Source organism: Prionailurus bengalensis, chromosome D4 (genome assembly GCF_016509475.1).
Source record: "Prionailurus bengalensis isolate Pbe53 chromosome D4, Fcat_Pben_1.1_paternal_pri, whole genome shotgun sequence".
In the NCBI taxonomy this organism is placed as follows: Eukaryota; Metazoa; Chordata; class Mammalia; order Carnivora; family Felidae; genus Prionailurus; species Prionailurus bengalensis.
The window spans coordinates 91,396,781-91,671,863 of record NC_057359.1 but is presented as its reverse complement, the minus strand read 5'-3'; the positions used below and the strand labels follow the sequence as shown (position 1 = coordinate 91,671,863).

The window sequence follows — 275,083 nt, the reverse complement described above, 5'->3', positions numbered from 1 at the left end:
CAGAAGGAGCTGGCAGGAGCCGGAATCCATCCACAGAGGAGGACCCCTCCCAGAAGGAGCAGATCCAGGACAGAGGAGAGAGAGGGCCTCCCGAAAACCACACAAGACAGAGGACGGAGGACGGAGAACGGCGCAGGCGCCCTCCGCGGCTGGCCGGGCGACCGCCACTCGGGGGACACCCAGCCTGGACGCAACACCAACAGCACTCACCGATCAGGGTCTTCAGGCACTGGCCCGAGGCGGTGTCCCAGATCCGGCTGCAACACAGAAACGGCAGCAAGTCTGTACAAACACATCACAAGCAGCCCGACGCGCTCTGGGTCCTGAGCAAACGTAGGTCTGGGGACGGACACCACGGGTCGCAGTTCGGTTTGCCTAACTCTTCTGCGCCATCGTCCCTCACCCTGGGGCCACCACGGGCGCCCCGGAACAGGCGTGTGCACTTGCTCTGCCACCGGCAGCCGGGTCGCCAGCACGCAGGGGACACGGGGAGCAGAGGCGGCGGCACAGGGTGCCAGGAGCCTGACCCGTTTTCTGGCACCAACGTCCCAAGTCGCCCAGGAGAGGGCTTGGTCTTCACAGAAAAAGACTAGCGCAGGGAATTCTCTGGACACCCTCTAGTTCAGAAGGGCGCGCAGAGAGCCGCTACCCCAGAATGGACGAGCCAGCTCTAGCAAGCACGTTATTTCCGCCCACACCGGCACCCCACCTTCAGCAGCAGGTGCCCGTGTATCAGCGCCTGCCCCTCCAGGGCACGGATGCCCAGCAGTGAGGCCACCGGCTCACAGGGGACACGTTACTTTGCCAAGTCCTCTCCCACCTTCCCGCCCCTGCCGATGTGCCCTCCTGTCTGGGACGGCACCCCGCATCACTGGCTGCCGGGAACTGGGGGCGGGGGGGGCAGTGGGTGGCGGCAAGTTGGCTCCCGCGACCCGCTCTGCTTGTCCCATCAGGTCCCTCCTCTGGGCGGGACGCCCCGCACTGGGCTCTGCGGGTCCCAGCTGCCACCTCCCCACCTACGCTGGGGGACGACCATCGAGTGTTCGGTCTGACTCTGCTCCCCAACCGCCGAGCGGGGGTGGCGGGGTCCCGGGTCAAGGCAGCCATGAGGGCCACGGTCAGTACCGGTCAAGTGCCAGGTCAGTGGCCCCTAAATTTTGAAAACAAGTAGATCATCCACCGAGAGCTGAGCCTCCATCCGCCTCTCCCACGGCTACTTTTCCTTTCCTGGCCGCTCACCAGGAACCCCAAACACGGAGCGAGAGGCGAACGGGCCAGTTCTGCGGCTGATTTTCCTAGAGACGGTTTCGGTGCGTTGCCACTTCTCATAAATATCGTAGTTTCCAGTAAGAGGGTGCCACACAGGCCTCCTTGCTAGAGTCGTACCCGGGGATGGTTGCCAGATCCTAGCAGGGGCCCGCCTGGCCTCCACCAGTAACAAGCCACGGAGGTTGCCCCCACTTTGTGGAGACGTTAAGCAGGTTACGGACTTTTCTGGCGCCGACCACGTTACTACGACCTCTCACTGTCCAATAAACCCACGTGGTTGTGGGTCACTACCTTCCGACGGGCTGCTGGACTCAGCTTGCGGTTTCTTTGGAATTCTGACATCAATATTCTGCCGCGAAGCATCCTCCGTGGATTTCTCTCTGGACTAGCTACGCGGCCTGGAGAGGAGGGGCAGGCCGGACCCACCACATGCGTCCCATCGGGGCCCCCATCCTGCTCTGTGGTCCCAACATGCTCACGGCCTCGGAGGTCGGCCGACTGCGCGGGAGTCCCCGGCCCCAGACCATGTGTAGGCCTTCCCTGGCCAGCTCGGAACCCGGGGCCACCCAAACGCGCGGCTCAGGGTGGACGCGCGGTCTCCTCCTCCTGTCCCCCGGACCCGCCACGTCTGCGCCCCGCGTTGTTTTCACCCCGCTTATTCACCATTTCCTCACGGGAGCTTCTAGGGGTGAACACCTACGTCTTCATTTTTTCCACCGCTTTTCCCCTTTCTCTGTCTGTGTACAAATTTCTTCTTCCTTTTTTGGGGGGGCGCGGGGGGTGGGCATAGCCTCTTCTAATTTCTTCAGGAAGCTCTCAGAGCCAGTCTGCAGGTGGCCCGGAGACTGTCCCAAGCTCACAGGACACGACGCGTGCTGCACTCGCAAACACACAGCCGCAGCGTCGCTCACACCCGCCAGGCCACACACGTTCTTCCAAAGAGCGACACGGCCCGTCGGGTGGTCGCCGCGGCCCGAGGCCCCGCGTGCACTGTGAGCACAGGCCTCTCCCTTCGGCGGCGCCTGGCTCACTCCACGCCTCCCTCTTCCTGGGTGATGTTCTTTCGTCCCACCGACACAAACGTCGCTGTACTTTGCGCCTGCCGACGCTGTCCGCCCGCCCCTGTTTCAAACCTGCTCTTACCATTCTGTTCTAATGAAACGGGGGGGGGGGGGGGGGCGCCTGGACGCCTCAGTCGGTCGGTGTCCGACTCTTCATATCGGCTCAGGTCATGATCTCACAGTTTGTGAGTTCAAACCCCGGGCCGGCTCTGTGTCGCCAGGGCAGAGCCGGGCCCGGGATCCTCTCTCTCCCTCTCTCTGCCCCTCCTCTACTCTGTCTCTCTAAATAAACTTAAAGGAGGGGTGCCTGGGTGGCTCAGTCGGTGAAGCGTCCGACTTCGGCTCAGGTCATGATCTCGCAGTTTGTGGGTTCGAGCCCCGCGTCGGGCTCTGTGCTAACAGCTCGTAGCCTGGAGCCCGCTTCAGATTCTGTGTCTCCCTCTCTCTCTGCCCCTCCCCCGTTCGTGCTCTCTCTCTGTCTCAAAAATAAACGTTAAAAAAAAAAAATTAAAAAGTAAAATAAATAAACTTAAAGGAAAAAAGAAGGTACAACGTCTTTAAAAAAGAGAGAGAACGAGAGACGAAAGGCTTTCTCCCACGAGCCCGGCGGCCTGCACGCGGGCGACGGCAGCACACGTTTCAGCTCTCCCGCGGCACTTCCCCGCGTATCACTCACGTCCCCCCGTCTCCTCGCTTGTTTCCTTTGTACCGAACACAGACCAACTCCCGGTAGCGCTCTCTCCGCCTTGTCATCGGGAGGCTCTTGAGCGATCGTGCCACCAGCGGCCGCTGCCTCCCCGCCCCTCCCGGTGACCGGGCCTGACGAGCCAGGACGCGGTCCCCGCAGACCCAGCCTGACGCTCCCCAGCCTCGTGCCCCCACCACGGAGTCTGCCGAGTTAAACGGACAACGCCGACTTCCACCTCTTCCTCACACCTCCGGAAGAATCCTCAACGCTCAGGTTACAGGTCCCAAGCTCTACGAGCGTCCTTCACGCGGCCTGGAGCGGACGCTCCCCGCGAGGCCACGTCCCCTCGACGTCCTCACCTCCTCTGTGACGGGATCTCCGCTCCGCTCCACCCACTCGGGACGGGAGTCCGGTCCTCCCAGGGTCCGCACGCCACCCGCGCCCGTGAACTCGTCAAGGGCACGCTCCGTGCCCACAAAGAGGAGTCCTGAGCAGAAGCGCGTCCCCGGGCCTCCCCGTACCGGGAGCCCTCCCCGCGGCCCTGCCGTCCATCCGGAGGCAGGGGCTGCCGTGTGTCCGTCAGCTGCAGCCCCGTGACAGCCGTAGGCTCTTCTTGGGGACACACCCGCTTGCCTTGTTTTCGCTACTGTCCCCCCGGGGCCAAGACAGCTCCTTTAAATAAATGTTTGCTGGGGCGCCTGGGTGGCTCAGTCGGTTAAGCGTCCAGCTCTTGGTTTCGGGTCAGATCACGATCTCATGGTTTGTGAGTTCGAGCCCGATGTCAGGCTCTGTGCTGACAGTCAGAGCCCGCTTGGGATTCTCTCTGCCCCGCACCTCTGCCCCTCCCTGCTCGCTCTCTGTCTCAAAATAAACATTTAAAAACAAAGAAACACACGTTTGCTGAGCGAATGAGGGAAATCCCTGCACTTACCAGAGACCATCGTAGCTGCTTGACACGATCAAGGATCCATCCCGATTAAAATGAACCTGAGAACAGAGTGGGGGATAAAGCACACTTACTCGTAAGTGACGAACACAGACTGCGCTCCGCTCGCGAGCGCCCTGCACGAGTGCGCGGGCATCTTGCCGAGCGCGGAGCAAACAATGGAACCCCCATTCGCCTCGAATTCTGATTTCCTGTGGACACTGACGGACACACAAGCTGCACGGACGAGGTGACTTTACCTGCGTGTCCAGCAACAGTGCCCCGGTCTCACCACGGAGGACCCAACTTTGAAAGAAATCCCGCCGGAAACCCGGGTCGAGTAGCTAAATCACTTACTGCAAAAGGTGTCCTTGAAAAGACACAAGCTCGACTGAGTGACCCGGACCCGGACCCGGAGAGAGGCCCAGCCTGTGAGAGCCGGCGTGTCCACCACTGCCGTGGGGCGGCCTGACCCGGGCGACCAGCTGAAAACCACTTGCCCTGACCTCACGTCAAAGAGAAAAGCCGGAGAGAAAAACCCACTCGCTGGGTAGGTACCACAGGAACGCCCTCCGCTGCCCGCGGCAAGGACCACGAAGCCCGGACGCCCGAGCCTCAGGACAGCGGTGACCCCGTATTTGCTGGTCCTAGGAGCTGACCGGCCTCCAGCACCCCACACCTTGTGCCACCTGAATGCCTAACTCCGCCCACCCCGGGGCAGCGACTTCACGGAAAGAAACGGCAACCTGACAAGTCCCTGTCTAAAGACTGCTTGGTACTTGTGGTTTCTTTCCTGCCTTCCTCCAGCTAAATCCTGGTGGGACTAAAGGACCCACAATGTCAGGAGTTCACACCTTTCTGAGGCGATCCCGCTTCCTGCTACCTGTGACAGGCTTTCTACATAAAACAGAGCCGCAAAAAGGGCCGTGTGCCCCCCCCCCACCCCGCCGTGCCATGCGGAGTGGCGCCCCCACCTGGCACCACCGCCCTGCCCGCCAGGACTCTCCTGCTCCGGGCCCGCCCCCGGTGGCCACACTCTGCCCTTGACTCACAAGATGCCAGTATCTCGGCGTCTAGTTGTGACGAACAGAACAATCTCCAGACTCTGCGGGACACCCCCTGGGGGCAAGCCCACGTGCCCCAGGAGCACCTGAGAGCTTGGGGAACAAAGTACCGACCCAGGAGCCAGGCTGACACTCTCAGCGGCTGCCGACGACCCTCGGCCTCCGCTGAGGAGCCCCGCCGCCACGCGGACACTTGGACGCTCCGGCAGCTGCAGCGGGAAAGTTAACAGGTGAAATGACCTTGGTTTTACTGAACTCAAAGTACCTGAGGTGTCACCTCAGCAAGCGCGTCTGTTCCCTTCGGTCGCACCAAATCTTCGAAGGCGGAGAGCGTAGTTCATCGCGGCGAGACCCGATCCGGGCTCGCCGCAGGACTGCCACATGCGGCGGTGGCCTCTGCGCCGGCCCGTGAGGCCCGTGAGGCCTCCAGACACCCGGGAGGCGGTTCTGCTTTCGTTCTGCTCCTACCAGGAGCTCCACGTGGCCGTAACCACCTGCTCGCGAGCCCCTCACTTTGTAACTCGCAGCAATCTAACCACGTTTGTCCCCGTCTCGGGATTCACAGAACATTCTACCAAGACCCGCCGGGCCAGACACAGACGAGCTGACACGGGTCCCCGAGAGCTGCAGCACCAGCCCTGCGCTCCGCGTCGTTCCCAACCGCATCCAGGCACCCCGGACATCCCCGCGTCCAAACGTAAGCACCACGAAAACGCGAGAGAGGCAACAAGTCAGTACCTAACGGGGATGCCACGGCTCCTCTGAGGTGACCGTCCATCAGAGCTCTCTGCGGAGGGGACCCCCAGCAGACAGGTGAGCTCGTACAGAAGCGGGGGGGTGGGGGGGTGGGCAGGAAACAGGCTGAATGCAAGGAAAACCCAGGGCCGCTCCAGAGAGGAAGCTGATGCAGGCGTCGTCCAGTCGAGAGGGCACGGCGGCCAGACCCGAGCGGGAGGGCGTGCGGGGACAGGGAGCTGGCAGACAGGGCCGTGCCTGCAGCGTGAGGCTGCCAGCTCCCCCCACATCTGCGGGAAACCACGTGTGCCTCTTTCACACGGGGTCTCGAGTTCTCCCTGCAGGAACCGTCACACAAGCGTGCGAAGCGGTTCCAACATGCCCACCGCACTCCTCGTCGAGTGCGAGTCACAAGTGCCTGCGGGGAGTGCCCGCTGCCCACAAGGTGCCCCGGTGCCTGAGGTCCCAGGGTCCGGGCACAGACGCCACAGACGCCCGAGGAACCTTTCCAAGCGGACGGACAGCCGCAGCACGGGGCATCCTCACCACTACTTGAGGGAACGTGTTGGAAAATATGTATTTAAAAAGCCAAAACGCCACAGAGGGCAGGGAAGCCGTGAGCGGTTGGCCCTGGAGGGCGGGCGCTCCGGAGACTCTGATTTTCTAGTTGCTGCCTTTCTTTGCCTTTCTTTCTTTTCAAATGAGCACTCCTCACTTTGGTAGGAAGCAAAAACTTCACAAACCACACCGCGGTCTAAGCTATGGGTCCCACCCGCAGCCCCCGCCACCACCGAATCGCAGACAGTACTGGCCGTCGCGACAACTCATCTCCCGGTTCCTTCCCTCGGTCGCGGCCGGGCCGGTCTCAGAGTCCGCGCTCCCCGCGCTGTGAGTCCACAGAGGCGGGCGGAGCTCGGGCCTGCCGGGCCACGCGTCCGTGGCGGAACCCCTGAGCCCCAGGCGTTGGCCGGGCGTCCTCAAGGCCACCGCCGGCAGCACCCGTGTGTCTTCTACGTATCGGGGCGCTGCGAGTGGTCTCAGTTGGGCAAAACAGCCCTTCGAGGCGGAGAATGCTTTAAAAGCACTCACCTACACGGTTTCAGAAAGTGAAAAGGACCATCTGCTCAGTAAAAAGCAGCACACTGTTTACACGATTCCTTCCCCTTTCCAGAAAAAGGCAAACTTGGCCAAGAAGCAGCTCCCGGCTCTTTGCTGACAAAGAAAGGAATCGTGTGGCCGTTTTCAAGTGCCGTGGTTTGTGAGCGGGCGTGCCTTTGACTCTGCACGTTCCCCTGCCCCGCGGCACACACAAGCATAGCCAGAGCGCACGCGGGGCCCCACCTCCTCCACCACCGCCCCACCGAAGCCAACTCCACTCAACACTCACTTCTCCACGGCCACGCTTCCCGGCGCACGGCCCCTCTTCGGGCCTGGCCGCCCGGTCTGGGGTTCAGTTCGGGGCCGCCTCACCCGGCCTCTCGCCTGCCTGTCCTACGGGCCCAGGACAGGGAGACCTCTCTCGGGGTCACCGTGCCCACTCTCTGGCCATCACCCCGGTCCTGCTGCGCGGGGTCCGCACCCGGTGGGACTTACAGCTGAGACGGGGTCCGAGTGGGCAGGCAGAGTCTTCAGGCACTTTCCGGTTTTCACGTCCCATATCCTCACGCTTTCGTCAAACTGAAGACCAAAGAAGAGGTTGAAGCCGCTCCACGGGCAGGGAGCAGGTCCTCTGGACCCCGAGCCCTGCCACCACCATCCCCTCGGCCCCCAGCACTGACGACTCGAGGCTCCACGCGGAGCCCCGGGCTACAGTCAGGCGCACCCCACCCCCACCCGGAGGCGCCACACTTACAGAGCCCGAGACGATGAGGTTGGACTGGGGGTTGAAGTTACAGCAAAAGACGTAGTTACTGTGCCCCTTCAGGGTTTTCAGACACTTTCCCTAAAAGCAAGTATTGTCGGACTAAGGCATTCCGGGTGTTTATTTCCGCACATGTCAGCATCAGGCCACGCCCACCAACACCTAGGCAGAGGCAGCCCGAGGGCACCCCCTTGACCAAGACGGGCTGGGTCCCAGACTCAACTCCAGCTCCCGCACGGTGCCCTTCTCCACACACACCAGCTTCCCAGGGAGGGAGGCCGAGGGCGGCTTACCGAGCTCACATCCCATATCTTTAGGGTTTTATCATCCGAGGCGGAAACAAGGAGATTAGAATCTGAAGACCAGGCCACATCGGATATTCCCTGGGGAGCAAAAACACAGGGTCACCACCTTGACGGACAAAATACAGTTAACCAGCAAAAGTCAGAACATCCACCTAAAGATAACTAAGCGCATCACCCCAGCATCCCAACCCTCGAGCTACCACTGGCCACACGGACGCAAGGCCACACGGGGCCCACAGGACAAGCGTGTTCTCTTGCAGTCAGGCAGAGACTCGTCTGGGAAGGGCAAGAGTGTCTGCTCAAAACACAAGAGGCAGAGAACTATCAAAAACTCGGGGGGAAGAAGCTTCCACTTTAACCTGCCGAGCCCCGGGGACGGGCCCCACCCCCGGGACCGCTGGCCCTGTCCCAGCGGGAAGTCAGTCTCGGCATACGGGGTGCACACCTACCAGCTTGTGGCCAGATATGGTTTTCTCAAACTTTCCGTCATATGCTCCCCAAATTTTAATGAGCTTATCAGCGGCTGAAAGAAAGGAAGACAAAGGAACTGAGCTGGTCCAGTCATCCCGAGTACAGAATCTGGGCTTCCCACAAGAGCCCCGGGAAACAGCATGAACCCCTTAGGAGCCCTGCACGTGCTCCGTGCACGGGGACAGGCAGCGCTGTGGCACGGCTGCCCGTGCCCTGCCCTCTCCCCCAGGCCCCTGTCACTTCAGGGTGGCAAAGGGCTCCGGGTACGGCGGGGGCACGCGGCTTGCTGCAATGCCCCAGGGGCGGCGTCCCCGGCTTCCGGTCTCAGCCCAGACGGACTCCCGAGCGCCAAGGCCCCAGTGATTGATAGATACGTACACGAACTCGCCAGCCACTCGCCGTTCGGGCTGAATTTCACGGAGGACACGGCTTTCGTGTGGCCAGCCAGGGTGAATTTCAGGGCATAGTTTGGTTTAACGGGAGTGGGCTGTTGAAGAGACAGTCCTAGTCATCAAACAGTTAACCGCTGTGACCCCCTATTCTGAGCTCCACGTCCATACTCCAAGTGCCTGCTAGACTTTCTGGAAGTCACCTTTCAAACTGAACGTGTTTCAACCTGAGCTCATGACGTCCCCTCAGCCGCCCCTCACCCACCCCAAAGCGGCCGGAAGCCCCCTGCCACGGAGGCGCAGCAGGTGCAGCCTCCCCCGAGGCAAACCTCAAGGCTGCAGCCTTGCGTAAAGGCTTCTGCGTGCTGCCTGGCGTCCACAGGAGGGGTCTGCGAACCCGCCCTGGCGTCAGGACCGTGGAGCCAGGCAGGGCGCTTAGTAAGAGGCTCTGTGGGCCCTGAACGGAATCTTATGATCAGGACCGAGGATCCACGTTATTGATAAAGCCCCTTCCCAGGGGACAGGTCTGGGGATCCTCGACTCGGCAAACAAGCACTCGATTAGGTCTATGGTCAGCGACTAAAACCCCAGGATCTAACTGAGGGGGGACAGCAGACTTTGAAGTAACATCTCCAAGGCGCGTTCCAGCCTGTGCGCCCCTGGCACTTCCCCGGGAGCCCTCAGGGACGCGCCTTGCTCTGCGTGGCCGAGGAGGAAGGGGTGGGCTGTGCTCTGGCGGCCTCCGTCTCTGGCTTCTTCTCCTCCGTTGCCATGGCTCTGAAGCCCACCGGGCAGAGAGACGCGAGCAGAGGAGTTCACGGCTCCAAGCGCAGACTCACAGTGGGAAGAGCCGCCTGCTACTCAAAACCTACAGTGGGAGACTAAGGCCCATAAACAAAGCACATTGTGAAAAGTAACTCCCAGAGAAAAGGATAAAAACCTTTTGACCATCTCACCGAGCCCTGTAGCAGACGCACAGTTCCCAAACGAGGAAGCCAGTGGTGGCCCTCGCTCTGTGCTAACACTTCTCAGAGGCTAACAAACGCTTCTCAGAGGTGGACGCCCTGCCCCAGGCCCTTTTGTGATCGCAATCCAAGGCCCCAGCTTCAAGGGTGCCCCCTACTGTTACCCGGGTCTGTAGGAATGCGGCCCAGTCCAGGCAAACAAAATGCAATTTTTTTCAAAGAGCCCTCGAAACGTTAGAAAAACAAACCCACCCAAATTACAGGAGACCGAGCTGCAGGGTGTAGAAATTTGGGAACGCTTCCAAACACTCACAAGGGCCGCAGCAGGGTTAAGTGCCGTATTTGAAAACACACAAGGGCAGCCCCCCGGGGGTCCTCGCCTCCCCGGGGGGCTTCTGGGCCTCTGGGTGCCGGGCGCAGACTCGAAGCTTGCCTCCAGGATGCCCGCAGCGCAAAAGGCACGCTGTCCCTGGTGAGGGGACCGCAAGACCCCGCCGGGAAGCGTAAGCCAGAGCCAGCCCTGCCTGACTGCAGAGGCCCGAAGTGCACCCAGGCACGCTGCAAGCCAGCCCACGCTGCGGCTCAATTAGGTCTCAGCGTGACAATGGAACCACCCGGGCCGTACGGCAGGCGACTCGTTTGCTCCATCACGGGAACAGACCCCGTCCCCAGCCTGCATGCGTCTCACAGAAGCGCACCTGGCGATTCCAAGACCAGGGAAGACGTTATTCAAGAGGGGAGCCACCAAGACATCCTCGCAGACAAGCCTGCCCTGCCGTCCATCTAAGCATTTACGCGTCGTCGTCGTCGTCGTAAATTCTAGCACTTACAACTGAAGGCTTGCCTGACTGCTCGGCACACCAAGGCAAAATGGAAGCCACCGAGAAAGAGCACGTCTCAAAGTCTTCGTCCCAGAGGAGGGCAGAGAAATTACAAGGCAACACAGCTGAGCAGAGCACAGATGCGGCCACCAACGGTTACCTGTAGCAAGGCCTGGGGCTCACACCCAAGGATGGATGGTGCTTCGCCCAAAGCCCAAGGACCGGAGTGGGGGAGGGGCAGGTCCCACAAACGCGCTCAGGAACCGAGTGCTGGCACCAAGCTGGTGCTCAGTAAACGCTAGCTACTTGGTGATTAAATTTAGAGCAACCTGGCCGTGCCAGCTAATCCAAGTGCTGCCTTCCTTTAGGTGGGATGGACGAGTGGGGGAGGGGGGAAGCTAAGGAAGAGAGCTGCCAAGACTTTGCCCAAACCCAGCCTCTGAAGAAGGTACCAGCAAGGGCTAAAAGAGGCGTGGGGAAGAGAGAGGGCAGTGAGAACCGGCAGGGAGAAGCTAAGAAGCTTCCTCTAGGGTAAACGGGGCAGCTCGAGGAGCCCCCACCTGCTCCTTTTAACATAAAAATTGAGACCCACCAGGAGGTGGGGCGTGAGTCCAGCAAACTGCCCGCCCTCTGGGGAGGACCGGAGGATACAATACCTGATCTTACAGAAAAGGTGCCCAACCCCTCCCTGCTCTGGCCCCATCCACCGATCCCTTGGGCTAGCAAAACATTACCACGCAAAAAATCAGGGGGGCCTCTAAGAATCCGATTTCTGGACTCGACGCCCCAGGTTTCCATTTAAGAGGGGGGCAGAGCCTCGCATTTTCCATAAGCCCTCAGGTGACTCCGTGGAAGCACCTGGGAGGTTGGTTAGGGACTAGCTCGTAAGGGGAGTCAGAGAAGGTGAAGGCAATCAGGCTTGCAGGGAAGGCGGCTCAGAGCCCACCTCCAGAGCACGGTGTCGCCTGCCCCCTCCCACCACCCACAGGTCTCTTACCCTGATGAGCCGGACCACCCAAGGCTGAGCCTCCCAAACTTAAGTGCCCTCCTGACCTGCTTGTGAAATGCAGATTCCTGGATTCCACCCCAGAGAAGGGACCCACAGGTGAGGTAATTTGGTGACTCACAGGTGGCCGGACCAAGAGTGGGGGAATATGATACGACTCCCCCCCCCCCACCTGTTCTGCAACCTGTTCGCATTCTAGCTTCCCTATCTGTCTCCTGCGGGGCCGGGCCAACCTCCCAGGCAGTGTCTAGCACGGCACCTGCCAGAGTGTCTGAAGGCCCCGGTAAACGGACCTGGGAAGGAAGGAACTGGCACGAGAAGGCTAGTAGGGAGCGTCTCTGCCATCACTCAAGATGGCTCTGGCGCACCAGAATGGAAGTGGTCCGAGGCTCTACGGCAGGAGCCGGGGTCTCTCCCCACAGCCGGGGAGCCCGGGTTCTCGGGGGAGAGGCTGAGGGTGAGCAACAGGGGGAGGGGGCGTTTCTGCAGAAGAGGAGAGCGTCACGGGTCCGCGCGCCACGTCCAGGTACCCGTCGGTGGGTCTGGGGTCTTTCTTTGCAGCAGCGGAGAGCAGGGGAGACGCGAGCTGGTTGCAGAAATAAGTCCCAGTCCCCGGGCGGAGGGCTTGTCACCTGGCCGCTGGGGGAGGGGGCCCTGGGGAGTGGCCACTCGGGTGAGCGCCGGGGGTCCCCGGGAGGCGCAGGGGGGCCGTGAGGACACGTTTAGGGAGGGGGGGACGGAAGCTGAGTGCGGGAAGGGGGCCGCCCCCGGGGGACGGGGCTCGACGCGGGGGCGCAGAGCGGGCACCCGGAAGGGAGGCGGTGGGGGCGCTGGACGCCTGCACAGAGAGGGCCCCGGCGGGGCTGGGCCAGGACCGGGGCCCGACCCGCCGGAACACGTGCGGCGGCGGGGCGACCCGGGGGCGCAGCCGGCGTCGGCCCCCGCCCGCAGCCCGAGTGCGGTCCCCTGCCCGGCGGCCCCGCTTACCTGCCGGCCGCGGCGGCGGGGCGGGCGCTCGGGGCGTCGCGTCGCCGCCGCCTGGGCGGGAGCCGGGCCGAGCTGGACGAGGCGGCGCGGGGGGGCGCCGGCGGTGCGCCTGCGCGTGCGCGAGGGGCGGGGCGGCGGCGAGGCGGGGCGAGCGCACAAAGCCGGCCTCTCTGAGGGGTACTACGGGGAGCGGCGAGGGTCAGGATACCTCGGGCAGGCCAGAGGCCTTAAAGGATCGGCTTACAGAGCGTGCCTTCGCCTCCGAAGCGGTAACCCCAAAGTTGGCCAGTGCAGGTCTTTCTACTGCAATCCAAAAACGGAAGTATGATGATACCTCCAGGAAAGTGCTAGTGTGCCCCTCGAAAGTTCACCTCCTGAGCCCGGCCTGCAGCGGCGCCCCTCCCCCTAGGAGTCGAGGGGCGGCCGTTTCTCCCGAGACCCGCACTCTGGGGTCGCCGCTCCGCTTCTCCGTCGCTCCCGCACCTGACAGCGGCAGCCAAGCGCGTGCACAGCAGCCGGCCCGGGCTGATCGCTCCACGCATGCCCGGCACCTCGGCACACAGGGACCCTTTCAGCCCCCCCCCCCCCCCCGGAAGCGAGGACCCTGAGCCCACAAGGCCAGGGGTGCCGGTGCCCGCGGGAAGCCACGGTCAGGGGCGGTCCGTACCAGCAGTCCCCGCGTGCAGGCCTCTCTGCTGTCTGCAAGGTGGGGTCCCAGACAGCGTGTCACCGTCAGTTACAAACGGGGAAGGGGAACCTCGGAGGGGAGGGCTGGGGCAAACGGAGAACCTGTTGGAGCCCGTGTTCTGGTCCCAAGTCCCGTGCATTCTCACCCGCTGCCCCCCTCCCGCTACCCGCGTGAGTCTTACGGTCTTGGAGGCGGTCTTGGTCTCCCCAGCTCCGCGACCCCAACCCAGGCAGCATAACGTGCAATCTTATTTCCCAACTAAAGATGGAAACACCAAATATGTCGCAGGAACCTACGCAAACAAAAGAATAGCATTTGATATGGAAATGCCCAGGGAACCAAGTGTGTGGTTGTCACAGATACAGGAGCTTGTCTGCAGGCGCCTCCAGATGAGGACGCAGGGGCACGAAGTCTCTGTCTGGCGCTAGCGTGGCTCTGTGTGGATCTCTGTGCCTGGGAAGCCTTAGTCACCTTGGGCCAGGTGCCATGGAGTCTTCTGGCTGTGACTACAGATGTTAACAAAACCGGCTGGGGAGGAAAGAGGACGTCTCCCTGCACCTGGCCACCTGGGCCAGAATCTGAGTCCCTCGTGGACACCCATCCATCACCTCTCGGCTGTATCAGCCATCCATTTCTCTCCATCCCTGCCCCAGGGCCTTCCAGCGGGCCTTTTCTAAACCTTTCTGAAGCACAGACAGAACCCAAACCCCAACTCCGATCTGTCCCCCCTCCTGATTTTAGACTCAGAGCCAGCTTCCCATTGCTCTCATATCCAAATCCAAAATCTGATGGCAAAATTTACCGGATTACCCCCTTTAGCCTAGCACCACCCCCAGTCTGTGCACCCCAGATCCCTGCCCTAAATCAAAAATACTCCCAGCCCTCCCACCCTCTGGACCGCTGGATAAGATTCCAGATCTCAGAACTCAAACCAGGTTCCCAAGTCAGTTGGTCTTGCCCAAGGAGATAGAGCCTTCTAACGAAAATGAGAAAATCCTCTCTGTTAAGTGTTCTTGCAAGCAATTCTTGCGGTCACAGCTAAAATACTAGAAACAAATAACACGGCAGGTAAGGCAATTTAGTAAAAGTGATTTCCTTTATTGTCGAAATTTTAAATCCTTTTATATCCCTCCCGAAATGTGTTCGGGCTCGGAAAAATCACAGCTGGAAATGGAAGAGAGAATAAAAACCACAGAGAAGGGAAGAGCGTTTTGGAGATTTTGTTTTGTTTTGTTCTCCAGAATATTGACCATTCTTTGGGCAACGGCAGCTAATTGGTAAATGAACCTGTTTCCGTGAACAATGCTTGTAAGAGACAACATTTCTCAAGGCTATCTCATCAACCTGAGAGTTTGAACCTGTCTGGGCACCCTCCCCACTCGCCCAGGTCCCTCCACCAGGCTCCTCACAGCACTCATGGCAGGTGGCACTGGGGGAGAGGAGGAAGAGAGGGGGAGCGCCTGGGGGCTCCATTCTCTGGTAAGCTTGTCGCATGGTATTTCCCGCACCTTCACAACAAGCCTGTGCAGTGGGCGCCTTTATTCTTTTTCACAATGAGGAAACTGAGTCTCGGGTTGAGAAGTCGCCCAAGTGCCCACGGGCACCACCGTGGAATTCAGTACTGGCCCCAGGCAGAGCCCAAACTCCCAACCGGCAGACGACACGATACACAATGGCAGGTGGATGGATGGATGGATGGATGGACGAAGGATGGAAGGATACACAGATGAACGCTGGGTGGATGGATGAGTGAATGAGGGAGAAGCAAGCACCGAGGGTCTTAAAAGAAGAGACAGCAACTTGTGTCCACAGAAGCAGTCAGCAAGGCTCTGTGACAGTGGCAGAGCCGAAACTAAGAACGTCACCTTCTTCTAGGACTTGAAAGACCGTATTTGGTCACCCGGTGATAAGTATTTCACCAGGAACAGTGCAGTGCCAAATCCGCAGGGCTTGCCGGGAGGTGGCAAAGGAACAGACCGCGTGGCAGGGATGCCGAGACGCTCTGTGTAGCCCCCAGAGGGCTGGGGGGCGGGTGGGGGATGGAAGTGCTGGCCCTTTAATGGCCAAGCCCAGGGCTCTGGATTCCGATGGCAGTTGATGAGGGAGGGTTGCAGAAGAAGAGGCACACAGGGCTTCCAGGAACTGTTCGCCAGCTTTCCAGACTAGACGGCCCACCTCTGCTGGGCCACCATTTTCCAGGGAGTCGCTGTCACTGCCTGGAGACCCCCAAGGCTCCCGCCAGCCCAGGTCAGTGGGGTTTGTGTTAATTCCCTTCCCCCCAGGTAACTATCCCAGGGCAGCTGGTTTGGGAGACTTCTGTCCCTATTTCCCCTCCTTGGGCTCTCCTCTCTTTTCCCCCGTCCCTGCCCGTGGTCCATCAGGACAGGTGTTTTGCCCACCATCCCGTGGGTGCCGGTGGGCCTTCAGCTGACCTGAGTCTGAAAATCCACTCCCAACCCCAGTGTCCGGAAAGCCGTTTCTCATCCTACAATCCTTCTCTCCCTCCCAGGAGAATGACGTGCTAGCATCCTTCTGTCCCTCCCCAGTCTACTTCCCAGGTACAGAGGGAGCAGGTCAGACCGGGTCCTGATGTCACATTCCCTCCTCCTTCGGCCTTTGCCCAGGCTGCACCTCCTGGACATCCGTCCTTCACTCCCTCCTCTCTCCTCCATGCTATTAAGCACCTCGGCCTCGTGTCCCCCGCATCACCTCCCCTCTTGGTGTCACCCTCCCAAGGGTGACCGAGAGCCCAGTTTGCCTGGCCCTGTCTGAGTTTAGAACTGAAAGCCCCCGTTCCCGGCAGCCCCCTGTCCCACGGAAGCCAGGACGGTCCCCTGCACTGTCCCTCCCTCGAGAACACTAGGCTCAATCCACATTCTGTCCCTTCCTGTGCCTACCAGCACCGTGGCCCTCGTCAGAGTCCATTCACTTTTCCACCGCCCTCATATGGGGTCATGGGAGCAGGGAGAACCCGTTAGGGCCGCAGTGCCTGTTGGGAGGGGCACTCAGTAGGTACCCAATAAAGACCCTCTGAACGAATGAATCCTGGAATATTCACTTTCACTTCCTGTTGGATTTAAGCCTAACCTACCTTGCCCCAAAGCCCCCACAACTAAATCTGTCTGCTCTCAGCTTCCACCCTCCTCCAGGCCTGGATGTCTCTGGGGAGGGCCCCCTCCAGGTGGTGCTGGGTGCAGGGCACCAGTCCAGGGCACCCCCCCAGGCCAGGCTGGGCGGGTCATCTAGCAGGAATCCCCGGAATGCGGCTCAGACTTCCAATGCCAGGCCCCACCTGTTCCGGTCTGCAAATCCCCTCCCCACCTCCGCTGGGCTAATCCCCTTGGTTAGAGAAGGGTCCCGACGAGTGAGAAAAAAAGCAGCTCCTGTGACCTGAGCGGCCACATGGAAATCAGGAGACGAAACGAACGGGGTTTTCCAAGGCTCTGGAATGGGGGGGTGGTGGGGGGGTATTCTGCACCAGCGGTTTACCGGGTCATTTTCCAGGAATGTAAATGGGGCCGCTAGTGCTCCCCCCCGCACTCCCCTGTCACGTCCAACTGTTTCCATTTGTCCATGTTATTAAAACCCCCGCAGCTGTTCTTACTGAGCGCCTACTGTGTGCCGTCCCCTCGTCTAAGGACGTCAAATACAGCCTTGTGAATTCCCAAACATGGTCATGAGCTATTCTGATCTTACAGATGAGGAAAAAAATGGAGGTTCAGGGGGGCCCCTGCCTTGCCCCAGGCCACGCTGCGGGGAAATGACAGAGCTGGGGCTGGACCCCGCTCGTCCCGCCCCCAGAGCCCACCCGGTACAGCGTACCGACCCGCGGGGGCCCTTCCCCTCTGCGGACGCTGCTCCCACGGATGCCAGTAAACCAGCAGCTTTCAGGCTGCGTCTCCCCGCCGACAGCTATGGCTCCTGGCCCCACCAAGCACTCTCCAGTGCCTTCCCCTGGCGCTCAGAGTGCTGGCTGCCCCTTTGGGCTGTCCCCGGGGCCTGGTGACCACGAACACTTCTGTGGGATAAGGTCCAGGAGCCCCGCCGCCGTTGGGGTGCGGCCCTCACCTGCGCCCCGAAGCCTATGGGGTGAGCGCGAGTGCATAGGGGCCCGGCCCCCCAGCACCCACCTTTCTGGGTTTCCCGGGCTGGCTGCAACGAGGAGGAGCCAGCCGCCTAAAATAGAAAAGCTGGCATGGGGGGGGGGGGGCGGGAAACGCCAAGGGCCAAAGTCCCAAAGTCCGAGTGGCGCCCAGCTGCTCTCCCCACCAGCTGCAGGCTGGCTCCCTCTGTCCCTGGCTCCCCCAAAGAGCCTCTGTGGCCCCTCTGTCTGCCCACCCCTTCCCTCCGGGGTCTTTAAATAGACCCTCCCCCAACCCCCCAAGCTACGGAACTGAAGGGAATGAAGGCCGGTCTTCTCCAAGGCAGCCTGGAGGCCTGGGGTAACGCAGCTGGCAGCTGTCTTCCTGCATGAGCCCCACCTTGGGGGACGGAATCGGAGGCCCCGATCCCTGTTGTTTCCAGAGCCCGCAGGCAGCTGGGGCAGGTCCCTGCCCTCTGTGCTTCTACTTTGGGAAGCAGGGGGCAGGCTTCAAATTGGGGCTGTTGGGTTGTCTGGGTCAGAGGAGGTGGGGGGTGGATGGTTCTGGAGAGTTCCAGCCCCAGACTTAGATTCCCTGTCGATCTCGGGGTCTCATGTTAAAGCTGTCGGGGACCGAAGTGGGAGGGACTGTGAGCATGGAGGAGGTCATTGAAAGGGTAGGAGCAGTGCTCCCTAAAACCGAAACGGAAGACAGACCCCAGTGCCCGTTTAGAGCACACAGACCCTGCAGTAATCCCTCCCAGGGACCGCCCCCGCCCCCCCCCCAAACCACTGCAGGCGGCACAAGGCTGTGACAGAATGTCCACGGCAACGTTATTTATAAGGATGAAATAATTGGAGACAACTTAAATGCCCACCCCGAGGGGAAGAGGTGAGTCAGTCATGCTCCATCGGATGCTGGAACATTCTGCAGCCACCAAATGAATGAGGTAGCTGGGGAGGCCGTGCTGGGGGTGGGGGTGGGGGCGGTCATGGCATTTTGAGAGAGAAAAAAGCAAGGAAAGACCGTGCACCGGATGACAGAATTTTTGTAAAACAAAGCTACGTGTGGGGAGAAAGAGAAAGAATCTTAGAGCAGAGGCTCTGGAGGACACAGAAACTATCACGGGGCACCCAGGGGGAGGGACCGCGGGGGGCGCCGTCAACCTTGCTTGTATGTTGCCCAAATTCGTCCAACCGGTGTCCCGCCTTTGTCACTAAAGCAAATAAGCGTGGGTCTCGCTCACGCCCACGGTGGGAGAGGGACGCTGGATTCAGCTGAGCTGTCACAATTGTTCTCTCATGTCAAGCCGGTTACCTGGCCCTCACTCCCCCCCCCCCCCAACCACCCCTGGTGCTGCCGGGAGATGTGGATAGGAGGCTGGCCCCACGTGGTCCCCACCCTCTGGGAGCTCTCTGTCTAGGGGGACAGGCAGCCCTGCTGGTGGGTTGATAGAAAGTCAAAGAGGCCTTCCCAGATGCCGTTTGACTGGAGGCACCCCAAATGCAGGGGCTGCCCCCAAAGCAGGATGCAGGCATTTGGGGGCAGAAGAACAGGCCACATAAACAAAGGCCAATGGTTGGGGTCGGGGGGAAGCAAATGGGAGGAGGCTGGGGGAGCATGGAAGACAGGCTGGGAGGGGTGAGGGGAGCCCAGCCAGCAAGCTGCGGGAGAGCATGATCTTCAGAGGCAGACCAGGGAGGCCGGAGATGCTCAGAGCCTCCTGCTGCCTGAGGCCTGGAGACAGCTCGGTGGGCGGGGAGGCGAGCCCCCAGCACCCCACGGCGAGGGGAGCACCAAGCTTGCAGAAGGTCCCGATGACGGCCCAGAGGATGAAGGAAACCAAACTTCTGGGGCAGCAGCAGAAACCGGGTCAAGAGCAGGGCTCTGGGCTCAGACTGCACGCGGTCCCCAAGGCTGGCTGGGTCTCTCGGAGTGGCCCAGACACTGGGTTCTGCTGCCTCCCCCGAAAAATGGTGCTGACGTGGGGACAGACCCGCCTCGGAGGGCTGTTTGTGGTGGCAAAGGCATCATGGGTCTGCAGCATATAGTCCGACCCCCATTAGGAGCTGCTGGGAGGGGGTGGGCCTACTCCCGGGGATCGGGGATCGGGGATCGGCAGCTTCCAGCAGGTCCTGAGTGAGGAGGAGTTTGATCTCAGAGCACAGGGTCCCCGCCCCCGGTGGCCCAGGCAGATGCTGGTGGGTGAAGGAACAGCAGGAGGCTGGCGAGGGCAGAGGACGCCCTCGTGAAAGCAGCTACTGGAGGCCCTCGGCCGCTGGGCTCCTCACTGGGCAAAGGGCCTCTCGGACGGCAGGGCGGAATCCCAAGGGCCCCCAGTGTATCTGGGCCTCGACTCTAACTGGCCATCTGGAGGGTCCTATGTCTAGTCCTGATGTGACTGCTCTCTCTCCCCTTGGCTGAGATCTCAGCCGGGCCCGGGGTCCCCCCGGCCACCCCACGGAGCGTCACTCTCTCCAGCGCTCCCAGGTCCCCTGCCCCATGGCGAGCCTGCAGGAGGCTTCCTCTGGCCAGCACTCCCCTCCTCGATGCTCTGGGGGTGGGGAGGGCCCTGGCTCGGGGCTGCCCCGTCGGCAGGGCCCGTGGCAGCCCCGTGGGGCTAGGAAGCCGCTCTCCCGGCCCGGCGTCCAGATGGCTCCGGCTGTCCCGGGATGCGTGTCCGTCCATCCCTTGGCATTTCCGCTTTGGGCCTCCCCCTGATGATCTGTCTGGTGTCCGAGTCCACACTCGGAGAGGCCCCTGGCGGGGCTTCGGGCATCTTCCCAGGCTCCATGAAGCCTCCATCAAGTGAGTCCTGCTGCCCACACCCAGCTCTCAACGTGCGGAATCACAGTGTGAACACAGTAGTTGATCGTTAGAGGCTCGGAACTGCGCAGTGGCTGGAAGCGTGAGTTTCACAGTCAGACACGCCCAGGCACGTCCTGACACCTCAGTTTCCTCATCCATAAAATGGGAATGGTCAGACCGACTTGTCTGGTGTTCCAAGGATTCTTACGCAATAACACGGAGCACTTAGTGCCAGGCCTGGAACCCAGGAAGCACCCAGAAGGTACAGGTGTCCACAATCTCTTTTTTTTCTTCGTAAATCTGTCATACAATTGAATGTGGGAGGCCACACAGTTCTGAGAGTTGTGCACACGGATACACCTGTGTCACCAGGACTGTCGAATTCCAAACCCCGAGATTCCCTCCCGTCGCCCCTTTGCAGTCCTGACTCCCCCATCCCCGGCCGTCACCAACCCGTTCCGTGTCCCCAGGGTTCTGCCTCTTCCAGGATGGCCTCTAAATGGGATCACACAGGGTGTGACCTTTGAGACTGGTTTCCCCCGGACAGCACGATGCCTCTGAGCGTCACCGACGTGGTTGTGTGTCCGGCTTGTCCTTCGTCACTGTCGAGTGGTGCCCGTATGGCCCACCTTTACCGGTGTGCTCACTCAAGGACCTTTGAGTTGTTTCCAGTCTGAAGCGATGATGAACAGGGCCGCTATGCACGTTGGTATACAAGCTTTTGGGTGAACATGAACCTCCGCCTCTCTCCAGTCAGTACGTGGGAGTCGGATTTTGCTGGATCTCTTGGCAGCACGGTCTTGCAGAGTGAGCGGCTGCCCCGTTTTGGTGTCCCGCCAGCGGTGTGTGGGAGCCCCGGCGGCTCTGATCCTCACCAGAACCCGGCCCGGTCAGGCTCTCCCGTCCCCTCCCCTTCTAATCAACACGCAGTGGCCTCTCATTGTGGATTTGCTGCCCACAGTCTTACCGTGGCCAAATACACACGCCATAAAAGCGACCCTTTTAGCCCCTTTTTAAATATACGATTTAGTGGCATTAAATACAATCAGCACGTGGGCATGCGGCCGTCCCCGCTGTCCATTTCCAGGACCCTTTCAGCATCTTAAAAAATTTTTTTTAATTTTTTTTAACATTTATTTATTTTTGAGACAGAGAGAGACAGAGCATGAACGGGGGAGGGGCAGAGAGAGAGGGAGACACAGAATCGGAAGCAGGCTCCAGGCTCTGAGCCGTCAGCCCAGAGCCCGACGCGGGGCTCGAACTCACGGACCGCGAGATCGTGACCTGAGACAGCATCTTAAACTCTACTCGCTAAACACAAACTTCCTACCCCCCGCTCCCCCCCACGCCCCTGCCCCGGATAACCCCTCTCCTCCTTCTCGATGGATCTGCCCATTCTGGGCATTTCGCATAAACGGAATCGTACGGCATTTGTCCCCGCGTGTCTGGCTTGTTAGCACGATGTCTTCAAGGTTCGTCCGCGCTCTAGCAGGCGCTAGGACTCCGCTCCTGTCAGTGGATGAATAGAGTTCCGTTGCATGGGTCTTCCACATTCTGTAAGGCAGCTACTGACGGGCAGCGGAGTTATTTTCGTCTTTTGGCTCCCGTGAACAAGAGAGCCTGTGTGTACTTGGGTGTGTAAATATCTGTTTACACACTGTGACCTTGGGTGTGTAAATATCTGTTTACACACTGTGACCTTGGGTGTGTAAATATCTGTGTGAGCCCCTGCTCACCCAATTGTTTTGGGTATCCAACTGTGGCTTTGACTTGCATTTCTCTGTGGCTAATGATGTGCCTTTCTCTGTACCTTCTCTGGTGAAGTGTCTGTTTAAACATTTTGCTTATTTTTACATGGCTTGGCTTCCCATTGTTGAGTAGCGAGAGTTACTTCCAGAGGGTGGACACCGTCCTTTGTGGGACGTGTAATTTGCAAATGTTCTCTGCCAGTCCGGGTCTCGTCCTTATTCGCCCGGCCGGGTCTTTCACAAAGCAAAGCTGCTTTTGCTTTGATGAAGTTCCCTCTAGGACTTCTTTTCTCTTATTAATTGTGCGTCTGGCGTCATATCTAACCGTCTGCCTAATCCACATGGTCACAAAGATTTTCTTCCGAAAGAGTCCTTGTCTTACATTTTCGCAATCAGATCGGCCATCCAGGTCGAGTTCGTGTTTGTAGTAGGGGTGAGGCATTGGTTAAGGCTCAACCACTTTTTAAAAAAAAATTTTTTTTTAACGTTTATTCATTTTTGAGAGACCTGGCATGAGCGGGGGAGGGGCAGAGAGAGAGCAGGACACAGAATCTGAAGCAGGTTCCGGGCCCTGAGCTGTCAGCACAGAGCCCGACACGGGGCTTGAACCCACGAATCATGAGATCATGACCTGAGCCGAAGTCGGACGCCCAACTGGCTGAGCCACCCAGGACCCCCTTGGCTCAAACACTTTTGACCGTGCACTCTAAAAGTCCGCTGTTGGGGCGCCTGGGTGGCGCAGTCGGTTAAGCGTCCGACTTCAGCCAGGTCACTATCTCGCGGTCCGTGAGTTCGAGCCCCACGTCGGGCTCTGGGCTGATGGCTCGGAGCCTGGAGCCTGTTTCCGATTCTGTGTCTCCCTCTCTCTCTGCCCCTCCCCCGTTCATGCTCTGTCTCTCTCTGTCCCCAAAATAAATTAAAAAAAAAAAAACGTTGAAAAAAAAATAAAAAAATAAAAAAATAAAAAAATAAAAGTCCGCTGTTAAGTGCGTAGACGTCTACGATTGCTACGGCCTCTTGGTGAATCGACACTTTAATCTGTATGTAATGTCCCTCTTGGTCCCTGGTAGTTTTCTCTGCTCTGGCACCTGCTTTGATATTAATCCGGCCATGCCAGCCTCCTCGACTAGTATTTGTATATCAGTTTCTCTCCCTTGATTTTTAACCCACCTCTGTCATAATTGAAGCTTGCTATAGACAGCCTATTGTTGGGTCATGGATTTTAATCCATTTTGACAAGTCATCTTTTCCCTTTACTGTGTGTAGGCTGTTTATGTTTTATTTTGTTGTGTACAGAACACTTAACATGGTTACGACCCCCTTAACTAATTTATAAGTGTAAAATATTTTCTTACCAAGTCTAGGGAAGCCATTTACATGTAATATAATTATTGGCATGTCTGCATTTGGGTCTATTGTTTTATTATTTGTTTTCTATTTGTTTTTTTTCTTTTACCTCTACCTTTTCATGCCTTAAAAACTTATTTGAATACTTCTTAATGATCCATTGTAATTTATCTATTGGGGATTTTGACTATGTGTTTTGTGTGTGTAGTTTTTTGTTTTGTTTTGTTTTCTGAGAGAGAGAGAGAGAGAGAGAGAGAGAGAGAGCACGCTTGAGTGGGGGAGGGGCAGAGAGAGAGAGAGAGAGAGAGAGGGAGAAGCTCAAGCAGGATCCATGCTCAGCACAGAGCCTGGTGTGGGGCTCGATCCCACGACCCTGGGATCGTGACCCAAACTAAAATCAAGACTTAGACACTGAGCCACCCAGGCGCCCCTGGGTGTAGAGTTTTTTAGTAGATTGTTTAGGGACTAAAATAAGTATATTTCTAAGTTTACTTCACAGTCCACAGCATGTCAATATTTTAGACCTCACCAGCACTTTGGTCCCTTTGCCTCCATCTCTTTATTTATAGTTGTCACGTGAATCGGAACCAAAGACACTGAATATCCCACTAGACAGTGCAGTGTTTTCTTCTTTCAGCCATCACACACATCTCTTAAAAATTAAAAGGGAAAAACAGTCTATTTACCTAAATATTTACAATGTCTATTGTTCTTCTGTCATTCCTGACATTCCAAATTTCCCTCTTGCCCGAGAACTTCTCTTAAGCAGTTCTGCTGGCCATGAATGGTTTCCTTTCCTGCATCTGAGAAAGTCTTTATCCTTCTTGATGGATATGTTTGCCAAATTGACAGCTTTTTCTCTTATTTTCGTTAAATATCGTTTTTGCTGATGTTTATTTATTTTTGAGAGACAGAGAATGAGTGGGGGAGGAACAGAATCCAAAGCAGGCCCCGGGCTCCGAGTGGTCAGCACAGAGCCCGACATGGGGCTCGGACTCACGGAGTGCAAGATTACGACCTGAGCCAAAGTCGGACGCTCAACTGACTGAGCCACCCAGGCGCCCCAGACAGCTTTGTCTTCTAGCGCATGAAAAATGTTATTCCACTCCCTTGAGGCCTCCATAGTTCCCAACGAGAAATCTGCTGTTATTTATTTTTTTTCTCAATAGTTTTTGATAAAGGATGTTTCTTTCTTACCGTTCTCAAGATTTCTCTCTTGGCGTTTAGTGGTTGGCAGTTTGTGATGCGTCTTGGTGTGCATTGCTTCAAGTTTAAACTATTCGAGGTTCGCTCAGCCTCTTGAGTCCATAGGCAGGTCTGTACCTTTTGCCAGATTTGGAGAGTTTTCAGCCATTTTTTTTCTTTGAGTACTTTTTTACGCTCTGCCCTTCTGGGAATCCAGCCAGCGTCACAAATGTTAGATCCTCTGTGAGAGTCTCACGGGTCCCTGAGACCCAAAAAATAAATAATTTTGAAAGAGAGAGAGTGCGAGCATGAGCAGGGGAGGGGCAGAGAAAGAGGGAGAGCAAAAGAGAATCCCCAGCAGTCTCCTCACTGCCAGCACGGAGCCCGACATAGGGCTCGAACCCACAAAACCAGAAGATCATGATCTGAGCCGAAACCAAGAGTCAGACGCTTAACCGACTGAGTCACCCAGGTGCCACCAGATGTTCTATCTTCTGATTCATCATTCTTTCTTCTCTCCTCTTCATCGTGATGAGTCTGAGCCCATCCCGTTGAGTTTTTATTTTTAAATTTTTTTCAATTTTTTTTAAAGTTTATTTATTTTTGAGACAGAGAGAGACAGAGCATGAACGGGGGAGGGTCAGAGAGAGAGGGAGACACAGAATCTGAAACAGGCTCCAGGCCCCGAGCTGTCAGCACAGAGCCCGACGCGGGGCTTGAACTCACGGACCGAGAGATCATGACCTGAGCTGAAGTCGAACGCTTAACCGACTGAGCCACCCAGGTGCCCCTCATCCATTGAGTTTTTAAATTTCAGTTCTTGTATTTTTCAGCTCTGAAATTTCCATTTGGTTCTTTATATATTCTCTTTCTTTGCTGAGACTTTCTAGTTGCTCACTTGTTTTGAGTATGTTCACAAAAGCTTTTTTTTTTTTAATTTTTTTTCCAACATTTATTTATTTTTGGGACAGAGAGAGACAGAGCATGAACGGGCGAGGGGCAGAGAGAGAGGGAGACACAGAATCGGAAGCAGGCTCCAGGCTCTGAGCCATCAGCCCAGAGCCCGACGCGGGGCTCGAACTCACGGACGGCGAGATGGTGACCTGGCTGAAGTCGGACGCTCAGCCGACTGCGCCACCCAGGCGCCCCAACACAAAAGCTTTTTTATGATGAATGCTTTAAAATCTTTGTCACATTGGGGCGCCTGGGGGTCTCAGCCAGTTGAGCATCTGACTCTTGATTTTGGCTCAGATCATGAGCCCAGGGGCGTGGGATCAAGCCCCACGTCGGGCTCCATGCTGAGAATGGAGCTTGCATAAGATTCTCTTTCTCCCTCTGCCCCTCTCTCCCACTCGTGCTCTCTCTCATGCTCTAAAATAAAATAAATAATAAAATCAAATAAAACCTTTGTCACATCCTTCAGAGACCGCTCTGTCATTTCCATGTTGACATCTATTGTCTTTTTTCACTCTGGGATCTTCCTGGCTCTAAGTATGACTGCTGTTTTTTTGTTGTTGTTGTTTTTTGGGTTTTTTTTTGTTTTTGTCTGGTTGTTTGTTTTTGTTTGGGGGGAAGGTGAATCAAAACCTGGACATTTTGGGTATTATGTTGTGAGGCTCTGGGTCTTATTGGAACCCATTTTAGCTGACCTCCTCTGACTCTGCTCTGACAAGGGGCTGGGATGAGGGGTGCCACGTCCCTGTTGCTGCCAGGTGGGGGGAGAGGCCCAGCCCCCACCTGACGGGGGCGCTCTTTGTTCGTATCAGGCGGCAGAGTTCCAGCTCCCGGGTGGGCTTCGACTGATGCCTCCCTGGCTGGAGGAGGGAGGAGGGTCTTGGTCTTGCTCCCCACAGGGCCTCCACACGCACTGCAGCGGTTGGGGGAATGGGTTACCAGCCAGCAGAATGAAACTCCTGGCTCCCTAACGTCCTTCTCTGACATAAACCAGCAAAGGGTGTGGAGGTGCGGTGCCCCAGTACAGCCCGGTGAGGGTCGAAGGTAGCTCCCTTATTGGCCTTTGCTGGCCGGGACAGGGCGGTGCCACAGTGTTTTCAGTGGTGTTGGGCTGGAGAAGAGTGATTATTGTCTGAAAAATGTCTCTCCTGCTAAGCTGCCCCTTTTCCGGTCCTGTGGCTCAAGAGAGCAGGCTTTCGTTGGGCTTTTGTGTCTATGCCCATTGTATGTTTCGAGGTTGCTGGCTTTGCAACTACGATACAGGAGGCACAAGGGAAACCTGGGGAACTTCACACCATGGCGTTCCTTGGGGCCAGAGAGCCCCAGCAGCCTTCTCTCTGCTTTTCAGAGTCTTCTTATGTTATTCATATAAAGTTCAGGATTCTTAGTTGTCCTTAGCAGAAGGAATGTAGAGAAGTAGGTCTCTGCTTCATCTTCCCAGAAACAGAAGTCATTTAAGTTGGGTAAATACCACCAAGTAGCCTTCCAGAAATGCTGCTGGTTCACCTTGAACTAGGAAATGGTATACCTTGAGTCTGCTTTAGACAGATATAAGTAGAAATGGGCTCAGGACTTCCCAACATCCCAATGCCTGCATGTTGTAGTTAATCAATGTTGGATGGATGGATGGATGGATGGATGGATGGATGGATGGAGAGGTGAGTGGATGGATGGATAGATGGGCGGGTGGATGGGTGGATGGGTGGGTGGGCAGATGGAAGAGTGGCTGGCTGGCTGGCTGGATAGATGGATGGGTGGGTGGATGGGTGGGTGGATGGGTGGGTGGGTGGCTGGCTGGCTGGCTGGCTGAATGGATGGATAGGTGGGTGGGTGGATAGGTGAGTGGATGGATGGGTGGGTGGGTGGCTGGGTGGGTGGATGGAAGGGTGGCTGGGTGGATGGATGGGTGGGTGGGTGGATGAGCGGGTGGAAGGATGGGTGGGTGGGTGGATGGGTGGGTGGCTGGCTGGCTGGCTGGCTGGATGGATGGATGGATAAGTGGGTGGGTGGGTGGATGGATGGATGGATGGATGGATGGATGGATGGGCAGGTGGGTGGATGGATGGATGGATGGATGGATGGATGGGTGGCTGGGTGGATGGGCGGGTGGATGGGCGGGTGGCTGGGAGGGTGGGTGGATGGGTGGGTGGAAGGATGGATGGGTGGGTGGATGGGTGGGTGGAAGGATGGATGGGTGGGTGGATGGGTGGGTGGACGGAAGGGTGGCTGGCTGGATGGATGGATGGATAGGTGGGTGGCTGGCTGGATGGGTGGCTGGATGGGTGGTTGGTTGGAAGGGTGGCTGGCTGGATGGGTGGCTGGATGGGTGGTTGGTTGGAAGGGTGGCTGGCTGGCTGGCTGGCTGGCTGGCTGGATAGATGGGTGGGTGGATGGATGGATGGATGGATGGATGGATGGATGGGCAGGTGGATGGATGGGCAGGTGGATGGATGGGCAGGTGGGTGGATGGGTGGATGGATGGGTGGATAGTTGAGTGGGCATATAGATGGATGGGTAGATGGTGGATGGATGGATGGATGGATGGATGGGCGGGTGGGCGGATGGGTGGATGGTTAAATGGATGGGTGGATAGGTGAGTGGATGGATGGATAGGTGGGTGGGTGGATGGGTGGGTGGGTGGATGGGTGGGTGGGTGGATGGGTGGGTGGGTGGATGGGTGGATGGATGGATGGATGGATGGATGGATGGGTGGATGGAAAGGTGGCTGGGTGGATGGATGGGCGGGTGGGTGGATGGGCGGGTGGGTGGATGGGCGGGTGGGCGGATGGGTGGATGGTTAGATGGATGGGTGGATAGGTGAGTGGATGGATGGATAGGTGGGTGGCTGGATGGGTGGGTGGCTGGATGGGTGGGTGGACAGAATATAGGAAAGGCAATTAGGAGACCAATACACAGTCCAGGTGAGACATCACAGCATCATTGGTGGCCATGATACAAGTAGCCATTACTGAGTGCTTCCACTTTGCCAGGTAAACGTTTCTGCCACATGATCCTACTTAATCCACAAATGAGATATGTCCATTTGACAGAGGAGGAAAACGTGGGCAGAGAGATATAGTACTGAGCTGAGATTCAGGCCCAGAGCCCCCTGGTTCGTGGACCCAAGATGCCGTGAGAAATTCCCAAGGAGAAGGAGATGACAAGCCAACACACCCTGCTGACGATCAGAGGTTTTCCTGCCCCAGGGAATGTCAGTTGAGCACTTTTCAAAATCTTCTCCCTGAGACGGAAACCCAGACTGTGCTGTGTTCACGTATTCAACAAGTATCAATCAAGTGCTTGCTCTGTGCTGAGCCCTGTGCCGGGTGCTGAGGGTACACCGTAAGCCATAGGACATACGTGATCTTTGCCCCAGGGACATCGGAGCATCCAAAATCACCCTCCCCACTCCGGGTCCACCGTGTCGAAAGCAGACGGAGCAGAACCCCAGGTGCCCACCAGATGCCCTGCCCGACACTCAGCCCTTCAGTCCAGAAGATTCTATGAGTAGCAACAAATATCGGTGGTGGGCTTCCAGGCCACGGGAGGAGAGCAAGCCGGAGGAAATGACCCCGGGGTATGAGGGACACTCAGTTCTGGCTGTGGCTTAGGTCAGGAGCCAGAAAGCCCAAACCCACCCCGACCCAGCATGCCCAGTCTGTGCATTTGTGAGGGAGACTCAGGCCACTGAAGCCTGGCAGCTAGGTTTCCCGGGGGTCCTCAGGCCCGCCTGCAGCCCTCCTCTGACTCAGTCTCCCCAACTGTTAATAAATAGGTGCATACATCCCTCCCCCTTCTTCTCCCTTCCCGCCATTCGCCACAGTTTGGTGAAGGTGGGAAGTGACAGTTCCTGTAATGTCTGAGGCTCTGGAGGCTTCGTGTCGTTTCCAGGGAGTGAGCGTCTCACCCTGTGCTCTGGATTCGCCATGTGTGTTGACATCTGGGTGCAAGGCGGGGCTGCTCGCAGCAGCACAGATCGCCAGCCTGCTGGCCGGCCCGGGCTCCCCGGTCTGGCCCCGGAGACCGGGGCGGGTCTGCCAGGCCCTGCTGGCGGCTGGTCGCCGTGGTGACGCCCCTCCACCAGCATCACCATCCTGGGCCATTCGGACACACCCGCATTCGAGTCCTCTCCTCTGTCCTAGAACTCCACCCCTGCGGCATGACGAAGGGTTCCGGAAAGGATCCCCGCACATTGTCACATGCCACACGGTCCCCCGGAGGATGGCCGTGGCGGCTCCCTCCAAAGAGTCTGTGTAGAGCCAAGAGTCCCTGTCCCCATCAGCCTCAAGGGGCTCTAAACTCTCCTGACTTCCTTCTGCATAGACCTCAGCACGGTTCCAACTGCACAGGTGCTGCCATAATTAGGGTTTTAGGTCTCTTTGCCCCTCTCCAGGGCCCTCCTCCCATCGTGTTCTCCAGAACCCCCCGGCCCCCGCCCCCGCCAGAGACAGAGCAGCAGCTTGACCAACCGCTCGTTGCCAGACAGAAGGATGGAGAGTTGTCTTACGAACACTGGTTTTATTCCCGGTGTCCTTGCAGCACTGCGTATACAGGAGGCGCTCAATAATGACTTTCCAAGGGGTTAAGTTGATCAGCCGGAGAGTGGGCGTGACAACTTTTGAGCATGTTGCAGCGCCAGAAAGTGAAGGAAGCTTCTGGAAATAGCAAAAGGGTGGGTCGTGTCACAGGGTCGTGGGGCCCACCTGAAAGAGCCACCCCAGCTGGGGCGATTTGAGGGGGGAAACATCTCATGTTGGCTTATGACCCAAAGCATGCAATAGATATACACAGGGGGTGACACGGATAGACAGAAGCAGCTGTTCCTCAAAAGGGGGGGGGGGGTCCCATCTGCCAAGGTGGCACCCGGGAGACACCCGGGTAACGAAGGTACCTCCCCGCTGACACCACCCCCCCCCCCGCCCCCAGGACAGCGGGGCCCCAGGGAGGGGATGGTATGGGGTGGGAAAGGCTCTTCACCTCTGTGGCCTTCTTTCCAACACCCCTAATCCCAGAGTCCTGGTGAGAAGACACATGACCAGCCCAGCCTGGGGGGCATTCTACGAGATAACCTGGCCACTGCCCCTCCCAACTGCCCTGGTCCTCCCTCCTCCCGAGGAGCAGGGGCAGACTGACGCGCTGTCACAGATGGGAGGAGACGACCACAGGTCGCGTGTGGCGTCCGGGTCGGGTTCTGAGCAGGAGGAGGAAGCTGACGGACGGATGGACGGACGGACGGACAGACGCGCTGGCGAAACCCACATACGGTCTGTGCCGAGGGCGCCTTCTTGTTGTGCAGGCACCTTGACCTTGGTGATGCAAGGGGTGATGATGGGGAATCTGGGAGAAGGGTCTGCGGGAGCCCCTGTGTTACCTGCAGCTTTTCTGTAAATCTAAGAGCAATCTTAAATAAAAAGTTTATTTAAACAAAGAACAGGCACATCCCTTGTCCCCCCCCCCCCCCCCCCCCCGCAGAGAGAGATGGGGTGGGGGGCTTTGGCTCATCAGCGTGGACCAGACGGAGGCGCTCCACGCGAGAGGCAGCCGCCGGCCTTCGGCCACTCTTTTTGTTGCCCTGGATGGCCCTGGGCACAGGCGGGGGCCGGGGAAGCCTGGCACCCGGGTGGCCAGCAGGGCCGCAGCTCCCTCTGCGGTGCTGTCCCGGCCCTGCAAAGCTCTGGGGGTCCCCTCCCCACTCCACCCTCTGACTCGTTTCTTGACCTGGGGTTCCGGCACCCCCAGGGCCTCTGTGGGCCCCCTGGCGTTGCGTGCAGAACTTTGGAAATATGGGCACGAGGCAGGGGAGTCTAGCGGTTCGGCCCATGGGTGTTGGCCCGTCCTGGCTCTGACCCTCTGGACGCCTGTGTCCTCTCAGCCTCGGTTTCCTTGTCTGTAAGGCGGGACAGCGGCAGCACCCAACGCAGGGCGGGTGCCTGCGGGGTCAGGGACGGGGCAGGGCTGGAGGAGGGACGTGCCATCTGGGTGGGGCGCTGTGGTCCCGCATGTGAGGTGGTTCAGAGGGAACAGACAGGTGGGACCCGGGACGGAGGCCCTGAAGGGAGTGGCAGGTGTGCAGGCCCCCCCCCCCCCCCGGCCCCAGTTTCGCCTTCCCTCCCCCACACCTGCTTTCTGCTTCGCCCCAAGGCTTTTGGGAAGACGATGTCTCAAGAGCATCACACACCATTTTCGCCCTCTGTGTTTTAGAGAAGGTCAACTTGGTGTCACAGGCCCTCCCCACCCCCCCGAAAATGCAGGGGCTCACCCGGCAGTTGTAGATAGACTAGAACTTCCAGATGGACTTTTCCTGTTCCAGGAAAGGGATGACCTGCTGTTTGGGCCAGACTTAAAACACTGACTCAGAGAACTCTACAAATCTTTCTAAAATGAGCAGCTCGGGGCGCGTGGGGGGCTCAGTCGGTTGAGTGTCCGACTTTGGCCCAGGTCATGATCTCCTGGTTCATGAGTTCAAGCCCTGCGTCGGGCTCCATGCTGACAGCTCGGAGCCTGTTTCAGATTCTGTGTCCCCCTTTCTCTCCGCCCCACCCCTGCTTGTGCTCTGTCTCTCTCCGTCTTTCAAAAATGAATAAACATAAAAAAAAATTTTTTTTTTTAAACGAGCAGCTCTCAGCAGTGCCCGGCTGGCCCAGTCGCTGAAGTGGGAGACTCCTGATCTTGGGGCTGTGAGTTCTAGCCCCTCGCTGGGTGTAGGGATCACTTAAAAAACTAAAATCTTAAGAAGAAATAAAGATAAATAAAATGAGCAGCTGTCACGATTAAAGCAGCCACAGGCCAAGTACCACCTTAGTGACTTCATTTGCTCCTGGTGTCTCCCAGTCACCGCTTGGCAAGGGCCCTGCGTGGAGCCACGCCCCGCCTCACCCCGCACTCACAACCCACGGGCCGAGAGCCATACCCAACGGATCCGTCCACACGTCGTTTGTCCCGCCCATCTGTGCTAAGCACCAGTCACGGACGGGGAGATTAATACAGCCGCGGGGCCACAGCCCTTGGGAGCGACACACGGCTTAAGACTTGTTGCCCCACGGTGGGGGCGAGTCCTGCGAGGTGTGTGAGGGATAAAAAGAGGGGGTATGATCAGGCAGGCTCCCTGAGGAGGAGACCCCTGAGAGCCTGAAGGGACATAGGAAAAGTGAGCAGCAGGAGCCAGGGAAAGCCAGGCAGAGGAGACGAGTGTTCCCAGCAGGAAGAATAAACAGCTTATGCAAAGGCCCTGTGGCAGGAAGGCGTTTGGTGAGTCTGAGGGCCAGGATGCGGGATCGGCCGGAGCGTGTGGGAGCTGCAGGCCATGCTGGAGATGTGGCGCGACCTTGGGGGGCTGTGTCCCGTCCCGCCGCTCTGTGGGAGCTGGAGGCTGCTGTGGTTTTACAGGAAGAGACAGGGAGTGGACGCAGTGGGGTGATATTCAGGAAGCAGGACCCGTAGGAGATGGTGGCCGACTGAACGTGGGGAGTAGGGTGCTGCTGGGAGTCAAGGGCATGACACCAGTTCCTGATGGGGCATTTGGGGCACGGGGGTGCCTGTGCCCGAGGCAGGGAGCCCCACGGCTCCGCCCCTCCATCTGCCACCTCTCAGGACTTCCTCGCTGTCGGGTCCATTGCCAGTTGCCCTGTTCAGTCCTCAGCTCATGTCTCAGGGCTGTGACCGGGGCCCTTCTGCTCCTCTGGCTGCACAGGCACCGCCTCCTTCATCCCCCAGGACCCCGCAGTGCACGTTCCTCATCAGCCCCATTTCACGGCTGAGGAAACTGAAGCTCAGAGGGGTTTAGCATCCAGCTGGAGGTCACACGACAAGGGGACAGTTAGGACTCAAACCCAGACCCGCGTGACGCTGAAACACACACCCTCCGCGATCACCTGTGCTGGGCCTCAACAGCCGGTGCCCAGGGGCCGCTGTTGCGAACCCTCACTTGACCCCCCGCGCACACAGCGTGGGGTGCGCAGGTGCGTGGGGATAGAGGACAACTTATTTTCTGGTGCCCTTTTAATGGCTTGAAATTCTTCTACTGCTATTATCTTTGTGGGAACCTCTCCAATTTCATTTATTATTTATACATTTTTCTAGTATTTATTTACCTTTGAGAGACAGAGAGACGGAGCCTGAGCAGGGGAGGGGCAGAGAGAGAGGGAGACACAGAATCGGAAGCGGGCTCCAGGCTCTGAGCTGTCCGCACAGTGCCCGACTCGGGGCTCGAACCCACAAACCGCGAGATGGTGACCTGAGCTGAAGTCGGACGCTTCACCGCCTGAGCCACCCAGGCTCCCCTATACCTCTCCAATTTTAAAGGCAGACTGCCCTGAAGACAGCAGTGGCCGTCATCCTGCTGAGCACAGAGACCTCAGAGTCCTGCCTCCCCCGCCCCCCACCTCCCCTCCCATCTCTCTTGGGACATCAGCAGGGGTTCATATCAGCTCTGCGAGATAGACACCCAAAGTGATAACAGTAAGCAAGGCAGAGGGAGGTGGCCGGGGCTGGGCGGCTGGGGGCTCCTCCTCTCTTGCAGGTGGAAAGGCAACGTGGGGCTGCTGCCCACATCCAAGACTACTCTTCACCCCAAAAAGAAACCCCGTGCCCACTGAGCGGTCATTCCCCACACCCCCTCCCGCCAGCCCCTGGCAAATACCCATCTGCTTTCTGTCTCTACGGGTTTGCCCACTATGGGCGTTCGACATCACTGAAATGCTACAACATGTGATCTCGTGCCTGGTCTCTTTTCACCTGGCATATCCTTTTCAGAACCCATCCACGTTGTGACAGACGTCAGCACTTGGTTCCTTCTTATGGCCGACTCCTATCCCACGTGCGGACATCCTACATTTTATTAATCATTCATCACTTGACGGACATTGGGGTTCTTCCCACTTTGGGGCTCTTACGAACGATGCTTCTATAAACTGTGTAAAATTCTTCGAACACCTGTTTGCAGTTCTCTTGGGTTCCCACCTGCGAGTGGAATTGCTGAGTCGTATGGCAATTCTGTGCTTACCTTTTCCAGGAAAACCACCAAACTGTTTTCCAAAGGGTCTGCTCCATTTCCCACTCCCACTGTACAAGGGCTCCAATTTCGCCACATCCTTTCCAGCACTGGTTATTTTCGGGGTTTTGTTTGTTTGTTTGTTTTGTTTGTGTTTGTGTTTGTTTTTTAATAGTTATCCTCCTGGGTATTCTCACTGTGGCTTTGACTTACATTCTTGATGACTAATGGTGCTAAGCGTCTTGTCATGTGCTTGTAGATCACTTCTAGATCTTTGGAGATACAAAGGTTGATGAAATCTTCTTAAGGTCTTAAGAATTAAGATCTGTTCAAGTCTTTTGCCTGTTTTTAAGTTGCGTTGCTTGTCTTTTGGCTGTTATAAGAGTTCTTCATATATTTTGGATACTAGACTCTAATCAAATACATAATTTGCAGATATTTTCTCTCATTCTTTTGGGTTGTCTCTTCACTTTCTTTAGTGCTCTTGGATGCATGAAGGTTTTTAATTTTTTTTTTAACATTTATTAATTTTTGAAAGGCAGAGAGAGACAAAGCGTGAATGGGGAAGGGAGAGAGAGAGAGAGAGAGGGAGACACAGAAACAGAAGCAGACTCCAGGCTCCGAGCTGTCAGCACAGAGCCCTACCCGGGGCTCAAGCTCACGGACCGTGAGATCATGACCTGAGCCCAAAGTTGGACGCCCAACCGACTGAGCCACCCAGGCGCCCTGGAAGTTTTTTATTTTGATGAAGTCAAATTTATCTGTTTTTTCTTTTGTTGCTCATGTTTGGGCTTAGTATCTAATAATTCATGGCCAAATCCAAGGTCTTGTAGATTTATTCCTATGTTCTCTGCTAAGAGTTTTGTGGTTTTAGTTTTTACCTTTAGGCCTTTGATCCATTTGGAGTTCATTTTTGTATACGGTGTGAGGAAGGGGTTCATTTTTATTCTCTTGCATGGGGCTATCCAGTTGTCCCGGCACCATTTGCAAAAAAGATGATTCTTTCTGTGCACTTTGGTGCCCACATTTTTTCTTCTTAGGATGGCATCTGTCATTTTTGGTTAGGGTCCACCTTAATGACCTCATTTTAACCCAAATACCTCTTGAAAGCCCCTATCTTCAACTACAGTCACATTCTGAAGTTAACGAGGGTTATGACTCACGTAAGAACTGGAATTCACCCCATAACAAGATCATCTTTTTCTCCCCAGTTCTTTTAACGTGGTGTACTGCATTCATTGATATTGATGTGTCGAACTACTCTTTCATTCCTGGAGTAAGTCTCAGTTGTTGTGTGATCCTTTTAATATGCTGCTTGCTGGTATTTTCTTGAGGATTTTTGTGCCTGTAACCACAAGGGATATTGGGCTGTAGTTTTCTTGTGGTGTCTTTGTCTGGCTGTGGTACGAGGTAATAATGGCCTCATAAATGATAGGGGAGTGATCCCCCCTCCTCTATTTTTGGGAAGAGATTGAGAAATACTGCTGTTAATTCTTTAAACGTTTGATGGAATTCACCAATGAGGCCATTTGGTCCTGGGCTTTCCTCTGTTGGAGGTTTTTGATTACCTATCCAACCTCTTTTACTTATTGTAGGTTTTTTGAGATTTTGTGTTTCTTCTCTCTTTTTTTAATTTTTAAAAATGTTTTATTATTTATTTTTTTTTGAGAGAGAGACAGAGTGTGAGTGGGGGAGGGGCAGAGAGAGGGAGACACAGAACCCGAAGCAGGCTCCAGGCTCCGAGCTGTCAGCACAGAGCCCAACGGGGGTCTCAAACTCATGAACTGTGAGACCATGACCTGAGCCGAAGTCGGATGCCTAACCGACTGAGCCCCTCAGGCGCCCCAAGATTTTGTGTTTCTTCTCAAGACAGTTTGGCCAGTGTGCACATTCCTAGGGGTTCATCCATCTCATCTAGGTTATTAAATTTGTTGGCAAACCCTAAAAAGGAAGAAAAGTAAGCCCAAGTATCTTCACATAAGAAAGTTAACCCCCCATTCTGATTCCTGCTTCTTTTTTATTTATTTTGAGAGAGAGAGAGAGAGCAGGGGAGGGGCAGAGACAGAGGGAGACACAGAAACTGAAGCAGGTTCCATCGACGCTCTGAGCTATCAGCACAAAGCCTGATGTGGGGCTCAAACTCATGAACTGTGGGATCATGACCTGAGCTGAAGTCAGATGCTTAACTGACTGAGCCACCCAGGCGCCCTCTGTTTTGTTGATTTTTTTCAAAGTAGGCTCTATACCCAGTGTGAAGCCTAATCCAGGGCTTGAACTCACGACCCTTAGATCAAGACCTGAGCTGAGATCAAGAGTTGGACACTTAACTGACTGAGCTACCCAGGTGTCCCTGTTGATTAAAAAAACAAACAAAAAAATCTTTCAATCTTTTAATTTAGTTAGTCCTCTCTCTTGCTTTTCTATTGTTTATTTTATTCATATCCTCTCTAATTTGTATTGCTTCCTTCCTTCTGCTAGCTTTGAGTTTAGTTTGCTCCTTTTTTAGTTCCTTTTGGTGGGAGTTCAGGTGATTGATCTGAGATGTTTTCTCTTTTTTAATATAGGCACATATAGCTATGAATTTCTCTCCGGGTGCTGCTTCTGCCAAACCCCGTAAGTTTTGGAATGTTTGGATTTTTTTTGTTTGTTTGCTTAGTATTTTCTTTTTTTTTTTTTAATTTTTTTTTAACGTTTATTTATTTATAGGACAGAGAGAGACAGAGCATGAACGGGGGAGGGGCAGAGAGAGAGGGAGACACAGAATCAGAAACAGGCTCCAGGCTCTGAGCCATCAGCCCAGAGCCTGACGCGGGGCTCGAACTCCCGGACCGCGAGATCGTGACCTGGCTGAAGTCGGACGCTCAACCGACTGAGCCACCCAGGCGCCCCGTGTTTGCTTAGTATTTTCTAATCTCCCTTGTGATCTTCTTTGACCCATTGGTTGTTTCAGAGTGTGTTGTCTGATTTCCACATGTTCATGAATTCTCAAATTTTCTTTCTGTTAGTGATTTCTCGCTTCCTTTGGTTGTGGTCAGAGGAGATATTTTGTATCATTTTAATATTAAAAAAAAATTTGGGGCGCCTGGGTGGCGCAGTCGGTTGAGCGTCCGACTTCAGCCAGGTCACGATCTCGCGGTCCGTGAGTTCAAGCCCCGCGTCGGGCTCTGGGCTGATGGCTCGGAGCCTGGAGCCTGTTTTCCGATTCTGTGTCTCCCTCTCTCTCTGCCCCTCCCCCGTTCATGCTCTGTCTCTCTCTGTCCCAAAAATAAATAAAAACGTTAAAAAAAAATTTAAAAAAATATATTAAAAAAATTTATTATTTATAAATTTGTAAATGTTTATTCAACTTTGAAAGAGAGAAAGAGAGAGCAGAGGAGGGACAGAGAGAGAGAGGGAGAGACAGAATCCCAAGCAGGCTCCACGCTGTCAGCACAGAGCCTGATGTGGGGCTCGAACCCACATACTGTGAGATCATGTCCTCCACGCTGTCAGCACAGAGCCTGATGCGGGGTTCGAACCCACATACTGTGAGATCATGTCCTCCACGCTGTCAGCACAGAGCCTGATGCGGGGTTCGAACCCACATACTGTGAGATCATGTCCTGAGCTGAAGTCCGATGCTCAACCAACTGAACCACTCAGGTGCCCCTCGTTTCAATCTTTTTAATAAGTTTTTGAGACTTGTTTTGTGGCTTAACATGTGGTCTGTCCCGGAGGATGTTCCCTGGGCCCTTGAGAAGCATGTGTGTTCTGCTGCTGTTGGGCAGAGCGATCTACATAAGTGTTAGGTCTGGTTGACTCTAGTATCATTCACATCCTCTGTTGCCCTGCTGATCTTGTCTACTTGTTCCATTCATTATTGGAATGGAGGTGTTGAAGCCTCCAACTATTCTCATTGAGCCGTTATTTCTCCCTTTGATTCTGTTAGCTTTTGTTTCATATTGCCCCTTGTTGGGGGCTCTGTTTGTATGGGCATACATGTTTATTATCGTTATATGTTCTTGTTATGTTCAACCCTTTATCATTATATAACGTGTTTCTTTGTCTCTTGTAACAATTTTGGGCTCAGAGTCTAGTTTGTCCGATATTAATATAGCCGCTCCAGCTCTCTTTTGGTCACTGTTTATTATTTTTTAAATGTTCTTATTTTATTTTTGAGAGAGAGAGTGAGTGAGTGAGCATGAGTGGGGGAGGGGCAGAGAGAGAGAGGGAGAAACAGAATCTGAGCTGTCAGCACAAAGCCGACACAGGAACACTTGAACTGTGAGATCATGACCTGAGCTGAAATTGGATGCTTAACTGACTGAGCTACCCAGGCGTCCCTGGTCACTGTTTAAATGGAGTATGTTTTCCTATTCTTTTACTCTTAACTTATTTGTTTCTTTGGTTCTAGTCTCTTGCAGACAGCATATGGCTGGATTATGTTTTTCCCCCTTTCATCCATCCTGTCAGTTGCTGCCTTTGAATTGGATAATTTAATCCATTTACATTTAATGTAACTACCTGTACAGAAGCACTTCTGCTGTTTTGCCATTCAGTTTTGATATGTCTTATATCCTTTTGTGCCCCAATTCTTCCACCAGTATCTTCTTTTGTATTAGATATTTGCTACTGCACCATTTTCTTCTCTTTTACTAAATATTTTTTAGTTATTTTCTTATTGGTTGCCCCGGAGATTATAATTAACATATTAATTTATAATAAACTATTTTGTATTGGTTTCACTAGTATACAAAAATGATGCTTCTGTATCAGGCCATCCCTCCCTCATGTTGTCATTGTTACAAATTATATCTCTATACATGATCCACTGAGATAGATTTATAGTTATTGTGTAGTTGTCTTTTAAATGGCATAGGTAGAAAAAGAGGTGTTACTAACCAAAAATATATTAATCTGACTTTTGTATTTACCGAAGTAGTTCCCTTTACTGTTCTTTATTTCTTCATGTGGATTCAAGCTACTCTCTCCTGTCCATTCATTCCTCAAAGGGCAGGTTTCTAGCAACAAACTCTCAGTTTTTGTTTATCTGAGAATGTCTTGATGTCTCTTTCTTTTTTACGAGATAGTTTTGCTGGATATGGAATCTTGGTTGACAGGATTTTTTTCTCTTTTAGCACTTTGCATATGTCATCATGCTGCTTTCTGGACTCCATGTGTGTGTGTGTGTGTGTTTTATTCATTCATTTTGAGAGACAGAGAGAGCATGAGCAAGGGAAAGACAGAGAGAGAAGAGAGACTATCCCAAGCAGGCTGCGCACTATCAGCACAGAGCCCAACATGGGGTTTGAACTCCCGAACCATAAGATCATGACCTGAGTTGAAACCAAGAATCGGATGCTTTACCAACTGAGCTACGCAGGCGCCCCACCTCCATGGTTCCTGATGACAGATAAGCTCTTGATCATACTGAAGCCCCCTTGTACATGATGAGTGACTTCTTTCTGCTTCCAAGATTCTCTTCGTCTTTCAACGTTTTGATTATAATGTACAGATCTCTTTGAGTTTATCCCACCTTGGTTAACTTTTTTGAGCTTCTTGGCTATGCAAACTTTTGTCTTTCATCAAATTTGGGAAATTTTTGGCTGTTATTTCATAAAATATTCTTTCTTCCCCAATGTTTCTGTAATTTTCCCATTGTACATACATTAGTATGCTTGATAGCATTCTGCCGGTCTCTTAGGCTCTGTTCATTTTTCTCTCTTTTCTCAGTTTTGATCATCTCAATCAACGTATCATTAAGTTCTTTGTTTCTTCTGCTTGCTCAAATTTGTTATGGAGCGCTTCTAGTGAATTTTCTGTTTCAGCTATTGCTCTTTTCAAACCCAGAATTTCTATTTGGTTCCCTTTCATTATTTCTGTTTTATTGCTGTTCTCTATTTGGTGAGATATTGTGCGTATGGTCCCCTTAATTCTGTGTGCCTGGTTTCCCATAGCCCTTGAGCGTATTAACAGAGTTGATTTAAAGTCTTTATCCAGGAAATCTAACCTTTGGGCTTCCCGAGGGACCGTTTCTATTAATCTCTTTCCCAGTATACTGGCTACACTTTCTTGCTTGTTTGCATGCCTCACATTTTGTTGTTGTTGTTGTTGTTGTTGTTGGCAATTGGACATTTTGAATATTATAACATGGCAGCTCTGGAAGTCAGATTCTCCTCCCTCCCTAGGGTTTGCTGCTGATGGCTGCTGTTGCTTGATTTTTCTGAACTAACTTTGTAAATCCAGTATTCTGCATTGTGTGTGTGGCCAGTGAAGTGTCTGCTTGATTAGCGCAGTGGTGAGCTAGTTATTCAATCGAAATTTCATGCAATGCTGAGATTAAACTGCCTCTTCCTTGATTGTTTTTTTCAGTTTATGTAAACCTTTGACTAGTTTCCAGAGTTCAGATAAAGTATATTCTGACAGGTTTTGCCGGTTTATTTGCTGTTTCTGCAGAGTTATGGGCCCTTGGAGTCCTCTGCTCTGCCATTTTTGCTGACTTTATCTCAGCCGATTGCCAGTCAGATCTTGTTTTCTCTGATGGCTTTTGTTCCTCTGTGATACGTTTAGGGGCGCGCTGACTGGTTTATCCTGCTTGTGCTTGAAGGATTCATTTCCTCCATCTATTTTGTTCAAGTTTCATCTATTATCTGTACAAATATTTCTTCTCCCCTTTAATTCTTAACTCTGTCTATCTGGAGTTCCTATTAGAACGATGGCATAACACCCCTTTCCTGTTTTTTAAATGAATGTTCCAATTTTCATATTTCCCACCTCTTTGTTCCTCTAATTCTCTCTTCAACAGTGTCTAAGCCACTCTGTATCCCTTCCTCTGAGGTTTAAATTTCCACGTAGCCTGTATTTTTGTTTTTGTTTTTGTTTTTTATTTTTTAGCCTGTATTTTTGATTTCTAGAACTTCTAAGATTTTTTTTTTCAAAATTTCAAAAAATTTTTTAATTACTTATTTAACGTTTTCAATCATTCTGAACATACTTATCTCGTCATCTCGGGGTTCCTCCTCAGAGGCGGGGGATAGGAGGAGGGAATACAGACAGGGCCATGATGTCACAGGACGTCAACACAGATAGCTTTCCTGCAGGTGGCAAAGCCAAGAGGGGTTGTCACCACGGCCTTGTAATGCCAGGGGCACCTCCGCTTTGAGCGAGGATTCCAGGAGACCAGAAACCGCAGCACTTCCCGGGCCAGCCCGCCTCCGTTCTGTTACCATGATTGTTTCTGCAAACAAAACGTAGGTTTTGGTTCATAGCAATACCTGTTTGCCATGGAAGAAAGCAATGATTGTCAAGGAGCACTCACAATCCTGGTTCCCTCCCACGCTTAAGCTGCCACGACCACCCGAGCCCAGCTTCCCTGGCTTCCTTCCCGGCTTGATCTTTCCCCACAGCACCGAGCACCGTCAGGCACCCTCATCCCCTGACTGAGGCTCCTCACGCTTTTCTAAGAGAACCACCAGTTAAGAACAGGAGCCTCTGGTTCCTCAAACGTGCCCCTCGCCTCCCCTACCAAAACGCAGCAGGGTCCTAGAAGGCGCCTTGCGGGTGAAACGTGAACCCTCACCCGGCTCAGGCTAGTTAGCAATTTAACCTCGCTGTGCCTCCATTTTCATCTGCAAAGTGGGCACAGTAACCCCTACCTTCATAGAATTGTCTGCGGATTCGGTGAAATTATGTATGTAAAGCTGCTGACACCGTGTGCTGGCACACAGTAGGTGCTCATTAAATGACTGTGCGGTCAGAACAGTCTGCCCTTCACCCCCAAAGCTCTCTGCAACCCAGCCTTTGTAGAGACAGATAGTCCTTTCTTTAAAAAAAAAAAAAGTTTTTTTTTTAACGTTTATTGATTGTTGAGAGACAGAGAGAGGCAGAGCGCAAGCAGGGGAGGGGCAGAGAGAGGGAGACACAGAATCCGAAGCAGGTTCCAGGCTCCGAGCTGTCCGCACGGAGCCTGACGCGGGGCTCGAGCCCAGGAACGGTGAGATCATGACCTGAGCCGAAGTCGGACGCTTAACCGACCGAGCCACCCAGGCGCCCCATGTGGGGCTCAGAAACTTTTTTTTTTTTAATGTTTATGTATTTATTTGGGGGGGGGGCCGAGGGAGAGAGGGAGACGGAATGAATCCCAAGCCGGCTCCGTGCTGTCAGTGCAGACCCCGACACGGGACTCAAACTCACGAGCTGAGACATCATGACAGGAGCTGAGATCAACCACCCAGGTGCCCCCCTCCTTTTTTTTTTTTTTTCCTTAAGTTGTTCTGAGGGCTGATGAGTCTCCTGGGAAGCTGGGGAGGACTCACAATAACTATTTATTTATTTATTTATTTATTCATTCATAAGAGCAAGCAAGTGCGCCCTCACGAGCGGGGGACAGGTAGAAAGAGAGGGAGAGAGAGAATCCCAAGCAGGATCCGGCTGTCAGTGCAGAGCCTGATGCGGGGCTCGAACCCACGGACCGTGAGATCATGACCTGAGCTGAAATCAAGAGTCGGATGCTCAACTGGAGCGCGCCATCCGGGCGCCCCACAATAACTAAACTTTTGAGAGACTTGTGTAGAAACTGTAATGCAGTAATACAAACTGCTCGATGCCTCCAGGGTCATGATGGGCAAAGACCGCGTAAAAGCGGAGGAGGCAGTTGAGGCCCTGGGCCCCGTCCTGGCCTGAATGTGGGTTTAAGGCTGGGGACAAGCTTTAAGGCCATGGCCTTAAGGCTTCCCACAGGGTTCTGTGTGGGGGTGAACGGGGCAGCGGCCTTAGCTGGAGGAGGTCTGGCTGTCCTGAGGTTTCCAGATGCAGGCTGCAGGGTGGGACAGGAGCAGGAGAAAACAAGTCATTCCTTCATGCCAGACCCCCCATAGGCCCTGGGGACAGAGCCCTGCTGTCACAGAGCTGCCACACTGGAGCGGGGACAGCCGATAAATGGGCCATGCAAGTAAGAGACGGAGGTGGAGAGGGGAGCCCCGACAAAGTTGGGGCCGCAGGCCCGGCCTTTTGCACACACCCTTTTCCCTCCCACAGCAGAGCTCAGGCCCTATTTCTGTAGTCCTTTGACAGATGAGGAAACCAGGGTTGGGGAGATTAAGTGACTCCATTCCGGGCACTCAGCAATCCCCAGAGGCCCAACCTCAGTGGTGTTGAAACTCCAAGAGCCTGGGCTGATTAGGGGACGGTCACTGGGGCCGCCGTGGGTTTCTTCCCAAGGCAGCCCTGCCTCTCAAGAGGCCCCAGGGAGGGGCCACGGCACCAGGCCTGACAGGTAGTTAGCCAGGGGCTGGGATGCCCAAATGCCAGCCTCTGTCACATTCCTCTTACAGATTCTGCTCCTAGAGACTTCCAGCCTCACGGAAGGTTACCCCACCGAGCCACCTGGGCAGCACAAGTGAGCACGAGGAAGGGAAAGGTGGGGACCTGCATCCTTCCATCAAAGCCAGGTCCCCAGGGAGAGCCCAGGTTCCTGCTATATTCCTGGCACGGGTACTCTTTGGATCAGCAGGCTACCCAAGGAGGGTCCTCAGGGTCCTGGACATTCGGTCAGCAGCCTTGACAGCCTGGCTGGTCAGGGGCAGCCTCTGTGGACTACAACCAGGCTCTGCAAGGCCAAGACCAGGTGGAGAGGATCTTTGGTTTGGCCCGAGGAGGAGTGAGGTGGGATCATCCCGATGGCGCGTGCCCAGGACGTCCTAGAGGAGGAGACCCAGACGACAGGAAAGGAACGCAGCCTTGGAGATGACTAACACAGGAGTCTGTAAACCCGGGCTTCTGGAGGGGTGCTATCAGGACCACAGGTCTAAGGTGTCAACCTGCAGATTCTCATCATCCACTCCTTGGCCTTCTTGGAAACTAGAAAGGCAAGGTTTTCCCCACGGGCGCCTTGCTCTGGAGTCTTGCCTGGGGTGTGTAAGGGGTCCTGGGCTCCCAGGGAAGGGGCAGCGTGGATGGTCTGGGAAGGTGTTGGCCTGTCCTGCGAACTGTTTCCCAGGCCGCCAGGCTCTGGCATCTCAGCTCTCCCACGTGTTAGCTCTGTGACCCAGGGCAAGTCGCTCCACCTCTCAGAGTCTCAGTTTCCTCACCTGTAGGACAGGTGGGACATTCTGGAACCACAGGATGGCTAAATGGGCTCAGGGGAGACCGCACTCACTCTAACATTAGTAAGATGCGTGCATTTCCGCGGGAGAACACCTGAGCACCCTGAAGTAAACCCAGCGACCCCACAGGCTTGGGATGGGTCCAGCCCACACAAGCAAACTTGACCTTGCAATTGGCAGGTTCAGCCAACACAGAGGAAAACCTGTCCCTAGACATTTTTATGGGGGTCTCACGTACGCAAGGTGTGTCCACCTGATATTACAGCTGGATAAAACTGTTCTCGTGTATACACCTGAGGAATGGCCACCCAAAACAAGACCCGAAACGTGTCCATGAGCTGAGCTTTTGAAAACACAGAAGAGCCAAGGGTCTCTGCTGTTACCTTTGTGGCCCACTCCTGGAATCTCAGGATGGGGACCTTTAGCTCATTCCTGCTCCTCCCGGCGCAGATGGGGAAACTGAGGCTGGCGGACCGACCAGGGCTTTGGGCAGAGCCGTGAACACCCCCTGCTCCCTGCCAGCTCCGGCGGTTCGGCGCCTTCTCGCACGCCAGCGGCATTGGGCTCACGACCCCCGCGCCAGGGGGACGCGAGCTGGGCGGCCGGCCCAGGCGGAGAAGGGTAGACGGAGGGGGCGCGGCCGAGGGCGGCTCCTCCCCGGGCGGGGCCGCCCCTGCGCGCGCGCGCGCCGAAGCCCCGCCCCCGCCCTTCGCGCGCGCCCCCGCCGGGCTAATTAGGCGCGCGGTTTGTTTACAAACACGGGGCTGGGCAGGTGCGCGCCGCCCCAACGGTGCGCGTCTGGGGTTCGAGGGCGGCCCCCCACCCCCGGGCTCCGGGGTCCCCGGGAGGGAGTGGCGGCGGGAGGGCCGCCGCCGGCCGCGCTCCTGCCTTTTCCACGCCTCCCGCGGGCACCAGGAAATTCGCCCGTGGGCCCGAGTCCCCCGACGCGGCGGGGCGGGCGGCGGGGACGCAGGGCTGGCCACGCGGGCCCGGGCTAGGGGCGGCCGCCGGGGGTCCCCGCCCCGCCCCGCCCCGCGCGCCCCCCGGGCCGGGCCCGCTCGCGGCCGGGTCGGCGGGGCGGGCAGCGGGCGGGGGCGCGCGGGGCGGGGCGCGGCGCCGGCGGGGCCGGGACATGTAGTCCGCGCGCCGCGGCCTCCCCTGGGCGGCCCCAGCGCGGGCCCGGCCGCGGACTACGACTCCCGCCAGGCGCCGCGGCGCAGCGCATGAGCCCTGCTCGGCTCCGGCGCGTCTATTATGCTGCCGGGGCCGGCGAGCCAAAGAGGAGCCGGCCGCGCGGGCCGGGAGGGACGGCCGCTGGAGCCGCCGAGGCCAAGTACGCCTTTCTCTTGCTTCCTTGCGCGCGCGGGGCGGCGGGCGGCGCGGGCGGCGGCGGGCCGGGCGGGCCGGGGAGCGCGGCCCCGTGCGCCCCGCGCGGGCCGCCGGCGCGTCCCGGGAGCCGGGCGCCCCGGCCGCCGCCGCCTTTGTGCGCGGCCACGATGCAACAAAGCGCGGCGGCCGCCCGGGGTCGCGGCGGCGGCGGCGGCGGCGCGGGCTCCCTCCCCTCCGCCCTCGCCCGCGCCCTCCCGGCCGCCCGCGCCCCGGGCTGGGGGCGTCACCGCAGCTGGGGCGCGCAGCCCGGAGTTGGCACGGCCCGCGCGCCCCGCGCCAACCCGGCCTCCCGCGCCCTCCCTCGCGGAAGGGATTTTTTTTTTCCCCCTTTCCTCTGCCCGCCATCTTTCGGAGGGGGGAACGAGGGAGGACGCGGAGGGGAAGGTGCGCGGCGGCGTCCCCGGCCCGCCGTGCGCGCCGGCGCCACTTTCCCGGCGCCCGCCCGCCCTGGCTGCGGCCCCTCGGGGCTCGCGCTGGGGGCCCGGCGCCGCCGCCGCCGCCGCCGCCGCCGCCCCCGGGGCGGGGGGCGAGACCAGGCCGGGCCCGCCTCGGAGTGGCGCGGAGCAGCTTGCTCCCAGAGTTAGGGGCCCCGCGCTGACTTTGAGCCCCTTTGAGTTGCTGGGTCGTTGTGGCCAGGCCAGGCCAGGAGGAGACCCAGTTCCCGTTTTGAAATGAGCCTGAAAAGCGCTTAATCCGGGCGAGGTCGACCTGGAGCGGGAGGAGCGGGGTGCTTCTCTCCTTTCCCACTCGGGGTGGGCACCGGCCTGACCATGGCACAAGCCCATCGGGGAGGAATGCCCGCCACGCAGACCTCGAACGTCCCCGTGGCCCTAGTGGGCTCCTCCGTGAATAAAGCTGGGGGCCCCGGGGAGCGCTCTCTCTCTCTCTCTCTCTCTCTCTCTCTCTCTCTCTTTCTTTCTCTCCCCCTCTCTCTCTCCCTCCACCGGTTGCTCATATGGGGGCAGGGCTAGCGTGGAGCCTTGTGCGGCCTCCTTTCTCTCGGGGGGCCCAGGAACGGTTTTGGAAAGCTGGAAGTGGGGACGCAGAATGGGGTCCGCTAGGTGGCCCGCTTGGGGCGGGTTCCTCCTGTGAATTCTCTGTTGAGCCCATTCCCCCAGTGTCCCGCGACCCTTCATTTTGTCTGAAAGCTTTCTGCCCAGACGTGCAGAACTGGCGTCCCTCCCCCGTCTGCCAACTTGGTTATTGACTGCAAAGTTATCGTGGTGGGTGTGGGGCGGGTATTGTGCATCCGTGGGCAAACTAACGGGCAGGAGGAAGATGAGGGGAACAATCCCTCCGGCCGCTCCTCGTGCTCCCCCGCCCCACCGAGGACGAAGAAGGGAGTTTTGTTAGCTATGCCCCTTACTCTTTTCTTTAAGATGGGGATTGTTTTCTTGGGTCTGTGGCGTGGCCCTGGGAGATCCTGAAGTCTATGCAAAGTTGCCTGGCCTGGCATTTCGGTGGCGGCAGGGGACAGGGGAGTAGCTTTGGCTGCAAAGGGGTCAAAGAAATGTCTGAATCTGTGCAGGGGGTCAGTTCTCAGGAGGTAAGGACCTCTTCTCCTGCCCAGGGGCCCTTCGCAGCAGCCCTAAAGTGGCCTCTCATTTGCAAATAAAGCTCTGTGTTTGCCCTTTTCTGTCTTGAGGCCTTGACGTGTGCTGGTGGTTACAGATAAGGAAAGATAGGGCACACAGCGGGGAGGGACAGGAGGTGACGTGGGCAGCGGAGGGGCATTTCTCTCTGACCTTTCTGGTGACCTGGGGGGGCCTGCCTCAGCCTCTGGGCATCTGGAAGCTACCTCCAAGCAGCTCCTCCGGGGCCTAGATCCTGTCCCAGCCCTGCCACGGGGACGTCCAGGGAAGAGGGATTTAAGACGCTTTCTTGGGGTGGACGTTGGGCACCGTTTTGATCTTCATTTTGTTTTTAGGAAGTAGAGTAATTGATCTCCTTCAGCAGCAGCTTGCGCGTGTGCTTTGGAAGTGCGCTTCGAATAAAGGACGGGATTTGTAAACATTGGGCTCCCGCCTTTGACTCTCAGGCGGTCCTGGGCAGAAAGTGAAAGTGGAGGGGGGGGGGGCCCTCCAGCGCACCGCCCAGCCCAGCTCCCTGCTGCAGCCGGCGGCTCCTTCCTGTGCCCGCCTCCTGCAGGCTGGCAACTTGCCAGCCGCCAGAGCCGGGTGCCCGGCAAGCGGTGAGGTGCACGGCCACTTCCTGGTTCTAGGTGGCGGAGCTTCCCTGGGGGAGCACTGTTCTCCCCCTCCCCCCGCCCCGAGCAGAGTGGTTCTGGTCCTTCTTCCCCCCTCCCCCCCCCAACTGATCTTTGAACTGTAACCAGGGGCACCCCAAAGGCAAGCCCCGGATACCTGGCCTCAGCGGGTCGGGCGCCAGTTGAGGCAAGTCTTTGTTTTGCAAGGAAGTTTTAGTGGGCCATGGCAGAAAGTGGCACCCTGCTTGTCGCACTCGTGCCTCTGGGAACTCAGGGTGCCCCAGGGACTCGTGTCTTCTTGGGAGCGCGCCTCCCCTCCCGCCTGAGGCTTTGTCCTTTTGTTTGAGCGGAAGAGACCAACAGGTGTCCCCGCAGTGCTGGGCCGCCTGGTGTGCTTGGGCCGGGCGCACCGGTCACCATCTAGGTGCCCAGGTGGTGCCCGCTGTGTCCACGAGGCCCTTTGGTGCTCACACCCCCGCTCCGGGTACCTGTGCTCCTGCCATCCGAGAATCGTGGGGGGGGGGGGCGCTTAAAGGCAGAGTGTCATGTTTGGGGATCATTCACACGGTGGTGGTTTGCATTTGAAGTCTGGCTCCTGGATGCACGTTTGCGGTGGAGATGGCGGGGACCTGCGTGTGTGTGTGTGTGTGTGTGTGGCCGGGGCTTTCGGCTCCGCTGTTCGGTGCTACCGGGGAGTGTTGATTTCTTCTGCCAGCTTTTAACTGTTCTAGGACAGAGTCTGCTCTCAACTGATCTCCTTCCTAGGCCCTTTACAACCTGCAGCGAGAGCCAGCTGAAAGATGTGTTTTGAAGGAAGCCCCCTCCTCCCCGCCGCAGGTCCCAGAAGTACTGGGCGGCCTCGTCAGAAGTGAGTGAGGTGCTTGGAAGTACTGTTCCAGCCCCTCAAGAAGGGCCACCTGGGGCGCAGTGACAGTCCGGGTGTTCCTCGCTCATTTATTTCCTCTGCGTGCGGTTGAAGTCGGGCTCGGTGGCTGGTGTGGGACCGTGATCAGGACGTGCTGGTGGCTGCGGTGGGGGCCCCGTTGGGGTCCTGGGCACCAAGTGCCCCAGGACGTGGAGGTGGGGATGCCTTCAACCGCTGGCTGCTGTCACGGTGGCCGCTGCCCGCAGACAGGAACACGTTTGCAGGTGCGTGTGGCCGGACGCTGGTAATGTGTTACTGGAAGGAAAAGGAGCCATGTGACTAAGCCAAGGGGACGCCTTTCCCGTACAGGGGCAGTGACCGGAGGGTGTCACGGGGGTGCAGCGCGTGTGTAAGGGGCAGAGAGGGGCACGGGCCTCCCGAAGGAAGGGGGTGATCCCCTCAGCTGATGGCCGGCTGCTTCCAGCACCAGCCCTGGCGTCGATGGGCACTCGCGGTTGAGAGCTCCGGCTAGGCTGGCCGTCGGCTCCCGGGTAAGGTCCGCGCCCTCTGGACTCCGTCCTCACTGCCTCCGGGCTGTTCCGGCCGGGCCGGGTGTGGGTCTGGGCTTAGAGACACAGGTGACCTGGTGACTGTCCCCTGTGATGACAGAAAGCCCCCACGGGCCTGTCAGAGAGGCCGAGGAGCGCCGGGGAATAGAGCTTGGGGTACACGCAGGCACTTGGGCTGCGGTTAACTCCACCACCGCGGGCGGGTTCCCAGGGAGCACAGGGCTGTAGTGACGTCACCACTGTGGGTACTGTTCCCGGGACCGCTAGGGCGGCGGTACTCCTAGCGTGTGTGGGCCGTGGTAACATCCACTAGATGCCGAGGGTGGCCAGGTGCTCAGGAGGTCCCTGCTCCTCACGCCGCGTGTCGCTGAGCGGCCTTGTTTGGGGAGCGGAGGCCAGGCCGTGGCGGGCGGCAGCCTAACCTGGCGTGGGGCGAGGTGGGGTCGGGACCCCGTCAGGCGTGGCGGTCAGCTCTCCGGGCTCCCTTGGAGGGTCCTCGAAGCTCCTGGCAGCCCGGCACGGCAGCGGTTGAAGCGGTGCCCGCCTGTGACGTGGTCTGGTTCCCGTCAGGCGACTGGGCGCTCCCGTCTCCCTTCCCGGGATGGAACACGCCGGGGCCCGTAGGCTGCACCCCACACCGGGCAGGCGCACCACAGCCTCGCGGTGGAAAGTCGGCAGGTCGAAGGAGTGGCCAGGGCGCCGAACCCTGGTGCTCATGGGGCCGGGCCCCCGCCTCCGTATGTGTGCGGGGCCACTCGGCCTCCAGCGTCCTCAGGGAGACCAGCTGTCCCGAGCGGATGGTCCTTCCCTCCCCTGGACGAGTGTGGGTGCCAGTCACTCTGTCCTCATGGCCTCTGTCCCCTGAAGACATTTCCCTTTGAGCCGTGGGTCACTTGCCCCTTCCCAGCCCCATGGAAGGTGTCATTCAGTGCGGCCTGTGGCCTGGCCTTGGGGGGTGCCCTGCGGGGATGCATATGGGTGTTGCTGGGCTCCCCCACCGCTGACACCAGATTCTGGCCCGTCAGGTGCCTGGGCCAGGGCTCAGCGTATCCGAGCGTGTGTGTGTGTGTGTGTGTGTGTGTGTGTGAGTGAGTGAGTCAGTCAGTCAGTCAGTCAGTCAGTCAGTCTCTGGGCCTTCACACCTGTTGAGGCACTCTTAGTATGGTGGGGGGAGGTCAAAAGACATATGGAGATGTACGGAGACAGAGCCTCGCAGTGGCGACGGGGTGCGACTGGTGAGCCGTGAGCCCCACTTGGCAGTGGGGTCTCAGGTCCGTGTCGAGGCCGATGTTTGGCCAAGAAAGCAGCCCTTCGGAGGCGGGCTTCCCCAAGGAGGGCCGGCGGGGTGGGGAGAAGTGTAAGACCTTAGCAAACAGCGGGGCTGAAGAAACATCAGGTGGGCCAGGGGCCCAGGCCCCGGGCCCCCAGGTGCTGTGGGTACGGAGCCCAGAGGACAAGGTGGGGGGGGGGGGGGCGGGCGTGTCAGGAAGGTCGGGGCCGCAGTGCGGGTTGGTCTGCGGGCCAGGCACGGGGCCTTGGGAGCGTCCTACAGACCCAGTGGAGTGGCTCTACGTTGGATGGGCTTGGGCCAGCCGGGGTCGGGTCCTGTGCTTCGGGAGAGCAGGCGTGACCTAGTCCCAGGGCGCGCTCCCTGCCTGAGCGGGTTGTGACAGGCCCAGCCTCCCGGTCTGCTCCCCTCCCCTGGGGTCCCCTCCCCTGGCCCCACAGGAAGAGGCAGTTGGCTCTGTCTGTCACGGGAGCCGACCCTGGCCTCACGGATCCCGTTTCCTGAGACCTGGATGGCCAGCCCCAGGGCGGCCGCCTGTCAGCGTGTGCCGCCTGGGGGCACAGGTTGTCCGGCTCTGGGGTGGCACTCCGCTCCCGTCTGCTGGGCGGGGAATCTGCCTCCTCCTGGCCGGGTGACCTCGTGCCCCTTCAGCCCCGAGCCTCCGTCCCCCCTGGAAGACGGAGCTCACACAGCCTCCCACGGGTGCTGTGCCAGGTGGACTGCGAGGACACTGGGACTGGAGTGTGGCCGTGGGGGCCCCCAGGGGCACAGAGAGAGAGAGAGCCCTCCCGCACCTCCCTCAGGAGGCCGAGTGTTTGAAGGCCGTCCTTGTTGCTGGTGGGAACTGTGGATCTGAGCAGGACAAGGCAGCATAGGCAGTCTCCAGCCCTGCCCCATGTCCCCTTCTCTGGCTGAGACTGCGGACAGACCCCTACCAGTGACCTCCCCCTTCAAAGACAGCGTCCTCGGTGCCTCCTCTCCTCCCAGGACGTGCCACGGTCTCCGCTCAGATGCTCCCCATGCCAGGGTCCCGCCGAGGACCTCCACCGACCCCTCCCCTATGGTCCCTCGACCCTCCCTTTGAAAGCTGGGGCTCCTGCCCCCCGCCCCCCCAGCCCCAAATAAAGGCTCCTTGCTCTGGCCAGGCCAGCCTGGAAATGCCCCGTGTGGCCCCTGCCCCCTCCCGGTCTCATCCCCCCATGGCTGAAGGTGCTCCAGGGCCACCTGCAAGTGAGTGTCCGTGTGTCCCTCGTTTCTGTCCCCCGCCAGCCTCCGTCCCGCCTGCCCGGGAGCGTCCAACTCTGCCTGCCTCCGGCGCCACCTGTGGGCAGCCGCTGCCCCGTCTTGGGGGCGTTTTCCATGGTGGCGACTGGACCGAGGATCCTACTCATTTGTCCGGGGACCCCGAATAAAGTCTTTCCTGATGTCCCCGTGGGCTGATTGAGCCTCCGGTGGACTTCTGTGTTTTATCCGGGATCCTGGTTCCCCGTGGAGGAGGGAGGTGGGTCCCAGAGGCTGGGTCCGAGACCCTTGGGAAGCGGTGGGGGGGGCCGGCCGGCTGGCTCCGGGCCAGCCCCCACCTCGCCGCCTGCAGCCCGGGGCCCGTCTCCCACACCCCCAAGGCCCGGCACAGAGCCCCTCACAGAGTGGAGCGTGTGTAGCCCCTGAGGGTTGGTGGCCAGTCTGCCCCCTGCCCTCCCCTGCCACCTGCCCACTTTGGGGACTCCGGATCTCCGGCTTTCACTTGTGTTTGAGGGTTTTTGTGGTTTATCTGAGTTTCCGCTCTGGGCAGTTTCAGATCCTCCAGAGTCGAAGGCGGCCTGTCTCCACTTTGACCTTCACCCGCTTTGCACGTGCTGCCTTCCTGCCCTGGCGGGCATCCTCTGGGAAGTGGGGCAGGTCCCCTGTGCCTCCGTCCTCCCCCTCCGAGGAACCGGGCTCCCTCCCTGCCTGGCGGTGCTGAGCGCAGAGTGGGCACTTGGCGGAGGCTTCCTGGCTGTGCCACTTGCCTGCCGTCTGCAGGGCCGTGTCGGAGAGGAGTCCCCGCTCGGTGAGCGGGAGGGCTGCCCGTGCAGACGGGGAGGGCCGTCTGTGCAATAAATAGCTTTCCGGGGTAGAGCGGCTGCCAGCGTGTGCGTGGGGAGCCGGAGGCTGCTGGTCTACGGGGAGGCTTAAACGTGAAATTAATCGCTCCCACGTCATGTGTGCTTACAAACCTTCAGGCCCACGTTCTAGAAGAACGGTTTCCAGCCAGCTGGCAGGCCCGCGGGCTCTGATGCCGGTGAATTGGAGCCATGCGTTTCGTTCCTGTTTAGCCCAGAAGACGAGACCCTTACCCTGTCCCCTGGGAACGGCTGGGGCGGGGGCAGGGCAGACTTCGCAGCTTACAGATTCTACATGTCCCGTGTCTGAAGGTGCTGGGGTCTCTTTGGCACCCACACTTCCCGCGCTTTGGACCTGCATGGGGGTCCTCTTCCTAGCCAGGTGAGGGGGGGAGTGGGGAGCAACGTCGTGTCCCCCAGATCTCACAGCTGCTGTGAGCGGGGTGGGGGGGGGTGCAGGGTCCTGAACACCCAAGGAAAAGGGGTTCACCCTGTTCTGGTGCTGTAGGAGCTTCCAGTGCAGTCCATAGCCCCCAGGGTGCCCAGCTGCTCCTGGTTTGTCCTGTCTCCAGACCCCCACTCATTTTCAGGCTCCACCCCCACTATCGGGAAGCAAGCTCTGGGCGTGTTTCCTTCATAAGACTCTGAGCACCTGTCTCTGGAAGATAGTAGCTCCAGAAAACTTAAAGCCGCAGTATCGCTGTCACCCCCAGCAAACTTAAAGCCGCAGTATCGCTGTCACCCCCAGAAAACTTAAAGCCGCAATACCTCTATTGCCCCCAAAGTCCTAACGCTGAATCCAAAAGATTACCAAAGAGTGTTGAAGGAAACGCCCCTCGATTCACTTTGCAGCAGGCATTTCTAGCAGCCTGGCTCAGGCGCCAGAGTCCGGGGCCACCACCCGGCAGCCCTCGCCCGCCCGTGACTGCCAAGAGCGTGCAATGGAGCAGCACAGGCCTGTCCCCTTCCGTGCGACCTGGGAGTCCCAGGTGGGTGTAGAAGTTGACCCCAGGGACGGGCAGCCTTCCGCGTCACGCGGATCCACCCAGCTACAACGGGGTTGGACCCTCTGGTGCCCCAGTCTGCCTTTGTTTTGTTTCCCCCTCGATTTGGGGGCCCCAGGGCGCCCCCACTGGAGACTCCCCCGAGGAGGTGCCGGAGGTCCCCAGCAGTAGATGCAGGAGCAAGCCAAGCCGGCAGTTTTCTCTGTCTTCTGTCCCCCCCCAGGGCAGCAGGGCGGGCTTCCGCCCCGCTGTTTCTCCCCGGCCTGGCGCGGCCGAGGGGCGGGGCTGGGGTGTCCGGTGTTCCCGCAGAGAGGGGCTGGCGCCCACCCGGAGGGGCAGGCCCAGGGGGGAGCAGTGGGTGCGGCAGGAGCCTCCCTGCTCCTCTGACACGTGGGATGCTTCTGTGTGCGTGGCTGGCTGGGTGGCTCACGGTCATAACGTGTGGGGTTGGGAGGACGTTGAGGGGCCGGTCCCGGTCCGCCGGGACACGGAGGTGAGGTGCAAGGCTGTGTTTACCTTAGGCGGACATGTTTTCGACGTCTGTCCCGCGTGTGACCTCCGCATGTCCGCACAGCATCCTGTAATGGGCGTACAGAGACTCGCGGCTGTCGTCCCCGGCCCTTGGCTGTGCTGAGTCCCCCTCCCCGGGTGACTTGGGAACCAGGGCACCTAATTTTCTTCCAGCCCAACGTGCCAGAGTCAGCCAGGATGTCCCTGGTCTCCATATCCTCGTGGGTGGGAAGCCATGCCGCCTGTGTTTCTGTCCGTGGGGCTGGTTTGGGAGCGCTCGGTAGGGTGACAGCAATGCTGGAGGTCGGCCAGTGAGGGGAGCCGAGTTTTGAACCCTGGTGTGGAGACCCGGGCGGGTGCTCCTTGCCGCCCTCTGTGCGGCCCCCCTGGCCTGGTGCCCTTGATGTCGGTGTGGTGACAGCAGGACCGTCACCTTCTTCGGCTGCCTGGGTCCTGTCCCTCGAATGCCCAGCTCAGGAAATACGCCGAGGGCAGGGAGCCTCAGCCTTGTCATCTGTGAGCCTGCACGGTCACTGACCTCATAGGTCACACGCGCGTCTCGGCACCAGCAGAGGCGAGGGGCTCGTGGCCGCGGCCGACCGCTCCGCGTGCCTCTCGGTGTTTTCTCTGCCGTCTGCCACTACCAGCCTCGCCCGGGGTTGTGGGGGGGCAGCCGTGAGGGCTGGGCCTGAGGGTGGTGGGTGCTGGCTGGTGGGGTCGGCCCCGCTTCTGGACACGTCCCAGGGAGAGGCTGCTCGGGGCGCTGTGGGCTTCCGGGGACCGGTGGCCACCCTGGGAGCTGTTGTCGCGGGATTCCACGGCAGCCGACCTTCACAGCACGTTAAACCTCCCTGTCATCTTGCGCTTTGTCTATTACAGATTTTTAGTTCGTGGCTGAATCCTGTGGGGGGTCGGCTAGTGGTCTGTGTAAGTTTTTTTTGTTTTGTTTTGTTTTAATGTTTTATTTACTTTTGAGAGACAGAGAGAGACGTGAGTGTGAGTGGGGGAGGGTCAGAGAGAGGGAGACACAGGATCCGAAGCAGCTCCAGGCTCCGAGCTGTCGGCACAGAGCCCGACGTGGGGCTCACACTCAGGAACTGTGAGATCGTGACCTGAGCCGAAGTCGGACGCCTAACCGACTGAGCCACAGAGGCACCCCAAGTTTTAATTTCTTTCTGGAAGCATCATTTGCTTCCTGGTCTCAGAACGCAGCCCTGATCCCACCCAGGGAGGCTGATGGAGAGTGTGCCGGCTCCGTGTGCCTCCGGGCCAAGTGGTAGGAGCCATGCTCCCGTGCTCTGGGTCTTGTCCTGTGCTTTGCCCTGAGGGGTGGGCTGGGTCCGGGTAGCCTGGGTGTGGCCGGTGGGACCCCAGGGGCTGGCCACGCTGCTGGGTGCCACCCCGTACTTTGGGGTCAAGGTGGCCCTGGGGTTTCCCCTCCCGGGAGCTTGCTGGGCTGCTCAGCCCTTCCCCTGACCCCAGGTCCGCGGCCCCAGGCCTCGGAGGAGAAACGGGCGCTCCGAACGCTTGGCCGTGAACCGAGTGCAGGACTGGGGTTGGCTGGTGCTCGAGCGGTTTTTCGAAATAGAAATTCCTGTATGTTCTTCCTTTTGCAAAAGAAACGGGGTTTTTTGTTTTTTGTTTTTTGTTTTTTAATTTTTTTTTCAACGTTTATTTATTTTTGGGACAGAGAGAGACAGAGCATGAACGGGGGAGGGTCAGAGAGAGAGGGAGACACAGAATCGGAAACAGGCTCCAGGCTCTGAGCCATCACAAGATCGTGACCTGGCTGAAGTCGGACACTTAACCGACTGCGCCACCCAGGCGCCCCCAAAGAAACGGGTTTTAAACACAACCTACCTGTTCAGAAACCCAAGCAGAGGGGGAGAGCCCCCGTCCTCGCGGGCTGGTGTGCAGGTCCTTGCCCATCATCCGCCTCCAGGTGGGGGTTCCCACGGTGGCCTGTGGCTCTCCTTCGTCCTCGTCAGCGTCTGTGAGGCCACCGCCTGGCCCGGAGAAGTGTCCGGGGGGAAAGGCAAGGCCAGGCTTTCAGTGCGGCCCTGCTCGTCCTGGACCCGCCGTCCACCTGCGCTTTGAGCAGAGGTGACCGACGCCCAGGCCTCGGCTCCATCTCGAGGGGTGACGGTGTGCGTGCTCCTGCGGGGCTGTGGCCACTCGACGCTGCCCGCCACGCCGGAGGGGATGACACCAGGTGCCTGTGCCGTTTTATGACCAGGACTAGGGGGCCTCTCCCTGAGTCCCCCTCCCTCCACGGGCCGCCTCCCAGGCATCAAGTATTGGAGGTGTGTGGCCCAAGTTCTCTGGCTGTCCCCTTGCCGGTCCAGCCTCCTCTGGAGAGGTGGGTCCTGGCACCTGGGCTGGAAGGGCTTGGGGGGAGTCCCCAGCCTCTTCTGCTCTGGCTGCCTTTCCTTCCTCCCCGTTGAGCTGGTGCCTGGGCTGCCGGGGAAGGAGGACCGGCTCCCTGGAGGCGTGAGAGGCCGAGGGCTGGGTGCTGTCACCCTTAGGTATTTGCAGGGGTCTGGGGGGGGGGTGCCCCCTCCCGGGTTCAGTAGAGTGTTTGCAGGAAGGGGGAGGGCCCATCGCCGTGCACAGTCCCCACAGATCGTGGGGGGTCATGGGCTGGACGGTGCTGGGCCCCTCCTGCACGTCTCACCGGGCCCCTGAGCGGAGCTGGAGGCGGGCTTCACCTCGGGCCACCGTGGAAGGCCTCCTGTGGCCCGTAGTGACCGCTGACCTTCGGTGCAGGAGCTTCCGCGGCGCCGTCTGGGCCCCAGGTCGCGGCGGCTGCTGGTCTGCCCCTGGGCACTCCCCTGAAGGCAGGGTTGGGGATGCGTTCCAGTGTTTGTGGCCGGCGCTGGCTCCCTGCTCAGCCACAGGATTGGAGCGGCAGTGGTCGGAGGAGGGAGGGAGGGAGGCCTTGGGGCATTTCTTCAGTCCTGGTGGCCTCCTGAGCGTGTCCCTGCAGTGAGCAGTGCCCGTCTGTCCTGCTTGGGGCGGGGGTGGTTGGCCCGTGTCCCCCCAGACCCCCAGATCGTGCTTTAGCCCCTGACTGCATCCTGCTTGTTCCCCGGCTTCCTGGGCAGAGTGGCGGCGGCAGCAACAGCGGCCCCGGGCGGCCTGGGCCCACCCCCCTGCCAGATGCGATGCGCGGGGATGGCTGGCGGCAGGGGGTTCACAGGGATCCCAGCAGGTGGCAGTGGTGCTCAGGCCAAGCTTGGGCTGACCTGCCAGGAGTGGGGGTGGGGCCGCGGGGTGTGAGCACGACCCAGGTTTGCGCCCGCCTCCGACACCTTTCTGGTGGTCAAGACCCATCCTCATAGCCATTAGCACGAGCTGGCACGGCCGCCCTCCCCGCTGAGCCGCTGGCGGGGGCCGAGGACACCATGCCGACCGTGCTGCTGCCCGGGCTTGGCGACCCGGAGGAGCGGGAGAGGCACCAGCTCACCGCGGAAGTGTGTGGAAGGGGGGGTGGGGCTGTGGGCTCCCCAGGGTGCCGGGCGCGGCGCCTTGTGGTGGTGGTTCCAGGGTGTCCCTCGAATGCACCACCGGTCTGCTTGGTGCGTCAGAGATGCCCCTGCTGTCTGTCTGAACCCTCTTCGCGCCGCTCGCGGTGGTTTGTAGCAGGTGCCCGTTACTTTGGCGTGAACACGCCCACGTGGCCGGTGGCCAGCTACCCGCAGGGTGCTAACCAGCTCACAGAACTCCCCAGGTCTGAACCAGCCGCTTTTGCAAGTTGTGGGCAGGGTGGCTGATCGCGGTCACCGTCCCGCGGTGCCCCCCCGGCCCCTCATGCAGAGGGGACTGCCCCCCGGCCCCGACCCGTCTGGATATTGTGACGGGGACTGGGACACACAGAAACCTGGAGTGTAGCAGGGCTCAGAAATGTGGCCCGGTGCTGTCATTCCACAGGCGGTCAACAGTCCAGTCGCAAAGTAAACAGCCCACTCGCGAGTAAAAGCGGGCCGCCGGCTGGCCCCCCGGGATATGTTGGGGCTCCGATGTCGGGGCCGGCCTGTGTGTTCTGGGGTGTAGTTAATCATCTTGGATTCTAGCCGTGAGCCTGGAGGGCATCCCTGAAAGTTGGGGTGGGGGTGGGGGGAGGGAGGTCCACAGCAGCCCCTCATTTACTGAGAGAGGAGGGTGGGGGGTGCCCTCCCCTGCCCTCCCGATTGGCCCGGTGCCGGGCGTGTCATACCCCCGCCCGCCATCACAAACCAGCACCCGTTCTCGTGGTTACATCAGAACCTCGCTGCCCCGGGGGCCCAGCTCCACACGCCGCGCGTGGTTCCGCACACGTCCTGCCTGCCCGGCTCGGCTCTGCGGGGTCGATGCTGTAGCCGTCTCTACGTGTGAATCATTCCCCCAAAGGTGCCACGGCCAAGAACAGTCAGAGTCCGCCCCCAGTAGGCAGGCAGCTGGTGGGCAGCGAGCCAGGAGTGGCCGTGTCCGGGGCCACCGCCTCCCACCGCTGCCGTGTGCCCGGACGGCCGCCTTCCCGCCCTTGCGTGGCCAGGTGGCCCGTGTTCTGTTACCGCCCTGCCCCAGCCTGAGAGCCGTAGTTAGAGTGGTTGGGTGACAGGGGAGGGCTGGTTTGACCAGGGCGACTGTCGTGAGCAAGATGAATTGGCCTCACTGCGACCACGCGGGAGTCCGTGGGGCTGGGAGAGGCGGTGGGGCCTGGGTGACCGGCCCGTCTCTGCTGTACCTCCTCCCCCGTAGGTGCTGCCCAGCTGGGCCCAGAAATGGGACGTCAGGCCTCCGAAAGGAGCACAGTGGAAGCCAGGGCGTCCCCGAGCCGCTGCTGTGACGGCCAGTGAGCGAGCAGCGGAGGATGTCCACCACCGCGACGGTCGCCCCCACGGGGATCCCGGCGGCCCCGGGCCCTGTGAACCCGCCCCCGCCGGAGGTCTCCAACCCCACCAAGCCGGGCCGCAAGACCAACCAGCTACAGTACATGCAGAATGTGGTGGTGAAGACGCTCTGGAAGCACCAGTTCGCCTGGCCCTTCTACCAGCCCGTGGACGCCATCAAGCTCAACCTGCCTGTGAGTACCCGCTCACCCCTGCCCCCCTGCGGCCCCGTTCCTGGACGGACCGCCCCTCGGGCCGAGGCAGCGGTGGTGCCGGTAAGCCAGGCACAGCCCGTGGCCCTTGGTGACCAAGGAGCGGCGGTGGGAGTGGTAGGGCCGTGTCCCCGAGTGTAGGGAGCAGGGCACCGAGTGTAGAGACCTGAGCCCTACGGGCTGGAGAGGGCGGGAGCGGGAGCCAGGACTCACCCGTCTTCCTCCTGTCCCGTGTACCCTCCTGGAGAGCGCTGCACCCGCCCCTTGGGGTCACGTTCCCGGCGCGGGCCATCCATCCGATGGGTTTCTCATCTGGACCCAAGTAGAGAAAAACTGAGCGTTTGAAGGCGAAGCCCAGGGCCAGGAGTTGGTGGCCTGGGTTCTGGGCCCGGCTCGGCACCGGTCTCCGGCGGACCCTTGGTTTGGAATCCGGGAGGGGGCTTGGCCCCGTCTCTAGAATGCCAGTCAGCTCTGGGGCCTGCTCCGGCTGCACAGTCGCGTGTGTCTCTAAGAACCTCCCATGCAGGCAGAAGCCGTCGGGCGAGAGGCGTGGAGGGGCTTGCGGCTGGCCGGGCGCTCGCCCCACATCCTGCCTTGACCCGGGCCTGGCGCCTGACTCATCTGAAGAGACTGCGCGGCGTGCAGTCACTGTCCTCGGGAACAGCGGAAATGACCACGCGGTGGGTGCTGATGACGCCTCTGAAAATCTCTTTCCTAGGATTATCATAAGATAATAAAGAACCCGATGGACATGGGGACTATCAAGAAGAGACTAGAAAACAGTTATTATTGGAGCGCGAGCGAGTGTATGCAGGACTTCAACACCATGTTCACAAACTGTTACATTTATAACAAGGTAAGGACACATGTGGCCGCGGGAGGGCCCTCGGGGCTGGGCATGTCACCCCCTGGCCCTCCGCCCTTCTGGCCACCGTCCCCACTCAGGGTCCCACACGCTGCCCGCACTGCCCCCCCCCTCCACCCTGGGGGAGGGGAGGTAAAGGTGGGAACAGCCTTTTCAGAAGGAGTTTAGGGAACCAAATGCTTCAAACCGTCCGCGCCCTCGGACCTAGACACCCCTCCCGTAGAGATGCGGGCTCGCGTGTGTGCAGCCGCCCGAGACGGCGAGGACCCTGCACGATGAGGGAGCGTGTCCACGCAGTGGTTTCCAGCAGGAAGAGTAGATTAGGGAAGGTCCACGGGACCCTACATCCGTGGGGGTTTCGCTGTTTTCGATAACGACGTGATAAAGCAGAGACGAATGGAGTGGGAGCGGGTAGAAAGTTGTGTTTCCTCCACGTGATGGGCTGAAGGGTGGTTGTTACCCTTCCCGTGTCCACAGCGGGATGCGCCCCTTTGGCCTCCTCCCGCCTCCCGCCCTAGCAAATCTCTTAACAGATTCTCAAGTCAGTGTTTTCTTGAGCTACAACGAGCGATGTCTTTGGCGAACACGTGGTTCCTTTCCCGACAAGTGACCTTGGCTCCCCCTGTGTCTTCAGCCCACAGATGACATAGTGCTAATGGCCCAAGCCTTAGAGAAAATTTTTCTGCAGAAAGTGGCCCAGATGCCCCAGGAGGAAGTTGAATTATTACCCCCTGCTCCGAAGGGCAAAGGCCGGAAGCCGGCTGGCGGAACCCAGAGTGCAGGTAAAGGGGCGGACGGGCACGGTCCCTTTATCCTGACACCCCCGGGGACTGACAGCAGCATTTCTCGTGTGGGTCCCTCGGCCTCTCTGAGCTCAGTTTCCCTGTCTGTCGAGTCGGGGCCGTCTGAGGTCCCGCCGGCCCTTGGTGGCCTGTTACTGTCTGCCTTCGAGCCTGCTGTTGTGGGGAGACTGTGGTCTTGCCATGTCCCCATCCTCTGAGACCACCTCTTCCAGCAGTCTGGACAGGAGGTCCTTGTGTCCCCCCAGGACTTTGCCTCTCTGGCATGTGTTGTGTTCTCTGTGACAGGAGAGGGGCTGTGTGCCCTGTCGAGAGGGCAGTGGGGATTAGCACTGGGAGCCTTGGGGGTCTTACCTGGCCGGAACCTGGAACTGAGGTGCGCCCTGATGGAGAGGCTGACGGGGGAGGCCGCAGTGGGTCCCCCACACCGCCGGCCATCACCCTTCGCAGATGGGACCGTGGGTGGTTAAGGAGCTCCGCCTGGGTCTCTCAGCTGGTTAGAGGTGGAGTCTGAGTGAACCTCCGGTTTCGCGGTCCCACGCCCGGCCCTTCCTCCCAGGCTGCCCCTTGTCCAGCTTCCTTGTTGAGATTTTAGTCTCTGGCCAGAGGGAGAGCCTGGGGAGGTGTGTTCCGTGGAGGCAGCCAAGGTTCAGGGCCGGGGCCTCAGGGGGAGGGGCTCCCTGGCGCCAGAGTGCTCTGGCTGGAGGGGATGGTCCAGGAAGCTTCTAGAAGCTTCTAGAAGCTGGCTGGCAGGTAGAGCCTGGTGTGTTCAACGTGCTTTCCTTGCCTTCAAGGTACGCAGCAAGTGGCGGCCGTGTCCTCTGTCACCCCAGCAGCCCCCTTTCAGAGCGTCCCCCCCACCGTCTCCCAGACGCCCGTCATTGCCGCCACCCCTGTGCCAACCATTACTGCAAACATCACGTCGGTCCCCGTCCCCCCGGCCGCCGCCCCACCTCCTCCCTCGACGCCCATCATCCCCGTGGTCCCTCCCACACCGCCTGTCGTCAAGGTGAGCGTCCCTGGGGACGAGGTCAGCCGGCTGTCTGATGGCCAGGCCGGGGTTCCTGGATTCAGGCAGGTGTGGGGCGGGCCGGGGGGGCGCACGGCCACCTGTCCCTGGGCACCGACTGCTTGTCGGGTGTTGGGTACGCGTGACTTTGGTTCTCTCCGTGCTCCTGATGCAGACGGGGAGACCGAGGCTCGGGTGGCTTTAGGTCACACAGCTGGTGAGGGCAGGCTGTGCTGAACCCCCACTTCTCTGGCCCTGAAGGCTCGGTCTTCGCCGTGCGAGGGTCCTGTGGGAAGGTGTGGGGAGCAGCGTGGAGGGGCCCACAGCTCCCCCGCTCACGCTTGCATTTGGCGCAGCGGCCCGGGTGCGTCACGGGGGGCCTCGCACCCGCCCCTGCTGGCGTGAGCTCCGGCGCCATCCGTCCCCCCGGTGTGGCTGGCACTTCCGTGGCGGGGGCCGTCCTGGCCGGGTCTGGGCTCAGAGCCGGCGCTCCCCGTGAGGTCTGGGGCAGGCCGCGTGCCGGACGCTGACGTGTGTCTTCCGTTTGCCCCTCACAGCGGCCCTCTGGGGCAGACAGTATTTCCCCCATCTTACAGATGAGGAAGCAGGCGCTCAGAGGGGTTAAGTGGCTCCCCCAAGGTAAAACGCCCCCTCCGTTGCTCTCCCTCCCCTGTGGTCTTCACCGCCTGCTCTTTCCCGGGCGGCGCCTGGCCAGGCTGCCGAGCACAGTGCCCGGCTGTTTTTGGAGCGTGTCCTGTTGGCCATGGCCAGATGAGCTCTCCGCCGGGCCTCTGTGGCACGCGCTTGGCGTCCTGTGGGTGCCCACGAGTGTCTGTGGGCCGCCAGCTCGTGCCCCTGCCAGCCGGGGGGCAGTGGCTTGGCCGGGGCGGAGACCGTGGCGGCGCCCCAGGGAGCAGATCCCCGTGAGGCCGTCAGCCCGGGCGCTGCGGCTCCGAGGGGCGCCTCTGCCTGTGTGGGAGGCGGGGAGCTGGCCGAGCCGGTCTCGGGACGCACTGAGCCCTGGCCGTAGCACACACCTTGATGCCTGTGGGCCCCCCGGCCCGGTGCCTGAAGAGACGCGCACGCCCCAGGACTCCCGGGCTTTAACAGGTTCTCCCTCACCGGGCACAGCCCGTGTGAGTGCCCTGCACACGCCTGCAAAAGGCTCTGTTGGTCGTTTTAACAATCCCTCTCCTCGGGGAAAAGAGCTCTCTGTGGCTCCCGCTGCCTTTGGGGTGAAAGTCCCGACTTGCCCAATCAGCCCCTGGGAGTCCTTGGTCCGAGACCCGCGGCTGCAACCCTGCCCTTCCTGCTCTTCCTGCCTCCGGGCCTCGGCCTGCTCCACCGTGGCTGCCCCTGGAGCCCCAGCTTTGAGGCCCTGATCTGGGGCTTTCCCACTGGCCTTTAAGAGCCGGGAATCCCGTTCATCTCGGCTGTCCCTTAGCCCGAGTCCCGCTTGGGGACGATCCCGGTCCTGGGGTCATCCTGGCCATGCTGGCCTCTGGAGCCAGCACGGCCCCCGAGGTCAGACAGATGCAGCTGAGTCGCACGTGGCACCTCACGCTGCTGGGGCGTGACCGGAGCCTCGGAGGCCTGGGGGCAAACGGACAGGGCCCGCAGAGGGGCGGCTCGGGGGACGGTTTCTGAGTCCAGCCTCACCACTACCAGCTGTGTGACCTTGGGCCTGAAACGCGGCCCCTCTGAGCCTCGGCGTCCCGTGTGCCGCGGGGGTGGGGGGCAGCGGGAGGACGGGTGTGGCTGTGCATGCGCGTGCGCGCGGTCGCTTTGCTCGGTGCCTGGCCGATAGCGCCCTGGGAGCGCGGCTGCCGCCACCCGCGTCCTCGTGCCCGGGGCTCACCGGCCGCGTCGTCGCTGTCGCAGAAAAAGGGTGTGAAGCGGAAAGCAGACACCACGACGCCCACGACGTCGGCCATCACCGCGAGCCGGAGCGAGTCGCCCCCGCCGCTGTCGGACCCCAAGCAGGCCAAGGTGGTGGCGCGGCGAGAGAGCGGGGGCCGCCCCATCAAGCCGCCCAAGAAGGACCTGGAGGACGGCGAGGTGCCGCAGCACGCGGGCAAGAGGGGCAAGCTGTCGGAGCACTTGCGGCACTGTGACAGCATCCTCAAGGAGATGCTGTCCAAGAAGCACGCGGCCTACGCCTGGCCCTTCTACAAGCCGGTGGACGCCGAGGCCCTGGAGCTGCACGACTACCACGACATCATCAAGCACCCGATGGACCTCAGCACCGTCAAGGTACGCGGACGCGGGGCCCGCTCAGGGCGGGGCTGGCGCGTTGACGGCTGGCCGCAGGCGTCCGCGGGCCCGGGGGCGGGGCGGGGGGAGGCGCGTTCTGCCTGCTGAGCCTGCGGCTTCGGGGTCCTCGTCCCGCTTGCACCCGGGTCTGCGCTCTCCTTCCCGCGTCCCGTGCCGGCGCGTCTGCGGTTTCCGTGACCTCAGCAAGGGGGCCCTTTCGGGCGACCCACGCCCTCACTGGCCAGACCGGGGCCTCGGAGTGGGGCAGGTGGCAGAGCTGAGACGGAGAGCCCGGCCCCCCCCCCCCCCCCCCCCGCCCCGGTTCCCGTGTCAGGGGCTCCGTCCGGGGCTTTCTCGGGTGTTGCACCAGGCCAGGCCGGTGTTACAAGCAGAGACCGGGGAGAGAAAGTGCCCGGGGGGCGGCTGCAGCCGAAGGGCAGCAGACCCAGGGCTGGGACGAGCTCCCAGGGGTCTTCCCTGAGCACACACAGGTGGGGTTCCTGACCCCCTGTCCCGATCGGGCTTGGGCCCCAGCACACCTGCCCCCCTCCCCCCGTCTCCGCCCTCAGAGAGCGCTCCGAGCCGGCCCGGTGTTGGTTCCCGAGGTTCCGAGGAACGCCCCTGGCAGTGGGGGACTGTAGGCCACCTCCTCTGCAAGCTGCCCGTGTGGCCCCAAGAGCCACCCCACAAAGGGGAGTGGTGGCGCCTCTGCACAGATAGGGTCTGGCCCTGGAACGGCTGGTCTCCGTCATTCTGCCTCATTTCCCAGTGTTGCCAGACGCGGGCAGAGTCTCCTTACTGGAGCCTCCTCCCCCGGGCACGTGTGGGTTTCAGGCAGGACAGACCTGGCTGTCCGTCCCCCCCCCCCCCCAACCTCGGTGGTGGCGCTTGGTGAAGCATTCGAGTGACCAAGCCTCTTCCTCAGATACCTTAGGTCCTGCCCCCACTGGGAGCCTGGTACCCTTGGCTTTGGACGGTTCGTGACCAGCATGAGTCAGTACAAATGCAGGACGAACGCAAAGGTGCCAGCAAGGCAGAGGCCGGTGGAGAGCAGATCCCAGCTCTGTGGCTGCCTCCCTTCCCCGGGAAGATTGCTAGCCGTGCTTCAGATTCGTGCTTGGCCGAGGCCGGCTCTTGTCTAGCCAGTCTTGACTGTGGGGCGGCGGGAACACGCGCTCCCAGATGCAGTTCTTGGAGGCCGAGCGCTCGCCTCGTGGAGGCTCTCTCCCTCCGTAGGGTCTGTGGGGTCCTGGCTCCAGGCTGACAGCAGGTGGCTGGCCCCCTCAGTCCCAGACAGGGCTGTCTGCCCGTCTCGTTCTCCCCATGCAGTGACCTGGCTGGGACTTGGGTTGGGGGGTACTGGGGCTGGGCCTTTCGTCTGCATGCGCCCCTGCTGTTTAGAGACCGGGAAGCTGAGGCTGGACGGGTGGGTGAGTTGTGGGCGGAGCCAGGCCCGAATCCAGGTCTTTGACTCTTCAAGCCTCGAGCTCGGCCGGCAGAGCTCATGTCACCCAGATGAGGGCGTCGTTGGCAACAGTGACATTCGTGCCCTTCTTAATCCCCAGAGCCTTGGGGGGCACGTGAGGCCGGACGCGAGCAGCCACACGTCCAGGCCACACAGCCAGGGAGAGGCTGAGTGGGACGCGGTGAGGCTGTGGGGAGGGGGCCGCGTCCTGCGGGGACCTGGGCGGTTTGCTCTGGCGCTCCCCTTGAGAAACACCCATCATCCGGGAGCCCCCGAGGAGCCCCAGCCAGCCGCCGACTCTCCTTGGGCCCCCAGTGCACTTAGGTTTAGCCTGTCTGTGCCTCAGCCCTGCCCAGGCGGCCAGCGGTCAAGTTAGCACCAGAGCCTGAAAATCGTACAGAAGTCAAGAGGGTCTCGGGTGCCTGTTTGTGCCTGGTAGCCGGGACTCCCGCGGTAGGGAGGCTGTGCCGAGCGCTGGAGCCATGCAGCCTGGGTGCTGTCTGCAGCTCTGCAGCTGGTGGGAGAGGGGGCATGTATCCAGGGCGCTAGAGAGGCCGAGGGTCCTGGAGTCGGGCTGCACTCAACCCACCAGAGTCCGGGATTCTGTTAGTCTAGGCTCAAATGGGACAGGTGGTTGGGCTCTAACCTGCAGGGTCCCGCTGCAGTGGCGCTCAGCGCCCAGGGAAGAGGGGCAGTCCTCGCCGACAGGAGGTCCCTGACTGATGATTTCTGTTTGGGCCTGGAAGAGCCAGGGAGCTCGCTCCCTCACCGAGTCTCCCCTCCATCTGCCCTGACTGGCAGCTTGTGCCCGTCCATGGTGGTGCCTCTGTGCTCGGCATACAGCCTGCCTGAGTCTCACCCCTGCCAGCCCCACCTTGTTCCACTGGGTCGGCCAGGACTGTCCGGTGCTGCTTGTGGGGGGGCGTCTGGGTCCTCAGAGAGGTGAAGTGAACGTCTCAGTCCATGACCTGAGGAGACCTCCCCCCCCCCACCCAGTGTTGGCAGTGACTTTTACCGGAAGCCCCTCGTCCCCCCTGAAGCTCCCCCCGTGAGGGATTTCACTGTGTATAATGTCACACAATGTGTGGAAACCAGGGCAAGGAGAGCTTACGTGGCAGCTGCGGGAGCCAGGATGCCTCCTTTCCTTCCACCCAGGGCAGCGGCCTCTCTGGGGTGTTGTTCCAGGGGGTCCCAGAGCCCCCTCCCAAGCCCTCGAGTCCTGCTTCCTCCCTCCCTCCCTCCCTCCCTCCCTCCCTCTCCCTCTCTCTCTCTCTCTCTCTTTATTGGGCTTGCTGCTGGCAGTGGTCCATGCAGGCGGGGCCTGGCTGGGAGTGGGGTTGCTGGGCGGGGGCGGCGCCCGTCACACCCTGTCGCTCATGTCTTACAGAAGAAGATGGACAGCCGCGAGTACCCAGACGCGCAGGGTTTCGCAGCTGACATCCGGTTAATGTTCTCCAATTGCTACAAGTACAACCCCCCGGACCACGAGGTGGTGGCCATGGCCAGGAAGCTCCAGGTAACCTGAGGCGCTCCCGGGCAGAGGGGCCTTCTGGGCACAGGTGGGACCCAGCCCAGGGTGGGCACTCGGGAAGGACATGGGCATCGCAGGGGACATCTGGCCAGGAATGCCGCGGGACACGTTTCTCCCCGGGGGCGGACAGGCGAGCCGCGGGCACACGCCCTCCGGGACGGGCGTGCGCTCCAGCTGGGCCGGGGAGGATGAGGGGGGGTCCGTTCTCCTGCAGCTCTCCTGCTCTCAGCTCCGCGCCTGGGGGTGTGGGGGGGCCTCGCCACGAGGCTGCCAGCGAGGCTGCCGGAGGTTGTATGTGATGGCTGTTTGCGTGGCCTTTTCTGACGCCGAAAGTGGTTTGTGGGACGAGGTGTGGGAACCGTAGGGAAGGCGAGCCTGACCTTTGGTGCAGGGACTGTGTACCTGTGCTCTCACACCTCGCACACACAGACGTGTGTGTGTGTGCACGTGCATGCGTGGGATTTTTGGCCAAAGTCTGGGTGCTGCGCACACGTTTCTGCGGGGGCCAGTACGCTCCCTTGGTGATGGGCGCTGTTGCTTTTATAGTTAATAGCAGCGGAATTTTAAATGTCGTGTAATTGGAACAGTATTTTGGAGGGAAGAGTAAAAATCGTGGACCTCTACTCACTCTCTTCCAGCGTTCCGTTTCTCCAGGACGCAGTATGTTTGTCGCGTGAGATGTTCCTAGTTTTTTGCTTAGAACGCTTTTTTCTGTTTGTCTCGCTCAGAACCCTTGACCACCCGAGACTCAGGGAGGGCTGGGGGCCGTGCTGATGCCGGGGTGGGGAGGGCGGGCGCGCCCTCTGTGGACCGGCTCCCGCTGGGGAGGAGGGCGGAGTGGCCTTGGTGGTCCCAGAATGCCGGAGAAAGCCCGCGGGGTCTGCGGTTTCGGTTTCGTACTGAGACCACACCCACTGTGCCTCGGAGCAGAATTCCCCTCCGTGTTTGCTCTGTGATGCTTCTGAACCCGGTGCACCGGTTCAGCCTAATAAGGGAGCCAGGCGGCCCTGGTGGCAGGTCGGGTGTGCAAGCAGAGGCCAGAGGCCCGAGGCCCCGCTTCTGTCCTGCAAAAGGTGGTTCTCGGCAGCACAGCCACAGAGGCCGAGAGCCATGATTAGCGATGGCCGTTTAGCGCATGCGCTGGCACAGTGGTGCGGGGGCAGCTCTGGGGTCCACGCCCCTCCAGGCCACGTGCGAGGGCCCGGCCAGACCCTGGCTCTGCGCCTCTGTGTCTTGGGGGCGGTCTTCACCCCAGGAGGAGAGTCTGGGTCCAGAACCCGGAGCGGGTGCTTCTGGAGCTGGATGGCTCGTCACTGGGGTGGCATCTCATGTGAGTCATCTGGTGTGGATGCAGCCGGATGAGCTCTGCAGAGGGAGAGCTCCCACGTGGCTGCGCGCCCCCATCTGAAATGAACCTGGGCGGCCGGGAGAGGGGACCTGCGCTGGGAGGTGCTCCTGAGGGCCTGGGTCCTGCTCTGTGGGGGGCTTTTCGAAAGCCAACTTTGACAGGACAACTTTTTTTGGGCCTGAGTCGGAATGAGATGCGATGCTGCGGTAAAAACCCCAAGGTGACCCCAAGGGGGGAAAGTAAGCCAGCCCCCAGACCCAGCAGCTGGGGGCCCCACAGAGGTCACAGGTCAGACAAAGGCAGGCACTCGGGCTGCTTTGCAGGGGGGGCAGCCTCGGAGAGCCTCAGACCCAGAGGCTAAAGGGAGGCACCGGTCTCTAGAAGGTTTGCATGCTTGAGAAAGGGGGCTTTCGGACCAGTTCCTAGAAGGCTGTGTCTGTGGCTGGGGCCCCGTGGCCTGTCCCTGGACCTGTGCCCGGGGCCTGGATTGCAGGGGGGGGGCAGCTTGGGGGCAGGGGTGCCTGCCAAGCAGCCGTGGGCGTATCTCCGAGGGCATCTCAGGGGCCCTCGGGTGTGGGTCCCCCACCCCGAGGGGCCGCCTCGTGGGCATCCAGGACCTCAGGCGGCCCCTGCTCTCCCACAGGACGTGTTTGAGATGCGGTTCGCCAAGATGCCGGACGAGCCTGCGGAGGCACCGGCACTGCCCGCCCCTGCGGCCCCCGTGCTGAGCAAGGGCGCCGAGAGCAGCCGCAGCAGCGAGGAGAGCTCCTCGGACTCGGGCAGCTCGGACTCGGAGGAGGAGAGGGCCACCAGGCTGGCGGAGCTGCAGGAACAGGTGCGGGCAGTCGTCTGCTCCGGGGGCCCCTCGGTCGCGCCCGCGGGTCGGGGTCACGCCCGCCTGGCTTGCGGTGGCCGTTCCGGGGGTCCCGGCGGACCCCGGGTGCCTCGCCCGCCGCGGCAGTGTCTGAGCGGGGCCGGCTCCCCGGCTGCTGCGGGGGTGAGGCGGACCGAGAGCCGAGTGCAGGTGCCTCCGCGGTCACCACGGTGGGGCTGGCGTGGGACTTCGGCTTGAGCCTCGTTAGAGGCGACACCACAGGGGAGGTGGCCCTGGGGATAGCCACCGGGCAGCCTGGGATCCGCGAGGATCCGTTTCCTCTCCTGTGAGGTGCCGCTTACGGTGGCCCCTCGTGGCCCATGTCGGGGGGGGGTGGGTGGGTGTCCCTGAAACGAGATGGTAGCTGCTGGCGCTGGGTCAGTCTGTGCATCTGCCGGGTGGCCTCCCTGTGGCTTCTGAAGGAAGCTGTGGAAAACCTCCTTCGTGCAGACGAATAGACCTCTATCTAACAGGCCTCTATGTAGACTTGCCTTCGTCTGGAAGATACCTGGTGAGAAGAACGTTAGCTACCATTTAAGGTTTTTTTTTTTTTTTAATGTTTATTTGTTTTTGAAAGAGAGAGAGAGAGAGGGCGCGTGAGCAGGGGAGGGGCACAGAATCAGAAGCAGGCTCCAGGCTCCGAGCTGTCAGCACAGAGCCCAACGCGGAGCTCGAACTCGTGAACCGTGAGATCATGATCTGAGTCAAAATCGGAGGCTTAACCGACTGAGCCCCCCAGGCACCCTTGGCTACGATTTATCAGGTTGTTACTATGCACCTGTCCTGGTCTGCACGTGTCACCAGGCTCACCTGCTGGCCTCCTGGCCACCCGTGAGCCGCGTTTCCGGTGAGGACGGCGAGGCAGCCCTTTTCCAGCCGTCACGGGCCAGTGAGGGCAGAGTGGAGCTCGATGCCACCTGCTCTGGGACCTGCCTGCCTTTCCACAGCAGGGTGTGGCCTCGGTGGCCCTGGCTCACCTCCCCGCGAGGTTGAGGTAGCTCCAAGGGCGCCCCAAAGTCCCCGCCACCACCTGTGGCCCCCTTGGGCCAGCCCCAGGGCAGCCTTGCTCAGCCACCTGCTATCTTCCAGCTGAAGGCCGTGCACGAGCAGCTGGCCGCCCTGTCGCAGGCCCCAGTGAATAAGCCAAAGAGGAAGAAGGAGAAGAAGGAGAAGGAGAAGAAGAAGAAGGACAAGGACAAGGACAAGGACAAGGACAAGGAGAGGCACAAGGCAAAGTCCGAGGACGACAAGAAGGCCAAGGTGGCCCCACCTGCCAAGCAGGCCCAACCGAAGAAGCCTCCCGCCAAGAAGGCCAGCAGCACGGCCGCGGCCAGCAGGTGGGCTGTAGTGCCTTCAGACCCCCCCGAGCCCAGTGCCCCACGTCCTAGGTGCTCGTGTGGTGGGCCAGGTGCCGGATCTGGGCCTTTGAGCCTTGGGGGCAAGTCCCGGTGATGCGGAGACTGGGCTCTCGTCATCCAGCGGGATGGGGGCCGGGTGGTCCTTGTCTCTCCCGCCTTGTGGGGAGACTAGGGGGACAGATGAGGCCCCTGCTGCGAAGACTGGGCTCTGGGGGGCCTTGCTCAGCAGTCCGTGCAGCTAGCCTCTCGATCTCGGGCACCATCTGGCACAGACCTGGGCGTCTCCAGGCTTTGGGGATGTTTTCCTGATTTGATCTGGGGGCACTGCACCTTGGCAGATACTCTGCTCTCTGGTCCGCCTACCTTCTGTCTTCACTCTTGCCACACCAGCCACTGCCCTGAGGAGTGTCTGCTCCTGCCCGGACAATGGGGAGAGGAGGACGGGGGGGAAGGCATGCCTCTCCCGCAAGGTAGAAGGCAGGCTTCCCAGAGGAGGGGTGACCGCTGTGCAAGAGCAAGCTCGGCAGCAGTCGGGTTAGGGTTCCGAGGGTCAGGAACAGTGGGGACAAAGCCACGGAGCCCAGCAGAAGCGTTCTAGAAACCAGTGGGAATTAGGATGAGGTCGGCTCCACTGAGGAACAGAGGCTGGGTCGGGAAGAGGAGTGGCTGAGGTTGGCCAGCTTTGTTGAGGCTTCTGGTTTTATCCCCTGAGCAAGTGAAGGGGAGTCAGGAAGCGTTGGAGCTAGAAGTGGTCAGATCCTGGTCCGTGTGGAGAATGGGTCAGTGGGAGGCAGTAATGGGAGGAAGGACACCCTGGGAGGTTTTGTGGTTCTTCAGGCAAGAGAGGCCCGGGTGGCTGTGGAGGTGGGAGGCCAAAGGGACAGGCCGTGGTGCCTGGAAGCCAGAGGACAGAGGCGTGTGGACTCTGGCAGCTGGGTTGACGGCAGCATTTTCCAGAGGTGGTGGTGGGAATACTCGGGTTTTGCCCTTCCTCCCTCAGATTTTCTCGTACTCTCTGTCTGGATTTGGTTGTCAGTATAACACTGGCCTCAAAATGAGTTGGGAGGTGCTCTCTCTTATTTTCTGGGTAGATGTATAGAGTTGGTGTTCATTCTTAAGTATTAAGTAGAACTCCCCAGCAAAAGCATCCAGGCCTGGAGTTTTCGTTGTTAGGTTTTTAACAATGAACCCAGTTATTTTTGTAGCTAGGGGACTAGTCAGCTTATCAGTTTCTTCTTGGGTGAGTTTTGGGGATTTGTGCCTTTTGACACATTGCTCCTTTCCCTGAATTGTGGAATTTATGGACATTGGTTTGTTTGCTGTGTGCCTTTGTTATCCTTGTAACATCTGTGGGGTCTGTAGTGATGTGTCCTTTCTTTTATTCCTGGTGGTGGTAATTTTTGTCTTTTTTCTCAGTGAATCTGCAGATTGATTGATTTGTTTTATTGGCCGTAGAAACAACTAGCTTTTAACGTCATTGGTTTTTGTCTGCTTTTGCTTCCTTTTGTGTATGGTCTTATTTTTATTATTTCCTTTGCTTGCTTTGGACTTAATTTGCTCTCTTGAATTAGGAACTTAGGCTTATTGATTTGAGATCTTTTGTAACGTAAGCATTTAGTAATAACTGTTTCTATCTAAACGCTATTTCAGCTGTACTCTATAAATTTGATATATGATTTTTTTTGGTTCAAAATATTTTCTAGTTTCCCTTCAGACTTCCTCTTTGACCACAGGATATTTAGACGTGTGTTAATTTCCAAGTAACTAGAGATTCTTCTGGACATTTTTCTGTTACTAGTTTCTGGTTTAATTCCATTAGGGCCTGAGAACATACTTTGTGTGAACTCAGTACTTTTGAATTTGTTCAGATTTATTTTATGGCCCAGATTTGGCGAATGTTCCACGTGGACTTGCATATGTGTTCTCCCGCTGTTGGGTCTAGTGTTGCCTAAATGTCAGGGGGGAAAAAAAGACAAAAACATGTCGGTTGGGTTAATTTGGTTGATGGTGGTGTTGGTCTTCTCTCTTCTTGCTGATTTGTTGCATTAATTAACGTGAGGGAGAGAATCGTTGGGTCCCAGCCGTAATCGCGGATGTGTCTGCCTCCTTTGGTTCTACCGGTTTTCCTTCATGTATTTTGAGGCTTGGGTTTTAGACACATGCACGCTGAGGACCGTGATGTCTTCTCGGTCAGTTGATCCTTTTACCATGTGCTGTTTCTTCCTGACGATATTCCTTTTTCTGAAGTCTCCTCTGTCTGCTGCTAATACACCCACTGCAGCTCAGCGTTCTTTTGGTTAGCCTTTGATTCCCCATTTCTTTACTCTTATCCTGGTTCCGTCACTGTATTTAAAATGGGGCTTGTGGACCACACGTAAGTCGGGTCTTGTTTCTTATCCAGCCTGACTTTGCTTTTCTTTTAGGTGGTGTCTTTAGACCATTTATGTTTAGTGTAGTAATTGTTACAGTTGCGTTTTGGTCTGCCATTCCGTGTCTTCTGTCATCCCTCTGGTTTTCACTCCTCTGTCTCCGTTCCTGTCTCCTTTTGGATTATGTCAGTATGGAGGTCAGTTTTTGACCTGCCGAATTTGAGATGAATTTGAGATGCCTGTGGGGTGTTGAAGGGAGCTGACCACTGTAGTCCTTTCCTGGCTCAGGCTTGGAGCGCCTTCTGCTGGAACAGGGTGTTCTGTATCTCTGCAGGTACACATGCAGCCCTCAGCCCACCTGGCTTCTCTGCCTGGGGCACCACTTTGGGCTTGCTCCTTGGTAAAAGAGCCTGGTTCTGGAGAGGAAGAAGGCCAGACAGAATGTGGGCAAGGGGCTGGGCTTCAGGGGGGCTGGAGGGACAGGGGCTGGAGGCTCCGTGGGGGGGGGGGGGGGGTGGTTAGGGACATGGGGCAGGGCCTCCATGGGGGCTGGGGGAACAGGGGTAGGGGCTTCACGGGGGACAGGGGATGGGGCAGGGGCTCCATGAGGCTGGGGGGGACAAGGGGCAGAGGGGATGAGGCTGGGGCTTCATGGGGGTGGGGGGATGGGGGGCAGGGGGGCAGGAGACAGGAGGATGGGGAAGGGGCTCCACGGGGGATGGGAGGACAGAGGCCGGGGCTCCACATGGTCAGCGGGACGGGACAGGGGCTCTGTGCCACGGTGTTCTTTGCCTTGTCCCTCAGGCAGCCCAAGAAGGGTGGCAAGCAGGCGTCGGCCTCCTACGACTCGGAGGAGGAGGAAGAGGGCTTGCCCATGAGCTACGACGAGAAGCGCCAGCTCAGCCTGGACATCAACCGGCTGCCCGGGGAGAAGCTGGGCCGGGTGGTGCACATCATCCAGTCCCGGGAGCCCTCGCTCAGGGACTCCAACCCTGACGAGATAGAGATTGACTTTGAGACTCTGAAACCCACCACGTTGCGGGAACTAGAGAGATACGTCAAGTCTTGTTTACAGAAAAAGCAAAGGAAGCCATTCTGTAAGTTGTGGGGGCAGAGCACCCTGCTTGCCATCTCTGTCCTCCTCCCCCCTGCCTCCCCTGCTTCCCTCTTCTGTAGGCCTGGTGGGGGAGGGAGGGGGTAAGCTAGGAAGTGGGGTGGGTCACTCTCCTCCCCCCGTTCCCGCCATGTGCCCCAAAGACAGGTGCTGATGGCTCAGCCGGGCCCTCCTCCCCTGCCCTTGGGCAGGTGGGCGGCACGTGCGTGCCTTGGCGGTCGCAGGGACAGGCAGGACCCCTGGGTCGGTCCTGAGCCTCCTGCATTTGAGTGCCAGCTAAGGCCTTCGCCACAAGCCTCCCTGAGGCTTCGTTTGGAGCAGGGCTGCAGGGGACCTCTCGATGGTCCCCCTGCCGGGGCAGACCAGTTTCCACTTACTGGGAGTTGAGGGTCCAGAGGCCTCCCAGGACGGACATTGGCACCGGACAGGGACGAGGCACTGCCTGGGGCAGCGGGTGCTGGGGAGTGAGGGAAAGGACAGGCCCGAGGAGGCAGGAGAGCTGGGCAGTGCCCGGCCCCAGGGAACAGCCAGCGTGCGCCTACACCCGCGTGTGGCCCGCTCATCGGGCTTTCTCCCTCACTCTGAGGGGTCGGTTGCTTCCCCCTGGACGGAGTCACGTGACCCCCGCAGTCACGCACTTTGGGCCCCCGGTAAGTTCCCCTTGGACTCCGAGGTGGCGGCACAGGCGTGCGGGGCGGCCGAGCCGAGGGAGAGCTGCGCCCGTGAGGAGAACTGTGAGTTGGAGGGTCAGCGTTCAGGTCTCGACTCTGCCCTCCGCACGGGGGACGGTGTCGCCAAGCGGCACGCGCCCGTCTGTGCGCCGTGTGGAGTGGGGATGGCGTGAGGTTTGCAGAAAAGGCTGTGCCTGTGGCGAGGGAACAGCGCACGCGGGCCGGGGTCCGTGTCCCGGCAGGGAGCTCTGGCGGCGGCCCTGCGGGGAGGAGCCAGGCACAGCTCGCGAGCGTCCGGGGGCGGGGGTGGGGGAAGAGGGGGTGCTGGCTGGCGCCTGGAGGCCGCCCTGCCGAGGGCCGGGTGCGGCCTTGGCCCCAGGGGTGGCTGCCCGCCCTCGCCCAGCCCCGCCGGCTCAGCTCCGTGCTCTTCCGCAGCCACGAGCGGGAAGAAGCAGGCGGCCAAGTCGAAGGAGGAGTTAGCTCAGGAAAAGAAGAAGGAGTTAGAGAGGCGGCTGCAGGATGTCAGCGGACAGCTGAACAACAAGAAGCCTGCCAAGAAAGGTACCTGTGCGTGGGCCACGCTGCTGCCGAGGCGTGGGGTCCCCCGGCGGCCCCTGCTGCTGCTGGCGAGGGGGGAGGGTCGGCGGTAGGGCAGTGGCCGGCGGACCCAGGCTTCGGTCTGCGGCGCCACCGGCTCAGGGGCAGTGTGTCCTTAGGTGAAGCTCTCGATCTCTTGAACCCCCGGGTCCCTTGCCTGTAAACTGGGGACCCCGGTCCTGCAGGGAGGTTGAGCGGATGGGAGGCATGGGTGGAAGCGCCCCAGGCCAGAACCCCCGGAGAGGACTCTGTGGAAGGGCCTCACTGTGGTCTTTGGGGGTAGACCCCGTGGCTTGAGAGGGACTGGGGTCCTGGCCCCTGGCAGCGGGCTTTCTTCCCGGCTGCCCCTGGCCAGGCCCTGTCCTTTGTGGACCGCGGAGCCTTATTTTAGGTGAGCAGGTGATTTGAGTCGTTGTCTCTTTCCTCTGGAGCCTGTAAGAAAGGGCAGATAATTTTCTCCCAGCCCCAGGGATGGTGGCGCCCAGGTGGTGATCAGAGTCGGGGTCCCATCTGCACGATAGTGTGGCGGCTGGGTGCCGCCGCCTTGCCGAGTCCTGCTTGCCCTGCCCGCTCCCTCTGAAGCCTGGGAGGGTCCCCTGGATCGCCCCTGGGAAGGGCAGAGTAGGCGGCACGTGGCTGGTGGGTATCTTTATACTGCTGACCTCCCCCCACGCCCCGTCAGATCCTCCTAGCAGATCGCACCTGTGTTTTCTAGACGCGAGTATATTTAGTTTTGTTGACCCCTGAGCTAGTCTTACTCCCACTTCTGACACCAAGTGTGTGGGCTTCTGCTCACACTGACTCTGCAGCGCCAGCTGTGGGTGGGGTCCAGCCATCCAGTTCGGTCCTGACACTATTTACGTAGGGTTCGCTCAGACCCCAGTGGTGGGGGGGGTCCACCCCCAAAGACCGCCCTTCTCTTAGATGCCAGGTGCAAGTCCTGGGCCTCCCTTACCACCGACCTGTCAGCTGGGGTTCCCGTGACCCTCTGCTCGGATTTGATAATTTGCTAGAATGGCTCGCAGAACCCAGGAAAGTGCTTTATTTACTGTGTCGTTTATTGTAAAGGGCACGACTCAGGAACAGCCGAAGGGGAGGAGTGCACGGGGCGAGGCGTGGCAGGGGTGAGGGCGTGGAGCTTCCCTCCCCTCGCTGGGCACACCACCCTCCCTTGCCCATCTGCCAACCTGGAAGCTCTGGGGAGCGAGAACATTTTAGCGCTCCAGCTCCCCTGCCCTCCCTTCCCCGGAGTTAGGGGCCAGGGGGTGAAAGTTCCCAGCCCCCTCCACATGGTTTTCCTGGGGACCAGCTGTACCCTGAGTCGCTCATGAGCATAAACTCGGGGCTGTTGTAAAGGGGGCTCCGTGCAAATAACCAAAGATGTCCGCGTCCGGGGATTCCAAGGGTTTTAGGAGCTCTGTGCCCAGAACCCGGACAGAGGCCGAGCGCATCTCTTACCGTACCACGATCTCATTAACGCGGTCATTGTTTTCAACAAACATTCGTTAATATTGACCGAGCTTCGGGGTGAAGAAATGGGCGGGTCGAGGCACGGGACGTGGCGGTGTGACGCCGGTGGACATTCCGGAAGGGCTCGCCCAGCGGGTGCCGGGGTGCGTGGGGGTGCGCGGGGGAGCGCCTCTCACCTGCCGCGTCTCCCTCAGAGAAAGCGGGCTCCGCGCCCTCGGGAGGGCCGTCCCGGCTCAGCAGCAGCAGCTCGTCCGCGTCCGGGAGCAGCAGTTCCAGCGGATCCAGCTCCGACAGCAGCGACTCGGAATGAGCTCTGGACTCACAGAACGGCACAAAACCAGCGACGTCGCACACGCCCCAACTCTGCAGTGTTCCCTTCTATGGTTAATATACTACTTTCGTTCCATGGTGTGCGGGCTTTCTTCTTAACTCAGTGTTATGGTAGCTTCCAGTTTTTGCTTTAATAGGTCAGAGATCTTTCTCGTGGGTACGTGAGGCTTTATGAGACGGTGCGACTCTGCATAAAGTCTTTGTAACCGAACTCGGTTGCTTGGAGATGGTAACTTCGAACGCTGACCTGACAGCCGTAGAGAAAACGTGCCAGATGCGGTCTGAGGTTTCTTGCGAAACGCCTCTGTTACGCCCCACCTGGTCTCTAGCTCCGGAACGCATTGTTGCAAAGGAACTTTCTCTGGATGGTACTGTATGGAAAGCGGTCAGCTTGGCAAACAGGCGCTTTGTCCTTTGGGCCCCGAGCTCAGCCTCGCGGCTGGGGTCGCCTCTTTCTGGGGGCGCGGAGAACAGCCAGCCTGGCGTGGGCTTCGGGGGCCCCGTCCAGCTCCAGGCAGGGCTTCTGCGGGGGCGGGGAGAGAGGCAGGCGGGCGCGGAGAGGAGGGGTGTCCGGGGCTCCCGGAAGGGAACACGGGGGCTGCGTGTGCAGCTCATAGGTTTCCATACACTGAAACTTTTACCTCAACTTAAGAAAAAAAAAACACAACAAAAAACGAAACAAAAAAAAGATTAAAAAGACAAAAAATAAATAAAAAAAATAAAAGGAGACTTTTTTGTAAGGTTCAGCAGTTTTCTACGAAAGCCCAGCCCGACGTGTGTCCCCAACTCATCAGCTGCCGCACACCCTGGAACCGTTTCCCCAGCTTCATGTATATATGAATACTTTATTTATTAACATCATTGGTCATTTTTTTAAAAAAAAGAAAAGAAAAACAAAACTGCAAAAGAAATGCATTAAAAAAAAAAAAAAATCGCAGAAGTGCAGGCCTCGTCAGTGGTTGGCAGGAGAGCCCCGGACTCCGGCCTGCAGGTGCTGGTGCCCCACCGCCCGCGCCGGCCCCCCTCCCGGCTCCGCTGGGGTTCCGCGTCTGTTCTTCGTGTGTGTGTGTGTGTGTGTGTGTGTGTGTGTGTGTGTGTGTGAGAGAGAGACGTTTGGAGACGTACAGACAACTTCCAGCTGCAGCACACCCCCAGTTTTTATTTTGTTGAGTTCTTTTGTATTCGCCTCTGGTCTCTTTAGGACTGTTTTAAAAGAAATCAATTTAGGGAACCCCAGTTATATAATATAAACTTTGTAATCTGAGAGAAAAAAAAATGTATAGTAAATCTAAGTCTTGATTTTTAACTTTCTATTGTAAAAAAAAAATAATAATAATAATATACAGAGTTTAACAGAAGGTTATGTTTTGGTTTTGTTTCTTCCAGAGGCCGCCCTGCGGCCTTTGAGTACAGGGACGCCCCGCCCCACACTGCCCGCCTGAGCTCTGAGCGTGTGGCTTAGGCCAAGAGTGCCAGGGGTCAGCCGTCCGGGTCCCCAGACGGGGCACCCCTCACCTCCCAGCCCCCAGGGCAGGAGCAGCGGCAGCGGCCCCCCGCTGCCGCCTTTCAGCCCACCACCGGGCTCGCCCTGGCTGGGCTTCTCTCTCCAGGGGTGAAAGACCCCCCAACTCCCCGGCCGCAGGAGGGTTCGCTCCCCAAGACCACACAGGGCATTCTCCCAGGCCTCCCTGTGAGGACTTCCTGGAGGCGGGTGCCGGGGGCGGAGCTGTTGGGTGGCCTGGCCTTTGGTCTGGTGGCACGTTTCCAGGCGGACGAGGGGACCAGTCCTCAGTTGTCCTAATAGGGGGGCAGTTTTTTAAAATCACAAAATGCATTCAGATTCCACCGGCCCTTACGGTCACGGATGCCCTTGGTGGATGTGGAACTCTGACTGATGGGGCAGTGGATGGGTTACCATTTTTCTTACTGCTGGTGATTCTGACGCTAGGTGAGTTTTGAGCCAGTTAAACTTTTAATCACGTTTTGTTTATAATCAAAATATATGTGGATTTTAAACTTGCCATTTTTTAAAGTTACCCTTGTTTTTCAAAGGTGTTTTCTAAGCAGATCTTTAATGGAATATTTAAACTAGGACTTTAAGGAATTAATACATGACACGATGGATGGGTCTTAAAGCAGGATCTCTCTGGCAACGCACGGCGAGCGCACCTCCGGGTGACGAACGGACCCCGAACAGAGGGTGCCGGGAGTTGCACGGGGCCGAGGGGGGGCTCCCGGGGAGCACCTGTCCAGCCGCAGAGGTGGCGAGGGGCCAGTGTGAGCCGGTAGGTCGGGGAGCCCGCGCTCCTCACACAGCGGACGCGTTTCCGAGCCCTTCGGTACCCGCCGGCTCTGCAGGAGACCGGGTTCTGGAACACCTCTGCCCCTCTCGCCCCGGGAAGAGGCTGCTGGCCGCGATGGCGCGGAGGGCTGCCGTCCATCCGGAACAGTCGTAGGCTGTCGGTGCTGCGGTTTTTTTTTTTTTAAGGCTTTCTGTGCAGACTTCAAAGCTGGTTTCTCTTTTAGAGTTTGGGGGAACGTCCTCGGCCCCCTCGAGGTCAGCCTGCGGTGGCTGCCGTCTCTCCACGTCTCTGTGTTGGGGAGGCTGCAGCGGGACGACGGGCAGGGCCGTCCCGGCGCCGAGGACCCGAGGGCAGCCCCTCACGGCCTTTTGTCGAGCAGGAGGGACCCGTGCGCTTAGGAGGTTGGCCTCACGTGAGCCCCGGAGGCCGAGGGGGCGGAGACCCTTGCTCCTGCCGGGCGGCCGGCGTCCTCTTGCTTACAGACTGTAAGATATGTTTTCCTTTTGTTTGTTTCTGTTCTGCCACACCCACGTCTGTGACAGCCCTCTGGGAGAAACACCGCCCAGAGAAGGGACGCGTTCCACCCGCTGTAGCCTGTGCCTCGACGCTGGCGTAACGCCTCCAGGAAGTTTTTCTTTTTTATATTTAAAATGTTACTTTTCTGTATGATGTGCATGCAAGTTTACCGTAACTTTTCTTAAACTTTTTAGTGCCGTTTCTAGTATATTCCTGTAAATGTCAGTTACTGAAAATGAGTCCAATGTAAGTAGTTTTAGCTTGTTTATTGCAGTGCTGGCCTCAACACAACAGAATAAAAATGGTAGAAAGTACTCTTGGATGTCTCTGGTAATCATGGACCCTTTTCCTGGGGCATTTGTTTTGTTTCATAATAAAACAAACAGCAAAAAAAAGAGGTGCCGTACGTGCTGTTTCCTGTGCTTTTGGTGGCTCCCAGCCTCCTGTGCGTGTGTGTGGAGGTGCTCGGAAGGCGGCCCAGTCCCCTTACTGCTGCAGAACGAGGGGCCGGGCAGAAATACCCCAAGCAGCTCCAGTCCACCGCCTGGGCAGGAAGGCACCAGGGTTTCGGGAGCACCGTTCGTAGCCTTTCCTGTCTGCTAACTGTCCTCCAGAGCAAGCTGTCCTCCATGTGGAGGCACATCTGTCACGTTCCCGTCCTCCTGCGGCCATCCCTCCTGTCCAGGCGGATCCCCCCTTCCCCGCCGTGCCTCAGTCCCCACGGGGGCGGGTTCCGGGACAACGGGCATCAGACACTGTCACACGTTTGCGGAACCCGGCGAGTAGTAGAAGCTTCGGCGAGGAGCGGTTGATGCAGGAGCTCGGACGCTGTTGTGCAAGCAGTCTGGCCGTTTGAGCCGGGCCTTGTGGAGCCGTCCTTCCAGAAAGCTGCTGGTGGGCCCAGGTCCAGGCCTGGCGCCCCGCCCCACCCCACCCCCAGGCTGTCAGCAGGCACCCTCCCAGCTTCCCCTGCACCGGCATCCTTATCCACACTCTTCCCCCCCCCCCCCCCCCCCACCGCCTCATCCAGGCCAACCTCCCCAAGGACGGGGGCTGGGCCGTGTCCACCTCAGTGGCCCCAGCCCAAGCCAGGGAGACCAGCAGTCCGGGCTTCCTCCGGGCAGACGGTGGCTTCCGATGCTCTAAGCAGCTTAGCGCCTGCTGTCCTACAAGCAGCCAGTGCACGTCGGTCACCTGCACACCCTGACCCGTGCAGACACGGGCGGTGGCCGGTGCCGGTCTTCCCAGGCGCTACCCCTCCATGCCTGGGGCCAAGCTGAACTCAACCACCACCTGTTCTCAGGTTCATCCGAGGTGCGGGTCAGCGTGTGGCACAGAGGCATTCCCGATGAGTCTCTGAAGTCTGCTTTCTTCCCAAGCAGGACTTTAACGGGAGACCTGCAGAGATGTTGGCCCAGCCGTCCACTGGGTTAATTCCGGTGTCAGGGCTGCTCGACAGGCCAGCCCTCACTGCAGAGGCCTCACTTGGTACCTGGGACCAGCCTCCCTCGTCCACTCCAGGAGGCGATCCAGGAAATGTGACTTCAAGCCTCCCAACCCACGCAGCAAGCCGGCCAAGGGTCCGTCACAAAAGACCAGGCTGGTGGCTGGACACTAAACGTTTGGGGAACGCACTCGGACCCAGCAGTCCCACTTCCGGGATGTTTGCCAGTGAACTTGGCACAGCCACAAAAAGAACCGCGTACGACGAAGCTCGAGCTGTGCTGTCTGCACGGCACCATCAAGGAGACCCTCTGCCCACCTGCCGGCTCTCACCGGAATGCTGATCAGACATTCAAAGCATGGTGGAGACGTCCATCTGTACAGCAGAAGAAACTCCTAGAACAAGGCGCACGGCGCAGGCCGTGCCTTTAAAAGCACGTGCAATTGTGTGCGCACACGCACAGGGCTGATGCTTTGGGGTTGCTTTATGCGTTCCTGTAACGGGGTTTGTAGCAATCATTAGATTCTCCTGGTATGAACACACACACACACACACACACACACACACACACACACAGAATCTGAAGCCAAGTTAAGGTGCTACGAACAAACATAAAAGAAAAAAAAAGTGAGGAAGGAAGGAGTGTCCCAAAGGGTATTTATTTAGAAAAACCAGCCTTGACAAAAGATCCCCACAGCTGCATAGCCTCACAGCCTTCGGTCACAGCAGACGGCAAAGCCTTTGAAAATGCCTCCCGCGGCACGCGCCCGGCCCCACAGAGGTGGCGCACTGCGAAGCCGCACCGGCCTTTTCCAGCCACGCGATTCCAGCCCAGCAGTTCTGGGCTTCCGCCCTGTGTTGGGACGTACTCGGCAGCTGGTGCGGAAGCTGCCCCGCGCCTCGCACGCGATGCCCATCTTGGAACAAGACGCGCGGCGTCAGTCCCTGCCGCGGTGCCGCCGCTGGCCTCGGAATCCAGCCTGCCCCCCGCAGACGCTGCCTGCCCATACGTGGCGCTAACTCCTCCACCTTTTTCTAGATCTGTCTCCAGACCAGGCAGAAGGGGGAATGCTAACGACAGCCTAGAAAGTTTTGAAAAGGTGGTTTGTAGCCATGGAGTCCCCCTTGCTTGGTTCGTTTGGAAGCGTCAGAGAAAAGCAGCGTCTGGCCGTGCCCCGGCCTGGGCTGTGCCCGCAGTGCCAGCGGACCAGGCACTGGGTCCAGAGGCCAGGTCCGCCAGTCGCTCGATCCCGTGAGAGGGGGGCTTGGGCGCCACCGGCCCGGCTTCGTCTTCGCGCTCACTGTTCGCCATCTCCCAGCAAGGACTGGAAATCAGCAAGGCCCCTGAACGACACGTGGCCTGCTCTCCCCACCAGCCTGGTGCCTGGGCCCCGGTCTTCGGGCTGGAATTACATGACCGTACAAAACTTGGACTGGCCCGTGTCCCGGGAGACCTCAAGCTTGTTTCTGTCCCGGACCAGGATGGCCTCATTTCCGTGCTGGGAGTACCACATGCTTCGGCTCCTGCTCAGGTATGTCCCAGGGGGCACAGACTCCAGCTTCTGCTGCTGCTGCTGCCAGATGAGCAAGGAGGTGTCCCGGTACCGGAGCCGGGCATAGCTCTCAGACAGGGCCTTCTCCGCCAGCGGCACGCGGCCACTCATCCCTGGCCGCAAACTCCCCTCCTGGGCTCCTGCACACTGGGCCTCTCTGAGCCAGAACTCGCGTGGCGCGGACAGCTGCCCGCTGCCTTATGCTAAGTGCGCTAACTGACTTTTTCAGTTGTTGGGTTTCGGGATCCCTTATCGAACTCCGTGGCGAAAAGGAGGAATCCGGGCCCTTTGTAGGCAACACCCTCAGGAGGACTGCATCGCAAGGAAACTTGAGAGGAGCCTCTAAGCATTCTGGAAAGACACCTGAGAACCACATGTGAGACAGCAAGCTGGACGGCGGCGCCCCGGCCACAGAGTCTTCTGGTGACGGCTATGCACACCTTACTAGATGTACGGTTGCCAGGGACGAGGCACCCACCTTGGGGGGACTTGCTGGGGGTCTACTGTGATTCTGACACCATGGCTTGACCCACTTAATTCGGAAAGGTATCTCTGGTGCCCTGCGTGAAAAGACACCGTGCAACTAGACAGAACTTGACCTCATTCCCCGTAGCTGCCCTCCACTGATCTGGGCCTGGGCGGGCCTCCAGCGCTGATGCACGGCGGGGTTTGGAGCCAGGCTTTCTTCAGTGCTTTGTCCTCAGCTCTTGCCCCGGGGTGATGCTACAAAGAAATGACCATGTCGTCAGGTGCGGGGGGGGGGGGGGGGGGGGGGGGGGGGGGGGGGGGGGGGGGGGGGGGAAGGACCCAGCGGCAAGCGGGGCCCTGACGGCTCAGGATCTTAACTCTTTTTGGATCAGAGCATCAGACCAAAGTACTGACACATTTCACAATTTCAGTCGCCGTCCAGTGACCCAGACTGTGAGCCCGGGTTTAAGGGGCAGGCCTGTGACTTATCTTAGTTCTTTTAGGAGCTAACGGGCAATACCGGGGAACTGCTTGTTGGAGCGCTTGAGTCTGCATCTGTGACGGAAGTCCTGAGAACTTGCAAGAGCACAGGTTTTGGGGCTCATCCCTCGGTGCCTGGCCTGGAGGGTGTTTGCCTGGGCTGCCCATGCTGAGGACGGCTTGGTACTCACCCCACCACGAGCGCCTTCTTTCTGCTCCAGGCATCTGGGAGGCCCCTGGGCTGGAAAGAGACATGACGTCATGTGGAAACCAAACAGGGAAGCATCCACAAGACCCCCCCACAAATGCTTTCCCAGCCATGCAGAATTTTCCTTCTTTATGGCCAGAGTCCCCATCACTCAGCGCTGCCCTCATTTCTGGCGGCAGAGTCTCCCTGACTTTGCCCGGCCAGCGCCCGGGATCCCTTCCTGGCACGACCCCGTTGCCTCCCCAGCATCCTGGGCCCTCCACCCATCACTGCCTCCTACCAAGAGTCACCCTGTTACTGGGCTCTTCCTCCATTGCCACCCGCCCCAGTCACCCCTCCCCATCGCCTTCTCATCCATCGCCTCCTGCCCCGGTCACCCCTCCCCATCACCTCCCGTCCCAGTCCCTCGTGCCCCCCCCCCATCGCCTCCCGCCCCAGTTCCCCACGCCTCCCATCTCCTCCCGCCCTGGTCACCCCTCCCCGTCGCCTCCCGCCCCAGTCCTCCGCGCCCCCCATCGCCTCCCGCCCCAGTCACCCGCCCCCACCGCAGACCCGCGCCCAGTCACCCGCGCCGAGGGGCCGCGGTGACGCGCGGGCGCGGGGGCGGGGCGCTCGGAGGCGGGGGCGGGGCCCGTTGGCCTCGGGGCCGCGTCTCCATGGCAGCGCCGTAGGCATGCCGAGCCGAGCGCCGAGGCCGGGCAGGCCGGCGCGACGAGCCGGAGCCGCGGATGCTCCGGGGGCGGGGGAGCCGGGGACCCGGAGCGGCCCTTGTCTCCGCCCGCCACCGTCGCGGTTGGTCCCAGCGTTTTATTGACAGTAGTTTTGTGTTGCTTCTCGTGTTCTTTTGCCACTGCTGTTGCTATTGCTATCAGCATTCTGACTCCTAAGGATCGATATGTTTTTTAAGATAATTCAAGTTTGCTCGCCGCTCACTGCGTCTCAAAATTAGGTCTTGAACTTCCCTTGCCCCGATGCTGCCCCGAGCATTCCGCACCCCCTCCAGTCAATACCCCAATAATACCCTCATGTGGCATCTGCTCGCTCCCTTACCGAGTGTATTTTATGGTTTCCCCAACGGTGACAAAGACACCGGTCCTGACGGGGGCCCCCGGGGCGCTGCGCCCGCACCGCGAACCCGCACCGCGAACCCGCACCGCGAACCCGCACCGCGAACCCGCACCGCGAACCCGCACCGCGAACCCGCACCGCGAACCCGCACCGCGAACCCGCACCGCGAACCCGCACCGCGAGTGCACGCCCCGCCCCTGCGCGGTGAGCGCACGTCCTGTACCTGCGAGTCCTGCGTGCGCACCCCCTGTGCGCACCCCCTGTACGGACTCAGAACATTCAGGAAACGGAGCATGTGGCGGCTGTAAGTTAGTTTGGACGTATTTCAGAGTATTCAGATCATATATAAATAGGGTCACGCGAAAAATGGTCTATAAAACAATAAAAAACCAACTAGAAGAAAGCATATTTAATGATCATTAAGAAATATATTTCTAGGGGTGCCTGGGTGGCTCAGTGGGTAAAGCATCCCACCTTCGGCTCAGGTCATGATCTCATGGTTTGTGAGTTTGAGCCCCGCTTCCAGGTCTGTGCTGAAAGCCTGGAGCCTGGAGCCTGCTTCGGAGTCTATGTCTCCCTCTCTCTCTGCCCCTTCTCTGCTCATGCTCTGTCTCTCTTTGTCTCTCAAAAATAAATGAACATTAAAAAAAATTTTTTTAAAGAAATGTATTTCCAAATTTCTCATGGATCAAAGAGAAATTCAGAATACAAATTGTAAAGTACTGTAATGGAATAATGATAAAAATTCAACATTATCAAAGCTTGTAGGATGCAGTTAAAATCATGCGGGACGGGGGAGCCAGGTTTCGCCCGGGGGGCTCAGTTGGTTAAGCGTCCCGGCTCTTGCTTTCAGCTCAGGTCATGATCTCACAGTTGTTGAGTTTGAGCCCTGAGTCAGGCTCCCTGCTGGCAGCACAGAGCCTGCTTGGGACTCTCTCTCTCCCTCTCTCTGTGCTCCTCCCTACCTCAAAATAAATAAATAAACTTTAAAAAAAATCATGTGTGGGGTGGGGTGGGGGACTAAGAGCCTTAAATGCTAAAAAAATATACACATCTATGGTATATATGGGGGGTATATGGAAACTCTGAACTATCTGTGCAATTTTTCTGTGAATCTAAAACTTTCCTAAATTAAAAAGCTTATTTTGCTTTATTTTTTTAATGTTTATTCATTTTGAGAGAGAGAGAGAGAGAGAGAGAGAGAGAGAGACGGAGCACAAGTGAGGGAGGGGCAGGGAGAGAGGGAGACGTAGAATCTGAAGCAGGCTCCAGGCTCCGAGCTGTCAGCACAGAGCCCGACGCGGGGCTCGAACTCACAGACCATGAGATCATGACCTGAGCTGAAGTCAGACGCTCAACCGACTGAGCCACCCAGGTGCCCCATCAAAAATTATTTTAAAAGTAAGTGGAAAAAATGTTAACTAACTGGAATTAAAATAAAAACTTAAAGGGTGCCTGGGTAGCTCAGTTGGTTGAGCGTCCAACTCTTGATTTTGGCTCAGGTCACGATCTCATGTTGGTGAGACTGAGTCCTGCGTCGAGCTCTGCACGGACGGCACGGAACCTGCTTGGGATTCTCTCGCTCCTTCTCTGTCTGCCTCCCTACTCCTCAAAATAAATAAATAAACTTAAAAGAAAATAACAACTTAAAACAATAAGTGAAAAGGAAAGTCACGGACGTGAGAGGAAATTTGCAATACGTATCATTGGTAAGGGACTCAGGGTCCAGTTCAAAGACAGAAATCCCACCAATGATCTGACCAGAGAGAAGTTAATAGATGTGGTCGTTCATGACGTCCAAAGTTAACTAGATGACTGTCCAACAAAATAAAAACGTCTAGGGGCATCTGGGTGGCTCGGTTGGTTAAGCGCCCGACTCTTGATCTCAACTCAGGTCACGATCTCACGGTTTGTGGGATCGAGCCCCACATGGGGGCTCTGTGCTGACAGCATGGAGTCTGCTTGGGGTTCTCTCTCTCTGCCCCCCCTCTCCGTCTCTCAAAATAAATAAGTGAACTTAACAAAACAAGACATCTGAAGTCTCTCTGAGGCATCAGCTGCAGGAAGCGATGACCACCTCCAGGGCTAGGGGCAGAGAAGAGGGGCCTATCACCAAGTAATTATCACCAAGTAACACAGAAGAGGGACAGCACGGAGCTGAGGGCAGACTTTGGAGGAAGGAACACTGGTGGCTTCAGCTGGCGTCTCTGCACCGAGCGTCCCGATGGCTGGGGACCCAGACCCCGGGGGAGGGGCACCCGCTGCCTGCCGCCTCCGAGGGCCGGCCGCATGCTAAAGTGGATTCTGTGCTTCTCGGAAACGCCACGGACCGGATTCGGCGGCTGCTTCAGGACAAAACCGTGAAGAATCTTTACACGCTGGCAGGAATTCCACAGGAAGCAGAGAGGAAGGAGCAGGGCTCCCCAGTCTGCCTCCCAGAGCTTCCCAGGGAGACGCTGGCAAAGGGCAAAATGAGGTTGGCGGGGACCTCGCGAGGCACAGCGTAAAGGATGTTTGAGACCACGTTGAACGTAAAGGCGGCAGGCGGGCGATGAGCCAGAAACTTCCGGACTGCCACAGTCCTGCCCTTTGTTCATCCAGCTGGCGAACGTTCATTTCTGAGCGGATGGGAACTTCCTATAACAGAAGCAGAAACAGAACACCCAGCCCTACGTGCCTGCCCGAGAAGATGAAGCGTGTCGTGCTGGAGCCAGGCGGTCGAGCCTCCCCCGCCCCAGGCAGGACGAGACGCCGTCCCTGGCGACCCTTCCCATTCGGCCTCCTTCCGTCTGAATCTTCTGCCTGCAACCAGATTGCAGCGTCCACTCCCAACAGCGCTTCCTGAAAACGCCAAGGGGGACGAGGAGATCTTAAAAGCCGCGAGATACAAACACGTACACACGTAACGGGCATCGGAGCACAGACAGCTGTCACCGCGCCCGCTCCCGTACCGTCCCCTGTCGGGGGTCCCTCGCCCGCAGCAGCATCTCCGCTGGGCACGGTTTCTTTAACTAACGGGGTGCCTTAGACCTTCGTCCCCGGGGGGGGCACAAACCTCCAGTTATCCGGCTATTTACTTACTTTTGGTTGTGGTAGCCTTCTATTTACTTTGGGCGGCAGAAATACCAAAACGCACCTCAGATGACTCCCTGGGTTCGAGCCTTGCCTCTTCCTGCTCTCAGCGTGAAGCGACAACCCACCTCGTCCCCGGTATGAGGGCTCCACGGCCCCAGCCGGTGAGGTCACCCTCTCCTTAGTGTTTCGACGCAGCGGCATGAGGGCCCCCACGTTTCTGGGTGGGAGCCTCGTCTTCCAAATCGAAGGAGTCACTGCGGATTTCCAGGGGGGACTTTCCTCCCTCGAGAACCAAGACTTCCAACCCAGTCGAAGCTCAGAGGTGGGGGGTGGGGGGCGGGACTCAGAGCGCCGTGAGGTGTTAGCGGAAGTCAGAGGAGCCACTGCCACGTCTACTCTTTGAGTCCTTGACGTGCGGTCGGGCCGCGGGGGAGACAGCACCGTGTGTCTGTCTCTGGTTCGAAGCACACGCTTGAGTCTGTAAGCGAGGACCCCCAGCTTCCGTGGTGTTCCTGCTGAGCGGTGCCGTAACCATGTCCTTCGTGGGCCGCCCCGCCCTGTGTTTGGTGGGCGCGTCCGGGTGACGGGGCACGTGAAAGACCAGTGACTTCCGTGAGTACGCGCCCACTGCTCTGCTTCTCTTGCTGAGGACTGAGCTCCTGGCTCAGGAGCCGTGCGGGAAGCCGTGATGGTGAACAAGTCCCTCCCCAACTCCGTGGATCGTCGGGCTGGCGGAAGACTCAAGGGCAGGGAAAGCCAGTCCACGTCCAGAATCCACATCTGTTCCAGTGGGACGGACAGAACTTCCGTCCCCTCCGTGACAAAGGAGTCCAGTGCAATACACGTGCCAGGACTTGGCTGGCCGGCCCCCGTGTGGTGGTGCCATATCAAGGGGTCAGCACCGGCTTTGGCCGTTGGCCGGCTAGGCCCTCAGCAGTGCAGTGGGCCGATCGGCTTTGGTGGCGGAGGTCCGTGGAGTGGCCGGGCCGGGTCTCCGTCCCTCTGACCGTGGGCGCAGGGGCCATCGAGTGAGCGGAAGAGGCCGAAACCTGTACAGACGGATCCCGTGTGTCCGTCTGATTCTTGAGAGCCTCCTCCACAGGGGACGGGCCATGGAGACGTCTACCCAGGATGCAGATAGCTCCAGAGTCTGCGTCCTTTCCAGGACGTCCGTCCACTGCCTCTTCCCCAGACCCCCTTGCCGCCAAGCTCCAAGCTCCCAACGCGTTTCTCTCCGGTCCTTAACCAATCCAGCCAAACCATGAGCATTGAAAGCCTAGAACGCTCAGCTCCACGGAGGTGGCGACTGCAGGAAGCAGATCGCCCTCTAGGACGGAGGGAGCCAAGGGAAGAGGTGGGGATAATGAAAGGAAGAAAAAGAGAAAGAAAGAAAGAAAGAAAGAAAAAGAAAGAAAGAAAGAAAGAAAAAGAAAGAGAGAAAGAAAGAAAGAAAGAAAGAAAAGAGAGAAAGAAAGAAAGAAAGAAGAGAAAGAAAGAAAGAAAGGAAGGAAAGAAAAGAAAAGAAAAGAAAAGAAAAAGAAAAGAAAAGAAAAGAAAAGAAAAGAAAAGAAAAGAAAAAAAAGAATCTTGGAGACGGCCCCGCGGAGCTCTGAGGCGACCCTGAAGGTGCCGCCTCCAGGACTGTCCTGGGAGCCCGGCCTTGCCGTGAACTGGACTCAGCAGGTGCCCGGTCACTGCCGGCGCCTGGTGCAGAAGCCCGGCAGGGGCCCTCCTGGGGGGAGGTGATGGCAGAAAGAAGGCCCCCGCTGCGGGCTCCCAGTAGCGCCTTCCTGCAGAGCCCCAGGAAGCCGCGGGCAGAGTCACCCCAGCACCGGCAAGCTGGTACGGAGGGCTGGCTTGGGGTGGATGGAGGTTAACTTGGAAACTGGTGCATGTCTGATGTCCAGAATATAGGAGGAATCCCTGTGACTTAACAAGAAAAAGAATAGACTGATAGTAAAAAAAAAAAAAAAAAAAGTATCAAGAAAAAAAATTTTTTTTTTCTTTTAGAGACACAGAGAGACAGAGCATGAGTGGGAGAGGGGCAGAGAGCGAGAGGGAGACAGAACTGGAAGCAGGCTCCAGGCTCTGAGCTGTCAGCGCAGAGCCTGATGCGGGGCTCGAACTCACGAGATTGTGACCTGAGCCGAAGTCAGATGCTGAGCCACCCAGGTGCCCCTTAATGTTTATTTGTTTTTGAGAGAGAGAGAGAGAGAGAAAGTGCGAGCTGAGGAGGGGCAGAGGGAGAGGGAGACACAGAATCCGAAGCAGGCTCCCGGCTCTGATCTGTGAGCACAGAGCCCGGTGCAGGGCTCAAAACCCACAAACTGTGAGATCATGACCTGAGCCGAAGTCAGAGGCTCAACGGGCCGAGCCACCCAGGGGCGCCCAGAAAATCCAAATTAAGGGGTGCCTGGCAGGCCCTGTGGGTGGAGCGTGTGACTCTTGATCACGGGTTTGTGAGTTTGAGCCCCATGTTGTGTGTGGAGATGACTGAACAATAAATTCTTTAAAGAAAAAAGAGAAAAGGAAAGGAAAGGGGAGGGGAGGGAAGGGGAAGGAAAGAAACAGAAAGAAAAGAAAATCCAAATTAAGACCGTAGTGGGGGGCCACCCGTATCCACAAGAACATCCGAAAGCAAGAAGATTGACCCAACCACGTGCCAGCGAGTGCAGGGCTGGGCAGCATTGCCACCTGTCTCTGCTGCCAGGGCCCACGGTGTAACGACCCCGAAGGCACTGCCCCAGGAAGCTGGCGGGGCCCACAGTCGCGAGCCCGCCGTTCCCTTCCTGGGGGTGGGGCCAGCGGAGCTCTGTGCGCGAGCACGTGCACCCGTGCACCCGGAGGGGCGCGCACAGCCGCACGGAGGCTTGCAACCGGAAACGGTCCCGCGTCCCTGCCATCAGAACGGGGAGATGAGGGGCGTCCGGGTGGCTCAGTCGGTGGAGCGTCCGACTTAGCTTAGGTCACGATCTCACGGTCCGTGCGTTCGAGCCCCGCGTCGGGCTCCGTGCCGACGGCTCGGAGCCCGGAGCCCGCTTCGGATTCTGTGTCTCCCTCTCTCTCTGCCCCTCCCCCGTTCATGCTCTGTCTCTCTCTGTCTCAAAAATAAATAAACATTAAAAAAAAAAAAAAAAAAAAAAAAGAATGGGGAAATGGGTTGGGGCAAGTCCCCGCGAAGGAAGCCGGTACCGGGGAGCGCTGGAGATGAATGGACCGGCGTCCGCACAAACACACGAATGAATCACGGAAGCAGACCATCCAAGGAAAAGAAGCCAGCCCACACCCTAAATCGCTCCACGGAAAAACACAAATCCTCCGCCGAGGGATCCCATTTTTGTACCGTTCGGAAAGAGGCAGCACTGATCACAGCCTTATGGTGGCATATTTCATGGCAACACTACAAAGAGATGTGCGTGAGGACGTGGGTGTCAGTGTAGCGGCAGCTCCGGCGGGGGGAGAGGAGACTGCCGGGTGGGGGGGAGGCCGAGGACCTGGGGGCCTGGTGGAGGTGCTGTTCTCACCTGCTGCTCATGTCCGCTCTTCCTTTATAACGTTGCCTGAGGCTGTGTGTTTGCTTTGTGCATATTCCCGCATGTGTATTTCACAGAAAAAGAGTTTTCAGAGGAAGCTAATTATAGATTGTGAGGAAATACATATCAGCTAAGGCCAGACCTCCTATCATTCCATCTATAAATAAGTCGGTGTTTTTATACATAGCCGCAGTAACGGATCACATCTTTTTAACAAAATTCTTTTAGTGCTTATTAATTTTTTAGAGACAGAGAGAGAGAGAGAGAGAGAGAGACAGGGTGCGAGCAGACGAGGGGCAGAGAGAGGGAGACGCAGAGTCGGAAGCAGGCTCCGGGCTCTGAGCTGTCAGCACAGAACCTGATGCAGGGCTCGAACCCGCAACAGTGAGATCACAACCTGAGTTGGACGCTTAATCGACTGAGCTACCCAGGTGTCCCCCCTCCTTTTTTAAATGTTTATTTATTTTTGAGAGAGAGACAGAGACAGAGACAGAGCACAAGTGAGGGAGGGGCAGGGAGAGAGGGAGACGTAGAATCTGAAGCAGGCTCCAGGCTCTGAGCCGTCAGCACAGAGCCCGACGTGGGGCTTGAACTCACGAACCGTGAGATCGTGACCTGAGCCGAAGTCGGATGCTTCACCGCCTGAGCCCCCCAGGTGGCCCTCCCTGGTGGTCTTTACAGGATAATTTTGACTGCCATTAGTGATTGTAACTTAGGACCATTGTTTCCTTAAGGATTGGAACTTGGTGATTTTTCTGATTCTAGGTTTACTTCTGGAATTCTTCTATACGGAAGAACTTTGCTCATCAACCGTTTGGCTACCATGAAATATGGCTCATGTGGGCAAAGCAGAAGAAATGCCCCCTTCTTTCCCCTTCCCTGTCCGTTTTCAGAAAAGGGGGCTGGTGGGGCGCCTGGGTGGCGCAGTCGGTGAAGCGTCCGACGTCAGCCAGGTCACGATCTCGCGGTCTGGGAGTTCGAGCCCCGCGTCGGGCTCTGGGCTGATGGCTCAGAGCCTGGAGCCTGTTTCCGATTCTGTGTCTCCCTCTCTCTCTGCCCCTCCCCCGTTCATGCTCTGTCTCTCTCTGTCCCAAAAAAATAAATAAACGTTGAAAAAAAATTAAAAATAAAAAAAGAAAAGGGGGCTGGTGATCTACCAAGCTTCCAAAGGGATTTTTTTTTTAAGTCAGGGATTTAGCAAAAAAAGAAAAAAAAAATAGGAATATGGCCTCGTGAGTTTTAGTGTCCCCTATTTTTTGACCAGTTGCATTCACTCTGTGTCTGAGGCTCCAGTGGCCCCACTCCTGGCCAGCAGGGAAGTGGGCTGCTGGTGGGGCCCCACTCTGTCTGGAAGCTTTGGGGGCAGGAATCCACTCTATGCCTCTCCCCCAGCTTCTGGCGGCCACCAGCTGCTCCGCCTTCCGTGGCTTGCGAATGCATCACCCAGGGGTGCCTCAGCCTTCACATGGCCTCTCCTCCTGCGTGTCTCTAGTAAGGACACTTGTCACCGGATTTAGGGCCCAGATAATCCAGGATGATCTCCTCACGTCAAGATTCTCCGTTAATTATACCTGCAAAGGCCCCTTTGCTGAATAAGGTTAGGGGTTTTAGGGATTTGATGGGGACATACCTTTCGGGGGTCCGCCATGCAGCCCACTGTAAACCTTAACACGAAAGTCGGTGCAGGAAAAAAATGGAGGGAATCTAGGATGGGTTGTTTGGTCAGACTGTGGCTGAAAGCAACGAAAAGGCCTCCTGTCTCAGGGAACAGGACAAAAGCGGCCAGGCAGCTAAGTAAACTGTCTCCTCTGGTCCCCTGGGCTGACCTGCCCAGAGAAAGGCTCTAGGGGACCGAGGGATGGCGTCCCAAGGCAGTGAATGGCGATAGTGGGTGATACTTTTAAAGTGGCTTTTCAAGGAAGAAAATAAAAAGCTAAGATTCGCACATTTTAGTCCAAGGCACAGACCGATAGTCCAAGGCAGGGATGTGATGTCTCAGAAGGCAGCGGAGAAGGCTAGCCTTCGCCGGGGGGGGGGGGGGGGGGGGGGGGGGGGGGGGGGGGAGTGGCCACTTCTGCCAGCCCCCAGGTTCCAGGGGGAGCAGGCGTGGACCAGTTTCCAGCGGGCTGACCTAGCTGTCCCCACCCCCGAGTCTCTTGGCCTCCTCCTCCCCGTCGGGCCCCACTCCGGACCCGGGAGCTAACTGGCTGCAGCTCTCAGCCCTCCCTGGAGCACCTCCTGGTTCTCTGCCTGCGGCTACAAGGATGCTGACTCCTTATCTGTGCTCTTAGATGAGGCTCCGCCTTGCAGACTTAAGTGGCTGCCTTAAGTGGTTGGCTGGTCCCCCTCCGCCGTCCATCGACTTTCTCCAGTGCGTTCACAGCCGCCTGCATCCACCGCCGTGGTTCTAATCATTGCCCTCCACCCCCCGCCCCCATTCAGGCCTCGGACTTACCCCGTACATTCTCTTCCATAGGGGCCCCATCCCAGTTCACCACTAGGGGAAGTTCTAGCAATCACTACCCTGTGCCAGGGACTCTCAGTACAGTGCTCACGGCCAGCCGTGGGGTCCATGTTGCCAGATGGCTGGGGTGGGACGGTCCATAATACATGCTAGAGTCTGCTTCCTGGGACCCCTGCAGGCAACTAGTGTTGGGCGCAGGGGTGGGGAGCGGGAAAGCCCTGGGTGTCGGGGGAACGCAGCAGACGGCGGGGGCTGTCTTGAGATGAAAGGCAGGTGGCAGTGGCTAGGAAGTTGTCAGGCCACTCCTGGACCTGGGCTCAGCGATGCTATTGTCCCTCTCTGGCCACGGCAGGAGGAACCGGGCACGGCTGGGCCAGGCCTGGCTGGCGCCTGTGGCTGTCAAGGCCTGTCGTGATGGCAACAAGAAGGAAGATCAAGGCTCCGGCCCCTGGAAGCCGGGGGGAGCCGGTTCACGATGTCACATGCTGCTGAGACGGGATGGACGGACGGCGAAACCTCGGCCCCGCGTCTTGACCCCGGAGGGTGGGGAGAGACGAGGCGTCGGGCCAGAGGTGGGAGAGAAGGTGGGTACCCGGAAAGGCAGCAGAACAGGTGGCTGGTGAGGCTCACATTAAAACGTTCAGAGGAGGAGACGCCAGCTCTCTGCTGACCGACAGGCCATTACCGTTTAGGTGGCCGAGGCCGAGGGTGTGGACTCGGACTTCGGAGCCCACGGCGGGGGGCAGCAGGGCCTGGGAGGACCCTCGGCTCTGAGCCACAGCCCCCCGTGAGAGGAGTGGCTACAGGGGCCGGGCATCCCCTTCTGCGCTGCCTTGGCACAACCAGACTGGCACCCATCAGCGCCCCCTGGTGGGCGCTGAGAGGCGGCCCTCTGTGCCAGGCCGGTCCCGAGTGCCCTGCTAAGAGCCGTCTCGCTGACTCACGGTGCAGCCTCTGCCCTGGGGACCGTCCTGCCCATTTCACAGATGAGAAGACCGAGTCTCAGAGACTTAAATGTCACACCCAAGGGCACAGAGCATGGCCAGGTGGGACTGGAGAGCCTTTCTCTCTCTGAGGGAGGCCTGGTGCTTCCAGCGTCAGCCCAAGCACTTGTGAAAAACCAGAGAGGCACGATCTTGGGGGTCCACCCTAGGGGCTCCAAGCCTGAGGCTCTACGGCCTTCTCTTGCCCTGGCTGAGCCCGGCCTCCCCAGCCCGGCGGGAGCTGCCATCCTGGACCGTTGTCTTTTCCCACCAGACGAACCCTGAGAAGGCCCGTCCTGGCAGGCAGTGAGCCACGAGGTCACTCGGCCTTGGGGACCTCGCCTGAGCCTGGGCCGGTCACCACGTCGCATCCGGATGAAGAGCAGGAGCGTGTCTTGGGGGTGGGTGGGGGCCCAGGATGTCTGCAAGAGGGCTAGGCTCCGTTCAGAGTCCCTTGGGACCCTCCCCAGGAGGCAAGAGGCTTTTCTGAGACCTCCCTTCTGGCTGTGTCGATCCTGGGCCAGATCTGTTTTCCCCCTGGGGACAAGGCACGTGCAGGGTGGGTACTCAGTGTTTTCTGAATGGGGGTGGTGGGTGGCTGGGTAGATGGGTGGCTGGGTTGGGGGATGGTTGGATGGATGGGGGGTGGGTGAGGGGTTGGGTAGACGGGTGGGTGGGGGAAGAAATGAATTCATGCTGGGCTCTGTGCCGAGCACTGGGACATGATGGGGCACTGAGGAGGCAGGAGATGGTCCCTGAGGGAAGAAGTGGGTTTTAGGAAGCAAACATCTCCTGAGTGGACCGTGGTCCCGTGGGCTCATGGCTGGAGACAGCTCAGTGGTGGGTAGAGGGGGGGGTGTGGTGGGGGGGGCAGATGCGCAGTTCAAAATTGCAGGAGTGTGAAGTCTGGGGCTGGGGTTTGCGGGGGTGGCTAGGAGGGGGCACAGAGCAGACTGAGGGGCTCCGATGGGGGCAGGGGGCCTTGAACATCATGCCAGGAGGCTGGCTGCGCTCCAAAGGCGGGGGGAGCCAAGGGTGTTTTGTGTTTTTAAATATCATAGCTTTATTGAGATATAATTGTGTACAACCCGCCCAGTTAAAGGGCACAATGTGTGCCTTTAGCGCGTTCGCAGAGCGGTGCGGCCGCCACAACGGTCAATTTCAGAGCGTTTTCCTCAACCCGCAGAGAAGCCCTGTGGCCACAAGCAGTCACTCCCCATTTCCCCGTGGCCCCCGCCCCAGACAACCACTGACCCACTTCCACTCTCTCTGGATTTGTCCGTCCTGAACATTTCCTGTAAATGGAGTCATGTAACACGTGGCTTTTGGTGTCTGGCTTCTCCCACGGAGCAGGACTTTTCTTTTCTCTCTCTCTTTTTTTTTTTTTTAACTGAGAGAGAGAGACAGAGACAGAGAGAGAGAGGGCTCGTGCAGGGGAGGGGCAGAGAGAAATGGAGAGCGAGAATCCCAAGCAGGCTTCGCACAGTCACTGCAGAGCCCGACGCGGGACTCGAACTCTTGCCCCCTGAGGTCGTGATCTGAGCTGAAATCAAGAGTCGGGCGCTTAGCGGACTGAGCCCCCGGGTGCCCCGAGCATGACGTTTGCAGCTTCAACTGCATCATAGCACCAGGACACCATTCCTTTTGGTGTATGTGCGTGCGCACAGAACATGAAATACACCGTTCAGTGTACCATTGGGGGACAGTTCAGGGACACGAAGCACATTCGGGGTGTCGTGCGGCCTTCCCCACCATCCGTCTCCAGAACTTTCTCACGGCTCCAAACTGAAACCGTCCCCATTAAACCCTGACCCCCTCTCCCCTCCCCCGCGCCTGGTGCCCACCGTTCGTTCTCTGTGCCTACAGAGTCACAGACTCAGGCCATTGCATGTAAATGGAGCCCTGTCGTGTGTCACCTTTGGTGTCCGGCCTTTTTTCACTTAGTATAGCTGTTCTAGAAGTTTGTCCGCATGGTAGCAGGTGTCAGAACTTCACTCCCTTTTACGGCCGAGTGACATTCCGTGGCCACGTACGGATACGCCGTTCACCTGCGGACGGGACCCGGGGGCTGCGTCCGCCTTTTGGTGACTGTGAACATGGCCGTGCGAGTTTTTGTGTGGACACGGGCCGGGCCTTGGGCAGCGGGGAGCAGGGTCAGCCTTGCACAATCGAAGGGTCTTTCCGGCTGGGGTGTGGTGGGGGGCCTGCAGGGGTCAGGTGGGGAAGAGAGGCCAGAGAGCCGCGGTCAAGCCTCAGGTGCTATGACGCACAGCCCTGCGCCTCGGCTCCTAGCACGCGCACCAGAGCCCGCGTGCGAGTGACAAGTCCCCCGGGGACGGGCAAGGTGTGCCTGCTTCCAGATGCCGAAGGGTGTCCGTGCTGCCAGCACCCGACTCACTGATGCCGGGAGGGGGTCTCACGAAGCCCACCGGGCAGGGGAGGAAACAGATGTCTCCCCCCTCCTGCGGTGTCACAGCGCCGGTGGGGGGAGCGGGCCGGGCTTCACAAAGACCTCTTGCTCCCACGCAGCAGCAGCCACGAGCCACGTGTGGCTGCGTGCTCTTTACCCGTGGCTCATCCCACTGGGTTGGGGGGGGGGGAGCTGAAGTTTTACTGGCGTGTAATTGTCATTAACTTACAATTTGACGACTCAGTTTCATTTTGGGGAAACCTTTAGGTGTATTCGAGGCTACTGGGTAGGTGAGTCTACTCTCTGGATGATGAGCCTTCCGGAACCTGCAGACAGACGGGGTGTTCTGAGAGCTGTTGGGCGTTCAAGCTGATGGGCTGAGGGGCCAAGTATACATCGGAGCTGGTTAGGTTGGTCGCATGTTGAAATGATAACATTTCAGGTATATGGGGTTGATAAAATGTGTTATTAAAACGGATCCCTTGGGGCGCCTGGGGGGCTCAGTCGGTGAAGCGTCCGACTTTGGCTCAGGTCACGATCTCACGGTCTGCGAGTTCGAGCCCCACGTCGGGCTCTGTGCTGACGGCTCGGAGCCCGGAGCCCGCTTCCGATTCTGTGTCTCCCTCTCTCTCTGCCCCTCCCCCCTTCATGCTCCGTCTCTGTCTCTCAAAAATAAATAAATGTTAAAAAAAAAAATGGATTCCCCTTACAGTGAGCTGATGTTCAGCTGTAGGAAGGCATAAGGCCACTGCTACCGGCCATGGCACGGGGAGCCTTGACACTGCTCAGAGAAGCCAGATACAGAAGCCGCTCTGTTGACGCGGACCGTCCAGTGGCTCCATGAACGTGGACCGTCCAGCACAGATACACCCATGGAGCCAGAAAGTAGGTTAGCGGTTGCTGGGTCTGGGCCGGGCAGGGTGCTGGGGATGACAGCTAGGGGGAACGGGGCGTCTTTTGGGGAATGTTCTGGGGTTCTGGCCCTTGTGGTCTACACTGGGGTCTAGCAGGCAGCTCCCCTTCCCACGAGCTGGCGGGCCCGCGGGAGGGCCGGAGGGGCCCCGGGCAGGTCTGCCTCCCGCTCAGGCTGGAAGGCAGCGATGAGCACCAGTAAGGGCGGACGGACTTTGAACTGGGCCAGCGTGCCACGCCCGAGCCTGCCGAGAGGCACGGCTGGGCAGCGGGCACCCCACATCAGCTGCACGGGTCCCCTAACCCCGCGGCACGGGGCCGGGGTCTGCCCCGCGGCGGCCTGGATGCCCACCTGCATCCTCGTGGAGGGAGCCTGTCAGCGCCGCGACGGGGCTCCTGCAGAAGTCTGGAACCCCCTCCCCAATCCCTACGTCTCGGCTTCGTGCCCACCAATGAATTAAGTCCTGGAGACTCTTGAAGCCCTGAGCAACCTGCCCCCTGAGCTCACGGCACCTCTCAGGAGAGCCTCAAGCAGTGCACAGCAAGCTGGCAGAGATCAGCTCGGGGTCCGATCCGTGGCATTTGACTTAATTTTGGTAGTTGGAGTAGTGAAGGGTGTCAAGTGTCTGTTTTGCCTTCTTGGTCACACTGCAAAAAGCCCACACCCAGCAACCCGGTGGGGCGTAATCTGAGTCCACGGCGGCCAGATGGTCTTTGTCTACACCTCTACTTGCCCGGGAAATCGTGACAGCTGAATTTGCATGATGTAGCTACAAATGGAATTTGCAAAATGTGTGTGTTCGTGTGGTTTGGACGTGAGAATAATTCCTTCACCCAGTCGTTTTGGGAAGAGTCAAAGCCTTCTCTGCCCCTTCCTTCCCCCAGTAAGGAGGATGTCCTCTGGAGGGAGGTTGTGGGAAGGATGGCTGGTGGAGGGGTGGAGGGGTGGAGGGGTGGAGGGGTGGAGAGACAGACGAGGGACGGATGCATGCACGAGGGGAGGGTGGGCAGACTCAGCTTCCGGGGAGACCTTTGCAGGAGAACTTCCATATCCCTGGGACTAAGGGCCCCCTCAGCCCTGGCCCCGTTGAGGGCCGGCACCGAGACCCCACAGCAGCTCTTGATGTTGGCGGGGGAGTCGGGCTGAGAAAAAGCCCCCGGTTGGGTTGCGCGTGGCTCTCCTGTGCGGAAAGGGGAGCACTCGGGTGTTTGGGCGCGAGCCAGCCCTCCAGCCCTGCCCTCGGCTGGAGGCGCTGCGGGAGACCCACTCGCGCGCGGTCACTGGGCCTCTGTGACGCTCCGCCTCCAAGGCGGGTAGGACTAGGGTGCCTCCCCGCTGGGGCGTGGGTGCACTTAAGTGCAGAGCCTGGAGGGCAGGCAGGGTCCCTCAGTGCGAGCTGGGTCGCCCTTCCCGGCATCGCCCTGTCCGAGCGGAAGTGGGAAGCCCAGGCTCACCGCCCGTAAGGCCTCTCGGCCTGACCTTCCTCCCAAGGCCTCCCCTCTGCGACGCCCGGGGACCCGGCAGCCACCAGGCTTCCAGAAGGCTGAGGCTGGATGGAAGCATTCCCACCCGCTTCGGCCCAGACACAGGCTGTTGTCCCCAGCGGCCGCCTTGCGGCCAACGCTGCCTCGCCTGCCGTGCTAATGCCCCACTTGTGCGGCGGGGAGCGTGTGTGCTTCTGTCGCTGAGTCAGTAGCTATGTGTTGTAGATACCACAGCATTTTCCCTTCTCCCCCATCACCCACCCGTCCGAATCAGCTTGTCGAGGAACAGCAGGAAAGTCCCAGGCACGGAAACCCCTCTCGACAGCAGTCACGCTTTGCCGGGCCACGCGGGCAGCTCACCATGGTGCTCCGTGCGTAGGTGTCTGCCTTTAACCACTCAGGACCATAATGGCCCCTGGGAGGCCGGGTGAGCGTCCGAGGCCCCCGGGCTGGTCACCTGGCACCCAGGAAATGGGACTGTCTGTTGCAATCACGATCCCCGTTAGAATAAACCGAGCTGGGAGGCCATGTGCTACGTGCAGTCTTATGGGACATGACGTTACACACTCACGCAAGGATGTCAAAATTCGTTATGACCATTGCTAGAACAGGCTGCACATCGATGGGTCCCACAGTCTATTTTGTGCTTCAATTCACCCCATTTCTGTGACTTCCAGGAGAGAATATATTGGATTTTATTTAAAAACATTTTTTAACGATTATCTATTTAAAAAAAATTTTTTTTAAACATTTATTTATTTTTAAGACAGGGAGAGACAGCATGAACGGGGAAGGGGCAGAGAGAGAGGGAGACACAGAATCCGAAGCGGGCTCCAGGCTCCGAGCTGTCAGTACAGAGCCCGACGCGGCTGGAACCCACGGACCGCGAGATCACGACCTGAGCCGAAGTCAGATGCTTAACCGACTGAGCCACCCAGGTGCCCCAATGATTATCTATTTTTGAGAAAGGGCGAGAGAGCAGGGAAGGGGTAGAGAAAGAGGGAGACAGAGAATCCCAAGCAGGCTCCGCGCTGACAGCACAGAGCCCGCCGTGGGGCTCGATCCCACAAACCAGATCGTGACCTGAGCGGAAATCAAGAGTCGGAGGCTCAACCGACTGAGGCACCCAGGCGCCCCTGATATATTGGATTTTAAACTCGGAGTTGTAGTGCCTTGCCAAGTTGTTGATTCATTCATTGGCGTTTCGTTCAGCTAGTATTTTTTGACCACCTACCACCGGCCGAGTCCACTCTGCAGTGCTGGGCGTGAACGGGGACAGGACAGAATGGTCCCCTGCTGTCACAGAGCCGACGGTCTAGAGGGATGAGACTGGGCAGACCGGCCAGCTTACGCGGCAGTGGCTGGTGCAGAGAAACGTGAGTCGGGTGTGGGGCAGAGGGTAGCAGAGGATGTGAGGGTGTGAGCCACGCAGCTGTGTGGGCAAGAGTCCCAGGCAGAGACATGGCAGGTGTGAAGGGCCTGGGGTAGGAGCCCGCTGGGCATGGCTGGAGAGCTGCAGGAAACGAAGTCATCCAGGGAGGGAACACATCATGGGGGACTTTCTAGGGAAGGAATTCGTTTTTACCTCTAGGGAGGTGTAAGCCAGAGGGCCCCTCTTTGGCCATGAGAGGGACAGGGTGTCACCAAAGTTTCACTGGGTCCTTGCCGGTGGCTGAGGCTGGACTGAAAGGGCAGCGGTGTGCAGCTGAGGCAGGGAGAGGGGGCTGTGACCCTCCTTTCCTACTTTGGGGTATATGGCTGGTATTGGCACTCCCTACCCCCTGGACTGGGGGCCCAGCTCCCCGCCTCTCCTGTGGACTGCCCTGGCACTTAACACAGAGCCTTTCCCGCTGAAGAAAACGGCCATCGGGGACTGTGTGAAAGGCGGGCCAGGCTGAGGTGCAGCCTCGAGGGTACCATTCCCTCCAGGGTGCGGTGTCCCTAGGATGTCATGGGAGCTGCCCCCCGGAGGTGTGTCACAGGCAGGTGTCCCTCTCTCTGATACATGCTCTGAGTTGGGACAGTCTGGACCTGCTCATCGCACCCACACCAGTGTCGGGAGAGAGTCTCTGCCAAGTTTCCACTCATTCATTCATGTATGTCCAGCCTGCCTACAGAGCCTCCCAAGGACCCTGTGAGATACACATGTCCCCAGTGTCCAGATGGGAAGTCGGGAATGCCGAAGGGGCTGTGACTGGCTCAGGACTGGACAGCAGCGAGGGCTGGGTCTCCCGCCTTGACCATTCTCAAGGCTAAACCCCAGATTCCCCCCGGGGGGGGGGGGGGGGCGCAGCTGGGCAGCAGGCAGCCACCGAGGGGCAGTGCCCTCTGCACCCACCAGGGGGCAGCAGGCGACCGTCTGCATGGCCGGCTCTGGGTGCCTGTGTCCCCTTCCCGGGTTCATCATCTGGGGTTGGGTCTCTGCCCAGGCAGGAAGGCCATGAAGGGCCGTGAGGACAGAGGCCCTTTTCTTGCGGACGTGGTTACCTGTGGGAGAGAGAGAGACACACACAGGCATTAAGGGGCCACCATGAATAGGGCACCGCAAGTGAAGGGCTGCGGGAGCCCCGTTCTGCCCCAGGCCCTGTGCAAAGGCTTGGATGGTGTCCTGTTGGCTCCCCACAAGCGATTCCGGTGGGGTGCGGGGCTCCACGTTCTACGAGGGGTGCCGCAAGGGGAAGGTGCCTGCACAGGCTCGGGAGCTGGAGGGATTATCCACTTTTGCTTCAGCCCCAACAGGCTCAATCCTACCCTGTGGGGCAGGTTCCTTCCGCACAGGTTCATCAAGGTGCCTGGAGGGTTCCTCAGAGGAAGGTCATCCTAGTCCCCAGAGTACTCCTGTATGTCCCCTCCTCACAGGTCCTGGGCTGTGCCCCAGAGGCCAGCTCCTCCCCTACTTGTCTCCGTGGGCCAGACCCCCGGCCTGCCCCTCCTCCCGGGTTGGGGAAGGGGCAAGTGTGCCTTCTGCAGCAGGCCTGGGGGGGATCTTCACCGTGAGGTGGGGTTGGCGCCCAATGGAAGAGGGGGGCGGGGCCATGGGGCAGGGAACGCAGGTCCAGAATTCCACCGGGAGAGTCCAGAGTGGGTGGCCTCTCAGAGACTGCTCCCCCCACCCCACTGATGGCTGGGCGGTTCAGGGAGGGGCTGTGACTTGCCCAGGGTGGCCCAGCACATCCTGAGCTGAGCCAGGATCCACATCACTTCATCGGCCGATTGGCTCTTCAAGTCCTTGAAGCAGTGTCGCTGTCGCGGGAGGCCAGCTGCTGACAGCGTGGGGCCCCCACCCCAGGGCGTGGCTCAGGAAGGACTTCAGGGCGGGGTCAGTGGACCCCGCAGTCAGCGAGTGGCCTGCCACGACCCAGATCCCAGGCAGCTTGGGCCTCATGACAAGCCCTCCCTCACTTATCTCGAATATTCCATCTTGGACGCCAGGATTTGCCCTTTGGGCAGCTGCAAGTGGCCAGGCCTCTGGGTCATAAAGCAGGGGAATCCCGGCCTTTGTGCGGAGTCGCGGGTGGGGTGGGGGGACTTCTTGCGGGTCCCCGGCCCGAGCAGAGGATGGGATGGGGGTTCTGGGCGCATACCCGGCCCGTGTGCCTCCGGCCTCGAGTTACCCCTCGGGGACGGATTGGTGGACCGAGGGGACGCGGGGGGCCTCGGCCTAGTCGGTGCCCCCTCCTGGGTCTGTCCTTCTCGAAGGGCCTCGCGGAGGTCCCCAGCGCGAAAGGGGCCACAGCCTGGTCGCCACGAGCGGAACGCAGGGCCAACGCAGAGACCGAGACCCGGCCATCCCTCTACTGGCTAGGCCGCTCGCCCGGGGCGCAGAGCTCCCCAAAAGTCCCGGCGCCCGCGGACAGAGTGGGCGGGCCCGGGGCGGCGCCGCAGCCCCCGCCCTCCGCAACTTTGGCGGGCGGCGGGGCAGGAAGTGGGGGAGCGGGGGCGGCGCCAGGCCCTCGCGCCGGCCCCGCCCCCGCCCCGCCCCTCCCGTGGCCGCGCCCCCCCCACCCCCGCGCCCCCTCACCCCCCACCCCCGAGCCGCCGCGCCGCCGAGTCGGAGCGCCGGGCGCCGAGCGCGGAGCCCGCGGGCGGGTTGAACAAAGCGGCGGCGACGAGGGTGGCCCAGGCCCCGGACGCGCCGAGCGAGCGACCCGCCGGCCCTTTGTCTCGGGCGGGGCAGGAGCGGCGGCAGCCGCGGGGCGGCCGGAGCGCAGCATGCGGCGCCCCGAGGGGCGGATCGCGGGGCGCTGCGGCGGCGGGCGGCGCGGAGCCCGGCCCGGGGCCCGGGGGCGCTCGCGCGTGTGAGGGGCTCCGGCGCGCCGCGCGGCGCCCACCCCGCGGCCGCACGTGGGCGGGAGCGGCGGCCCGCGAGGAACCGGAGGAGGAGGAAGAGGAGGGGACGCGCGGCGGCGCAGCGGGGACCCGGGGCCGCCCGCGCGAAGCCCCGCCCCGGCCGCCGAGCCCCGCGCGGGCGGGCGGGATGCCCCGCGGCCACCGCACTTTGGCCGGAGCGCTGCCCTGAGCGGGCCCCGGCCGCGCGGCCGCCGCGGGCGCCATGGAGCAGTGGCGGCAGTGCGGCCGCTGGCTCATCGACTGCAAGGTCCTGCCGCCCAACCACCGGGTCGTGTGGCCCTCGGCGGTGGTCTTCGACCTGGCGCAGGCGCTGCGCGACGGCGTCCTCCTGTGCCAGCTGCTGCACAACCTGTCCCCCGGCTCCATCGACCTCAAGGACATCAACTTCCGGCCGCAGATGTCCCAGGTGAGGGTCCGGGCGCGCGGGCGGCCGCGGGGAGGGAGAAGGGCGCGCCCCAGGAGGCGCGAAGTTGACCAAAGTCCCCCAAGCCCGGGGCGCGCCGCCGCCGCCCGTGGGCACGGCCGGGGAGCGCCCCGGGCCGGTCTGCGCCTCCCCGGCGAGGGGAGACTCGCGGCCGGGCGGGGCGCCCGCCCCTGCCGACCCCTCTCCGCGTCCCTCCCGGCCCCGGGGAGCCCGCCACGCCCGGGGGCCTCGTCCGGCGTCGCGCCCTCGGGCTTCGGGTCTGGTGGACTGGACCGTGGACGACGAGCGGGCGCGGTCGGAGGGGTCGGCGGGGCGGGGAGCGGGGGCCAGAGGGCGCGGGTGGGCTCGGGGCGCCGCCTCCAGGACAGGGCCGCACAAGTTGGTGCGATCGGGGGTCCCCGTCGCTCCCCCGGCACCCTCGAGTGTGGCCTTTGTCGTGGCCGAGCGCGTGTGGCTGCAGGCCGGCAGGAAAATGTCTGCGCAGCCGGCAGGAGCTGCTTTTCTTGGCCCCTTAAAGGGAACTTGGCCGAGACTTTAGCAGAATGAAGCTCCGGTCTTGCCCTCCTGGAGTCCCAGAGCTCCCACCCAGCTCCGGTTTGAAGGGGCCCAGGGGGCCAGCCTGGGTCTGGCCAGCGCTGTTGAGGATCCACCTAACTGTTAGCCCCCAAGCCCCCTTCCTCCGTGGCCCTCTGTGGCAAGTCCTCGTGGACAACGGCCATTCATGTGTGACATCGGAAAACAGACTAGGGAGAAGGAGGGATGGAGTGAGTCACGGCTTTTCCAGGCTGGGCTGCATGGCCTCTGCCCTTTGGCTGTGACTGCGTTTCCAAGGAGATGGGGGCCCCCCCTCCCCCAGGGAGAGGAGGGGGATGGCTGCTGACAAAGAGGTGCCCTGAGAGGGTAAGGGGGCTGCGCTCCCACTCAGCCCAGGGTCAGGGGAGGCAGACGGGCTGGTGAGGGAGCCTGGAGGTGGGGGCATGAGGTCTTAGGGCCCCCCTAAAGCCAGCTCTCTTGCTAACCAGCCCGGAGTGGGGGCCAGGCGCCCTGCTGCAGAATGCTTTCATGAATCTGTTCCCCTCCATCCACCCCTCGGTGGGGGGGGGCTGGGAGGGAGAAACTGAGGGCAGGAAGGGTTGCCAAGGGCAGAGCCGGCCATGGGCGAGAGTGTGTCTGCCTTTGGCCCTGACACTGCCCAGGCTTGCTGGCTCCTGACGGGTTTCCTGGCTGATTGGCAGGGAGGCTGGGGCACAGACACAGCCTGGGGTGGGTCCTGGAGCTGCCCTTTTCCAGCCGTGGTTTGGGCAGGGGGCGGGGGGGGGGAGGGGGCACTGGCTGTGGCAGGTGGCTTGGCTCAGCCCCTGTGCTGGAAGCGCACAGACATCCCGGGGTCCACGGAGCCGTCCGTGGGACAAGGACACTGACACCGGCACAGCCCCTTTGTGCCCCAGCCTGGGTGAAGGGATGGATGTTAAGGGAGAACTGGGAGGGCCAGTGTCTCTGTGTCTTCCTGGGCATGTCCTGATTGACACGTGGCACTGTTGCCTTGCAGGTAGGTGACCACCTTCGGGGCCTCAGTTTCCTCATCTGGTTGATGGGAACAGCTGTGGGAGCCACCACATAGCCACGTGGTGAGGATTCCACGGGGGGAGGCGGAGAACGTCCTCCGTACAGTGCTGAGTTAACGTTAGTGATTTTAGGAGGGCCCTCTGGGCACTGGCAGGTATCGCTCTTGGCTGAGGGCTGGTCTCCCCGACCTCGAGCCCACCGGTCACCTTGTGGGGGAGGGGGTGGGTCACCCCTGTCTTTGTGTGTCTGCTGCTGATGCGGGGACGGCCGCTGGTGCTCCTTGAACCTGCGTTCGCTGGGTCAGGGGCTGGTCAGATGGCTGCATCTCTCTAGTCATAGTTAAAGAAACGGTCCTCTTTACCAGGTCTGGCTGTGCGTGGTTCGGGAAAGGAGCTTGGGGGCCTCTCCGTGTGGCTGCTCTTTGTTAATCGGGAAGCTTCCGGTCCCTGGAGGTGGGAGAGGTGTCCTGTCGGACGGGCCCACGGTGGTTAGATCCCAAGGAAAATCGAAGCTTCCCTTTCTTACTGGTCCTGCCCTGGGCGAGGCTCGATCCTGGGGAGGGTACCCCATCCCTGTTCTATAGACGAGGCCGGCACAGCTCAGAGACATCGGCTTGGCCCGGATCACACAGATCAGAAACCACGAGCTCAGCTCTCCCCTCTCGGACTTGAAATGAAGTAGGTTCCGCGAGACTTCCCGAAGCTGTCGGGCTGACTTTCGCATGGGCGCTCCTGGCCTGCTGGTCGGTGGCTCCTGCCGCGTGTCTGCTTCCACCGCGTGGACGGGGTGTGGGGTGTGCGCCTGTTTTCTGTGGGTGTCTGTGGAGGTCAGTGGGTCTGCAGGCCCTTCCCGCGTCCCTGCCGTCCCAGAGCGCCAGAGACCCGTCCAGCCCAGAGGCCTCCACGATGCTCCCTCGTTCCAGAAGGCCGTGCTGGCTGCTCATGGCGCCGTCGTGGTTTTGGGGGGGACAGCGTGTGGAATGCCCCTCCACTCTGAGTTGACCTCGGCTGGGCTATCGGCCCCACAGGAGCGTCAGAGCGTGTGCGCTTATGGAGTGTCGGCTGGGTACGGAGCTGGAAACGAGGAGGTGTTCGCAGAGGGTCCAAGTTGCCCCTTTGTCATGCCTCCTGGAGCTGGCAGGTCGGGTGCTTTCATTGTTTTTTTTTTTTTTTTTTAATCCAAAATGCCTGGAAGCTGCCTTGGATTTAATTAAACTAATTAGGCATGGCCACAATCTGCTGATCCCAAGGAGAGATCACGTGTGTCCAGAGCCGCTCTGGCCGTGAGGGCCTGAGATGCTGATGCCAGGAGCCAGCCCTTGCGTTGGGTCTGAGCCTTCCGGGCGCCACCCAGCCCCGCCCCGCGCCCACACCACCCTGGCGGGCCTCCTCCCCGGAGAACAGGTTGGGAAGCCCGTCGGCGGGGACACGGCACAGAGAGGGCGTGGGGCCCCGGGGCCTACCAGGACTCCTCTCCTGCCCACGCCTCCGTCGTCGACTCCTTCCCGACCCTGCCTCGTGCCCTTGCTGGTAGACCTCGCCTGCTCTTAGCCTGATTCTTCCTGGAGGCGCTAGTCCAGAGGCCCCTCCTCTGGGAAGCCTCCTCTGATGGCACTCTCCTGTCCCGCGGCGTGGCGAGCCTGGCCGTGGCCCCCAGACCTGGGTGCGTCGCTAACCTCTCACTTCCGCGCCCTTACTCCACCCAGCGTGTGGGTGCCACGCTTCTGCTGCGCACTCTGCAAAGCCCAGGAGCTGTGTGTCTTCTGTCGCCCTCCAGACTGGGCCGAGCCCCTCCAGGAGGTCATCTCGGGGTCCCACGGAGCCTGCGTCCCTTTGTTCCTTTGCCGCTGTGTTGCATCATCCCAAGGCAGGCTCTGTGCTTGCTGGGGGGCCCGGGGGGGCCAGCTGGGCGGGTCCTGCTCTCATGACGCCCCAGGCGAGTGCGGGCGCACCGCAGAGGTGTCGCCCAGATGCCTGGGGCCGCAGAAGCGGCCTGCAGGTGGCCCGGGTCCTGAGGCCGAGGCGTGCGATGCCAGGGCAGCGGGGAGCAGAGAGGAAGCCTCATACTCGTGGAAAGAGGAAACCTCTTCTGTTTCAATTTTGAAAACGCGTTGGACTCACGGCAAGCTCTGCGTGCTGCACGCACAACTGTTTCTCGACCCAGTTGAGGTGAATGGGTCATTTGGTCCCTCACCCCGAGTGTGTCAGCGCGTTGCCCCCAAACAGGGGCGTTGTCCTCGGTGAGCGCGGCACGGCCTCCCCGTCACGTCCCGCCGTGTGACCCACTCACGCCTCAACGGGTGTCCCTGAAATGCCGGTTCAGCAGAAGGGGCGACCGGCAGGGTTGGCTGCTCTCCCTCTCTCCAGCCCCTCCGTCTGGGCCGGCCCCTCAGCCTTCCCTTGATTTTCAGACGCCAACACCCTGCAGGTACCAGGTGCCTTTTGTTGCAGAACGTCCCTCCGTTGGGTCCCTCTGCGTCCCCTCGGGACCGGATTCGGGTTGTGCGCCTGCGCGGGAGACCGGCCACGCTGCCACCCGCTCCCGCCCCTGTCCTGCAGGTGCTTCGGCTTCGACCCCACTCCCTCGCTTGACGGAGGCGGGGTCTGCCGATCCTGTCCTCGGCGTCACTCCGTCGCCCGTCATTCACAGCTTTTCTCCGGAAGGGACTTGGGACAAGGTGCGCCCCCGGTCTTTCCTTCCTCCTTCTTCTCTTCCTTCCTCTCTCTCTTTCTGCCAGTTTGGATCGCGGTTTCCTGTTTTATTCCATGCATTGACGTCTGTTACCGTCATCATTTGTCTTTGCGCTCACGCTCCCTCGGGTTCGACCCCGGGAACTGCTTCTGTGTGTCTTTGACGCGTTCCCAGTGTTTTCGGTGCCCTGCCCTTCTTTCCGGCGCAAGACGTCCAGACTCCTTTTTGATTCTTCTTAGTCCCTGCCAGGAGTCGGCCGTGTGCTTCCGTCTTGGAGAGGGGTGTTTAGAAGCCAAGCTCTGGGTGCAGGGGTGCACACCGCAGCAGGGCGCTCTCCGTGGTCAGAGCTGGCGGTCTGTGTGTGTGTGTGTGTGTGTGTGTGTGTGCGTGTACCCAGGTGTAGACGTATGTGCTGTGTGCATGTGTGTGTCTGGACACGTTTGCATTTGTCTTTATTTTCTATGTGTATCAGTGCCACCCCACAGAAATATGTGAGCCGGTCCGTGTTTAAAAACTTCTGGTGATCGTATGAAAAAAGTAAATAGTGACGCAAAACTCTACTCTTAATGACACATTTAAAAAATTTTTTTTAACGTTTATTCATTTTTGAGACAGAGACAGAGCATGAACAGGGGAGGGTCAGAGAGAGAGGGAGACACAGAATCTGAAGCAGGCTCCAGGCTCTGAGCCGTCAGCACAGAGCCCGACGCGGGGCTCGAACTCAGGAGCGGCGAGATCATGACCTGAGCGGAAGTCGGACGCCCAACAGACTGAGCCACCCAGGCGCCCCCTTAATGACACATTTCATTTAATCCATGCATTCTCAGCAAGGGGCGATATGGCCCCCAGGGTGGTGGAAATCGGATCTCTGGGGGTAAAGAAATCAAGTGCTTTTTATGTACAGGTGAAGCACAGGCGTACATAGAGTACAAAACAGATACACGGTTCCTCCGTCGTATTAAAATTTGATAGCGGGAGGTCGATTAGGAGGTCGATTATGCAGAGTGCCTGGAAAGGCTCCCGGTGGGGACAACTGGAGAAAGAAACCTGCATTTCACCAGCACTGGTTTTTCCATGCGGCAGGGTTGTGGCTCTGAGCGGCTGGGTAGCGATAGCTGGTCCCTGAGGGCGGGGCTGGGAGTGGGGGTGGGCTAGCAGAGGCCGATGTGCCGGGGTCCCCTCTTTGGCACTGGCCTGACCAACGGGGAGGAGGGGCCCTTGCAGGGCTGTGCGGAGCAGGGTCCTGCGGCCTGGGTGTGGAATCGGCGGGAAAGGCCCGTGGCCGTCATCTGCCCGGGTCGTGGGAAGGCACAGCCTGCCGTTGGTGGACAGCGGGTTGTTTGTGGGGGACGCGCTGCTGACACCGGTCTGACTTTGGCCTCGGTGGGCTGGGATGGAACCTGGAAGTTTGCCGTGCGTTTGGCGGGGAGGCCGTCCTGAGGGAGGGCCCGCGTCTGTCCACGGTCCGGGCCCTGGAGATGGGCGTCTCAGTGCTGGGAATGGGGGGGTGCTCTGCTGAGCCCGGGGCCAAGTGTGGGGCCTCCGGCCTTGCTGGAGGCTTGACCGGGATGAGCAGCCACGGTGAGCCCCCACCCCAGCGCCTCGTTGGAGCTCTGTCTCGCATGCGGACATGGTGGCCCAGGATGTCCCCTCCCTGGAGAGTGACTGCCTCATCCTTCCCAGAGATGCACTAGGTCTCACTCTGGGGGTCAGCAGTGTGATGCCCTCCAGCCTCTTCCTCCCGGCCCCGTGCCCAGCATGTTGGTGTCTGTGGCTTCCTGAGTTTGAGGGTGGGACGCCCCCGGGGCGGACAGTGCGGGTGGGGCCCTGGTTTAGGCAGAGACCCAGGCTCAGCCCCACGGCCGAGGCCCTGCCAGGTCGGCCTCCGTCCCGACTGGCCCGTGAGTCCACCCCTCTCTCCCCCGGCAGGGGTGGACCCTCATCTTGTGTCGAGGGCCAGACGGTACCTATTTCAGGCTTTGTGGGCCAGACGGTCTCTGTCGTGACCACTCAACTCTGCCCTCCTGGTGTGAAAGCAGCCGTGGTCGATCTGGAAATGGGTGAGCCGTGGCCGTGTGCCAGTAAACTTCACGGAGACTGAAATTTGATTTCGTATCACTTTCATGTGTCGCCGAATATTATTCTTCTGTTCCCCCCCCCCCCCCCCGACCGTTTAAAAACATGGAAACGCGCCTCAGCTTTGTGGCCCGTGCAGAGCCAGGCAGTGGGCTCGCTTGCCACGCTTGGGGCCTGTCCTGGGCCTGTGAAGGAGCCCTGGTCCCCGGGCTCGGCCCTCCCGGAGTGTGCCGTTCTGTCTCCCTTTGTACCCGGGGCCCTTGGCACGGGCTCCCGCAGCAGGAAGCGCTCAGGAGGAGCAAAGCTTCTCCATCTTGCGCCAGAAATCGTGCCAAGTGCTGGGGCCGTGATCACCCACTTTGTAGGTGAGGCCGCCGAGGCCGCCGGGGCTGGGCCCCCGGGGTCTGGACATTCGGTGAGCGAGGTGAGGGCCCTGACGTGGCGGTGGAGGGACGCACCGGCATCGGCCGCTCGGCTCCAGCGGGGACCCCAGTGGCAGCGGGGTCACCGGCCTGGCCGAGTCTCCGTCTCCTCGTCTGAGAAGGGGACGCCCGTGGGCACCCTGCAGGCTGCCGGGGGCATTTGATGGGAAAACGCGGGCCTGGCGCTGTCCCTGTCTCGTGCCTGGCTCCTGCTGGAAAGGTCTCACAGCCTCTCTCTGCTGCTTCCCTCCCAGAAGGTCAGTGCTGGTGGGCACAGGAGGTGGGGACAGCTGCAGGGTTTGCTGTCACCTCGTTTGGGCTGTGTCAGTCCTTAGCTGATGCAGATATTTGGATCCGTGAGGACAGGGACTGAGGAGGGCATGGAGGAACTGACCTTGGAAGCCGGATGGCTTTAGGTAAGTGAAGGCTGGAGATGGGCGGTTGCTGCAGAGATGGCCCCCATTAAAAACAAAAAAAAATTTTTTTTAATGTTTACTTTTGAGAGAGAGAGAGAGCGGGAGAGGGGCAGAGAGAGGGGGAGTCACAGAATCCGAAGCAGGCTCCAGGCTCTGAGCTGTCAGCACAAAGCCCCACACGGGGCTCGAACTCACGGACCATGAGATCATAACCTGAGCTGAAGTCAGACGCTTAACCGACTGAGCCACCCAGGCGCCCCGGGGATTCTCCATCGTTGTTGCCAGCCGTGCCCCGTCCTGGGAGGGTTTGTCCCCTGACTGCCCAGCACCGGCCCCTCCCCTGGGCCTTAGGAGACCCCGTGAGGCACCAGGTTGGGCACTTAATGGAGAGGTTACGGGGGCTACCCGAGGTCACACAGCTGCGTGGAGCGTGAGGCCTCTTGCCAACCCGCACCACGGCCCTTGGATGGTCCCCACTGGTGAGGAGGCTGGGGGCTGCCCAGGGCCTGAGTCCAGAGGTGGCCCCGGGCTGCCCGGCCCTGCCCTTGTGGCTTCATGGCTCTGGGCCTGTCCTCACCTGCTCCCTGGTGCTGGGAGGGGGCTCACTGTGTCGTTGCTCCCCACTCGTGGTCACGCGCTCATGGGCATTGGGCGAGAGAAACAGGGACCCCTGACACTGTGTCCCTGACCTTCCAGAAGAGGAGAAGGCAGGAGGGTTCTTGAAGAGACGAAAGGGGCACTTTCCAATGCAGAAAGCCATCCAGCAGGCCCGCAAGGGGCTGCCTGTAGGGACGCTGGGGAGGTGACAGTGGCCCTACTCCAGTCGTGTGTTCTGACCTGTGTCCCCCCGGCCCTGCCTGCTCTCCCCAAATGCCATTTCTGGAACTGGGGAATGCACTGCTTGGGGGTGAAGTTGAGGCCTGTTTGGGGGGGCTGGGGGTGCCTGAAGCTGGGGTCTCAGGGTGAGGGGGCCTCCCTGTCCCCGCCCGGCCATGGGGCCCTGCTCAGTGCCCCTCCTCCACCATCAGATGACGTCAGGTCCCTGCCGAGCTGTCTCCCGGCGCATTCATGGCTCTGCCACGCAGATCAGTGCGTCCCTGAGATGTGGGAGGTGGCGGGGAGGGTGCTGGTCCGCGCCCCCAGGAGTCCCTATGCCGGGGACAGGCCTGGGTGCCAGGTGTTGGCCTGCTCCCGCGCCCCCCCGCCCCAGCCCTGCCTCTGGGTGGTCTCCTCCCTGAGTGCACCTCCCTTGCTGTGCCACACGCTTCCAGGTTGCCCAGATGTCCACTTGATCGTCGTAGCTGACCCGTAGGCGCAGGATGCTGCCAGGCGAGGGTGGTGTGGGCACCGATCGCGTGGCGGCCAGTGGCCCCAGGGAGAGGGGACCTCTGCAGAGGCGCAAGGGCTGAGCCACCTGCCAGGGTCCCCACGGCCCCGCCCCTGCCTTCCTCACATCAGAGCCAAGGCCCACGTTCAGGCTTCTCTGGCTTGTCCCGGCAGGGGCTGGCTGTGGTCCATGGCGGTGCTCCTGTTTGCTGGCCCCTGGGGCTGGCAGGCGGCTTGCTGAGAGGCCTCAGTGCCCCACAGGAGTGGGGGGGTCCCAGCTTGTAACTGTACGAGCGGGCGTCTGGTTCCGGGGCCATCGCCACCTGTCCCGGGCGCACGGGGCACCTGGGGCAGTCTGTTCGCAGCCCGTGTCAGGCCCTCGTGCTCCCGGCAGCCACATCCGGAGACCCTCCCTCCCTTCCCTGAGCTCCTCCCACTCTTCCTTTACCCCTCCCTGCCAGAGGTGGGCAGCCCCCCGAGTCTCTGGCCGCAGGGGCAGGAGAGAGGACAGCTGACGGGCATTTCGGTGAGGGACGAGACCGCTCGGATCTGAGCTGTTTTCCCGCGCGGGTGATGGCCTCACACAAGAGCTGCCACGGACACATTCGGTTTTACTTGTTTTCACCCCAGAGCTCGGAGGAAGCCGGCTGGAGGCGCGGCAGCGGGGTGTGACCACACGGCTGCTCCCCCCGGGCCTCTGTGCCTCGAGGTGTCTGGGCGTAGTCGGTGCGGTGAGGGCTCAGGGCCGGTGTCCTGGCTCGGCTGCCGAGCACCGTGGGCCGCGGAGCTTGACCGTCGTGGGGCCTCGGTTTCCTCCTCTGTAGGATGAGGGATCTTTCTCGGCGGGTGAATAGATAAACGTGGGGGTCTCTCCAGACGATGGAGTAGGAGGCGACCAGAGGGAGGAAGGAAGCCTGACAGGTGTTGCCGTGTGGACGAACCTCGGGCACGTGTGGAGGGAGAGAAGGCAGACACGAGAGGGTAAGGACTGTGGGACTCCAGCCATACGAGGTTCCAGGGCAGGTGAATCGACACACACAGCGAATGGCGGGGGGGGGGGGGGGGGGGGGGGGTGGTGCGGGGAGGGGGGAGGGAAACCGGGCGGTGAGTGTACTAAATCACCAATCATAATTTTGTTACGTGTCCTTTTTTTTAAATGTTTATTTTTAAGAGACAGAGACAGAGAGCGAGCGGGGGAGGGGCAGGGAGAGGGAGAGAGAATCCCTAGCAGGCTCCACACTCATCACAGAGCCCATCATGGGGCTCGAACTCGTGAACTGTGAGATCATGACCTGAGCCCAGGTCAAGGGTCAGACGCTTAACTCACTGAGCCACCCGGGCGCCCCCCTCTGATGTGTCTTACCACACAGGAAGAGCCTTGGGCTGGCAGGGGATTGTGCGAGGCATTTGAGCAGGTGCGGGCAGGTGAGTACCTGAAACCCTCACTTGCTGTGCTGGGGGCCTCGGGGCCACCGTGTGACTCCCACGGGCCCCTCACACTTTGCCTGTGGCCTCCCTCTTCCACAGAAGATGTGAAGGGCCCAGTTTTATGACTGTGCGGATGTAAAGGCAAGGGTACTAGCAGCGTATGTTGAAACGTGGTCTTTGACCTCACACCCCTTTGGGCCCCTACAAGTGCTGGCCCGCCGTGCCTGGGGAGTGGCTCAGCCCTGCGTGGTGGCAGGACACCTTTCTCGGGCCTCTTCTTGTCCTGGGTCCGTGCTGCTGCAGGACTCGGGGCACTGAGGCAGGGCTGGGTGCCCCGGGGGTTCCGCGGGACTTACTTCTCTCTCTGGGAGTGAGGCTTGAGTGGAAGCAGGAGGCAGCTGCCTCTGCTCCAGGCTCCTGACTCAGCGCCTCAGACAGGACGGCCCAGGAGAGCTCCTGAGCTCATGTGTCGGGAGAAAGTCCCCCCTCCTCCCCACCTCCTGTGCACCCGATTCAGAGTGTACCATGAAGGAAGACGGGGGCCGGGAGCATGTGAGAGGTTGCGTCTCAGTGGCCCCACCTGTAAAATGGGACCATCATCTCTAGGTGCCTCCAAGGGTGATGGGAGGAAGGCTCCTGGGGCATCTGATGTCCCCCGTGAACAACGGAAGCCGCTCGGGGTCTGGGTGTTGGGATCTGTGTTTGCGTAATCCCTCCTGCGGGAAGCCGCCCTGCCTCTGACGTGGGAGTCTGCGCTCTGGTTGACAGGTCCCGGGCCTTGTGCCACTGGGTGAAGGAGGGGCGTTTTCTCCCTGCCCTGCAGTAGCCCAGCGGCCCTGGAGCCACGATTGCCCCCCGGAAGCGCACCCGGGGGCGGCATTGGCCTTCAGCAAGGATGTGGGTTTTCTCCGTGTCTCTGGCAGGTTCGGTTTTCCGGCATTGGCGGCCACGCTCCTGGAGCCTTCTGTGCCGTCCCTCCCGCTGACCTTCCCGGCCAGGCGTCCGTGTGGGGGCAGTGGGCTTCCTGAGGGTTCCATCGGGGGAGCGGAGGGGTGGGCCGTGGAGGACGGGCGCCTCGTCTGGGAGTGAATAAGGGCGTCAGTAAATCCAGGCTATAAACCTCGTCTTCCGCAGGCGGCCCTTGTGTGCGGAGCTCACGTCTGCTTTGGCTCTGCGGTGCCGTGAGGCCCGGCTGCATTTCTGGGACTTGTTTCTGGAACTGGGTGCGTGTGCGGATGAATCCCAGTGGACCTTGGGGTCAGGAGGCCGGTGCAACCTGCCGTTTCTCTGTGCATCCCTGCATCCCTGACAGGTCTGCATGGTGCTGGCCGCCTCCAGTAGGCGGAGAGTGGGGGGGTGGGCTTGCGTCCATCCTCCCGGCGGTGGCTGAGGGTTCTGGGGTTTGGCCTGCAGAGCTCTGTCCACCCTGTGCACCCCACTCTGGCCAGGGGGCAGGGTCCAGGCGTCGATGGCTGTTGAACGGCTGGTTCTGTTCATGCCAGGGACCACACTCTGGACCGGCTCTGGATCTCCATCCCGAGGCCTCCCCCCCGCACGAGTGTCCGGCTGGTGGTGGTTGTGTCCTGCGGGGTGGGAAATGGCCCCGTCCAGGTGGCCAGCGGGTCACCGCCGTGTCTCGCCTTGCCCAGCGGAGCGTCTCCGGTCTTCAGCCTTTCTGCGGCTTCGCCATCTGGCGGCCGTGGGGACGTGCAGGCCAGCACGTGGCCTGCATCCGAGGGGTGGATCCGGCCGGAGTGCTCAGCCCCTTCCTGCGTTCCTCGGGCGCGGTGGTGTCCCCTGCGTGCTGGGCTGGATCTGGGCTGCTCCCAGGCTGCCCGGCGATGCCTGGATGATCATAATTAGTCACAGTGCTGGGGGCGCCTGGCCACGGACCTGACCCCTGCAAAGGACAGCCTCGGGGAGCGGGGGTGACCGGGGGCCGTTTGATAGCCCTGGAGGCTGAGGCTCAGGGCGTCCGGGAGCTGGTCGGAGTTCACCGGGAGGGGTGGAGGCGGGACTCAAACCCGTGGCCTCCTGTGGCCACGGGCCCACGCGCCGTGCGTGCCGTCGGATGCACAGCCGCCCGCACGCTCTGGCGGTAATTCACGCGCTGGCATCCCCTCTCCTCTTTTTCTAAACTCGTGTGTGTGGTAAAAAAAATTTTTTTCCTCCTTCTGAAAAACGAGAAGATAGAATTTTCACACACCACTCCCTCCTCATGCAAATAAACCTTGGGAGAAATCGGCCTGCCATCTCCATGGGTGTATTTGGTGGTAATTTAGCTGCTTAAATGGAACATCTGTTAGCCAGCGAGGCTCCGGGGGAACGGAGCGGTAGATCGCAAGAGTGCTGGGGAAGCAGTCTGTTTGCAGCAGGAGCTCAGGCTCCACAGCCACCCCCCGTCCACCCCCACCCCCGTCCACACCCGCACGTGGAGGGGCGCCTGGCACTGAGGACCACGGGGCGACAGGCTGCGGGAGGCTGGAGTGTGTGTGCCCGCCCCGCTTGGGTCCCCGAGGACAGCTGTGCGGGCTCAGCGAGGCCGGGGCTCAGGGGAGGAGCCCGTCTTTGCAGCCTGCCCGTGCCCGAGGGACTCTTACACCCAGGGCCCCCACCGGCCGCGTTTCCCCCTTCGGCCGAAGAAGGGGGGTCGTGGTGGTCGGGAACCAGGCTGGGCCCGAGCTCAGACCTGCCCCGCTGCTGATGGGGCCGCGTGCGCCCCCGGATGCGCTTCTCAGTGACCCCTTCCCCCCACCCTGCCTATGCCCCCTTGGCTCACCTGTGAAATGTGCTGCCGTGTGATCGGGTGAGATCCCCAGAGTCTCCTGGCTCCCAGTAGGCCCTGGTTTCCATGTGGGTTCCGGCCTTTCTGTGAAATGGGTGGTGGTCTTCCTGGCAGCCAGATTCTGGGGGGAGGGCGCCTTCCTTCCCTGCCTCCTGTCGGGTCTCCTCTTCCGTTAAGGGATCTTCCCGGGCGCCCCCAGCTCCTCCTCCAGCCCCCACAGGATCTTTGGAGCTTCCAGCTCCACATTTACTGAGCACCTACTGCCCGTGCCTGGCTGGCCCTCAGTGCGAGGGAAGGACGGGTGAGGCCTGGCGACTGCTTCCGGGAGCTCAGAGTCTGGGGGGGGGGGGGCGACGCCGAGGGGAGCAGCGGTCACCTGGAAGGGGAAGTTAGAGGAACCCAGAGCCACTGCCTTCAAGGCTGTAGGGAGGCAGGGTGGTGGGTGGTGGGTGGCTTGGTCTGGGGTGCAGAGGTGTCACGGAAGGGGGTTGGAGAGAACGTGATGTCCTGGATTTGGCTTCAGAAGGCTCTGTCTTGGGGGCGCCTGGGTGGCTCAGGCCGGTTAAGCTTCTGACTTCGGCTCAGGTCATGATCTCATAGTCCGTGAGTTCGAGCCCCGCGTTGGGCTCTATGCCCACAGCTCAGAGCCTGGAGCCTGCTTCTGATGCTGTGTCTCCCTCTCTCTCTGCCCCTCCCCTACTTGTGTTCTGTTTCTCTCTCTGTGTCTCAAAAAATAAATAAACATTTGAAAACAGAATTAAAAAAAAAAAAGAAGGTTCTGCCTCGGCCTCAGTGCTGGGAGTGGATTGGAGGCAGACGCAGTCACCCCAGCAGGGAACCGATCAGGCCTGGCCCGGGTAGGGTAGGGGGTGGTATGGGGGAGGGGACAGAAGCTCCCAGCTCCAGGGTGTGGGGGAGGCGGGGTGATGAGGAGGGTGCCCTGATGTCAGGCTTGGGCAGTGGTGTAGACGGTGGGGCTCGTCCACATCCCCCCGTGGGGCTCAAGGTCTGCCGTTGGCGGTGGCCCAGGGAAGCCCCGGCTCGCCCAGCGGTCTGTCCAGAATCTGCCCTGCACCGGAGTTGTGGGACGTTTCGGCCCCACCCGGTTGTGTTCTGTGTCTGGCTTTGAGCTTCCTGCCTTTTTTCCGGTCTCTGTGTGGCTGACCACATCGGTGTCCAGGCTGGACTTGGGGGCGGGGGGGCTGGCCCCGGCCTCGCCGTGCCAAACTCTGCGGCCTCTCGTGCGGCCAGGGCCTCGGCAAGAGACCCCTTCCACGAGCACCGGCCTTCATCCTGGACTCCCCTTCCTTGATGATGACGTTCTCTCGTCTGCTAACAGCTCTGCCTTCGCCAGCGCGATTGATCAGGTCGTAAACAGGTGAATCCAGCTCCCTGGGGAAGCACAGATCCCAGCGCGTGCGATTCACCTGCAGGTGACACGACGGCCTTCGCGGAGACCCAGCAAGACGGCCGCAAACCCAAAATCGTGGCGCGTGTTGTTTTTAAGTGGTTTTTGCCTGTGGGAAGAGTGTTTTTTCTTAAAAAGTTCCGCTTTTCATGGATCTCTTCGAGACCGCTTTATTGCTATTGATTCAGTGAAGCTTTAATCAGGAAACAGGCTCGCGGTGGGCTCTGTGGACAGTAACCTCCCAGCCTCGCTGGTTCGTTCAGTGGGGGAGAATTTGCCGTGGCTCGGTGGCCGCACGGGAGCAGCTGTCTGATGTCTCGAGCTCGAGGCCCGCGTTCGGGCAGGGCCGGACCCCAGGACTTGGGGGCTGTCAGAGGGTGGGGCATCACTGTTTCACACTGGGTGGGACTCAGAGACCCAGGACGGTCTCCCTGCCCCTCACCCCCTTCCTCTGCAGTGAGGGCCCCCAGGCTCTAACGGGGGGCAGCACGTAGCGTGGCATGACATTGGCATGGCTGTCAGGAGAGGGGGGATGGTGTTTGTCTAAGGTGTCCCTTGAGGGATATCCGGGCCTCCCAGGATGGCACTGTGGGTAGGGACCCCGGACGGTCACGGCCTGTCCACGAGAGGTTTCTCCCCTCCGCGGGCCCCGGCGTGGATGGCACCAGACACACACGTACGTACGTACAGAAGGCTTGCTGGTCTGCCTGCCAGCCGGAGGGCACTGTGCAGTTACCTGTGCATCCCCGGGACGTCCCCGGGGCGTCCCCGAGGAGCCGGGGCTGTTGCCTTAGTCCCCACGTGGCAACCTGCTTTTGTCCCTGCTGTGTCTGCCCCACGTGGCTTCCCGTTCACATTAGTTCATCCGTTCCAAGGTAGGTATTTTCTTCGTGTTCTGACGTCCCCGAAATGAGCGTGGGCCTGGGAGCCTTGTGAGGAGGGCCGTGGCCGGCACTGAGGTCCGCGCGGTTGTGTGTGTGTGTGTGTGTGTGTGTGTGTGTGTGTGTGTGTGTGTGCAGGGAGGGCATCTTTAGTCAGCAGGGAATGAACGTTGAGACAAACAGCCCCAAACACCGACTTCTAGAGAACCCGGTCAAGGAAGTAATTGACCTGGCAGCACTGTTTCCGAATGGCCTTCCCCGATTCCTCCGTGTTGACAAAATCATCACGGAGACAGCGGTGTGTGCAGTTCTGGGAGCCTTGCAGGGTCGGGGTGGGGCCGGGAGGGAGGGCCTGGGTGGGTGTCCCCCGGGGGATGGGGAGTGTGGGGGACGGAGCCCACTCTGCACCCAGCCTCTGGGTCCTGGGGGGTGACGGGGAGGATTCCTTTTGTCTTCAGGCCTCTCTCTGCGCAGCCTTGAGTCCTGGAGCCTCTGCCCCCCAGGTGCCCAGGAGGGTCAGAGAGTGGGCACAGTTGAGCTGGGGGTGCCCACATGGTCTGCCTGCGCCCCCTGTCCTCTGGCACTGGGCTGTCATGTTTTGCCACACCTTAGCCCAGCCTTTGAGTTCCATGAGGCCACCGGAGTGGGGACACGGGTGGCTGGGGGCCATCAGGACGGGTGTCCCAGGACCGGGTTGTCGGGAGGCTGGGGGATGAGTAGCCAGGGGCAGGGGCGGGTCCTTGGGGCGGCACCCCTTTCCTGTCCCAGGGGTGGGTGCGGAGCCAGGGGCGGCCGCCTCTGACGACCCGAGGCCGCCCTTCCGCCTCCTTCAGACTCATCGATCCGAGCGTGTTTTCCTGGACGGGTTTCAGCGGCTGTTCCCAGAGCAGCTTGTTAAGGCTCGTCCTTGCTTCTCAGCGAGCAAGGTGCCGCTGGCTGAGCAGTGCTCCAGACCAGCCATCCTGGGGGTCGGCCGTGGGACGTGCATCCCCGAAGCTCCCCTCCGGGAACCGGAGGTCAGGTAGCCGGCCCTCAGCTTGCCTTTCTGGCTGGTCTCCTCTCAAGGCAGCCGTTTGGCTCTGGGGCCAGAAGCGGGGGCAGCTGTTGAGGACCCCCGGGCAATAAAGGTAGCTTATTGCCCTGCCTGAGTGTGGGGTCCGGGGAAGGAAGGAGCTGGGCGCCGGGCCACACGTGTCCTCGGTGCCTCCTCTCCCAGATCTCCTGAGGTCCAGCCAGAGCGGAGAGGGGGTTCCGGACCCTTGGGGTGGGGTCCGCAGCCCCAGACAGCAGCGTTCGGCCACTCTGCTTGTCTTCAGGGGAGCCGTACCCTCCATTAGAGCACCCCGTTTCCTTCCTCTCTGCTGCCCTTGGCTTTTCGGCCACAGACTGACCCCCAGGCATCTGTGGAGGGTTCCAGATGTGGTCCTGGGCCCGGCCTGCCGGAAAAGCTGTCCCGAGAAGGACAGGGAGGGGCACCCGGTGTGGCTGCTCGGTGTGGATCGGTGGGTGATGGATCGGGACCTTCTGCTTACCTGCCCTCCCTGCGCCGGCATCTGCGGTCCGTCAGCCCTGGATCCCCCCTGGGGTATCCAGCCTCGTGACGGTGACCGCTCCTCCCCTCTGAGCACCTGCCTCCTGCTCCCCCTTCCTTGGGCTCAGGCAGCCCCTCCCCCTCCCATGACCTTCCCTGCCTGGTGTTCCCACAGCTCTGCTCCTACTCAGCCGGCATTGGCCCTGGGGGCTTTCCCTGCCCTGCCCTGGCATGGGGGCCGGGGGCTCTGTTCAGCGCAGCCCGGGAACAGCCCTCTCCCATCTCCCTGGAGTTGGACCCCGTCTCTCTGAATCTGAGGCGCCTTCTTCCTGGGTGCCAGACTCCTTTACTGAACAGAGGGTGTCGCAGAGTCAGGTTGACAAAGCGCCACAGGCCTGGGCCGGCAGAGCATCCCGCGTCGTCAACCGTCTGGAGGGAGGAAAGAGCCTCGCCCTGACTGAGGGGCGCCTCCCTGCACTGCGGCTGTTGGTGTTAGCAGGCTCCCGGCCGAGAGGAAACAGAAGGCACTCTGCTTCCACTTTCTTCTTAGGCTGGTGCTTGGTTTCCTGGCTTGAGGAAGTCGTTGGCAGTGATGCTTCGGGGTTTGGGGTGAAGCTTCCCGAGGGATCCTCCCGGTGGGTCGTCCCTTTGGCCCGAGCTCAGGGCGAGGCTCCCTGCTGGGCGGCTATACGCCCCGGGCCCCTGGGCCACCTTGGCCTTTGCTCAGCGGTTGGAGGCCTCTCCAGGGACCCGGGGAGGCGGGGAAGGGAGCCTCAGTGTCATGGTTAGTGTTTTAGCTGCGAGATCATGAAATTCCCCACGGACCAGAACTTTCTCAGCCCGGCTTGGGCCTGGGAGGGGCAGCTCTGACTTCCCCCGTGCACCAGCGGCAGGCCGTGTCTGTCTGTGGTGGGGTTGGCATCACGAAGCTGGTTTTTGTGTCTGTCCGACTCTTCCTGGAGACAAAGGAGCGGTGAGCAGCGTCCTGCACGAAGGAGCTGAGGGTCTCCCGGAGACCGGGGCCCCAGGGCTTGCCAGCTCTTCCCGGCACGTGTGTCCTGGGGCGGCCCCTCAGCCTGGAGGCCTTACAAGGACAGAAATCTCTCCTGTCATCTGGTAGAGGCCCCGAGGTGTCGTCGAAGGCCCCAGGGCGCGGTCCCTCCCGGCCTCTCTCAACGCATCATCCAGTCTCTGCCTCTGTCTTGCCTTCACTCTGTGTGTCCCCACCAGGCTTCCGACCTGTGGGGCCTGCCTTTCTGTCCCCGTGCTCTGGCCCGCCCCCGGACGCCCCTGTGGTCTGCAGCTGGTGGGCCGCAAGATTCCCCCCCACCCGGAGCCGCTCCACTGCTCTCTCACTTCCCTTGGCCGCCCCCTCCCCGCCCCCTTCGCCCGAAAATAACCCCGGGGTGGGCGGGCACCTTGCAGGCCCAGCCTAGGAGCCTCGGTTTAACCGTCTCTTCCCGTGGGGGGTGGGCAGAGGCTCGCACTTTCCTACTCGGTGCCCTCGTGCCTGGCACCGTGCAGGGCCGGGCAGCCGTTTGAGTGATGCAGGGGTGAATCATGAATGAACGAAGCAGGGAAAAGGTGGGTGGCCTGCCCGGGGCTTCCCAGGGCCCTCGTCCGTGGAGCCCGCCGGTGCCTGTCTGTGCCCAAGGCCGTTGGGCTGTGACCGTCCCCTGCGGCGGCCCTGCCTCCACGCGCCCCGTAGCGGACAGGGGCTCAGCTGTGGGAATGGCCCGGGAGGGACAGAGCCAGTTACTGTCACGTAAATGTGATCTCGAAACCCTGGAAACACCCGGAATGCCCGACGGGAGGCATCGCTGGAGTGTGTGGCCCGCGTCCGGGGAGATTCCCAAACACCAGGCCCACGTGTCACACTGCCAGGGAGGAAATGCCAGGGCCCAGAGCTGTGTGCTGCTCCCAGCAGTGAATTTTGTAACAGCAAAAGATGCAGAGTCAAGAGGCTGGACGACAGAAAGCCCTCGCGCGGTCGGTGGTGCTTTGGGGCCGGAGCTCACGTGGGGTTTCGTTTTATTCCAGACTTCCGCCTCACGGAGGAGAGGCTGTTCCTATCTGGGGAGAAAAGACCGGCACCCTGAGCAGGTGGGGCCAGGCCTGGGCTGGAGCTCGGCTGCCTACAGCTGAAATACCAGCTCTGGCCAGCTTCCCTCTGCTGGGACAGCTGGGGGCGTGCCCGCCCCGCCCACCCCCTGCCCTGCTGGCCTCTGCCCCCAGGCCCCTGCAGCCTCCCCCCCCCCCCCCCCCCCCCCCCCCCCCCCCCCCCCCCCCCCCCCCCCCCCCCCCCCGCCCGCCGGCTCCCACCGGCTGGGGGGCAGGCTGAGGGTGGAGGGCGAGTCCACAGCTGCGAACATTCCTGACCCCAGTTCAGGGGAGAGGGCCCAGCTGCTCCTGGCAGACAATGGAGCTCCTTCCCCCCCTCCCCACCCCCTGCCGTGCCCCCTGTGCGTGCCCCCTCGGTGCTCTGCCCTGGGGCTGGCGCTGGTGCGGCTGGAATTTCCAGTGTGGAGAAGGTTAGGCGGCTGCAGGGTTCACAAGAAAGCACTTCTCCCAAAGCCAGCCCAGAGTGCAGGGTCTTTTTAAGAAATCCTAAAAGTAACACGCAGTCGTGGGAAACGTGACAGGAGGCCACTCAGGAAAGTTCCCCGGACTCCCGCCCCGGGCAGGCCTGTGTCACTGACTTCGAGGCCCCCAGACCCACAGTGGCCATCAGAGGCTGTTTTTGTGGCTCCTGAGAGAGCCAGAGACCCTCCCGCAGGGGTGGCGGCTTTGGGGGGACCGGGAGGGCGGGGGGGGGGGCGGGTGCGGCCCCCAGATGCATCCACGCAGGGGTCCTATGCTAGGGGGACCTGGCGAGCCATCCAGTTCCCGAGGTCTCCCAACCGGTTTCTTTTTTGTAGTGAAATTAGCATGAAGCCCGCTGTCTCAGGCGCTTTTTGGGGCACAGTCCAGTGACAGGTTGTTCACAGTGTTGCACAGCCATCGCCTCCACCCGACTCCAGAATCGTGTTCACCTTGTAAAACCGAGGCCACCCAACACACAAGCCTGCACTCCCCGCTTCCTGCGGCCCTGACCCCACCGCTCTTTCTAATTTGTTTTTAATTTTTATTTTTTTTAATGTTCTATTTATTTTTGAGATAGAAAGAGACAGAGCATGAGCAGGGGAGGGGCAGAGAGAGAGAGGGAGACGCGGAATCCGAATCGGGCTCCGGGCTCCGAGCCGTCAGCACAGAGCCCGACGCGGGGCTCGAACTCCTGGAACGGTGAGATCATGACCTGAGCCGAAGTCGGCCACCTGACCGCCTGGGCCCCCCTGGCAGGCGCCCCTCCACTGTTCTTCTGTTTCTATGAATGTGGCTTTTCTGGGGCCTCACGGGAGCAGACCCCGTATCCTTGTCCTTTTACCTCTGGCCGTTTCCATCGCGTCCATCCACATTGTAGCTTGTGTCAGGATCTCCTTCCTTTTTATTCTTATTTTTATTTCTCGTCTGAGAAAGAGAGAAAGAGAGGGAGAGAGAGTCGCAAGCAGGCTCTACGCTCAGCGCGGAGCCCGATGCGGGGCTCGATCCCATGACCCTGGGATCACGTCCTGAGCCGAGATCACGAGTCGGCCGCTCAACCGACTGAGCCGCCCGGGCGCCCCAGGATCTCCTTCGTTTTGAAGGCCGGGTGCTGTTCCGTGGTGCGGCTGGCCCCCGTTTTGCTGGCCCGTCGCCCGTCGGTGGGCGGATGGCTTCCGCCTTCTGGCCACCGCGAACACGGCCGTGCGCGTCCTTTGGGCCTCCGCGTTCGGTTCTTCGGAGAACGACCAGAGGTGGGATCGCGGGTCACGGGGCAACTCTGTTTTTAACGTTTTCTGGAGCTGCCGAACCGCTTTCCACAGCAGTTGTTGCCTACGCTTGTTAGTTTCCGTTTTGTAGCGTCCACCTAGTGGGAGTGAGCTGGGGTCTGGTTCCCTCCCCTGTCAAAGCTGCAGACCGCCCCCGCCCCCCGCCGGCTCTGCCTCCCCGAGCCCCAGGGGCTGCGGTCAGGCTCACTGGGTGGGGAAACCGAGGCTTTGAGCGGGGCAGAGACGTGTCCGCCGTCCCCAGCGAGCCGTGCGCCTCCAGTGCCCTGCCCGCACTGGCTGATGGGGCGGCCGCGACGGGTCCGGGGAGACGACGCCCTGCCCCCGTGTGCCCTCTCCCCAGTGGCTGCAGTTCCTCTTGGAGGTCAGCGGCTGGTCTCCGTGAGCCCGTGAATGGGCAGCGGTCACGTGGGAACGGAAATGTCTTCCGCACGTGAATGGGGGGAGAAGTGACTTGGGAAGCCGCCTCTGAGACTTTGTGTCTAAAGGAAGGGCGTCCCTTGTGTGAGGGAGGCTGGGGGGTGGAGAGGAGGTGGGGGCGCCTGGTGTCAGCATCAGGAGTTGGACCCTCTCCCCGGCTTCTTCACGGAGGGGTGGCTCCCTGCGGGGCCCCTAATCTGGGCCATCAAGGCCGCGGGAACACGCGGGGCGTGGGTGTTTGATCGAGGGAAGGATTGTGTCCCTAAGGGACCAGGGCTCCCGACGGGCAGAGGAGACCCCACTGGAGGGTATTCAGAGGAGGGGGCCTCAGCGCCGCCCCCGTGGGGACGTCCCCGGCCTCCCACCCCGGGCCTGGCGGAGCCTCCTGCTTCCGGGGCAGGCGTCTGTTGGGGTGGCAGGACGCAGTGCCCCCTTCCCCATCCCCCCTCCCCAGGCCGAGCTTGCGTGTCTGGTGCAGAAATGAAGCGCGTCTCGAAACAGAAAAAACCGTGTTTACGTCGGAGCCTCCACCTGCTGGGACTTAGAAACATTTCCCCGAGTCCTCGTCCACCTGCAGACGTATTTGTGCCTGGTTTTGTTAGTCTTGACACAGACGCACCCACACCTGCACACACCCCCTGGTGCTCCCCGCCTGGCTGCACGTCCCACACAGGGGGGCTGTGGGGTCAGTGGCAGTGACGGGGGCACAGTAAGCGGTCAGCGGCCACTACAGCCTGACCTTCTGTTCCCAGACGAGGGCTGAGCCCCTCCCCCCAGAGCCTTCGGGGCCACTCTGAGCACCTGCTATGGGCTGCTGGGCGCTTGGGGTCCTTTCTGACATCTGGGGAGAGGTGGGTTTTTAAAAATTTTGGTTCAGTGTTTATTTAATTTTGAGACGGAGAGACAGGGCCCGAGTGGGGGAGGGGCAGAGAGAGGGAGACCCAGGATCTGAAGCGGGCTCCAGGCTCCGAGCTGTCAGCACAGAGCCGGACGCGGGGCTCGAACTCGTGAACCACGAGATCATGACCTGAGCCAGGCGCCCTGGGGAGAGATGGCTCTTGGAAGGGCTTGTGGCACTTGCAGAGCGGGAGGCAGCCCAGAGAGGCCTGTCCCCAGTTTGGGCTCCTCGTAGACACCCACGGTGTCCCCCCCACGGTGACAGAGCTGACTCAGCAGCCTTGACTCTGCGTGGGGGGATGGGTGGACGGACGGGCTGTGTGTGTGTGTCTCTGGGGGAAAGTGGCAGTCCCTGGGGCTCCCCTCTCGTCTCTGACCCCCCCCCCCCCGGGAGCTGTGGGGTCATAAGCGGACAGGACACTTTGCCCTTCTCGAGATGACGTGTGCCCACTGGAGGAGGGATTCTCCACGAGCAACCGCGTGCTGCGTTGAGGGATGCTTCCTGCAGCACGCCTGGCATGGTCAAGGACGACGTTTTGTGTCCCTCTGTGCTCGTGGCGGCCGGACCTCAAAGGTGCTTCGTGTGATGCACTGGGTTGCCGTGGGTGGGAGGTCACGTCCACGACCGGGCTGTAATGGGCAAGCGTGAGGGGCTCTTAGCTGCCCCCAGGTGGGCTGCGGCCCCTGGGTGAGAGGGTGGCTTTCACAGCGGGGGGGCATCAAGGGGTGAGTTTTGGGGTGCTCAAGCTGGGCGCCCTCCCATAGCAACATGGAGGCAACCACTGGATGGGGGGCCTGGGGCCCCCGAGAAGTGCACTCGGCCTGGAGCTAGGGTCCTGGGGGCGGGAGGTCCCCGGGAGGGTGAGGCAGCAGGAAGGCTCCGATTTGAACCCACATCTGTCTGCCTGAGAGTTGGCTGGGTCTGCCTGGGCCCCACACCTCGATTCAGCGGTGTCCGGGGCTGGACCGGGCACCGCGATGTTCAGAGGGAGGTGGCAGGGAGGAGGGTCTGCGGCCCACCTGGCTGAGAGCCTTTTTGGGGCCCTTGTCCCCAAAGAGCCCTGAGTCACAGCCGGAGGACGTGTCAGTGTGCCAGCCGAGCGGGGCCGTGGGGGGCCCCGCGGGCAGCGTGAGTGACAGAGGGCTGGGCGACAGCTAGAAGAAATGGGGATTCTTGCCTTAGGTTTTCCTCAAAGCCCACTTCATCCGTCCACCCACGCCTCCCTCCACCGCACAGCCCTTCGCCAAGGACCCGAGGGCTCTGGCATCTCTGGTCGTGCTGAGGTCACGTAGCAGGTCGTCCAGGGCACAGGGACGGCCTCTGCCCAGCGGGTGGCCCGGGGCTGCTGTGAAAAATGAGTACACGCTGGGGGTTTACAGCCACAGAAACTCCCACTCTGCCAGCTCCAGAGCCCGGGACTCCGAGGTCGGGTCTGGGCCGTGCTCCCTCCGTCCTTCCCACCTCTCCTGGTGCCCCAGATAGATGCCCCTTGGCTCGGGTCAGTGTCCCTCCTGTCTCTGCCCTGTCCTCACACGGCCTCTCCTCTTCTTCCTGTGACTCTGCTGTGTCTCTTATAAAGGACACTCGGGGCGCCTGGGTGGCGCAGTCGGTTAAGCATCCGACTTCAGCCAGGTCACGATCTCGCGGTCCGTGAGTTCGAGCCCCGCGTCGGGCTCTGGGCTGATGGCTCGGAGCCTGGAGCCTGTTTCCGATTCTGTGTCTCCCTCTCTCTCTGCCCCTCCCCCGTTCATGCTCTGTCTCTCTCTGTCCCAAAAATAAATTAAAATGTTAAAAAAAAAAAGAAAAAAAAGACACTTGCCGTTGGATTTAGTGCCTCCCCGACCCAGGAGCATCTCACCTTGAGATCCTTAATTACATCTGCCTGGACCCTTTTGCCAAATAACATCATGTTCACTGATTCTAGAGGTCAGGACACAGGCATGTGTTTTTGGGGGTCGCCGTGCAACCCCCTACACTTGGTAAATAATGTTCTCAAGCCTCAGTCTCCTCATCTGTAAATTGGGGACCATGTCCGTGCTTCACGGCTCACGTTAACATCAGCAGAACTGATTGGCCTAATGGCCCGAGCGGGCTCCCTGGTGTGGGGAACGCGGCTCGTCCCCGGTGGCGGCTGCTGTGGGTATCACCCTCTTTGACAGGGAAGGAAGCCGAGGCTCGGAGAGGTGAAGTGACAGGCCCCGTGTCCAGGCTGGGCTCCTGGCCGTGGGCCTCATGGAGCTCGTCGACTGCCCGGGGAAGGAGGTGAGGCTGCCTGATTGGGTCCGGACCCTGCCCCGTGGGTGACTGCTGCCCCCCATGGTTGGGGCTTTGTGCGCACCCCCAGAGCGGGGAGGGGCTCTCCAGGGGGCGCATCAGCAGGCCCCATCGGGGGCCCTAACTGGGGACATGGTGGGAGGGGTCTGTTTCAGAGAAAGGAGTCCTCAGAGCCCCCTCCCCCCGCACTCCGACTTTCCCCAAGTGCCCACTGTTGTCTCCCACCCCCACCACCCCCCAGAGAAGGGTTGACCATCGGGCAGCCGTCCGGGAAGGGTTTTGGCACTTGGTGGCACACGTGGCTGGCGAGGGGCCTCGTCCTCGGCCCGTCCCCACCATGCCATCCTCCCAGGGAAGGGCGGCGTCTGCCTTGGTTCAGGGCGTGGAGAAGCTTCTTGCCGCCCTCTTGTCTCGGAAGCTGTTTTCCCTCAATGTTTTCAGCACAGCAGGAAGGGATGATGAGATTCGCTTGTTCAGCCGGGGGTGCGATAATCTGGTGCGTGCTGGCCATTAAGGGAGGCGTTTGGCTCTAATTTCCGCGGGCAACAGGAAAACAAAAATAGCGGAGGCCGCTTTTCTAGGAGGAAGAAGACGGGGGGAAAGGGAGGTGGCAGGGGGACAGGCGCCATGTCGCAGAAGGCTTGCGAGCCGGTGGTGGTGGTCTGGGCCAGGCTGCAGGAGAGAGACGAGGGGCCGTGGATTTGGGGTGGGGGGCGGGGGCACCGCTCCAGGCAGCGGCTGAGCTAATCTCTCTGAGCCGGGCCTGCCTGGACCGGCCAGGCAGCGGGAGGGCAGGATTGGAACCCTCCGGCCTTCAGAAGCCGGCTCAGGGAAGACGGTCGGCTGCACGGGGAAATCCTAGAAAAGCAATTTCCTGCTGGCTTTGTAGAAAACCTTTGGTTTGACCCTGACCTTGACGTCTCCGTAACACTGGCCACTCTTTATCCCTCCGGCTCACACAGGCCATTAGCCGGAGCGGCGGGTCTTTGAGGACTGCTGGGAACAGTTTCCATCCAGGTATCGGACGCAAATCACAGATTCTTTTCTCAGACAGCTGGGCCTCGGGACCCCGGGGCAGGGCCTGCCATACAGAAGGCGCCTATTAAGTGTCTGCTCACTAGGTCTGAATGGGCGTCAGCTGCCTACCCGCTCTGCTGAGGCCTCCAAAGTGGTACTTGTCCAGGATTGTTTTCTGCGGGGAGTTGACCCCCGAGCATTGACGAGCAGGTGCGTGAAGATCGGGACAGAGAGGTAGCACCTGGCAGCTGACGCTGGCCCCACGCAGCCCGGCTCTGCCTGCCACCAGCATGCCCCTTGTACTTCCTGACCTTTCAGAACCCGCTTCCCACAGCTCGGGGGCTGCAGACAGACTGGCGTGGCGGTTGGTGGGGAGCCCGGTGCATTGGGTTTCGGGGGCTTAGTTTGTACGGGGGCCTGTTGACTTGCTAGGAGCCGGAGGTCCCCGGGACCAGGCATGTGTGGGAACCAGCCCCGAGAAAAGCCCGAGTTGAGCCCCCCACACGGCAGCCGACCCTCCCTGGTTAGACCTGGGCCCTCTCCCGGCCACCTGTTGGAGAAGGCGGTCCTCACGCCGTCTTTCCACCTCGGAACGGCGTGCGGCCCGTGCCGAGAAGGGAGGCACACAGGACCCATGCCGGGCTCCGCGCAGTGCCTGGCAGGGGCCCCGCGGCTGTTTGTTGCTGGAGAAAGCGGAAATGCCACCTGACGATGTGGCGGCCCGTCTGCGTGTGAGATGCTTAGGGGGCTTGCCACACGGTGAATTGAAAGACGCTGCTGCCTTGTGTCCTTTCTATCCCTCTGGTTGGTGACAGGCTAGCGGCCGTGGGTCAGCGGGCGTGGGTCAGGCCCAGGCCTCGGCCCACCGCCGCTGCACAAAGGGGGTGCCACCCCCACTCCCGGCGGGGAGCCCGGCCTGGCCCCAGTGCCTCCAGCAGCCCGGTGCGTGCGCGGCCCGGGAGGTGGCCTGAGTGGAGGCAGCGCTCCTGTTAAACCGAGCAGAAGTAACCGAGCCCCAGATGCTGCACAGATAAGTCCCCGCTGGGCCTGCACTTTGCCTGCGTGGAGCCGGGACAGTCACCGCGGCTTCGGCCCCGGGCCGGCGAGGGAAGCCTCTCGGGGTTAATGCTAACTAGCCGCACGGGCTGCGCCCCCCATCTGACGTCCCGGGCCTCAGTGTCCCCATCTGAAATGGATGATAAGTGATCTCCGTCCCCAGAGTTGTTGGCACAGTGGACCCACACCGGCTGGCGCGGGGAGGCCCGCGGGCGGTACAGACGTGTGCAGGAGCAAGTGGTCAGGCCAGCCCCAAATTCCACCTGCCTGCTTGTTTTTGGAAGAGATGCTTCGGGAGGTGAGGGCTTCCCCCACGCAGTGGCACCTGCCCAGGGGGCCCCAGATGCCGCTGGAGCCTTCACGGGTCATGGCTGCTGGGGGGAAGCAGGGCCACTTTGGAATGCCAGCCCTCGGGACACCCGCGCATGCTTCATAGTCACGTCTTCTTTCCTTCTTTCACTAGATAGTGAGCCCCCCGTGGGTCATTGACCCAGGTGTTTGGGACCCGCGGGGACACTTGGCCTCCGTTTCTATCCCCACGGGAATGTCTGACTAGCCTGTCACCTCAAGGCCACCTGTTCATGTACCCCAAGGGCCCCGAATTAGAAAGATCCATTCCAGCAAACTGCACCGATTAAATAGTAATGAAGCCATTTTAAAAGGTTTTTGGAGTGAGCACGGCATAAATAAAACAGGAAATTAATTCATTTTCCCATTTTTTATTGATCAAAGACGCATCAGCTGCCAGTCAGGGCGTCTGATCCGCAGGCCTCAGCAGCGTGGCCCCGGGCGGTCGGTGTCACTCCAGAGGGACGGCATGTGATTTGTCATCGTGAGGGGCAGCTTTAGTGTCCCGTGTTGGGACATTTCAGGAACACTCCGCGATGCCCGTGGAAAGTCGAATACGGAGCCCCGCCCCCCGCCCCCCCGCCTGCCTCAGAAAGATGCAGGGATTCTGAAAGGAAATCTGTTGTGTTGATGAGGTTGACACACCCCATCTCCCGCGGGGGCTGTGCTGTCCCGGCTCTCTCCCGCCGTGGGGGGCGTGGGAGACAGTGCCGTGTATCTCCTCGTGGTCCCTCCGTCTTGACTGTGAGCCCAGAGCCTCAGACACACCACCCCCTGGAGGCCTTTGGCCTCCTCCCTCCCTCTCCTCCAACCTCTGGGCTGCAGCTTTGAGCAGTGAGAGGCCAGCAGAGGTGTGGACCAAGGGCCCGGGTCCGTCTGGGGTGTGGGTGCTCCCCAGCTCCAGGAGGGAGGTTGGCCCTGAGTGCAGATCACAGGGCCCTGGGTCGTGGGGGCCAGTCGTCTGCCTCCACTCTCCCCGGGCGTGGCGTCACAGGGGCTCTGGGATCAGGGACTTCAGGATGTCCCGAGGGAGGTGGCCCCAGTGTCAGCTGGTCTCCTGACCCAGCGGGCGAGGCGGTCATGGGGCTTCCCCTGACACAGGCCCTGCAGGAGGAGGTCAGGGGGCACCCGGAGGGGTGTTCTGCGAGCCTCACTTTGTCTGTCTGTGGAATGGGGTAATCACATCCCGCGCCTTCCAGGGCCCCTGCAGGCGTCCAGTGGGTTTGTGCAGGGGGGCACGTCCGGTGCCCGGGTGCCGTGAGCTCCCTCCACGGAAACCCCGTTCAGACCGCACATCCCCGTCCGCAGCCTGCTGAGCAAGAAGCTTTGCCTCTCTGGGCCTCAGTTTCCCCCCGTGCACCTGCCTCTCAGTGCTGAAGTACACAGGCAGCCCCTGAGGGACGTGGGGACGACAGAGTCCCCGGCACTGGGCGTGCGTGGTGGACCTTGGGTGGATGTGAGTTCTGGGGGCAGGGAGAGGCCACGGAGGTGTGAAGGCAGCCCCGCCCGGTGTCTCCTCCGTGTGTGGCAGGCGGTGGCTCCCCGATCAGCAGGTTGGTTTCAAAGCCACCAAAGAGAAGTGGCCATCGTGGGTCACACCGGGGGGGCGCGCGGAGGCCTCGAGGCTCAGATGCGGGGTCTTGGCTCTCACGGTCGACTCTGCCTCTCGTGCCCGGGATCCCCTCGCTGGGGCAGGCCTTCCGGGGGCTGAATGACAGCCGACAGTGGGCAGCAGGCCCTGCGAGGCTGGCGGAGGGCGGCTGGGCACGGAGCCTGGGCGTTCCGGCTAATCTGATCTCAGCCTGACGAGTAGGCGGGACGGAGGGGTTGGGAGTCCGCTGCACAGGCGGCCCGCCTCTTGGCACGGTGGCCATGGCCCTCCCCGTGGGACGGGGTTGGGGGAGCAGCGGGCAGGGCAGTGCCCTAAGCAAACACAGCGGGGGCCTACTCGGCTCTGGGCCGCCTGTCACTTGTCACAGGGCCAGTTGTCCTGGGACAGACCCTTATTGTGGCCGCTAAGCAGGACTTCTGGGGCCGTGCGCTCGCCTCCAGATGCCAGGGAAGCTGTGTCTGGCCGTCCTTCGTCCAGGGCCTGGAGGGCCAAGCAAAGAGAAGAAGGCCACTCGCCCCTGAGGCCACAGGGACACGGCCAGCAGCCGGCCCTTCTCGGGCCTCAGGACAAGGATGGGCAGCTTCCGGCCTGGCACTGGCCGCTGTCTGGACCCTCCCTCACCTGCCGTCGCTCAGCCTGTGGCTGGGATGTGCCGAGACGTTCCCTCCCCGTCTCGCCCTCGGGAGTCTCTTTCCCAGAGTCTGAAGCTGTCTGAGCGAGGGACCGTGAGCTTCTGGCTGTCCAGGCCTCGGCCGCCGCCCCTCCTGGACCCAGGGCGCTGGGGAAGGAGAGGCCGGCCATCGGGCGATTGGACTGGAGCTGCAGAAACAGCAGCTGCCCCCGCTTGGTGGGAAGAGGGAGGGGCCACGAGTCTGGGGACGGGGCCGACCCGCCCTCGCCGCCCCTGTCTGTGGCCGATGAGGGGGGTGGAGTGACTGTGCCCCACTTGCTAAGCGCGCTGGCCAAGAGGAAGCACCGGGACTCACAGACACCCTCTGGAAGGACGTCCCTATCCCGGAGCAGATGTGGGTTCCAGTCTTGGCTTAGGAGCCTCAGTTTCCTCTCCTGAGAAATGGGTGACTGATTGGAGGGTGGGGAGTGAGGGCATCGTGGCAGAGCCGCAGAGCCGGGCGGACATAAGGGGGGGTCTCCGTGAAGGAGGCCCCCTCCTCTCGGTTCTGCCGTGTCCGTCTCTCTGGGGTCAGAACCCGCCTGTGTGCCTCAGTTTTCCCAGGGCCGGCCTTTCGTGGGCCCTGAGCGGCACCGGGCTCGCCGTGGAAGGCTGGGGCCCACGCGGCTGCGGTTGGGGAGGGGCCAGGTGGGCAGACGCTGTGCCCGCAGGGCAAGGGGCGCCCGCCCGTCCTGAGCCCCGAAAGGAAGCCTGGCCTCCCCGGCTGCGATTATGGCGAGGAGCTGTGTAATTAACTCTAAAAATGGGAGGCTGAGGAAATAGAGTGGACGCTTCGGGGAGATTGGCGTCAGGCGATGCTCAGACAGCAGCGGAGCCGGCCGAGGCCGCAGGGTGGGCGGGAGGGTCTGAGACCAGCGGGGACGAGCGGGTGCCAGCTGGGGCGGCGTGTTGGCGGCCACAAACCGGGGGGCTTAGGGCAGTGAAAGTGTATTTTCCCGACCGAGCCGTGGGCCTGGCTCTCTCTTGGGGCCCCTCCCAGCTTCCGTGGTTTTGCTGGCCGTCGCGGTAAAATACAGGATGTACAACATTTACCATTTTAACCATTGATATTTTATTTATTCATTTATTTGTTATTATTATCTTTTTTTTAAGGGAGAGAGCGTGCAAGTGGGGGAGGGGCAGAGAGAGAGAGAGAGAGAGAGCGCGAGAGCACGTGAGGGAGAGAGGCTCCCAAGCAGGCTCCATGCTGACGTGGGGCTTGATCCCACAACCCTGGGATCATGACCTGAGCCGAAATCAAGAGTAGGACACTCAACCGACTGAGTCCCCCAGGTGTCCCCATTTCAGCCATTGTTTTAAATGTTTATTTTTGAGAGAGAGAGAGAGAGCGAGCAGGGAAGGGGCAGAGAGAGAGGGAGACACAGAATCGGAAGCAGGCTCCAGGCTCTGAGCTGTCAGCACAGAGCGCGACGCAGGGCTCGAACTCACGAACCATGAGATCATGACCCTAGTGAAGTTGTTGAATGCTTAACCGACTGAGCCACCCAGACACCCCTTTTCTTTTTCTTTTTCTTTTTCTTTTTTTTTTTATTAATATTTTTATTTATTTTTAAGAGAGAAACAGAGCACAAGTAGGGGAGGGTCAGAGAGAGAGGGAGACACAGAATCGGAAGCAGGCTCCAGGCTCCGAGCCGTCAGCACAGAGCCCGACGCGGGGCTCGAACTCACGAACTGCGAGATCATGACCTGAGCCGAAGTCGGCCGCTCAACCGACTGAGCCCCCCAGGCGCCCCCATTTTAACCATCACGGTGTCACGGTGTCACCTGGCAAGCACCTCTGTCATTTCCAGAACTCGTTCATCACCCCAAGCTACATCCGTCCCCGTGAGACACTGACTCCCTGTCCACCCCGGCCGGCACCACCGTTCTTTCTGTGACTCCCTGTTCTGGGTGCCTCGTGTAAGTGGACTCCTAGTGTCCCTCCGTCCGAGTCTCGATGCTTCAGGAATGGCAGACAAGGCTGTCCACCCCAACAGCTATGGCTATGCAACTTACATGGGTTAGAAAAAAATGAAAAATGTCGTTTCTCAGTCAGATTAACCTCATTTCAAGTGCTCAGGGGGCACATGTGTCTAGTGGCTGCCCTACTGGACGACACATACCTCGAACTTATCCATCCTTCCAGAAGGTTCTGTGGGGGCGTACTCTTGTAGGCTCATGGGGGTGAAAGAGATGTGACCAGTAGCATCAGGTCTGAGCCGGGATGGGGCCTCAGGCCAGAATGTGTTTTGCTGTTGGACGCATCTTGTTCATCCTTTGTCTACTGAAGAAACGGGAGTCCGTGCCGTCTGCAGACCAGGGCGTGTGGGATCCACGATGGTTCATGGACATGGATGCTGGTGCTGAGCTTGGGGAAGGGGGTCTCCTTGTCCTTAGGGGCACTCACATGTTTGGGGGCCCCGGGGTCATGTCTGCGGTTTGCTCTCGCACATTCAGAAAACACCGTACCCCCGCACAGCCGGTGCGTCAGCATCGGCCGTGACCGGTGACCCACCCTGGCCAGGACAGGAGGAGCGGCCCAGGGTGGAGGGCGCCCGGGGTGGGTGCTAGGCCGGGGCGCCGCGTGCCTCGAGGGCATTCTCTGAGCAGCTGGTTCCCCAGGTCGACCGTACCTTCTGATTCTGGCCTGTCCTTCCTTCCATCGGTCCCCGCGTCTGCATTTCCGGGGGGCTGGCGCTGGCCCTGTGGTTCTTGCCCTGGAGCCCCCGGGCCCTTAGTGAATGGTTACTGGTGGGGACGACCGGTCTGAAGTTCCGGGCCCCTTCAGCCCACACGTTGCTGTCCTTGCCTCTGACGTGCCCTTGCTGACTGGACTGGGTCGCACAGCATGGCTCACTCTGTGCCATCACGGTGCACGGCCCAGCCAGGCACGTCCTGTTCGGAAACCGGGCCACAGGAGCCGAAGCCGCTGTCCCTGGTCCTGTAAGCTGGAATCAGTGGACAGAACTCGAACCTGGGGCCAGAACACTCTGGATGGTACTCTCCAGGAGGCCCGGCCCGCAGCCCCCGTGTGTCCTCCACCAGCAGCTTCTCCACAGGGACCGCAGCCGGCCATCCCGTTCACCCCCAGCCCCAAACCTCCAGCCCCCGTCACTTTGCCAGGCCCAGCGTCGCCGGGTCACCGGGTGGAGGAGGTGCCCCAGTGCCGATTGGGAACCCTGGCCCTGTGCGCCCCCAGCCTCCCACCGCAGCTGGCATGTCCACTCCTGGGGTCCGCCACGGACGGCTTCCACGGACCGTTCTGGCCTTTGGTTTCATCACATCTACGATAATTGGGGCGGGCCTGCGCCAGGGAAGACAGGTGTGTGTGCGTGTGCATGTGCGTGCACGCGTGTGTGTATGTGAGGGGCGCACGGGTGCAGGTGCCCGTGTGTTCACGCGCTGGTTTTGCTGATTCGAGACTACATTTGCAGTCGTGATCGTCAGTGCTGGGTCCCCCTGGGCAGGGGGGTGGGACAAAGGGTCAGGCGTGGCCGGGGTGAGCCTGGGGCGCCTGTGACGTCTGGCCCAGTGGGGCAGCGGTGGTGAGGCCCCCCCCCCCCGCCCAGGGCAGGAATGCGCGTCCGGCCGGCAGCCGCTGCCTTTACGCTCTTCTCACAGACCCCGGGGGCTCAGTGCTCTTGCCTTCTCTCCTCTAGTTCCTGTGTTTAAAGAACATCCGCACCTTCCTGAAAGTCTGCCACGATAAATTTGGACTCCGGAACAGCGAGCTGTTTGACCCCTTCGACCTCTTCGATGTCCGAGACTTTGGGAAGGTGAGTGTCCGGGCATGGTGGCCGAGCGCCGGCTCTGTGCGGTGGGGGGGGGGGGGGGGGCCCGACGGGACAGGCCTGCCTCCTCCGGGTCTCGCCGCACCCAGGGTGAGGTCAGGTGTCCGGAATCCGGGAGGGCAGAGGGAAGGCAGGGTGTGGACGAGGACACAGCCGGGGAGTGGAACCCTGGCCCTGCCTCCCTAACCGGGGCACCTGACGTATGCTTGCTCCCCCGAATCTCCACTCTTCACGGGGAAGTCGGGCAGGTGTTACTACCAGCCCGCCCGGGGGTCGCCTGAGATGCTGCAGGGGCACGTTTACTCGTGGAAAGATCCGTGGCGGTTACGCTCAATGCCAGCAGAGCAGCCTGGCTCTAAGCATGTGTTGGGCGAGGAGGGGGTGATGACCCGAACCCCCAGGGTTCCTGGAGGTGATCCTCCAGGCCTGGGCCAAACAGCTCAGAAGTCTCCCCGTGTTCTCAGAAGCGCCCTTTGTCAGCTGTCCCGCAGAAGCCCTGTTGGTGCGGGTGAGAAGGTACCTGGGGCTGGGTAGGTACGAAGGCCGGAGGCTGGCGGGGCGTTTCAGCTCGTTTGTGAGCTGGCTCCCTGGTGAGCCTGCCTTCATGGTGGCCAGAGACGTCACCCGCCATCTGAAAGCACATCCTTTTAAATGGCTGGAGTCGGGACCATGATACCATTTGCTGGATGGAGGCCGAGGGCTTGAGGGAAGGCCTTGTCCTGTGCTGCCTGGAGTCGGGTGGCCCCCTGGCCCCGTGGGCTCTCAGAGGACGGCACCGGGGAGCTCTGCCCTCGGCTGCGCTGGCACGGGCTCTGTGAGACAGTCGCTTCCCGGACTGCCCAGGGAGCCACTTTCCACCTGCTGATGGGAAGTATCGGGAGATGTTTATTGCTTAATCTGTCTGAGGACCATTATCGGGAACTTGGTGTTTGAGGAAACGTTCTGTGAATACATGATTTACGAAACGCAGGGAGAATTTTGTATTTGCAGTTACAAGCGCTGAGAAGTCCTTTCGAAGAGGAACCCTTCCTTGAGACGCGATGAAGTGTCAGATTACTGTCAGTAGCTAGGATTTTCCCATAAGCCACCTGGCCTGATGGTGTCCCCACCCCTTCCCTGGTTCTGAAATTCTCTAAGGAAGAGATCCAGGGACGGCTCAAGAACCCATGTCTGTGTGATCAGCACCTCATAGAGGTTTTCCGTTTCCCCTTGAACAGCTCACTCAATTCCCTGTGCCCCGGGCCGTGTGTGCCCGAGCAGCAACCAAGGCTGGGGTGGGGCCAGGCAGGTTTCCTCTCCTAGAAGTGGGCTTCCCAGTCCGCGGGGCTGCTTTCCAGTGGATTGGATCTCCTCTCCCGTTCTCCTTTCTCCTGGGGAGCGGCAGTGCCCTGGGCTCTGGAAAGGGGCCTCCCGGACATACACCCACACTCTTCACCTGTGTGCACACTCACGCAGAGACACTGCTTTGCACTCACATGCTTTCATACGCACTCGTGCATACACACTCGGGATCACACACACACACACACACACACACACACACACACACACACACACACACACACTCAAGCACACACTCAAGCACACAACCGGTCTTTAAAATAGCCATATGGAGAAAAAGACGGCATAAACCTCGGCCAAGTTCATTTCTTGGCGAATAGTTAAAATGCAAATGACCCAGGCTGCAATTCTGTTTTGCTTTTCATTTGCTACAGCTGAATGCAGTGATGTAAGGCGCGCATAAATTCGGATCAAACTCTCATCCTGCGACTCGCCAGCCGTGTGGCCACGCGGTTTGCCGGGGGGGGGGGGTGCCCCTCGCGCTCATCGGCGGTTCCAGGCTCCAAGGTGGACGTGCCAGGTCCACCCAGAGGGGCCGTGAGGACGCTGCCTCCGAGCTGGCCTCCGGTCTGCCCACGTGCGCCGTGACGGTCACTGGCGATGCTTCGCCACACCGTGGCATCTGCTGTGGGGAGCCAGGCGTGGTGTGGAGGTGGTGTGATGGCCCAGACCCGGGCGCTGAGCCGTGTGCAGGGGGCGGGGGGGGGGGCCTCAGTTCATGCCCTGCACTGACGACCCTTTGCTCCAGGAGGGGCAGGGCTCGGGCAGAGCTCCCCCGTCCTGCCTCTGCTTTCCGTGTGTGACCCTCGAGTCAGACCGCTTGAAAATCTCGCCCTGCTTACTGGCTCGACCACTGGGCAGGTGACTCGGTGCCTCTGACCTCGGTTTGCCTGGCTGTGCAGGCGGCGTGGCACCCGGCCGTCAGTAGCTGCTCCTGAAACGGCGGGCGTGTGTCGCTGTCCAGCCCCCCGCCCCCAGGTCTGGCCAGGACAGAACCAGAGCCTCACAGATCAGCGACAGATCTCCTACTTTCTCCTTTGTTATTTTACTCGTAAAGACGTAAGTGTGCATCTTTGGAAGACGGGGCCGGAGGGCTAAGTGCACAGACTCTCCACCCTCGCGGGCTGTGTTTGAGTCCAGTGAGCGGCCGTGCCCGGGTCGCTCAGTTTCTCCAAGCCCTCCCCCAGTAAGGTCTGTTGAGCAGAAAGTAGAATTGGGCTTGCGGAGTGCTGACACCTGGCACCCGTCCCAGGCAGCTCGCCCTTGTTTTCCCCTCCCTCTCCTCGTTCCTCTGGCCTCTTGTTGGCTGCGTGGGGGCGTGGGAGGCACGTGGGGCTCCGGGCAGAGCCTGGCCTGCCCCTTCTGCCCGCTGTGCATCTGGCCAAGCGTCCTCCTTACGGGTCTCCTGCCCTGCACGTGATTCTCATCGAGGGAAACCTGTGAGTGGGTAGCAGCACTTCCAAGCTGGGGGCCAGTGGAGGCTTGGGCCTCTGGGTCGTGCTCTCCCCGTAGCGGCCCTGGCCTCTCCTGGTGTCCAGGGAGGGGGATACCCTGGAAGAATAAATCGCCAGCAAAGCCCCAGCGCCTGCGGCCTGCTTTGCTTGGTGCACGGACACACGGGGACTCTTCCGCTCCTGGACCGTGGCGCTGGGCAGGGCAGGGCAGGGCAGGGCACGGCAGCAGGCTGACTGGGCCCCCCGGGGCTGGTGATGATACGGAGCTGGTCTGGTTTCTCATTCACTGCTTTCTGAGATGGGCCTGGGAAGGTTCTCGCACAGACAGAGTCCCTGGGCACAGAGACACAGCCAAGTTTCTATGCGTCTCTTCAGAGACATCTACTGAGATTTCCCATGGGCCTGGGTTCGCCTTTTGGCCTCCAGGAGCCCAGCCAGGACACCACGGCTCTTCCAGATGGGCCTGGCGGCCATCATTGACGTCAGACCGTGAAGATGTGACCGCATGCTCTGCCCTCCCTCTGGCCCCCCGCGGTTGGCCCTGGAGTGATGAGAGTCCCAGCCAGCAGGGAGGCAGCGTCTGTCCCGCTACCGAACACTGAGCTCTGTAGGATCAGAACCGACTCGTCGTCTCCCGGGCGGGTGAGGCCAGTGGGGCAAAAGGACTGATCTCCGTAGCCGGGCGATTGCTGCCGACCAGAACCTTCTGGGAGCCTGGGTTCAGGGGGATGCTGAAGCTTCTTCCGGGGCATGGGTTTGGGACTGGGGGGTGGGGTGTAGGGCCAGGGATTGGAGGGACGGGTTTCTTTCTCACTGGCTGCTGGTGTTCATGGCGTCCGGGCCGGGAAGGGATCCTTACGGAGACGCCGGTTGGTCTCAGGCTGCTTTAGAAATTTCCAGATTTTTAAAAATTTATTTTATTTGTTTTATTTAAGAAGGTTTGTGGTGTTCAGATCCTGTCCCTGTCCTGGGTTTTGTTGTTCCTTTTCTAAACAGCTACCTCTCAGCTTCCCAAGCCTTCATATTGGAGTCGTTCCTTCAGGAGAAAAAGCATTCCTTCATTCATTCGTTCACCCGTCCACTCACCCACCCACCATCTGCTCACACGTCCATCATCGTATCCACTCACCACTCGCCCGCCCCCCACTCACACATCCGTCTACCATCCCCCCGTGTACCCAGCACTTAATTTACGGCACGTTTGTGGAGCACCCGCCGCACCAGAGAAGTTGCATGGCCTTTGCCCTCCAAGGGGGAGCCCAGATTAGCTGTTGTGCCTTCAGTGGTAGAAGAAAGGAGAAGGTGAAAACCCTGGGACTTCCCCAGGAGCTGCCCGGCCCTGGCCCATCTCTCAGCCGCGACACCAGGAGGACTTCCTCCGCGATCGTGCCCTAGGGAGGATCACGCACAGCGAACGCACGGCCCGTGTTGCTGAGGGAAGCGCTGAACCCCTCTCTCCGGGGATACCGCTCGGAGCTGGGGCTGATTCCCACGATCTTCCCGTGTGCAGACCCAGCCCGCCCCCCAGGCCCTCGGGCTTCTCCCGCGGCCTCCGCTGGGGCAGACTGGGCCGAGCAGGGCACGTGCAGAGGGGAGCTGGTGTTTTGGGGCCCTCGAAGCTTCAGAAGGTGTTTTCTTAACCCAGGAGGCGCGCTGGGAGGGGCAGGCCGCGTCGGCTGGGTTCTCTGCTCCCTGGCTGAGGGCACCCGGGCAGACCCTCAGCAGAGGCCTTGGTGGGGTGGTGGGCAGGTGGACCCCTGGAGACCCTCGAGGGCTGCGGGAGCCCTGGGCGCAGCCAGCCCCCCAAGGAGCAAGCCCTGCTTGCCGGGGGGAAGCCACTGTGCCTTCCTTCCAGCACCTTCTCTCATGTGGATTCTTTTGGAGCGAGGCGATGGAGGCGGCCGGCAGGAGAGGGAGGGGCTTCCTGTCCGCTAGGCCTGGGTGGGATCTGGGCTTTGCAATTACTTGGGCTCCTCGAGCTTTCCTTTCCGCAGGGATACATGCAACAAAGGCGCGGTGACCCACCATGTGGCATCGATACGAGGTCTGAGCGAGGAGGTGCGAGACGGGCTTCATCTCGCACTTGATCAAGTCGACTTGATCAAGTACTTTGTCCCTCTTCCTGCTGGGTCACCCGGCAGGCTCCGGCAGGAGCTGGAGGACCCGGAAAGTTGGTTCCGGAAGTCTTTCTTTTTCTGGTTGCTTCCTGGGTGTTTCTTGCATTAAAGGGGCCAGGTTTGGTGGACGGGCGTGGGGAACGTGGGGCTTGCTGGTGAAATCCTGCCACAGGCGGACCCTTCCCTTCTCCCTGCGTGCCCCCTGTTGGATGCACACGGCCCAGCGTGGGAACAGGTGGCCCGCATCAGCTGGGCCTTCCAGAGACGCCGTTGCCCCGGCCTGGAAGCCGGTTGGGAGTTTTGGGAAAGAAGATCCTGGTGAGACTGCAGTTTCTGTGGCTTTCTGCTGGCATTTTGGTCCCTGGAGGTGGCAGAGTGGTGGCCCCGCCTCCTCATTGTGCGCTGGCCCCCGGGGTGAGCTCCTTCCTCAGCCCACGTCATGCAGCAGGAGGCGAACCCCAGGCTGCAGGGAGTCGCAGAGGGCTGGCTCTGGGCTGTCCTTCCCTCGTCCGTCAGGAGTGGCAGTGGTCATGTGCGGGGCTCCGTTGCTGCTGTGCTGGCCTCCTTAGGTCCACGAGCCCCCGCCGTCCCTCAGGGACCCCATGAAGTAGGGAGGGAGGCGAGGCCCAGAGAGAAGACGCATCCTGATGGGGGAACGGGAGGTCTCTGTTCAGGTCCTGCCGGCAGAGGTCGGTTGTTACGCATTCTGCTGCCCCTTCCCTCCCGCCCGGCCGGGCCGCTGTGTGCAGGGACAGGGCGAGGTCAGCCCTGTGGAATTCTGCAGACGGGTTGGGGAGCTAGGCCAGAAGCCAGTGTGGAGGCTGGGGGGGCAGATCGATGGCCAGGAGGCCAGTGTGGAGGCCCACAGCGCTGTCTGGGGAGAGGCCGTGAGAGGCCTAAACCAGGACAGAGCTGCCCTTTAAAAGTTGCGGGGCAGTGAACGCGTGACTTTCGGAATGAAGGTCAGAGCAGGTGCCGGTGATTCCCTCCTGCAGTGGCTCTCAAACCACTTTGGGCCTTCTCAGGAGGCAGGGAGGAGGCAGGGAGGGCAGGGCCTGCTGAATCAGGGTGAGCCTACTCTTACCTGCTGTCGTGGGCAGCACTGGTGCTTCTAGAAGCCAGGGGGAAGTGGAGCCGCTGAGACAGCTTTCGGGGCTCGAGACGGAATGTGATGCTGCAGGGCCGGGGCTGGTATCGGGGCCTGGGCGGCACCGGTCGCCTCACCCCCTGGGGCCGCGGTTTCCCCGTCTGTGAAATGGGTTTGCAGCTCGGCCCACCTCTGAGAAGTGTGGAGGAGGACGTGGCAGGGTGCGGCTGTGCGTGCTGGGTCTGGAGCCCTCGTCCCCACCCCGCTGAGCAGGTGGCTGGCAGCCTTGGCCGTGGGCCGGGCACAGCGGTGGTTCCTGCCGGAGCACCCGCCTCCTCCGGCCCCCTCGTCCGGCCCCCTCGTCCGGCCCCTGCTGCGCCAGCCCCAGCATTGATTTCTCTGTTTAGCGTCTGCATCGACCAACACGTCCCCCGGGTGCCGTCTGGCCAGGGAGGGAGGCAGCAGGCAGCCGCGGGGTATCGATCGGACCCCCTTATCTCTGCACCCAGGCCCCGCGTTGCCACGTGTCTGTCCGTCCCCTCTTCCTGTTTGTTCACCAATCTGCACAGTCCTCGGTGTTCTCTCCAGGCCTTTGTGACGCTCGTTTGATGAGCCCCAGGCGCTGACGCTGCGGCCACCGTGATGTCGTGGGCCAGGCGCTCTGGTCCCACAGAGTCCACGGCGCACTAGTTACTTTTAAGATGCGGCCGCCGGGGGGCGCTCGCGTGCACACGCACTGGGGTGGGCGTGGTCCTCTGCTCCCTTCCCACGGGAGCCGTTGGCCGGGGGTGGGGGCGGTTGGGTGTTGGTCCCGGAGTCCCTGCAGGTCTCACCCCCACCCCCCCCCCTCCAGCGTGGGAGGGTCTTGGGTGTGAGGCCGAAGCGGGGGCGGGGGGGGGGGGGGGTGGGGGGAGGGCGTCCTCTGGGCCTTTGTGTTGGGCGGGGCCCCGGGCAGGTGGCGGCCCCCAGACGCGGCCAGGTCTCCAAGCACCCTATGGCTGTTGACTCCCGTCTTGCCGATGACTCATTTCCGGGGAGAGAGGGGGATTCAGGAACCGTGGGTGTATATGGTGGAAACGGTCACACCTGACAGCAGAGAAGCAGGGGCATGGAGGAGATGGGCTCTGGAGGGGTGCGCCCAGGCCTCGCTGCACCAGGGCAGAAGGCTGCCCGCCTCTCTGGGCCTCGGTTTCCCCATCTGGGGTCAGACCGCTGCTGGGATGGCCTCTGGGGCGTGGTCGCCGGGGGGGTGGCCCTGTCGTACCCCTGGGTGTCGGACAAGCCGGCCAGTGTGTGTCGTCCTCTCCTCTGGGTCTGCTCTGCCCTGCAGGCCCCACCCAAGCGGCTGAGAGCGTTTTCTCTGCTGGGTGTGGTGTGGCTCATGCCTGCCTTTTTTCCTCTGTCCACAGTCAATTAAATATTAATTGGCTAATTGTTTCTCCCCGGTGCCCCGAGACGTTGTTTCTGTGGAAGCCTGACAGTTTGATGTTTGCAGCAAAAAATGCTGGATGAGAGGAAGAAGGAGAGAAGAGAAAAAAATAGCAAAATGTAAATAATTAATTGTAACAAGGTGTTCTTTCTTGGCACCCTGGGAGGCTCTTCTCAGGGGGTATTGATTCTTCTAAAGGCACCGAGGGGTCTGCGGTGCTGGCGTCAGCGGTAGGATCCGGCCTGAGAGTGGGGGGCGGCTCCCCTGAATCACAGGGAGTGTGGCTACGACCTTGCTGGGGGGGAGAGACCTCACCACTGCCCCTCCGAGAGCTTTGCCTCACCCCCGGCCCCGCCCCCGCCCCCCCCCCCCCCCGGTGCTGCAGATGCGGGGTGCAGGCCCCCCCACCTCCCCCCGATTCCAGGATTAGGGAGCTTGGGCCGGAGCCCGTGGATATTTATCCTGGGCGATCCTTTTTGACTTTCATTTTTTAAAAGCAATTTTGTATTGTGATAAAATGGACGTAACATATTATTGATCATTTCGGCCATTTTTGTGCACAACCCAGTATGTTCGTGGTGTTGGGCGGCCGCCACCTCCTTCTCATTCCAGAGCCTTTTCATCACCCCAGAAGGGAACTCGGCCCCCTCCCGTCCCGCACCCCGGCCCCTGGCCACCACCCACTGGTTCCCTGTCTCTGTGGGTTTGCCTGCTCTGGACATTTCATGTGCCCGGAATCAGGTCACATGTGGCCTTTTGTGTCTGGCTTCTTGCGCTCAGCATCACGGGCCCCGGGGATGTCCTTGTGGCGCCTGCCAGAATTCCATTCTTGGTGGGGCACCCCGGTGGCTCAGCCCGTTGAGCGTCCAACTCTTGGATTTCAGCTCAGGTCATGATGCTAGGGTCGTGGGACTGAGACCCTTGTCGGGCTCTGCTATGAGCGTGGAGCCTGCTTGGGATTCTCTCTCTTTCTCTCTCTCTCTCTGTCTCTCTGTCTCTCTTTCCCTTTGCCCCTCCCCCACTTGTGCACTCTCTCTTGCTTTCAAATATATATATATATATATAAAGTTAGAAAGAACTCAGTTCTTTGTAAAGGCGGAGTAGCGTTCTGTTGTACGGATACACCACCTGTTGTCTCTCTGTCATCCGTGGGTGGACGTTGGGGCCACACCTACCTTTGGCTGTCGTGGACAGTGGTGCTGCTGTGAACGCAGGTGTGCAAATGCCTGTTTGGTTCCTGCTTTCATTTCTTCTGGGTAAATACCCAGAAGTGGATTTGCCGGATCCCGTGTTCAGTTTCTGGAAGAATTGCTCTAATAGTCACAGTGGCTGCACCATTTTGTGTTCCCGCCAACAGGGCACAAGTGTTCCGATTCCCCTGTATCCTCGCCAACATCTGTTGTTTTCTGTGTGTGTGTGTGTGTGTGTGTGTGTGTGTGTGTGTGTGTGAGAGAGAGAGAGACAGCCACTCTAGTGGGCGTGAAATCCTACCACTGTGGTTTTGATTTGATTTGCATTTCCCTCACGGTTGGTGACGTTGAGGGCCTCTTCTTGTACTCATTGGCCATCCTTGTGTCTTCTTTGGAGAAACGCCTGTTCAAGGCCTTTGCCCACCTTCGAATCCAATCCATCCAATCCTATTGAGCTGTAGAAGTTCTTTATGTATGCTGCGTACTAATCCCTCGAGGTGCGTGGCGCACGGATCTTCCCCCCCCTTTCCACCAGTTACCTTTTCACTCCCCTGGTAGTGTCCTTCGATGTATAACAGGCTTTGATGAAGACACACGTGGCTGTTTTTTTCTTCTGTTGTCTGGGTGTTTAGCGTCCTCTCCAGTGAGTCACTTCCAAATCCAGTGTCATGAAGTTTTTCTCTTGTGTTTACTTCTGAATGTTTTATGGCCTTAGCTCTTACATCGAGGTCTTTGATCCCCTCTCGAATTACTTTTGGGATATGGTGGGAGTAAGTGCGCAAACCGTACTTTGTGTACGTGGAGGTCCTGTTTTCCCAGCGCCCTTGCTTGAAAAGATCGTCATTTCTGCAGCGGACTGTCTTGGTACATTTGAGGGAGGGCGGGTGTTGCAGACAGGGCCTCCACGGAGGGTTGGCCAGAAGCCCCCCCCGCCTCAGGGCAGCGAGGGAAGCGTTCACCGAGTGGCCACATCGTCGGTTCGTCCGGGAAGAGTCTGCCCAGTCAGGCCCAGCTTCACCCGCCTCAAGATCCCCATCTTTAAAAGCCCCCCGCCGCCAGCACCGCCCCTGCTCGGGACAGGTGTCCACCAGGCACCCACCTCGGCCTTCCCTTGGGGGTGTCAGGCCCCCTCAGCAGCCCCGGACGGGGCCAGGAGCCTGTTCTGTCCCCGCTGGCCATCTGGTTGGAATCGGGGAGGCACACGTGCGTGCCACGTCCTGCCTGCTCCACCTGCCGGCAGGCGGGAAGCGCTCAGGTGCACCACTCCGTGCAGATGTCATTACAGCAGCCCTCACGTCCGGTGCCCTCACGTCCGGTGCCCTCACGTCCGGTGCCCTCACGTCCGGTGCCCTCATGTCCGGCGCTCGTGGCTGAACCTCCGAGAAGAGCGAACGTCTCGGCAGACGGGCTCTGTGGAGATTTGTATAATCGGCGGTTGATTTCTTGTCGGCGCTCGGGCCCCGGCCTTCCTCCCGGATTCAGCGCCGAGCCCGGTGGGGTGGGGGAAGCTCGTGGGAACATGGTGGGGCCGGCTTTGAAGTCGGAGCCCGTTCCCCAGGGTGGCCGCCGGGATGCTGAGGGGTCGCCGGAAGGAGAGCTGCTAGTGAGCAGTGGCCACGAGGAGGCTCGGCGTGTATGCGGGGCGAATGTGGACACGGGCGGATGCGGCTGGTTTCACGGGCGAGGAGGCCCGGTGCGTGAGGTCAAGGCCAGCCCCCTCACACTGGCCCGGGAAGGCGCGCCCCTGGCCTGGGCCGTCCACATGGACGTACCGGGCTCGGCACAGCCTTGCAAACGCGGTGGATGTCGCGGGGCCCTCCTGGGGATGAAGTGGCTGCGGCCACAACCAGCCTGAGATCAAACCTGAGCTGAGATCAAGAGTCGGACGCTTAACGGCCGGAACTCCCCGGGCGCCCCAGTCCGGGGTCTCCGTAGACCGGAGGCACCGTGCTTGCTCAGTGTCACTGTCAGGAAGGGGTGAGCTCAGGGCGGGGCCCGGCTGCAGCCCTCATTCTGTCCGTGAGGCCGTGGGAGGCAGCGGTTAGGAGATGGGTCGTGCCGTGTCTGGGCTTGAGACCCAGAGGTGAGGGACCTTGGAGCAGGACACAGCCGGCTCTGGACATTCAGTGCCCCCCACCCCTTCCTTCCACAACCACTTGAGGAGTGGCCACCTGGGCCAGGTGCAGGGGACAGAGTTGTGAGCGGGACGGACCCCGTGTTGTCTGCTGCTGTGTTGTCTGGGGGGGGCGGGGGTTGCTCTCTCCCGCACATAGGAGTTTGGGGTCTGAGGGCCGAGGGTTCCAGGGAATCTGCTGGGTCCACACGCCCGGCTTTGGTCCCCCAAGGACCCTTTTGAATACCCTCCTCTCCTCTTAGGGCCGCACGTTTTCAAATATTACACCAACGAAGCCAACGACATTTATTAAGTAATTAGTTTTCCCGTTTTTAATTAATCAAAGGCTAATTATGAGTTACATCTCCAATTAGAGTTTCTGGTCCACGCCCGATGGCGGTGCCCCACACGGAGTGTGCTCCAGCCAGCGGGAAGGGGGGCGGCAGGAAGTCAGGGGTTGGGTATATTCAGTTTGGGGGTGTGCGGGGTGCTTGGAGACTGTGGGGACGGTGACCTTCGGGACCCCGCTTAGGGCCCCTATCTGTGCAGAGGGCACAGCCGGTCAGCACCGGGCACCGTGGCAGGTTGGCAGGCGTGGGGAGGCAGGAGAGGGAGCTCAGAGGGTAACGGGTGACGGCAGCCCCAGCCCCAGGCCACCCCAGGGCTCCTCGGTGTCATGGGGTCCCGGAGGGTCAGCCGGGGCGTTCTGAGGGCGGGCATCCGGGGAGGAAGAGGCAGTCTTCCGGCCCAGGCCTGGTACAGACGGGGACACGGGCCTGCTTCGTGACCTGCTGTGGGTCCGAGGCAGAAACTGGCCTTTCTCTTCTGGCCCCGGGAGCCCAGGCCCCAGGCGATGGGGGGCTGAGTACAGCCTTTCAGGACGACCCGATGAGGCCCCGGGCTCAGCCTCGGACGGGAGACCCCCTCACCCGTGGGAGCTGTTGATGGTGTATCTCAGGGGGCACCCTGGCTCCCGGCCTGTGGCGTGGTCCCTGCATGTTTGCGCTTCTCCTGGCCCGAGGGCGGGTCACGCTGGGGCCCCTTCGGCTGCCGGGGCCCGGGGATGACAAGAGCGGACTGTTTACTTTGCTTCCCCGAGACAGACTGCATGCATCTGGCTCCGAGTTCTGTGCTGTTTCCGGTTTGCATTCCTTCTTGATCTGAGACTGAAATATTTTAGCTGGTGGCAAAAATGGCTCAGTGCCCTTCCTCCCTCCCAAGTGGAAGGAATGTTCAGGAAGAGTCTGGTGTCCTGGCGCGTTTCCTCGCCGAGTGGGCACAGGTCAGAGATGACCTGTGGATGAGGAAGGCAGGGAGGGCAGCTCACTCTCCTGGCCACTGGGGACAGGGAGCCAGCCCCTGGGCTGGGAGTCTGGGTGCCTGGTTTCCGGGAGGCCGCCAGCCGGGGCTGCGTCCGGGGCAGGTCACGGGGGAACAGCTCCATGGTGCCTGCAGCCTGGCCTCCGCGGCCGGGAGGTCCGGCAGTTGCTTAACTTTCCAGAGGCTTCCATTTCTCATTAGTCCTGCTTTGAAGCTTGGTAGTGAGAACGCGGGAAGGTGGCCGCAGTGCTCCTCCCATGGAAGGTTCCGGAACTGGCACAGGGGTGCTTTTACCCTCCAGCAGGTAGTCGGGGAGCATTGGAAACGCAGGAGTGTGGCTGCAGGGGAGGCCAGGGAGGCGGCTGCTATGGACAGGGAAGCTGTAAACCATGAGGGGCACAGGCAGGTCAGGGAAACGGGCAGGATGAGAATGTTAAGTAGTGGACATGATTCAGAAACACGACCCCAGACCCCAGATCTTAGGGAGGCTGTGGATCCCGGGGGCCAAGGACGGGACGGGGGTCAGACAGGCCCAGGCTTGGGTTCTGCCTTGTGCCGATTCAGTGGGTGAGCTTGGTCATGCGACAGAAGCTCGCTGGCCTCAGTCATCTCATATACAAAATGGGAGTGGATAGGACACCAGCCTCGTGGGGATCTGAGGCTCGAGTGAGACCCACGTGCGGGAGCCACGTCGAGGACCCCAGCCAGTGAATGCACAGAAATGCCTCCCAGCAGGTCCCGTGGAGGGGTGCACTCTGCAGGCCCTCGTCTCTGGTCTGGATTTCTTTTTTTTTTTTTTTTTCAATCAAAAAATTTTTTCATTGTTCATTTACTTTTGAGAGAGAGACAGAGACAGAGTATGAGCAGGGGAGGGGCCGAGAGAGAGAGAGGGAGACACAGAATCTGAAGCAGGCCCCAGGCTCTGAGCTGTCAGCACGGAGCCTGACGCGGGCCTTGAACTCACGAGCCATGAGATGGTGACCTGAGCCAACGTCAGACGTTTAAACCGACTGAACCACGCAGGCGCCCCTCTGGCCTGGATTTCTAGATGGTTCCTGGTAATGGAGGTAGCCCGGGGCAGCTGGACGTGGGTTCAGTCGACAGACAGAGGCACCTGAAAACGCAGGAGTAAGACAATTATCAGCGACAGGCTTTCTGCCCTGTTTTGTCCTTCAGCCGCAGCAAAGGCCACACGCCTCCTCGGTGTAAAAATAGTTGGGGCTGAGCTGGAGGCACCGATTCCTCTGTAACGTTTCTAATGGTTTCCCTATTAACTGAACTGGTGGAAATCGCCCTGAGATGTCTTTCAAGTGGAAAAGCAGAGATGTCCTAATACTGTGGGCATATCATTAGGAAAAGCAAATTAAATCATGTTTAATGGTGTTAGAACCTCAATCACTTTGGAAGATAGAGCCAGTGAAGCAGGGAAATGAGAAAATTGCTGACGCCCTTTGGAAGGAGGTTTGGGAAAGGAGCACCTCGCCGTGCTCCTGGGAACGGCGGTGGGGCCGGGCTTGGGGGGGGGGGGGTCCCAGCCGGTGGGATCCAGCCCTGTCACGGTGCTGGGTAAGTTCTCCGTCTCACGGGCTCAGTCTCTGCCAGCAGGTGTGGGGCCGTTGCGGGCCGGGGGTGTGACCCCCCAAAGTCACCCCAAGGTGGAGGTGTTAGGATACGGGGGCTTTGGGAGGGGAGTGGGTCGTGGGGTGAGCCTCGGGGGAGGGACCCCAGGGCGCCGCGAGAAGCCGGCCTCACCCAGCGTCAGGATCCTCTGTGGTTGTCGGCGGTCGGTGGTGTTCTGACAGCCGCCGGTGTGGACCAAGGCGGGGTCCAAGCAGCCCTCTTGTGTCTCAGGGATTCTCTCTTCTGGGTCTTTTGGGTTCTGTCTAGAATTGGGGCGCAGGACCAATCCAGCCCTTCATTTTTTTTTAAAGTTTATCAGAGAGAACGAGCAGGGGAGGGGCAGAGAGAGGGGGACAGAGGATCTAAAATGGGCATCGTGCCGACAGCAGAGAGCCTGACACGGGGCTGGGACTCACGAACCGTGAGATCGCGACCTGAGCTGAAGTCGGTTGTTTAACCGACTGAGTCCCCCCCGGCGCCCCCAGTTTGGCCCTTTCGTGGATGCCTGACCGGGCGATTGCTCTCCTCCGTAAGCTTCAGTTTCCTCATCAGAGAAGGGTGGGTGGCCCTGCCTCGGGACCTTTGTGGGTAAGTGCAACCCCGTGGGGCTGGGCTCAGAGTTGGGTCTGATCCGTCTGGAAGAGCCGTGGCCCCTTTGTACGGTGTGCATATTTTCAGTGGAGCCAGTGTTTTGTTTTTGAGTCGCTAATGGCACTTCGGAGATTATGTCTTTGCAACTTGCTAGAAATGATATCTCTAGCTCTTGTGAACATAAAAAAGCCTTTCTTGTGTAAAAAAAAAAAAGAGTTTCTCTTTCTCTCATGGTAGGTTCTCAGTTCCCTGATATGTCATAAAACATACTCAACTTGACATTCTACCATTAGGGAGTCATTCCTTTGACTTTGTTCCTATTGATGTAGGTAACCCGTTAGGCTTTATCACTTGCTTCTCAGCACTGAGGAGTTTGTTGAATCCTCTCTCGAGAATGGGTTCTGATTAGGAACAGAAAAGGAGCTTGGGCTCTCCAAGGGGAGGACCAGCTGGGGGCCCCTGAGGCAGAGAGGCACAGAGCGCAGAAAACTGAATGAGCTCTCCGGCGGGGCCGTCGCCAGCCCCGGTCAGGGAGGGCTGGCCTGCGGCCTGCTTGGGTTTGGTGAGGAGAGACATTTGAGGTAGTCAGGGAGGGAAGCAGGGGCGGGGACTGCGGGGCATTAGGGCCCCTTGAGAGGAGCAGCCCCTTCTCGATACTCCGCGAGCTTTTGCTGGGCACCAGCCCCGAGAGAGGTAGGGTGACTGGCTCCGGGACACACGGCTGACGCTGTTGGGGATGCATACAGAAGGCACTTATTAAGTGCCTTAGCACGACTGGAGGCATCCGAGGCATGTTTGCAGGGGAGCGGACAAAATCGAGGTTGGTCCGGGAAAGCCAGCTGTACTGGAGAGGTGGGCCTGTCCTTCTGCCATGGAGGCCGGTCCCTCAGCATCCGCCCTGTCCCTCTGGTGCGGGGCCTCCCCCCTCCCCCCCCTCCCCCTGCTCTTTCTCCCTCTCCACCGGCCACTGAGACTCCCGCTCACCCACCCCTGCATCTCAAAGCACCAAACTCCCTGTTAAAAGTCGTACTGTTTCCCGCGCCCGTGTGGCCCGTCGGGGGCCCAGGAAACTTGGGGGCCCCGTGTTCCTGGGGAGGCAGGTGTTCTTGCATTTTCCAGGCTTGAGCTGGCAGGCCCCGCCTGGCCTTTGTCAGCGCCCACAACCCTCCCTTTGTGCAAGGAGGGACCTCCCCAGGAGAGAAACTTGGGAAATGAATCACTGTCCGTTAGCATGCAGCGCCGGCTGGCAATTCATCTTGTCCTTTATTCCGCCTTATCTGAGCGAGACGCTCCCGTCAGGGACGAGGCCCCTCCTTCCCTCCTGTCCCCATGGGCGTGGCTGGGGCCTCTGCCCATTTCCCACCAGCCTTCGGGAAGGGAGAGCGTGGCCCGCGTGTTCTGTGTGTGCGTGCGTGTTGTGTCTGCACGCGTGTGCGTGTGCGTTTTGCGTGCTCAGTGTTTTCCCGTGCGCTTCTCTGCGGAGACGAGGGGCACCCTGAGGGCTCACGGTCTCGGGGTGCTTTGCAAAGGGGGCAGGCCCCCCCCCCCCAGTTTGCATTTCCTTCAAATGAAAAGTTCCTCGTCGTGGGGACTGTGTCTCTGGGCAGACATTCAGCCGGAAGCCGGCGGCGGGAGCCGTGGAATCCCAGGACGTGTTGAATCCCCTGGAAAACATCAGATTGGGGGGTGGGAACGGGGAGTCCGGTGATGACCCCCATCCCAAGGAGCGGGGCCGTGGAGCCCCTGTGCCCTGCCCCGGCACCGAGGCCTCCATGACCTCGAAGACGGGGCTGGGCCCTTGAGCGGGCGTTGCCGGACACGCCGGTGTTTGCGAGGCTCGTGCACACGGCACCCGCGTGCCTCCTCGCGGCCCCCTCCCACCCGTGAGCCCTCGGCCTCCTCTTTTCTGGGGCGGTGGTGGTGCAATGCCCATGGCACAGAACTTACTGTGGTAGCCGCTTTAAGGCGTGTGACCATTGCCACCGTGTAGTTTCAGAAGACGTCCATCAGGCCGGAAGGAAGCCCCTGGCCCGTGGCAGCCACCCCCAGCCCCCAGCAACCGCCCGCCTGCTTTCCGTCCCTCTGGACTCCCCTCTTCCGGATGCTGCGTGGAAATGGAATCCTGTGCAACGCGGGTTTTGTGTCTGGCTTCTTCCACTCGGCGTGACGCTTTCAGGGTTCATCGATGGGGCCAGCGCTTTGTTCCTGTTTATCCTCCCGTGATGTGCCACAATCTGTTCGGCTGCTGCTGGACCCTGGGGTGTTTGGTCGTTGTGGATTGCGCTGTTGTGAACGTGTGTGCAAGGATCTGTTTGAACGCCTGCTTTCGTGTCTTGGGGGCTCATGCCTGGGAGTGGAATTGCTGGCTTCGGGTGTAGTTCTGTGTCTAACTGGCGGGGCCGGGGCCTCCTGGCTGGGAAGGCAGCGCGGTCGCCTCCCGGGGTTTGGGGTCTGACGTATTGAAGCAGGGTTGTCACTGTCGCTTGGTCGCGGCTTTGTTTCAGGACTGCTGTGACGCTCTAACCGGCTGGCCGTCCCTGCCACGGGAGGCATGTCTGTGCACTGTCCGGGCTCCGGGAGGAGGGCTTTCTTGAGGGGGGTCACGTTCTCCCCGGGACCCGCCTGGTGGTGTTGTGTCCTCTCTCTGTCCCTTTCTACCGAGGGCTCGCTCTGTCTCCTCCCTCATCCCCACAACCCGTCATGGCCATCCCCAAATGGCACTCTTAGCTGCCGCCCCATCTCCGTGACCATCCAGCGGCCAGTGTGGCTGGAGAACGTGGTCTCTGTATCCCGGCTCTGGGATCTGAGCATCTCGGTGGGGCCAGGCGCTGTCCCGCCTCTCCTCTGCTGTGGCTGTGCTAGGACGTCTGGGGACAGGAGGGACAGTGAAGGGATAGGGGTGGGTAGGGTATGGGAGGGAAATGTGTCTCTGTCAGGAAGGACCAGTCAGTGTCCTCAGTAGCCATTGGATTCTGTGCACCCTTGTGCGTGGCTAGAAAGCGGGTTGGGGTTGGGGAGCTGGTGGGGGTCCCTGGACCGGCCGCAGGAGCTGGGGGGGCGGCTGGGGGCATCCGCGGCCGGCTGGACAGGGAAGGAAGGTCGTAGAGGGATGGGGTTCTGTTAGGCGGGAAGGTGTGCTGGGCACTGTGGGCTGCAGGGCTGGGGTGTCTGTGCCGTGGCCGCGGGGCCGGGGGCTTCTTTGGGTCAGACCTGGGTGGCTTTGCAGCTGGTCTGCAGCTGATTCCTCTGCCCAGTCCGTTCCGTGCAGGCCTCTGTCCCCGCCATGCCACCGGCGTGGCCCCTTCCGTGGCCTCCACGGCGCTGAATCCGTGGTCGGCTCTCTGCTCTGTCCTTCTGACTCCAGAGCGCCGTGCGCCCTGCCGCCCTCCCCGGGTCCCGCGGTTTTCTCCTTGGGCCCCGTGCTGGCGCTTTCTCTCCGCCCTTCCCGTCCAGAGAGAGCCTGATGGGCACGTGACGCACCCAGAGCAGTGTCCCAGGATCCTGGCCTCCCTCCCCGGCTCTGCCCCTCCCAGAGGCTCCCCTCCCCCCCGGTGGCACCCGCTCCCCCTCAGTTGGGTCTGACCCGGCCGCTCTCAGCCGGGCCATCTTTGACGTCTGGAGCCAGTTTTTGGTGTGGTCACAGCTGGGGCCCGGGGATGCTCCTGGCATCTGGGGGTAGAGTAGAGGACAGCCCCAGAGGCCACTGGCCGAGGCTGGGGAACCCTGAATGATAACCCAGACCCACCGCTGCGCGTCTCTCTTGTTGGCGGCTGGGTCAAGTTCGTAGCTGGGTCATTTCAGCCTTTTCCGGTCTGTTCCCTCTACTGATGCCCTTGATCCCACTGCTGTCTCTAGCCTGTTCTCTGACCGTGCCGGATCTAAGTCTGATCGTGCCCCTGCTCTGCTCAAACCTTGCCTTGGGTCCCTTCATACTCAGAGGAAGCGCCAGCGCCCCCACAATGGTCATCATGGCCCAGGGGGCACGCCTGTCCCTCAGGCCCATCGCTCCCTGCATTGCCTGCCCTTGCCCAGCTCTGCTGGCCCCTCGCAGCTCCTCCATCAGGCCAGGCCATTTTTACCCCAGGACCTTTGCACGTGCCAGTCCTCTGCCTGGATTGCACTTTCCCCAGATGGCTGCTCGGCCTGACCCTCACCCCCCTTCACGTCCTCGCCCACTTCCCCTGTTCTCACCACCCCTCCCCCACACCCCATCCCTGTCCTCTGCCACGCTCTCTCTTGAGCACTGAGAACTATCCTCGTTGCTTATGTCATTCTCCCCGGAGAACGCGGGTCCCACGGGGGCCGGGCTGTGTCTCTTGTCCACCCGTAGATCCGAGGAGCCAGCGCAGCGCCTGGCACGTAGTTGCGGCCCCAGAAACGTTTGCGGAATGAATGACGTGGCGGTACTTTCTGGAGATGACCTCAGGTGTCGTTCTTTCCTCCCCCAAATACACGGGGGCATCCTTCCGGGGGCCTGGTTCTTTCTGGAACACAGCTGGCATTTATCGTTCGTTCTCGGGGCTCATTAAACAGACCCACAGCTCCCGGCAGAACAGGGAGGTGGGGCCGGGCCCCAGGGGGCTCACACGATCTCTCTGGAAGCAGGAAGCGCCAGCAGACCTTTTCCCGACTTCGGCGTCTCGCCCTGGAGCCTCTGCACCGTGCCGAACGCCGTGTGGACGCTGCTCTCGGGGGCTGCCTGGGACCTCCCCGAATCACCGGCATCTCGTCTCCGTTTGCTGTCGAACGTCAGGCAGCTCGGCGGGGACGGGATCTGGTCCGCTTGCTCTGGAGTCCCGGCAGCGGCATTCAGAGCCTGCGGTTCTCAGGGGACCCCTGCAGGGACCGTGTCCCCTGGCGGTCACTGTCGGCACGTGTCCGTGGGGGCTCTCTCAGCACAGAGGTGAACGCCACTCTCCGCACGGGGCCCCGAACCTTGACCCCACCCGGGGGCAGTTTTTGGTGGAGAATTGTGGTGGGGACAAAAGTCACAGCGGGGACAGCGTGCCCTCCAGTGTGCAGAGTTGTTCCCACGAGTGTGTGCGTCTCTTAGCAGCCCCCACGGGTGGGGGGCTCACTCCCAGAGCCCGCCCCCCCTGACCCCCACGTGCCAGTTGCAAGCTCTAGGTTGTCACCTGTGCTTTGACTGACCGGCCGTAGCTCAGGGCTCCCACCGGCCCCTCCTCGGGCTCGATGACTTTCTAGAGTGGCTCCAGAACCCAAGAAGACAGTCTACTCTAGAGTCTCGGCTTATCACCAAGGGCGCGGGAGCAGCCAGGGGCACAGGTCCCCAGAGGGCGGCGTGGAGAGGCCAGGGAGCCTCCGTGCCCTCTCGGACCCGTCGTCAGGATCTGGTGGAGGCTCCCTCACACATGCACCTGCTGGGAGGATGGGGGCTGGGGCTGCAGTGTCACACTTCTGACCACGGCGTGGTCTTTCCGGTGGCCAGTCCCCATCCCGAGCCATCCAGGAGCCCGCCCTGGGTCACCTCATTAAAACAAAAGGTGTGCCTATCACCCAGGAAGTTCCAAGGGGTTTAGGAGCCCCTTGTCAGGATCTGGGGTCAAAGACTGAATATGTGTTTCTTTAAAAAAAAAATTCTTGGGGCGCCTGGGTGGCGCAGTCGGTTAAGCGTCCGACTTCAGCCAGGTCACGATCTCGCGGTCCGTGAGTTCAAGCCCCGCGTCAGGCTCAGGGCTGATGGCTCAGAGCCTGGAGCCTGTTTCCGATTCTGTGTCTCCCTCTCTCTCTGCCCCTCCCCCGTTCATGCTCTGTCTCTCTCTGTCCCAAAAATAAATAAACGTTGAAAAAAAAAATTAAAAAAAAAAAATTCTTTCATGTTTATTTATATTTGAGGGGGGGTGTAGAGAGACAGGGAGACACAGAATCCCAAGCAGGCTCCAGGCTCCGAGCCATCAGCACAGAGCCCGATGCGGGGCTCGAACCCACAAACGATGAGATCAGACCTGAGCTGAAGTCAGATGCTTAACTGACTGAGCCACCCAGGCACCCCTGGATTGGGACCCCAGGCTCCGTATTTTTTGTACCAGCACCCAGGCTGTGCAACAGGCTGGGCCTGAGAATCAGTCCTGGGGAAGCCGTGCCCCAGGGTTTGGGCTGCAGGCGTTTTCTCTACCAGGAGGCTGGCTGGGGGCGAAGGGCCAGCTAAAGCGTCCGCTGGCCCTGGACTAGGGGCCGGAGGACCCTCGGGACCACCCTGTTCGTACAATTGGGAGGGGAGAGCAAAGGGCAGGAGGAAACGTTTGGGGTGATGGATGTGCTCACTGTCTCAGTTGTGTCGGTAGTTTCCGGGGTGTGTAACTGTCAGAACCGATCGAATTTAACGCTTGAAATACATGAGGCTTGTTGCATGTTGATCGGACCTCCGTAAATCTGTGACAGATTAGCCACAGCGGGATGTTCATTTTCTCAATGGCCACACGTGGCTGGGGAACCCGGTATTCGGCAGTGCAGACAGACCCAGCATCTCCCTCATTCCAGAAAGTTCTGAGGGGTGGTGCCACTCTGGAGCAAGGCTCGGGGAACAGGTTTGTGAGTGAGGCATGCTTTTTGTTGTTGTTTTTGCTTATAAGAAAATTCACCTCCGGGGGCACCTGGCTGGCTCGGTTGGTGGAACGTGTGACTCTTGATCTTGAGGTTGTGAGTCTGAGCCCCATGTTGGGCGTAGAGATTACTTAAAAATAGAATCTTAGGGGCACCCGGGTGGCTCAGTCGGTTGAGCGGCCGACTTTGGCTCAGGTCACGATCTCACGGTTCATGAGTTCGAGCCCCGCGTCAGGCTCTGTGCTGACGGCTCAGAGCCTGGAGCCTGCTTCCGATTCTGTGTCTCCCTCTCTCTCTGCCCCTCCCCCGTTCATGCTCTGTCTCTCTCTGTCCCCAAAATAAGTAAACATTAAAAAAAAAAAAAGAAAGGGGGCGCCTGGGTGGCGCAGTCGGTTAAGCGTCCGACTTCAGCCAGGTCACGATCTCGCGGTCCGTGAGTTCGAGCCCCGAGTTGGGCTCTGTGCTGACGGCTCAGAGCCTGGAGCCTGCTTCCGATTCTGTGTCTCCCTCTCTCTCTGCCCCTCCCCTGCTCATGTTCTGCCTCTCTCTCTTGGTCAAAAATAAACATTAAAAAAATATAAATAAATAAGATCTTAAAAACAGTTTGCCTCCAGTTACACTGATGGTTTGTGAATACGCTCCTTTTGTTAAGTGTCGAGACAGTAGAGACCAACCCCGTGCTCCTGAGACTCGGCTCTGCCCTGCCCGACCTCCCACAGCCTCCCACCAGCCCACACTGACAGTCTGGGGACCACGGTCCGTTTCTGGCTGTGTCCCGCCGGTGCCGCGACCCCTAAATAAGCACGCGGATCTCAGATGTCTCAGGATGGCCTTGCTCTTTGCGGGAATTTGTTAGGCTTCCCCAGATCTTCTTCTGTGCTCGCGGGGGCTCTCGTCAGACGTCTTCCACTCACTTCCCCTGTTTTCTTGTGACTTTGGGCAAGTGACTCACTGGACCTGGTTCCCTCCTCTGCGAAGGGGGGTCAGTTCAGGTTAAATTAGGGAGCTCACAGCATGGTGCTCCTTCGGTCCTGTGTCTTCACATGGAAGTCCCGAGCCTGCCTCTTGGCCGTGTCAGTTAGAATAGGCTTGGCTGCTGATAACCAGGTCCCTCCCAGCAGTAGCCTAAACCCACAAGGATTTGCTTTGTCCTGTGAGGAAGTTTGGGTGTACATAGTGCAGAGCGGGTTTGACGGTGCCATGGGATCATTGGGGACCTGGGCACCCGGGCACCTCCATCTTTCTTCCCCACCTCCTCATCACTGGTTTCTGTCCTCAAGGTCATGGTCTGAAGTGGCTGCAAGAGCTCCAGCCGTCTCTTCTCTATTCCAGGCAGTATGGAGGATGGTGAGGGGGAAGCCGGCTCATTTAAGCAGACTTTGCAGAAACACCCCTCCCCATTCTAGTTTCTCCTTATTGGCCAGAGGGTGGTCACATGGTTACAAGGGAGCAAGGGAGCCTGGGAAATGGGGTCTTTCGTACTGGGCTGTCCCCGATACCACGTGCGTGCACCTGGTGATGCTGAAGGCAAGGACGGAGCTGGGAGGCCGCCAGCTGTCCCTGCCCTACAAGCAGCTGAGTTTAGGGGGGAGAGTGATTTATGAGCTCGTCCGTGTTGGTGTCCACGAGGAATCTAGAGTTAACGCGTGTTTGGACATGTTAGTAAACAGGAGTAGGATCCGTGGAGGCAGCTTCAGAGTCGAGGAGAGCAGGTGTGGTCCGAGTGTTCCTCTGGCCCGGGCCCCCGCGTGCCCCCCGTCCCCCGCCCAGAGCACGTCCGCCGGGGCCGGGATTGCGGGCCTCCGTCCACACGTGCCGACGTTTAGTGAGCACGCTCGTGCCGGGCACTGTTATGTGCACTTCTGTGTGTGTGTAGCTTGTTGAGGCGGGTCCGCTCGCGAGACCGCGTTCCCAGAGACGCATGGCCGTGGGCAGGCCGGCGGAACCTGCACGCTGTGGCCTGCCCCCTCGCCCGTGGCAAGGACGGCAAAGAAACTGGGTTGTGTGTGGGCAGTCTCGTCGTCGGTGGCAGCCGGGCGCCCTGCCCCGTGTTGCAGGTAACGACACGGAGACCCGGGGGGTTATCGACTGCCCTGCCGGTCCGTGGGTCACACGGCTCAGCAGCAGGGGAACCCGCTTGGGACCCACTGGTGGGCTCTAGGGCCCGGACTCAGCTCCGTGAGTGGCCTTCCGGCCAGGAAGAGGCGGCCACATCACCCCACCCTGCGGAAGACAGACGAGACGAGAAAGCCCGACCCAGCTCCCAGCTCGTCTCCAGCGGGAGATGATGGTCGGCCGATTCGATAGCCGGTTTTTATAACGTGCTTTCTCCACAGGGTGGGGCCCAGCAGGTTTGACGGTCACCGCGATCCCTGCAGGTGCCTGGGTTTGGGCGGGATGTCGCCGAGCTCCCGCCCGAAGTTGATCCTTTGAGTCCGGTGTTCACACCAGCTCGTGTGCTTTTCCTGTGTTTCTACTGAGCCCCTCCCGCTTGGCGTGCTCACCTCGGGATCCCGGAGGCGGTCCTTTGTCCCGTTACTGGTGACCGGGCCCCGCACGGTGTCCTTGGAGCTGCGGGGGCTACCGAGCCAGCCCAGGCAAGTGGGCCTGCTGCTGCCGCGGGACGCCCCAGAGGGACCCAGAGCTGGAAAGGGCGTCCGGGCGGCCCTCCCCACGGTCCCCTTCAGGGCTCAGAGTTGACTTGAGGCCGCCCCCTCCCTGTGTCCTCCTGGGCCATCAGGTTCAGAGGTTCCAGGCTTTTCCAGGAAGGCGTTCGTGTGGCTGCACGGCTCTCTGGGGGTTTGCTGTTTCAGGAGCCTGTTGGCCCCGCTGGGGGAGGCGACGACTGAGGCGGTGTCCCCCCCACTCGCTCTCTGGCTTTGCTCTTGGGGGGGGGCGGCGGGGGGGGGGAGCTCCGCGTGGACACTGATCCCCACACCCGCCACCGCAGCGCCGGCTTGTGGGGAAGTGCTAGCAGGTGCTTCTCCGCGAGGCCACGCGCACAGTGCCCACGCAGCAGATCCGAGGTGGCCTCTAGAAGAAAGTGGGACTCGGCAATTCACGGATTAGCACCCCCTTTGCTGCGCAAACGATCTGAAGTGGCCGTGAAGCAACACACAGCGTAAAAGGCAAGAAACCGGCCAGGCGAGTGACGTGATGCCTGGTGGGGGGACACGGGACCCGCCCCGGGGCCCTTACTGGCACTCCGTGCTCACTGGGTTCTGTGCTCCGGGCGGCGGATGTGGGAACAGAAGCCGGTGTTCCTGGTCCCAGTTCCTCCCGAGGGGACGTGGCCTGGGCTCCATCAAGGGTCCGACCGGGCACTGCTTTCCCATCGTCGGGGCTCCTGACCGCACAACCCCGGGGGGCGCTCTTCCCTCCTGGGCCCTGTCGGCGTTCTCTGTGAGCGGCGCGCGCCCTTCTTTGTTTCCTGCCATTTCCGTGTTGCGATGCGTCCTGCTCAGCAGAAACCATTTCAGAAAGCTTCACCCTCCGTGGCAATCGTGGGCCGTGGGGCCACAGGCCACAGAGGGGACGGAAAAGGGATTAGCCTCCTAGTCATTTCCCTTCTCTGGGTTTGGGTTGTGTCCTGCTCTTAGACTGGACCCGTGCCTTGGTCTCCGGGAGCACGGAGTGGGGAGCAGAGGTCAGTGGTGCAGTGACCGCAGAGGGCTGGTGTGCCAGGGGGGCTGGGACAGGCTGGGGGCATCAGGGAGGGTGACAGGGCAGCGAAGAGGGTGTGAGGGAGGACACGGGGCTGCACCTCCCATTTTCGGGTGGCTTTTCCTTCTGCCTTCCGCACTGTCGGGCAGGCTCCCCACCTCCTCCCTGCCCACTGGAGCAGGACTAGGGAGCCAGGGGACCACGGGCCCCTCTCCCTGGCCTCCGCCCTCCTCTGCTCCCTGGGGTGACGGTGAGGGGGTGGGAGGGAGGCGTCCCCCCGGGCGCTCCCCGCTGCCTCGTTTGCGCCTCTGTGATCACCCCAAGTGCGGGACTGACTGGCCTTCTCTTTGTTACTTTCAGCCTGGTTGTTTTGAAACTCATTAAGCCTGGCATTTATTTACAAAGGCTGGCACGGCCCAAGCCGACAGAGAACGCGGAGAACGGGAATTGATTTACGAGGGTGGCGGTGGGATCTAGGAAATGTCAGCCTTCCCTCCAGAGCGTGTAAATCAGTTCTGATGCCTGCGAGGCTCCTCCCATCCCGGAAATCCTCTCCGAGGGGCTCTGCCACTCGGGCAAGGTTGGAGTCAGCCCCCTGGGACCCGGTTAGTCTCTCGGCTTTGCTGGACCAGCTGGGTCAAAGAGCCTCCCCCCACGTCTCCACCTGCCTCCTCGTCATCTGGGCCAGCAGGGGCGAGGCTGCGGGGACTTGAGCCCTCTGCTTGGGGGACAGGTGCACGGCCAAAATCAGCCTGAATTTGAAGCAGTGACCAGGGATGGGTGGCCAGCCTCTGGGATGGCACACGGGGTGGGGGTGGGGGGTCTTTAGTTGCTCCGGGGGAGGAAGGGTCCTCCTCGGACTTGGAGGTGGGTTGGTGGGGTTCCTTGACCCCGAACATGGGATTGATGTTTTGTAACCGACAGAGGACACGCGTGCAGGCTGTGCCCCGCGCCCTAGCTGGGCAGGTGGCGCTTGCCTCCCCGGTATTCTTCGGGAGGCATCCTATCCGTGGTGGAAGGAAGGGTGTGCGTGAGGTGCGGATACCCCAGGAGCCAAGCCGGGCCCACCCCTCGGCCGCTCACTGGCCAGCCAACCTGGGGTGGGTCCCGGGAGGGCGGCGCAGACCCTTGCCCACCCACGTGGAAACCTCCCTGATTCTGGGTGCAGGAAGTGTTTTTAGGTCGAGGCCCAGAGAGGCCCTCTTCCTGCAGCTCCGTGTTCCGGAGGTTTCTCGGGGAACTGGGCTTCACGGGCCCTTCCGAGCGGCTGACTCAGAAGTGGCCTTGGGGACAAGGCCGGCTTGGCCACACCACACAGAGCTGTGGCGGAGAGGAGAGAATCTTCATGCAGGGGTGGGGGGCACAGGGCCCAAGCGGGGAGCATCACCGGGCGGGGGGTGGCCTCAGGGACCGCAGAGGGGACAGGGGAGACGGCTGCCCGGCACGCGGACCCCAGGGGTGGGGAGTTCAGGTCTAGAGGCAGAGGTTCTGGCTGCCTGTGATCCTGTGGGCCTCCCACCGCCCAGGCTGCCCTAACCTCGCACCGCAGACCGCACGCCCTGAACACAAGTTTGTTTCCTCAGGCTTCTGGAGCCCCAGGCACCCCAGCGGGAGCTGGTGCCTTTGTCCTGGGTTTACAGACGGCCGTCTCCTCCCTGTGTCTTCACCTCTTCCCTCCGTGCGAGTCTGTCTCTGTCCAGTCTCCCCTCTTAGGCAGGACACGGTCCTGTTGTCCTGCCCGAGACACCTCATATCACCCCGCTGGCCTCTCTAGAGACCCTGTTTCCAAGTCAGGTCGCGTCCTGAGGACCTGGGAGTAGGACCCCCACGAACCGTGAGATCATGACCTGAGCCGAGATCACGAGTCGTCAGTCGCTCGACCGACTGAGCCCCCAGGCGCCCCGGCTCCGGCCTTTCAAGCCCCGTGTTTGTTTGTTTTTAATTGTCACAACAATTTTTAAATGTTTGTTTCTTTTGGGGAGAGAAAGAGAGTGAGCAGGGGCAGAGAGAGAGGCAGACACAGAATCCGCAGGAGACTCCAGGCTCTGAGCTCTCAGCGCAGATCCTGACACGGGGCTCCAACCCACGAACCGTGAGATCATGTCCTGAGCTGAGATCATGAGTCAGTCGCTCGACCGACTGAGCCGCCAGGAGCCCCGGTTCCGGCCCTCCAAGGCTGTGTTTTTGCCGCGTCTTCGCTCTTTAAGAGAACAGTTTTACTGAGGTGTAATTCACATACCGTGCAGTTCACCCCCTGAAAGCGTGCAGTTGAGTGGTCTTTAGTATCTTCTCAGAGTTGTGCAGCCACCAATTACAGAACGTGTCCATCAGCCCACAAAGACACGCGGGACTCATTAGCCTTCCCTACTCACCCCTCCCCCCGGCCCCCCGGCAGCCACGAATCCGCTTTCTGTCTCCGTGATTTGCCCGCTCTGGACGCTTCCTGTAAACGGATTCCCACAGCACGTGGCCTTTCGTGTCCGGCTTCTTGCACTCGGTGTGGTGATTTCGAGGTTCGTCCACGTCGCGAGGCGTCCGTGCCTCATTAGTGTTGAAGGCTGTGGCTGCATCACCTTCCGACGTGTGCATCGGCCGCATTTCGGGTCTCTCTTTGGTCACGGATGGCTGTTGGGATTCATCACGCAATTTTTATTTACGTTGGTGTTTTTATCCAAGTAATTATACCTGCACGTGGCCAAAAAACCCAATCCACTTGCTCGGAAAGGCTTGGGACGAAAAGCAGGGTCTCGGTCCCCTCCCCCTTCCACCGCCAGCACCTCCCCGCCCCCACCCCCTCCAGGGGCTGCGATTTCAGCTTGTCTTCAGTTCCCCTTGGGTCACCTTCGTGACCCTCAGTGATGTGCTCGTCGCCCTAGCATTCAATTTCTTGACCTCAAGCCTCTAGGTTTTGCTCTAGAACATCAGCACCTACCCTCCTCCCTTCCCCAGCGGCTCTGCTAATTTGGGTTCCTCTGTGGTTTTCACAGTGTTGCTGCTTCTCTTTTGTGCCCCCCTCCCCTCTCCTGACACCCCCGTGCTGTTTCCAGAACCTTGGCCCCCATCCTCCCCACCTCCCCCATCTGACCCACGGCATCGATTGTCTTTTCGGTTCTGACCACGGGGTCTTCTGCACTTTGCTCTGGGGGCCAGTGCCGCTGACAGCGCGGGGTGCGCTCAGAGCCGTGACCACACCTGCCCGTACCTGCCATCGTGCAGACCCAGGTGTCGTCCTCCTCGGGGTCCCGGGCTCTTTCCCTCTCTGAGGGCCGGGGGCTGGGGCCTCCTGAGTGTGCTGTGTTCGTGTGGGGGCTGAGGATCTGCCCGGAGGACGTGGGGACGGGGTGGCCGTCTGCCCCTCTCCCGGCCGCACTGTGCCAGAGCCGTGGCCTTCCCCGTACTCCCTCCCTGCTTTGGAACTTGGCCGGGCTCACGTGGATTGTTCTCACCTTGGGAGACCTGTGTGTGGCGGTGGCAGGGTGGGGGTGGGGTGTCCTAGAAGATCCTCCAAGGTCTGGTTCCTACAACAGCTGCCCGGGGAGGCCCCAGCGGTATTCGGGGGTCCCTCTGGGCTCAGATGGAGTGAAGCGGCTTCTGCCTTGGCGGGGCGCTCCGGTCCCGTGGCTTGCTGCTGGCCGCGTTGGTGGCCTTTGGTGACAGAGCTTCGGTGTCCTCTGTGGGTCAGTTACAGCAGGCCCGGGCCTGGCCGTGGCTGGCGCTGTGTGAGCAGTGTCCCCTTGGGCAAGGTCACCTTTGCCTTGGCAGCCCCTGTGTCCTCCTGGGCGGCCGTGAACTCTAGGAGCTGTGGCTCCCGAGCGAGCGGGGTGGGAGGGATAGAGTGGGGGATGGGCGAGACGACCCCCGGGGCCTCCAGCCGTCCCACTTCCCAGAATTCAGCCCAGGTCCCTCCCCGGCACGAGGCCCCACAGAGCCCTGCCAGGCACATCGGGCAGGGGTCCCAGCACCGACTCCCCATCTGCCCCCGCCCCCGCTCTGCCCGGCACGTACTGCCCATCGGGGGGGGGGGCGGAGGGACTCGGTGAGGACCAGCATCGGGACAGCGGGCTCCTGGTTCAGACACACCCCCGGGCCGGTGACCTTCCCTGGACGCACGGGGGAGTGGGGCCGGTAGGATGCGGTCCACCTTTCCCGTCGATCCTGCTCTACCGAATGTCACCACCGCGGCTGGTGTCACCACGGCTACCGTCGCTGCCACCATGACTGCCACTGCCAGTGTCACAGCGGCCACCACTGCCCACGCCGCTGCCGTTCCTGCCGCATCTGGACACGGCGGCCTTGGTGGCAAGGGAGGGCCGCACGGAACGCCCCGTCCAGCGCCGTGCGGGTGGTAACTCCGGGGGGGGGCTGTGCGGGCGCCCCGCTTCTGAACTTCCCTCCTTCACAGAACCAAGAAGGGTTTCCCGAGGGCCGAGCTGGGCCCGGCCCTGGTGTCCACGCCCGGTGGCCTCCGAACCCGACCCTGTGTGGCCCCATCTCTGCCTCCTCCCCTCCGTCCGGCCTGTGCCGTGGTCCTGGGCCCCTGTCCTCTGCGCCTGGTGTCTCGCTCAGGCCCAGAGACCCGGGACGGACGTCCACGCGGGACGTCTGGCCGCCCTCCGGTGTGGCCCCACGTCGGGCGGGGGGAAGCGCTGGGAACCGGGAAGAGTCAAAGGCTGCCTTTTCGGGACCCCGGGGCCGACTCACCCAGTGACCTTGGGCAAGTGGCTTAATCCCCGTGGGAGTGTGTGTTTCTAGACCGCGATGCGAGCCTTCTCCGAAGGTGTCCGTGTTCCCTGCCCGCCTCAGCCTCCGCCACATTTGCAAAATAAACAGAGGCCTGTTTGTGTTCAGGGGACACTCCCGGCTCTCAGTCCGCTTGCCCTGCTCACCAGCCGGACTGCGCGGCCCCTTCACTCACCCTGGGCCTGCCTCCCCGTCCCACCCGAGCTCTCCCCTAGCCGGGCCCTCACACAGCGTCTCCCTTCTTCCCCCCTGCCCTCCCTCCCCTCCCCTCCCCTCCCCTCCACCCCACCCCTGCATCCTCCCCAACATTCCTCCCCTCCACCCAACGCCTGCATCCTTCCCCACCCTCCCGTCCCTCCCCTCCACCCCTCCCCTCCACCCCACCCCTGCATCCTCCCCACCCTCCCCTGCATCCCTCCCTTCCACCTCACCCCTGCATCCTCCCCAACATTCCTCCCCTCCACCCCACACCTGCATCCTTCCCCACCCTCCCGTCCCTCCCCTCCACCCCTCCCCTCCACCCCTCCCCTCCACCCATCCCCTCCACCCCTCCCCTCCACCTCACCCCTGCATCCTCCCCAACATTCCTCCCCTCTACCCCACTCCTGCATCCTCCCCACCCTCCCTCCTCCCCCCCGCCCTGTATCCCTCCTGTTTACCCCATGCCTCTGTCCTCCCCGGCATTCTCTCCCAGCCCTCCCCTGCATCCGTCCTCTCCATCCTGTCCTCCTCCTCTGTACCACCACCCCTTGCTCCCTGCACTGGCTCCCTGCTGGTCCTCCCTGTATCTCCCTGCTGCTACTCCCGGGCCATGAGTGGGGGGTGCAGCCCACTTATAGCATGGCTATGGCCCCCCTTCTTGAGGCCACAGGGATCTCCTCCTGCCTCTTTGTTTTGCTTCTGCTGTGGCTCCTGGCCCCCGAGAAGCGGGGTCCTGGTGTGAGGTGTGGGCACTGCTTCCAGAATGTTCTCCACTGATGGTAGGACCAACAGCCTTTGGCCCTCTGGGCCACCTGCATGGAGCTCACGGGCACGCTGACCACGGGGGAGGTCTTAGGGAGTGGGCCGGTGGGTCCGGACCCCAGGAGGTGGCTGGTGGTCGCGGGGTGCCCCCTTGGAGGGACTGCCTGGGGTCCTGCTGGGGTCCCTCATCCTGCTGGTGAACAGACTGGAAAATGTCCAGACGGGTATTAGGGGATCTGAATATGTTTGTACTTTGGATGGAAGAGATGGCAGGTCTTTGCCGACTGGGGAGGACAAGGGGCCAGCGGTGAGGAGGGCGAGGCCGCTGAAGCAGGAGACCCTGTGAAGTTCCGGTACAGGAGCCCAGGCAGGGGCGCGGCTCAGCTCCCAGCATCCCCTCGCTCCGCCGCCCCGTCCCCGGCACGTGGCCTCCGCCTCGCGGTGCAGGAGGGTTGCTCAACCCCTGCCATCGCATCTACCTTCTGTGCCGCGCGTCAGGGAAGAAAAAGGGTGCGGTGGCGCTTTTGGTGGACGCGCAGGGGCCTTCCTCACGGCCTCGCGTTCTCACCTGCTGTCCAGAACGCATTTCCGAGGCCGCACCTTGCAGCGCGGACGGAAGTGGAGCCTTTACCCAGGCAGCCGTGGGGCCACCTGAACCCGTCTTCCGTGAAGAGGGAGAAGGGCTGTGGGGGGCAGTGCTGGCCAGTGTCTTTGCCACGGGTGGGGACACTTACACTCCTGTAGAATAGAATTTTTTCTATTAGAATTTTTTCCCTGCTTTTCTCGAAGGGAAGACACCACGTCAGGAGCTGGGAAACCACAACATTCACACTGCTGGGCTTGTTTGCCTGTATCGCTCCTCGAAATGGTGCCAGGTGGGGACCCGCAGCCCCTTAGCACAGACGGGGAGCCCGAGGCAGAGAGCGCCCCGTGTGGTCGTGCAGGGGTGGATTCAAGGCCAGGCTTGCCTGACTCCACGGAAGGAGCCACTGCCTGGGCTCCTGGCTTTGGCTCACGGCCTGCTTCATCCCCTAAAACCTCGGCCTGTGCCCAGAGCTCCGTGGACGCACAGGGCTCCTCAGGCCTCCTACGGGCGTCCGCACCTGCCACGGCTCTCGGGGGCGCCCTCCCCGCGAATGCACGCCCAGCTGCCGCTCATGAGCCGCAGAGCACCCCCCCCCCCCCCACCAGCCTGGCAGCTCCTTCGGCTGCAGAGATGATAATTCGTGGGGCCATCCCAGGAGCGGCCCCTCCGGGTCACGTATTATTCACAGACAATGCTAATATTCCAACTCAGGCTCTTTGGCAGAGGCCGCCGGGTCGATGCCCGGCCTTGCATCGATATTAACATTGGAAGCTTCGGTAAAGTGCTGTCGCGTCTGGAAAGCCTGATGAGGTTTAATGGGGACAGGAAAGAAACATTTTTTCTAAATGAAATGCCTTATAAACAGATGTCTGTGCCTTGGCGCCTCGGGGACGCTCTGGGCATCATATTCCCGAACCCCTTTGGTCCTCGTTGCGTCCGAAGAGGTGAGGGCTGTAGTTGTTCCCATCTCCCGGATGAGGAACCGAGGCCAGGAGATGGAAAGCCGACTTCTCCAGGGTCCCGGGGCATCCGCTCCAGGCTTTTCCAGCCCCTGGTCTGTGCCCTTGCCTCTCTGGGCCTTGACTTCCCAAGTGGAGGGCAGAGTGTGGGTGACGGTGCTGCTCCTTCCGGCCCGCAGTCCAGGCCCCCTTGGCCTCACCGGGGGAAGGTCGGAGGTGAGAAGAATTCTCCTGGGGGCCGTGGCTCTCAGGCTGGCCCCCCTGCTTGGGGCCGGCAGGGACTTGCCCGGAACGCACCGCAGTTAAATGCGGGTGACAGTCTCCTTCCTGAGCGACTCACCATCTCGCCAGGGCCCCGCAGCCTTTTACTGGGCGAGGGGTCACTTTTGTTGCTCCGGGGGTGGGGCGGAGAGGAGGGAGGGTTAAATTGTGCACACCTACAATTGATCTCACTAATGGCGCCTCTCTGGGTCTGGAAATCAGATGTTAAGTACCTTGAAGCCAGCTGATGGGATGGCGCCCTTGGAACGAATCAATTAGCTCAGGCTCGTGATACCAATTGGGGGACAGTCCGGGTTTGTTCAGCTTTGACGCTCCAGAGGACGCCGGTCTCCTCTTGCTGCCGAAAGCCGGGGACGGCAGGGAAGCCCGCCCTCGCCTCGCACGCGGACGCAGTGGTTTCTGCAGAGGCCGCTCCGGGAGACCCCGAGGGACACGGGAGGAGGGACAGTGCGTCCCCGGCCTTTGTTCCAGAGCCAGCGCGCAGGGAGGCGGGGGTGCGGCGGTGTGTGTTCATTCGCGGCGGCCGCTTCGTGGAGCGGTAAGAGACACTGAGGCGAGGTGCGCCCTCCCGCCCCGTCGAAGCGCGCGGTGGGGCGGCCTTGAGCACCTCCACGCCCTGCAGCCCTCACTGCCGTCCACGGGAGAAGAACCAGACCCGGACGGTAGTTACGGTGGTAAAAGCTGCTATCTCAGGACTCTGGAAATAAATAGTGGGCAAGAGACCTGGGCGTAGCACCGGGCTCAACCCCGAGTACAGCACGGGCGGCTGGGGAGCTAGAGCCCGGGAGCAGGTGGGGTTGGGGATAGAAAATCGCCAAGAGACATCGGAGCCCAGCCAGGGGACCAGACGTCACCTGGGGGATCGTAGGGCTTGAGGACCCCGTCCATACGTTCAGGGTGTCTCCCCCTCCTGGGGAGGGGACCCCATGATGTGCTCATCCCAACTCAGCGGAGACCCAGAGGCACAGAGGGGTGAGTGGCCTGCGGGTGGCACAGCCAGGACCCGAGCCCGGGTGTGACCGTGCTCCCCCTGGGGCTGATCGGAATAATCGGATAGTAGAATAATGGGGGGGTGGGGGGGTGGGGTGCACACTTCACCGACTTCCCTTCTGCCTGGTCTCTGGGGGAGCCACAAGGGTGCACTGTCCGTTCTCTGCCTCCGAGGGTCTCTCATTGTTACCGTCCAGGGCCGGGTGGCAGGAGGCAGCCTTCCTCTCCAGGCTGCGTCTGGGGCCCGTCCCGGGTGGGAGCTGGGGGTCCCGGGTGGGAGCTGGGGGTCCCGGGTAGGGACAGAGCGTCTGTCGCCCCCACACCCAGGATGACCTTGGGCTTTCGTATCCGCTCTGGCCTCAGTCCCCTCGTCTTCCAGTGAGGACTCAGCCCACCCCCAGGGGCTTATGGGGACTTCGGGGGATTGAGGACAGCCCCCTTGCCTGTGCTGAGTACGGTCACGGTGCTGCGGGCTTGACCAAGGGATGCGGACCCTCTTGGCACCTCCCGGGACATAGGTGGGGCACGTGTGTGTGTCTGGGGCTGGCACTGGGGTCTGGTGGGGCCGGGGCTGCTGGCTGGCAGTCGCTATTGTTAGAGAGGTGTGTTCATAGGACCCAGAGAGTTCCCTGGGCCCAGATGTCCACATCTCTGAAATCCTGGCTTCTTCCCCAGCGCCCCCTCCCTGGGAACGGTGGGTGGGTGGGCTCCGAGCAGCTGAGGCCTGCTTTGTTCCCCGTTCAGGGGGCCTGTGGGGGCCTCACCGTCCCGCCCCCACGCTGTCCCTGGGGCGTGTTATTTATGCTTCCAGGCAATTAGTTTCTGCAGGGAATCCTCTGTGGGATGGAGAGGTCACTGCCCGCAGAAGGGCGGCAGATGGGCCCGCCCCCGCCCCCGCCCCACCCCCACCCAAAGGAGGGCGTGACTTCACGGACAGGGCCCTGCTGTCCTTGGCCCCGGCCAAGGAGGTTACCGGCTGGCTCTCTCCTGAGTGTGCCTGAGCCCCAGCGACCCCCTTTGCGTTGAGCCTCCCCCCACTTCCCAGGTGCTGGGAGAGAGAAGGATGAGCCTCAGGGTCCTTAGCCTCTGCCTTGCTGGCCCCCATCATCCGCGCTCCCCCCAGTCCCCGCTGGAGCCCACCCTCTGTGTGACCTGGGGAAGAAAGGCTTCTTCTCAGCAGTCAGCCCCTAAATTGGTCTCTGCGGTTTTTACTTTCGTTTGTTTTTGTTTTTAAACTCAGGAACAACGACATCCCACTGTTTGGACTATAGCCTTTCTTTCTCTTTTCTCTCTCCTTCTTTCTTTCCTTCTTTTGAGAGCGAGCATGGGTGCACAGGGTAGGGAAGGGGCAGAGAGAGAGAGGGAGAGAGAGAGAGAATCCCAAGCAGGCTCGCGATGTCAGCACAGAGCCCAACACGTGAGGCTCACACTCACGAACCGTGAGATCGTGACCTGAGCCGAAATCAAGAGCTGGGTGCTCAGCCGACTGAGCCACCCGGGGGCCCCGGCCTTTGCGTTTTGGAAAACCTGACCACATCCCCGCACTGCCCCTTGCCCCAAGCCACGTGGCTCAGAGACCCCAGGAGATCTCCTGGAGTGTTTGCATGAAAACAGGCTCTGTATTTGGACAGCCCACCTCTCCGGGTGAGTGAAAGCTACTAACGGATCCGGGTTCTGGACAACGTGTTGCCAGCTTTTCCGATACATGCAGTGCCTGCTGCGCCCCGGGAGCCGAGCTGGCTCCTCCCCGATTCCCATGGGCGTCCAGGGTCCTTGTCTCCAGTAGGAGACTCGGGATCTGCACCAGCCAGACACTCGGGCCTTGCAGACCCCGACCCAGGGCCTAGGCCGAGCGGCGAGAGAGGATGCCACACGGTGTCTTTGCGTCTGGCACTGCCTTTTGCCTGCAGTCAGGCCTGAGCTGGGTCCCGGCCAGAGTGCGGACGGGGTTTGAGTCCTGGATTCGCTGCTTTCTAGCTGGGGGACCGCAGGCCATTTATCACCCTCACTGCATGTGAGTCAACCGTGCTAAGGGGGCTAGCCAGTGCCCTCTCCAGTGCTGAGGGGGCTAGCAGGGAGCCCCATCCTGTGTGTTTTCCTTCCGATCCCCCCTTCTGGCCAAGGTGGTGCTGGGACATGGGGATCCCGTGCGGGTGTTAGTCTGAGATGGACAGTGGCCTGGCTGCTGGCTGCCGGGATGGGGCCCCGATTTATTTCTGCATCTTCTAGGAGCCCGTGCAGGTAGTTCGGGGCTGTTAGGACTCAGTACAGCTCTGGCCTGTCTGTTCATTCAGCCGGCCTGGCATCTCCTGGTGGCGGGCAAGCCCTGGGCCAATGTGTCAAGTGTGGGCCTGGGGGCCGCTGCCTCCCCTGGGTTCCGAGGTCCCATCCCGGGAAGGGGAGCCTCCGTGCCAGGCGGCAGGAAGGCAGGACGCAGATAACTGGTTCGGCCAGGGCCCCGGGCCCCGTGGCCTTGTGAGCACAGCAACTCTGGAGGCAGTGACCTGGCCCTTCTGGGTCTTGTCATCTCTGTGAGGGGTCGTTACCACGCCCACCTGGGCAGGTGGGTGGCTTGGAGATGGAGCGGGTCCGCTCGGTCTGTGGGGGCCAGCAGGGTCCTCAGAGGCTGGACAGATGTCACGGTCTCTTCCACCCCACAGAGCCGTAGGTCAGCCTTGTGTTGGGTCCCTGTGCCACGCCAGGTCGGGCCCGCGTGGGGCACATGCTTGCTTGCACCTCGGGGCTGCTGGCGGACCACGAAGGCCCTTTGTCTCTGAGCCGTCAGGTGGCTGTGGGGCACAGGGCGTGGAGGAGACACGGGGGAATGTCACCTGTCGCTCACGGGCCGTGCCTCAGGAGGAGGGCCGTCCCAGGTTGCACCTCAGCTGCACCCCAGGTAAACGTTTAAACGAATAAAGCCAGTTAAACGTTTCTGGAGTTTCTAGATTCAGAGCTGGAGGGTGTTTGTTTTTTTTTTTAAGGTAAACTTCTAACAAAGTATCCTGCTTGCACAGGAAAAGGCGTCTGTCCTGGGTGGACAGCTTGGTGACCTGTCACTACGTAACCTCCCCCCCCCCACCCCCCCGACCCCCGTACAGGGTGGTGGCTGCAGGAGTCCATCCACCCCGTGTGGTGGGACGACAGCAGGGGCGGTCAGCCCCCCAGGGAGGGGCCGAGGAGCACTTTGGAGGAGGCTGAGGTCGGACCGGGACGGGGTAGGGGGGCACTCCTGGCCAAGGGGACAGGAGGCACAGGTCCAGTGCAGCAAAAGGCAGGTGCACAGAGGAGGTGCGTAACCCGCTTGGGCTCATTTGGTGCCTCCGTGAGCCCCCCTGCCGGCTGGGTCGTGTGTGTGCACGCACACGTGCACGTGTGTGTCTGTGTGTGTGTGTGCTTGGCTTGGCTTGGTTTGGCTTGATTACTAGTGTCCTGAAAGCTTCCCCTTCATTTTGAATTCTCTTTCCTCATCCGTGCCAGCTGCTAGAACCCGTTTAAGCACGTGGGCCTCAGGTGAGGGTTGGGGTGCTCTTGACCTTTGGAGGAGCACTGGCCGGGGAAGTCTTCTCTGATCGCCCGTGCGGTGCCAGCACCAGAGCCTTACATACCCCCGGTGACGGGGTGCTCACTACCCAGACTGCAGCCTGTGTCCCTGGCGGACTGCTCCGATAGAGCCCGAACTTGCATCGTGCACAGCGGCCCCCGCCGGGCCAGTCGGCTGAGTGGGTTGCTCTTGGCTCCACATTATTCCGATATGTTCCTCTTAATTTTTGAGTGCCTGAGCGTCCACAGCTGGTCCACAGCTGGCTCTGCACTCCCCCCCCCTCCCCGTTGACTCTGCCAGATCCTCTCCCCCTTCGTGTTGTTCACACCCGTTAGCCCCGAGCCAGCTGCCCCACGGGGCAGGGGCGCACCGTCTCCCTGCTTGATGTCTCCGGGTCTTACCAGCCATTGGACTTTGTGCAGAGCGACATTATCAATCAGGAGGGCTCTTTTCGAATCATTAGGGGAGCATAACATGAGCGAATGATAAAGGGCCCCTCTGCTTGAGGAGTGTTGTGTGGGGAGGTCAGGGCCTTTGCGGGGTCAGGGACCGTCCCCTCCCTACCACGACTCGGGGAAGGATCCACAGGGTTCAGAGGGGTGGGGGCGCGGGGACGGTGCTGAGGGAGATGTTCCTGGTGAAGGAGGGTCACCCCGGCGTGGGGTGGATGTGGGGACGCTGCTCAAACTCAGGGTGCCAGGAGCCTCCGGGAAAAGCCGAGTCGATGTTCAGGGTCATGGTGATGTGCTGTCCCGTCCGTTCCTGGGCAGTGCTCTCCTGGTCTGTCTGGGCCTCGGCCGTCACCTCTGTGGGACCCCTGCCTCGGTGGCTGACTGCCCTCTGCCGCTGGGGGGTCCCCAGGGCCCCCGAGTGTCGCCTTGTGGCGTCCTCTCCCTGAACATTTAGGAGCCCATTCTCTCTGAGGGGCCGAGCGTCCTCAATCCTGGCACTGGGGCCTGTGACTGTGAGCCTCGGATTGGTGCCCGGGTCTGGCGTGACCAGTCACCACAGCTGGGGGCTTGCAACAGAAATTGCTTCTCCCCAGTTCTGGGGCTGGAAGTCCCCCCCCCCCCCCACACCGGAGGTCACAGGACTGCTCCCTCTGGAGGCTCCTGGGGCGGGGGGTGGGGTGGGGAGGGGGGGTTCTGCCTGCCCTTCCCGGCTCCCGGCCGCTCTTGGCACTCCGGGCTGCGTCTGCTCCCTCCCTCCCTCGTCTCTGCCTCTCCTCTTCTCCCTGTGACTCTTGTGTCCTTTCTCATAAGGACACCAGTCACGTTGGATGGAGGGCTCACCCTACTCCAGAATGACTTCATCCTGATTATGCCCGCAATAGTCCTTTTCCCAAATAAGGCCACTGCTTGAGTCGGGGAAGGACGTGAGTTTTGGGGACCCTCAAACCCAGTATAAGGCCTTTGTTGGCTGCAGTGGCAGTACACTCGGGTGACCCGTCTTTTGTGTCAGGCACTGACAGGCTGCCCCTTGGGGGCCCTGAAGACGGAGCGGACGGGGTGCTTGGGCTTGGGGAGCCCGCACTCTTGGGCTGAGCGGGGGTGCAGGATGCATGGGCTGTCCTCGTGGTGGGGTGCCCCAGGAGGGCCTCGCCCTGGGTGTCTCTTCCATGCCACATCCTGTTCCTCCCTCGTGACCTTTCTTGCCTTCCCGTGACCTCCAAGGTGAAGTCCAGGCCCCTTAGTTGGTCGTGTGCAATCCAAGCCCGGCCCCATCCACCCACACCCCTACCCACCCTCTGGTCCTAGGGAGGTCGTCTGAGGACGGCCGGGTCTCTTTCCTGCCTTCTCCCTCCCCCGTGCTCCCAGCTGTGGGTCCTGCGGGGGCCCCTCGTCTCCACCTGCCGTCTCCACTGGAGCCTCTTGGGAACTTGTTGAAGGAGAATCTCGAGCCTTAGATGCCCGAGCCGTCGTGTGGACCCATGGAGCTGGTTCAGAGAACTGCGTCCCCCGGCTGCGTTCCCCAGGGCCGCTGCGTTGCAGGTTGTGCTCGTGAGACCCAGAACACACTTTCAGGGGTCTTTTCGTGAGTCTGCCCGGCTGTCGGCAGGCAAGGACTTGGTCCCGCGAGGGCTCTGTCCCACCGTGTTCCGGAGCCCGTGTCTTGGTGGTGCTTTGACGGATGTAATTCTTCCATCTGCGTCAAGGACGGGAGAAGCCAGGCTGCCTGGCTCGGTCACTCTGGGCCGTGGGCCTGGACAGGCTGCTGGCTCTCTCTGGGCTGCTTGGTGACCAGGGTGAACCTCCTCTGCCCGGGATCCCGTCAGGTCCCCAGACTACATCTCGTCATCATGTCCCCTGGGGCGCCTCCGGGCTGTGACAGGTGGAAACCCCCATTTTTAACTTAATTATTTTTATTTTTATTTTTTTATGTCATATTTTATATTTGAGAGAGGGAGAGTGACAGAGCATGAGCAGGGGAGGGACAGAGAGAGAGAGGGAGACACAGAATCCAAAGCAGGCTCCAGGCTCTGAGCTGTCAGCGCAGAGCCCAATGTGGGGCTTGAACTCGTAAACCACAAGATCGTGACCTGAGCCACTCAGGTGCCCCCCTTTTTCTTTAAGCATTTAAAAAATAAAAAAAAATTTTAATATTTTTATTTACTTTTGAGAAAGAGAGAGAGAGAGAGACGGAGTGTGAGCAGGGGAGGGACAGAGAGAGAGAGAGGGAGACAACGAATCCAAAGCAGGCTCCAGGCTCTGAGATGTCAGCACAGAGCCCAGTGCAGGGCTCGAACTCATGAACCGCGAGATCATGATGTGAGCTGAAGTCAGACGATTAACTGACTGAGCCACCCGGGCGCCCCTAAATTTTTTTTGTTTTATCCCTCTTTTTAATTTTAAAGACGAGACTCCTGCTGGAAAGGTCTCCTTGTGGTTGGTGCCCAGTGAGGGGCGGAGGTGCCCAGAGTCCACGTGGGGCAGCAGGTGGGTCTGTCCCCTGCCATCCTCCCCGGGCCACGTCACTCTGCTTTCTCCTCCGCCTCGGACTGGCCCGCTTCTTACGTGTGCTCTCCCCTGTGGTCACAGAGAATCTGTTCTGGGCGAAAGGCACGTTTGAACCCTACCCTTAGGTAGGAGAAACTCCAGGGGGCGACTGGGGCGGGAAGTCCCTCGATGGGCCAGGATTAAGCCGAACTCCTTTTCTCGGAAGCAGTCTGGAGCTTTGTCTGTGGCTGTTTTCCATCTGTTTCTGGAAACACAGTGCACAAAAGGAAAAACCACTTTAGACTTTCTCCTGGTGAGGGCTAGCATCGCACAAATCGGGTGTCTGGGCCCGGCGCAGTCGCATTCTTGGGCCGATACGGCTTTAGAAAGGAGAGGGTGCTGTGCAGGGCCAGGTGCTGAGGGCACGGCAGGGCCCTGGGGCCACCCCCGAGGCCATGCTGTGGGAAGGTTGCCCTCATTTATGATGAGTCCACTGTGCATGTGCTGGCAGTCACCAGCCCGTCGCCCAGCTGACCCCGTTCATCCCCTCAGGTTGACCTCCTCCAGGGGGCCTTCCCTGATGCCCCCCTCAGTTAGGCCCTCCGCCCCACCGGCTCATCCGTCCTTTGCCCTCAAGCGTCGAGGACACAGCGGGTCCTGTGAGCTCCAGGAAGCCGCGTCTGGCCTCTCCTTCGCAGGGCTCAGTACCTAGATGCTCACTGAATGCTACTGAACATACAGGTGAGCAAATGAGAACCGTCCTCAGGGTACTCGTCCCCACGTTACAGGTCAGGGCCCGGGTCCCCAAGGGTTTTAGGGCGCTGCCGAGATCTCGGGGACAGTCTGCAGCTGGGTGCCGAGCCGGGGTTAGTGATGCCAAGCTGGCTCTCTGCACCCCCTGGAAGGCGGTGCCACGGGGTGCCCTGGGATGGGGCGGGCGGGCACCTGGCTCCGAGACGGGGGAGACCCCCCCACCTGAATCCTCATGATGCGAGCGGAGCAAGGTGCGTGGTCCCCGCCCAGACGTCGGCTGCCCTGCTGGCCCTTCCCCACCCGCCCCGCCCCCAGGGCCGCTGGCCCAGGTGCGGACTCCTGCCACGGGCGGGCGGTGAGAAGTCCCCCGAGGTGTGGCTTCCTGGGGATTGTACCGGGACCGGGGGGGGGGGGGGGCAGGGGCCGCCTCTCCGGGGTTGCGTCCGTCCACGGGGGCTGTTGCCGTAATAGACACCACAGACCAGGCAGCTGCAGCAGCAGATCTCCCACGTGTCTGGAGGCCTGGCGCCTGATCAGGAAGGTGCCGGCACGGCCGGGTTCCCGTGAGGGCCTCTTCCTGGTTGGCGGGTGGGGGCCTTCTCCCTGCAAGCTCACAGGCAGGGACGGAGAGATCGTGCCTCTGTGTCACTTCCAGCAGGGACACCGACCCCGCCCTTGGGGGCCCCACCCTGTCCCTCCCGCTCACCCCCAACTACGCCACCTCCTAAGACCCTCCCCCTGGGGTTAGGGCTTCAACGTAGGAATTTGGGGGAACACGTTGAGTTCATAGCAAAGGTTGGCCTCTGTGTAGTGACAGCCACAGAGGGCTTGGTGGCGGAAGTGGCTTGGCACCACAGGAGGGGCCGGATGACAGTGAGGTCAAGGTGAAGCCACAGGCTGTGGATTCATGTGGTCTCCTCACCACGTGGGGCTCTGTGGCCCCCACTTCCCAGGTGGGGAGACCGACTCCGTTCCGTTCCATGGCCGGGGATGGCAGAACTCTTTCCGATGCTCAGTCCCGGCAGATCTTTCCAGAAACACCCACAGCGTGTCACAGCTGTGAAAATGCCCAATTTGCAGCTTGTCCTGTCGCGTCCGTGGCCGCTGCGGTGTGGATGCTGTTCCTGATCCGGCCTGAGCCCCCTTCCCCTCCTTCCGAGCTCGGTGGAGATGCTCGCCCGCCTTCCCCGGGTGCCGCCGGGAGGGTCCTGACGCCCCGGGGCCGCGCCCCCCTCTGCCGTCAGCCCGCGGGGTGCAGGGTGCTGGAGGTGCTCCCAGGTGCTCCGGCCCAGCCCCGGAGGAAGCGAGCTGGCGGAGACAGTCCCCTTGCTCGGTGCGCTGAGGTCCTACTCGCGCTTAGTAACGAGTTAACCAAGTCACCGCTCTAGAGATAAGCGTGTACGTTGAAAAATTATCGCCACGGTGCGAGAGGTACAGGTTTTGTTCCTCTTTCCGTACGATGGCCATTAATCAGGGAAGGCGGTGGCGCATTCTGAAGCCCATCGGCCCCCTCCAGGTAATGGCTGCTGTCCCCTCTTCCCTGTTAACAAGCCGGGGTTGACGGATGGTGGGGGCCCAGACCGGAGCGGCTGAGCCAGAAGTGCTGCGGGAGGGGGTTCCAGGGTGAGGCTCAGACGGGAGGCTGAGGCTGTTCTTCTGGATGCTTCCTTCTTAGGCGCAGTGAGCACAACTCAGCCATCCAAGGTCTTGGCCATATCGGCCACTGTGGACAGGGGACCACTTTGATCCTCTGGTTTTGACAAGGGGCACAGTAGCACTGACTGCCTTGGGTGGTTGAGGATTGAGTGAGGCAGCAGGGGAACTTCTGACTGAGCCCAGGGCTGGGCTCACAGTGGTCAGGGCTTAGGCTCCTGGTCAAGAATCAGTCTCACAAACAAGACTCAGGCTCAAAGTTAGGCTTCAGGTTCATGGTCAGGGCTCAGGCTCGCTTTAGCACCGGCTCATTCAGGCAGGTTCTGGGGAGTACTGTGTTCCAAGCACTGCTCCTGAGCTATGGCGGAGTGGGATTGCCAGGTTGGCGAGTAAACACTTGAGAATGCGGACCCCAGCCTGTGGGGGCTGTGGCTCGGCATCCCTTGGGGTTGTACCTGGAGGACTGTCCCCATCCCAGCCCCCAGCTGTCCCCAGGGCTGGTCATGGGCACCCTGAGGAATCCATTCCTTGTGTCTGGCAGATCTTTAAATCCAAGGCGGGAGGCAGGTCACTGCTCGGTGAGAGAACGCGGAAGGTGCTCAGAAAGGGCCGAGTCGGAGAGACAGGTTCAGTCTCGGACCCGCCGCTATGGTTGTGTCGGGGCCTCAGTTTCCTCATCTGGGAAATGGGGAAGATGGCCCTGACCCCACACCACTGGGGTGGAGCCCAAGGTTGGACACGATCAGTGGAAGAGGCAGAGAGGCTGGCGTGGGCTGACGGGGCACAGGGACCTGCTCAGGCGCAGGCTGTGGAGACGCCTGCTCTCTGACCCTCGGCTCGCCGTCTCTGCTGCTAGGAAGCGTGCGGCCAGAGCCTTTCAGCCAGGGCGAGGTTTCCACGCGGGGCTGGGGCTCCCTCCTGCCCCGCCCTGTGGTGTCTGTAATGCCGTTGGCATCTGAAGCCCTGGGCCGTGGGGATTTTTGCCCCTTCGGGCGGTGATTCACAGCACTGGGTGGCTGGTTCATGGCCCCTCCTCGGATCAGAGGGGAGGTGTGGTGCCGCTGGTCTGTCTGAGGCGCCTCCTACGTTTTGACGCACCCTTGTCCCACCTCTTACCTGTCTGGCCAGGGAGAGGAGGCGGTCTGTGCTCTCCCGCGGCTGCAGTGGGCGCGCATTCACAGGTGATGGGTGGCCCACCCCGCCAGCTCCCGGAAGCCCCCGTCGTGGCTGGGGGTGGCTTGCTGGCCTCCGTGGAACTGCAGGGCCCCCCTTGATCCCGGCCGCCGCTGTCAGCCCACGTCCGGAGCCGTCCTTTCTGGGGCAGGGCTGGGCCAGAGAGTGGGGGCGGGGGGGGGGGGAGCCCAGACGAGCCGAGTCTGTCTCAGGTCACTGCTTGTCTGCCTCGAACCCCCGGGGCCTCAGTGACTCCTCCGTAAAATGGGGGGGGGGAGCAGAAGTGTCTCGTGGAGGGCTTGGGGGAATAAAATGAAATGGACCTGGTAGAGACCCAGATACGCAGCTCTAGTCGTTAACGGAGCCGTGTCAGGGAGGCCAAGAGCCTGGAGCTCCAGAGGGATCTCGTGCAAGTTCGTGGGGGGCCCTCGCGGATCACCTGCAACCTCCTGGCCGGGTTTAGGTTTCCCATTTGGGCCGGGTGGTCAGTGCGCTTTTTCCACCGAGGATTTTAAGTTTCCCCGACTGGTTCCTGCAAATCTTCCTGGTCAGGCACAGCTGAAGTTCACGCCCTCTCCCAGCCCGGTGACCACAGAGCATTTGACCGATGTTACGGATCAGGGAGAGTAGACGGTCAGTGCTCAGAGGGACTCTGGAGACCTCGAGGTCTCGGTGTTTCCCCGGCTGGGCTCGGGTCTCTCCTTGCATTTGCCGGATCTTTCTGACAGGCAGAGCTGGCTCAGAGCACCGCCTGTCAGTGGAGAAAGCTTCAGAGGCCGCCTCTGGCTTGAGCAGGAGAGAGCGCTGCGTTTGATTAGTGACGTGTGGCAAGCATTTGCCGCCTCCTACGCATTGTGTTCCCCTTATTCCATAGATGGGGAAACTGAGGCTCAAATAGTCAGTGGCGGGTTTAGGACTTAACCCCCGGCTCTGGCATTTTGCCCCGGTTTGTGGCTCTCTGCCCCGTACCCACGATTACAAGTTAATTAGAACAACTTCTCTAACTTGCCCGGCGCCAAGTCGGCGCTCAGTGTGTGAGTCCCGTTCGCATCTTCGTTCATTCGTAGATATTCTGGCCATCGGCTCCCACAGAGTCCAGGATCCAGGGCTGCTGGTTCCTGAGGCTCAGGATGGCCTCTGCCGCTTGCTTGCGAGGTCTCCATCCTCCAGTGAGCACAGGACGTGCAGCTAGATTTGGGGGTTCGTTTCGAGTCGTGCGGAAGCCTCGGTTCGAGCCCAGGAAAGAGGAGAGGGTGGGGCCGCAGTGTCCACAGAGTGCCTCTGTCCTGTCTCTTTCTTTGCTCCTAAAAATCGCTTTTGAGGGGTGCCTGGGTGGCGCAGTCGGTTGAGCGTCCGACTTCAGCCAGGTCACGATTTCACGGTCCGTGAGTTTGAGCCCCGCGTCAGGCTCTGGGCTGATGGCTCCGAGCCTGGAGCCAGTTTCCGATTCTGTGTCTCCCTCTCTCTCTGCCCCTCGCCCGTTCATGCTCTGTCTCTCTCTGTCCCAAAAATAAATAAACGTTGAAAAAAAACATTTAAAAAAAAACCGCTTTTGAGCTCCGACCCTCTTTCTAGCACGGCCAGACCCTCCTTCCGTGCGTTCCCCTCCGAAGTTGCCGCCTTTCACCGGCTCCCGTGAGTGGCGCTTTTCGTTCTGTGCGCACTCGGCCCCTTGCAGGAAAGCTGTGTCTGCTGCTGTGCGGGACGCAGCGGCTGACAGGTGGCCGTGTTTCCCGTCTGCTTTGGTTTGTCTGGCTGCTCCGGGCGGGAGCGGGGCGGGGTGGGGGGGTGTTGCAAAGCCCGACTACGGGGTTTGTGATGAGTCACACCCCAGCGGCCGCTCCTCATCCTGAAGGCAGCAGCGCTGAGTTTGTTCTGACCTTGCCGTCCATGTGAACACAGAAAAAACCAGAAGGGCGACGGCGGGGCCGAGCGGGGCGGCGGGGGGAGGGGGGACGCAATTCCTGACGATTTGCTTCTGCATATGCAGCAGCATGAGCCGCAGATTTCCCAGGCAGATAGGGGGGTTTCCGGGGCAACGCGTTTAAATGAGGTTCGCAGTCTTGCCATTTGGCCCCGTTGAGCCGCGTGTGTGCGCGCGTGTCTGCGTGTGTTTCCAGATGTGTGGTAATGGCTGATAAGGAAGGTCCGCGGGCTTGAGCCTGGTCTGTGCGATTCCTGCTTATTGACTCCTAATGACAGCAAGTGCCTTGGGGCCAGGAAGCCCTCCTGACCAGTGCGGGCTTTGCGAGCAAGCTGGGTGTGACGGGCACAGACGTCTGCCAGCTCTCGCCCACCTCGTCGTCGGCACGAAGCAGCCCCCCGGGTCCCTCTTAAAGGCCAGCTCGCATCCGTCTTTGTTGTCCTTCTGGATCCTTCCTGCCCGTGCTTCTTCATCGAGGACCTCGAGGAACCTAGGTGGCCTTGCTGGGTGCCACCTAGCAGTGCCAGCCGAATGCTAGCCGTGACACGGTCCCCGTACTGTGGCTCCTGAGCGTCCCGTTCGTATCGCCTTCCCGTGGCAGTGATGCGTCTGTTCTCCTGTTTCGTGGCGTAGGCGTTTTGTCAGCTCTGCAAACTACTTTTTTATGGTACGTGTTAGCATATCAGCCTTTATTCCAAGGGGTATTGATTCTTCCGCTTGCAGAGAAATAGCATTTCCACATAAAGAGCTCATACCCTGGAGGACTTCTGTCTTTTACATTCGGGATCATAGAAGACTTTAGAGCAGAAAACAAACACGGAAAACCTTGGCTCAGGTTTCGAGTCCCAGTGGAAAAGGGAGGTGTGGTGGAGGCTCGCCCGGGAGACAGCAAACCTTCAGGGAAGTTCCGGGTGGGCAGAGCGTGTTCACACGTGCGTGTGCGTGCGTGTGTGTGTGTCTGCGTGGTCTCTGCCCCAGGAAGACCTTCAGGGACCCGGCTGATGGAGGCCTCACCACCTTTAACGTGGGCACTGTGAGGTTGCCCAGAGGCGGGAGGTTTCGTGAACCAGGCCCGCAAGCGGCCCCCTTGACGTCTGCTCCCATCCACTGCGTGGCCCTCGGGAACCGCAGGAGAGGCTGGCAAGTGTCCAGCCAGGCCCCAAAGGAGGGGTATGAGGTCTTGTGCCCAGCTGCAGGCTCCGGCGGGGTGGTGGGGACAGCAGGTAGAGGTGCAGGTTTGGGTCACGTGGATGTAGGTTTGGTTTCTGAATCGGCCACTTAGTGCTGGGTGACCTGGGACAAGATCCTTATTCAGTCCAGTCCCCAGGGTCTGTTTCTAATAATGGGGAGTGGGGGAAGGGAAGAACACATACGGGAATGATGTTTGTGTCATGCGTATCTTAGTGCACAGTATATACTAAGTGCTCAAGAAATGGTAGCTCGTGTTCTGACATTTAAGAGGTGGGAATAGGGAGGCAGGTTCTCTTTGGGTTCTTTGCTGCTGATCCTGTCTGTCCGTCTACCCGTCTGTCCATCCATCCATCCATCCATCCACCCACATACCCAGTTTATCCTCATCCACCCATCCATCCCCAGACCCATCCATCTACCCATCCACCCATCCCTTCACCCATGCACCCATCCATTCATTCACACACCCATCCATTCACCCATGCACCCATCCATTCATCTACACACTCATCCATTCACCCATGCACCCATCCATTCATTCACAGACCCATCCATTCACCCATGTACCCATCCATTCATCCAAACACCCATTCATTCACCCATGCACCCACACATCTACCCTCAGACCCATCTGTTCATCTACACACCCATCCATCTATCCACACACCCACACATCTACCCATCCACCCATCCATTCACCCATGCACCCATCCATTCATTCACACACCCATCCATTCATCTACACACCCATCCATTCACCCATGCACCCATCCATTCATTCACACACCCATCCATTCATCTACACACTCATCCATTCACCCATGCACCCATCCATCTATCCACACATCCACACATCTACCCATCCATTTGCCCACACACCCATCCATACATGTGTGCGCCCATCTATTTATCCCCGTACCCATATCCCCAGACATCCTTTGAGCATTCTAAGGTCATTCTGTGTCTCAAGCCCGTCATATAAACTCAATAGTGGGCTGCAGTTTTTCTCACCCATGAAGTGAAGAAGCAATTCAGAGCCTGGTTTTGAAGGTCAGATGTGATGCTAGCCCCAAAAGAGCTTGGAAAAAGCTTCATGAGGCACATGAGCTGTGTCAGGTGCCCAGAGGCCTGAAGAGAGCTGGAGTAGCCGTGGGCATCCTCAGCAGAGGGCATAGCCCGCCAGGTTGTGTTCCTGTGCACCCTTGGAACCATGGTCTCTGCCACCTGTAGGGAAAGGGGAGAGTGTGGAGGTTGAAAGACATTTTGTGCAGACCCTCCCCCTCAAAGGTTCAGTGGGGTGGGTAATAGGAGTGTCTCTCTCAGCCACTGTTGACCAGCGTGTAAGCTTGAGCAAGTTCCCTGGTTTGGGGCCTTGGTTTCCTGTCTGTGAAATGGGCAAGCAATCAGTCCAGTCTAGTGTCTCTCGTGGGGGGAGCTGTCCTGGGGCTCAGAAGTTTCATGAAATGCCCCGAGCTGTGTCAGCACAGTCCTGTGCCCCCGGGCAGGCTCTCAGCTGCAGGGCTGGGAAGGGGGTGCTGACCAGTGTTCCCTTCAGCACGGCAGGGTACCTGTGGCCCTGTGGCCGCCTTGAGAATTTCCCCAGGTGGGACTTTAACGTGAACAAGGCAGTGGAGTGTGAGAAAGAGCTGACTGCTCCATCCTGCTCCCCCTTCTCCTGGCCTCTGTTCCGAAGTGAATTTGAGGCCTTGGGTGGGCAAGAACCCAGGAGATCCTCCTGAGAAGTAGGGTCCCTACTGAGCCACCCACAAGGGCTGCAGGAAAGCCTCCGGTTTCTCTGGGGTTATAGGTGGCGGGTGTACTCTGTGAAGACACTGGCCAGCTTGGCTCCAACTCTCAAGGAGCTCACAGACCAGAGTGGTGTGGAAACCCCTCTCTGGGGCTGCAGGAGTCTTATGAGCCTTCCGCTGTCATGTGGTGATTCACTTTTTCCTTCTGTTGTTCCTTCCTTCCTTCCTTCCTTCCTTCCTTCCTTCCTTCCTTCCCTCCCTCCCTCCCTCCCTCCCTCCCTCCCTCCCTCCCTCCTTTCCTTCCTTCCTTCCTTCCTTCCTTCCTTCCTTCCTTCCTTCCCTCCCTCCTTCCCTCCCTCCCTCCCTCCCTCCCTCCCTCCCTCCTTTCCTTCCTTCCTTCCTTCCTTCCTTCCTTCCTTCCTTCCTTCCATGGACCCATGTATCCATCTAGGCACATCATCATTTGCCAGGCAACGTCTGTGTGCAGGTACTTGGAATATAAAGTTCAAAGGCGCAGCTCCACATGCTGATACATTTCAAGGAGGTCCTGTGTCGAGTACTCCTTAGGTTCACAACAGTGAGGGCCCTGACCGGCTGCAGCTTGAGTGGACACCCTGCTGCTGTGCACTCTGGGTCAGGGGGGGTGGGGTGGGGAGAGCGGTGTTTTTTGACCAGTTTGCAATAGCTGTGGTGTAGTGAGAGTAAACCCGGCCCGTATTTCCACCTTCAGGTCCAGAGTCAAAGCCTTTTGGTTTAAATAGCACGTTTTATTGACAGGACAATTCAGGGAGGGTCTGCACCCGGGGTGGGACACCAGCAGACTGTTGCTTTTAAATACCATCTGCCCCCACGGTACTTTGTAGGCAAATATAAAGCTACAGCCAAGGAAGCAAACTGCACAATCACGCTGTCACTGCCTAACGTGTTGTACATTTCCGCCCGTCTCTTTTTAAGGAGTATATAATTTTAAAAATTAGACTCTATCGATTGTACATGTTTTACAACTTGTTTCTTTCACCGAAGGGATTCATGAATGTGTTTTATATCAACAAATTCCCTGCCGCGACATCAGTTTGCACGGCGGCTCAGAATCCCCTGTGTGGCTGTGTCTGGCTTCTTCTCTCCCCGAGCCTGGTGTTGGCCAGTCAGGCTGCAGGTGGATTTTTGCAGCATGTGTAGATTGCTTGCAGGGGCACCTCTGGAACGAAATGGCTCCACACATAAAAGAGCGGGGACTCAGAGTCATCTTAATGACACCAGGGCAGCGCGGACGCGCTCCTCCTGGCCGGAGAGCTGGATGGTTTCCACCGCCCTTCTTGGAAGGATTTGCTGGAGGCCCAACCAGGTGCCCCTCGGGGACACGTCTTGCAGGCTGCCTGCCCACCTCTCCATGCCTGAGCGAGATTATAAGCTGAAGCACAGAGGCTGGCCTGGGGTGCTGGTTCGGGGTTCCTCAGGGGCTAGCGGGACAAGCTTCGTCAGCCCGTTGCTTGTGGGGGAAGGGGGGGGACCCCCGGGGCAGAGGTCCTGGGAGCCCCATTCTGGAACTCTAGGCTCGGCGAGGTCTGCCCTAGATCCCCCCTTAGCTTCCCGGGGTCCGGACCATGTGTCCTTTCCCCAGAAGTCCCCCCTGCCCCCTCTGTTTGACCGTCCATTCCCTTCAGCGGCTCTGTGCTTCTCAGGCCGTCCAGAAATGGATACCCGGGTCACTCTCCTTGCCCTTCTGCAGGCCTTGACCTGGTCTGTGGGGCTGCCTGTCGGACCCCGTCCCTGGGGCCGGGGTGCCCAACCTCGGCCCCGCATCTGGGCCACCCGGGGCCCTAAACAGATTCCTGGGCCCCACTCTCTTCCGTTCCAGAGCCTCCGCAGGTGGGCCTGGGGTGCCGGGTCTGCCAGTGAGGGAGCAAGCTGATGGGCTGCTGGTGTCGGGGAACATGTCCAGCCCGAGAGTGGAGCTGGTGGAGAGCATGGGGTCAGAGCGGGCCACGGCTGGGCGGGGACGGACCCAAGACCTCCACCCCGGGTGCACACCCCACACCTCTGCCCGGTGTCCCCTGGGCTGCCCCATCCACCCCTTGCCCCTTCCTTGGGCGCGCATGTGGCTCCTCCCAGTGGGCCCGGGCCGGCCTCTGGGGACGTGTCCTTCTGCTGTGACCCCCTGCCCCACCCTGGGCACACCTTCCTTGGCCCCAGTGAAGTGGTCAGTGATTGCTGAGCCCAAAGGCTTGAGCCAGTTGTGGACGGGGAGGAGGGGAAGCCGTTCCATTCATTAACAGAGGCAGGCAAGAAGTGGAGATAAAAGTTGGGAAAATGTCATCCTTTGACATTTACGTTTTCAGGAGAGCTGGAGGGGCCGTGGGCTGGGAGGTGTTTGATCATCGCCCAGCCCCTCCATCCTGGGACGGGGCCGCCGGCCAGGGGCGCTGTGGGGCCCGCGCAGGCTCCTTGCTCCCCTGCAGGGCGGTGCGTCCTGCGCCCTGTCTTTCCCCGGGGGGCTGCCGCCACCCCTCGTCTGGCCCCACGACTGTCTCGGGAGGCCCCACGCCTGCTCCCGGCAGCCCCTGCCCTCGGTCACTGCAGTGGGGGTCCCTGCGGTGGACTCCCCCCCGCGAAGCACTCCTGTTTCTGCCCAGATGCCAGCAGGGAGCACGCAGCCCAGGCAGACCCAGGACCAGGGCACCTCCGGGAGAGATGTTGACCCTGGCTCGATGGGAACCCAGAGCCGAGTCCCTCACATTGCCGATGACAGATTCCAGCCTGGACCAGAGTGTCTGTGGGCTCGGGGCAGAGAAGCCACTGTGTCTTCTACTGGGACGGTGGGCGTGTGGACACGTCAGAGACCTGTCCCCTGGCTTTGGCTCGCTCCCCTGCGGCAGCCCCTCCGTGCCTGGGGCTCCCTCTGTATGGGGCAGAGGCTTTGTGCTAACCCCAGGTCAGGAGACAGGTTCCGTCTCCTGGGCCAGGGCTGACCGATGGCTGCCGAGCATGGGATCTGCCAGGAGGACTCTGGCCCCTGTCCGGCCGGCTGGGGAGGAGTGCGGCAGGGGATTAACAACGTCAGCCGTGGAGGTGTGGGAGCGGGTGGCTTGTGCCCCCGAACCCTTGAAGCTCTGCCATTCATTCCTAGCTTCTAGCAAGTAACCGTAAGCACATAGCAATAATGCTTTACTCTTTGTTCTCCCTGAACGCCTGGAGCTCTCACGAGCTGAGAGTAACAGCCAGAGCCAGGAGGCTCATTACTCGCGAAACACCCTTGGAGCACACGGGCCCCCGGGGCCGTGGCCGGGCCAGCCGAGTCCTCTCTGGGGAGGCACAGAAGGACCCCGACGTTCTGCAGTTTCCTGACTCCCACGGCCCGGCCCCTCACGTGTGGCCACCTCCTGGAAGACCCCTCACAGCACTTAGCTCGTTGGCCGAGGTCGCGGACTGAGCAAAGGGGCCCTCTGTATGGCTTGGGTTTTTCCCTCCCGTTCAGAAAAGTGCAGCTAAAACAAGTCTGTGAAATGCATCTCAGCTGGGGGCTGCAGGCAAGAGACCTTGCCTCAGTTTCCCAGGCTCCCAAATGTGCGTAGCAGGCCTGGCCGGGTAGGGTGAGGATTCCCCAGGAAGGTGCACGTAAAAGGCCCAATGGGCTCGCTTCCTGGGGCAGCCAGCAGCCGGCAGGGGCGTCCGTGGCTTTAGCCGGTGGTCATCGTGGGCCATGTTCATGGGCTCTGTCGCCAGACACACACAGACTGTACCCACGCGCACACACAAGCACGCACACGTGCACACACACACACACACACACACACACACACACACAGGCGGGCCCATGCACACTTACACAAGGAAGCCTCAAAGCCTAGGCTTGCGTCTGCTTCGTCAGCATGTGACGTCTGGCACAGGAGGTGCCCCGTGAATTCGGTAACGAATCGTGAGCAGCTCTATGCGTTTTATTTCATTTCATTTCATTTCATTTCATTTCATTTCATTTCATTTCATTTCATTTCATTTATTTTTAATTAACCAGTTTATTTTTTTAATGTTCACTTATTTTTTGAGAGAGAGAGATACAGTGTGAGCAGGAGAGGGGCAGAGAGAGGGAGACACAGAATCCGAAACAGGCTCCAGGCTCCGAGCTGTCGGCACAGAGCCCGACGCGGGGCTCGAACCCACGAGCCGTGAGATCGTGACCCGAGCCGAAGTCGGACGCTCGACCGACAAAGCCACCCAGGCGCCCCGTGGTTTTTTTTCATTTATTTAAAAATATTTATTTATTTTTGACAGAGAGAGAGTGAGAGAGAGCGCACACAAGCGGGAGGGGCAGAGAGAGAGGGAGACAGAGGATCCCAAGCAGGCTCTGTGCTGAGAACAGAGACCCTGACGCAGGGCTCGAACTCACAGACCGCAAAATCGTGACCTGAGCCGAAGTCAGATACCTAACTGACTGAGCCACCCAGGCGCCCCTCATGTGTTTTATGCCCTGTGCTCCGGGGCGGCCACTCCCCTCTCTCTGCCTCAGTTTCCCCGTAACCCTCTGTGGAGCCCCATGCCTGCTTGCTGCCTGTTGGGTGTAACTGTGTTGGGGCTTCTGAGGCTGGGGGACAGGCGGGCCCCATGTGTCTGGAGGGGGCTGCCTGGGGCACAGGGCAGGACGGTTGTGGCCAAGAAGGAGCGGCTGCTGCTCATGGTTCAGCCCTTGAGAACCTCTGCCCTGACAAGCACATTGGTCTGGGGAGATAGCGCTCGGACCCCCTCATGTGGGCTGAGCCTGGTTCCGTTCGCCCTGACCCTTTGAGGGGGCCAGGCATCAATTTAGAAGGTCAAACGGAGGGAGGAGGGGCCAAAGGGGAGGGAGCACCACGTCAGCGCTGTACCCCAAGCTGCCGTGTAACTTCGGGCAAGTCGCTTGACTTCTCTGGTCCTCTCCCAATCTCTGAACTGGGTCAGCACCTACTGGGAACATGCTGTGAATCATCCAGTAGCTTCCAGAACAGCAGCATGGGATGAGCACTTTGTAAGTGTGACGCCCGTTAGGACTGTCAGCGGCCCCGACGAGGTCAACCCCCCCCCCCCCCCCCCCCCCCCCCCCCACCGTGGGTGAGGACGCGGCCCTGCCTGGGGTTAATAGCTGGCGCCCGGAGGGCGGAACGGGTGAGCCCGGCCCCGCTCCTCCGCACGGCCCTCGGCGAACCTTGGTGCGCAACACATTTTGTGCCATACGCAACATAGCTATCCAGCCCGCAAACGTTACACGGTGTGTGTGGGATTGTTCTTCTACCAAGACGAGATGTGCTTAGCGAACAACTCTCTGTGCACAATACCCTTCGTTGTGGTTCTGCGATGACTTTCTGGTTGCTCGTGGAATGACAGAAGCGTCTTTCTGGTCTCCCCAGGTCATCTCTGCCGTGTCCAGACTCTCCCTGCACCACGTGGCCCAGAACAAAGGGATCAGGTGAGCTCATCGGCGCTGACAAGTGCCGCCCCGTCGTCCTCCCCGCCACCCGCGTGCCTGGCCTCAGATATTAGAGTTTTCAGCAGATGTCCTCGGCCCGTGGCCTTATCATGAATTTTCAACGTGGTCTCGTGTCGCCTGTTGGCAACAGGAAGGGGAGGCGGCAGGGGTTGGGGGGGGGCCCTCCGCTTCCCACCAGGGAGATCTTGCACGCGTGTTCGTGTTTGACTGATGGCTGCGAAATCCCTTTCGATTTCGGTAATAAGATCAGCAAATTAGTCCTTTCACAGATCATTGCCTACCTAAGCACACTCCCCACGCATCACAGCCGGGGGGGGCTCGGCCGTGAGGGTGGGGACCCGTCCCGCGGGGGGGGCCTCGAGTCCCTGGGTTGGACTTCTCCCTCCTGGTTTTACTGCTTTCAAAGCTCAGCCTCAGAGAATCCTGTCACCCCTGCGGTTTGGCCTCCGGTCCCCGACACGGGACCAGGCACGCAGGCAGCCGGGACAGGGGAGGGCAGCCCCAGTGAGATTCTGGCCCACAGGCGCGGGGTCAGGGAGACGTCTAAATGGGGAGCAGGTTCCAGGTCGGGTGGGGACAAGCAGAGGACGTGCCCTTCCTCAGTGTCCCTGGAGGACATGGGCCCAAAGGGTGGGGATGAGAGGTTTGGGAACCCGAAACAGCCCCATCTGAGGGTGGAGTGCCGTGGGGTCACGCCTGGGTGCCCGCGACATCCTGAGGGTGGTCTCTACGGGAGGGACTTCCCAGCAGCTGTGTGGCCTGAGTCTGGGGTCCCAGGACCAGGCCAGCCCAGCCGCCCCTCTGTGGGGCTGTTTGCACAGATTCAGAGAGTCACCGGGACAGATGGCAAAGGTTAGGGCCGCCCCCATCACTGGAATGTCATTTGTTATGTTGTCAGAGAGAGAGTCCTCTGAACTGGGGGTTTTTGTTTTTTGTTGTAAGTCAGAGACAGGATAGGCTCTTCAAAAATGTCTCTGGACTCTCCGCTGAATGCGTACAAAAGGGCATTTATAACACGTTTAGGGTAACGCCGTAAGACAAGGCTCACACCCTGGGACACCAGTGACACCTGGACGCCCCTCCCCCCCAGCGTCACCCGCTGGTATTCAGGGTCGCTTCTGTGAGGTCCACAGCAGGGACAGTTCAAAGTCGCTAACTCAGAGTAAGTGTGGCATTTCTGCATAGGAAGGAGCACGTACTTTTGGTGTTTTGGCTTTTTTCTGGAAACGATCGTCCGTCGGCTCTCCCGCTGGCGGCCCTCCCGCTAGCCCGAGCCGCTATGTGGTGCTGCTGTCCCACTTCCAGTGTGTTTCTCGCCTGGACGCGTGTCTGCGTGCCCACGTGGGCGCGAGTGAAGTCCGTGCAGCAGCACTTAGTCGCGTCATTTGCTCATTGACGGAAGGCTACGGCCTGATCTCTTCTCTGTATCCTGGCCTGCCGCGGGGAGCCCGGTTACATCCGGGGGCACGCGGACCCGCCTGGCTCTGCCCTGGACGGGCCGCCCTGCTGCCTTCCAGGCTCTCCGTGCCCGTGCCTCCAGAGCCCGAGGCCGAGTTAACCCTTCAGGGCACCGGGAGGAGGAGGAAGTGAGGGGTAGGGGGAGGCATTTGCAGCGCAAGAAAGGTCAGGGCCTCCCCCCCCCCCCACCTCCGTGGACCGGCACCCTCTGCAGAGAGAGCTCCCGCCTCTCACCTGCGCGCCCTCCTGCCCTCGTGGCCCTGGGACGGTGGGGCTGCCTGGGCACAGCACGCCGAGTCCCCCGCACAGGCTGGGATTCCCACAGGTAACTGGGGATTCTGGGAACCACCCGTGCTCTGCACCTCCTGTGAATTTAGGAGCAATTTCACAGCGTTACTCATTTCCTGAGGTTTCGGCTTGGCCAGACCCTTTCCCTTCTTGAAAAGCCAGCCACCAAGCCCGCAGCCCTGAAGAGCGTCTTCCCCGTTTGTTTTGTGGCTGGATAGGAGCCCGGCGTGCTCCTTTAGAAAAATGATCATTTTTACAGCCGTTGCACTTTGCATAATGAGCCGATTTTCCGTAAAAGCCCCGATTATACTTCTCAGAGGCTGATGAATAGGGGACTTAATCTGAGGACCCCACCCTGGGGCCGGCCGGAGGACCAGAAGTGAGGCTGGGGTGGGGTGGGGGTGGGGGGCGCGTGGAGGGCCTTGTCACAGTCAGAGCTGGCCGTCCAGAGTGAGGAACGTCCCGTGGGGGGTCATCACCGGATGGCAGGCAGAGGAAAGGTCAAAGGGCAGAACTCTCCCTGTTACTGAAGCTGGCAGGTGAGGCCAAGGTCACCTCTGCCAGCCACCTGCTCGCCCAGTGGCCTTACGCAGGGATGCTCTTGGGGCCTCTGTCTCTTCTTCTGTAGCTGGGAAGGGTCCCCTGCTGGGCAGAGTCCCCGTGAGCCTACTCACTGCACGGCACCTGACACCCCGTGGGTGCCCAAGGCGCTGGCCGGGGTGGTGGGCTGACAGGGGGCCCCCAAAAGCTACACCCCCCTCCTGGCTCCTGGCCCTAATGTGACAGGGAAGGGGTTCTCTGCAGGTGTAATCAGGTTGTTACAGATGTGATTATATCATAAGGAAAAGAGGGGGGCAGGAGGGTGGGAGCGGAGCAAGGAGACGAGACGGCAGAGCAGAGGTTGGGGCAATGTGGCCGCAAGCCGAGGAATGCTGGGGTCTTAGGGAAAGGCAAGGAGCTGCCAGGCCACGAAGGGGGGCACCGGCCCCGTGGCTCCCCCAGCACACTGCCTCCTGCCTGTTCTTGTGACCCCACAACTCTGCTTTTGAAGGTTAATATGGGCTGCCTGGGGGTCCTCATGCTTGGTCTTTTCGTCCAGCCTGAGAGACCCCAGGCCCATTTGAGGGGGGCTGTCCCGTGGGCAGGCTGCAGGGTGGCTGGGTGGGTGGGGCAGGGACAGGGGTGGGAGAGACCCGTCTGCCCCCAGGCCCCAGCGAGCTGGGACGTCCTTTTTCAATTTCAAGTGAATTCTCAGAATGTCAGACACACTGGATCCAAATCTGAGCGCGGGAAAGTGTTCTGAAACTGTAAAGAAGTCCCTCTTGTCCCGTCGCTGGCTGCAGAGGACCTGTCCTTGGTCTTCCTGCGTCAGGGGAACGGGGAGTGAGCCTTCACCCCGGCTGCTCTCCTGGGTTGCAGACATAAGGCGAAGGAGCTCGGGCAGGGGTCAGCCTTGCTGTCTGAGGGGTCTCCCGAGGGTGTGTCCCGTCTTGGCCTGAAGCCAGCGTCTCTGTGGGATGCGGCGGGGGGGGGGATCCTGTGCACCCTGTGTTTCTAGGGAGGAGAGGCAGGACCTCCCTCCATCCTCAAAGGGGCTCCTCCCCAAGTAAAGGTCCTGTCCTGCCGTGGGGCTCCCTGGGTCTGTGACGTCGGCCGTGGCTCTCTTGGGCACAGTCCCCAGCTCTCTCCGCTGTCCCCCTCCCTGCCGATGTCCCTTTCTCATCTGGTGCCACCTGGTTAATTCCAGGTGACGGGACTGTGCACGAGAGAGGCTCGGATGGAAAGTGGCGATTTTCACGTGCTTATAGCTCATTCTGTGGCAAGATGGTTTTAATGGTCCCGCCTGGTGACACCAGGCACCTGGCCACTTGTCCTCAGTGGAGAGCCCACGTTCCTCTCCTTTCATGATGACCGCGGGGCCGGCACCGTTGCGGTGGCCGTGGGGGAGTCATTGGAAGACATGAGACTCCTTCCCGGGAGGGGCTCCCATGAGGCCACCTGTGGGCTGTTGGGGGTCTCGGATGCGCCCAGCCTCCCCCGGCGGCTCGGTCCGGCTGGTGCCTGCCCCGCACCCCGTGCCCCACTCGTCCCGCCAGGGTGTGCGAGGTCGTCGGTCGTTGTCATGTGCAGAGCCCCAGCCTGGCCTGGTTGCTGCCTCACTCCCCGCATCTGCCGGGGCCGCTGCTCAGGTCTCTAGGCTTCGGCCGAATGAGCCGTGTCAGAGCGTGTGTGTGTGTGTGTGCACATGTGCCTGGCGTGTTCCCTGCGTGTTTTCTCGCACACCGCGCTGGGACCGCCCACTCACGTGTGCATCCTGGTGTCTTGTCTGTCGGCGTGCCGACAGCTGAACCTGCACGCGGACGTGCCAGCCAGGGCGGCGGGGGCCCAGAGTGCTCCAGATCCTCCCTCGGGGCTCCATGGAAGGTTCTAGAAGGGATGGCACGCCTAGTGGTGAAGGCAGGGGTGGGAAGAAAGGTGAGCAGGCAAGGAAGGCAGAGGTGTTCGGCCATCCTGCCTGGGCAGCGTCGGAGGAGAGAGTGTGGGCAGGGGGAGGGGGACACCTTCTGGTTTAAGGGTCCCGGAGCTGGTGTGGCAGCCGGGCCGGTGACAGGGCCGTCACTGCAGGGGTGGGGGGTGCTTCATGCGGCACAGGGGGCTTGTGTTGTGTGGGCCAGGCCCCAGCGTGGGCAGGGGGGCAGATGTGGGTGTGGCTCAGCTCTGGCCTGGCCTGTGTGTGTCACACAGAACCTGCCTCCGAGAAGGAGGGGCTGCCAGGACAGGGCCCACCCCAGAGGGGACGAGGGCGCCTTTTCCGTTCACCTGACAAAGTGACACCAGCTCGTCCTGCTTGTCCTGCTTCGGAGCCCCTCCTGGGAAGGACTCTCACGGCATTCCCTCCAGCCTCCTGTCCCCTCTCTCCCCAACTTGGTGACGGTGGCCCACTGTCAGGGACGAGGGGAGGTCTCAGGGCAGAGAGGAGAACGACACGCTGACCTTGGTGGCACTGAGGCCGTGTCCTGTCCACACCGGTCACCAGGACAGAGATCCCCGGCGGCAGCCCACCGTCCTTCCTCTGGACGCCCGAGTGGTTGTCACCTGCAGGTGAGATCCGGCCACCGTGTCAGGACCAAGTGGAAAAGCCGGGCAGCCGGGCATGGTGGCTGGCACCTGACGAACGGCAGCCAGGTGACTTTTGCAGGGAGTCTCTCCCAAGACCCCGAGAAGGACCCTGCCTCCTCTTGTCCCTGCCCCCCCCCACCCCCGAACGGGATTCCCGGGGAACCCTTGGTGCACTTGTCTCCGCCACTCCACTGTGGGCACCGGAGCTGGAAGGACACACGCTTGTTCAAAATGTATTAACGGGCCGTTTTGTGCCAGGACAGCGGGGAGCTGATTCACGCTGGGGACAGTCAGGAGGAGCAGGCCGGCGGCCCGGCGGGAGGGCCGTGAACCGCCAGCTGGAGCCTCCACGGCCGGCAGGGTCTCGAAAAGGACAGGGGGCCGCCGGTTGCGCCCGCTCCCCTCCCGGATCTCTGGTCCTGGTGGCGGGGCTCGCGGGGTGGGGGTGGGGAGCCCCCGTGCCGTCCGCTCGCCCACAGAGCGCACTCAGCTGGCTGATCTCTCGGCCCTCCCTCCCCCACCGCGCCCTCCCATCCTCTGTTCATGCGACCAGTCGGCTCTGCATCCGCCCACCTGTCCCTCTGCCCCCCACCCATCCACCCGTCCGTCCACCTGTCCCTCCGTCGATACGTCATCTGCACGCTTACCCACCCGAATGTCCTTCCATCCCCCCTCTGCCCATGTCGCGTGAACGTGGGTAGGCTGGTCTCAGCGCGGTGCTGTGATGTGGTTAAGGTCACAGCCTCGTGCCGAGGTCCAGGCCCGGCAGCGCTAAGGCGAGGCCCGGCACAGACCAGGCGCTCGGCCGTGTTTCATCCGGTGGGGGGGGGGGGTGGCGGACAAAGGGGTGACCCAGCTGACCTGGGTGGTGGCCAGATGCTGGGCCCATTTCCTGCTCCTGAGCCCGTACGGACCCTCTGTTAAAGCAGCTCACAACCCCCCTGGGCCGTTGTGAACATTCAGACGACCCCCGTCGAGCCCTCCACACAGGCCCTGACAGGCGGTAGGTGGAGGGGCCGCCTCTTTGTGTCTCAGTTTCCTCGTCTGTAAACGGGGGTCTGCCCACACCCACCTGCAGGGCTGAGTGGGTTAAAGCAGGTCGTGCGTGAGTTTCCTGCTTCGACACGGGTGGAGGGAGCGTGGGCCCTGCCTGCGGACGATCTTGGCAATGCTCACGCCTCCGAGAGCCCGGGGTCACCGCCGCGCTCGAGGTGCTCGTGGAGGACAGTCGGGGACGGCGTGCATCCAAGCCCGAGCGTCTGCTCCAGTGTGTGGCTCAGGAGCATCGCCCCAGTCCCCGCCGGGCCTTCCTGGGGCAAGTTCAGAGTCATGGCCGGGAGATGTCACTGGCGGCCGCATCGGCCTGACCTCGCTGACAGACGTTCCTGGTGCCAAGACAAGAGCCTCGCTGCTTGAGGAAAGCCCCAGGAGCGTGAGCTGCCTCCCTGGCCGAGGACCTGTCTGCGCCAGGCAGTGAGACGGAAAACAAGGGCGGGGGGGGGGGGGGGCTGGCGTATTCTCCGTGACCCTTGCAGATTCATCAGGTCCCCAGGGACAAATTTCAGACCTTTTGCCCGGCTCCCACAGCCTGGCACCTTCACGCTGGAGGGCCCCTTCATCCCTCCTTTTACGTGAGGGGAAACTGAGGCCCAGAGGACCTTTCCTAAGGCCCCTTACCCAAGGAAGTCAGCAGTCATTCATTCATCTGCTCATTCATTCATTCTGTCTGTGCCTCATGATGTCTGCCCCCAGGCCGGGTGCCGGGACCCAGCCAGAACTGACTGCTGTCAGGCAGGGAGTTGGACACAGGGCCCCGGTCACAGGCAGGTGACCGTGCCACAGCAGGCCGCGGGGCAGGGTGGGACGAGTGGGGAACATGACCTGAAACCCGGAGGCACAGGGTGAAGGGCAGGCCTGAGTTAGTCGGCTCCAGCTGCCGGTGGGATTTTCAGCAGGTGCATTAGCCCTGAGCCTGTTTCCTGGTCTCTGAAAGGGAGGCTCGTGTTGGCCGATGGTCACAGCCCTTGGTGAGGCTCAGGGCCCGAGCAGCCCCGAGCAGTGGTTCTCAGGTGAGGCCTGAGGACGCCTTCGAAGGAGAGCCCAGACCGGGTGGGCGTGGGCCGAACGGTGGCTTTAAAAACATACACCCCGGACCTGTGAATGTGAGCTCACTAGGGAAACCCAGGGGGCCCTAATCCGATGGCCAGTGTCCTTATAAGAGACGCGTGGGAGAGAGACGCGGGCACAGGGGCCGTGTGCAGACGGAGGCAGGGACTGAAGGCCTCTGCCACAGCCCAGGGACACCGGGGCCCCCGGGAGCTGGGAACGGCAGGAGGGACCCCCGCCCTAGAGCCTTGCCCGGCTCTGCCCACATCTCGATTGGGATTTCCAACCTCTAGCGCTGAAAGCATGCATTTCTGCTGTGTTCAGCCTCCCGGTTTGTGGTACTTGGTTATCGGAAGCTGCGGGACTCTCATGCAGTGGGTTTGGCTGGGCAGCGGGCGCTGGGGCGGGGGCCGGGGGGGGCCCCAGCCTCCAGCATGCCTGGCGTGTGGAGCTGCGAAGTGCCCTTCCCAGAGGCTGATCGGTGTCCCCACGAGCCCCAACCACCGACACCTGCCCCCGGCGGGGATCGGGGGCTCAGAGATGCCCCTGTGGTTAGCAGGAACGGGGGCTCCTTCTTCAACAGCGTTCGTTGTTGGGGGGCGGTGAGGATCTCCACCTGTACTGGGTCCCGAGCCCTCTCAACTCCTGCCTTTCCCTCTGGGGAGCGAAGATGGCTTCACTCTGTGGCAAGCCAGACGATAAAAGCCTGCCTCTTCGGCAAATGTCACCATTAAAAATTTATCGGGGCATCTGCGCGACATTATCGGCATGTTTTCGGAGACGAAGCAGGAAGCATCGGCGTGCGGTGGGATTTACACGCGTGCAGAGGGGAGGTGTGGTCATCAAAAGCACCCGTGGAGCAGAGCGTGATGTCCTGACACGGTGGCGGTATTGGGACTGTGGCCTGGCCGGGGGTGGTGGCGGGGGGTGGGGGGGGCGCTGTCGTTAGCAGGGTCCCCCAGCCCGGCTCCGGGGTGAGGTCTGTCGTGCTCTGTACACAGCAGTGAGCCCGGCTCCCAAGCGTGGGGACAGCCCGCACCTGTCCTCACCGGCAGGGGCCCCGTTTTCCCCCAGACGTCACCCGGGGTGTCCGCCTCAGGGGGGGTTCTCGTCTGTCCTGTCCCTCCTCGCCACAGGCTGCTTCTGTTAGGCTGGGCCAGGTTCTGCAGTGGCAACGGAGAGCCCCCGAAGCCCGTGACTCAGAGCAGCCAGCGTTCGTGTCTTGCCCACGCGTTGCCACGTCACCTGCTCCCACGGCCAGGCCGGCGGGCGGCCTCCTGCTGGAACAGCGCGGCCGTCAAGGCAGGGACGCGGCCCCGACGGCTCGTGCGCCGGCCCCTGCGGACCGTGCCCTGTTGGCGAAGCCATGATGCTTGGTGACAGGGACTCAGCCTCTCCCGCTGCTCGACGCTGCTCGTCCCCAGGGTGGGGGACTGTTGCTCCCCTTTCACAGAGGAGGAAACTGAGGCCGGGAGGCTGAGGGGCTTGCTGGAGGGGGTCTCGTGACGAGGGAGCGGGGGAGCTGAGCCGGGCCCTGAGCCCGCCCGGTCGCCCGTGGTGATCTCGCTCACCTGCTGTTCATCGTGCCGAGATGCTCTGGTCCCCCCCCCACCCCCACCACGTGGCCCCCCTTTTGGCCAACACGTGGCAGTAAATATTCTGACAGGAGAGAGGGGGGTCTTGGAATGGACCACCTTTTCTTGGCCTTCTTAGTCCCCGTTTGTTCTGATCTTTTCGTCTTCTGTTTATTTTTATTTTTGAGAGAGAGAGAGAGAGACAGAGCACGTGTGGGGAAGGGGCAGAGAGAGAGGGAGACACAGAACCAGAGGCAGGCTCCAGGCTCCGAGCTGTCCGCACAGAGCCCGACGCGGGGCTCGAACTCACAGACCGCGAGATCGTGACCTGAGCCGAAGTCGGATGCTCAACTGACTGAGCCACCCGGGTGCCCCTTCTGTGTATTCATTTAACTTTTAGTTATTTTGAGCCCTCTTGAGCCCTCCAGTCAAGCCAGGGAGCTAGAACATTCCAGCTCACAGGGCCCCAGGAGACTCAGGACCTGGCCCTGCTCCCGCACCCACCACCTGCCTGGTCCTGTCTAGTTAGTTTTGCTAAATGTCACCTGCAGTTTCGTCTAGTCCTCCTCGTTTTGGACGTTTAACGAAGAGAGTCCGTCAGGTTGGCTCCGGGGACTCGCTGTTTTCTCTGGCCGTCCTCTGACGCATCAGGTCGCGGTATGCGGCCCTGGGCCCTGTCCCCCGCGCCACAGCTCCCTGTGGGTCAGCGCTCGGAATGCCCACCCCCACCCGGGAGTCGGGGGTCTCGGCCCCGCTTTGCAGAGGGGAGGCCCCGAGGGAAGCCTCTGGCCCGGTGTCCCAGCCGGTCGGTGGTGGGGCCGGGACCCCGTCCCGTGGGAGTCAGCGGGGGCGTTGGGGGTCCCGGGGCCTGCCCCTGCACTGACCCGGACACCCCAGCCCTACCGGCCTCAGTTCCCTGCAGGGCTCCATCCCCGCTTTGCGGACGATGGGTGGGAGACCTGGACGCGTCTCTACCCCGACCTGGCCCGGAGGCTCTGGCGTCCCTGATGCCGAGCTGCTTGGGGCACGGGCGCCTTGCTGGCTCTGTCCCCCGTCCCCGGTGGGGTTGGTGGCCGCAGAAAGCTGGGTTTTCTGCCATGTGGAAGAATTCCCTCCTCGAGCACCCCCGGGTCCCGGGGCCCCGGACGTCACTGCGGCGTGGGAACCCGGCCGGCAGTCCTGAAGCAGGGTTTGGGCGGAACAGTGTCCAGCCGTGGCCCCTCTGAGGAGGGCAGCGCCGGGGCATCGGTGTCTGATTATTATTTCCTAAAGCCGAGGCCTGGAGCCCGGCCCCGGGGCTCGGCTGGGCCCCTGGCCCTGCACACGCCAGGGTGGGCGATGACCCACACGCGGCTCCACACCCAGAGCCACCTTCAGACCCAGGGCTGGCGCCATCCGGGAGGGCTGAGGCCCGGTTCTGATCCAAAGTGCCCACGCCAGAGTCCACGGGGCACGGTGGGAGGGCTGCGGTCCGTCCTTGTCCTCGCGTGGGCCCAGGGCAGCCCGCTGCTGGGGACACAGCTGATTACGGCTCTCCCTGGTCCTGACCTGTCACCCTCTTGAGGCCCAGGCTCCGGGGGGGGGGGCACTCAGATGCCCTGGGCAGGGCACCTCGATCCGGCTGAGCCCCAGAGAGTGAGCAGTAGCAGGCCCGGGGCAGCGGACACCCCGGCAGAGGCTTCCAGAAGGAACACACTTGGTGCCCTGGGGGATGGAGAGGGGCCAGGGACAGTGGGAAGGAGACCGCGTGGGGAGGGATGGGCAGGGCACAGGGTCTCCAAGCCTCTGAGTGGGAGGGGTTTCAGCGGGGCCGTGGCCTCTGAGATCTCGTCTGGAACCCTCCGGCCAGGACCGGTGAGGGTGGCCACGGCCGGATGCCCGGGGACAGGGCGGGGATGGGGGTGGGGGGCATGGGCTTGCTCCTGCCTGTGTCTCCTGCGCTCTCTGGCCCCTCTTGGGGGCAGTCCTGGTTCCAAGCCCAGCTTTCTTCACCTCCCTAGGCCTTGATGTCCTCGTTTGTGATGAGATGGCCACCCCCGTCTTGTGGACAGTTGTCATGACTGACTGGGAGCTTGAGGACGCCCCCTCCTTGTCCTGAGGCGTCCTGGGCCCCTTGTTTGTGAATGGGGGGGGGGCTTGAGTTTCACGCATGCCCCACCTCACCCACACCCCCGGCCGGCGGGTGGAGGCTTGACCGGACTGCCCTGGACCGGCCCCGCGTCTGGGCCGTAGGTGCCGTGATGGAGGGGTGGCCAGAGCTCCCCGGGACGCTGACCTGCTTTTCTAACCAGAGCCCACGGGTCAGGCTTCCCCTCGGAGTGCGATCCACCCCACCACTGACCGTGGCTGATCAGCGATGCCGTCACGTGGAGGGGGTGCCGGCAGGCCGGCCTTGGTTTGGCCTCTCCGCCCAGGGGGATCCACTGAGGGCGGGGGTGCTGGCTCCGGGGGACCTGCGGAGGCCTTCTTAGGTCTCGGTGCTTTGGGGTTCGCAGCTACCATTTCCCAGGAGACAGGCAGGAAGTGGGAGGGGCACAAGAGTGCCTCCAGCTCTGTGTCACCCTGGTGTCACCCCCCCCACCCCCCGCCCTGCCCACACGGTTTGTTCTTGGAGAGGAGAGAATGGTGGCCCAGGGAGGGGAGGGATCTTGCCTGAGGTCACACAGCGACTTGGTCAGTCCGATTCCCCAGTAGGGTCCCCATCTAGTCTCCCAGCTTTTGCGTATTTCCTGAGGAGATCTAGGTCTGCTAACCCACCGACTTGGCCTCCTTCCGGAGCCAGCGGCGTGCATTTGACCCCCGGCACGGCGAATGAACGTTTCCGTGTCTTTCTGACCCCAGTCCCACCAGTGCGTCCCGTCCGCCACAGGCTCGGAGAAGCTGCCATTTTCTGCGTGCCAGTGCCACTGGGTCACGTAATTAGGGAGCAGAGGGGGGTCGGGGAGGGCCTGAGCTCCACCCCAGCGTTACAGACCTGTGCTGGGACCGGAAAGGTCATTTCAGAGAGCCACGTCCACGTTCAGATGTGGACGTGGCAAAGGAGAAAAGGGAAGAGTCTCTATCTCCAGTGGATTTCAGTCCGTGTTCCCAGCTGCCGTGGTGGGAGCAGTTTGGTAAAGACACCACTGGAGCAGGGAGCCTATCGAGCTTCCGGCCTGGAGGCTCGTGGGCTCTGGAGCCTTTGAACGGCCACCCCGCCAGGCCTGCTTGCTCCTCGGGAGTCGGGCCTGTCGTCTGTCCGTCCATCCCTGACTACAGTCCCGCCCCGGCCGGCCCCGTGCGCCTCCCCCTGCCCGGCGTGTCCGAGCTGGGCACGGCTTCCCCAGCCAAGGCCAGAGGACGTTCAGGGGCTCTGGGCCATCTGTCTGCAGTTTGGAAACTTTGTGCGGAGCGGGCACGCTGGGTTTCTGTTGGCACAAATGGGGGTGTGCAGAGGCCTCAGCCCACAGACTGGGAAGAGGGGCCAGGCAGGCGGTGGCTCTGGGAACCCCCTCTCTGCGGGTCTGCGGCCAGTTCCGAGACGCTTCCCGTCCCCTGGTGGACGTGGCCAGACTGTCCCGTTCGGTCAGGGCACGGGCCGCGGGGATTTCCTGCCCCCCACCCCCCAGGCATGGGAGGAAACAGCGGAGTGGCTGCGGGGGCTGGGCCCTGCCGACCCCCTGGCCTTTCCGCTTCTAACTGCTGCCGTTCCGAGAAGTGTGCCGGAAAATCAAAAATACACTGAGTTTCGGGGCTGCTGAGAGGTGGCCGCTCCGGGCCCCGCCCTCCCGACGGTGGGATGGCCCGGCCGGGACGAGGTCAGAGCGTCTCCCTCCGCCCTGCTAGGGTTTGGGAAGCAAGGGCGGAAACAGGCTGGGATTTGGGGATCGCTCGGGCTTCCTCTCTGGGGGGGGGGGGGTGCTTGCCATCTCCCCGGGTCGCCCCACTTCCCCGCTCAGCCTGGCGTCTGCTGGGCCTGCCGCGGCTGTGATGGACATGTGGCTTCACTTTGGTGTCCCTGCTTCCCAAGCCGCCGCCACACGGGAGGCAGAGAGGGGGGATTAATCCCCATTTCACAGCCCAGTTCATCGAGGCCGGGGCTCGGACCCTTTGGCAAGCTCTCGGGCTAGGAGACCGGCCAGTTCCGACCCCCGTCCTACACGAGGCTGGGACCCTGCACTCAGCATCAGCATCGGACTTTGCTCTGCAAGCCAGCTCACCCCCGCCACCTCCTGCGAGCAGCCCTCCTGATTGCCCCAGGCCAGCACTGTCCTTCCACCCGGACTCCCTCCTGCTCTCTGCGCCCCTGTGGCTCCCTGCGCCCTTCAACCCCGTGTGGGTCACCCTCGTCTCCGACACGGGGTGTGGCCTGCACCGGCTGCGGGTGTGGGCGGGGTGCACGGCCGGCCGGCCGGCGCTGCCCCCTGACGCGAGGGCCTGTCTGCGCTGGGCGGCGGCCGGCTGAGAAAAGAAACCGGATCCGTTGGCTTGTTTTGACAATCGGTGCTGTGTGGCGGGAGGGCCGTTTTTAATAAGGAACCCTGGGTGCTTCAAGGCCTCGCAGCCAATTAGCAGACGGCACCCGGGTGACTCTCTCAATAATTAAACGGGCCCGTCGCGTCCTCCAGGCCGCTGCTCTCGATGTGCCTTTCAAGTGTGCCCGGCCACCGCTGCCCTGGCAAACTGGTGCCAGAGGGGGTGTTGCCCCCCCCCCCCACGCTGGCCGCTTCCTTCTCACCGGCCCCTGGGCACACCTGCGCACACCCGGGCACACGTGGAGAGATGTGGCCAGTCCCGATGGTGCCCTGGTACCAGGCTCTCCCACAGCCCCACTACACCCAATTTGGAGGCCGGCTTCAGAAGAGGAAACTGAGGCCTGGCCGAGATGGAGGCTGCCCACCCGTGCCCCAAATGGAAGCACCGTTGTCTCCCCTGTGCGGGACTAGGAGGCCAGCACTGAAATTCCCTGGTTCCGGGCAAACCGGATGGTGGTCTCCCGCTGCAGGGCAGTGCTGGGTGCTGGGTGCTGGGTGCCCCTGGGCCTCTGGGGCCCCGTCCGCCGGTCTACCCCTCCGGGGTGTGGACTCAGGGCTCTGGCCCCCACCCTTCTCTGGGGCGCAGCGGGCCGGCCAAGGAGGACTGAGCCATCCGCGACCCTGCCAGTAAACCCGGCCCTTGGAGGTCACTTGCAGGGAGTCAGAATTGTGCTTTCTTCTGGAAGGCGCCAAGTGAAAGATGAAGTTCGGCTGTGTCTCAGGCCCTGGGTCCCTTTCATCTGAACGCCCGCAGAACGTGGGGAAATGAACGCCGTGTCCTACGTTCTCTGAGCAGTGCTGAGTGACCCACGTCGGAGCCAAACGCTGACCCGGAACGTTCTTACCTTCCTGAGTGCCAACTTTTCTGTCCAGACGATATCCTTCGTCTGAGGCACGGGGTGGGGGGCAGGGGGCGGGGGAGAAGAGCTCTGGGGGTGGGGAGCAGGGCCCAGTGACGGTGCTGACCTTGGGCCGGGGGCTGCCCGCTGGGGCTGGCTCCGGGAGTCAGCACCGGGAGCTGTTGGGCAGGAGGCCGCGGGAGCCTTGGGGACCGGACTGTCTGTGTCCGAGCCCTGGACTGGGCAGGTGGGCTCTTGGGGTGGGCCACCCAGAGGGGAGGGAGGGTGACCCGTCCTGTCAGGTACTCTCCAGACACTCGCTGGGCAGAAGGGCCTGACCTTAGAGGCTCACGGTGTCAACTTGTTTCAGTGACTGCTACTCCTGTTCTACAATTAGGGAAACTGAGGCAGAGAAGAGGGTGCCCTGCTCAGGGCCACGTAAGTGAGCCTGCAGCAGAGTCAGGATTTGAACCCGGATCTCCGTTCTTAGCTCTGCCCTCAAGGCTTCCTCTAAAACGAAGGTGATAGACCTGGCTTTCTGTTTTGGCTTCCGGGGTGTTGGGGATAGAGCTGGGGGACGGCGCATCCGGGCCCTGGGCTGGGCCACCTGCACACACAGCTCGGTGAGGAGAGGTGCACCTGCCACGTTCCCGGGCTTCCTGGTGTGGGGCGAAGGACCCTCCCCCCCACCCCCCACCCCGGGAAGCAGGCCCAGGAGCCCCCGTGTGGCCCTGCACAGTGGAGTGTGGAGTAGAGGTAATAATGTGGAGGAGGCACCACCTGGCACCAGCCACCAGACAGGCCACAGGCACATGCCACACACACGGAGAAGTCAGGCAGCAGGAGGCACACTGGCCCTGGGCACAGTCCCGCGTTCCCTCCCGTTGGCTGCTGCCTGGACAAGTACTCAGGCAACTCGGACAGGAGGCTCATTTCTCTTGGAGCCCCACTGCCTAGGTCCCACAGCCCAGGTCCCACCACCCAGGTCCCACAGCCCAGGTCTCACGGCCCAGTCCCACGGCCCAGGTCCCACATCCCAGGTCCCACCGCCCAGGTCCCACGGCCCAGGTCTCACGGCCCAGGTCCCACATCCCAGGTCCCACCGCCCCGGTCCCACGGCCCAGGTCTCACGACCCAGGTCCCACAGCGCAGGTCCCACAGCGCAGGTCCCACCGCCCAGGTCCCACGGCCCTCACCACAGCACAGGAGGATGTGAAGCTAACTGGTCCTCCTGTGTCAGAGACCCGGAACCTGCTTCTCAAGGAGGGTGTTGTGTCTGCAGGTCCTCTCTTTGGCTGGTTTGGGCTTTGTCTTATAAAGCAAATCTGGCTGCCCACTGCTCAGGTCCTTCCCAGAAAGCAAACCTGAGCCATCTGCCTGAGCTCCTGGAGTCCCAGCCGGCACGGACCTGAGCCCACCACGTTCAGCTCCAGGATCCCCAGGGCGTAGTCTGCCCCCCTTCGGACCACGCATCCTCTCCCCATGGACCTGTAGGCACATGGGGGGCACATGTCACGCCCTTAGAGGCCATAGTTTTTTAGCAGATTCTTGGAGAAGTCCTGAGGACGAAGACCAGAGCCTGATGTCTTGATTTCAGAGCTAGATTCAAGCTGCACCTTCTCCCTGGAGCCCAGAGCAGGTGCCCAGGAAGCACCAGTGAATGAATGAAGGAGAACGAAGCAGGAGGATTTAGGAACAGGAGTCGGGCCCTCGTCCGTTCTTTGTTCAGGGGTTTCGGTTCAGGCCCCCTTAGGGTGCCCTGTTTTCAGTGTCCCCTTCCTCTAGCTGGTGACCCCTTGTGCCCCCAGCACTGGGGCTGTGATTGTCCTGGGCGAGATGTGGTCATGCTGGATGCGGACATTGCACTTGGGGCGGGGGGAGGTGTCATCTGAGGGGGGTTCCTCCGGAAGCAGCCGTGTGCACCTGTCACTGCCTGTCCCCGGGAGGGGGGTGTGCTGGGTGGGGAAGCCTGGTGGGGTGGAGGAGACATTGCCTGACGCTTCTGGCCCAGCCATCCCCTCCATCCCCTTGGTGGTCCGGGTGGGAAACTTGGCTTCCCAGAAGCTGGGCACCAGGAAGTGTGGTCTCAGGAAGGGCCCGATGGGAAGAGAGGATCCCAGCCTGCCCCGATAGGCTGGGGGGGGGGGGGGGGGGGGGGCTCGCCATCATTTCTGCGCTTCTGTCTCATTTCCTCCTCTTAAAGCGCACACGGGCTCTACTGTTAACGTCTGGATGTCTCGTTGAGCTGGGAGGGGGATGGGGGGGCAGATGCGGCCCGGGGGATCTGGGTCGTCAGCTGGTGCCTGAGACAGAAGGGACAGAGCACTGGGGCCAGAGTGCCCACCCAGTCGCCCCTGCTCCAGCCCCACCCGACCTTTAAGGCACAGCTGGGACGTAGCCCCAGAAGCAGCTCAGGTGCTCTCTGTGTAAATGGGCGTCCCCAGTGTTAAACCAGGGTCAGTGCTGCGGGGTCACGACTCGTGGGTGACTTAAACACCTGTGCGTGGTTTCTTATAAGCTCCCGACAGGGCTTTCCCGCATCTAATTCACCGCTGCCCTTTGTTGTTGTTTCCCGGGGCAAAGAGCAGCTCGAGACCACGTGACATCTGTCCGTCGTCCACCCATTCGCCCGTCTGCCCGTCCGTCTGTCCATGCCTTTCTAGTGCCAGGCTCTGTGCTGGGCGGACGTGCACCCAGGCTGAGAGCGTGGTCAGATCTTCCCACCTGAGGTGGGGCTTGAGTTGAACCTTGAAGGGAGCATGGCTTGGGGGGGATGGGCTGGGGCAGGGGACGGAGGGCAGAGGACGCACACGAGGGCTGGGGGCTGGGCGGACGGGGGTAAGGCCGCCCCCACCCTGGGTACTCCTGTCTCAGGGCCAGCCCCCCGCAGCCAGGTGGCCGCCCCTCCCTCTCCTGCTCTGGCCCACCCTGGCCGTCGCCGGTCTCTGGCTGTGGCAGAAATGAAATGAACTTCTGCAGCCCCGTTCTTGAGGGGGTTTGTGGCCCGGGACGGGGACGTTAGAATAAAAGAAGCAGATTCTGTTCTGCCCAGGTGGACACCTGGGTGCTGAGGACCACAGCCGGCCCTGCCCCCGCTGACCGCCCCCCCTTCTCTCCTGGATGCAGTTTGGGAAGACAGTTGGTAGGGACCCTGGGGGTCCCCCCCCAGTATGGATCTATGAGAAAATAAAGGGCCTCAAGTCCAGATAAGCTTGGGACTCACGGCCCACTCTGTCTGCTGGACAGATGTGAGAGGCCTTGACAAGACCCACAGCAGAGAAGCACAACCCCCCGGGGGGCCCCCTGCCAGGAACTCTGCCCCACGCCCTCCAAAAATCAGGGGTTCACCACCTCCAAAATCAGCCTTCGGATTCGACAGTGTCAAGGTCTCTCTCACCCTTGTCTGGAGGAGTTTCGTTGGGGGAGTGGATGCAAGTTGAAGGGACAGAGAGGAGGTGATGGGGGGGAGCTGTCGGTAGAGACAGATGGACTGTTCCTGAGGCACAAGGCCGAGGGAGGGGAACGTGGCAGGTGCTGGGGGTCCGGGGTGTGGCACCAAGGGGCTGCGTACCCAGGGGGTGACCCAGGAGGGACGGAGCATCGGTGTGGCCATCGAGAAGACATTAAAGAGACTGCTGTGCTCCTCTTGGGGCTCCTCCCCTCGTGGCTCCCTTTCCAGAAGGGAGGCGGGGCCTTTGGGAAGGCAGTGGGGACAGGAGGACACGCTGTGACCCCGAGCCAGGCCCCGGGGCGCGGGCGGGCACCAGCCTTCTTACAGGCCATGGCGCGTGCCCAGCGTGATGGGCAGCCTCCCACACGGCACGCTGGTCCTCGCCCCTGTCCCTGCCCCTGTTCCAGAAGCTCTCCCGTCCCCACCAGGATCCCGTCCTTCGTCCTGTCCTCCGGGAGGATGACGCTGACAGTCCTTCCGGCCGGTGCTAACCACGAGGGCGCCCGGAGAGCCCCAGCGCTGTCACACCGGTGAAGGCTCCCTGCCGTCCCTGACGCCGTTCCCTCATTCGCCAACAGGGCCGCGGGGGCCCATGGACAGTGACCGACCACCAGTGTCTCAGGGCCAAGCTGGGCACGGCCGTGCTCACCCCTGACGCCTCCACCTGGCTGGTCCCGATGCACGTGCCACCGTCGTGCGGACCCTGCTTCTTCCGCGAGGGCAGACAGAAGCCCGGCGGGCCGTACAGACCTGCTCACCCCTCTCTCGTCTCTCCACAGGCCCTTCCCCTCGGAGGAGACCGCGGAAAACGACGATGACGTCTATCGCAGCCTGGAGGAGCTGGCGGAGTAAGGAACCGGCAGGGAGGGGTGGGTCGGGGCCAGGGAAGTCTCGCCCGGCTGCCCTGCCCGGGGCCTCTCTGCTCGGGCTCCCCCAGGCCAGAGCGAGAACTCGGGCCTCCGTGAGAGCTCAGACGGATGAGCACGTCTTCACTTCATGCCCCCCTCCGGGTTCTGGAGGCCTCCCGGCTCCCGCTGGCCGTGGGGAGAGCTGGTGTTTCCAGAAGCAGGGGCCTCTGGAGCACAGGCTACAAGCAGAGGCGGTTTGTGGGCTCAGGGCTGTCTCGTGGCCCGACGGGGGTGGGCGAGGGGCTGAGACCAGGTCACCTGAAGCCACAGGGGGCGTCCACCCCCTGCTCCGCGGCCCTGCCCTTGCATTGCCCTGTGTCTGCTTCCGGCCCGGCCCCCCTGTCCCGGGGCCCCCAGGGACCAGCTAGGAGCCCCAGGGCGGTGGCTCTTCGTGAGGAGGTGGTCCGGCCCTGCAGGGCCCGCTGTGGCCGAGGGTCACGCGGCCGCTGCTCAGAGAAGGGGGCGGGCGGCTTCCCCGAGGAGGGGCCGTGGGGTGGGGGAGCTGGGGTGCCCCGACCGCGGGCGAGGAGGCCCGGCAAGCGATGGGCCCGCCCAGGCCCTGGGGTGGCGGCTGGTGGCTTCTGCCCCGGCCGGCCCCCTGCCCTTCCCAGCTCCTGCCGGCTGACTGCGCCCCTCTTTCCCCTTCGGTAGCAGACATCGCCTTGTCCGGGGGACTCCCCATCTCTCTCCCTTCCTCTTACAACAGACTGAACCCGAAATCCAGGGAGCACAAGAGCCGGGGTCTGTCGTGTGCCTGCCGCGTGGGGGCGCTGTTTGCCGCCCTCCCTCGCGTGTGGGGCTGCCTCTAGGATGAGGGGCGTGGCCCATGTTTTTGCAGGATTCCCACGGATGTAAGCGATCTGAGTCACCCAAAAACCAGCGTGTCAGCACCATGCTGGTGGCCCAGCCTCATGGGAGTCTGAGAAGGAAACACCTCGCCGGCCTGTGGGAGCAGCGTTCCCCCCCCAGCCCACCTTCCTGAAGCTGGGCTGGCCCCCGGGGCCCTGGGGGGACCCCGCAGTGAAGTGTGGGGCTCCTGGGGGCGCCTGGTTGGCCCCATTCGGGTTAGAGTCTGGAGAGTGCCCTGAAAGAGGCAAGCGGAGGTCAGGGCCCACTCGAGTCACATCCAGGTCCTGGACCACCCCCCCCTCCCCCCCCGCCCCGAATGCCACTGGTCACCCTGACCGGTCTCAGGAATCGCAGAGGGACTTGGCTTCTTGGGGTGCCGGCTTGAGTGAGAGGCTGCTCCCCCGACCCTGTAAAGGATGGGGAAACCGAGCCTCAGAGAGGCACGGCTGGAGGGAGGGCCCCCTGGGGGTGAGGGCCCAGCCCATCCCCCGTCTCCCACCTGCTGATGGCAGGCCCCCTTGCTGCTCGACTCAGGGCTACAACTGCGCCTCGCCCTCCCTTCCTGGCTTTTCCTGCCTGGGAGGTCCTTCTCGTCTGCCGCATCTGGGCCGAAGTGTCCCCCACTTGGGGAAGCCTCTCGTACCCACTCCCCGACCCCACAGGGCACCCACAGCCCTGTTTGCCGTTGGGCCGTCCGTGGGGCGCATCACGGTTGGACGGCGAAGTGTCTGTCTTCCGTAGACTGGAAGCTTCTGCGGTCAGACTCTGTGTCTCTTCCATGCCCCCCTCCTCCCGCCCGCAGCTGCACACGCCTCCTGCACGCGGTGTGACGGCAAGTCCCGAGCGGTAACGACAGTTCTGGCGGGGGGGGGGGTGCCCCTTTGCGGGGCCAGGCACTGCTGGGGCTTCCCCTCCTTAGGAAGTCTCTGTGAGGTCCGCTCTGTGGGCTCCCCATGTCACAGACAAGGATTCCTGCCTATCTCTGATGGCTGGCGGTGCACGTTCAGTATCGAGGGTTCCCGTGCGCGGAGTCCGGCGGTGGCCCTGGGGCGCCCGCGGCCGCCCTTCCCCGCCCCGCTGCCCCCCGACCTCCAGAACCAAACACGGGGTGCGATCCCTCTCACACGGAGAAGCCGGTGCGGGGGACGCCTGGCCTCGCGCAGTTCAGCAGGGTGGCTCTGTGACATTAAGAGCGGACCTCCTCCGTCCACTGAGCTCCTCGTGAACGCCAACGAAAGTCGTAGATCACGGGGACGGGTGGACCCTGCGTCTTGAACTTGCGGTTTGGTCCCAGCTTCTAGCTGAATAAATTTTTCTTGCTCCTCTCACCGAGAAGCACGTTTTCCTCGCATCTCGTCTCTGCGGGCTCGGGATTGATGTTGATCCGTTATGGCAGTTGGCAAGACCCAAGCCGACCCGCCGTTTCCTACCTGGCCCTGCTGGGGACGGGAGGTGGCCACGCGTCCTCCGGGCTGGAGCCGGGGCAGTGGCTCGGCTCCGTCCTGACAGTGGCGGGGAGCAGGTGGTGACATTTGGAGTGGAGCCGGCTAATTCCTTGCCTTGGGCTCCGGGCCAGGTGTCCGAAGTGATGATCTCCTTGTGCTGCCGAAGGGCCTCCCAGCCGCCCGACCGCAGACGCTTGGCCGCTGTTCGAGGTTGTCATAGAGCCCGGCGTGGTTCTCGGGGCGCGGGTGAGGGGCCGACATGTGTGCGTGGCCCCGGGCACGGCTTTCATTCCGTCGGTCAGCCACGTACGTGTCCAGTGGTCCGCTGAACACAAGCGCTCCCTGTGTGTCAGCTCGGGGCCAGGAGCTGGAAGGACAAAGGGGAGGGAGACCCAGCTCCTGCCTCCGGGACCCCGGGTTCGGCAGAGGGTGGCGTCACTTACGAGCTAATGGGCCGTTTTGGGGTCCGCGTGGTGAGGGTGGCGAGAGGGGCGAACCTGCCCCTGGCATCGCTGGAGGAGAGAGGGGGGCCTCCCGTGTGCGGCCTTTGGGAATACTCACTGGGGGCGTCCAGAACCTTCACTGTCCCCGGTGTCCCCAGGAGGTTCCTGAGAGCCTTGCAGCGTCAGCCCAGGCTCCGCAGCGAGAGCCCCCTTCTGGGCCCCCTGGAACAGGTGCATCAACTGTGTGGGAGAATCTGTCCGTCCGACGGGCCTGGGAGCCTCGGCTCCGGCACCTACTTGCGTGGTCTTTCCAAGTTACCCGCCTCTGTGCCTCGGTTTCCCTCTGTGTACCACGCGGTGTCAGGACCTGCTTCGGGAAGACCGTCAGTGATGTTGCGGGTGGCGCCGCGCCCCGGGGGCACACCGCGAGCACCCCCACCCCCCGTCTGCCCGTTTCACCAAGATTGTGGCTTTTTTCCCCCCCAGTTTCCAAATGGCTGTGGCAGTGCTGTCCCGGAGAATGAGGACACAGCCACACGCACGACTACAGATTTTCCAGTAGCCACATCAAAACAGAAAAAGGCAGCATTAATTCTAGGAACGTGTCTTTAGCCCCACGGGCCCGAAGCGTGTGGTCAGCGAGACTGACCGTCGGGCAGCTTGCCTTCTCTCGTGCCGCACAAAGTCCAGGCTGGCGTGTGTTAGACGCTGATGGCACAGCTCAGTTTACCGGGCCACGTCTGTGAGCTCGCAGCCACGTGTGGCCGGTGGCCCTTGGGAGCTCAGCACGGGTCTCGGATCCGGCACGTGGTTCCAGGAGCCGGTGCGGAGCCCTCCCCACGTCTGGATGGACGGTCGTCGTGCTCTCGAGCGTTCCAAGCTCACTTTCGAGATCCCTGAATAATGTATAATCACGTGATAGAGCAGCTGGTTGCAAAAATTAACACAAAACGCGGCCACTCAAATGGCCTGTTTCCAGCTCCCGGGGCGCCATTACTGACCGCGGGGCTGGGGGCTGTGCTCTCGGGGTCCCCCGCCCCACATTCGGACACGGCACCTTTGGGATTTGGAAGTACACGTTCCCTGCGCTTTGGGACTAGGAGCGTGTGGAGGGTTTTCTTGGCCCAAAGGAGGCGGGGGGCGGGGGGGGGTGGCTGGGTCACAGCCACAGGACACCCCGGCTCTGCTCAGCGGCCGGGACGGCGTGTCAAGCCCCACGGTGACAGATGGTGGGCCAGCCACCCGGGAGATGTGCGGGAGGGTGAGGCCGAGGTGCCCTGACATGTGCGGGCTCCCACTGGAAGGGCTGTCCTCCCACCCGTGCCGGCCGCCTCCTGAACCCCTGGGACAGGAGCTCGGAGAGATCACCGGCGCGGGGCCTTGGGCTCCTTCTCTGCTGTCCCCTGGGACTCGGGACCGGGCTCTGGCTTTGCTCGGTGACTTTCCCTGTCCTTTCCAGGGGCCTCTGTTGCCCCCGTGACTTGGTGCCGTTGACTCCCGCCGTGTTGGCGAGCCCCTGCTTGTTCCAGCCCAAGAGGAGCAGCGAAGGTGCCGTTCCATCTTACTTGGGACACGTTAAATCCTTCTCAGGGCCTCAGTTTCCCCACCTCGGAGATGAAAGCAGCCGGCTGGTGTGCGGGTCCGTTGGAGCCCGAAGGAGCCCCCCACCCCGTGCTCAGCCCCTCGTCGCTTCCCTGGGGGGGGTGGTGGTGACTTTCAGGCACAAACAAATGTAACTGTGGCGTAGGGGCAGAATTTACCCGAAAATGTATAGCTGCGTGCTTTACCGAAGCCTAAAATCACTTTGCGGCTTTCAACGTGTCATGTTGGCATCATTGGCATAATTTTTTTTTTATGTTAACTTATTTATTTTTGAGAGAGAGACAGAGTACAAGCAGGGGAGAGGCAGAGAGAGAGAGGGAGACACAGAATCCGAAGCAGGTTCCGGGCTCTGAGCCGTCAGCACAGAGCCCGACATGGGGCTCGAAGTCATGGACCGCGAGATCATGACCTGAGCCGAAATGAACAGTCGGACACTCAACCGCCTGAGCCCCCCCCCCCCCCCCCCGGTGCCCCTGGGGTAATTTTTTAAGATGCGTAAAATGTAGGCGTGTCCCAAGTTGATGCTCCTTCAATGACACTGACACGAGGATGTGTTCTTGCAGCGTCCTCGGGAGGAAGGTGGGGCGCACAGGGGTGGGGGGCAGACGCTGTGCTTCTCCTGCCCCACCCTCAGGTGCCCCTTGTGGGCAGGGGATGAGAACAGTCGCTGTGCCCGACAGTGACCTTCACCCGAGTGACAGCGCATCCCCACCCTCCGTCCTCGCCCGTCCACCTCTCCCAGCCACAAAGAAAGCTTATTCGAAACCTGTCCCCAGTTCACGGACGTTCAAGCCACCTGCGTGAACGTTCCGTGTCTCGTGGACAGACCTGCACGGGGGGGGACGCCCACCTTGTGTCGGGGGTGGGGGCGCAGGCTTGGGGACGTCTGCCGTTCACCCCAGAGGATGGCTTTTCCAGAGGGGACAAGCTTGGAAACAGACTATGTAGGAGCAGTCCCATTAAAAACAAATAGCAGCCCCCAGCCCTGTGGGGCAGCCCCTGTCCCCTGTGGAGGACCCAGAAGAACAGCCCCACAGTCTGGAGGAGGTCGAGGCAGAGCCCCCCCAGGGTGGACGTGTGGGTGGACGCCCTCCTGGGTCATCCTGGGAGGCCGCCGTCCTCAGGCTCACAACAGGAGCCTGGCTGGAGGGGGCGGGGGCGGGCGGGAGGGTCTGTGCTGGTGTCTCACTGCCCCAGGGCACCTTCCAGAACTCAGTGCCCTGGCTCTGGGCTGGGGAGGCGGTGACAGCCGGGCACAGCCCTCTTTCGACAAGGCCACCTTCCGTGCTGGCCGAGCCTCCTCTCACCTGGCCGTTCGGGCTTCCTTTGCACAACTGTGTGCCGGGCATGTGCGGCCCCAGCCGGGGTCTCCTGGGCAGCACATGGCGCCTCAGACCCTGCGGACGGTCTCCCCGTGCTCCTGTGAGCTCCGTGAGGCCTGGCCAAGTGGAGGGTGCGAAGCCATCATCCCTGGGGTACACGCCGGGTCTGTTCCCACGCAGAGCCCCGCACGTGGGTCCTGGAGCCTTCCCTCTGGACGCAGAGAAGAGGCAAAGGTGCCCGAATGCAGCGACTAAAGAGCAGAGCTTGAACCAGGTCCGACCCCGAGGGCCACGGGCCTCACCGCCCTCCCTGCCCCAGGGCTGTCTGACAGAGCCCGCCTTGGACCTGCTCTTGTGACTCCTGCCGAGCTATCCAGGTTCCGTCCACGGGGCCCAGGGCATGGGAGGGCTTCTTGGAGGAGGTGTTGCTGGAAGTACACCTTGAGGGAGGGAGCATAGGGTTTGCTGGCGTGTGATTTAGGAAACCTTCCCCCACCCCCACCGGGCTGGTTACCGCCTCATGTTGGGCCAGGGTCCTGGGAGCATCTGGGTCTCAGCTGTGTCCGTCTGTCACTTAGGAATTGAGGGCTGGCAGTCCTGTCCCCAAAGTCACCCTGTCTGAATGTGTGGCCCGGTGGTGGGGCAGGCAGCACTGGGGCCCTGGTTTCTCTCTCCTGCCCCTGTGGTCTGGACAAGCCGCCTGATGCCCACCCCCACCCCCCCCCCCGCCCGGGCCCTTCCAGAGCTGGGCAGAGGGCAGTCCGTCTGAGCCCTGCCCGGTAAACAGGCTCCAGTACCTTCCTGGCATTCTGGTGACAGAGACGACTGGCCGCAGCTGGTGAGACTGGCCGCCCAGCGCCGTGCTCCCCGCAGCTCTGAGGTTTCGTGCTCTGCCCCCGGAACACCTCGGTCTCTCCGTGCACGGCCTGAGCTGCCCTGGCTGGCCTGGGCCTTCGGTGGCCTCGCAGCCCTGCTCCCCGACCCCAGCACTGCGGGAAAGAAGTGTGCTCATGCTCTGTGCTGAAGCGGGCCGGGGGGCCCTTATCAGTGAGTGCCGCCCAGCTGCCCCATTGCCACCCTGCCCTGCTAGAGATTCGTGTATGCAGGCCAGCGGCTAGAACACAGGCTTCTGTGAATTTCTGCTTTTAATACCTCATTAGGCCCGGTCTTTTCAGGACCAAGGTGGTCACAGCGCTTCCGTGGCCTGATTTAACAGTCTCTGCAGGTGGGGAGGCCAGTGCAGAAGGAAAGCTTTCGAGATGTGAATATTCAGCTTGGTCCCAGAAGGAAGCAGGGACCAGCTGGGCTGGGCCGGAAGGAGAGGTTCCCCTTCTAACAAGGGCCTTTCTCAATCACTTTCTTGGTAGTGTCTTCTGGGACGCCGTGAGTATTAAAGACTAGGTCTCTTTGACATTATGTCTCTTGTGTTCAATCATGCCTGACACAACGAATAGGCCTAACATCCTGGATCGCATCATGAAAAGTCCTGTCGTGTGGAGGTACCTGCTGTCCCCGATTACAAAACTGCATCCCACAAAACCCAGCCTAGAGGTCACCTCCTCCGAGAAGCCACCCTGACTTTACTCGGCTGAATGAAGTCCTTCTTCCCTAGAAGATTAAAAGCCACACCAGGATTTCTTTGTCACTGTGTTGTCGTGGCCTCCCCGTGTTTGTCCCCCACCCCTGGAAGCGAGCTCCCCTTCAAGGGCGGGCAGCTTGACCTGAGCCCTGCACGCTGGCACAGAGAACGTGCCGGGTGGTAGTGGCGGGGGGGGGGGGGGGGAGGGGTCCCGAGCCTTTGCTCTTTCCGCTCTGGGGACCGGAGCACAGTCCCCGAGTGCTAGGCCCTGGTCTTTCACAACACTGCAAAGTGGGTGGTCCTGCCCCCATTCTGCAGTTGAAGAGATGAAGGCTCAGAGAGGGTAGGTGAGTTGGCTGTGGTCACACAGCACACTTGACATGAGCAAAGTGGGGACTGAAACCCTGAGCCATCGGCTGCTGTGGCCCAGGACCTTCCTCTGGCTTCCCCTTATGACCCAGCTCAGGGGGTGAGGATGCTTTTGCATCCCTGGAAAAGAGAGAGCTTCGGTAGAGAGCACGGTGCTGGTGAACTGGGCTTCCCCTGGGAGCCTGGGAGCCGTGGGCTCGTCTTGATGTGCTCCTACGTGGCTTGGCAACCTTGGGGGACTGTCTTGCCCTCTCTGGGCCCTGGCTTCCCCACCTGTGGGAACGGCAGCGTCTCCCACGCAGGTCGGGGTGAGGGTCTGCCGAAGGCGTGTAGGCCGGCCTTCCTGGCGTGGGAGCAGCATCTGGTCCCTTGTCTGTCTGTCTGTCTGTCTGTCCCTACAAGCAGCCGTGCAGCCCACAGCTCGGAGGCCCCCTCTCTCTGCTGCCCGGCGCAAACCGGGGTCAGGAAGTGTCCGATTCGATTTCCAAGTAACAAGTTAAGGGTGGCTCGGGATCCCTGCTTCCCAGCATCAGACCGCCCGGGGCTGGCGCACCTCCGCGCCTGTCAACAGTGTTTTATGTCCGCGTAAACACGCGGGCTCGCCCGGGGCGGACGGCGGAGAGTTTGTTCGCCGTTCTTTGATTTTCCTCAGGCGGCGGGGGCGGCGGGGGCCTCTCGGAGCAGCTGACTTTCTGTAACAAAATCGGGGCGGGCGGGCCGGGCTTTGGGGGCCAGACCCCGGGGTCTGAGGCGGGAGGGGCCGCGGGCCATTGTGAGGATGAAAATAATTGCCGGGATTTAGCATCTGTCAGAGCAGCTGCCTGCTGGAAAACTGCAGAGCAAAAAGATGGGGGGAGGGGAGAGGGGAGACAGGGAGGGGGCGGGGGGTGCGGGTCACTGGCCCCGGCGGGGTGGGGGCCGGGGAGGCCGAGGGGAACCGGGCAGGTCTCTCTGGGGCGTGGGGCTCCGAGGCTCACCTGCCCTTTCCGACTTGGTCCAGGATCTCCCCCCCCACCAGCCCCGTTCACACCGTCCTTGGGCTCGCTCGTAGGTGCAGGGACAGAGAAGGGCCATCTCTGAAACCCGTGAGGCCCAGGCCAGCCCTGATGCCTGGGGTCTGGACCCCCCGCCTCTGTGTTTCAAAACCTGGGCGTATTTAATGCCAATGGCGTCTGTTCATTGAGTGCGGGCCCCTGTGCGGAATATGGGCCCATCCAACCTCCCCTCCCACCCCCTGCAGAGGCAGGCAGGCCGCAGCCACCGCTTACCGAGCACCGGCTGGATGCTAGGCCTCAGCTAGCCATTTGCATCGTGGTTGATCCTTCCAACGAGGGGTTGGGGTTATTCCTACTTCACGGATGGGGAAACTGAGGCTTAGGCTCTCCTGCCAGAGTGACAGAGCCAGGCAGGGCTGAGCATCCAGCTGGGACTCGCCTGACTGCTTCACCTCGGGGTCGGGGAGGGGGTGCGTGGAGGGGGGACTAGTGAGAGTCAAGTTCCCAACTTGAGTAGGGAGACCTGGTGTGCACCTGTCTGGCCTGAGGAGGCGGGGACCTGTCGGCTCTTGTCCAGTGCTGATCGAGTGCTGTTAGCCACACAGTCCGGCGTGACAGGGACACTGAGTTCTTCCATGAAGTGTAGCCTCTGGTAACTTACAACCTCCACAAGGTACGTCTCTGTTGGCCTGAGGGGCTGATGCGCAGAGAATTAAGGTACAGTCGGAACGAAAGCCCATCGGAGCTCGGTGGAATGGCCCTCTACTGATGCACAAGGCGTTTCCGGCTTTTGCAGGACTGGGGGCAGTTGGGCTGGGGCTGGGTCAAGTGCTCCGGGCCCAGGTGGGAGGCCCCCTCCCCCGTGGGACCGTGTGCAGGCCCTGGGTCATAGCCAGACACTCAGGGAGCGGTGTCACCAGAGAACAGAGGCCAGGGTCCTCCCACGGGCGGCTCTACGTGCCGGACACTCCGACAATAGGGGGACCTTCTGCCGCCCATTCCCCAACCCCCCATCTGTCGTTTCCTTTTCCTCCCCTCCGACAGCCACGGCCGTCAGGTGCACTGGGCCCAGCTGGTCATGACATAAACGAATCGAGACTCGTGATCTGGCCCCTACCCTGTTCAGGAAACTCACTCTTGGAGACGATGCCTTTGCTAAAAACCAAGGTGATGGTGGGATGCCCGTGCCAGTGTTGGCCAGAGGAACTGAACTGTTGGGATGCAGAGCTTGTCACCCCTACTGATGATTCTAGAAGCATCAGTATCTCAGACATGACTGCTGCCCTGTCAGTCTCCCCACCTGGACCGTGAGATCCACGGCGTAGAGTCGATGCCTTCGTCAAGTTGCTGGCACAGAATCGGTCTTAGGATAGGTATTGATTTAACCAATCGAATCTGATAGGTGTTTTCTCTTAGTTGCCGAGTTAAACGAATGTTTGATTTTACTTTCGTAATTGTTTAAGGTTTATTTAAGTAATTTCTGTACCCAACATGGGGCTCGAACTCGTGACCCCGAGATCAAGAACCACATGCTCTGCCGACTGAGCCAGCCGGGTGCCCTCATAACTTTGTATTAAGAAGAAACCCTCTCTCTACTTTGCTGTTTCGTGTATTCCCCTCCCTTCTCCCATAACACGGAGCATGCTTGAAGTGTCATTCCAATGCCACTATTTTGTGGTTTCAGATAATATGCACGGACCTTCGTTGGCCTGCATTAAACAGCATTTGGGAGAGTGTTTTCGTAAGTGAAAGGAAGGTAAATGTAGAAAGCGTGGGGTTGTGAGTGGTCTACGGCCGTAGGATGAGGACCCTTTGAGGAGGGGAAACTGAGGCCAGTATAGTCAGGTGACCAACAAGTCACTTCCCCAGTCTTCAGCAAGCTTTGGGTAACAGACATTTTGCACAGCAGAGACAAGGGGCGGTGTCTGCATTTTTTAGATTTTTCTGTCGCAAGTTAAGACACAAGTGTGCAGCTCTTCATCTCGGGTTTCCAGGGGCCTGTTTTCAGCCGCAGGGCCCTGAGTGAATCAGAAGAGGTGAATGGGAAAGGGTCCCCGTATGAATGAATGGTCCTTCTCTTTATTGATTTTGACAAAGGAAACAGGCTGAGAGCCTGGTAGTGGGCATGTGTTGGGGTAACCGCCCTGGGTGTATTCCCAGGGCCCTAGTCTGTGGCGTCTTGTCCCTTCTGAATACAGGGAAGTAACTGTGTCCCGTCACTCTCCCCTGGAGGAACCCCAGGTTCTTCAAGGTGTGCACACTGTGGGAGGGAACGGGGAGCCTGTAGGCTTTGCCCAAGGGTGCTTCCCAGTCCAAGTAGAAAGCTGCAGTCATGCCGGCTTAAGGTGTCAGAGGAAAGACATGGGCGCTGGTAGAGCGGCCAGAAAATTAGGAGGAAAATGCTGGAAGGGAGGGACCCAGGAGAAAAGGAGCCCCAAGCCGCCAAATCTAATAATCCGCCGAAAGCCTTAGCTGGCCATTAAATCTCATCACACAAGAAAGACCCTGAGGTTTCCAGTAAAAAAGAAGGAAAGAAAGAAAGAAAAATGCAGCAGCCAGAAGCTGAATTCAGCAGCCATTTGGGCTGGCTGCTCACTGCTCACTGCTTGGGAAGACAGAGTTTGAAGCGTGAGTCCAGTTAACTGTCTGCTAGAACATGTATTGATTGGTAGGAACAATGGAACCTCTGTAATGGGTCATCGGTCAGGTCTGATGTCCAATAAAAAGTCCTCAGACTTGTGAAGAAACAGACAAGAGTCATATTCAGGAAGAAAAAGTCAACCTTGAGATGACTCTGATGTTACCATTAGCAATTTTGTAAACACGGTCAGGAACTTCGAGGAAAATATGTGCCAAATGAATGAACAGATGGGGAGCCTCAGCAGAGAAATAGACAGCCCTATGAAAAGGGCCAAGTGGAAACGTTAAAACTGAAAAGCATGATCGCTGAAATGAACGATCCGTGGATCCGCTTTAACAGAAGATGGCAGACGGCAGGGGAGGGAGTCGCCGACTGGGAGATCGTTCGGTGGAAGTAACAGAGAAAAGAAGGGTCCAACGGAGGTGTAAGTGGAGTCCTAGGAGAAGAGAAAGAGAATGAGGTGGGAAAAGAAGTTGACAAAACCTAAGAAATGGCAGTGTATATACCATGTTCATGGATCGGAAGAGTATGTTGTTAAGATGCTTGTCTTTCCAGGGGGCTTTTTGTGTGTGTGTTTTTGTTTTTGTTTGTTTTTAATTTTTTTTTCGGCAAGATGATTATAAAGTTTATACAGAAATACAGAGGACCTTAGAATAGCCTTAAACAAGCTCATAAAAGAACAAAGCTAGGAACTTAAACCGCCTGGTTTCAAGACTTTCTATAAAAAAAAAAGTAATCAGGGGCGCCTGGGTGGCGCAGTCGGTTAAGCGTCCGACTTCAGCCAGGTCACGATCTCACGGTCTGTGAGTTCGAGCCCCGCGTCGGGCTCTGGGCTGATGGCTCGGAGCCTGGAGCCTGTTTCTGATTCTGTGTCTCCCTCTCTCTCTGCCCCTCCCCCGTTCATGCTCTATCTCTCTCTGTCCCAAAAATAAATAAACGTTGAAAAAAAAATTAAAAAAAAAAAAAAGTAATCAAACCAGAGTGCTATCGCCATAAGCACAGGTGAAAAGGTTGATGGGATAGATTATAAAATTCCAAAGTAGACCCACACTCATGTGGTCAGTTGGTCTTGGTCAAAGGAATCCAGCGGGAAGAAGAAAGTTTTCAACAAATTGTCCTGAAAACTCCCGGGTATCCCTGAGGAGAAATGGACCTCCATTTCTACCCCATACATGAAAATCTGAGCCGGATCAGAGGTCTGTAAGCGTAAGCACTGAAATTATGTGGCTCTTAGAAGAAAATATAAGCTTTGCAGCTTAGAAAACAAAGATTTTGGAGCACCTGGGTGGCTCAGTCGGTGAAGCGTCCAACTTCGGCTCAGGTCATGATCTCACAGTTCATGAGTTCAAGCCCTGCGTCGGGCTCAGTGCTGACAGCTCAGAGCCTGGAGCCTGATTCAGGTTCTGTGTCTCCCTCTCTCTCTGCCCCTCCCTAGCTTGCACTCTATCTGTCTCTCTCTCTCTCTCTCAAAAATAAACATTAAAAAAAATTTCTTTTAAAATTTGGAGGCAACCCAAGCGTTCATTGAAAGGTGGATGGAGGACAAGTTGTGGGTTGTTCATACAGTGGCTGGTACTCAGCAATGAACAGGAATGAGCCTCTGTGTGAGCAACACCATGGATGAATCCGCAGAGACGTGACGACGGTGGCAAAGAAGCCAGACACAAAAGTGATCCTAACACAGGATGCCAAGGATGTCCAGTTCGAGAACAGGAAAGGCTAGTCTTCGGGGAAGAGTAGTCTGAAGGGTGGTCACGGGGAAAGGGGAGGGGACTGATCAGGAAGAGGAGGAACTTTTCGGGGCCGGTGAGAACGTTCTATAAAGGGACGGGTGTGAGTTACACGGTGGTATCTATTTGTCACAGGGTGTGGTGAGCGTGCGTCCTGATCTGTGGAAGCCGTAGCAAAAACCCGGTGGAAAACCGTTGTGGGGCGTTGCGGCCATGCCTGAAACACGGCAGTGCTCTGTGGACGTGGGGTGTGCCTGGGCGGACGGGTGAGCTCAGGCTTGCAGGAGGTGCCAGGGGAGAGAGGGGCGGAGAAACACGTTTTCCGGGACCCAGCTGCTCAAAGCATCTTCAGGTTCAGCTTGTGCAGGAAGCTTCCCCAGCCCTCACCATGCTTTTTCCCCTTAGAACGCTACCAACCGCCCATCTCAGGGCTCGTAATGGGGCTGGCGCCTGCTTCGCTCCGAGATCCGTAGATCTGCCCTTGTTTTTCTCTGAATGCGCCTCAGTGCCGACTCCAGAGCTTGGTATGTCACCAGTCACTCGGTGAAAGAAAGTGTGGTGACCGGTCCACCTGGCCGGGAGGCAGCACAACGCGACGGTGGCCTCCAGAAGATCCGGAAGGTCTTGGCAAGGTGCCCGGCGCCATGCACCCTGGCTCACTCGTCTCTGCCACAGAGAGCCTTGGGCTCGTTGGCGAAAGCGAAGAAATTGCGTCTGGAGCTCGGGTTGTGGCTGACCTGAGGTGGGACTGCGCCGAGGTCTTCCCTTCTGAGCGGGTGGCACAGAGAGTCCAGGGGTCCATTAGGATGTCCCCCTCAAACTTGGGCCGAGGAGGGGGACCCCTGTGCTGACAGCTGGCTGTCCCTGAACCAGGTGACCTCGAGGCCCGTCTCCAGGCCTGTTTTCAGTCTTTGTTATCACTGCATCAGCGCTTAGCGTATTTAACTGTCACCGTCCCCCCACCCCCTTCTCCCAGCCCATCAGAGCAGAGCCGAGGTCTGTCTCCAGACGGCATGGATGGCCTCAGCTGCCTTTGAACTTATCTAATTTAGCAGCCTGCGAGCTTCCCTGTCTCTGCTCTGTTCCACGCCGTCAGAATTCCCGACAGTGGCTTTGTCACCAGCCTCGCTCTGCTGTGCGGCAAACATCTGGGGTGGTGGGCACCCGCCAAAGAGAACCCGGGCAGGCACTTGCCTGGACACCAGTAACCTGGCGGGCACAGCTGCCCGAGCTGTTTCCTTTGGGGACAGAGTCTGGAGAGGCACGGAAGGTGATTTGTGTCTCTGAGAGGGGCCCTTCCCCGGGCCCACCCAGGGCAACGGGCCTCGGAGTCGGTGGGTTCTCACCCGTGAGTCGCAAGCACCCTTCCCGGCTTTGCTCCCTGCTGGTTCCAAGCAGGGCCTCTGTCACCGTCTGGGCACCGTGCTGCCGCGTGAGGCCTCGGGGCAGCCATCCAGACCCACACAGGGGTCCGCGGGGCGGGGCGGTGGGGGGGGGATGGCGCGGGTACAGGGAGGCTACGCCTGGGTGAACCCTCCCCTCCCAGCCTGCTGTGGGGCCTCAGGGTGTGTCTGTCATCTGTGAAATGGCCGTGGTGTTCTCTGTCTCCCAGGGTTTGTGAGGTTAAAAAGCATAAATGTTCTTCAAGGGCCTCGCAGGGCTCACCAGGGGGCAGGCGTCTGTTGGTGTAGTTAGCGAGTCTGTTAGCTGGTCTAGCCCCAAGTGACCCGTCCCCGGCCAGCTTCCGCTCCTTCCCTGGCGTATGGGCTGCTCGCGGGACCCTCCTCTAGTCCGGAGCTGATTCACGGCCCCCCCGGGCCCCCCAGAGGGAAGCCCAGACGTGTGGTCCTGGTCGTGCTCAGTCTCAGGGGGAGGTACCCGGGTCTTTGGCTGCAGAGGCCTTTCCTGAATACAGGCGCTGCCTCCCTAACTCAGGCCCGCCCAGCCTGTCCGATGACAGCTAATATTCACAAGGCGGCTTTGAGACCTGGCGAGCCGCCAGGTGTCATTTCTGCTGTCTCTGTCCCCCGCCGTTGCCTCTGTCGCCTTGAATTCTGGCCGCCCGGTGCCGTGGGGGAGGAGAGGTGCTTTACCGGATCTCTGTGCCTTCCGGAAGCCAACTTTGCCAGGTGCCGCTCTGAGCCCAGGCTCTGAGTCTCTGGTGTCGGGCACAGGTAGGGATGGCAAAGGCTTCCAGGGCGAGCTGGCCCGTGAACACGACCTGCCGCGAGGACGGGCCCCACGGCAGCAGACGGAAGGGCCGGTCAGCTCTGGGCCCGGGACAGAGTGACCCCACCGCACGTGGTTGGACCGGCTCGTTTGCCGATGCGGTGAACACCTACCGCCTACTAGGAAGGGCGACCCGACGGGGTTAAGCAGTTGGGTTTTGTCCAGGGAAGAGATCGGTTCACCCTCAGGCACTTACAAGATAACGGGAGCTCGGGAGGGATGTACTTCGTATGAGAGGGGGGGGGGGGGGGTGGGTCCTGGGTCACAGACGGGGCCGGGAATCCCCGAAGGCCTCCTGGAGGAGGTGTCCCATGACCTGAGTCTGGGAGGTGGGGGAGGACAGCTTGTTAGAGGGGAGTCAGAGCATGGTCGTGCGCTGAAACGAAGCTCGGTCGCATTATAAAGCGAGTCGTGACTTCCCGGCACTCGTTTGGGAAGCTGCACCCCAAACTCCGTGTCCGTCTCCACTCGCTCTGCTTCCGCACCCCCTGGTAGGTGCGAGCTCTGCTCCTTGACCCCCACACCTGGGCTGACCCGGGGAGAGGCCCCAGCGCAGGGCACTCCGGGTGACGAGCCACGCGAGAATTCCCCTTCAGGCAGTGACTCACCCCGGGCGTCCGGCACGAGTCCCCAGCACTGACCAAAGGGTGGAGGAGTGGGGGTGTGATCACGGTAGGTCCTTCTAGAAGAACGGCAGGCACGGCACAAGGGGATGCTCTCTGTGCTGCCTGGTTCAAACTCCGAGAAACCCCGGGGAGGCCCCCTGCACCGCGTCCCCGGAACCTGCCTTCCACCCGCCTGACCCGCTTCTCTCCCACGCAGCGAGCATGACCTGGGGGAAGACATCTATGACTGTGTCCCGTGCGAAGATGAGGGCGACGACATCTACGAGGACATCATCAAGGTGGAGGTACAGCAGCCCATGGTAAGCCGTCCGTCGCCCGCAGCCCAGCCCCCTCTCTCAGCGCCCCCAGCTACCGGGGGTCGGGCGGGGGCACTGCGGGAGCCCCAGAGACTGCACCCCAGTCCTTCCCGGCCCCCGCGGGGTCCCTCCCCTTCCTTGGGCCCAGTCCTGCCTCCAGAACGTTCTAGGAGACCGGGGTGTGACCTCACTGCCACTGAGCCCCCCACCCCCCCCACCCCCGCCCGGAGGCGCTGTCGTGGAGTTCTCCCAGAGGTGTGCAGGATTCCAAGTCCTTCCTGCCTGGGGAGTCTGAGCACAGCGACTGGATGCTCAGACGTGCACAGCGCGCCTCATTTTGCGCCTTTGTGCGGAGAGCGAGGAGACCGCCACTGGCTCAATTAGCCAGCTGTGCCTCTTTTATGTGGGAGGATATTTATCTCCGACCGGCGCTGGCGAGCACTTTCTCGGACACCAGTGTGCTGCAGGGCGGATTTATTGCCAGCAGCTGCTGTGTGGAGGGTGGGGGTCCCGCAGGGCTGGGATGGGGGTGGGGGGGCCCTGGAGGGGACAGCCGCAACCCCCCGCGTCCCCGCACTCCCGGGGGCTGGTCGAGGTGCCAGTTGCCGACTGTGGAGGCTTTTTGATGCTTTCGCTGAAGAAGTGGGAGGAATTTCTCAAAAGGCAGATTTCAGCGTTTTCCTCCAGTGTGGGAGTGACCAGTTGGTGGGGGGAGGGGGGAGGCACGAAGCGGGGGCGACGGCTCCCCTCCAAGGCCTTTCAGAGAGGCCTTTCCCACACTGGGGGCGCCTGCCCTCCCCCGGCCTCACGCCAGGAGAGGCAGAGAAGCGTGGCTGCGGCCCTCACAGCCCCCAAACTCTGCTCTTCAGAAAGGGTTTCTCATTCTGTCCCTGCAGGGTCTGAAGGGTCCCCATCTTTACCAGGGGTCTCTCTCTGTGACCCCGGGTCTGCCCAGGGCCAATTCTGCCCTTCCCACCCCCCCAGCCTTGCAGTGGGGCGGCTCTGCCCCTGAGCCTTCCCGGGAGGTCAGTCACGGGGCTGGAAGGCCAAGCCGTGGCCCCGCTGACGGACGTCCTCTGCCTTGCCTAGAAGCCGAGCCAGCATTCTGGGTCTGGGGCCAGCTCACTCCCAAGCCCTTAGAAGTCGAGCGTCCTGTGGGTAAAGCGGGAGCAGTGAAGGCAATGGCCCTTGCACTTGTCTGGAGGATCCCCTGCCTTCGGCCGGAGACGCCCCTGAGAGGACCCCGAGAGGGCAGTCCCCAGAGCCTGCTGCTGTCCCTGGTCCTGAAGCACACTTGGCCGGCCCCTGGCTGTCTGCAGGACCCGCGGGGGGCTGTGAGGGGACAAGCTGGCGTCCCACCTGCCCCACTCTGTTTAGTGTCCGAACAGCGCTCCGTGCCGCTGCCCTCGAGCTGTCCTGTCGATCTGGCAGGGCGGGCCTCCTGCCCGTCCTCTGAGATAAAACAGCTGGCTTTATCTCCTCCCCGGTCATGTCTGGAGCTGTCCGGACAGCCTGAGTGGAAGGTAGATGGAGACCTTTCCAAAGGAAGATAAAGCCAAGGGAAGGCAGGTGTCGCTCCCCACATGTGAGGGAGACCCTGGCGACGGGCTGGGTCCCCGTGCTGTCCCTCGCCACCCGGCCGGGCTCCTGCTGGAGCGGGCGGGCGGTTGTGATGTGTCCCTGGGGCCGTTGGCTTGCCCCCACCTCCCGAGCAGGGCCCGGATAATGAGCACTGCTAACTGGTTCTGTCTGTGGTTTGTTTCCTCCATGCGTTCAGATCAGATACATGCAGGTAAGTGGCAGGTGGAGGGGGACCCGGGGTAAGATCTGCCAGCACCGTCTTCCTCCACCTTTCGGGGAAGGTCTCAGACCTCTTGGGAAAAGCCTCCCTGTCCCCAGGGAGATGCTATCAGGCACTACACTTTTGCACCTAGTTTTAGGGGATCGTGGGCCCCCAACATATCCCCCTGAAGCCCCTAGAGTAGCAGTGTAGCACCCCGGCCGGTGGGACAGTGGGCTCGGGAAGAAGCCCCTGGGTGATGTGCCCCGTCTGGATGAAGGACAATGGCGTAAGGGCAGATATGAGTCCAAATGGCATGCCACGTGGCCCAGCACTGTTTCCCCAGAGCCTCACTTAGGGACAGATCTGGCCCGCTCAGCCTAAAAGAACGCAAGGGGGGTGTCTGGAAACCCACGGCTGCCTCTGAACAGTTCCCCCACCTGCGGGCTCTACCCCCTGTGGCCACACGGTCTCCTGGTCAATCCCGCCTCTGGCCACATCCCCCCCCCCATAGGAGCTGGGGAGCAGGCTCTGCCCCGAAGCGTGTCCCCAGTGACGCCTGCAATGAGCTGTTCCCTCAGGACCCCGAGTGGAGGCCAGGGGACACTGGGAAGGCCCAGGCCTGCAGGGCATTGGCATCTTTGTCAGAGGCCCTCGCAGGTCGCTCAGCTGGTGGGCATGGGTCCTCGGAGCTGGTCAGAGCCTTTCCCTGTGCACAGAGTGGGTGCTTTAAGCCATGCCACGCCTGCTGTACATGCTGGGGGGCTGGAGCGTGCTTGGTCTGCTAGGATTCACAGAGGGCAGCGGGAGCCCAGACTCTACAAGGCCCCGTGCCTTCCTCGAGCTGTCGCCAGCCCCCAGGCACATGCCCATCCCTTCCCTGTGCCTCAGTTTCCCCATCTGCAAACAGGAGGGGAAGGGCTCGGGCCCCCTTCTGCCTCCTGTCCGGCCCCTCCGTTTCCCACTTGGCGGCCAGGCCTCGGCGGTCTGCAGGCGGTGGGCCCGGCGGGAACCCGGCTCACGTCTTGTGTCCTTCCTTTAGAAGATGGGCATGTCCGAGGACGACAAGAGAAACTGCTGCCTGCTGGAGATTCAGGAGACCGAGGCCAAGTACTACCGGACCCTGGAGGACATTGAGAAGGTGGGTGTGGGCCTTGGTGCCGTCCTGGGACCGCCGGTCCCCTGGGGCGGTGCTGTCCCCAGGCAGGGACACAGGGCAGCAGTGACAGGTGCAGAGGCTTCGTGGCCCTCTCGGCTTTGCCGTCAGGCACCCCTCGGCCTCTGCTCCCCACACAGGCCAGTGTCCTCGTCGGCTGTCACCCTTGTCCCTGATCCCACCTCCCACCGCTCGGCCCTGGACCACCCCTGGACCACCCCGAACTGGTCTCTGCTGCTCTTTCTGGCCTAAACTGGGTATCGTTACAGCTTCTGTTCCCGATTGCACTAGGCTAACCTCCTTCTGTGTACTCTTTCATGCAGACTCAGCGCTAGGTTAAGTGCTTTCTGTATTCCTTCTCACCCAAGACATTCTCTGTGAGATCCCACTCTGTGAGCTGGGATCACAGCAAGGCCACCCCATAGATGGCTGTGCGTGTCCTGCCCCTGGGGCATGGTCAGGCCCCCTGGTGGGAGCCTGCAGAGCCCCCATGGCACACCCTGTGCTCCCCTGAACGGCTGGTCAGTCCTCTCTCCCCGGCTGGCCCCCTGAGCTCCCAGAAGACCACGGATGGGCCTCCTTCTTCCCCCCTGCCCTGCTCTGGCCTCCCGTGCACGCTGGCTCAGTGACATTTCCCTGTCGCTTGAAGGTCCTTGTTACCAGCTGCTGGTGCTTACTGGGTGAACATCCCACATTGTTTAAGGGTCCTCTGTGGCTCTTTGCTTGCAGCATAGGGCAAGTGCGGCCATGATGGCAGGGCCTCCAGCCGGGAGTCCTGCGATGCCCCTTGGCCCCAGGCCCCCGCCTCCAGCCTCAGCCAGGCCTGTGTGCCCGCCCTCCCACCCCCCTGGCCACCGGCCTTGCTGCAAACACACCAGCCACATCCCTGCTGCACGCCCTGGCCCCCACTCTCCATCGGCCCCTCCCCGGGCAGTCTACTCCCCCCGCCAGTCCCAGCTCCCAGGCCAGCTCCCTCCGGGGCCCTGCAGACCTCTGCAGTCCCTCCGCACAGCCCAAGTCCTAAGCTGCGGCCGTCTGTCTCCACCCTGGGACGTGGCCAGCCTTCGAGGGCAGGTGCTGCTGGTCCCAGGCGTGATGCACATAGCGGGTTAAGCAGGGAGTGTGCTTGGCCAGGGCACGCGGTGTGCTGAGCACTTGGGGGGACAGTCACATTTTAATCTTCCCCTAGCCATCGAGGTCATTGTTGCTACCCCACGTCCCACGCGAGAAAACCGAGTGCTAGCCCGTCCTCGGCACAGGGAAGAGGCTTGTGCACTTGGATGGTTCTCTCCTGCTCTGCACGGCGGCCGAGGAGGAGCCCAAGGGGCCAGGACCCCATGGGGAGAAAGGTGGCAGGTCCTGCGCCACAGGGCCTCTGGGGCACCACCTGACGGTCTCCCCTGTGCGCATCTCCTTGGAGGCCAGGCCCGGAGGACTCCGGAGAACCACTCCCTGCCCCGGCGGGGCTTCCGGGTCAGGGAGTATCTCTTTTGATGGCAGGTTTAGGGCCGTACCTAGGCTCAGGTGGGAAGTGTGGCCCTGTCACTGTCCAGAGGTGTACCCACGGGTGATGCCCTCACCTCTCTGGCCTCCGTTCCCGGAAATGTATCGAACAGCGGTAGCACCTCCCGTCCCGGGTTGCAGCAGGGTTCAAGTCCAATCTGCTGGACGCCTCGGAGCTTTGCCCGTGTGGCGGGCGTGGGTGCTTAGGCCAATCCCGCCCGCCCCTGCACATTCCCGCCCTGCCACCACCCTGCACAATGGAGCACACCCGCCCTAGGATGCACACATTTTCCAGCAACACTGCGCCAGGCCTGCATAACCGCCCCATGGGGAACCCCCGTCCCCTGGACCCTGGACCTTGGCGAGGTTGTCTGAGCCCCTCCCGTCGGTGGCTCTGGCCTCAAAGGGGGCTGGCCCCCTCCAGGCGAGCTGATGGTGATGGGCTTCTCTGTTCCAGAACTACATGGCCCCGCTGAGGCCGGTGCTGAGCCCGGCGGACATGACGGCCATCTTCATCAACCTGGAGGTAAGGGTCCGGGCCTGCGGCTCACCGTGTGCAGGCCCAGGTCTCCAACCGGCTCGGATGTCAGACAGGCTCCAGCCCGACTGTCCCCATGGGTCCTGGAGAGCTGCGTCCCTGCCAGCTGCATGGTTGGTCGGAACTACGGGTGTTTTTAGGACAGATGCGTAGGAGAGGAGTAGCCGCCCTGCCCTCCGGGAACTTTGGTGTTCGGAGGCCGGAGGACAGGGTTTCAGCAGAAACCTCTCTGTCGGCAGGGTGGGGAGGGTTGGCATGAGGCCCCAGAAGCTACACGTGGGTGGGTTTTGTCCAGGAATGCCCAGTGGGTGCAGCATGCCAGCAGCTGGTGCAGCGGCTCCTGCCTGGCTCCCTCAGCCCCTTATCACCTCAAGAGGTGGGTGCTGGTCTCCTGGTTGAGGCTGAGCCAGACTCCAGACTCGGGAGGCTCTAGCTCCCTGTGCCCCCTACTCAGAGTCTATCCTGCCTTGGGTGGTGGCCAGCACAAATGGCCATGGACAGAATGGGAGCCTGGACTGGGGATGATGGGGAGCCCTGGGGGGGGGCAGGAGCCTGGATCAAGGGACATGGGGAGCCCCGGGGGGCCAGGAGCCTAGATCGGGGGTCGTGGGGAGCCCCGGGGTGCTGGGAACTTGGATCGGGGGCTGTGGCAGCCCCGGGAGGCCAGGAGCCTGGATCGGGGGCTGTGAAGAGCCTCGGGGTGCCGGGAACCTGGATCGGGGGCCATGGGGAACCCCGGGGTGTTAGGAACTTGTATCAGGGGCCATGGGGAGCCCCAGGGGGCCAGGAGCCTGGATCGGGGGCCGTGGGGAGCCCCGGGGTGCTGGGAACTTGTATCAGGGGCCATGGCGAGCCCCAGGGGGCCAGGAGCCTAGATCGGGGGCTGTGGGGAGCCCTGAGGTGTTGCCTGCCGGTCGCCCAGCTGCTCTGAAACGTGGACAGAGCACCTGTCCCCATGGAGGGACTCCATCCCGCAGAACCTAAGATCAGGGCAGAGAGCACACAGCAAGATAGTACAAGGATGCTGAGTGGGAACAGCCCCCCGGGGGGCCATCGCTGTCACTCTGGCACCAGGGCTTGCCCCCGGCGGGCCGCCCTGTGTCTGAGCCGGCTGAGAGGTCCCTTCACACGTCTGGCACCACAGCACCTTCTAGTGTTTGCGTGGGGTGCACGCCCAGCGCCCGGGCCTCTCTAAGTTCATCACGGCAGATGGGAACCGTTCTAGAGGGCGGCCTGGTGTGCCCGTTCACGCACCCACGGCTTTCTCTCCCCAGGACCTAATCAAAGTGCATCACAGCTTCCTGCGGGCCATTGACGTGTCCATGATGGCAGGGGGCAGCACTCTGGCCAAGGTCTTCCTGGACTTCAAGGAGAGGTGAGTGACAGGCCCGCCCCTCGCTGTCCGCGGGGCCTCGGGAGCGCCCGGGGCCTCCAGTTCCGGCCTGGGGACGGTCACAGTGCCGGTACTCAGGTGGGAATCTCACGGCGAGGCCCTCGAGGCAGGTGGCTGTGCCCCTGTGAGCCCCTGTGAACCCCTGTCCTCACTGGGACACGGAGAGAGCTGCCCACCCTTCCCGCCGTCACAGCCTGGAGGGGTGACCTTCCCCAGCAGGGCCTCCCGAGGACTCCACCAGCTCCCTCTGCCTCTGTGCCTGGGGGTCTTGGTGGCTGGAGGCCGTTCTCACCATCACGGTGCACCTGCTGCCTGCCAGGCCCCCCGGGGACCTGGCACCTGAGAGACCCTGCCCCTCGAGCTGCAGGGGTGGCGGGCGGCAGCTGAACAACAGGACCCGAACCGGCCCCCGCAGGTCCGAGGAAGGGGCTTCCGGGCTCTGGGTGCCCAGGGGTGGGGTCAGTTCCCCGCTTCCTCGACGGTGTGTGTCACGGGGCCGGGACTTCCTAACCTGTCCCTGAGGGACGCTGATGGTGTCTGTGCCACATGGTGCCCCGAGGGTAAACTGAGGCCAGGCCCGTATCGCCGACGCGGCTTGTCTGTGGCCATTGAAGGGCTCCGGTGGCCGGGACCCGGCAGACAGGCGGGCGGGATGGCGGGGAGGCAGCAGTAGCTGTGGGCACGGGCACCCGGCCATCCTGGCCTCCGCCAGCCGCAGCCCCCAGCGTGGGGAGACGGGGCTCCGGACAGGCACGCGCAGGCCTGGATCCTCCGATCGTGTGTCCGCGGCGTCGGGGCAAGTGTCCGTGAAGCCCGAGGGGGCAAAGATTCTGCCCGTCAGCCTCCGAGGCAGCGTCTCTCCTCCCCTTGGCGCCCACGGGGTCAGGCTGAGTCTAGACGCACAGACGGTGCCAGCCTCCCCACTGTCAGAAACATGCAGAATGTGGCTCCTCCCACCGTCCGGGCCCCTCGTCCGGAACCAGTATCGTCGGGGCAGGAGACTGGCAATTCATTAGAAACCAGCGCAGGAACCTTCTCGAAGAATTACGTGGCTGTCGGGAGGCCTCCACGAACCTGTTTGTTAAGCTTCTCTGCCTGTAAAACCCAGTGGATGGAAGAGTGTGGAGATGCCTTCCGTGCCCCGAATGTCCTGCTGGAGCCTGGCAGGGGAGGACTGGGATTCTGGAAGCTTCTGTGGCTCTGCCGTCCCAGCGAAGGTCTCAGACCCCGCCTTTCTTCCTGGAGCCCGGGCAGCGGCATCTTTAAAGCCGGGCACGAAATGAGATGATGCAAGGACCCAGCCAGATGCCCGGGGCTGCGGGAGCCCCAGAGGACAGTGTTCCAGTCTCTGAAGTCTCAGGAGGCCCATCGGGAGGTGGTGCCCTGGCTCCTGCCCCTTGGACTCTGGAGAAGGCGCCCCCAGCTTCTGTGTTCACAGCTCCTCTGCCAGCCTGTCGTCCGAGCCACCTGGGAGCTTAAGAACGCCAATTCTGGGGTCCACTCTGCAGGGTCTGAGGGGGAGGCCCCAGGGCGGCTGGTGGGCACCCTGGGTCCACCTCGTCCTTATCTGCAGGGAGGTCCCCTGCAGCACCTGCCAGGTGACGCTCAGCTCAGCTCACGTGTCCTCCTGGCCAGGCGGCCCATCCCAGGGCTGGATTCCGGGGCCTCTACGAGCCCCTGAAGCGGCTTCCCCTGCGTGCTCTGTGGCTCCAGGCAGGGGGCTCTCTCCCCTCCGCACGGGCAGGGATCCCTGAGCCCACTTTCTAGGGGCCATGGGTGGGGCCCCAGGCAGGCACGAGGGAGCAGGCAGTGCCTGAGGACAGGTGGCAGATGTGGCCAGAGGGTGGGTGCGCTTCCTCCAGGCACTGGCTGATGAGGGCATGCTGGCAGGCCCCGGGGTGGGGGACAGGCTGCTCCCTTACCCGCCCCCTGCCCCCAGCAATGCTTTCTTCTCACCTGGCTACAAGCCTGGGGTGCCGGGGAAGCCAACTCAGACCCGACCCTCATCCTCACGGGTGGTGGGGGGGAGGCCACGGACCTGTGGAGCCACCCCCAGGCCGAGTGGCCAAGGGACAGACTGCCCTTCCCCAGGAACCCCCTCCGGCCCAAGAGCCTGCCCCACGGTGTTTGCCCTTTACAAGGCTGCCGTCCTCTGTGCTCAGCTTTGGGCCCCACAGGGCTCTCGGGCCTTGTTTCTGCCGGGATGACCGTTGTTTCTACGGCCAGAGGGGCCGCAGGGAATGGATCGTGTCCCGGCACCGGGAGCTCGGCAGATGGGCTCTCTGTCACCGCCCAGCAAGGCTTTGGAGGCCAGGCCCCGGAGTCTGGGTAGTTTGGGGAGGGGGCTGGCTGCGTCTCGTCAGAGTTCATTTTCCAGCCGTCACGATCTGTCCCGGCGTCCATCTTTTCTGCCCCTTCGCCTCCTCGTCTCTGAGTCAACACCGGAGGTCCTGACGTGCGATTCGGCGAGCATTTATAGAGTGCCTGCTGTGTCCCAGACAGGACAGGCTCTGCTCTCACGGGGCGGGGAGGTCAGGAAGCAAGTTCACAGGCAGAGGACTCGAGAGCACGGGGAAAGGGAGAGGGTGGGGGCAGTAGGGGCTCGTAGCAGAGGAGGGGGCGCTGAGGACCTGGGCGAGAGCCCACCACCCCTGAGGTGGGGGCAGGGTGGGGGCAAAGCTGCAGGGAAGGCCCCGGGAGAGGCAGGAGCGGGACTGTCTGGGACCTGGCAGAGGCCAGAGGAGCAGGACTGAAGTGAGCAAAGCAGAGACTGTCCAAGGAGTGACTTGTGGCTTCTGCAAGAGCCTAGAAGATCAAGATAGGGATTTAGGAAGAAGCCCCTGAGGAATTTTAGTGGCAAGATCCTGGCAACTCATCACGGATAAAGGAGGGACTAGCGTGCAAAGTGGCAGAGGACAATCCCCTCCCTCTTTTTGGAGCGAATACTTCTGTTCATACAACCTTAGTCCTCAGACAAAGCAGATGTTCCTCTTAGCCTTGCCTTGTGGACCTGAGGAGACAAGTCCCACACGGTGGGACCTGGGCCTTGGGAAGGGTTTGCATTTTGCAGATGCGGATGGAACAGAGATGTGGCTGGGGGTGGCCAAGCCAGGTCAGTGGGGCAGGACTACAAAGGGAACCGGCCACAGCGAGTTCGTGTCCCGGAGAGAAGGCGAGGGTCTGGCTCTTAGGAGGAACTCTCTGGAGCTTTTTGCACAAGTGCTTTTCGAAGGAGCAGCCGTCAGAGTAAGACTGACAGCATCTCCACCCGCCCAGACCCGTGGGCGCTTCGAGAGAAAGGCTGGGCCGGAGGCGGGCGCTTGGCACTCTGCGGTTTCTGGCTGCTCAGGGCGTTGGGCCGGGTCGCGCCGCTCTCTGGTTGTGGTTCCTGCCGCAGGCCCGGGTCTTGGGAGGCTGGGTGGCTCCTGTCAGTCTGTCAGCGCGTGCAGGGAGGGAGCCCGCCCAGGGCCGAGCTCCTCGAGCCCCCGCGGCAGGGCTGCCTGGGACCCTCTGACCCCGAGAGGCCTTTGCCCGCCTCCTGATCCTCCTTTCCCAGGCGGGGAGGTTGAGGGTGGGAGAGCATTGGCCACCACCTGGCCGTGGTCCCGACTCGTGCCTGTGTCTCCGGGAGTGCCACCTGTGTCCGGGACCTGCTCTGGCCTTGTCCCTGGGCACTGCATCCCTTGGGGTTCTGTGACAAGGGATGGAGTGACGCGGTCACCCGGGGGGGCAGGTGAGGGTCCCCCTGATAGATGCATCTACTCCCCCTCCGTAGCGGGGTCCGAGTTGCACGTTCAGGAAGTTATGTGACGTAGCCCTCGAACAGAGAGACCCCGGCTCGTGTCAGATACCTACCGACCGGCGTGCGAGGCGCCCGTGCGCCGAGTCGGCGGGGAAAGAAGGCAGCCCCGAGGCAGCGACGCCAGCCGCACACCGTTGAGGTGTCCTCTCCGACAGGGCGGCGAGCGTCTGCACCCCGGCAGTCTCCCGCCAGGCCACGAGGCCCCGGTGGCCGAGGCCGGCTGCTGTTCCCAGGGGCCCCACGGAGCCCCTGAACCGTGAACGAAGCCCCCGTGTGCGTGTTGCGTGACTTCCAAGCGTCGGATGGTTTTTCTCAGCAGCAGAGAGATGCTCGTGGTTAAAAGGAAGGCCTGTCAGCTTTCACTTCCTTAAGTGACTTCCTTCTGTAGGCTCGGAGCGTAAGGTCCGCGGCCCACGCCGCCCGGCACGGGGCAGGGCATAGACGCAGGCCAGAGATCTGAGTGCGTGTGGGGCGGAAATGGACTCTCGCAGTTTCACGGGGCCCAAATCCAGATGTGGGCGGGCGGCGCTCCCTCCGGAGGCTCTGGGGGGGGCGGGGCCTTCCCCCCCTTCCAGCTGCTGGCGGCCCTGGGTGTCCCTTGGCCTGGGGCCTGCCCCTCCGGTCTCTGCTCTGTCCTCATGCGGCTTCTGGCCTATGAGGCCTCTTCTCTCCTCTCCGACAAGGACACTCTCAGCGGATTCGGGGCCCACCCGAACCTGGCATGCTATCTTCTCCATCCTTGACATAACCGCAAAGACCCGATTTCCAAATGCGCTCGCCTTCTGAGGCTCCAGGGCGCCTGCATTTCGGGGTCACTCTTCAGCCCGACGGGCCATCTCTGGTCGGTCAGCCGGGCCCGCCTGCGGCTCCCTTCCCATCCCAGGCCGCCCACCGGGTCGGCGGAGGTGAACGAGGGTACAGCCCCGGGGTAGCCTGGGACTCCAGGATGGGGGCCTGGAAGACTGGTCTGGGGGCCTCATGGATGCACTTTGGGGTCTTGCTGGGCACCTCGAGAAGTCACGTCGCCTCTCAGAGCCTCAGGGCCGCTGTCTTACAAGTGGTGTTTCACGAGGACAGACTGAGCTCGGGTGTCAGTGCCTCCCGTGGCCCGGCCTCTTCAGGTCCTTAAAGCTTTGCTCTCTTCCCTGCAGTGGCTCCCCTGCCCCCCCCCCCCCCCCCCGGAATCGGCTGCAGCTGCTGCACTGCCTATGGTCAGGCCCCTCGCAGCCAGGCGTAAGGCCTCTGGGCAGGCCAGGCCCCCGGGCTCAATGCTGCGGTGTGGGGACAAATGAGACCCTTCTCTGGAGCTCAGAGCCAGTGCAGAGGGCAGATTCTCACTCGGCTTTGGACGGGCCTCTACCCAGAGGCTCCCTACCTGTCTCCTTGCTTTTCTGTCTCACCTCCCTGGACCCGGGGACGGGGTTGGGAGGGGAAGGGTCGCAGAGCTGGAAATGATGGGGCGGGGTTTTGGGGGATGAGTAGAAGTTCACTGGCTGGAGGAGGCTGGAGGAAGTGCAGTGTGCGGTCTGGGGATGGGAGGCGTGCTGTGAAAGCAGGGTTGGGACGCGCTCTGTCCACAACCTTGGGCCGGGATGAGCCCGGGGAGTTCTGAAGTTGAGGAGGGGAACCCATAGGGCTGGCTTGGCCCACCCAGAGCTGTGAGCACCCGGTGCTTAGGAGAGGCGGCTTCACTGCCCACACAGACTTGCCTCCACGGGGGCAGCTGGGCCGTTGCCAGGTCTGCTCATTTAAAACAATCTGGCAGAAACCTTGGAGTCTCTACCCTCCCCCCCATGCTTCCAGAGATGATGCGTTTTAATCAACTTTTATACTAGAATTCTCAATTCGATAACCGGCTCATTTAAGTGGAAACCAGGGCTCAGGTTCTCATGCCAAGCGATGTCCGGTCAGCGTGTCCCAGGGCACAGCCAGGGCCGGGTGCTCTGCGGGGCTGCAGACACGGGTCCCGGCCGTGGGGCGTTCTCCTTTACAGTGGCCGGGAAGGTGAGCTCCCATGTGAGGTCCAGGACTGGATCGGTCTCTCACTAGAGTCGCGGAATCTCAGTCTGTCGATGCCGGAAGCTTCCCTGCAGGCTGGCACCGGCCAAAGTTCTCAGGGTGGCTTGAGAATGTGGCTGCAGCTTGGCCGAGCGTCTGCGCCCTGGAGCCTGCGAGCACGGGCCGACACGGCACAGCCCAGACGCCTGTCGGGGGCTGGGAGACGCTGCCCACCTCGGGGCCGCTCCGGGATCACGGTTCGCTGGGTTGGAAACGTGCTCCGGGCATGCAGCTTTGCCCTTCCAGAGCTGGGAGGAATGTGGGTGTCGTCTGTCCCCAGGCCCCTCCGGCCCCACAGCGGGAGCCTGGGGAGCCCCCCAGACCAGGATGCTTCTTCTCAAAGTACCAGCCAGCAATGGGCCCAGCTGCTGGCCCTGAGCACCCGGCCAGGGGCCCCGCGGTGGAGCAGTGTCCACGGTGGACAGACCCGTGTGTCCCAGCGAGTCTTGACGTGTCCCAGAGACTGCCCCCAGCTTCCAGAGCCCGGCCAGGAGGGGCCTCCAGCCGTTTGCTGTGACACAGCATCTCTGGCACCTGGCAGGGCGTCACTGGAGGGAGGGGCCATCAGCCCTTATCAGCTGGTGACCTTGTAGCGAGTTCACTGAGGCCTCGGTTTCCCTGCCTGAAGAGTGGGGCTCACTGCTCCTCCCTGTACAAGTGGGTGAAGGGGTCCCGATGTTGTGCGTGTAGCACCGGGCAGGAGTGGCCGTCATTGCTTGTCACGACCAGCATCGTCACCTGTGTGGTGCTCCTGGCGCCGAGCCCATAGTCGGGTGACAAGGCTTTCGGAGATGAAGTTTCAGGCCGGTAGCCCAAGGCCCAGAGAGTGCTGGGGGCTCCGGTCTGTGAAGTGGGGGGGGGGGGCGGTCGTGGTGTTGGAGGGTGTTGGGGGGGGAGGAGAGAGGGCCCGAGGCTCCTCCCAGCATCCCGAGGCCCGGCGGCCATGCTCATTTTCCAGGCGTTTGGGGCTGACGCCACTCTGCCCTGAGAAAGGGGGTGCTAAGACCCCGGCAGAGAGCATCGGCGTCACTTGGAAGCAACAAGGGTTGACCTCAGGGGCCACCACCCCGGGCAGGTGCACAGCCAGGATGGACCTCCGTGCTCAGACCTACAGGCAGGAGGAGTCTGAGCCTTCCTGGGGTCCCCCAGCCCTGGGCAGGGGGGAGGCAGGGGGCTTCTCTCCTGTCTGACTTTGGCCTTTCCAGGGGCAGGATTGGGGTGGCAGTGAGAACCACAGAAGGGGGCTTCCTTGGGTTCGGAGAGCGTGGGGGAGCCCCCTGTCCGCAGCGTCTCGGCAGCCCCCTGGCCTGGCAGCATTTCGGGAGGGGGAGGGGGAGGAGGCAGCCACATGGGAAGAACGAAACCTCGAAGCAGGTTACCGAGTGAGGAGCTGCCTCGTGGGGGGGGACGGGTCTGCCGATCCCCTGCTGTGCCTTCCGCGGGGATCTAAACCCAGGCCCTGGAGCCGCAGCGTGTCACTAACTGCACGTATGTGTGTTCACTGCCCAGGCTCCTGATCTACGGGGAATATTGCAGCCACATGGAGCACGCCCAGAACACGCTGAACCAGCTCCTCGCCAGCCGGGAGGACTTCCGACAGAAGGTCGAGGTAATGGGGGCTTGGCGGTTGGCCCCCCCGCTGTCCCTGCGTCTCCAAGGCTGCAGCTCACCGGCCCCTCGCTTGCCCGTTTTGTGGGAAGGTGGACGTGAGGGCACTGGCGGGATGGTGGTTGTAGATGTTTTTCTCGGTGATTGTTTTTCCTCGGCATTTTGCTGGGGCGGGGAGGGCAGGGGGAGGTGCAGCAGAGGCAGCCCCCCGGGGCCCGATCCGGCTCGGCGAGGGGCTGTGACTGAGCCCCTGTGCTGGCCTATGCAGAACCCTCGGGGACCCCAGGTGGCAGACGTTTACTGGAAGCCAAGGAGACCCCCTCTCTCGTCACCTGTCCCCACTCCCCGCCCAGGCTCAGGGCCAGTCTCTGGTACTTGTCCACTTTCCCACGTGAGCCCCTCTCCAGGCCCCCTCCCTCCCCCTTGTCAGGGGCACCTGAGCTGCTCCCCGAGGCTGGGGGTCCTGTGGTGTATTTGGCCAGTCAAACCCTTTCCAGAGTGAATCCTGGCTCAGGGTCCCTTTGCTGTAGCGACACTGGGAAAGACGTCCCTTGGAGACGCATAGTGCCCCTGTGTGTCCGGGAAACCGGTGGGGAGCCCCTGGTTCCTGAGGGTGGCCCCGTGATGGTGTGAGCTGGCTTCCCTGGGAGTCTCGGGCAGACCCGGTCAGTGCCGGGGTCGCTCAGAATCCCAGAGCCCTGGCGTGGCCACTGCAGATTCCTGAGGCTACAGAGAGGGGTGGGCCCCCCGCCTGCCTGCTGTGAGCCCCACCCCTCTGCACACACTTGACTTGGGAAGGGGCTTTGGGAGACGCTGCCGGGCTGGGGACCCCGGCCAGGCCAGGACCAGACACTTGGCCCCAGTTCAGGGCTTAGTCTGCCCCCCACCGCGGCTGGGGGTGGGAGCGTTGGGATCGCGGTCCGGGCCAGGATGTCGGTCATCTCCTCGCTGCTCCCCCCGATGCCCAGGAATGCACTCTGAAGGTCCAGGACGGGAAGTTTAAGCTTCAGGACCTGCTCGTGGTCCCCATGCAGAGGGTGCTCAAGTATCACCTGCTCCTGAAGGTGAGATGGTGTGCGAGCTCCGCGGCCGCCCCGGGGAGCGGGATTGGGGCCCGGTGGCCGGCAGGGGCGTCAATGGGGCCCGGGTGGGCCAGCGTCACGGAGAAGCCAGCAGGCAAATCTGTCCAGATGAGCCGTGCGGCTGTATTAGGAACGTTCATCACAGTAAACGGGCGAAGGGAAACCGAAACCAAAGAACGTCCTCGGACCAGGACTAGGAGATGGCCTGTCCTTGATGCCTTGACCCAGGCTCTGAGCTTCCTGGTAGGCAGGAGAGCAGTGGAAATAGGAAGCCCTTGTGCACAGACTCGCCAGAGAGACTGGTTTCTGTGCCGTGTGAGGCTCTTCAGTGAATCAGCCGGTTACCCTGTGGCCTTAAAGTCCCTGCCATTCTGCACAAGATTTGGGGACCCCTCACCCTGAGGCAGTGTGTCAACCGGGAGGGGCCTGGCTGTCTGTCTGCTGGGCTGGGCAGCCGAGCCAGAGCAGAGCCTGGGGCCGGAAGGGGGGGCAGGGAGTCTGCCCCGAGGGTCTTGCTCTGTGCCCACACCCTGTGCCCGGTGGGAGCAGGGGCGGAGGCCGGCACCCCCGAGCGGTGACCCGTGACTCCTCTCCCACACGTCCAGGAACTCCTGAGCCACTCCGCGGACCGGCCCGAGAGGCAGCAGCTCAAAGAGGCACTGGAAGCCATGCAGGTGGGTGGGTAAACTGAGGCAGGAGAGGGGCCCGGCCAACCTGGGGCCGCAGGTACCCGGTCTGTGTCCTTTGACTGGAGTCGGGCTCACTCACAAGCCTTGTTCTGTGACCAGAGATGTGGCTTTTCCTGGAAAGACAAGAGGCAGAGCAGGGGCAGGGCGGTGGGTGGGACGCACCCATGGGCAGGGAGGGTGGGTAGAGGGAGCCTCAGGCCCTTGCCCCAAGTGTCCAGATCCCTAACCTTGTCCGGCCTGCGGTGCCTTCCCTGGGCCTGCCTTCCTCCTGCCTTCCCGGCCGTCCATCAGGGCTGTTGCCAGTTCCCAGGCTCTAGACTCAGTCTGGGCCATCTGGCCTGGGCTGCCCACTGCCCAGTCCTGTGGCTTTTGCTTCTGAAACGTCCATTCCACCCAGCCACGCCTCCTCTCCCCTCCTGCTTATGTCCATTGGAAGCCTACTGTGCAGTAAGTCCCCGGAAGGAGAGCTCAGCTCATGCCACGCCCTTGTTCAAAAGCCTTCTATGGCTCCCCAGTGCCCACTGAGTCGGGCTCAGGCTCCACGTCCGGGCACACGGGCCTCCACAGACACGCACGCCTAGCTTTGCGGCTGTGTTTGCCACTAATGCCTGAAATTCCAGGTGAGCGTGGCCACTCCCAGGCCAAAATGACGTTCCCCATCATTTTCTATCTCTGTTGGCTCAGGCTGGACCTTCTCCTTGTCACCTGATTATGGCCTGTACATCTTTAGTCTTTGCAAGGTGACATTTCCCAGAATGATTGCCCCCCCCCCCCCCCCCGCACACGGTTCTGACCCCTGGGGACGGCTGTCACCCCTTTTGTGTCCGTTGCCCCCTGATCACGCTCATCTGGGTCCCCAGGCCGGGCACAATACTCAGCACGGGATGGGTCCCCTCAGCACTGCGGCTGGCCAGGGTCGGGGGACAGTACCCCCAGCATCTCCCAGGGTGCACACCTGACCTCTGTCTCCTCCGGGCTTTGGGCTTCCTTTTGCCTTCTGTCTCCATCTGTGGCTTCTACCCCGTCCCCTGCCCTTGGGTGGTCTGTGCTGGGGGGTGTCGCTGATGAGCCAGGCCTATCCTGTAACGTTTCTGCCTCAGGGTCTCAGATTCTGCCCCGCCAGTGGGGTCCTTCTAGGAGCAAGAGGAGGTGCTGGAGGGGAGGCTGGATCCAGCTCCCCACCTCGGCCTGGCTCAGGGATTCCACCCAAGGCGGCCCGCCCCCCTGCTGGGCTTGGGTCTCTGGCCCCCAGTCAGGGCCGGCTGCCTGGATTGCAGCGGGCACCGCCCCCTGGTGGCCATTGGAAGGACAGCAGCACATGGACGGCCGGAGCTGGACCTTGGGGTCACCCAGTTCTGTGAGGCTGTGCGGGAGCTCAGGGCCTGCCGGGTACCCACTTCCCGAGAGCTAAGAAGCGGGCTGGTCAAGTCTAGGTCGCTGACTGTTTTCCTTTTGTCCGAGCTAGAAGGGGGTCGAGTGACAGGGCAGAGAGACACTGTCCTAAGAGGCAGGGACTTGGGGTTCTTGGCCCAGGGACACGTGCCGTTTGGGGTCGGATTTACCTCTCCTGCCTTAGTTTACTCGTGTGTCACCCCCGTGGGGGTCTCGAAGGCCACCAGCTGCGGTGGCTGGCAGCCCGCCAACCCCTCCCCCGCCTCGTTTTCAGGACTTGGCGATGTACATAAACGAAGTTAAGCGGGACAAGGAGACCCTGAAGAAAATCAGTGAATTTCAGAGTTGTATAGAAAACTTGGTAAGTGTAGCTGATTCTCCAAAGCGTGGAGATTAATTACGACCCTATACACGCATTTTAGAAATTACTTTCACGATCCTGATATTCAGTAAGCAGGTGGGTGAACACACTCTGTCCGTCTGTCCATGCACACTTCACCCACCCCACACGCTCTGTGGGGCACGAAGGTGGCCCGCTCGCTGAGGGGCAGGGTCTTGGGGAGGAATGGTATTGACCCCTCCCACCCCCCCCACCCCCGGCCTGGACCAAGGACTCTCTGGGGTCCAGCCTAGAGCCCGACGCGGGGCTCGAACTCACAAACCAGGAGATCGTGACCTGAGCCAAACTCGGACGCTCGCTTAACCGACTGAGCCACCCAGGTGCCCCGAGATCTGCTGAATGTTTCAACCAGGCTCTCTGCACCCCGACACTGTTGACATTTGGAAACATTCTTTGTTTTGGGGTCTGTTCCGTGCGTTGTAGGATTTCAAGCAGCACCCCTTGTCCGGGCACTCTGGGTGTCAGTAGCACCCCTCCCTTGGGGGGCCCAGACGTGGCCAGATGTCCCCCGAGTACAGAGTTACTCTGGCCGAGAACCACTTTCACTGTCGGGTCCCTGAACTGGGCAGAGTCCGGGTGAGTCCGTCAGGGGCAAATCAACACAGAAACTTTTGCAAGAGCAGCCCCTGGATGCCTTTGGCCCGTCCCTCACCCACCAGGCCACCTGTACACACGTGTGGCACGGGACACATTCCTGATGTGTGGTCAGCTGAGAACAGATGTTGCCAAACAGCGTGAAGAAGCAACCCCACCTTTCTGTCTTTCAGAAAGAGAAAAATGCCGAGGGCTGAGGAGGTGAAGGGTAGATGTGCCCCAGCCCGATGGCAGTGGTGCTAAGTGCCCGGTGGGGTCCTCCCCTGGGATCACCTGATCACCAATGTTTTGGGGTGTTTTTTTAAAGAAGTTTTTACATGTGATTGATCGTGTTCCTTAAATAACAAAAATGAAACAGCGGTGCTGAGCAGCGTGGAGCGTCCCCTGGGCCGGGTGCGTGCCCGGCCCTGCGGTTCTCCCGCGGACCCCGTCACCGGCGGGTGGACGTGGTCCGTCGGCTTCGGCACATCAGAGGTGGGACGTGGGCCGGGGCTGGCGGCCGCGTGGGTGCTTGGCCCCCCACCCCCACCCCCACCCCCACCCCGGGCTCTCCGCCTCGGCCCGACAGCTCGTGCAGAATTCAGGAATCTCACGGGGAACCGGCTGTCGTAGCGCCATGGCCACAGCCCTGCCAACGTGCTGGAGCGCTTCCCTCCTCCCCTCTCCGGCGTGGGTAGACCTTCCTTTGTGAGCCACGCAGGGAACGCGTCACGACGCGCCCTCCCTGAATCGAAGCGGGGTGGAGATACAAGCCCAGCGAAATGAGATCTCGGCAGAGCGGAGAGGGCTTCCGCTCGAGGCCTCTTCCTGTGGCGGAGCAGCGCTGGCCCCCGTCTGATAGGCGCCGTTTGTTCTCTTGAGCTCGGTGTCCCTGGCCCTCCCTCCCAGGGCCCTGCTCTGGGCCGCACACAACAGCAGCCTGTTCCCGTTGCCCTGACCCATGCCGTCAATGGCTCCTTGTTCCCGCCGTGCTGAAGGGAGTGCTCCACGGGGCCAGGGGAGGGCCCGGTCCTCCCCCACCATCCCCTCCCACCCTGCCCTGCGCACCAGCCGGGAGGCACAGGCTCCCATCCCTCGGTTCTGCCTCCCGCGTCCGTGGGAAGCAGGCCCGCCTGGGCGCCCGCCCCGCTCTGGCGCTGGGGCTCACAGCCTCGCCCTCTCTTTCCAGCAGGTGAAACTGGAGGAGTTCGGGAGGCCGAAGATTGACGGGGAACTGAAGGTCCGGTCCATAGTCAACCACACGAAGCAAGATAGGTGAGCGGGCAGGGTGGCAGCCCGGGGTGGTCGGGCACCCGCTCCCCAGCGGCCTGGAAGCGGCTTTTCCCGGGGAAGGAGCCGCGTGCCCGGTCAGCCCTGTGTCCTGCCTCAGTCTCTTCCTTCCTTCTCGTGAGACCGTCCACACCACACCAGCCAGTGGCCGCCCTGCCCGCAGCTGGCACCGGGCTGGGCTAGGCTAGGGGGCAGCCAGAGGCCCTGGCGTGCGAGCTCCCAGGCTCCCCGGGACTGGCATGGGCAGCGAGGCTGCGCGAGCTCCCTGCTGCGTGACTGCAGGGGAGGGCTTAGCTTCGCACGGCCCCTGCTTGTTCAGAGCCCTCCACACCACCTACTCTGTGCGAGGCCTGGGGCTGTGGCTGGGGTCACGGTAGATAGGGATCCTGCCCCCACAAGGCTTCCAGTCTGGTGGAGGATGGAGCGTGGGGGCCTCAGGACCCATATGATCCTTGGGCCATGGGGGCAGGTAGCCAAGGAGGGCTTCCTGGGGGAGTTGTATGGAGAAACCGAGACCTCCCAGTGGGGGAGCGGGGGGGGGGCGGGAGGCGGTCAGAGATGGCAGGTGAGCCAGGCGTAGGGGTGGGGCTCCGGGTCGGTGAGGGATCAGCCCTCCTGCTGCCCACCCCGGCCGCACGCTGGCTGTCCGGGGCCTCGGAGCACGGGGCGCTGGCCGCACTGACGGAGCCCCTGGCCGCACTGCTGGGCCAGGTACTTGTTCCTGTTTGACAAGGTGGTCATCGTCTGCAAGAGGAGGGGCTACAGCTATGAGCTGAAGGAGGTCATCGAGCTGCTCTTCCACAAGATGACCGACGACCCCATGAACAACAAGGACGTCAAGAAGGTGGGCCCTGGGCCGCCTGGTGGCCGGCAGCCTTCTGGGCTGAGGGAGGAGTCGTGGGGAGGCCTTGAGAAGGGCGTGAGCCGGGCCGGAGGTCAGCACTGACGCCGACTGGGTGGCTCTGCAGTGCGGACAGGGGCCTCCCTTCTGTCACCCTCTTGTCCCTCTGACTTCTGAGGACAGCACGCTCACTCCGTGCCAAGTCCGGCGCTTCCCGGGCCCTTTGTCTGACTTTTCTCGAGGCGGGGACGCCCCTGGGCTCATGGTTCCCGGGTGAGGGGAATGCAGAGGGGCTCTGGAGAGAGCCAAGCTGAGACCACGGCCATCTGACTCCAGCCCACCTTCCCCCTGCAGTAAGCAGGCCTTCCCTTTGGAGGAGGGGTCCGAGTGGGCCTCACTGTGGGTCCTCAGACACCAAGACCAGCCAGGGGGCTGTGGTAGCTGAGGCGGGGCTGTGGCTATGGGGGTGGAGCATGGCTTCTGGAGGGTGGGGCCGTGGCTGCTGGGGGTGGGGCTTTGGCAGCTGGGGGTGGGGCGGGACCGCTGGGGGTGGGGCTTTGGCAGCTAGGGGCGGGGCGGGACAGCTGGGGGTGGGGCTTTGGCAGCTAGGGCAGGGCGGGGCCGCTGGGGGCGGGGCATGGCTGCTGAGGGGGGCCATGACTGCTGCTAGGGGCAGGGTGGGACAGCTGGGGGTGGGGCTTTGGCAGCTAGGGCAGGGCGGGGCCGCTGGGGGCGGGGCATGGCTGCTGAGGGAGGCCATGACTGCTGCTAGGGGCAGGGGTGTGACTGCTGGGCTTGGGGCTTGGCTTTTGGGGGTGAGGGCATGGCTGCTGGGGTGAGGGCATGGCTGCTGGAAGGTAGGGCTGTGACTGCCGGGGGTGGAGCCGTGAGTGCTGGGGTGGGGCTGTGACTCCTGGAGGGTGGAGGGGGACTGCTGCTGGGGGTGGGGCCATGACTACTGGTAGCGGCGTGACTGCTGGGGTGGAGCTGCCACCCGCCCTGGTTCAGTCTGGTTTGGAGGCTATTGCATTCAGTGTTTGAGCACCTACTGTGTGCATCCCAGGCTAGATCTGGGGACCAGGAGCCAATGTGCTGAAAATTCCAGACTCTGGACTTCAGAGCTTGCAATACAGAATGCAGCTACCTTCTGGAAGGGCTATTGGGGGTAAACCACTCATCCCCACCCGATGTCTGAAACACTTCCCCAGGTTCGGGGCTGAAGGCACAGTCCCCGGGCCCAGCCCCTGGCTCTGGGAGGCAGGACCTTGCCCTTGGCAGTGGAGGGTCCAGGGCTGCGGTGCCCAGCACAGGTCCAGGCTGAATCTCTTAACCATCTGTCTCCCCTTTTCCTCCCCTCTCCTCATGCTTCCTAGTCTCATGGGAAAATGGTAAGCACCTGGGCCCTCTTCCTTTGCCTTCCTTCCCTCAGGGCCCAGCCGGCCCTTCCTTCCTGAGCCTGAGCGGGAGTGGGGGCCCCAGGTGGGCCCGAGCAGGGCCAGGGCCAGGCTCCTGGCTTTCTTCTTCCTTGGTCAGGCCCTCGGTGTCTTCATCAGGAAGGTGGTGTGCATTCATGATGAAGAACGCCATTACAGAGAGTAGGAAGGAAGGCCCACCTGCCTGCCCTGGCCCCGCCCACCCCCAGGTCCCTCCTGGTGAAGGACCACCGGTGGTCTTTCAGTGGGCGGGGCTTTTGTGTATTCTCACTCTGTGTCTGTCCTATTTTCTTCCCCTCTCCTCCTCCCTTCCCTGCTTCCCTCCTTCCCTTCCCCCCTCTCCCCTTCCTTCCTTCTCTCCTTCCCCGTCTCCTCCCTCCCTCATTTCTTTCTTCCTCCATTTTTTCTTTCTTTCTTTTTTTTTTTTTTTTTAATTTTTTTTTTCAACGTTTATTTATTTTGGGGACAGAGAGAGACAGAGCATGAACGGGGGAGGGGCAGAGAGAGAGGGAGACACAGAATCGGAAACAGGCTCCAGGCTCTGAGCCATCAGCCCAGAGCCTGACGCGGGGCTCGAACTCACGGACCGCGAGATCGTGACCTGGCTGAAGTCGGACGCCTAACCGATTGCGCCACCCAGGCGCCCCTCATTTTTTCTAACACAAATGGGCTCAGACTTTCCGCACTCTTTCTGGGCCTCTTAGAAAGCCCCTAGAGATGGCCAGGCCTGGTGGGTGGTCAGGGCAGCTGTGGGCTGGCTCTGCTGCAGGCCCCCCCCCCCCCCCCCCCCCGCTCAGCCCACGGCCTTCTCCAACCTTTTGTTTTGTTTGGTTTCTGTTCTGGTACTTCAGAGCAGTGAGTTTTTTAGCATCACATTTAGGAACTGAAAGTGGGCAGGCCCGTTCTGAGCACAGGCTCCCTGGGGACCCAGCTCCAGCCTTAGAGACGGCCCTGGCTGAACCCGCCGAGAGTTCAGTCGAGGGCACACCTCGGAGGGGGTAGGAGAGGGGTCCCTGGACGTCTTGTGAGAGGGGTGTGCACGTGCGTGTGCACATGCAGACACAGGCATGGGTGCGCCGTACACGTGCACGCAGGTGCAGGAACGGGTGATCTGGACACGCGTGCGTGTGTGTCCTCGTGCCCAAGCCCATGCCGGTTGTGAGCTGGTGCCCCGTCTCCTCCCGCAGTGGTCCTACGGCTTCTATCTAATCCACCTCCAAGGAAAGCAGGGCTTCCAGTTTTTCTGCAAGACAGAGGACATGAAGCGGAAATGGATGGAACAGTTTGAGATGGCCATGTGAGTTCAAGGGCGGCCGCGGCGGAGCCCCAGGTGGGCTTTATCCAGGACCCCCGCAGACCAGGGTATTGCAAACACCCAGAGACTGGGGCAGGCTCTGTCACACCAGGCGCACCTCGGTGGCACCCCAGCTGCGTTAAACTCTGCCTGGGGCAGGAGAGCCTCCCTCTGGGACAGCCTGAGGCCCCTGAGGCCCAGCCTGGCACAGGTGCCCAGCAGAGCAGTGGGCGGCCAGGGACGGCTTCCGTGCCCAATGGACTCCCGGTAACCCGGGTCCTCAGGGCCTTACGGGCTGGTGGATGGTCACTTTTTTGTGAAGGCACGGGGCTCTTTCTCCTTGGAGCCTCCAGGAGCCTCAATACGTCCAACAGAGAAAGGCGATCACGGGGTCCCCAGACACAGCAGACCTGGAGGCCAGAGTGGCAGGGTCCTTCTGCACGTGGGTCCTGCTGCCAGGCAGGCTGGGGGCCCCCGGGCAGGTGCGCTCCCCTCCCTGTAAACAACTTCGGGCTCCGTCTCGAGCACCTGGCCTTACTGTGTCACGTCCCACCGTCCATCTGTACTTAGGTCAGTACACCGTTTAGACTTGTGGTTTCAGGTCTGCGTCCAGAGAGGCCTCTGAGTGTACGTCGGCTGAGCTGTGACAAATCCCGCACCTGCCTACAAACCCTCGCCTAGACACAGCCCCTTGCCATCCTCCCAGAAGGCTCTCGTGCCGGCGCGGCCCCGTTTTAAAGCCCCCACTCAGATCCTCACTCGGCCCGGGGTGTCGGGGCCGATCCGGGCCGTCAGTCCTGGCCTCCTGCTCCGGAGCCTGGCTGGTCCCCAGGTAGGCACTGCCGCCTCGGTGGAGCTCAGGGAGCCCGGCCCTCTTTCCCTCCCGTCAGGTCAAACATCAAGCCAGACAAAGCCAATGCCAACCACCACAGCTTCCAGATGTACACTTTTGACAAGACCACCAACTGCAAAGCCTGCAGGATGTTCCTCAGGTGAGGCCCCTGGCCCGGCCCCTCCCCCCCCTCCCCAACCCCAGCCCGCCTTCAGGGGAGCCTTGTGCTGTGTCTGTCCAATGTCCCGTCACCCTGACCACCTCCCACCCGCCAGGCCAGTGCTGTGCTGGGCCCAGAGGGGCTGGGGAGTGTCTCTTCAGTGTCACTAGATCCGTCCGTCGGGTGTTCCGGATCGAGCCGGGAGGGAACAGGGCTGTCCCTGCGGGTGCCCGGGGCCTGCTCTGCGGCGTGGCGGGAACAGGACCGGGAGCGGTCTGGGCGGAGAGCCGGCACCAGGGTCATGGGGGCCTGGGGTTTTGAGGGACGACGCGTCGTGCGAGGGGCAGATGGCAAGGCGGGCAAGGCAGGCCTGGTGGACTTCGGGCCTTGCCCTCGGCACTGTGTCTGACTCACGTCCCACCCTCCCCCTGCGCAGGGGTACCTTCTACCAGGGCTACCTGTGCACCAAGTGTGGTGTCGGGGCGCACAAGGAATGTCTGGAAGTGACCCCTCCCTGCAAGATCAGTGAGTAGCGGCCCCTGCCCTGCCCCGCCCCGGGGGCTGGTCCTCGGGGCCCCCTGCCCGCTCCCGGCGAAGGGCCCCATGGCTCACAGCTGCCCTGGTACCTCCCTCCGGGCCCCGGCTGCCTGCACACGCTCTCCCTTCCTACCGCGGGGACCCCCTGGGGCCGGGACCAGATGAGAAAACCGGGGCCCAGAGAGGAGAGGACACCTGCCCCGGGTCACACAGTACAAAGAGGCCCAGCCGGTGGGCTGTCCCCTGCCGGGGCCTTCCCTCCTGGGGCGCTCCAGCATTTCTCTCCGCCTCTTTGCCTCCCCCACCCCACTGCCCCACTCGTTTACAACTTGGGGGCTCTCTACCCCAAACGGGCACGGAACATTCGTGGCAGGTGCGTGCAGGTTGCCTACCACAGGGAAACATCGGTCATGACTGTGCCTTGTCCCCGGTTCTCCTGTGCCCGGAGAGGACCGGCATTTCGTAGCCACAGCGACAGCCCCCTCGGCACGCGGGTTACGTGCACACGTGTGCACACACAGGCACGTGCCCGTTGGTCAGGGGGGAGCCTGAGGCTCAGGGAGGAGAAGGGACCAGAACCTGCCCAGATATCAGCCGGACTCCTGCGGGGGCTGAATTTCGGGGAGTTCCCAGCCCGCAACCGCTGTGGCCGGAGCCCACAGGCGCAAACTACAGCTTTTTAGCTTTGCCTCTCGATACCGCCCTCTGGTGGCAGCGTGCCCATCACATTAGTCGACGGGACAGTTCGTGTGTTCTGGCATTTTTTTTTTTTTTTTTTTCTGATCCTAAAAGTAACATATTTACTTACCAAAGATTTGGGGCGGGGGGAGAAAAAACATAAAAAAGAAGAAAGTAAATACCGCCCCTGAACTTACCAAGAAATAACCAAAGGTAGTATCTTGATCTATAATTTCCTTCTAACTTTTCTGACTTAAAATGAATCCTTCTGGGATTTTAGTCTCCTGGTTATTAAACAGTCATTCCCCATAGAAAACGTGGGAAAAGTAGAGAAGTGTGAAGCAGAAGATGACCTCCTCACGACCCCCCCAGACAGACTCACCGCCGTTCACGGACCCCTTTTCCCTCTGCAGACACGCGCCCGCCCGCCTGCCCAGTCTCTTCTTATGTTTGTGTGTTTTTCATAACGCCTGTAGTTGGGGTGTCACCAGATGGACAGCTTCGTATCTTTGGCAAGCCCAAGTTCTCATGACCAGCCGCCCCATGTCATTAAAAGCCTGCGGTGGGTGCCTGGTTTTATTCCGGAGAGTTCCGAGCTGGGCTGGTCCTCGGGCCTTTCGTGCCGGGCCTGGGCTCTGGACAGGACTCCTTGGCCTTCGTCAGCTCTGGCTCCGGGCTGGGCCCCTGACCCGAGGAAAGGCAGATTAACTCTTTGTTGCCCCAGGGGCCAGGATGTCCCAGAACGGTGCCGGCCACTCCCAGAAGGCCTCTCCCGTGGGAAGCCTTGCTGGCTCCTCCTGTGTGGGTGCCAGCTACGCATCACCCGCTCCTCCCCGCCCGATGCCCACGGGGTCTGTAGCCTCTGCTCTGCAGAGGCTGTCGGCGACCGTCCACAGCAATCGGCCACGTGCGTGTCGGATGGCGTTGAGGTCACCGTAGCCACGCACTTTAGGCATCGTGGTCCCTGCTTTGTCCGGTGGCGGACTGGTGGCCCAGCTTGTCAGATGGCTGGGGCCCAGCCTGGGACTGTTCCTCTCCTGGGGTCACCCCGAGGCAGGCAGGAAGGATCTTGGGAACACCCGCCTTCCGTCTGACATGCCCGTGAGCGAGCACACCGGCCACTAGGTAGCACGCATCCTGACATCTCTTGTCACTCGGCCGTGGCGGGCATCACTAATCGGTGGTGGGAGCTTTGCCTCTGAGCCCACGTGGGCCCCAGTGGTTCAGGCAGCTTCGGCCGTCGGAGCAGACCTGGCCCACACAGGGAACCTGTGTGCCAGGCTGGGGTCCCCCGCGGGGCCCCTAAAGCCAGAGCTCAGAATTCGCCAGCAGAAGGAATTGAGAGACTTTTGTAGTCCCCTCCTGTGTGTGCCTGTGACCCATGTCTGCAACCAGCGGCCTTGACCTTTGCCTTGCTTACCCACTTAGGCACCCCGGGCAGCTCCTGCTATGCGGGCGGGAGCCACCTGGGTCCCCAGGGCTGGTGGCTTGCCTGCCAACGTGTCTCCCGCTTCCTTTTCAGGTTCTCCTGCGGACCTGGTGAGTCTTCTAGACTGTTCTCCTCCCGCTGCTCCATGCCCCACACGGCCCGTGTGCCTGAGCCCAAAACACCCTGAGGTTCCTGATATCATCCCTCCCCCTCCCTGGGGCCACACTGGCTAGAACACAGGCCACTGTTGGTCACCGGGGGCCTTTGATTTCCTTCGTGGGTCCCCGGGCACAGCCAGCTGGAGGCCCCTGACAGCCATTGCCCTGGCCGGGCAGCCCCCCCCACTCTGCTTGCCTGGTGGCTTGTGGGTGCCCAGCTCTGTGACATGCGTCTGCCCACCTGCCCCCCATCCTGGCTTAGAGCCCTCTGTTCAGCTGACTTAAGGATGACGTCCCTGAATTCACTTACGGGGTGTGGACATCACATCTCGCCCCAGTTGTGGGATCTGGTCAAATTAACTAGCACTTAGAGGGTGCTTACTAGGCCTTGTGGGGGGTACAAAACACCCTCACGGAGGAAGAAAGACATAGCATTTAGTCTCACGCAGCAGGACATGTCCCAGAGAGAGATGACAAGCTCCAGGCTGAGAGCAGGGAGGTCCCAGGGCTGGCGTGGTCAGGGCAGTCTTCCTGGAGGAGGTGGGAATTAAGCAAAGGGATGGGAGAGGAAGGGATGGATGTCCCAGGGCTGTGGAGGGGCACAATGGTGGAGGGTGTAAGTGAGAATGGGGGGGGGGGGGTGTCCTAGTGAACCAGTGTCACATCTACCTGTGGGTGTCTGGATGTGTCCCTCACCTCCTCCCCGCTTCCTGCCTCAACCCTTCTCTCTGGGGGTGTGGGGGGCAGGGAGTGGCGGTGCTTGGCCGCCCTCCCTGATCACCGTGGTTTGTCCTTGCCCTCATAGGACGCCTGTGGAGCAGGACCGGGTGAGTCTGTGGGACCCGGGCCCTCTATCAGCGGTCACTCTGGGAGCCGGGCCTGGCCACGGTGACCTGCCAGCCTCCCCCAGCCTGGCCCAGCCTTCCGGACTCCAGGCTCCCAGGGAGTGTGCTCCCTCTAAGGCCCGGTCTCCGTATATAACTATATCCCTCCGATCAGGTTCCGATGAGCCACAGAGCTGCAGAGAAGGGTCGGGGTCCTTTCAGGAGGGAGGGGCTGTAGCCGGAGACCCCCTCCCCCTTCCCCTCCCCCTCCCTGTGCAGGGTGGGCCTCACAGCACCTCCACTGTCACTTGGCCGTGTTCCCCATGTGCCCCGTGTCCTCATTCCCCCTGCTTTGTGCTGCGTGACAGGAACGTGGCTTTTAGCCGTTGAGGGCGGGAGACCTCGCGAGCGGTGCGGCCGGAGCCGTGATGGGCCGGCTGCCGGCCGGGACCAAGTTGCTGAGCGAGGGTCCCCCTCCTGCCCTGTATCCTCAGGTCCCAAGATGGTCGCCGTGCAGAATTACCATGGCAACCCTGCTCCCCCTGGGAAGCCAGTGCTGACCTTCCAGACGGGTGATGTGATCGAGCTGCTGAGGGGCGACCCCGAGTCTCAATGGTGGGAGGTGGGTCCTGGGGACCCGGAGGGGGTTGAAGCCCCTTGGGGCAGATGCACAGAGTCCTGTCGCCCGGGAGGGGCAGGTGTGGGGGTGAAGGACCGTCCCGGGGAGAGGGAAGTAGGCTGTTGGCAGGACTGCGGTTGCCTCTTGGCCGTCATCGTTGTTTTGTGATGGTCCTTGTCACTACATACTTACTTATGAATTTGTTGTACTAGACCGAGCCTTCACAGAACTGGAGATTCGGAAGGTGCAGAAGGGTGTCTGTGATATAAAGTCTCTGTCCCACTCTGACCCCAGCTGCCCGGTTCCCTGCCCCGTGTGTCACCAGAGCCATCGGTTCTGGGTAGCCTTGCAGACGGGCTTTGCTGAGGTGATGGGGGAGGGGGGGTGAGGCGCAGCTGCCTGGAGGACCATGAGAGGCTGTCCCGGGCAGAGGGGAGAGCGAAGGCCGAGCCCCGGCCCCTGTAGACCCTCCCAGGCAGCGTCTGCCTTCCACCGGTCCACACGCCCCTTCCGTGTAGAAACACCCTTGTAGAGCAGAGAGCTGGGGGTGGGGGTCTAGCCCCAACCCCGGGCCTCAGCATTCCCATCTGTGAAGTGGGGACACCAACGCCTTCCTGCCTGACGGTCATAAGGTCAGCTGAGGCTACGGCAGGAAGTGGTACCAACGCACGGTCTTCTTGGGAACTGTCCTCGCCCAGTCCTAAGCGGCCCACCCCATGCACTCCCGCCGGCCAGGCCCGGCCCCCATCGTCTGTCTCCTTCCAGGGTCGGCTGGTGCAGACCAGAAAGTCAGGCTACTTTCCTAGCTCGTCCGTGAAGCCCTGCCCCGTGGATGGAAGGGTGAGCACTTTGCACAGAAGCTTCTGGAACTCAGTGGCCAGGAGCCTGGGGGCTCTGTGGGCTGTCTCCTCACTCGGAGCGTCTGGGCTCGTTCAGGACGCCCTTGCTAAGTGGCTGTTGTGAGCTGATCCCCAGAGCTGACGACTGGGCCCGGAGAGCAGATGGATGGATGGGGGGGGGGGCAGGGGCAGGGGGTTGGGTGCTGCATTTCTTGTGGTTTTAGAAACACAGAAACGGGCATTTCAGCAGCAGTCGTAATGGACAGAAGACCAAGAAGGTTACCTTTCTCCAAATTTTGGGCACTCTGTACGTCTTCTGGGACCATTGCACAGCCCCGCAGACGTCAGAATTCAGAGCCAGACTTTAGGGTGTTTAGAAAAAAGGCAGTATGGCCTTTCTTTCGGCCGAGTACTGTGGACCAAGCCTTCCTCTGCTACAGAAGACATCACACAGTCAGCCTTGAATAATTTAATTACTTCCACCCACCCCCCCAAGAGGGCACTTCATTCATTCATTCATTCATTCATTCATTTTATTTATCTTTAGAGAGAGAGAGAGAGAGAGAGAGCAAGTGGGGGAGGGGGCAGAGAATCTTAGGCAGGTTCCAGGCTCAGCATGGAGCCGGACGCGGGGCTCGATCCCACAACCCTGGGATCATGACCTGAGCTGAAATCAGGAGTCGGACACTGAACTGACTGAGCCCCCCCAGACGCCCCCCCCCCCCGCCCCCCGCCAAAGGCATTTAAAAGTACAAGAGGGAACTTTCTCCAGAGGGAGCAGGAGGCGGGTCCCAGACAGCACAGGAGCCCTGCTACAGCCTTCAGGCCCTGCCCGGGGCCTCAGTTTCCCCATCTGCGTGGTGAAGGGCCTTGCCCAGCCTGTGGCACGGTGAGGGGAGGCCAGGCGTGGGGTCTCGGGCTGCCCGGCCTGCGTGTGGCCTGCCGCCTGGATGCCTTTGGGGCTGTGAACCCATCTGTGGCAGAGAACTCGGCTGTAGGCTGTACCCCCTGTCACTGCTCTGAAATTCCTGCGGTCTTTGGTCACCCCTTCCCTGGGGGATAAGTGCCTTGTGGGTTGGTTGCCGTTCGTTCAGTCTCATCAGTCAGTCAAACCCCCTGAGCATCTACTCAGGGACCGCGAGTCCCGGCTGCTGCCCTTAGGGACGTCCCCATCCAGTAGCTCCAGGGCTGAGTCCACAGACGCCCTGGTAGCCAGTGCTTGGGCTCGAGGGTCGGGTCACTGATGACAAGCCCCCTCTGGCCCCACTCGGGGCAGCCCCTGGGGGGACGTTAACGTGTATGTCCTCTCCTGCCAGCCGCCCGCCAGCCGCCCGCCCTCCCGGGAGATCGACTACACGGAATACCCCTGGTGAGTGGGTCAGCCGCGGTGCCCTCCCCCCTGCCCGCGAGCAGGCTGGGACGCGGGGCCCCAGGGCGGCTGAGCCCTCTCTGGCTGTGTGTCTCTGGGAGCCTGGCGGGGGGCAGGGGTCTTCTGTTCCCCAGGACAGGTGTTCCTATCGGCTAAAAGAGGTCACGGGGAGAACGAAGCTTTTTTTTTTTTTTTTTTTTTTTTAATGTGAGTTTAATGGCGCTTCGTCGTAGAAACTCTACGAAAGCGGCGTATTTAAGGCTATTGACAATTGCACGCTGATCCATGTTGCCGCTCCAGGAGAACAGTGGGGCCGTTTGGACGGACAAAAGCACGAAGCCGGGTTTTCTAGGATTGGGGCACAGACCCCGGTCGGACTCGGGGTCCAGCTTTTATCGCTCTGCCCACTGGGCGCCCCGGGGCGGCCTCGGTGGTAGTAGGTCCCTGTGCTTTGCGCCCTGTGGTGGCCCCAGAGCGGCGGGCAAACTCCTACCCCGGGAGCATCTGGCCTTGGGATTTGCATTCGGGGCTCGCCCCACGGGCCCAGCAGCGTGACGCTTGCGTGCTTGGTGTCCCGGCCTCTGCACGTGGGCTTGGCCTCCCCGTCCACGTCGGAGATGCCGCGGGTCCACCCCACACGTGAGCTTTTATGTGTTACCGCGTTGTCAACGGCGAAAACCCAGAAATGCGCTCCAATGCACGTGCTGCGTCGCACGCCTCTTGCAGGCCGGGTTCTGCGGCAAAGCCCTTGGGGCCGGGCTGAGGTCTGGGGTCCGGAGATCCCCCCCTCGCCAGCCCCTCCTGCAGGGGCTCAGCCTCGTCCCCGGACGGCTCCTTATGCAGGTCAGCGCGGTCGCCGAGGCCTGGGCGTCCTCAGCTGTCCCGGTGTTAATCATCCACTTCCTCCCACCCGCCAGGTTCGCAGGCAACATGGAGAGACAGCAGACAGACAACCTGCTGAAATCGCACGCCAGCGGGACCTACCTGATCAGGGAGCGGCCGGCCGAGGCGGAGCGCTTTGCCATAAGCATCAAGTACGCGGTGGCCCGGGGTCAGGGAGACCTCCCCCCCGACCCGCCCCGGGGCCACTCTGGACCACGGAGCCCACGTCCCTCTAGGTCCTGTGCTCTTTGGGTTTGGGAGTGGCCATGGACCGTATTGCCCAAAGCAGGACACTTTAGAGACGGGAGAGTGTCTGTGGGTCTGCGCAACGTGGCTGGCCCAGGACATGAATGAAAACGTCCCGCCCAAAGCCACCCCGTGGGCTCAGTCCCCCGTTGTTCGGGTTGCGGGGACCACGCGGGCTCAGGTGCAGAGTGGGACGGGGCCGGGGCAGGGATGCCACACGAGGTCAGGGACCTCCCGGCACCAGTGGGCTTCGGGGGAAGGGGAAGGTCACACCGCTGCGACCTGTGGCCTTGGCCTTTGGCCTGGGTGTCCTCCTGCCCAGCGGCCGCCCCCTCGTGCACCGTGCCACCGCCCCCTCAACAGATGGAATCTGACCGGTGGGCGGCCACCTTCGGCCTAGGACGCCCACGAGATGGGCATCTTGGTCAGGCCCCCGACAGCCCACAGGCCAGCAAATAGAGGGGTCTGTCTGCCGTGGTGATGCCCAAGGTCCAGTCTCCTTTGTGTGCTGCCCCAGAGGGTGGCCTGTGTCCAGGGGCAGGCCCCTCCCAGCCTCACACCCCAGTGTTAGCAAGCCCCTTCCTCTGCACCTGGACCCAGTGGGGGCCGAGAGCCCGGCCTGAGGGCACAGCCCTCACACGCGGTCGGCCACCACGCCTGTGTGCATGTGCCTGTGCGAGAATGCCCCTCCCCTGTTCCAAATCCAAGAGAGGACGGTGGGTGGGGACCCGTGCTCATCCAGGGCCGGGGTCCCCCTGTGCAGACGGGCGCTGAGGGCCCCCAGAGGTGGGATTGCTAGAGGTCGGAATCTGCCCCAGCCTTTCCACAAATGCTTGGAGCCGGAAACCAGCACGCTGGCTCTACAGAGAACAAGGAAGACCGGCGTGGGGAGGGACAGACGTCCGGTGAAACAGGCGGACACGGCCCAGGCCACCCGCTAGGCAGGGCCTGCTCCCCAGCTGAGGTTGCCGTGCACCGCGGTGGCCAAGGGGAGCCTCGCGAGGTGTGACTGTGCGGTGGGGCTGTGACGGCCTCAGCAGGGCCCTGGGAGGAAGTGGGGTGTGGACCGTGTGGCAGGTCTGTGGTGGAAGTGACAGAGATATCACTCGCCAGATAGGAGTGATAGGAGTTCACCTGGCACCTTCCGTGTGGCCGGCCTGCAGGGCTCCCCCTGGCGCTGAGACCGGCCCAAGGAGTTGGGGTGCGGTGAGCGTGCACGGCCGACTTTGAACCCTTGAGAAACAGTGGGCAGCGGGCGGAGGCCCCTCGGGAGAGGATGCTGGGCAGCCGGCACCTGATTATTTGCCGGTTGTTTATGCCACTAGCTGATTTCCGGTTGTGAAACCGGCCTTGCATTCTTGGAGGGTCCCATGTGGCTGTGGTGTGAGGTCCTTTTAACTGTTCGGGTTAGATAGACGTACGCGTGGGGAGAGATTCGGTTTGCCGAGGACTTTTGCATCTGTAGAAGTGTTGGTGTGTTTCCTTTTCCCGTGATGCCTTCGTCTGGAGTGGTGTTTGGCGGGGAAGGGAGGCTCTCCGACAGGGTCACATTGGAACTGAGACCTGAGGACTCGAGCTCAGGAGGGGAGGATGGTGGGAGGGTGGGCCTTCCCGGCAGAGGGGCAGCTCTGGCGGGCGTGCGTGTGGCCTGTCTGGGGATGCCCGTCGGCTGGAGTGGAGGGTGCAGAGGACAATGTTAGGTGGCGTCGGAACTGGGCGGGCTGCTCCCCTGGGGCCTCAGGGGGCCATGGTCAGACCTTTGGCTTTATAAACCAAGCCGTGAAGGCCTCGCCAGGCGACGGGGAAACAGGGAGAAGGATGACGTCCCCCGTGCAGAGAGGGGGATGAGCAGAATCCCAGGACAGGAGGCCCCCGTGGGCTGGACGGGGCCTGAGACCCTGCTGGCTGACCCTGGAGAGGCCCAGGAGGGCGTGGGCCAGAAGGGCCGGGGGCTGGGGGTGAGAAGGCGAGGGCAGACAGGTAATAAGCCTGGACCCCCGGGGGCCGGGGGCCACGTGGCCCGAGTGGTGACCCCAAGGCCCACGCGTTTGCCCAGGTTCAATGATGAAGTGAAGCACATCAAGGTGGTCGAGAAAGACAGTTGGATCCACATTACAGAAGCGAAGAAGTTTGAAAGCCTCTTGGTAGGTGATCCCGTGGCTCCCTCGGCCTGACCTGCAGGGTCGTGGGAGGGCCCGGGTGCCCCACTGCCGCCATGGCCTCTGTAGGCTGCACTTGCCCGCCACCAGGGAAGATCCAGGGAAGTGGGTTTGGAGGGCACCTTGGGGCAGTTAGGTCACGGCCCCTGCGTTGAGGCTTCTGCCCCCAGAGGGCCCGGTGGGTTCACCACGGTGCACAGTGAGGGGAGGGCCTGGCCTGGCCTGCCGTGCATCACTGCAGCCACCCCCCCCCCCCCCAGCACCTAGCCCCGCAGCCCGGCCCCCAGGCGCCCCAAGGCACAGTTCTTAACGTGATTTTTAAATTAGGCCTATTGTGTCTTTCCTAAATGACCTGAGCTCTCAGACAAGGCCGCTGTGGCCACAGAAAAGCACAAAGTAGAGAAACGTATCCCCAGTTGCCCCGCCCAAAACCCCGTGTTCGCATTCAGGGGAGGCCCCTCGACCTGTCACAATGGCTGGGGTGTGGCTCGTATCTACAGTTTTGAAACAGAACTGTTGCCCATGACGTTCGCATACTTTCCGCGAGGTAGACTTCCCCGTTGGCACAGCCCTCTCCTCCCCACGCCGGTAATCGTAGGGCATTCGGTCTCTGGCGCGTGCTGTTCTTTCTGGAAGCCCTTCCCTGCTGTTGGGGCATCCCGGCGCCATCCTCCGCGTCGGCCCCCTGGCTTTCCTGTAGCAACAGCTGGAGGGAAGCTACTGGCTCAGGGGCCCCTCGGATTCTGACTGCCCACCCTGGGCGGCGTGCTGGGCCGAGAGCAGGAGTGGGGAGCTCTCGGGGGGCCAAGAACACAAGTCCCCCAAGTGAAACCGAGGCGGGAGAGGGAGGCCAGGGCGCCTGGGAGGACTGCCTGGAGGCGGTGACCACGGCGGTGAGCACATGTGTCCCGTAGGAGCTGGTGGAGTACTATCAGTGCCACTCGCTCAAGGAGAGCTTCAAGCAGCTGGACACCACGCTCAAGTACCCCTACAAGTCACGGGAGCGCGCGGCCTCCAGGGCCTCCAGCCGGTCCCCAGGTAACGCCCGCACCCGCCCGGCACACCGGTGCTCACCCGGAGGTGTCCGTTCTGCCCGCTTCCCACGGCCCTGGCTTTCGCTGCCCACCTGCCCTCGAGGAAGGCTTTCCCGGGGGACCCAAGCCACTGGCCCAGGCGCGCCCCCCCCCCCCAGCCCATCACAAGCACCCCCCCGAGCCAGGGTGTCCTCCTGGTCCCTGTGACGGGTAGGGAGTGCCAGCTCTGGACTGCTGCTCCCTGTCCTGGCGCCCTTGCCCGGGGGTCGGCAGGGGGTGAGAACGGGGCAGGTCCCACCTGCGCTCAGATCCCTCCCTGACCCCCAGCCCCCCCAGGGTCCTCACTGGGAGGGAGCCAGATCTGACACCTCGTTTGCGGGCAGGACTCCACGGGGACAGGGCAGCGTCTTGCTTGAGGCCACCTGGAGTTAGAGGCAGGGTGGGCCCAGCGTGTTTGAAGTCCCGCCCATGACGGGCCCTTGAGTGCGCACCTACTGAGTGCCGGACAGGTGGCTTCAGACACGCCGGAGCCTGCCCGCCCGCCGGGAGGGGGTCCCGTGTTGTCCAGGCAACAGGCACGGAGAGGTGGCGGGAGGGGCAGCCCCGCCCGGCAGGCCTGGCCCCGCACCCCTGCGCTCTGCCTTGCGTGCCCCTTTCACGTTCTCTCTCGCCTCTTTGCAGCTTCCTGCGCCTCCTACAACTTTTCTTTTCTCAGTCCTCAGGGCCTCAGCTTTGCCTCCCAGGGCTCCTCCGCTCCCTTCTGGTCAGGTACCGCTGGTGCCCGGGGCGTGGGGGGGCCCGGCCTGCCGCCCGCCGGCCCGCGGCCCCCGCCGGAAGGCGTCCGCAGCTGCCCGTAGCCCGGCACGGGACAGGGCCGAGGGCACAGGCACAGGGAAGGGACGGCCTGGCCGGCGGGGACAGGGCGGAGGACGCGGTCAGGCTCGGTGCCACCCTCCTCACCGCCGTCACCTCTCTCACGCGCTCACCCCGACGGCCACCCCCCAGCTTGTCACCCCCTACCCCCCCCTCGCTCGCTGAGGGCTTTGCCTCTGGTAGCGGCGGAGAGCCGGGTGGTCGCCCCCAGGTTGACTGAGGGATCACACCGGCGGACCCCCCCGGGCGGGCCCTGGAGACAGGGGGACTGGGTCTCAGCTGGGCCCGACTGCTTGGCCCTCCGCTGCCAGAGTCAGAGCCCTTCCCTGGCCGCTGCGTCTGTCCCCTCCACCACGGTCATTGTCCCCTGCCCACCAGGACTCCTGGGTCCCCAGCCGAGCTGGCCCAGCCCCGTGTCCAGTTTGGTTTGAGGACCTGGAAGCCAGGCACTGGCACCCTGGGGTCTGGCCCCAGGTGCTCCGTCAGCACGCAGGCTGGGTCAGCTGAGTGACCACTGGGCAGGTGACACTCGTGCACCGGGCTTGCAGGGGTGGGGCCCACGCGAGTCGTAGTGATCAGAACCTGAGCATCTGCTCTGAGCCCACGGTCACATTTGTTGGCTGTGACTCGGCGTGAGTGCCTTCACGGGAGGGTCGCGTGGGCCATGGCCTGCAGGTCTGGGTGCAATTGGAGAATAGCCTGTCCCTTCAGAGCCTTTCTGCCGGACAGCCCTCCTCTCTGGGCACGGGGCCGGGCACCGGGGGGACCAAGCTGGCCCCCCTCCCCCGCCGGCTGTGTGACCCTGCCCATCTCTCCCAACAGTGTTCACACCCCGCGTCATCGGCACGGCCGTGGCCAGGTACAACTTTGCTGCCCGGGATATGCGTGAGCTCTCACTGCGGGAAGGCGACCTGGTGAAGATATATAGCCGCATTGGCGGGGACCAGGGCTGGTGGAAGGGCGAGGCCAACGGACGGGTAAGCGGCTCAGCCCGGGCCAGGTTGGGGCAGGCTGGCACCTCAGCGTACCTGCCCCGGCACTGTGACGCCCCCTCTGAGCCATAGACCCGAGCTCCCCGGGTTGGAGCCGGATCCAGGCCTGTCTGGCCCCATATCTGTGCTCGGTCCCATTCTGTGGTTGTGGCCACTGCAGGGGGACGTGTTTTACACACACGCTCCACATTACCTGCACATACTCAAGCCCTCTTTGCAGGCAGAGAGGCCGCAGGACCACAGCAGGGCGCTCAGGTGTCCTCACTGGCCTCCGTTACACGGTGGGGAGATGGGAAGGGGCACACTGTGTTCCCACCCCACTCTACCTGAGGACGCCCTTCCCTGTCTACCCCATGACTTTGCAGCATTCCATGGCCCCTTATTCCCGTACCCCTTCTGGACCCCCTGGCTTTGACCGGGTTCGTCAGCACTCACCCAGTAGGGTCCTGGAGCTCGCGTGGGGCAGCTGCCCTTGGCAGGCACACCGGGCTGTGCAGGGTTTGCCTGCCTTGGCTCCCATGGCTCATCATTCCATTGTCAGGTGGTGGAGCTGGTCTGCTTCCACCGAGCGTGTTGTCTGCCCCTCGGAGGCCTCGGGTCAGATCCATTTTCCCCCCGACAGCCCTTCAGAAGCATGAGGCCACCGAGTCCTAGGTGCTGACCTAGAGGGCCGAACCACTGGTTTTCAAAGTGGCCCTAGGGGCACCAACATTGGAGGCTCCTGGGGCTGTATACTTAGGTCCTCCTCACCCAGATCATGGGTAAAGCAGTTTCCCAGGTGATTCAGAACTACCGGTTTAGAGTGTGACTAGATATTCCTGTTGCTTTGGCCCCATTATGAAATGATTCTTTTTGTCCCTGGCAGTCCTTGCTTCCAAGTCTACTTTGTCTGCTCTTTGAGCAGCCCAGCTTGTTTGGAAGGAGTTAATGTTTTGCGTGGCAGACTTCACTCTCTCATGCTTTACTTTCAACTTTTCTGTATTCTTAAATTCAAGGTAGAGATAAGATAAGAGGTTATGTTACACATATTTTAAAGCCAGTCTGATCTGACCATCTCTGCCTTTTAATAAGAGCATTAGCCCATTTACATTTAATGTAATTACTGAGCAAAGATTTAAATCCATCATCTTTCTGTTTATTTTCTATTTGTCACATCCATTTCTTCTTTTTCTTCTTTTTTTTTTCTTCTTCTGCCTCCTCCTCCTCCTCTTCTCCTTCTTTTTGCCTACTTTTGAATTGTCAGCAATTTTTTTTTCTATTCCACTTCCTGCCTCCTTGGTTGGTGAGTTACACATTCTTTTCCTATTACTTGAATGGTTACTCAGGGATTACAGTGTGCACTCTGACTTCTGAGAGACTATTTTAAATTAATACTTTTACTGCTTCCCAGATAATGCAAGGACCTTACAACTTCTGACTGTACTCATCCCCTCCCAAATTTGGTACAGGTGTTGTCGTGTATCTTAATTCTACATATTTTTTTAGTCCCATTAGACATTATTTTTGTTTTAAGCAGTCAGTTTCGTTTAGAGTTCCCACCTGTTTACCTTGCCCCAGGCTCCCCATTCTTTCCTGCTTTGCTGTATTTCCACCCAAAAGCATGTTCCTGCTGCCTGAAATTCCTTCTTCTAAGTATGTTTTCTAGGGTGAGTCTGCTACTAATAAATTCTCAGTTTTTGTGGAATCCGAGCACCTCTTTCTTCTACTTCCTTTTTTTCAATGTTCTTATTAGGAAATGTTTACAATTTTTTTCTAAGTTTATTTATTTTAGGTGGGTGAGGGACACAGGGAGAGGGAGAAAGAAAGAAAGAGAGAATCCCAAGCAGGCTCCGAGCTATCAGGGCAGAGCCCGACGTGGGACTTGAACTCATGAACCGTGAGATCATGACCTGAGCTGAAGTCAGACACTTAACCGACTGAGCCACCCAGGCGCCCCTCTAATTTGTTTGGATACAGTTTCAAGCTTAAAGAAAAGTTGCTGTAGCTCTTTGTGCCCAGAGTTAGCAATTAAGAGTCGTTTGTGCATTTATCACTTATGTTCTCCTTCGCTCTCTGCTTGTTTTTCTCTTAACCATTCGACGGTAAATTATAGAAGTCCTATCCTTTCCCCCACTAAAGCCCTAAGTACTTCAGTGTCCTACAATCAAGGACATTCCCCTTTAATAGAATATGATTCTCTAACCCACAGTCCATATTCAGATGTCACCGGTTATCCCGTGTCTCGCCTACCCAAAGGAATTGCATTTACTTGCCATGGCCCTTAACTCTCTTTCTTCTGGGACGATTCCTCAGCCTTTCTCAGTCTTATATGACTTTGACCTTTTTGAGGAGTATAGGCCAGTTATTTTTGTAGGCTATCCCTCAGTTTAGGTTTATTTGATATTTTCTTCATGATGAGGTTGAGGTCATATATCTTTGGTGGGAACATAACGTGAGTGTTGTATCCCTTCCAGTACTGTAGTGTCCCATCCAGAGGTATGTGAGGTCAGTTTGTCCTGTTGTTGTGACGTTAATTTTGATGACTTGGTTAAAGCGATTATCTGTTGAGTTTCTCCACCATGAACTTACTGTTATTCATGAGTACCTTGCAGGGTAACACTTTGAAATCAGGTAAATATCCTGTCCCCCATCAAACTTTCATCTACTAGTTCTGTCACTTACTGATGAATTTTGTCTGGTCAATTCTTTCTATCATGGTTGAAAAACAGTGATTTTCTGGCCGTTGTTTCTTGAACACCCATCGAGGGACGTTCTATGCTAAGAGACAGTTTTCCCTCTCCTGGTCGTCCCCCGAGGGATCGGTCGTACCTCCAGCGAGACCTGCTTCCTTTTTGTGAGGAACTGTGTCAAGTTCATTTTTGGATAGTATTGTCCGGGGGATTATTACTAATCCGGTAGTAATCCGTTTCCGTTACCTGCATTCTCTCCTACTTTCTGTCACCGGGTCCTGATTGAATAACGAGCCTGTGTATAGAACAGAGGCTTGGCGTGATGTTATTTTCCTCCGGGAAGGATTTAATTTTTTTCTGGCTGGCAGGTAGAGGGAGAGTATGTCATCTTGAGCTGCCGGGGGCGGGCGCGTTTGAGGGTCATTCCTACCCCGGGGCCGCAGCTCCCCCAGGCTCCCAGTCTTTGCCGGGGCCCCCCCTTGGGGTAAGCCTGGCTTCGAACTCCAGTCTCTTGAAGGATCCCCCATTTCCAGGAGCCTCTGCTGACCCTCACCCCGACACGTGCACGTACGTGTGCAGACACACGCAGACCCGTGCGCACACGCTCTCTCATGTGACCCCCGCCACCTTTTTCAGATCGGCTGGTTTCCTTCAACATATGTAGAAGAGGAGGGCATCCAGTGACGACAACGACACGGACAGGGCTCGTGGATTTTCTTCGAAGAGTCCGGCTCTGAAGTCTGTCTCTGGCTCTGTGACTCAGAGGGGACACGCCCGCCAACCTTCCAGTCTTCAGCAGCCCATGGGGATGGGGAGGGTGTTCAGAATCCTACACGCAAACCGGCCCACCTTCGGTCTGCCCTCGGTGGCCTGTCCCGGGTACACTACTTGTACATAGAGGGGAGCTGGGCCAGCCCTGTCGTGACGGCCACCACCAGAGCGCCGGGGGGAGGGAGCGCCTGGGGCGTCCTGAGCCAGGCTCTGGGTGACAGCTGAGGCCGGAGCTCACCTGGCCCCTGTCCTGTTGAGACGGCATTCGGGAGCCGAGGTCTGAACCGCAGGTGCTCCCGGGGAGGACTGGGACGGCAGAGGGGGCCTTCCCCCAGCCCCTTCTGCTCAGCCCTGGACAATAAGCCTGCCTGCTTCCTGCCGCTCCCGGGGGGCAGCCTCGGGCCCAGAGAGTCAGAAGGGACCGGAGCCGGGCCGTTTGCCGCAGCCCGTGCTCAGCCCCAGCTGGGCTCAGGTTCAGGAGAAGAGAGCACGGCCGGGGGGTCCGCGCGGGCCCCCTTGACTCCTCGTGGCCCTCCGCGTGAGGGGTGTGCAGGCTCCGCCCGGGGAAGGGCTCCCTCTCTCAGGAGGGGGCCTGAGCGAACGATGAAGGGGTCGACCCTCCTCCCCAGCCAGTGGTACTGTTCCTGCCCTGAACCCCAGGAATGCGTCTGTCCTGTCCTGCTGCCAGGTGGATACACCTTTTGTAAACCCTCATGTGGGTGAGAAGAAAACAAGAGTTTTCCCCTCGCTCGGTCCCTGCTGTTCACATTCCTCTGCAGAAGGAGCCCCCCCCCCCGGCCCCGCTCCCCCCACCCCGGAGTCTCCTGTGTCGTGCGGGGTGGTTCCTGAGGGGCCTCCCAGCCTCCCCACCGGTGCCGGTACCGGCCCTTGCGAGACTTCCTCCTGCCGCCCCGAACTGGGCCTGTGGCCAGCTCGAAATAAGTGCTCTTGGGGGGGGCCCCCGTACCCCCCAACTCCCCCTCCTGACTCCCCCTGGCCTTTGACCTCTGGCTGTCTCGTCCAGACCCTCTCCCTCCCTCGGCCTGGATGTTGCACGAGACCTAGCGGCGCCACCTGCCTGCGAGCTCCATGCCAAAGCTGCTGGTGAAACCTGGGCTGTGTGTCCCCTGCCCCTCGGCCAGCTGCCCTGCCCCCTGCAGGGCGCGGGGACCGGGCAGGGCCGGGCGCGGGGAAGGCCAGCCCCTGCTGCCGTGGCTGCTGTTGCCCCGCTGCACCCTGGGGTGGGTTCCTCTGAAGTCAGCCGTGTGGCCTCCAGGCTTAGCTCACACGCGCGCAGTGTCCCGGCCCGGGGAGGAGGCAGGGAGGGGTCAGGGACGGTCAGCAGCCAGGGGAAGAGGGAAGGTGGTCCGCAGAGGCTTGAGGCGTGAGGGTGAACGGGATCGTGCTGGGGGGCAGAGGGACACGGGGAGGGAAGCAGAGAGTTGGCCTCGGAGAGAGCAGCCCCGAGTCCCCATCGTCAGGGCACATCCAGCACTTTGCACACACAGCCCTCTGCCGATGGCCCAGCCACGAGCCTGGGGGGTGTGTGGGGGGGGGGGGGCGGACCCAGCCGGCCCCTTTCGTGTTTACTGTTGTCAAAAGGGTTTTGTTTCTCTTGTTCCGATTGTTTTGTTTCCGGGTTGGCCTGTTTGTTTTTTAAGGGAAAAAACAGTTTGTAATTATTTCTTCCAAAGCTCCCATTATATATCTGTGAATAAGAAGGAAGATATTTTATAAGAGCAAGAAAATGATGTATATTTGAGGTTATCGTGAAACGAGGCGTCACGACAACGCAGGATACTGAGAAAACATAATTTAGAACGCTGGTTTTTGTGAATGTTTTGTTTTTGTTTTTCGTTTGTTTTGAAACGTGTTTGGTTTGGGTTTGCACTGCATGAACCCGGAGGGGAGGCAGGCCGGGGGCAGGCTGGGAAGCAGGGGTGGGGGGTTTCGGCAGGAGACAGGACGAGCTCCGGAGGGGCTTTGGACCCGGGGCCTGACGTTAGCTGTGAACACTTAGGAGCCCGGTGCATGCGGGTCAGGGGTCTGGGGGTCCCACAGCTGGTGACGACCCCCCAGTGGGACGCAAACTGTACATTTGCCAATAGGTTTTTTCAGACCGCGGTTTTTACTGCAAATAAACCTAAGTTCTTTTCTGCAGGAGTGGCTGGCCTTTCATGCCAGGGAGGAGGGAGTGGCTGGATTCTTCTGTCAGTGTCCAGCGGAATCTGCCCCACCCGGACACTGTGAGCCCAGGATGCTGTGGCCTGGGTCAGATAGAGGCCTTGGGGAGGCAAGAGGCTGTGGGTCTGGAATAGATCGTGATGCCAGGGCCACTGCCCTGGCGCCTCCTCCCGGCTGGCCCCGTGCCATGGGCTTCCCACGCCGTGTCCCACAGAATCCTCCTGCGGCCATCAGAGACAGTCTTCCCATTTGGGTGGGATTCAACCCTAGCCCTGCCGCCTCTCGGGTATGTCCTTCAGGCCAGCCAGTTTCTTTGTAGGTATACGTTGGAGATAAAAAATAATCTCTCCAGAGAGTGGGTCTATGGCCTTCGACAGAAAATCAGAACAGTAAGGGAGAGATTTATTTCTCCCTCATGGAGACGTAGTCCAGACAAGGTTCCAGGGACGGTTTGGTGCCCCATCCCTAAACCCAGGCCCCTCCCCTCCTCAGCATTGTGCGTCCATCCTCGCTGTGGCCTCATGGTCCAAGGTGGCTGCTGGAGCTCCTGCCATCGAGGCCATGGGCAGAGGCAGAGGCAGAGGCAGAGGTTGGCACAGTGCTTCCCTTTCCCCTCCTTACCCAGAGCTGAGGCACGTGGCCACTCCTGCCTGCAGTGGAGGCTCATACTGACTGCAGGACTTGAGCGGGACACGTGGCCTCCCTGGAGAGTGTTGGGGTCCTGTTACTGAGGATACAGGGGCATAGCTGACGGGGTGGGTGACCCGCCCCGGGACCCACCTCAAGGTGGTGAGGATCAAGTGAGATTTGGAGCCTGGTACACAGCCGGTACTCAGATTTTGTTGCAAACCAGGAGGCCAGTGCTGATGTTTGAGGTGACACAGATAGAGTGTTGGAGCTCACCCAGCCCTGGTCTCCGGAACCCACAGCCCCGGAGTCTGGCTCACTGTGATGCCCCTGAGAACCCGATGGGAGGCCCGCCTTTTCTGGACCAGCCCTCTCTCAATGAGTTTCTCAGGCCCGAGGCCCCGAGAGGCCTGGTTGTCCCAACCCCACCTCCCGAGAGAGCCGGCTGCGGTTCTGAATTCTCACGCCCACGTCGGGGATGGACAGGCACAGACGCTCCCTCAGCAGCCCTGGGGTCAGCGGTCCCCGGCTGCCCCGAGCAGGGCCGAGCGAGCTGCAGAGAGCCACGGTGGCGTGAGGGGAAGTGCAGGTGGAATTGGGGGTGCTAGGGGCAGGGAAGCTTCGAGGGAGGGCCTCAAAGCACCTGCTGTGGAGCCCAGACCCAGGAAGAGTGGGAAGCCCCAGGCCTGTTCAGGGGCCCACGCGTGGACCAGGGTGGAGGCCTGGAGGGAGGAGGAGGCTGCCGCCTGAGGTCACCCCGGGATGTAGGAAAGCTGATGGGAGCCGCGCACCCCTGGTCAGAGGGCTTGCTGCCCGCAGGGCTCTCAGGGTGCCAGGGCGCCATGTCCCTTCATCTGACGGTGTGGGCACTCCCGGGTGGGGCAGCCGCAGAGGCCGCCCTCTGGAGCTCTAGGAAAGCTCCCTGGACGAGATGGGAACCACCCACTTTCTGAGGTGAGGAGGACGCCTCTCCCACCACTGCACCACAAACACAGGAACGCCATATAAAAAGAGAATGCAAGACTGAGCTTGGAACAAGGTGGCCTGTCCCAGAAAGGAGAGACTCAAAAACCAGAGCAGATACGGGAGCCTATGCCAGGGCAGCCTCGAGGATCTCAAGCCCTCTGGGGTGGAGACCAGGGATTCCAACACTCAAGACACTGGCCCCAGGACCTCGGAGGCCAGAGCCGGAACTGGCCTCCTGCGTAAAGCTGGGCATCTCAAGGAGCACCCCCATCGTGAAAAGGAAATTAACACACCAAATAGGACAAAGGTTTCAATCAGTTTGTTAACTTTCCAGAAGTAAAACAATGTAAAGGCATTGGTTTGCCCCAGGACAAATTAACACAGTGTAGTTAACCCTGGACTTCAAAGATGAAAAATAGAAATTCACAGTGTAGGGGTGCCTGGGTGGCTGTCGGTTGGGCATCCGACTTCAGCTCAGGACGTATCTCACGGTTTGTGAGTTCAAGCCCCGCGTCGGGCTCTGCGCTGACAGCTCGGAGCCTGTAGCCTGCTTTGGATTCCGTGTCTCCCTCTCTCTCTGCCCCTCCCCTGCTCATGCTCTGTCTCTATCTTTCGATAATGAATAAATGTTTAAAAAAAAGAAAGAAAAATTCACAGTGTAGTCAGGTTAAAAGTTAATGTCATACCAAACAGATTTTAAAGCAAACCAAACAAAAAAAGGCATCACCAGAGTTTTAAAAGGCTTGTTACCTAATGAATTAAAATTGTTTTAAAAGGCTTGTTACCTAATGAGTTAAAATTCTCATTTATTAGAAAAACATGACAGTTTTAAAGTCGTATGCTCCTTATAACATAACCTCAAAATTCATAAAGCAAAACTCACAGAAGAACAGAAAGAATGAGACAAACCCATCATCATACATGGGAAGCTCTAATACAACTTTCTCTTTCTGTCTCTAACTGAAAAGTGAAGCAGACATTGAAACAAAAACAGTAAAATAACCATTAGCTATTGCATATGCAGAGTGTTGTGACCCCTTGGAGAGTACACATCATCTCCACGAACATTTACCTCGTACCGGCCCATAATGCAGATCTCAAAGGATTTCAAGTCACCTTACAGACTAGTTTCTCTCGCCACAGTGAGCAAGGGTAGAAATCAGTAATAAAATATATACAAGAAATTTCCATATGTTTGCAAATTAAGAAATGTACTTCTAAATAAAAATCAAAAAGGAAATTATAAAATACTTCAAATTTATTCTTAAAGGATAGAAATATTTGATAGCACAACTTGTAATATACTACTGAAACGGGACTTGACCGGAAACCAGTGACCTTGATAGCTTGTATCGCAAAAGCCGAGGACTGGAGGTAGGCTTTCCCTCTTATGGGCTGAAACAAAACATGACTTCCTTGAACAAAAGTTTTAGGTCTCCATTCAAATTATCTATCTAAAATGGGACTTTTCCAAGTAGAAAATTACAAATGTATTAAATGTGCACAAATCACAGGGTTTTATAATTGCAGCTCTCGTTTGGATGGCTCCAGCTGGCCACAGGGACTGGCTGGCCCCAGCGCTGGAGGAGCGGGTAGCGGCGGGGGGGAGGTCCCATAAGATTTTGCATTTGTGAGTTAGACTCCTGTTCTTTAGTCGTGATTGCTGTATTTCTTTTCTTAACAATTTAGTTTTGATCCTTTAATTTCCCTAGAAAAAGAAAGCCTACACGTGCATATAGGATTTGTTCCCCTGGATTCTCTCTGGATAATCGTTCCACATCTTGGCACCTATGTGCCCTTGGGGCTGTGACGAGATGGCTGAAGCAAGACCCCCACCCGCAATTCTCTGAAGCCGTACCCCAATGCAAGCCTTGGGCTGTTAGGGTTACAATCTGGCCACGGATGATGGGCAGCCTATAAGACAAGAGACGGAAATAGCCATTTCTTGCTCACCTAATAGTCTGGGTAGCGACCCAGGCTCACACTGTCAGGGACCTAGGTCTTTCCGAGTTTTCTTTTTGGTCTCCTGGGTGTGGCTTCACATGCTCCCAGACGGGACTTCAGGTCCAGCCTTGGAATCCACCTTCCAGCCAATAGGAAGGAGAAGGGGCAGGGAAGGGGCATGACCATCTTTCTTTAAGGACACCTTCTGGCCATAACTTGGCCAGATGGCCACACCTGGCTGCCTAGGGGGCTGGGAAATGCAGTCTTTATTCTGGTCTGATTACCAGAGAAAGATAAGAGAATGGGGGGAAGCAGGAGGTGACAGCAGCCTCTGCCAACGGAGACAGAGACCAGTGGCCATGAGGGGTCCGTGGGGCAAACACAGGCTGTCAGGCCCCCTCGAGGCATGTCTTGGTGGTGGATGGATAATCTTGATTCATGGGGAAAATGCACAGAATGCTGAGCTTCCTCAGACGCTCCACAGTCCTTTCCCACTTCGGATATGAACAACACCTCGAATAACTCAATTCACACAAGTGAGCTACACCTGCATCGTGTAGGGAGTAAAGCACACACACTTGGGAGAGAACGTATGTTTCTATTTCAACTGCCCCAATGGCTTTTTGGTCTGACATATTTTTTAAAAACCTTTTTAATGTTTACTTGTGTGTGTGAGAGAGAGGGAGAGAGAGAGAGCAGGGGAGGGACAGAGAGAGAGAGGGAGACACAGAATCCAAAGCAGGTTCCAGGCTCCAAGCTGTCAGCACAGAGCCCGATGCGGGGCTCGAGCTCGCAAACCACGAGATCATGACCTGAGCTGAAGTCGGACGCTCAACCGACTGAGCCGTCCAGTCGCCCCTGGTCTGATGTATTTTGTTTCTTAGAACTGTCTTCTGACACCCCCTCTAAACCCCAAACCCTAACCAACGTGCCAAGCGCATGCTTCCAGTTCTCTCCCCGATTAGGGGGCTCAGCGAGTTCAGCAGAAAAGGGACAAAGTGTGTCCCAGGGTGGAGACCGGCAGCCGGGCCGGGTGAGAGCCTCTTGTCTGTGGGCCCCGCACTCTGCTCTGTCGGCTCCCAGGAGAAGCCGTTGTCCCCAGTGGTGGGAGGTCACAGCTTTGTGTCACACTCTAAAGTAGGAATGTGCTGGGCACCACTGAGACATCATGTCACAGGAATACTGAAAGCAGACGATGGGAAAAGATGCACCAGGCAGGTGTCAGAGCGCAGAGAACAATATTGGTATCAGACCAATATTTGCTTTGGGGCAAAAAGCGTTAACGTGTAAAAACAGTGGTGGCCACAAGTGGCTCGTGCTAGGTCCTGTGGGCCTCCTTCCGGCTCTGGGTTCAGCGACTCCCCGCTGGCAGCTTGAACTTGGTGCTGGCGGGAGTATTTACACCAAAGGGATCAGCCAACGCTCCCCACCTCAAGAGCCAAATATGTTAAATATTTAGCAGCACCCCCGCCCCCAGGATAAAGAGGTTCATTATTTCATGAGAAAAAGGGACAATGAAATGATAAGCTAGAACAATCCTGGAGCTTAATACACTTCACAACAGAGCCTGAAAATCTATAAGAGGAAAGCTGGCCGAATTTTGGGGAGAAACGGACACATCCCACGAGGAGAGGGCGCATCTCAAGCTGATCTCGGAAACTGAGACAAAGCCCATAGCAATCAGGAAGGAAGCTCCCTGCCAGGGGCGTGTTCCGTGAGGACAGCGTGAGAGCCCGAAGGAGCCCAGGATGCCAGTCCCAGTGGGGGGACCCACGTTCCAGTCTGCCTGCGGGTTCCCTCTTGGGGCAATAGTGCCCATCCTGGGTCTGGGTCCTGGTCTGGGGTCCAGCTCTCCCAGGGTGTCATGCTCACATATGGACACCAGGGGGCGGTGTTCCTGTAAAGATTCAGCCTCCTGGGGCGGGGGCGGGGGCCAAGCCCCCCATCCCCCGGGAGCCGCTGCCCTCGCCTAAGCGCCCAGAGGCCTTTCGGATCCCAAGGCTGAAGACAGCACCGCACAGCCCCCTCACCCTCTGCTCACTGCAAGACCCGTTTCCCTGGGTGGGTTCCTGTTTCCCGGAGCTCTGGCCCCCTGAGCCGGAGACAGGAAGATTGTCTTTGCCTCGGGCAATACCTGGGGGCTCCCAGTCTTTGGGCAAAGCTCCCCGAGGCCAGCAGGAAATGTGAAAGGGCAAACTGGCAGGGTGGGGACAGCGGCCAACTGGACAGAACAGGCCCATCTAAGTGCATCTGGCTGGGGGGGGGGGGGGAGGGGGGGGTGGCCCGTGTGGCCCAGCCTCTCAACTTTTCAAGAGGAGCTTGGAAATCTGCATTTCATGGGCGGGTGGGGGGTGGGGGAGGCCTCCTGACCCCGGGGGGTTGTTGATGTGAGAGCCTAGAGGGTTTGGCTGACCGACAGGGGGCCTGGCTGGTGTGTGTGTGTGTGTGTGTGTGTGTGTGTGTGTAGGGGGGGGTCTTGTGTCCGTGGTCACTGCTTTTCCATCTCCGGCTTGCAACAGCCTCTGCAGGGTCTCCCTCCGAAGCTCCGTTCTGTCCCCCTCCCCTGGGCAGTGTGGTGCCTGAAGCTCAGTGTGGCAGCCCCAGGTGACCCGCGAAACCCTCAGTCGGCCTGGCCCCGCAAGAAGGAGCAACCAGTCCCCCCCCCCCCAACACACACACTATTTTGCTCACAAATACTTTGCAGAACAAATCAGAGTGAAGCGGGAGCCTTGGGGCCCTGCACGGAGCCGCCCACGCCCGCTGTGTGGGTCCCAGGGGTGTGGAGGGACCCTTCGGCCTCCCACTGCTGGGAAGAGCTGTGCCCAAGTGGCCGCAGCCCTGAGTGTGCGGGGCGGGGAGGGGGCCGCCTGCCTCTGGGGGGAAGACCACCCCTCAGCCCCGGATGAAGAAACACCCTGTCGTCATGAAGGCATGGGGGGAGTTGATGTTTTTGTAGGGTCTCTATTGGAAAAAGAAAATCTTGGAAGCGTTCTAATTCCAGCCCTCCAAGTCTTTCTGGAAACTTCCCTGCTCCCTGGATTGCCCTGCCTGACACCCCTTGGCTGTGTTGTGCCTCAGTCAACGGCACCGGTCTTTTCTTTTCTCTGAGGTGACACGTGTAGAGAGCTCATGGCTCGTCCCCCAGTGAGGCCCCCGGAGCACCTCGCAGAGGCCACTGGGGCCAGGCTGGGCGCTACCTTCCTCCGGGTCCACGGCAGTGAGTGCTGCCCTGTTGTTATTTAGTGTCCCTCTTTTGCAGGGCCACGCAGGGAGCTCTCTGGAGGAGGCTCCTCCCCCAGCCCATCCCCCTGCTCCACTTTGGCCGTCTGCCCAGTCAGAGGGCGGCCTGCAGGCGCCTCCCTCTGTCCTGGCGGCCCGGCCAGCGGGTGGGGGCGGAGGGCCGGCCAGGGCCTGTGGGGAGGACCACCCGGGCAAGGAGGGTGCTGGCCCAGGTGCATGCAGGCCATGCGGGCAGGGGGCAGCCCGCCAGGGTGTCGGTCCGGGGACAGGGGGAGGGCTGGCACTGGGGGTGACCCCTCACCCTCAAGGGTCAACTGTCACCCCGCTTTGCACCACGGCTCTCTTCAAAGGGCACCAAAAGTAGAAGGTAACATAGAGAAATTTACAAAACTTCCCTAAAACTGACACTACAGGGGTTATAGTCCTTGAGCCCCAGATGGGGAAACTGAGGCTCGGCCAGAGGAGACCAGCCCTGCCTCAGCGTCCCTGGCTGGAGCCTGCCCAGCTCTGGAGCTGTGCCCTCCAGCAGCCTGGGGAGACGAGGTGGCCCATCCACCTGTCCCGGACCCGAGCCGGGCCTGATCAATCACCTATCCTATAACGCTGACCCACAGCCAGCCTGGCCCGCCAGCCACCACCCCTCGTCCAAAGTCCAGGGCAACTCTGCTGCTCGCTTGGCTTGGGACAATTTTGCAACCACCGCTTGTCTCTGAGTGCAGGGCCAGGAGAGGCCCGGGCTGCCTCGGCCGCTGCAAACGCTGTGTCCCCGGTGCACCTCACGTCTAGTGCTC

General features: G+C 60.8%; 4 protein-coding genes and 1 long non-coding RNA gene across 16 annotated transcripts in view; 2 read left to right on the top strand and 3 right to left on the bottom strand.

The window, feature by feature from the left end:
• The window catches only part of WDR5 (WD repeat domain 5), a 19,467-nt gene extending 6,806 nt beyond the window's left edge, over positions 1 to 12,661 (bottom strand). Inside the window, exons 1-9 of the mRNA XM_043566942.1 lie at positions 12,548 to 12,661; positions 9,461 to 9,649; positions 8,758 to 8,866; positions 8,358 to 8,431; positions 7,897 to 7,986; positions 7,595 to 7,684; positions 7,336 to 7,419; positions 3,950 to 4,005; positions 211 to 257 (exon numbers count right to left, since the gene is read on the bottom strand). Coding sequence (XP_043422877.1) covers positions 211 to 257; positions 3,950 to 4,005; positions 7,336 to 7,419; positions 7,595 to 7,684; positions 7,897 to 7,986; positions 8,358 to 8,431; positions 8,758 to 8,866; positions 9,461 to 9,541 — 631 coding nt within the window. The 5' untranslated portion in view covers positions 9,542 to 9,649; positions 12,548 to 12,661. The remainder of the gene's footprint in view (positions 1 to 210; positions 258 to 3,949; positions 4,006 to 7,335; positions 7,420 to 7,594; positions 7,685 to 7,896; positions 7,987 to 8,357; positions 8,432 to 8,757; positions 8,867 to 9,460; positions 9,650 to 12,547) is intronic.
• Positions 12,662 to 14,500: 1,839 nt separating this feature from the next.
• On the top strand, positions 14,501 to 80,633 carry BRD3 (bromodomain containing 3). Of its 4 annotated transcripts, none has more exons than XM_043566940.1 (12): positions 14,501 to 15,482; positions 59,104 to 59,428; positions 60,165 to 60,302; positions 60,946 to 61,093; positions 61,906 to 62,120; positions 64,002 to 64,373; positions 67,226 to 67,354; positions 69,361 to 69,552; positions 70,681 to 70,928; positions 74,123 to 74,415; positions 75,539 to 75,664; positions 77,365 to 80,633. In XM_043566940.1, the coding sequence occupies exons 2-12, from the start codon at positions 59,216 to 59,218 to the stop codon at positions 77,478 to 77,480; spliced, it is 2,190 nt and encodes a 729-aa protein (XP_043422875.1). In that variant the 5' UTR covers positions 14,501 to 15,482; positions 59,104 to 59,215; the 3' UTR covers positions 77,481 to 80,633. The 4 variants fall into 4 exon arrangements, with proteins under 4 accessions (XP_043422875.1, XP_043422873.1, XP_043422876.1 ...); XM_043566938.1 differs by lacking the exon at positions 14,501 to 15,482 and adding an exon at positions 45,565 to 45,763; XM_043566941.1 differs by lacking the exon at positions 14,501 to 15,482 and adding an exon at positions 45,630 to 45,763 and having other exon boundaries at positions 61,000 to 61,093.
• LOC122475200 lies at positions 41,285 to 45,422 on the bottom strand. Its single transcript, XR_006295113.1, has 2 exons — positions 44,814 to 45,422; positions 41,285 to 41,564 (listed from the first exon to the last, which is right to left on the bottom strand). It is a non-coding gene; the product is annotated as an uncharacterized LOC122475200 (long non-coding RNA).
• Positions 80,634 to 82,403: 1,770 nt separating the features above from the next.
• BRD3OS (BRD3 opposite strand) lies at positions 82,404 to 84,805 on the bottom strand. 2 transcript variants are annotated; one of them, XR_006295112.1, is made up of 3 exons: positions 84,456 to 84,805; positions 83,795 to 84,039; positions 82,404 to 83,679 (listed from the first exon to the last, which is right to left on the bottom strand). XR_006295112.1 is itself a non-coding variant. In XM_043566943.1 (2 exons), exon 2 carries the CDS (start codon positions 83,425 to 83,427, stop codon positions 83,173 to 83,175), a length of 255 nt encoding a protein of 84 aa, XP_043422878.1. In that variant the 5' UTR covers positions 83,428 to 84,039; positions 84,456 to 84,792; the 3' UTR covers positions 82,404 to 83,172. The 2 variants fall into 2 exon arrangements, 1 of the variants encoding a protein (XP_043422878.1); XM_043566943.1 differs by having other exon boundaries at positions 82,404 to 84,039; positions 84,456 to 84,792.
• Positions 84,806 to 104,858: 20,053 nt separating this feature from the next.
• VAV2 (vav guanine nucleotide exchange factor 2) lies at positions 104,859 to 267,491 on the top strand. 8 transcript variants are annotated; one of them, XR_006295111.1, is made up of 30 exons: positions 104,859 to 105,158; positions 137,527 to 137,643; positions 190,965 to 191,023; positions 209,174 to 209,242; positions 225,329 to 225,431; positions 227,206 to 227,220; positions 228,251 to 228,349; positions 230,325 to 230,393; positions 231,680 to 231,780; positions 239,168 to 239,267; positions 240,235 to 240,330; positions 240,954 to 241,022; positions 242,704 to 242,790; positions 244,592 to 244,677; positions 245,404 to 245,536; positions 246,907 to 246,921; positions 248,154 to 248,263; positions 249,151 to 249,252; positions 249,689 to 249,777; positions 251,990 to 252,006; positions 252,860 to 252,881; positions 253,373 to 253,500; positions 254,263 to 254,337; positions 255,653 to 255,705; positions 256,623 to 256,739; positions 258,890 to 258,977; positions 259,907 to 260,030; positions 260,742 to 260,794; positions 261,722 to 261,876; positions 265,197 to 267,491. XR_006295111.1 is itself a non-coding variant. In XM_043566931.1 (30 exons), the coding sequence occupies exons 1-30, from the start codon at positions 104,955 to 104,957 to the stop codon at positions 265,242 to 265,244; spliced, it is 2,637 nt and encodes an 878-aa protein (XP_043422866.1). In that variant the 5' UTR covers positions 104,859 to 104,954; the 3' UTR covers positions 265,245 to 267,491. The 8 variants fall into 8 exon arrangements, 7 of the variants coding, with proteins under 7 accessions (XP_043422866.1, XP_043422869.1, XP_043422867.1 ...); XM_043566931.1 differs by having other exon boundaries at positions 260,708 to 260,794; XM_043566934.1 differs by lacking the exon at positions 227,206 to 227,220 and having other exon boundaries at positions 228,254 to 228,349; positions 260,708 to 260,794.
• The last annotated feature ends 7,592 nt before the right edge of the window (positions 267,492 to 275,083 follow it).

Excerpts from the sequence above, each read along its gene's own strand:
- VAV2 (XM_043566931.1), top strand. The coding sequence starts at position 104,955 with ATGGAGCAGTGGCGGCAGTGCGGCCGCTGGCTCATCGACTGCAAGGTC. Across the intron at positions 230,394-231,679 it reads CCATCTTCATCAACCTGGAG|GACCTAATCAAAGTGCATCA; the intron begins GTAAGGGTCCGG and ends TTCTCTCCCCAG. Across the intron at positions 255,706-256,622 it reads GACTACACGGAATACCCCTG|GTTCGCAGGCAACATGGAGA; the intron begins GTGAGTGGGTCA and ends CCCACCCGCCAG.
- BRD3OS (XM_043566943.1), bottom strand. The coding sequence starts at position 83,427 with ATGAGTGGCCGCGTGCCGCTGGCGGAGAAGGCCCTGTCTGAGAGCTAT.
- BRD3 (XM_043566940.1), top strand. The coding sequence starts at position 59,216 with ATGTCCACCACCGCGACGGTCGCCCCCACGGGGATCCCGGCGGCCCCG. Across the intron at positions 59,429-60,164 it reads CCATCAAGCTCAACCTGCCT|GATTATCATAAGATAATAAA; the intron begins GTGAGTACCCGC and ends TCTCTTTCCTAG. Across the intron at positions 74,416-75,538 it reads AAAGCAAAGGAAGCCATTCT|CCACGAGCGGGAAGAAGCAG; the intron begins GTAAGTTGTGGG and ends GCTCTTCCGCAG.